Source organism: Candoia aspera, chromosome 2 (assembly GCF_035149785.1).
Source record: "Candoia aspera isolate rCanAsp1 chromosome 2, rCanAsp1.hap2, whole genome shotgun sequence".
NCBI classification, from domain to species: domain Eukaryota; kingdom Metazoa; phylum Chordata; class Lepidosauria; order Squamata; family Boidae; genus Candoia; species Candoia aspera.
The window spans coordinates 167521040-167781478 of NC_086154.1; the positions used below are offsets into that span (position 1 = coordinate 167521040).

At 41.2% G+C, this 260439-nt stretch overlaps 7 protein-coding genes and 1 long non-coding RNA gene across 18 annotated transcripts; 3 read left to right on the forward strand and 5 right to left on the reverse strand.

The window, feature by feature from the left end:
* Window positions 1–2949: 2949 nt before the first annotated feature.
* On the reverse strand, window positions 2950–73132 carry CORO2A (coronin 2A). 4 transcript variants are annotated; one of them, XM_063294797.1, is made up of 14 exons: window positions 53612–53760; window positions 52625–52712; window positions 51901–51999; window positions 27545–27745; window positions 18828–18944; window positions 13377–13526; window positions 12487–12666; window positions 10868–10984; window positions 8847–8951; window positions 7243–7339; window positions 6186–6298; window positions 5602–5692; window positions 4084–4343; window positions 2950–3461 (listed from the first exon to the last, which is right to left on the reverse strand). In XM_063294797.1, exons 4-14 carry the CDS (start codon window positions 27743–27745, stop codon window positions 3333–3335), a joined length of 1560 nt encoding a protein of 519 aa, XP_063150867.1. In that variant the 5' UTR covers window positions 51901–51999; window positions 52625–52712; window positions 53612–53760; the 3' UTR covers window positions 2950–3332. The 4 variants fall into 4 exon arrangements, with proteins under 4 accessions (XP_063150867.1, XP_063150868.1, XP_063150866.1 ...); XM_063294798.1 differs by lacking the exon at window positions 53612–53760 and having other exon boundaries at window positions 52625–52713; XM_063294796.1 differs by lacking the exons at window positions 51901–51999; window positions 52625–52712; window positions 53612–53760 and adding an exon at window positions 72751–73132.
* An 11841-nt stretch (window positions 73133–84973) lies between these two features.
* On the reverse strand, window positions 84974–118089 carry TBC1D2 (TBC1 domain family member 2). 2 transcript variants are annotated; one of them, XM_063294776.1, is made up of 14 exons: window positions 118010–118089; window positions 115201–115644; window positions 113149–113287; window positions 111297–111435; window positions 107728–107858; window positions 107044–107216; window positions 96661–97047; window positions 94242–94352; window positions 92146–92330; window positions 90987–91460; window positions 90655–90775; window positions 90098–90283; window positions 89784–89905; window positions 84974–88924 (listed from the first exon to the last, which is right to left on the reverse strand). In XM_063294776.1, exons 2-14 carry the CDS (start codon window positions 115606–115608, stop codon window positions 88723–88725), a joined length of 2778 nt encoding a protein of 925 aa, XP_063150846.1. In that variant the 5' UTR covers window positions 115609–115644; window positions 118010–118089; the 3' UTR covers window positions 84974–88722. The 2 variants fall into 2 exon arrangements, with proteins under 2 accessions (XP_063150846.1, XP_063150847.1); XM_063294777.1 differs by having other exon boundaries at window positions 88791–88938.
* Window positions 118090–120498: 2409 nt separating this feature from the next.
* ELP1 (elongator acetyltransferase complex subunit 1) lies at window positions 120499–167688 on the forward strand. Of its 3 annotated transcripts, XM_063294791.1 has the most exons (37): window positions 120499–120588; window positions 121520–121689; window positions 124648–124800; window positions 129997–130078; window positions 130995–131075; window positions 131995–132080; window positions 133487–133586; window positions 133892–133982; window positions 134442–134565; window positions 134831–134924; window positions 135615–135848; window positions 136640–136807; window positions 138261–138354; window positions 139304–139474; window positions 140905–141011; window positions 142056–142159; window positions 144358–144411; window positions 144509–144614; window positions 146034–146149; window positions 146876–146949; window positions 147067–147145; window positions 147667–147746; window positions 148771–148908; window positions 150181–150266; window positions 151790–151938; window positions 152486–152609; window positions 154968–155065; window positions 155998–156199; window positions 157749–157810; window positions 159437–159499; window positions 159594–159654; window positions 160147–160260; window positions 161105–161216; window positions 162472–162599; window positions 163611–163765; window positions 165688–165766; window positions 166858–167688. In XM_063294791.1, the coding sequence occupies exons 2-37, from the start codon at window positions 121540–121542 to the stop codon at window positions 166923–166925; spliced, it is 3987 nt and encodes a 1328-aa protein (XP_063150861.1). In that variant the 5' UTR covers window positions 120499–120588; window positions 121520–121539; the 3' UTR covers window positions 166926–167688. The 3 variants fall into 3 exon arrangements, with proteins under 3 accessions (XP_063150861.1, XP_063150859.1, XP_063150860.1); XM_063294789.1 differs by lacking the exons at window positions 120499–120588; window positions 121520–121689 and having other exon boundaries at window positions 124750–124800; window positions 129997–131075; window positions 133487–133551; XM_063294790.1 differs by lacking the exons at window positions 120499–120588; window positions 121520–121689; window positions 124648–124800 and having other exon boundaries at window positions 133487–133551.
* ACTL7A (actin like 7A) lies at window positions 167652–170277 on the reverse strand. The gene has a single exon (XM_063294803.1). It carries the CDS (start codon window positions 169979–169981, stop codon window positions 168758–168760), a length of 1224 nt encoding a protein of 407 aa, XP_063150873.1. The 5' UTR covers window positions 169982–170277; the 3' UTR covers window positions 167652–168757.
* A 1684-nt stretch (window positions 170278–171961) lies between these two features.
* On the reverse strand, window positions 171962–181580 carry APTX (aprataxin). Of its 3 annotated transcripts, none has more exons than XM_063294779.1 (8): window positions 181498–181580; window positions 179619–179752; window positions 178067–178113; window positions 175609–175938; window positions 174133–174192; window positions 173812–174038; window positions 173541–173644; window positions 171962–172844 (listed from the first exon to the last, which is right to left on the reverse strand). In XM_063294779.1, exons 2-8 carry the CDS (start codon window positions 179746–179748, stop codon window positions 172690–172692), a joined length of 1053 nt encoding a protein of 350 aa, XP_063150849.1. In that variant the 5' UTR covers window positions 179749–179752; window positions 181498–181580; the 3' UTR covers window positions 171962–172689. The 3 variants fall into 3 exon arrangements, with proteins under 3 accessions (XP_063150849.1, XP_063150848.1, XP_063150851.1); XM_063294778.1 differs by lacking the exon at window positions 181498–181580 and adding an exon at window positions 181436–181455; XM_063294781.1 differs by lacking the exon at window positions 181498–181580 and adding an exon at window positions 180319–180334.
* A 116-nt stretch (window positions 181581–181696) lies between these two features.
* Window positions 181697–183423, forward strand: LOC134491201 (uncharacterized). The gene is made up of 3 exons (XR_010067299.1): window positions 181697–181761; window positions 182355–182510; window positions 183125–183423. It is a non-coding gene; the product is annotated as an uncharacterized LOC134491201 (long non-coding RNA).
* A 2483-nt stretch (window positions 183424–185906) lies between these two features.
* Window positions 185907–196035, forward strand: DNAJA1 (DnaJ heat shock protein family (Hsp40) member A1). 3 transcript variants are annotated; one of them, XM_063294782.1, is made up of 9 exons: window positions 185907–186068; window positions 186856–187000; window positions 189579–189756; window positions 190250–190354; window positions 190468–190695; window positions 191666–191780; window positions 193377–193492; window positions 194122–194222; window positions 194435–196035. In XM_063294782.1, the coding sequence occupies exons 2-9, from the start codon at window positions 186869–186871 to the stop codon at window positions 194651–194653; spliced, it is 1194 nt and encodes a 397-aa protein (XP_063150852.1). In that variant the 5' UTR covers window positions 185907–186068; window positions 186856–186868; the 3' UTR covers window positions 194654–196035. The 3 variants fall into 3 exon arrangements, with proteins under 3 accessions (XP_063150852.1, XP_063150854.1, XP_063150853.1); XM_063294783.1 differs by having other exon boundaries at window positions 185978–185995; XM_063294784.1 differs by lacking the exon at window positions 194435–196035 and having other exon boundaries at window positions 194122–194237.
* A 5454-nt stretch (window positions 196036–201489) lies between these two features.
* On the reverse strand, window positions 201490–218188 carry SMU1 (SMU1 DNA replication regulator and spliceosomal factor). The gene is made up of 12 exons (XM_063294785.1): window positions 218087–218188; window positions 216982–217192; window positions 216143–216295; window positions 210945–211055; window positions 210623–210751; window positions 208565–208684; window positions 207639–207755; window positions 206778–206905; window positions 206572–206698; window positions 205827–205994; window positions 204315–204467; window positions 201490–202531 (listed from the first exon to the last, which is right to left on the reverse strand). Exons 1-12 carry the CDS (start codon window positions 218110–218112, stop codon window positions 202433–202435), a joined length of 1542 nt encoding a protein of 513 aa, XP_063150855.1. The 5' UTR covers window positions 218113–218188; the 3' UTR covers window positions 201490–202432.
* Between the last annotated feature and the right edge of the window lie 42251 nt (window positions 218189–260439).

A 260439-nucleotide genomic window follows, 5' to 3' on the forward strand; every position in this document is an offset into this window, starting at 1 on the left:
ATGCTGATTTGTTTTATAGAAGGTTGTTGGTAAACAGAACAAAAAGCAGTACATATATACATTTTTCAAGTAGATCTAGGTTTTACCCAGATAAATGGCTAACATTGTTGATCAAAGCAATACATAAAAATATGCAAAAAAAAATCAAAAAGTACACTTTGGAAATGCATTTTAATCCCTTTTCCATTTATCTGAAGCTGACAAATACTTTAAATAATTTATTTGCCTGTAAACAAGATAAAAGAGACACATTCCCAAATTGCAAGGTATCCTCTTCCTTAATCCAAGAATGGATCTTACCCTTTTGCTTCCCTAATTGGCAACATCTCTACTAATGCAACAAAGAATTGCATCTGTGGTTTCCCAAACTTCTCCCTATCAGCTCATAACGTGTTAAAAACAAAAGATTGACTCACACCAATTGGTTGTTTAGTTGGGGACCACAGAGTCTACATTCAGTCCCTTTTTCAAAAAACAATATAAAGTGGAGGTATAGTTTACCAGATATCTGAGATTAGCTACAGAAAACGATAATGCTATTATTGTCAGCCCTACAAGGTAGCCCAAATCAGGAAACTGACTCCACAGGAAGGTTACAGCTATACTTTCTTTGTGATAAGCTATAGTAGCAGAATCTTGCAAGCCCAATTGTGTTTTACTTCCCCCCCCCTCTTACATTTCCATGCACTGGGGAGGAATCTGCCTCTCATTTTTCCAAATACTGCCTTGCTTCCCAGGACTTAATGTTTTCGCCCTCTTCGCTTACCTAACGGTTCTTGCCTATTTTCCTCAAGGTCATCTCCCTGACTCTCTTCAATTATGCCGAGTTCCATACGCTGGCTGGCCACATTCCAGAACGCTGCGATTTATCTAGCCTACCTCCTAGATAACTGGCATTACTTTAACATCTTGATCACAACTCTAACCTATGTAAATGTACGAGTTGTTTTTAAGGGTGCTGATTAAAATCCCAGGAGCACTTAGTATCAGATACTCTATTAAGAGGCCAATTCATTTTATATGTGTAAAGCTTGGTAAATACAGAAGTTCCATTTTATGACTACTACTTTGAAAGCATATTTAAGCAACACTAACTAACACTGGATTGTAGCATGTGAAACCTCAGGGAGCTACAGCTCTGAATCCTTTCCCCGTGTACATATTAACTTCAACCAAAAATTTTGACTGAGGTGGTCATTAAATCCAAATCCCATTAAATCCAAACTGATATAATTTATACCATTTGTGTAATGATGTCATTATGCAAATGATGTAAGACATTTATGTCACTACGTCAGTTGTTCCAACAGACTACAGAAACAATGGACTTGTCCGTTCTTTCAAGGTTGAAGTCCAAACACAAATTTGGTCTGTTGCATCCAAAATCCATTAAATGGAGGTCTGTCAAATTGAGGTTTCACTGTCAATAGGCCAAAGAAAACACTGGGCCAGAACGTAGCTGTTCGTATACGGGGTGGTCTTTTTTGCACTGAGGGAAGAATTGAAAAACATGAGTCACCCCATCCCACCCACATGAAGCCTGAATAGTACAATCCAGAAAAGAAATGCACCATTTGCTTCTGCTCTGTGAACATATTGGCTATGAGACTGGTTCTTGTTCTAAAAAGCAGTAGGAAGTGAGGGGGAAATAGCATGGAAAAAAGAAATACAGGAAGGGCATGCTTGGACAGTTTTATCAACCCACTAGGGAACGTTGCCATTTAAAGATGGATTAGAGGAGGTGATTTAACTTTGGTCTTGGAGGAAAATGAGGGTAAAAGGGAACTATCTAGCTCAAGATAAAAGAATGCAAGAATCGTAGGCCAAGCCATAAAAACATTGCCTTCAGAAGCAATGCAGTGAGTGGGTAGACAGCAGTATTTCTGTATTAAATATTTATACTGTAATCCTGTTTGATTGCAACTCAGTCTTCTGCTGCTAATTCTAACTTCTCAATTTCTATTTTTTGCTCTCAAATCCTGCACAAATATCAGCCCAAACTCTAATGACAGTTGTGTTTTACAAGGTTGTTATGACTGGTGCTGATTTAGGTTTTTTTTTTCAACTTTTTCAATCATTTTGTTCATTAACATTTTCAGCATTCACTATTAGGGAGAAACTTTTAAAGCATGTTAGCAAACAGCATCTCCCACCTCCCCATCTTGGGCTTCATAATCTTTGGAGTGGTTGATCCTGCTCTCAAGCAATTGTTGGTGGCAGTGCTTTGCATAGTCTATCATAGAAATCAGCAAAGAAACATAAAGTGAAACATCAGATAAAGTATTAGTCATAGGCATCAAACCAGAAAATGGAAAGTTTGAAAAAAAGGATTGTGATTTTACAGTTGTGGAAGATTAGATTTTTGAACTGATAAACGGGATGATAGAAGATTATTAGAATTAGGCAAAAGTCAGCGTCTTGACGCTTCTGGGCACAGAACTGCAGTACGCCTATGGGCTCTAGAGGAGGAAAGAATTGGTCAGTAGAAAGTTTAGCTTCAGGCAACTGGAAGAATGCCATCTTAAGAGAGTTAGTAATTAAACTCCTAGTTGATTTAAGGCATGAAGTGATCCTCAGAGATTATGGATAAAGATGGAAGACATGGCCTACAGAACCCTTTTGCTCTGGTTCTGATATGCTTCACTTCAGCAGCATTAGTCTTATTTTCTCCATCTCAATAAAGAGCATTCATTTCCAAAGTTTGGCTTTCTCAGAAGCATCTACTTCTGACTTCCTTTTTAAATTAATGATACCCATTTCTTTGGTCCTTATCTCTCAGGCATAAATGTAATTTTAGAAGGAGACGACTTACAAAGCTAAGAAAAGGGGATGATTTAAATTCCCACATAAACTCCCCTTAGTTACAGGAGACAAAATTAGCTCAGGGCAAAATCATCCTGATCCATCCAAGAATGCAGAACAAAAAGAAAGAATCCTGAACCACTCCTATTTGGTTCACCTCCATGTGGAAAGAGTTGAGTGCTGAACAGCCTGAAAGAGTCCAAGCAACCACACTTCCAAGTTCAGTTGTCTACTGGGGACTGAAAGGATGTTCAGCATACCCAGACAGGTTCTGCCTTCACCTTGAGACACCTCCAACTGAGTTGTTATGGGACTACTATGAAATACAGAGTTTCCTGCAAAGAATGAGTCCAATAAATAGAGCACCGCAAAAAATGCCAGCAACTTCCAGCTTGCAGGATATGGGCACTCAAGGTAGGCAATAAGTTGCCAATCAACATGAAGTTCTTCTTCTAATCTATCATCTCCAAAATACAGTAATTTCAGGCAACATCTGTTCTGAAATTCAAAGACTGACAAATGGTATCCTGTCAAAACTGGTGAGAATCCACACGGTTTTTGATCTCAAGCTCTAGCTGTTTGATCTGAACATCCCGTTGGATCAGCGCTTCACGGAGTCGCCGAATTTCTTCCTGTTGTCGATAAAACATCTGTAGCAGCTGGAAAGCAAAGATTTCATATGTCATTTGTACAGTAATACATTAAAATCATCTGATGTTTATTTGAAACTACAGAATCAAGAAAAGGAAAGTGACTATGATGGAAATTTAGGTATAAAATATGAATTGAGGTAAAAGAAAATGGGGTACCTGCAAAAGAGAATGCTATTTTTTTAAAAATGTTTAGCTTCTGCAGATCAATTAAATTGTAATAAATATACCCAATCCACTCCTGCACAAGTATTCCAATATGAAAGACTGGCAATGGGTTTAGGATTCAGTTTACCCGTCTGCTACTCTCACAGCAAACCCGCCATCACACTTCCCATTCTGGCATTCATCCCTCACCTGGTATAAGTTATCTGAACCTGAGTGAGAAGAACAGAGTAGAATTGTGTTTCGTGCTGATCTCTCTTCAAGTGGGAGGTCACAGCAATAATGTAGAATTGGTGATCTGAACAAAGAGATGTGCTCCAAGAAATAATCCTGTGTAATTATTAGATCCAGTGGGGCATGCCCTTGTTTCCTATCTTGCCTGTACTTGCTGAAAAAGTAGCTCATTTCAACCATTTTATCCAATTTACTTGCTAACACTATTTTTTTCTTGGTAACACCACTGTACCTCATTTTCTGTTTTAGGTGGAGGACATTCGCACATATCAAGGCCATTAGATAGCTTCATTCGTCTGTTTTCCTGTTGTCTTTCCTCAGTCTTCCTGGCCCCCCATTTCTCCTGGATTTTGCTTGACTTTTCTGTGGTATCAGCCACTCTGTCCCAGCACTGGATAGGCTTAGTTGCTTCCATGGAGATCTCCTTTTCAAGAAATGGTGGTAAGGAATTGAAGATCATAGAACCTGGTCTCAGGGACATCAAGACAGGACCTGTAGGCCATAGAAAAGAATATGTTTGTCCCAAACGAATAGGAACAGCAGCAACTAGCACTGAGTGACCCTCAGAACCAAGCCAACGAATGCGAGAAAAAAGAAAGTTGCATTCCAAGGACTTTTAGATCAATTTGTGTGCAAGGACAATGTACTCTACACCAAAGAGTTACAATTTCTAATTCAAGGCAAGCTGATTCCCAGAATCTATACTAACTAATCAAATTTAGGAATATTGCATCATCTTGTTTTTGGTACAGAGCAAGAATAGGAAAAAATACAGCAATAAGCCTTACCCACAATCAAATTGACCAGTGTTGGTGCTTTTCTACTATATATAGCAATAGCAAGGTAATAGATGTGAGGGAATAATCCAGGAAGAGGAAAAAGGAAGAGGCCATTATCAAAAGATCTGAATGAAGAATTCTATTCCATGCTTATTACACAAGTAGTTGAACCTAGTTCTTCCAAGATGTTTGGAACTCATTTTGTCTTCAAAATAACCTTGGGACGTAGACGAGTGACCTAGGATCCTGAGTCAAAGTACTGTACACTACCCACCATGCCACAGATTAACTGGAAATTGGCATACAATTTTCAGGAGTGAAAAACAAGCAGTGAAAACTTTGAGTGCTTCTCACAGTTGACCCTTATACATTATTGCAGTGGTATGGGATCTCATGTTTAGTGGCCCATGACATTTACAATTTCACTCTTGTGGCTGGATAAATTGTGTGGATCCTTCAAATGCAAACAGCTAAACCATTAGAAGTGATACCATAGAATAGAGTTACAGAGAAGCAGCTTCTGCATTATTGCTTTAATGGCTAAAGAACATTTCATAGTGACAGAGAAGAGGAGGCAACTAATTGCCTACCACAAAATAACCTACTATTAATTTGGCCACTGCCCCCCAACCCTTTTCACCCTGAATACAAGAACCTATGGCTTTTCTGTAAATAATATCATCATATAATTTCTACAGATTGAGATATATCCTGTATATAATTTACACAGATTGAGATAACTGCCTTAAAACTGAAGGTAGACAGTTGCTTCACAGTTTTGAAGGTGATTCAGTTTTGCCAATTTATTTTCTTATGAGAATTCTTAGCACAGTGATCCAGATTGTAGTCCTGCCATTATGTGTACCTGTGCGCCTCCAGCTTTACTGTAGATCTGCCCTTAACAAGATGGGATGCAGATGACTGAGCATCTGATGACTGTTTCTGGCTGTTCAAGTAATAGCATCACAAACCTTTATTAGTGCCACTCAGCCACTCTTGTGCTGTCAATGCTGGCTGGACCCCAGCTGTCATTGGATAGATGTCTTCCTGGTACGATTCAGACTGCAAAGGAACATGAGAGCATGCAGGTAGTCCTCACTTAACCATTCATTTAGTGATGCTTTGGACTTATGATGGTGCTGAAAAAACTAACTTACAGCTGGTTCTCACATGACCGTTGCAGTGTTCCCATGGTCATGTGATCACGGGTTGGGCACTTGGCAACCAATTTGCATTTATGACCATCATAGTATCCCTTGGTCACGTGATCGCCTTTTTCGACCTTACCAGCCAGGTTCTGGCAAGCAAAATCAATGAGGAACTGCGTGATTTGCTTAACAACCACACTTGATGCCCACAATGATTCACTTAACATCTGCCACAAAAAATGTCGTAAAATTGGATTGGATTCACTTAATGACTGCTTCACTTAGCAACTGAAATTCTGGTCCCAATTAAGTGAGGACTACCTATATTCATATTTCTGTATCTGGGGAACTATCCTCAAAACAAAGCCCCTCCCTGCCGCTTTTCCAAAGTAGAGAGATCCACTCACCCGGCGGGGCACAATCATAGAAATAGGTTCAATCAGGCTTTTGACTGGAATCAGTTTATAAAACCGGAAGATCTCACAGGCACAGACATCCAGGCCCCTCTTGGGCATGACACCTGACAGCAGATTAAAAAAAAAAAAAAAGTCAGGACAAGAACACACGTTCAGCCAAAATACGGGTTTGGAAAATCCAACGGCTGCTCTTCTATCTGCAGAATAGAAAAGAGCTGTGCAGGAGGGAACCAGAGAAGGCTGTGATCCTTCCCCTGACCAGAACTACACCCCAGGCCCAGCCATTTTTATTTTTTAAGAGAACCAATTACTTCCATCTGTAATTTAGTTTTGACAACATCAGAACTTCTCTGATCTTGTCTAGAATTGCTAGGCAACAACTTGAAAATCTCCCTGTCCCTAACAGCTCCTGCCACTTCATTTCATTCCTCTCCCAGTCTCATAGTCTAACAAGGCAGAACTTGTGGACAGTTGATACGCCCATAATTGTAATCACTTCCGTAACTGTAGGCTTGGGCCCATCTACTCTCCTTACATCCACAGAGTAGCAGATCTGCACAATCAATCTTCTAAGACAGACTTTCTTCCTCTTGTGTTTTCAAATAGAGTAGATGAAGACTCCTTAGAATAGTTGGAAGCAGGTGAAAAGACAATTGTCAAAATGGTCTTGTCCTTCTGGCAAATGTTCTCATCCAACCTTCCTCAATCTGGTTCCTCCAGATGTGCTAGTCTACAACTTCAATCATCTCCTGCCAACACAGCCAGCGTCTACGGTGGGGATAATTAGAATCGTAATTCAACGTATCAGGAGAACACCAGGTTGGAGAAGGCTGGTTTAATCAATATTCTCAGTGATAAAGACGCCGTAAAAATGAATGTCATGAGCCAGTGCTGTGCAGCCATGACAAAACTAAAGCAAGGGAAAATAGGTTGAAGCTTATTATCTGCCTGTGACCAGCTGCCCCTCCCTCAATGCATCAGCTGTTTACAGTCACCCTGTTATAGCTTCCCCAGCATACAGACAGGGATGAAACTGCTGCAAACTTACCAATTCCTTTCTGGGGCAACGGAGAGCGATATTCCATCAGGTAATTTAGGTATGGTTTCTCCAAACTTATCTCATAGTACCTGATGTTCCCATCTCCCTAAAGACAATCGTAAGAGATACAAATTCAACGTACGCTCAGCAACTCTCCCCGTTAAGTGACGTATTTAATTCTTTCCAGCACAGAAGCCAGAGCTGGTGGGGAGTTCATATAAGACCTCTTTTCTCAAAAGGAAGCCACTCTGGGATGGATCTGGGAAATCCAAGATTAAACTCAGACTTGGACTTGATTAAATTATCCTTGGAAGTCCAATGCTGTTCCCAATAACATGTAGCTTCTCTTTCCTTCTATCTTTCCTTCGTCTTCGCTGCAGGAGCAACATATTCTATTATGTTTGCTGATTTTTGTTGGATTACAGTTATGTTCTTTTCCCCTTTACTGTAGTTTTATTTTTAATCATGCTCTTCTGTACTGCCCTGATAACTGAAATGAAGAGTGGCTTTAACAACACTTTTAATAAGTTATCAGAAATGAACCTTCCCTCCCAAGATGGCCTAAATTAGACACGACATGGGTAACACGTGCCGGTTTTTTTTTTAATTTAATGCTGCTGTGGTGAGGGACAAGGTGGAATAGGGTCTACGATCTGATCAGTACTGCATCCAAGCCGGGGGAAGAGAATTGTTCCCCCACCCCCTGTCAAACAGTTTTTCTCCTTCCCAAGAAAAGTTATTTCTATCTGATTAATCTTTCTCCTGAAGGAGCCTTTTGGAGCAATGGGATATTATGATAAAGAAAAATAATCCATAAATAAGGGTCAGTTACCGTACTCACTGTTCCAAGCTGATGTTGAATTACTCACAATTAAAGTCAAAAGACAGACTATCTGTTTCCAGTATGTCTGATTTATCAGTGGGCCTTACTATATAGAGTATAAATCACTTGCTAATGTTTACAATCCAGGCTCTAGAACAGCTCTCTGCAGGAGTTAGGACTACAGCTCCTAATTAACAAGGCCATTGCAGGCTGGAAATGACAAGAAACATACTGAAGATAACCAGGTTACGGAAATGCTGCTCTAGATTATAAAGAAGGGTTCTCTTTGCTATTAGTTAAATAATTAAATTTGAGTAATAAATAAATAAATAAATAAAATTAAAGGATGGTAAGTAGTAAGTATAGCCAGGTGAAGCCATAGGGCATATGCCGAGACCACATTCTAGATGAGCAAAAATTATGTAACGAATATAATTATCTTCAACTTTTCTTGAGGGGCATAGTGGGGGCAGTCTCAGAGACTGGCACCATTACAAGTTTCTAATGTATCTTGGAGCAAAACACATCTGCATCCTAAATTCTGCCAGTAAAAAAAAAAGGGGGGGGTCAGAAAAATTGCAATACAATGCAGATGCAGCACAACATCTGAGTAGCCTCACCTGTTCTTGGCCATGAGAACCTAGTCAACAAGAATTCTTATTGGAAGGGAACTAGAAGCTGGCAGGCTCTGCAGAAATTATTGATCACAGCACTAATTGTATTGCCTTGCAACTACACAGAATATAGCCACAGCCAATTATTTCAACTTTGTCTATGGATAATAACTCACCCTGCTTAACACATACAACATATGTGTGTCAGTATCATAGAAAGGAAACAAGAGGCCTGATGACCCATCCACATCCTCCTCAAGTAAAGGTACAGAAAGATCATCCTGCATATATAGATAAGGGAAACAAAAACTTCCACTGTATCAAGAAAATAACAGGACACAAATAACGAACATACCCCAGAAATAAAATCGAATAGACCTTGTTCTGACTGCAGTGATACATTTGAATCTGTGCTGAAAGACTTTAGGCTGCAGGTGGGAACTCCAAGCAAACTAACTAAGACACCTTTCACACACAGGTTCAAGAGATGGTGCCGCAGGTTTCCTGCACTGAAGTCCTGTTCGGAGAGGGTAAGATGGGAGGGTAGAAGGTTTAGTCCTATCAGTCCTCCTTGGCAGAAAGGGTGCAAAGCAGACTTTAGGCTGCAGGTGAGAGAACTCGGCCTACTTAGACTTGGAAAAAAATACCTGGGGCACCAGTATCATTTCAAGCAGTACAAAGAGAACTGCAATATTAGGACATAAATATGCCAGGCGTGCTTACAGGTGAAATCTCAAGCCATCCTGCAGCTTCGCTCCCTCCTGGCACTTTAAATGACGTGCCTATGCCCATGAGTGGTGGACATCCTACCTTATTATCATATGTCAAACAGAACCTTCACATCTCTTCATGTCGCTATACTTTAAGGGACTGAATTACTCTATGAAGTAGTTAATCCTGGTGATGTTATAGGGCTGAGCTAATCAGTGCTATGCATTTCCAGCTTCTGCTTGAAATCTGTAGAACTCTGCGATTCCCCCCACCATCCCCCGCAAGAGCTGACTGCTGACTCTAGGAAAGAATAAGTGCATTTGAATTGAACATCTGAAAGGCAATCCCAGAGCAATCCACTATTTTGGAAATGTTCCAGGTTTCACTTACAATTTCCAACCGTGTTCTGTTCAATATGCATTTTGCAGTAAGAATTTTCAAATTCAAGCAGACTCAGACCGCAGAAGTCAATTAAGTGCAAACCATACTCTTGGATTGACACAGGTTTCGTTGGAAATTTACCAGGGCATTCTTTATGAGAAGAACAGTAAGTTTTCACCTCCTCTAGACAGCTATATGGGAATATCTAATGTTTATCTAACATGGTCCCATTAAGACCCAGAAGACCTGGGTGTAAAAACGGGCTAGCAATGGAACCAGCTGTCCGAGAGGCTGTCATATAAGAGGAGAAAGCAGTTAATATGTACATGGATTAAACTAAAAGATTCAGAATGCAGCTGTTCCAGATCTCTCCAGCAAGTAAACTAAGAGATATAGATCACTGTCAAAACAGATCTGTTGAGCTCTCTCTCTTAACTTGAACAGCAACAACATTCCTAAGTCTAACCCGAATTCTGACCAGGGTAAAGCAAACCCAAGAACTAAGGACCAGTTTAGGCAATCAGCCCAATTAAATGGTCAAGCTTTTCCTAGCCTGAACTACTTTGGACACTGGGATTCCATTGCATGGTTGAATGCTGCTTCATAAGCACAAGCTCCCTCTGATAGAAAAACCGCCTGTCTGAGAGAAGCCTCCATGAGAAATACACCTCAAGGAGGTAGCAAGCTGGTCTCGGAGTACACCAGTTCAGAGAACAGATGAGGTTGATATAAGCAAATCCTCTTTATACTCCCAAAATCTTTCTAGCATCACATCTGAACAGCTAAAAGAATGAACTAAACTGACCTTGGCTGTCAACCCCTCTAGGCAGACCAGACCAAGAAATCAATTCCACAGGAAGGCTAAAACTACTTTGATTGAGGACCTTGCAAGTCTGATTGTGTTGTACCTCCTCCCCTTATTGTTCAGTGAGTAAGGGAGGTGGGCCGCCCGAGCCGCTTCCAAACGTTCTCTGGACGTTGTGACTTAAACCTTGTTTTACCCCTTGCTGCCTTGGCAATGGAGCTTGCCTATCTCTATCAAGGTCATCTTCCTTACTCTCTTCGTCAGGGCAGTGATCTGACACCGGTTGGCCATGAAGCTCACCTGATCCCAGAGGGCAATCTGCCTATTATTCCACCTGGATGTCCCTGTGGTGAGCAGCTTTTTCAGGTTTCCTAGAAACACAACTTTATTCGCTCGGTGAGACTTGCTGCTTGCTTCCTGTAAGACGGCATAGCATGTTACTTACAGGAAATCAAGTACCCCACACCTCTCTCCTTTCAGGGAAGTTTCCCTACCCTTGTTAATTCTTCAGTCTTCTGAAACCTCTCCATAGTCACCCAAGTACTAAAATCGAGAAGACGGAGTAATAGATGGTCTATATGGCTAGCTTTAATAATATGTTAAAGGACTGAGCTAGTCTTATATTAACGTGTTATAGATACAGTTTCTACAGTCCTTTTAGTACAGTCCTTTGTGGATATTCTAGGAGCAGACTGGAGAGGAAAGCAGCATACTGAAAATGGTACCCTGTACAAAAACCCAAGACATTTGAAATGGGGTATGTATGTGTGAATGGGCACATGGAAGTAAACAGCCTCAGAGATCCAGGGAAACCAGTATATTTGGGGGCCCAAGACACTCCAAGATAAATTTTAGAATATCCATGCAGTACTTGCAGTACTATGCATGCTGATTCATCCACTTTTCCCCATATCCAGTTCTCTTATTTGGACCATCAGGACACGTAACAAGGACCATGCAATCTTCAGTCTGAAAATGATTGTCCACTCAGTCCTCCAGGATAATCTGCAGGGACCAGACACTAACTGTGAGCAACGCTAAAACCGGGGATGGAGGGAACATCCCTCTCTATGTCTTCCTTTTTATTATTATTATTATCATTATTGTATTTATTGATAAGTATTACAACTGGAAGATGTGATAAAGTAAACCAAAAATATAGGAGTACTAATAAAATCAGAAAAAAATATAGGATAATGAATAAATGAGTAACATTTGTAGAAACTAAGTATATCCATAAAATGTTAACACAAAACTAGCTCAATCCTTTAACATATTATTAAATCTAGCCTTATAGACCATCTCTTGCTCTGTCTTCTCAATTTTAGTACAATATGTTATTTCAATAGAATTATATTTATTTAATATACTTAGATATTCTATTATATAAGTGCCTCAGAGTATTAAATGTAAATGTCTTTCTATCACATCCCCATTCATTTTCTCTTTCCGCCCCTTCCTTTCCCCCACAGCCACGTAGATTGATGAGGGAAGAAAGTTCTTGCCAGAGATACAAATGGATCACCTGCAAAGGTCTTTTGAGATGAAGTTGAGGCTAGAGAACTCCATCCATTTTTTCTTTAATATAGTTTGAAATAGGTCAAGGGAAGAATTTCAGTTCAAACTCTGGATTCGTAGGAAGTGACTTTAGAAGTCTTTCCCATCTCTAGAACATGCCAAGGCTGCACATTTGGGTCTGTCTGACTGTATCCCTCCAAATACTGTAAATCTGGTGTCGGTTCAGAGCCAGTCCTTGCAACCAAATAGCCTGCCTCTAACAACACTGCTTTGGAGAAAGAGGCATCTCGCCTTTTGCCTAAAACTATCCAGTAGGTACCGTACAAGCAGCAGCCTCCTTTCACAGGACAGTAAGAACCAGCGTTACAGTCCGTGCCAATCATTCTCCCCAACCAACTTACCTGAAAGACAGTTCCTGCTCGCGGGTCAATGATCCTTATTTTCCTGTCCCTGCAGACTGTGGCTAAGAGGCTGCCATCTGTGTTGAATGACATGGAGAGGATGACATCTGTATGGAAACCAATTGTCTTTATCGGCGTCTGAATTGTACATTCTTTGGTATCAAGGTTCCAGATCATGATCTGTGGCAAAAGGGCAGGCATCTGAGAATGTCTTCCGAGCTTTCCACCCACCAAACAGGCAGACCATAAAAGAACCATACAGCAACTATGCCCCAAACGTGATGCACCAACAAATACCATCTCACTCCATGCAGGCCCAAATCCCTCTATGCATCTACAGAAGAAGCCTAAGATCTGGCACCAAAGCTGAGAGGAGAGGGATGAGGGAATGGCAGGAGGAAGGGGGTGCTTGAAATAATTGGAGCCAAAGTGGAATTCTGTAGTATGTCCAAATCAAATCAATCAAATCTTTATTATGGTCATAGGCCAGCAGATAGACAATGTCCATTTCTATGATATATCACAAGTGCTGTGATTTCAAAGGAAGGAAATGACTAAGAGAATGACTTTTTTCCTTACTTGCAGTTTATAGTTTATGGGTGTTGTCAGGTAAACAATTTATTATTTATTTAATTCAATGTTGGTGCTGTCTGACTCTAAAAACACTTAGTATTACAAGTACAACATGACTGGATTAATTCTGTCTGGCCACTTTACACTTCACCCTCATTGGAGATTGAAATAAATAAATGGAATGGAATTCTCCCACTGTGGCATAGATGCTCCTTCTCCTCCCTCTCCTGGACTTTAAGCTTCCTACACAAGATCCTCATGAAGCAGTCTAACAGTATTTCAGGGTTGAAATGAATGTTGATAAGATCTTAGCTCACTTTGTAATCGTAACCAGTGCTGAAGAGGATGTTACTTGCAGTTGGGTGCCATTCGATAAGCCCCACCCTTCTGGAGTGGCCAAGAAGCTCCTTCTGGGCATCCGTGATGCTTTTCGTTAGCAAGTGCTGGGGGATATTCCAGACCTTAACCTAAGAGACAGAAGGTGCAGCACAATCCAAGAAGGCTCCATTAGCCCATATATTTGTCACTCAGTGCAGCAGCATTCAAGAGCAATAGCATGAAAGAACAATATTAATCAATTGCTGAGCCTGCAGGAATGGAGAGATGATTGGCAAGGAAGGGAAGGGGAAAGGAGACACCTCTTGTGCCTCCCCACCTTCATCCTGTCTTGGGTCCTTTGACTGTTACTTCATGTCCACATCACACACAAGACTACCAACAAGAAAAGGAGAAAGATTCCTCTGCACAGCAGAAGCCAGCCTTGGCATCCATCAAAATGGAAGTAGGGAATTTGTTTAGTCTCAGTCCCTGCATTTCTGGTACAGGATGGAAGAGAGACCATGTATCAAACATATTTTCTGTCCAAAGGAAATGTTCTCTTCACTTGCATTTTTTCCTTCCTTCCTTCCTTCCTTCCTTCCTTCCTTCCTTCCTTTCCTTCTTTCTTTCTTTCTTTCTTTCTTTCTTTCTTTCTTTCTTTCTCTTTCTTTTACTTCCCATCTTTTCTCCAAAGAATGGCATTTAGCCTCTCAACAACCTGAAGAGATAGAGTGGGGAAAGACATCAATCTTGCTCAAGGGCACCTAATGTCCTATGAACCTGACTTTCAAACTTCTACTGTAAATCCAGTACTATAATATTACTTGGGGAATTTAGCAGCTATCTTTTGGAAGCTCTTAGAAAACTGACAATGTTAGAACAGGGCAGGTGTGACATTGTTCAGTCTTCTAACTATTGGGAGTATTAAAATGTCCCTCTGGCACATGGATTCTGCATCATTTCATTTCCATAGTTAAAAGTGATAACATGGGTGTCTGCAGGGGGCATGGGGGGGCAAATGATGAAGCACGAGTTACAATCTAAGTTTTGCCCCTTTTGAACATGCTGTTGAGGTTTTCCTACTAATAGATTAAGACTGCTATTGTAACAAATCATTTTGGCCAGGTGAAGGGGTTGCATTTGATTGTCTCCTCTCACGTGCTTCATGCAAAATAGCCTGGGGGGAGGACCTGCCCGGACTTGTCTTCTCACTTCTTCCTTTTTTTCTCTCTGCTGGAAATGTAGCTCAGCAAGGCTTGCTCCAAACGGAGCTAAGTACTTTAAATGTTTTGCTTTTGTTTTTGCTTTCTGTAAATAAATTATTTTTATAGAAATGCTTGGTGTGTGACTTTTTTGACCTCTCCTGGGCTAAAGGCTTTCCCAGCATCTGCAACAGGTTATGTGCCCAGTAAACAACGCAGTAAAACCCAGAGAGAAAAGAGAGGTCAGCTCCACACCTCATGCACAATTTAAAGGCAGGTAGCAAAGACCTGTGAAGATTTTCTTTGGAGCCACCTGGAGATTTTCCAGCAACTGCCGGTCTGCAGGACTTAGAAGCTAGCTGAGGTGACTTGCAAAAGAAGGAAGAAGCCATGGCTACCTCCCAGCCCTCAGCGATGCCTCTGGAGCGCCTATCAGAGACCAACTATTTGAATTGGGCCCTGAAGATGGAGATGTATCTTCGCAGAGAGAATCTTTGGCTGCCAATTGGTGAGCAAATCCCCCAAAATCCCAGTGCTGAATGGCTGAGACAGGATGAGCGGGCTAGAGCCACCATTATCTTGGGAGTTGAGGACAATCAGCTAGTCCACGTGCGAGGCATGCAGTCTGCAAAGCAACTTTGGGACGCTTTGAGAGACTTATATGTAAAGGCAACAGCAGGGAGTAAAGTTACTCTGACGAAAAAGCTGTACAGAGCCTACCTTGCAGAAGGAGAAAGCTTTCCTGAGCACCTGCATTATATTCAGCAGCTGTTTGTTGAGTTGCAGGAGAGAGGAATGGAATTTACACCTCTCACAAAATCCTATATCCTCCTGTCCTCACTAAATGAAACGTGGGACACGCTGATTTGTACCCTGGAGGCTATGCCTGAAACAGACCTCACTCCATCGTATATTACACAGCGCTTACTCGCTGAATGGGAGAAGAGAGAGGAAAGATCCCCCCCCATCTCTTCTGGAAAGCTGCAAGACCAGAAAATGAGGGAAAAGAAGGGAAAGGAACCTGAGGCCACAGCGCTAGCAAGCCAGCGATGCTTCACTTGTGGTTCAGCTGGACATTTGCAAAGAGACTGTGCCATGAGACCCAAGAGTAGAAAGACAGAGCAGAAGAACACAAGGGCAACACAGAAGAAGGCTCTTCAGACAACCCAAATTGCACAGGTTGCTGAGAAGGGTAATTCTGATGTATGGGTGTTAGATTCTGGGGCCAGTTGTCATTTATGTAATTGTAAAAGCTCTTTTGTGTCACTGTCTAAAACTGAAAGACAAAGTGTATCTTTGGCTGATGGGTCTGTGACCAAAATTATGGGACAAGGTGACTTGTATTTATCCTGCTTAGGAGAAACTGTAAAAGGTGTGTTGTATGTGCCAAATTTACAATCAAACCTTTTATCTGTGGCACAATTGGCTGCAACAGGGTATATCATAACATTTAAGAAAAATGGTTGTGAGATACGTAAAAATGGGAAATTGTGTGCTACTGGTATGTTAAAAGACTCCTTGTACATTGTGCAAAATGCAAGGAAGCCAAGCTGCAAGGCTGCAGTTGGCAACACACCATATCATGACCAATGTGTACACCTGATGCACAGGAGACTTGGTCATGCTAATTACAAGTATATAGCACAAATGCCACAGCTGTGTGCTGACCTAAAGATAAAACCCTGTAATAAGTACTTAGACTGTGTAGTTTGCAAAGAATGCAAAACACTAAAAGCTCCTGTGAGTAAGCACAGTGACAGAGTTACAACTAGACCTTTGGAAATTGTACACTCTGATATTATTGGTCCTTTTGCTCCAAGTCTTGGACAAGCAAGGTATGCAATGACCATCATTGATGATTTCTCAAGATACACATTTATCTACATCTTAAAACATAAAGATGAGGCATTTGAGAAATTTAAAAGTTTTGTGACATGGGCAAATGGAAAATTCCCTAGGCCTGTATCTGCACTCCAATGTGATAGAGGAGGAGAATACCTTTCTCACAAATTCAGAAGGTTCCTAGTGGAAAAAGGGATAGAACAAATTCTTTCTAACCCGTACACCCCTCAGCAAAATGGTGTTGCTGAAAGAAAGGGCAGAACCTTGCAAAATGCGATGGAATGCATGTTAAAAGATTCACGATTATGTTTTAAGTTCTGGGGAGAAGCTTTATCGACTGCTTGTTATGTTCAGAACAGGTTGTATAACTCTATGATTCAGGACACTCCATTCCATTTGTTTTATGGTGTGAAACCAAAGGTAAGCCATCTTAGAGTGTTTGGTAGCACTGCATGGGTTCACATTCCAAAACAGCAGAGAAGGAAAGGAGGCCCCACAACAAAGAAAGCCATCTTTGTTGGCTATGAACAAAGCCAGAGGAGCTACAGGTTCATAATGGGAGAGAAATTAATAATTAGCAAAAGCGCTTCTTTTGCTGAACAAAACTGGGGGAGATTAAATTCTAGCTCTCCAGTTGAACTGACCACCACAAGAGAACAGCAAGGACTTGCTGATGGTGATCTTTTGCCTGATGAGGACATTAAACCAGAAAAGCAAACTGAAGATCTGTCTGATGAGATAGATGCTTCTCAGGAAAGTGATAGGAGTCAAAATTTAAGCCCTGTATTACCTCGCAGATCTCAGAGGAGTAATAAAGGCGTTCCTCCATCACGTTTTCAGGCTGAAACAGTAAAGGCTTTTCACATATTCACAGAACCTGAGTCTTTAGAACAAGTGAATGCTTTACCACCTGAGATTGCACAAAATTGGCATTCTGCCATGCAACAGGAATTAGCATCCTTGAAAGAAAATAAAACATGGAAACTGGTAAATCTACCTCCCAATGAACGCTGTCTGGGTTGTAGGTGGGTTTTCAAACTGAAAAGGGATGCTGATGGCAAAATCCAAAAATATAAAGCAAGGTTGGTTGCAAAAGGGTTCACTCAAAGGAAAGATTTAGACTTTGACAAGACTTTTGCACCAGTTACTAAAGGTGAATCAATTAGATTACTGTTAAAAGTTGCTGCACTCAAGGGAATGTCAGTTAACCACTATGACATTCAAACTGCATTTCTCTATGGTGATTTAGACCACAGATTATACATGCAGCAACCCCCTGGCTATGAAAAAGGGGAGAATCTAGTCTGTGAACTGCAGAAGTCAATCTATGGGTTAAAACAAACTGCTAGATCCTGGAACCAAAAAGTAGATGAAAAACTGCAGAATTTTGGTTTTGAAAAAAAAAGGAAAAGCAGATCCCTGTGTATATATGAAGAAGGACAAACAAGGCTGTATGTATCTGTGCATTTATGTTGATGATTTGCTGCTATTCACATCAACAGAAAAACAAAGGCTTGATTTTGAAGCCTGCATAAAAAGCCATTTCATATTAAAAAGCCTTGGAGTTGTGACCAATTACCTAGGTTTGAAAAAAAAAAACACAGGAAGAAAAATGGTAACTTTCTGTTAAACCAAAGGGGAGATAATGGTAATGTGAATGGAAAGACATATAAAGGTGTCAGAGAAGATTGGTTATGCATCTTAATCTGTAGTGTAAAAAGGGGAGTGTTGAGGTTTTCCTACTAATAGATTAAGACTGCTATTGTAACAAATCATTTTGGCCAGGTGAAGGGGTTGCATTTGATTGTCTCCTCTCACGTGCTTCATGCAAAATAGCCTGGGGGGAGGACCTGCCCGGACTTGTCTTCTCACTTCTTCCTTTTTTTCTCTCTGCTGGAAATGTAGCTCAGCAAGGCTTGCTCCAAACGGAGCTAAGTACTTTAAATGTTTTGCTTTTGTTTTTGCTTTCTGTAAATAAATTATTTTTATAGAAATGCTTGGTGTGTGACTTTTTTGACCTCTCCTGGGCTAAAGGCTTTCCCAGCATCTGCAACACATGCATCATGACTTCACTCACACATATTCAGGGGCAGAGCTTTCACTGCAATGTCACAATACTCAATTTGCTATCTGCCCAAACTTTTAGAGTCCATGGATGCTGCTAAGTGATAATTTGTTCTACCTACACAGATTTCATTTGATCTGGTTAGCTCCATAGTTTACAACCATGGTTAAAAAACCATGTGCACGATGTAGACTGTGCTATCCAGATGTAAAGACATAACTAACTGTCATTACAAAAGGAAAAGGAGAATTGTGATGCTGTACTCCTGATTCTCTTCACACCATTAAGAAATCAGGCAGTGTTCTGCCGGAACCAGGCAGAGGTTCACAGCTCCAACTTACAGTGGCATCTTCAGAACATGATGCTATTACAAAGTCATCGAAAGGGTTCCATTTGATGTCTAATACATTTCCTCTATGCCCACAGACGCGAGGGTAATGCGAGTCAAGTTTTCCTGTCTAAAACAAATGGAAAAGTTTAATTCCACAGTGACAAGTTCTCTGAAAAGGCTTATTAATAATAATAATAATAATAATAATAATAATACAATAAAGCTGAACTTTCCACAGCATGTGTGCTTCTTGTCTCAGTTGCTTGGGTCAAAAGCAGGCTGATTTTTAATTTGTTCCCCCTTTATTTAAATATCAAATGCTTTATTTTGTAACACATAATTCATCTTAACATTACCAATCATACATGTGCTTATACAGGTAGTCTTCAGTTAACAGCCATTCGTTCAGCGACCATTCGAAGTTACAATGGTGCTGAACAAGGAGACTTACAGCCAGTCCTTGAAGTTGTGGCCATTGCAGCATCCCCGCAGTCACGTAATCGTGATTCAGGCGCTTGGCAACTGGCTCGCAATTACAACATGGCAGCGTCCTGTGGTCACATGATTGCCATTTGTGACCTTCACTGCCAGCTTCTGACATGCAAAATGGGGAAGCTGGCAGGAGGTCACAAATGGTGATCACATGATGTCACGCCTAATGACCATGCAGGATTTGCCTAATGACCGCAACTGGAACTGCTGCAACTGCCACTGTAAGTCAGCGTGGTCATGTGACATTGCGCTTAGTGACGAAGTTCCCAGTCCCAATTACCATTGTTAACCGAGTATTCACATAAATCACAGATAAATTCCAAATGCTTTGTGTATACATACGGACTGTATACTTTTTGGACAAGTTGAAAATATATCTATGTTGATTAAAAAAAATTAACATTTTTATACCAGAGCTTCAGCAGGAGCACTAATTATTCTAGAAATAAAGATGTTTAAAATATATTTTCATAGAAATGTTGATTAAAATTGTTTTTAAAATGTATTGTAAAAAAAGAAGTATTATATCACCCAATACAAATAAAATAATGCCATCCTGTCTTAACAGTTGTTTTATCTTTTCTTTTTGTCCAATCCCTTAATGTGAACATCTATGCCACAACTGTAAGACCTCCAGGAGAGCATTTATCAGGCTTTTTGGCAGCTGCTTCCAACCAAAAGTAATTCTTTCCAAACAAGATTCTCACAGGGTTTTCTTTGGCAAGATTAATTCAAATGAAAGGGATCGGACACAAGCATTCCAGCATCTATTGCCTTTTTTTTTTTTATCCGTTCAATTGTGTCCAATTCTCGGAGACTGCCTGGACAAATCCCTGCAGTTTTCCTGGCAAGGTTTTGGAAGCAGTTTGCCCTTGCCTCCTTCCCAGGGCTGAGAGAGAGGGACTGGCCCAAGGTCACCCAGCTGGCTTTGTGCCTAAGGTGGGACTAGAACTCCCAGTCTCCTGGTTTCTAGCCTGGTGCCTTGACCACTACACCTGTCATGAGTACTGATGGTGAACAGGAGGGGGCCCCTATCCAGGGGCAAAAACGCATGCATAGTTTAGAGACTTTGAGCTGTCATTCAAAGAGACACAGAACAGATCCGCCTTGACTTTTGGGGGTTTATCTGTCTGGGTTTTCCCACGCTTCTTCCGTTGGCAGGATTTTCTGTCTACTATAGCAATAATAAAGCACTAGAGACTTCTTCCTCATCTCGGCGTGGTTCTTGCTTAGTCAGGACATCAAACCTACCAAACTCTTACTCCCATTGAAATAGGGAGGAAAGAAAAGAAATCTCTAGTGCGTTATTATTGCTATAGTAGACAGAAAATCCTACCAAACTGAAGAAGGATGGGGAAACCCAGACAGATAAACCCCCCAAAGTCAAGGTGGGTCTGTTCTGTGTCTCTTTGAATGACAGCTCAAAGACTCTAAACTACGCATGCGTTTTTGCCCCTGGATAGGGGCCCCCTCCTGTTCGCCTTCAGTACTCATGACAACACCAAACTGGCTCTCTATATTTTCTATTTAGAGCCAATTTATCTCCTACTGCATTCAGGCAGACACTTTCCATTTCTTTTAGCAGACTTTCTATGATCTAGTGGAAAGGCCACTCCTCTCCTGATAAAGGAGAAGTTTGCAGCTGGCTGCGTACCTACCAGTCTTCCGAAGCTTTATCAGTCTGGGGAACCAACCATCGCATCATCCAAGGTGCATTAAGATGATACTACACCTTGCTTTTGGAGGGAGAAGTCTGCCATCAGAGGAGATCCAACCTCAGAAGCTCTTTCCAAGGCTGGTTCTTCTCCAAACTCTGTTAGTCTAAACTCCATGAGTAGAAAAGAAAGCACCAGAGAAGGGAGATGGTTGGAAAATCTGCAGACTGACATGCTCCACAGCCTTTTTGGCCCCAGTTAAACTAAACTCTCACTCAAAGAGAACATGACTTCACAGTTTACTGATAATGATACGACAAGGGTCTGCTGTTGCCTTCTTCTAAGATGTTTGTTCCAAACCCCTAATCTAGCCTACAGTCTTGCAAGTCCCTGGTGTTTCCCATTCAAGTAGTAAGTAGATCTGAAGCTGCTTATTCTTCAGCCAGTAGCCCTTGTATGGCAGGCTATATCTTTTCCACTGAAATTAACGATTGTTTTGGTGAAGGAAAACTCCATAAAATACACTATTGAAAAAGATTCCTCTTTCTTCATTTTGAAATGACAGGTTTTTCAGCACAAGATGTCTCTAAGGGTTTCAGTCACTCTGTGGTATGATGTAACACAGAGTATAAAGAACAGTGAAATATGACTCTGGCGAAAACCAATTTCTTTCAGATTAAACCATTTCTCTGCTGTCTCAGGTTCCAATGAATGTGAAACATTCACATGGAGGCTTTCCCATGATTTGAAATCTGTTGTAAGTAACTGTGATGAATTCATGAAGGCTGTCTCTTCTTTAGCACACCTGGAGATGGGAGAGGTCGCTCACCATTCCTTGAGATCTATGTTGAGATCTATGAGCGTAACTATTGCCTGTACAGGTCTTTAGTAAACCAAGGCTCTTTCAGGAGGTGAAGAGATCTTCTCATGGTACTTCCACAGAATTTTGATCTCTCTCCAATTGGCTCCTGTTCTCCTCCTAACACATACAGTACATACATCCATAAACATACACAATGCTGAAGCCTGAACTCGGCCTGAGATTCAGCCTATTTGGAACAGGACTGCACTCCCCCTGAAAAAGTAGGTTCACAGCCCAGGAGTGCAGCTTCATCCAAAGCTGTCACTGGACCTGCAGGTCACGGCTGCGGCTGGAAGCACCTCTGCACCCTTCTCCTTGTGTGCTATCTCCAGCCTTTTGTGAACTGGTCTCATTTGGTGACAGCCATCCATACTTTGGTTACCTCCTGATTATTGCAGCATGCCCCACCTCTGCAAAACCTTGAAGAGTTTCCAGAATTGTGCAAAATACAGCAGCTAGGATGCTAAGGGCCAGTTTGGGCTAGTGGTTTAGGCAACAGGCTAGAAACCAGGAGACCATGAGTTCTAGTCCCACCTCAGGCATGAAAGCTGGCTGGGTGACTTGGGGCCAGTTCCTCTCTCTCAGCCCAACTCACCTCGCAAGGTGGCTGTTGTGGGGAAAATAGGCGGAGGAAGGAGTATGAGGTATGTTCCCCGCCTTGAGTTATTTATAAAAATAATAAAGGCAGAATAAAAATTCTAAAAAAAAAAAGTACAGGGATCATATGATGCCTAGATTGAAAAATCTGCATAGATTACCAACTGTTTATCTGGAACAATTTAAGTGTTGGTACTGACCTTCAAAATCCTAAACAACTCCAGGCCTAGATCTAAGGTTGATGCCCCTCCTATTACAAACAGAACCCTCTCTTTCTAGCACATGGGAGAAGGTCTTCTCCTGTCTTGCACCCAAGCTATGAAATGTACTCTTTTGGATATGTATCTGGACCCCACTCTTGCAATGCTTAGAAAATCTGCAAAGATGCACCAGGCTTTTGTCAGATAATTTTAGTATTGTAAAATGATCTTCAGTATCATTAATTAAAGTGACACTTAAAATAATCTCTGGAATCAATAACTGTATTCTTCATTTAAAACTTTTTATGTTTTGTTTTCATATTTTGTTAACCACCTTAAATGCTTGCCAAAGTAGAAAAGTAGGGCATATACAAAGTAAAGAAATAAAAAGGAATAATAGCTTCAGGATAAACACAACCCAGAGTGAGCACAGCATGGGACCTTTTTATCTAACTGTGGCAGAGCCAGGGCAATATGTAGTCATACAGATGTAACAGGACAGATTAGAGGAAGGGAGGTGGAGGGCAGAGGCAAAAAGCAGTATTTGCATGTCTTACTGATAGCTTCCTTATAGTTAACAGTAATTGAAGCAGTCATTCCTCAAGTGGAGGCTGGGACGGAATGCTAGGACTCTGTGAAAACAAATTAATTAAATAAAGCAAGGCTGCCATCTAGTAGGTAGAGTCAATTCCAATTAGTCTATCATAACTTCCAGTGCTGAAAGCTAGGGCTAAATGAAAACTTTATGCCTCTTTTGTGAGTTGCTTACCCAGCACACATACAGGGTGCTTCACATTCCCCTGAATGCAGCACAAACATGCCCCACGGACTGTTTTGGGGTTTTTTGCTATTATTTCATGATGTTGCCTTTCTCTTATTCTCAGCTCATACCTGAGGCAGCTTAAAATTGCCCTCAGCTGTTCCGGTTTTAAAATAACACTTCTCCCTTCTCCCAACAGAATTTTGCCCATGGACAAAATCTAGCATGTTTCACCAATGATGAGGTTGCTAATGCAGTCAGGGACTGGAAACTGCCCAGCTTTTATTGGGTATTTCAGACTGCTGCAGCCATGCTCCCTCCCCTCCAGTCATGGCCCTTTTGCCTTAGGATGCAGCAGAAACCAGATACCTGGCTTCACAGAGCACTTCCCTGCCAACTGCCTGGGTGGCATGTTCCATGGTGCTTGTCAGGTCTTTTATATGGAGTCCTTACAAACAGGGGTTTAGTGCTCTTTTGAAAGAGTGCTAGAGCCAGGCCCGTTCTCTGCTGCACCGAAAGTAAATCCAACCAGGTTTTGCCAGAAGCGGGTTCTGCCAGCTCTTGCTGACAGTACAGTGTACCCTGGCACAAAAGACAGCAACAGAGCTTGTTATTGTGGTCTCCTGCATCAACCTACCCCCCTTCCCCTTCTATTCCCATCACTTGTCAATCAGGCTATTTTTGAACAAAGGTCCAGGCAATCTTTCAGAAGAACACGTAAAATGCCCAACCAACATGCGGTAGCACAAAGGAGGTTTTATGCCAAGCCAGGAACATTGGGGCACTCCACCCCATTGTATCCTTGGCACCTGCAACCTGTTAACTTGGCAACTTGATCGCTGGCTAAAGTTGCTGTTCTAAGCACCCACCTACCTTTAACTTCCTTAACTTGATCCATGACAGGTGCATAAGAACAAAACCCATTACTGTGGCAGAACAAGGATCAGCAGTGGGTAGCATGATTTATGCCATCACTTCAAGGATGGGTGGAAAACCCTTACTGTGGCCTTCAGTTTGCATGAGACTCTAAGCTACTCCTAGTTAAGCAATGCATCCATCAGCACAAAGCCAAATGACAAGATAAACTCTCTGGCTTGGCTTTGCTGGTCCCTTCCCTGAAAGGCTGGCATCTCAACCCTTTCTGTGGTGGCTGGCAGCGTGGTACTTCCTACTGCCATTCTTCTTTTACCAGAAGAAAAACAGGCTTAAGTCAAAGCCACAGGTTACAGAACGGGAAGCAGTCAAACCCACTTAATTCCCACTGTGTTCCTTTGGAAAAAAAGAAGACTCCACTGCGTGCTGCACCCCACTTCATTTCACTGGCAGACAAAGAGCTGTTTTACTGTAAGCTACCCTTTTGTTTGGATGAATCAAATTAAGTGCATGTGTGTGTGTCCCTTTGAATCAGTGCTGATTCCTCACGACTGCCTGGACAAGTCCCTGCAGCCTTCTGGCAAGATTTCGGAAGAGGTTTGCCCTTGCCTGCTTCCTAGGGCTGAGAGAGTGGGACTGGCCCAAGGTCACCCAGCTGGCTTTGTGCTTAATACAAAAAGGCTTCCTTTCTGACAAACAGCTACACCCCAGGTATGAGGAAAGGGGCAGAGCTGCATTGCTCAGTCAGTGCATGGAAGCCCTCCCCACCCCACCAGACTTGGTTTAATATCCAGCCTGTGGGATAAGGGCACAGTCAGGCAGCCATGTTCAAGTGCCTTCCACCAGTTCGCCTCCCTCCCTTCAATTTGAAAGTTGCCTTTTATACAAGGTGGTGTGCATACTGCTCCCCCCTCCTATTTTGTTGCCCACAACCACCACCCTGTGAGGTAGATTGCTGAGCAAGACCTCCAGTCAGCTTCCCCTTGGTGCTGCCCTTCTTGCCCATCTCTAATCTGCTGGAGGGAGAGGAGGGGGAGGGGGAGGGCAGTGAGAAGTGGGAAGGAGCTCCCCCAGCACATCAGGAGTCTTCCCTCCCACTTCACCCCAAGCACCTCCCCTGTGACCTCTCAGCCAGGTTATATTTGTACCCAGGTTTAGACCTCTTCCAAAAGAATGCCAGACCTGTGCTCAGAAACAGCCAATTGGCTGGTCACAGGCATGGAGGAAGGGTGAAGGCAGCATCAAAGGTGCTCCTTCCTGCTTCATCCCATTCTGCTCCTCCACCCCTGTGAGTTACTAGTCAGGCTAACAGGCGTGGAGCAAGGGGGGAGGAAGTGCTCAATACTGAGGGAGCTCCATTCTTGACCAAAGAAGCAAGGGAATCGCAGAAGTGAGTGAGTAGCCATGGACAGGAGCACCCAGCAGCAGCCTCAGAGTGGGCAAAATGGTGCTGCACCTCCCCAAAGCAATAAAACATTTAAAAAGTATTAGCACACAAAACCCCTTGTCAGCAAAAACCTATAATATGCTCACTGGTAACAGAATCAGCAACACACAGCTGGCAGAACTGGCATGTCTTTCCTGATTTAAATCAATAGTCTGTGCAGCACAGGTTTAGTCCGCATTCAAGACTCCACCAGTCTGTTTTTAAGCACAGCTTTAGCGCTCTTTCAAAGAGCACTAAACCCATGTATATAAGGAACCCATGTAAGATCTGACAGGTGCCAGACAAACAGACAGCTCTATGCAAACCAGATTGCCAGTCTCTCCTGCACTCTGAAGCCATTTAGTGGCCTCCTAAAACCACCTAATGGAGCAGAGCTTAACATAGCTGAGAAACTGCACATAGAAAAAAGAATATTATCTTAAGTAGCTTTAACGACCACATCAGAGAAACACAGGTTATTGATCTTACACATTCAGCCCTCCAAGCATAAAGAATCACACGCTTAGACAAAGTAGGTTAAGACGTAAAAAGAATTATCTTACTGACTTTATTCTTGGATCAGTTACATCCATGTTTGGTGGAAAAGATGAAATCTTTGTTCTTCTTTTGTGTTCCCTAACTTAATTCACCCTTAGCCCTACAGCTGGCTAAGAGCTGCGTGGAAGAAGGGGGAATTCCAGGCACACTGCATGGCGCCCAGAGATGGAGCAGCACATAGCCGTGTGCTTAGCTCCCGGTGAAAGGAGGAGGAGGAGAGAGAGGGGGGAAGTGGGAGTGGCAAAGAACAGGTTCCTCAATAGCACGGAAAGTTTGCATCCTAGAGCAACCATCCATATGCTAATGAGGCATGCTGGATATGCCAGGACTTCCAACACACTCCACACAGAAAGGCCCCTAGAGAGCAGTGCCCAGAAACCAGTGGGAGGGGCCACAGGAGCTGGATGGATCTCAGGTCCTGAATGCCTCATCTAGCACACTATCAATGAAGTGTCCTGGGTAATGTCCAAGCAATGATTTTGTTGGGAAATTAGAAAAAGATACTACTTGAAAATTGGAACTGCTAAAAGACAACTTTAAGGTGCCTCTGCTGTATGCTGGGAATGAGACCACAGTGTCATGAAGACATGTGAATTAAAAACAGTAGCAGGGATTAACAATCCATGCTAACATTAGAGGACCATGAGGGTGAGCCCTGAATGATTTTTCACTCCTGGGATGAGTTGCTTTTCCTTCCTAACTATCCTTTCTTTCAAACTGGACCAAGTATGGGACCATGCAGTCCTCTCTCTACTGGCCTCCATGTGTTCAGGTAAATGGAGATCAACTTGCATTGGCCACAACACAATTGCAATATAATGGTACAGCACTTCAGGCAATCCAGGATATTAATAAAATAGGGTTGACATCATAAATAACACACAATAGCAACAGCACCTCATCCACTCCACAGTCATAGATTTTCCAGATGATGTAGGTTTTACATCCAGGCTGAAATGTCACCAGGGCTCCTGAGGCACCTCTCACCAAAGTAGACAAAACTGGAGGCTCTACTGGAGTTTATGAGTTGCAGATAGAGGAACAATTCAAAGCATGAGGAGCTTGTGTGGGGGAAGCAAAGGGGTAAATGAACCCACAGCTTTCCTATCAACTTATGGAGTCATTGGAGACAACACTGCTAGCTTTTCAAGTCATCACTCAGGACAAAGCAAAGCCCTCATTGAAAACGAGTTGCTAATTTGGGCTTTAGAAACATTTGGCCTCACGTGTCCTTATCCACCCCATACACTTTCACACCCACATTGATAAGCCAGTTATAATTGACAAGCTTTGGTGGTACCTACTTGACTGATTGGTATGACAAGAAAAGCTCCTCCACCTGTACATTCTGTCACCACAGCAATGAAATGAGGATTGACAGCACAGAACTGGTTGTCATAGACACTGTGGGTGATGGGCACGTTGTCGTAGCAGTTCTCCTTACTGGCGGCCTTGCCATAAACGTGGCGGAATTTTGAAGTCTGATACTGAGGATTCCATGACATCTGCAAGGCAGAAAGAGAATACAAGCATGAAGCCTTTCCACACTCCTGACTTACAGTTAAAGTTATCTTCCAACCATGCTGTGGAAGCTTCAGCCAAATTTGAGACAGCCTGAGCTTCCGGTGAGCCACCATGGCAAACTGACGCCTCTTTAGAATAGCAGGACAGATTGCCACTGAAAACTGTGCTTGAATGCAGGATTCGGGCTGCTGAAATCTCTCTGGAGTAAGGAGAGATCACAAGATTACCCATATGTACTCCAGAAAACTGTTCTCTTGTAAGCAGATGTCAGGAACTGCGTTTTTATTTATTTATTTATATTTATATTTCAAATTTTCATCACCGCCCATCTCCCCCGAAAAGGGGACTCTTTTTGAGGTTGGCTTGCAATCAGCTAGGAGTCACAGGATTTCATCGTGCTTATAGCCGCTAATGTCGCCTATACGGACTCTCAAGCTCGACTGAAGCTCATCTCTTAATCACTTTGGATTTAATTTTTCTTTTTTGCTGTTTTTTAAAGATTGAGAACCTTTAGAGTAGCAAGTTTTATTGAAATCACCAGGTAAGTTTTCTTCAATTCTTAAAAAAAAAAAGAAGTTTAACTACAAGTTTAAGGATTCGTAACAAAAAAAATTGGGGCGGGGGGAATATACAGCAAAAGGGTAGTTAATGGCTTTAGAAAGTTTTAAACAGATTAAGGGCTCAGATGACTTGATTTAAGAGTTTGAAGTTAACTGAAAGGATCCTTTCTGAGGGGAAAACGTCTATGGTTATACTTCAAAATAACTGATAAAACAACTTTGAAGGTTGGACACTAGGGGGCATGAGAGGTCTAATTTCGTTTAAAAGATTTTTGATGAATGGGCACAGGAAGTTTTAAAGTTATTTACCTTTACAGAAGAATTAGAAGGAGTTACTGAAGAGGAACAAGCCCCATTGAATAAAATTGAAATTGACTTGCAGGTGGATTAAAAAATGATAGCTTACAAGAAAGAGAAGGAAATAATGGATTTACAAATGAAACTGGATGATGATTTAATAATGTAAAAAGACATACAAATAATAAACCAGAAGAGTGATGTGGATAAATTTTTTTTGCATTGGATTTACAAAAGGGTTTTGCTGAAGTTGCCACACTGGAATTACAAAAGGGGCTTGACAAAGACACCAAGAATTTTGAGCGAAGATACAAAGAGTATGAGAAAGCAGATGTTAGAACTTTCTTTGAGGAATCTAAAGATCATTGGGAGAAAGAGGAAAGAATACAAAATTGGTTTATTTGATCAAGTTTAAAATAATGGGTTGCTATTTCTGGTAATGTTCAATGGTTCTTTGACTGGGACTGGATGACGATGTCTTAAAATGTTTATTTGAAGAGAGGAAATGGGAGGATATGCTTAAATAGAAATGGAGATATAAATATAAAAGGAAGGATTCAAGTTGGGTTTAATAGATACAGTTTGCAATACTTATGTTATTATTTCTGATAACTATTGCTGATTAATATGGAGAGTTGAGGTTTTAGAGATGGATTTATAGAGAATGGGGTGAGGTATGGGATGAAGAGGTATTCATTTTTACTTTAAGAGACAGTTATAAGTGGTTAAAGTCAATTATACTTGCTGGGGATGAAGGAGGAGGTTTCTTTTTCTCTTTTTTCCTTCCTATTGTTTCTTTCTCTGCACTTTTTAATTTTTTAAAAAAAAATTAATATATTTCTATACTATGTAGATTGTATTAGTTTTATCTGTATAATAATAAACTTCAATAAAATTGTTCAGAAAAAAACCCAAATTTGAGACAGCCTAAGGGGAGCTTGACCGCCTGGGATCTCCTAAATACATCAGCGGCTGAGCTGGACTAGTTCCCCAATCTTTAATCAATAAGAAGGTCACTTACTGTATGACCTTGGCAGAGTAGGCTCTGGGAAAGATTCATGAGGAAGATGTTGCCTAAGACACCCTGAACTGAGGCTTTTAGGACTGAAAAATCATTGGTGAAACATTAAACTGTGCTTAGAATTTGACAGGCAACTTTGCTGTGACAATAATCTAAACCAGTGTTTCTCAACCTCGGCAACTTTAAGGTGCGTGAACTTCAACTCCCAGAATTCCCTGGCCAGCATGGCTGGCCAGGGAATTCTGGGAGTTGAAGTCCATGCATCTTAAAGTTGATGAGGTTGAGAAACACTGATCTAAACACAGCCATCATCTCTTTTATGCAGCCAACACCAATCAACGGTCAGGTAGCTGAACTTCCCAACACGGTAGCCTTCAAAGGAACCATGCCACAGATTCATACATATACCTCACATTTATTCTGACCCAGTTTGTTGAGCAAGTCACAGTGGTCTGGTTCATAAGCCATCAACTGTGGCTTATAAACCTGTTTTATAGCTGGATTCATGCACTGCATAAGATCAAAATCAAACAAACCACATTACAGATTACTGCCTTGTATGAATTCAGACACAGAGTGTGCTACAAAAATCAAACCAGGAAGCTGCAAAGAAAGTAAGGCTGCTGCCAGATCCTTGTAGGGGAAGGCAATGTAGTAAGAATAGATACCATAATATCTTGGCTAGATTAATTTTTTTTTAAATCAAAGCATACTGGGACTTGAAGAGGTCAAGTACTCTACTAATTAGAGCTTCAGGCTAAATTCCAACATCTTTCTTAATCCTTTTTATGCACTGTAACTGAGAATGCCCTAGGTGATTTCTTTACAGATTAAAAAAGAAAAAAGAAAACTAATTCAGCAATTAGATTTCCTGGTGCTAAAAGGAGAAGAGATGATTATCGCTCCTTTAAAGACAGTAGGTTGTTGGCTCCAGGATATGGTTGAAATGCTTCCCTTCATTAATTCAGTCCGTATTATGCATATGTGTCTACACTCCAAAGTCGGTAAGAATGCATTGCTTCCCTACTGCATATTACGTTCTCTATATCAGGTTTCACCAATTACCTTCAACTATGAAGCTTTAAAAAGGGAAAAGGTACCCTTCAGTTGAGCTTGACTCCTTGTGATTACAAAGAGACATCCATGCAACCTCTCACCAATGGTTCAGAACAGTCTACTATTACTGAATACTTTTTCTGACTCCAATCCAGTCCAGTCCACAACTTTGCAATTCCCTTGTGCTCTCCCTTCCAAATAACTAACGAAGACCAACCCGGCTTAGCTTCTTCAGGTATAAATCCCAAAGATTTCAGCAGGCTTCCAAATTCCAATGATTAGAATACAAATAATCTCATAATTCAGGTTTATTGGATAATTTATTTATAAAACCATTATAGAAATTCCACACATTCTCCTCTTTTAAATTGTTTCCAATAGCAGCCAATGCAACCACCCCTCTTGTAGTAACATTATACCAAAAGTCTTCTACCTAATCCTACATTTTAATTACACAGCTTCAGATTTCCAACATGAACTGATACCCCTCCCCATCATAACTGCTTGTATTTAACCACCTCAAGACATCATACATACCAGAATAAGCTTGTAAGCAGCTATGTGTCCACGGCTAATTAAGAATCACCTCAAGGACAATTTTTTTTTAATACATTCAAGCTATTAGTACTCCATGTATGACGAGTGGAAATACGCATGCACAGGTAGGCTACAACTGTATTTATTTCTTTGCTTATTATCTTGGAGTACAGTATTAGCACCACTTACAGATTTGTTTGCCACACTGTAAATGGGAGGACATTGTCATGGAAAGCAAAACAGTCTGGGAAAGACGCTCCCATACCCCTGTCCCATGTAGGCAGCATATGGTTTTCTTCTTCTGCCCATTTATGCACCACCCCCAGGGCAGTGTAATAGTTTATCAAAGACAAGAACTTAGTTCAAGATGTTCATTTCCCCTAGTTTCCCCAGGCACAGAAGGGTTAATAAAAACACACATGACAGTCAGGCCCGCATGTCCCAGTCACCATATATTTGCCACCAGATTGAAGATGGTCTATGTATGAGCTTGGAAATAAATCTGGGAAGTTCATTCTTCCCACACCCTCTCAAATGGACCATCACCCACTAAAGTTGGTTCACGGGTTGCTACCTTTTTTGCACAGTGGGCAACAGAAATGTGAAAAAGTGTATTACAGATTACTTGTCAAAGTTACCAAGAGAAGATGATGCTCAGATTGCTCTTCCCATCCTTCCCTCCCATCCTTTCTGCTGCTGCTCCTCCTCCACCGCTGTCCACGTTAACAATGGTAAAAATTCGAGGGTGTGGAGGTTCTTTTCTATCTGTACAAGGAACCCACCCCAGCAAATTGAATCCGGTCATGCTGGGATAAACCAATAAAAAAGACCAGGAAGTTTGGTTTTGGTTTTGGTTTCCCAATCTGAGAGTCGCAAATGAGACAGATTTGTAGCACATCACAAACATAATAATTGGGGGAAGTTGGGGAGAGAGAGCCTACTCCGCACTGCTGTCCTCTAAAGTCTAACAGTGACATGTAGAAATCTTTGTAACATGGAGAACATTTATTAGTTACTGTAGATTGCAGATCAAGCCGGTGTTAAGCACAATAGCAGGCCAGTGAGGTGAAAGAGTGACTTCTATACGCAGTATACATTTCTATGTGAATCTATGTATACACACATCGGTCAGTCTGTCTGTCCATTCATCCACGCAGGCCAATTTTTATATCTCTAACAGCACCTTTATTGGCGAGTAGTGGGTAGCATTTCTCCACACAATGTTGCCAGTCAGTGAGCACACCTATCAGCCATGTTATTGTGACTTGTTAAGTGTGTAACAACCTGTTCTATTTCTTGGCACCTCAAGGTGAGCCAGTAGAAGAACCCTAACCTTCTCATCTTCCTGGGGAGCTGCCATATACAGCTGCTGGTCTGGTCTGATAGGTCACAAGTTATAGAACCCAACAATAGGCTGATGGTAGTATATACTATCTCCAGAATCATAGCAAAAATAGTATCTGGCAGGGAAGCTTACCTTTCACTTACTTGATCTCTGCTCACAACCAGTTTGGTGTTTCTACCACCTGCATGGGTTGCATTCTGCCACCTTCATGAAAGTAAAAATGTGGGGTGGCTTGAAAAGAAAAACAAAACAAAACCAATGAAGCAATGAAAACAATCCTGAAAGAAATGAGCCAATCATGCTCACCGGCTACATGCGTCTCCTCTCAGCCTGCGCCCCCACCATGTCCAAAGGAAACAAGCCACTGGAACCTGAAACCTCGTCTGCTGGGGTGTGTCCGCAGCTGCCTCCTCACCATCAGGTGAATCAGCTCGGCTTGCAGTCTTGGCATGTCTTCCTGTGACCTCAGGGTATCGGTGATCTACCCGGTTGTTTGATTAACCTGCTTGAGGGCAGCAGTCGATGCTCAAGCGTATCTCCATGGGCTTCCGTTAAACGGATTTCTCCCTACCACAAGCACATGCTAATGCTAAACCACTTTCTTGTTCATTACATTCTTCTCTCTCTCCCCCTCCCTCCCTCCCTCCCTCCCTCCCTCCCTCCCTCTCTCTTTCTCCTCCAGTACTGCCACAGGCAAAAGCAGAAGGTGGATCAAATCCCAAGGTGGACAGAAAACCAGCTGAGCTCTTGAGGCCATACCTTCCTTTCACAGTACATCACAACATAAATACACACGTATGTTGAAAGCCTCAGAGGGCGCTTTGGATTCTCTGCATTGCTAGACTTGTAGTCCAAAAGAGATAGCACCGCAACAAACTAAACTCTGGGGCATTCCAGGAACTTATTTTGAACTAAAAGACACATACTACATGGAGTAAGGCTAGGTGACCTACCAAAATAAACTCAAGTCTGTCAACCAGGTAGAGTGGCTTACCAGAAACTCTACACAGGTCCTGTTTTCTTTGACTTAGTGGTCTGCAAACTAGCAAGGGTGGCGCTGAAACAGACAAATCAGCAAGTACCCAGCAACAGAAGCAGGGCTCTGTTCATCTAGGGTGTGTGCGTGTGTCACAAATGTTTCAAGTCTGATGTAGAGCAACATCATTAGGAGAGATCTTCTAGATATGTATGATGTGATCCTCATTCTGAAAGAACACATGCAGTACCCATCTCCCCATTCAACCCCACAGTTTTCAAACTGCTTACTTTGTAATCTGTTGCCTGCCCAATATCTCCCATTTTTTTCCATTCATAGCACAGCAGAAGGCGCGCACACACACACTCACACCCAATAATATTGTTAAGCCATTCTCCCTCTGCCCACCACCCATTTATTACCATTTCTGATTTCAGGGTGACTGGGAGGATATCAAATAGTAATTATAATATGATAAAATACTTATTTATAAGTTTGAAAAAAAAAACAAGTTAAAATGTTTTCATTGTGGAGCAAAAGCAATTCTAAAAGCTCTCTCATGTCCAGCTTAATGACTAGTTAAAGCAACAAGGCAGGAAATCTCAGAATAAAATGTCAGCCATGAATTCATTCACTTAGGCAAACAACCACTCCTAACTACCCTTCTCTGTCCTGCATCCTTCAGACACATTGCAGTGCATTTCTAGGCTTCTCATATTTCCTTGAGACAAAAACGGGACATTGGGATGGCAAAACAGGGCAGGGCTGGGCGACGGGCTGGAATGGCAGGCAGGAACTTGCCAGTTTTCTTGGGCTGAGAATCTTCGGATTCCTTCGTTTGCGAGGGGCAAGGCTGGGCTGGAGAGTCTAGTGAATGGTTGTCCCCAACAAGCCATTCCTCTTCTGGCTGTGCTTTTACGTTCTTTTCTTCCCGTCGTTTCAAGGCAGGAGTCAATTGGCTTGCCCTTTGATCACCACCTATCAGCCGGTCCTGTTTTTTTTTTTTTTAGGTTTCCCACTGGGTTGAGCTCTGCGGCTTTTTTCCCGCCTTTCTGCTGAGCTCCCCCTCCTTCCACTCAAAGTCAGACTGCATTCTGACAGGTTCGCAGGAACTTTCAAATTTTTAAGTAAGGTTTTTAAGAAAACAGGACAAATCGGACATTTATGTTAAAACGACGGGACGGTCTGGAAATGTTAAAAAAACGGGACCATCCCATTCAAAACGGGATGTATGGTCAGCCTATGCATTTCCTTCATTCCCAACCACCCTGGCCATATCTACAAAGCATCAGCGCAGAGAAGTCTAACTAAAATTCAGTAACAAGCAATACAACTGCATATAAATCTCTCTCCCCTCCCTTTCTAATAATTCTGAGAATGAATAGGTAGAATAGTTCCACGAGGTACTCAGGTTTGAGTAGGCATCAAGTACTTCCAGAAGATGCTAAGACCTGCACTTCAGCAAATACACAACTCCATAAATGGGGAGGTGGCGCACCAAAAATGCTCTTCTGAATCTTTGCTAACTAGCTGGCTTGCATACAATATAGACTGCTAATGGACATCATAATAGGAAGGAAGGGAAGACCTAACTGTACTGTGCCTGGAAAATAATGTTGTATTGTGCCTAGAAAATAATTAGTACAAATCTTAATCCCTTAGCTGTAATTTGAAGATACTTGCTTCTTTTACAAATTCTTTCGAAGATTATAGTGAGGCTTTCTAGCAAAACTTTGTGATTATGTTATGTGGAAGGTTGATGTTCCTAAGAAGCTCATTAAAGATTCCTTCATGAGAAAATGAGATTAACAACACAGCCCTGAAGTAGTGTGCCCACCACAACAGATCTTCTTGTGGAGAGTACAGTATTCTGGTGAGGTGGAAGTAAGGTCCTCTGCTCCTAGCCACTGTTGTGCATGAGTTGTATGGACATGCCAAAATCTATCCTAATATCCTCTGAAATGCCCAGGGATTTCTCACAATAGTGAAAGACAAAATGCCAGCAATATATGTAAAGAACTTTGGAAATGCAAACAGCATGGTGTAAAACATGGCTACCATAACCTGGCTGGATTAAAATAACCACTAGACGTGGCTGCAAAACTCAGAACAGCTACCAAATAAAGAGCAATAAAGAACAAGAGTATTGTGTAACTCCTGTTGCCACATAATGGTCTTCTGGAGTTTTGCAGCTCAAGTCTATATCCAATCTTTATTGGCATCCTATGTCTTATTACAGACCAGGGTTTCTCAACCAGGGTTCCGTGAAAACCCAGGGTTCCGTGAGAGGTTACTAGGGGTTCCTTGGGAGATCACACTTTATTTAAAAAATTATTTCAAATTCAGGCAACTTCACATTAAAAAGGCAAGTTTCATTCTTTATCTTTAGTTTAAGAACACTGTTAGTGCATATATAGAGGCCTACCCATGCAACGAATATAGTATTTTTGTAACTTCTGGCCTATATTTGAGCCTGAATGAGCAGGGGTTTTCCGAAGCCTGAAAAATATTTCAAGGGTTCCTCCAGGATCAAAACGTTGAGATAGGCTGTTATAGACAGATCCATGATTATCTTCCTTGTGGGCTACCATACTGGCTGGGGAATTCTGGGAGTTGAAGTCCACACATCTTAAAGTTGCCAAGGTTGAGAAACACTGGCCTAAGAGGAAGCAAGCCTCTGCTTGTGAACTCTTCCATAAGATGCTGACTTGGCTTCTGAACAAGATGTTTTAAGCACTGTCAGCAAGCCAATGCTTTACTTCTGTGGCAAGCCAGAGACAATCTGATACTAACACAGGGGTATTTTTCCAGAATCAAGATTCTGCCCTGAAATAGTGTTTATTGAAAACCTTCCTCAGTGCTTTCTTTCCTTTATGTGTGACTACTTGTAGCAGGTCATAAAAATGTCAGCATGTGCACCAAAGCACATCCATCCACAGCAGAGAAAAGATGTGTGTGTAGAAACAAAATGAGACATGCATGGAAATGGGACAGTAGCACACGCCAATAATCCTCAGATGCTGGGTAATCAGTGTAATATACAGGCAGAACAGATCGATTTCCTTTTCTTCGCCTTTTGCATTGCTATCTCATACAGACTCTAACAAACACTGTTAGATTAATTGCCTTAGTGGGGGGAGCAGAAGTGCCTCTTGGGGATTTCAGAGAAGAACCAGGGCGGGCAGGATCTATTCTTTACAGCAAAGCCTGCTGATGCAACCACTCTCTTAGAGGAAACTCAGTGAAATAACTGCAAGATTGCCAGAAGAACATTTCCATTGGCTGACAAATGCCCTCTCCTGGTCAAATCTATCATTTACAAAAACAGTCTCCAAAAATACACATTTTGTGCAGCCTGGTTTTGGGGAAGTAAGAAGCCACTGCTGCCTTAGTGTCATTGCGAAATAAACAATGTACAAAGAAAGAGTTGGGGTGGGTCCCAAATGTACCTTAGAGGCAGCTTCAAATTAAAGTTAGCAGAGCAGTATCAGTTGCAAAACAACTGCACTTAGAATTTCAAAATTTCTAAAACAGCCTTTTTTCTTCCCCTGACAAATTCGTACAATCCCTTGCAGGGGTCCTTGCTAGGCTGATTCAGCCCCAGTGCCCAGCTAGAGATGGGAAAGTTTTTATCACACAACACCAGGGATGAAGCTCCAATTCTGACCATGAAACACTTAACAGAGACAGGGACCATTTTGAACAGCACAGTAGCACAACCATGACAGAAGTTAGGAATTTTATCTGAGTAACGTCTAATTAAAGATAAGCACAATTTTCCTATGACTGATAGAAACTTACTTGTCCTTAAACACAGAACTTGCCTTATTAAGAAAATGGTACAGAATTAAGAATTTCAGAATCACTTCAAAGTCAACTGAATATTCACGTGAAAAACAGCCAATCATATCTAACAATGTCTTATTTGTCCCAGAGATGCTATTTCACATCTAGATACAAAGCCTGTGCCAAAAGAATGGATGGGGACTGCAAGGTATTCACAATATGGCTCATTAAAAAAAAAAAGTCTGCACAGTGGATCTTAAATGGATAGGACTTTAAGAAGTAACACACCTCCCCTCCGCTTAAAAGACTGTCATTGTGTTGAGTTCCTTTGTTATAGCTGAGTTGTAGTGCTTTTAACATAGGAATGTAACAGGTGCAGCTTATCCTCATGCAGTAGTTACATGTTGCAAACATCGGTGTATCTGTTCTGCCTGCTCTGCAGGGACTGAAAGCTGAGCTGCCTTTCTGGATGGAAGATGGAGCTGCAGCATTTCAGAAGGGAAGCTTAGAAATATTTGTGGAATGCAAGACAATGAATTAAGGCTCTCTGCTAGTGCTTAAAGAGTTGAATGTATGGTTCCCTGCAGAATTCACAGCTGAAGCATACTACTGTTCTGGTTATGGTCAAAAAGTTGTGGTTTGGGTTTACTTTTATTGAACCTGAAGCAACGTGAAGCAATGACAAGTTCTTCACTGTCAGACACTTTGAAGATCTCTGTGTGGTTTCCCATAGTAAACCAATGAACTGTACACAACAACCTTTTCAGTGAACTTTCTTCAGGCCTTCTACCTCATCAAACTGGGCACTCTCCAGATGCATGGATTTCAACTATAATGGTTGGGAATTCTGGGTCTTGAAATCCATACATCTGGCAAGCCCAAGTCTGTCCTAGCCTGACTTGTCCCTCCCAGGTTGACCACTGCATCTTTCAGGCCACAGAGGAGTAGAATTTCAGAATTCTTATTTCCTGAATTCCAGAAAGAGATCTGAGTCTATCTATTCTTTGGTATGGATTCTTAGTTTGCTCCTTGCTCCTGCTCTGGTTCCTGCTCTGGCCCAATTTGCCCTTTTGGGGCAACTACTGAATGAATGAATAACTTTATTGATTAGTCAAATGACCATATCAGAAAGTTGGGCATCAGCCACTATAAGATATAAAATATAAAATATGATACCATAAAACAGCTAAAATACAGTAAAATTAACTAAAATATGCTGTGGTGAGATAAAATGTGATAAAACACAGTAGGGTAAAATAGAGATAAAATTGTAAGATAAAAATGCAAGATGTAATAAAACAAGTAATAAAATACAGAAACAATGTGAGTTTAAATGAATTCATCACCTTTACATGCCACCCCAATGCATTCTATAAATTGCGTTCTCAGTTGGACAGCCCTAACTATAAACTTAACAATTCTATTGACCGCATACGTATTTGTGCCCTGGAGGAAGTAACATAGTCTTTTGTTACGGTCCCAGTATGTGGTTCTGTCAATTAATGTCTGAAGGTACTGAGCCCTTGCTGGGGCATATAGGTGGCAGTTAAATAGGACATGTGCAATGTCTTCTACTTCGGGTGCTCCACAAACACATGTCCTCTCAAGGTAAGGCAATTGGTGGAATCGTCCATATTTGACCATAGAATCTAGTTGCTCAAATCTTGCTCTAGTAAGAGCTATCCTATGGTATTGAGTCAGACCCATTGTCAGGTGCTTTTCTATTTGAAAGGACAGTTTATTCTTGGCCAGCCATTTTGATGACCTATTGTGTGCAAGTGACTCAATGTCTGTTTGGGCATTAACAACCAAGACTTTTTGTTTGAATATTGCCTTGGCCTGGTCTCCAGCTGAAAGTAAGTATTGTGATGAAAAGCCAAGGAATGCGATAGTTTGGAGGAGTTGATTGATCCATGTGGAGGGTTGAGGCAACTCTGGGGCAACTACTGGATTACCCATAGTTTCTGGCTCCAATACTGGTTCACCTCAGCATACTGCCAGTTGCCCAGCCCTGAGATTCCAGGAGTTATTGGGCAACACTTGAGGTTCAACTCTGTCCAATGGACAGCCTTGGATTTCCTTATCTAATGATCCCTATAATTCCCAGAATTCTCAGGCTGGTTAGAGGGAAAGCTAACATTAGAAGAACCTGACCGCATCCGATCATCCACCACATATCTCCTGCCAGTAACAGCCAGTTACACGTTTACAGAATGCAGAAAGGCAACAGACTGTCTCATTAGAAGGACCAGTTTCTTTTGTCTGCACAGTTTCACTGAGATGTAGGATCATGAAAGTGGAACAAGAAAAGCCTACTTCTATTTCTCAAACCATTCATAAATTGATCAGCTTCTCCAGACAAGATCTCTTCTTACCTTTCCAAAAATATCTGGTACTTATCTACTTCCCACCACATGGATGTATATTTGGCATGAACTAGGAGAATATAATTCTGGAAGGATGTTCTCTCCCTGATTAATTCACCTTGCAAATTAACAAAATGAAACCCTAAGAGACAGCAGTATTAAAGGAAAGGAAAGTCATAAAATAAAACAAATTCTGACATTTTGTAAAATAAAATAGCTGGAGCTACTGCCTATATCACATTTTGCATCTTTATTTTTGCAGAATTGCCTGGAGCAAAGAGCTTTGTCCAGACCATGTATCACTCCAGTATTCTTTTTCTGGGTTGGCTTGGGTTTGAAATAGGGAAAAGGGTGGGCAGAGGTGCTTGATAAAGTGGAAAAAGGTTTGCAGGATGCACTGAGATGCATTCCTTTCGGCTTTACCTCGAGCCATCCTCTACCCCACTGACCTGTCAACTGGGTTATTTGGGGACAGAAGTTTCCCTCTCTTCCAGATGACTGGCAGACAAGCCTCCTAGTCACTTGAATTAGATGGGAAAACTGGCAGACAATTCCTGTCAATTTCATTCCAGCTTCCAAATAGTCATAAATAATGCAAGGGAATGGCAGTGCTGGCAGCGAATGGTTGTACCCAGAAGCTTTCCATGGTGTATGCAAAATAACCTTGTCCCCCTCCCAAAGTAATAAAAACAGCAGAAAGTAGCTGTGCAAAAAACCTTGCTGGCAAAAGCAGCAGAAAACCACTAATGCACACTTTGGGACAGAACCAGCAATACCTCTCCTTCCCGGTTTAAACAGATCAGCCGCCTGCTCCCCTTTTTTACAGCAATAATCCAATCGAGAAATCACTAAGGCAAGAGCAACTATGAGCAGAGCCTCCCAGTCCAGTGTACGGTGTATATAAAGAGCCTGTATAGCGGCTGAATGGCACTTTGTGAAGGGCGGGTCAGTGCACTGGCTAATGCCCCTGCGGAAAACCAACGTCTGGTTTCTGTCGCATCTCAAGTCAAAATGTCCATGGAGGATGGTTCCTACTGTCAGAGAGGAAGAGGCAGGCCTGCAGCAGCCTCACCTGGCCAACAGGAGCCGGCAGATGCCAGCTCTGACCACTTTGTCACCAAGACCACAAATGAGATCTCATGGATCATTTGCATGCCAAGATGTTTATTAGGAGAAGTTGGAAAACACTCCTTTAAACACTCTCCTTCCATAACAGCCAAGGAAGAATTTAGGCTGCCTCCATAGTAGACAGGAGATGAGACAAAGGCCGTGTCATGAAGACATGTCCTCGAAAAAGGATTAGCGGGGTATTTTCATGATGTTCTTAGCAGGACGTGAGGATGAACTTAAAGATAACTGGAGTGGATTTCAAGCAGAAAAGTTCCTAGCAGGAAGGACTGAGACAACAGTTCTTCCCATGCTGCTATTCTGGATCTTCGACTTTCTTAATGTTTAAATGTGTCACAATAAACTGGCGGTTTTTTGTAGACTCATCCTTACTAAGAACAGCACTTCCCAAACTAGCACTCTTCAGTTCTCCTGAGAGTTCAGCTCCTCAAATTCTCCATGCAGATGGCTGTAAATCCTGGAATTTTAGTTTCATAACACAACTAGGGGGCACCAAGTTAGGGAAGGCTGTCTAGATGGTGCACAAACTCTTAAGTAAACAAAGGAAAGGAACAAGCAAACTTTTCAAACAAAGGACCCCACTTTTTAATACTGATCTCTCCTCTTCCTTACATTTGGGATATATTTAAACTGCATAATGGGCATTCCCTCCCCAAAGGGAACTCTGCAATTTTGTAAGAAAGAAAAATTAAGGATCCCAGGCAGAACATTTCCAACACCCTCAGCAACCTATAGCTCTAAAGAGTCCTAGTGATAAGCCTCACATATAAAACAGCTACTTGTAGTATAAAACCACCTGCAGTTTGCATTATCTATACTCCCTTGTCTTTCTTCTATTGCTTCCTCACCACCATCTCCTTAATGCTGTCATTTCCTTCCTTCCTTCCTTCCTTCCTTCCTTCCTTCCTTCCTTCCTTCCTTCCTTCCTTCCTTCCTTCCTTCCTTCCTTCCTTCCTTCCTGCCCCTCCCCTCCCTCCCTCCCTCCCTTAATCTGGCAATGGTCCATTGGAAAAAGTGACCCACCTTAGGTAGCCAGTGACTTTGTATGGATCCTGATCTTTCACATGAAGGCCAACAGATGCTGTCCTGTATTTTAAAGTAGTCACAGACTAAATTAGAAACTCTTATATGTACAGTCTTGGAATCCTGGATCCAGTTGGCTTAACCACTTAGCAAGAACATGACATGGGCAGCTTGGCTCTGCAACTCGCTGCTCTTCTATTCCTTTACAGGCTGCACTGTTTAACAAATTGCCAGCATTTGCCACCTGCCCCTTCTATTCACATCAGGACACATTACACAAGATGCCCTACCTAAAAGAAGGGTCCTTTTGTGCAATGGCAAGCTGCAAGAAATGTAAGATGGGCAGACCACAGTATTCCATGCAGCCTTCTCTGCAGCAGAATAATGATTACTCCAGAGACGTCTTTTAGAATTGCAAACAGTAAAAAAAAAAAACCAGCCAAAACACACACCAAGTAATAATATAGGATTCATCGCAACAAGATGCTCATAGCAATCAGTCGCACAATCAAACAATATGCCAATCATGCTTACCGTACAAATGTAATTGATTTTTTCCCTGAAAGCTATGAGATGAGTCTATTCTAGCTCTTGAGAAGCTGAGCTTGAATAATATTTCTGAACACTTTGTGCATCTTCAACAAGAACTGTTTACACCCTGCAGCCTAAAGAGCCAATCATCCTTTCCAAGAGACTGAGATTAAGGCTGGAAATTCTAAATATATTTACTAAAGCAGCAGTGGACTATCTGCATCTAATGGACAAATAGTGCCCTGTCTCTTTTCACAGCCTCTAGACTCCCCCAGTAGAGAGCCAGGTTGGTGTGGTGGTTAAGGCACAAGCTAGAAACTGGGAGACCATGAGTACAAGTCCCGCCTTAGGCACAAAGACAGCTGAGAGACCTTGGGCCAGTCACTCTCTTTCAGCCCTAAAAAAGAGGCAAGGACAATCCACTTCCAAAATCTTGCCAAGAAAACTGCAGGGACTAGTCCAGGCAGTCACCAGGAGTCAAGACTGACTCGAAGGCACCAAAAAAATAAACCCCTCCAGTATGGTGTCACTGAAATTTAGCATCAAATCATCGAAAGTCACCCAGCAATAATCCCTGGGTTCATGCAAGATACTAAATCAAAACAACGTAAGCCACTGCCTGGCTTATCTTACATAGGAATCCACTTAGAGCACTGTTTCATACATTGCAAAGACGTGTGATTTGTTTGTTTTTGGCTTAGTGTGTTGGATACAATCAGCCATTGCGGCTTGAGGGGGGGTTTTCTTAGTCAATACAGAAATATATTATCAGTAAGTGGATAAGGAATTACCGAGATCGTACAGTTAGTGCTCAAGTTATTGTTGATGAGAAATTAACTGTAAAAAACAAAGTATGTTCAATTATTTTAACAGTGGAAGAAATGCTGAGAATCTCTGAGCTAAGTGCCAAAATCTCCACTATTTGTTATTTAAAAAGGCTAAAAAAAGAAGAAAAACTACTAAAACATTATAAATATTAGTTTCTAACTTCCCCTTTGTTGTACTCCAACTGATGTACAGTATTTATAGGCATTTAAAAATTTTGAGTGTTTCTGATTTCAATTCTTTAGTCAGATTTTTTCCCCTTAAAAATCCTATTCTAAATACTTATATTTGCCTTGTTGAGTAATATGTCGTATGTATGGGCCCCTTCTTGCTTGAATTCCATTGTGGCTTGTTAAATCATGGGTTCTGGCTTAGGATGATGCATGAATTGAGTGAATGGTGATTTGTTATAACATGACTAACATAAATCATATCTTAGCTCAACATAGTCAGTATGCCCACCATATCCCCTCTCCCGCCAGCATCATGGGAATTAGTTTATCTGGGAGGGAGTAACTGGCTCAAGATTAGCACTCTGCTTTGTACCCAGGTAGCACTCTGAACTTGGCTCCTTCCAATTTAAATAATTACGTACCAGATGGTGACTGGAATCCAAAAGACAAGAATGGGCAAAAACCAACAAAAAGGACCTGCCTCTTCTTCCCTTTCAATTTAGGAGACGAACTTCTCTAACTCTAACTCTGTCTGCAGCTCTCCTGGCTCCGTCCACTCAAGGAAATCAACCCACCCTTCTTATTGCCCAGGGAAAGAAGTGCAAAGCCCTTGGTTGCAGAATCTCCCCTGGGATCTCTAGTGAAACAAAATCAAGTAGTCAAAATCAGAGTCATTATAACCACAGTGTTTAAAGAAAAAAACAGATTAGAGAAATTTCGGGTAAACTCTATATCTGCATCTACGACCTTCCTCCTCTGAAAAACTGTTTCAAAGTGTTGGGTCAATGATCCAAATCTACACTGCACATGCCAGAATGTGCACTAGACTCTGGCCTGTGATTACTATGTTTCACCACTGCATTGCAATGGCCCAGACTTAACTCTTCTAAATGGGGATGGGAATGAAGCAAAGCAGACCTGAACTATCCATTAACGACTGTGGAGAATCTACTGTAAGCATGGTGCCCTGGATGGCAACTGATTCCTTGCATTCAGCCATCAAATGCATAAAGCCACCAGGAAGATGTATGGCTTGAGCATCTATTGAGAATGACTACTGATTCCCCTCCCAACTGACTTCTACTATTTTTTGGTAGTATACAATTTTGGGGGGTAGTGTCCTTCTTTTGTGCTATGTTTTTGAAGGCCTTACACAACCTTCTTCACAATAGCAGTTTTAGGCTTTGTACCCATCCCTGAGAATCCTTACAGGGAGTAACATTGTCATAAGCAGAATCAATACTGTATGTAATGTTTGAAGGGATGATGTGATGGAATTTCAAACAGGAGTTTTCCTCTGCAACAGCAAAAGTAGATTGGATTAAGAGAGAGTGACTGACCCAAAGTCATCCAGGGAGTTTCCACCCAGAGTGGATCTGAACATGGGTTTCCCCCAGGTTAGTCTAACAGCTTAAGCACTACTGTAGAGCACCCTGGCTCTGTGTTTGGACTGAGCCCATCACAAGAATAAACCACTTCTTGATCTTCAGTGCTTAGCTGGGAAAGCCACACAAACTGGTCCCATCTTACCCCATGTCAAACAGTACCTTCATAAGAATTCCTACCCTGAGAGAATTAAGAAGAAAAAACATTTTTGGGCAGCACAGATTATCTGATAAGCTAAAAAAAATTACTACTTTGGTTAACTCGCCTGACCAGAAGTTTCACACTATGTTCAACAGCATGTTTTCATGTCCTAGCCACAGAACCCTTCTTCTGATTATGCAACCCACTCTTTAAGGCATGTTTGGGCCAATTGCTCATTGTTACTATATTTTTACTTGAAATTATTTATATATTTAACACATTTGTATCTAGTCGTTCCCAAAGGAACCCAGGACAGATTTACATCTCAAGAGTAATATTTTCTAGAGTGAGGAGCAGACTATTATAGGGCTCACCTGGGACAGGCAGAAATATTTAACTGAAAAAGATGAAATAATTCAAAGCCTCTTCAAACATCTTCAAAATGTGATGGGGTGTGGAGCAATGCACTATAAAGGCATCAGTTTATACCTTAAATGAAATAATAGTGGATTATAGAAAAGGAACAGGACAAGATACATACCCTGTGTCTGTGTTCGAATATATTTAGTAAGGTTAGTTGAAGATTTAGGGTCTTCATTCGCACATCATTCTAAATTTCATTCACTTCAATCTTGTGGGAACCCAGAGAATGAGTTACTTCATGACCGGGTTAAGCATGTTGTGCACTCAGCTACTCAGGGAAGAGGTGTTTGTTGTGCTTTTGGCATGTATGCTTAATTCATTTAAACTGAAAACTTCTGGCCCACCAAATCAAATCTACTGGGATGCCCAGTCAACTATTTCTATAGTAACAAGGAGTTTTTGAAACTCTACTAGAATGAGTTTGGCTTGATGGATCCCACATTGCACAGGTATTAGTTAAATAATAGCTGTCCAGAGTATAGAATTTGTGATATTTATGCCACGTGATGTACTGAGAAACCTTTTACCTTATCAGAACAAGTCAGGGAAAAAGTCTGCCCTCCATAACTGATGCATCTTTAAACAGTTCAGGAACTGAGCAATAACAAAAAAGTGAGGAAGTGTCTCAAAGGATAATTGCACAAAACAGGTCTTCCTGATAAGCAGAGCTTGTAGCTCATCTCTCTTACACATGGACAGACGTGCATTTATTACAAAGAGGTTTATTCATAGGGCCAACCACAAATACAAATATCCATTGTTCTCATTCTGGTCTGTATAGCAATTAACAGTGATTAGAGGGCAAGACATGTTCCTTTTGAGCATTCTGTTCTCTTCACCATGATTCCATCACACTAGCATGACGAAGAGAGATGGGTGACGCTACTTAGAGGACTTCCGCATGGTATCTACTCGGGTTTTCAGAGCCTTGGGTCTCTCGAGACAAGGATCTCCTGAAATATTTGGTTTAAAGTTATCTAGCAAGCTTCATGGCCTGCTAAGGATTTGAACTTGCAACTCCTAACTAATTACTGGCACACCTACTGAAAAAGTAATATTCCTATTTCTCTTTCCTCTATGAAGGCAAATGTACAATTACAGGAAGGAAAACAATGTATTTCTGAGAATCAACTCACAACTCTACCTTAAGGAGCAGGTGGCAGTTGTGGCCACAGAGGCTTTTCTGCAGCTCCATCTTCTCAACCAATTGCAACCTTTCCTGGAGCTGCCCCACTCTATGGAACAGTATTCCACCCCCCACCCCATTTTCTAACAATATTCTAACACTTCTAACAACTCCCTACCGGCCTTCAGGAAATTGGTGAAAATGTGGCTGTTCCATCAAGCCATGAGGGCTGGTTCATTACAACTATCTCTCCTGAAGAGGAATTGGTTTTATTCTTCTGATGATGTCTCCCAGTTTTGTGTTACCATTTTTGTCATAATAGCACACCATTTGTTTTTAATTTTGACTTGTACTGCTTTTAATCCCAATTACATATTGGGGAGTTGTATACCACTTGGAGTCTGTTGATTGGAGTGGCTTATGAGCCCTGTGAATAAGTAAATAAAATAAATAAAATTCAGTCTTAAAGTTGCCTCCCTGGGCCTAGAAGCCAGAGTTAGCAACAGCCCAGTTAGGAAAAGCAGACAGACCTCGGTCCAGGAAGCATGCAACACCTTTTCATCCTTATCACATGTAGCAATTTAAGATTTCAGGCACGATTTATTGTGCAAACTTGAGACAGGTGCCATCTTTGTCATCTAGTTGTCTTCACTTAATGTAATGATACAGCATTCCGATTCCAGTGATCCAAGAGGTTTGAGTTCAAGCAACATGGGAAGTCTGAATCTCAGTTAAAAGAGCCGAATGTCATGGGAATTAAATAGCACTATGTATTCCTGCTAATTGTAGGTTACAGCTAACTATGTCATGTGAACAGTGCCTGTATCTTTAGATGCTGAAACGTCCTTTGTTAGACTGCCTGCTCTCAATTCATTGTAACTTAGAGGAATTTCAGCCAGTACAGACTCAATATTACAGGATGTTAAATGGCCAAGCAACCTCACTGGATTCAAACCAGTGTTTTATTGATGTGCTGTGGGATAGAACAGAAAACAGGCACAGAAGGTATTAATTCAAGGTGGAGGAAGCAAACTTGTGTAGCAGTACTTTTGGGGGGAAGCCTATACGTAATTAATTGCTCTGCTATTTACTGATAGGAATACCTTGCCTCTTGCAATGCTTCACTTATACAGTTGGACAAAAGATAAATATTACAGACTGATTCCATAAGTCTCAAGTACTCTACTTCACAAGCCAACTGAGTTCTGAAATGCTGTCCCAATAAACTTGAGGCTGCTCAAAGGTGGGGACCATGTCACAATACTGTATGAACCTGAAAAGAAGATAACCATGAATTTAAGATACCTTCCCCCCCAAAATTGGGAGGGGGAGTAAACATAGACAAAAATCCAGTGTAAGGTTCAGTTTCCCCACCTTGTCAACCTAGGATTGGCAACTCCAGCTCAAACCAGTCCTGGAGTTTCCCCATTCCTATCCTATTCAATAAACATGTGCATGTGACACCCGTATATCTGTGTGTGTATGTGTGTATGTGTGTGTATGCACGTATATCTGCGAGAAGCCACACTCCAAAATATGAACAGGGCCTGGAGACAGATATAGACAGTCATTGAATTAATAATTATTAATTAAATTTTACTGCCTGTAAAAGCTATTTATAATAGGAATTGATGCACATCTGTATATGTCAACCACGGCTGCTCACACTCACAAAACAATCTTAAACACAGAAATATGTTACATACAGACCCATACATATTTGTTTCTCCTTCCAAGAAAAACAGTAAAAACAAAGGAAGAAACTGGGAATGAGATGGGGTAAGAGGAAAGGGTAGCTATATTGTAAAGCACACAGCAAAGCATAGTAAAGAGAATGAGATGAGGGAAGAGAGATAACTGGACAAGGGAAAAAATGAAATACAAGCCATGTTTAGGCATTATAAACGGGTTTAATTCAGCAGGCAAGCGGTTCCTTGCAAGCCAGGGCTAATCTTGAACGAATTCTTGATTCCTGGTAGGAGGTCCGCAGCCCGGCAGGAGGTTTGTATGTCTTGCTCATTCCTTTGTTTCCAACAGCTTCTATTACTTTATCAGTAAAAGTAAGATGACCCTTATAATATACTACCTTAAAAAAAACTTTTCTGTTTGCACCAAGCATTTGTCTACTGTATGTTTTAAAGCACTGCCAATTTGTACTTTTAAACGTATCTTTTAAAGTCATTGCCCTACAGGAAAAAAACGGCTTGATTCCAAATTATTAGTCATTTCTTCAACATGGAGAAATATCTGCAAACAAGCATCTGACACTGGCTAGCTGGACGGTTGAAGACCACTGTTTTTCTGTTGCAAGCCTGTGATGGAATACCTGCTCCCTCAATCTCTCAGCAGCTTTTGATATCATCTGCCAAAACATCTTACTGAAACGAACCAGTGGGATGGGAGGAGAAGGAAAAATATTACAGCAGCTCTGCTATCTATTAGGGCTGTGCAGCATTTCAGTTTCTGTCTCCATTAGATGCTCCAGAGCACATGGGAGTGCAAATGTAGCACATGTCTGTAAGACCTTAAAACAGCTGCACTTTTGCCCGGAATTATTATGCATTCTGCAGCTGCTTTAAGGTGTTACAAATGGGCCATGTTCACATTTCCACATGTTCCAAATTACCTTACAGAAATCAAATCCAAAGAGCTGCACATCTCCCTCCCTCCCTCCCTCCCTCCCTCCCTGTGACTTGAATGACAGAAAACAAAGCACAGCAATCTCAATTATTGAGAGTATAATTTGATCTACATTAAGCTACCTCAAAACTGTATCCCTTCTCTATTTGGCAACCACTTTTAGACTATTTGCTTGTGTCAGAAAAAAATAAGCTTTGATTCTGGGTTTTGATGATTAAATGGTTTGACAGAAATAATATTACTAAGTTTTAACTAACGGTAAGAGATTATATTCTTAAAGGCATTTATATCTGTATTGGAGAAAATCAGAAGTCACTTTCTTTTTCTGTTTTCTCTCTAATTCTACACTTTTACAGTTTTCCTTTTTTCTTTAGTTCTGTTTTCTATCTCTTCTATATTCTACATTTTGTATTTTAACTATACTTTGAAAATTAATAAAGTTCTTCAAAAAAAAAAGACTGTATCCCTTCTCAAAAATATTTGATATAAGAATGTTTTATAATTGGGGAAAAAAGATAGTGATAGGTTATCTATCCATTATTATCTGTCAAACATGAAATATTAATTATTAAATAATCCAATCAGAAAAATTATAAAAGGGAATTTACAGAAGCCATTTCACCTACACCAAAAAGGCAGCTCACCTAAGTGAATAATTTCTTCCTTGAGTATTTCAGACAGATCTGGTAAGAATTTAAAAACCAACAACAAATTTGTATAAGCTAATACTGAAAACTAATGTGTATCTCAATTGGGAAAGAAGTATGAATCATCACCACAGATGCTCTGCTTCTCTGCTTCCTCCTGCTTAATTGTCTCTGATAGAGAGCTCATAATCAACCTGATCAAAGAGATAAATTAAACAAGAAATTTCATCTAGATTTACTCTTCCTGGGCAGGCTGATTGCAAAAAGACATTTTAAGATTAATAGAAATGAGGGGATTGTTTAATTCGTTCCCTTGTCTGGGCATTGTTTTCCCATTTCTAATCTCTGTCTCTCCTTGTTGCTTATTGTCCATTGTTTCCCCTGCCTTTTCTCCTGCAGGAAGAAAAAGCAATTTGAAGTAGAAAACGGTTGAGGAATACTTGTGGCCCTTTGTATAATCCAGCAGTGTGCTGCCTGGGATGACAGCAAAGTGCCCTGAAAATCTTGCGAGAAAATCCTCCAATAGCCACCAAAGTGAAATTGATAATGATTAAATATACAGTAAGTAAACTATTAGCTAGAAAAAAGTCTCTGCTTGGAAAAGTTGAGAAAAGAAGGGGAAGACAGTGGATAAAGCAGAAAGAATCAGCAATACTACTGGAATGACTATGGAACACGCATGGATTGTCACAGGGACTGGTCAAGATGAAAAGCATTTGCCTATAAAACCACCAAGAGGTGAGCCAGACTTTGCACCACAAGACTACCAGATCTGGGCCATAAAAATCCAGGCAACAACTAGAAGGTAGAACAGACTTTTCTCTATCTCTTTGCTGCCATTTACTGGTTATCTGGATTCTTGCAGTCCGACTGAATGTAAATTAGACGAAGTTAAGACTTAGGTTTTGCCCCAACCCACTTATTTTTTGGGGAGTGCAGCCCAAAGTTTCTCTCAAAAGCTATCAATCTAAAACTTTTAAAATAAACAAAGGACTAATTAACAAGTCTGGTACAACTGGATCTTGAGGGAATCAGCACATACAAAACACCTCCTAGTTGATGGGATGTTGGCTTACAAAATCATCTCTAGATTAGAAACCCTAGCTTGCCTAGAGTAGTATAAAACTGGGCTTTGGTTCTACATGTGGCATAATGGCCAAAATGTGCTGAAACTGACTAGTTCTTCAGTGTTAGCAGGGAATGCTGCATATGACCTACACATAACTAATCTAAAACCTTCTCTATCGTAACAAAATGTGTTCACCAAATCTATAACAAGAGGTTAATATTTATGGGTACATCTGTTGACAGCTATGGCATACAGAAAATTGTACCTTGGAATATAAGAGGAAGGAAGGGAGGGAGGGAGGGAGGGAGGAAACATTATGTGTCTGTGATACTACAGTTGGTCCTTGCTTTATGACCACTCATTTAGCAACCATTCAAACTTACAACGGCACTGAACAAGTGATACTTACAACCAGTCCTCAAAGTTCTGGTCATCACAGCACCCCTGTGGTCACATGATCACGATCCGGGTGCTTGGCAACTGGCTCGCAATTATGAGGTCACAGAATCTCACAGTCACATGATTGCCATTTGCAACCTTTGCTGCTGGCTTCTGACAAGGAAAGTCAATGGGGAAGCAGGCAGGAGGTCGCAAATGGCGATCACATGACAGCATGTTTAATGACGGCACGGGATTTGCTTAACAAAGGCAACCAGAAGTGCCAGAACTGCCATTGCTAAGCAGCACTGTCTCTTGACATCGTGCTTTACGACCGCATCACTTAGCAATGGAAATTCCAGTCCCAACTGCCATAGTTAACCGAGGACTACTTGTAATAGAAAGAGGATGCAATAGATCTGATTGAAGGTGGCCTGAACCTGTAGAATACAGTTGATGAATGCATGCAGGGAAGTGATCTGGGTTGATTTGACTGAATGTCAGCCATCAATAGACACATAGCGATAAACCCCATCCACTACCATTTAAAAGATACAGTACAATCAAAAATCAAGGAAAGAAACAAACATCCCAGAGCACCTCCTCCCTAGCAGCCAGATAAGCAGGAAACAGCACCAGAAAAACAATAAAAGAAAAGGCAATACCTCAATAAACAAGGAACCATCAAGGAAGAGAAGATACCTCAACAAAGTCTGACAGGGCAAACAACTATATAAAAACAGCCAGCAAACTCCACTCTCCCATACACTGATGGTGTTACCAAGCCTGGTAATGAAAGGTCTGCAGGAAAATAACCAAGCTCAGAGAACACCAAGAACCCAACATTTCCCACTGTTTTGCTGAAGAACAAAATTTGGTCTGCACACCACATCACAGTATAAGGTCACAATGCTGCTCACAATTTTTGCTCATAATCACCTCTATCATAATTCTACCAAACAACTTCCCAGGTATACTTAAGAGTTCAACCCTATTTTCTCTCTAATTGGACTCCGACAAATGTATGAACAAGGGAAAGTATACTGTACGTTAGCTGATTTAGAGAAAACATATGATAAAATAGATTTGAGCTGTGGAATGTCTTGCGCAATATAAAATTAAACGTTAGTTAGTGAGTGCAATAAAAGCATAAATAAGGAGAAATTGAATGCTTAATGAACAGTTCAACTCTGAGGAAGAAGACAAGAATGTGTGTGTCCTTTTGGTTGTTTAATGTATTTATAGATAAATATAGGAGGAAGGTTTGTGGTGACAGATCTATTGGTTGCAAACATGAATGTATAGATACTTCCATATGTAGATGTATTGTGGGCTAAGAACCCACATTTGCAGCAAACCTTACATAGATTGTATGAGGCAGCAAGGGTTTGGTAGAGTCCAAACTCTTTGGAAATAGTTTAATAACCTTTTCCAGGCTGGTGAGCACTGAATAACTCTTTCTCTGAGGTCCTCAGAGATCTCCTTTGTTCAAGGCATGACACACTTCCACATACCTGTGGTGTATCAAAGATCAGACTTTGATAGTGAATACCTAGAATTCTGTTCTTTAAATAAGGCAGGACCTCCCACACTCACACCTTATTATCATCCCATTGACTGAAACACCTGACTCTAACTTCCCCTTCAAATGAACTGATAATCCTAGAGGTTCGCATACTTTTGCCACACACAAGTAGGTAGCTCAATAAATCCATGAAGAAGTATAATGTTTTTGACTCCTTTGTTTGATTGGGTTCTCTTTATCTAATTTTAGAACTTGTGTGGAGAAAAGATCATGTTTTAGGTCATATTGATGCAGAAATATTGAAAATTCAAAAGGGTTCACAAACTTTTAAGCACCACTGTAGAATGCAATGGTAATGCATTACTTAGGAACAGTATTTCTTAACACCAGAAGAGATAGGGCAAGAATGAATGGGTGCTGAACAAATATGGACTGAATACAAAACTGAGTCTACCAGTATGAAAAAAAAGTACATTGAGATGGCTTAGTGAAATAGAGATAACATGTTAAGAATCAGATTACATAGCAATTATATGAAACAAGAGCGAACATATTAGGAAGACTAAAAAAGTCATGACTGGATGGCGTTAATCAGATCCTCAAACAAAGAGATGTAAAGCATTTAAGGAATAAAAGGCAATGTGCGAAGTGGTTCACAGATGGGGTGGAAGCAAGGATGGTTTGTAAGGACAGAAAGGCATGATGTAGAACCCATTCAATGGTTATGCTGAATGCTGTGAATGTTCTTTACTCATGCCTTAATTTCTTTGGCTTACTATTTCTTATTCCTTTTCTGCATTCTGCACAATATTGCTTGCCCCAAAAGGGAATAGTGGTTAGCGTGATGAGTTATGTATGGATGTATCAAGGTTTGAACCAAAGGCTCACCAAAATGGAGGTTCAAGAAGCAAAAGAGGTATCTGATCTTTTGCTGCTCTGATTGGTTACTCTGGAAGTTACATGGCAGCTTCCATTTATGTTTTCCAGCATCCCCATCCATAGAGAACTAGATGCCAGCCATAACTTTGCATCCTATGGCCAACACCCTGCAGCAGAACAATTTTGTTGCATCTCTGTGACTATGGAAACACCAGGCATGGAGGTAGGGAAGACTTGTAGAACAAATAGGCCAAACTTCAACAGTTAGCTTATCCTGTTAGAAATATTATCATTCTATCCAATATTAATAAACTACAAAATTTAAATATAGTGGCATAGAAGTTCATCAGAGATCAAATATCACAGAAATAATTTTATTCTACAGTTTAATGTATTGCCCATTATTCAAAAGACATGGGGATGCTTTGTCTGTCTGTCTGTCTGTCTATCTAATCATCTATCTCTATCCATCTATCCTCCAGTATTACCTGAAATGGTATGTTTTTCCATGGAGCTCTGTCAGTGTTCAACTATACGGAAATTAGCTGGTATCCATACCTGTGAGTGTTGATTCCCTTCCAAAGGAAAAACAATGTATAGGCTGTGACTGCACACCAAATAATAAGTTATTAAATAAACCAAATTGCTTAGATTCTTATAAGACACACAACCACATTTTCATCTAGCATGTCCTTGAATCCAGGGTCCTACTTAATCTGCACAGACAAGAGAAAGCCAAATATGTTTACATAAATATAGGCAAATTGTCCAACTGATTTGCCAAATAGCAGGCATATATATTCTTTGGGGATGAAGTCTGATGTTATATCCAAAGTCTGCTGAATGGATGTTCATAAAATCAAGGTTTTACTATAATACAAAAGATTTATCTCAGGGAATGAAAGTCATGGCTGACCTAAAGCCTCCTTAAATCATCAAAACAATATTTATTTTCTTTAAAAGGATCTTGCCTGGCCTGGCCCAGCTTCCATCTGGGAACTTAAGAGGTTACCAGGTTCATAGGCTACTTTATCTTAGAAAAGAAAGCTAGGACAGGAAAGTTTTGCAAACCAGACACAGGCTGTGTGAAATCATCTCTGTTTATCAGAGTTGCTAAGGAGTCACACACATGCTGGGCGAGGCAGCAATACCGGTGGATAGCCAAGTTATTCATTGTGACGTCTCTGCGGTGGACAGATCCTGCAAGCTCTCACAAGTGAGGACACTGTTGATCTTTATAATTCAAAGTTAGAAGCTTTACATATTCCCACAGTTCTCATGTCATAGAATCAAGCAATATTCATGGCCATTCAACTACTGTTCGTATCTGTAGCAATTTTGAGGGACAAGGGTCAACAGTACCTTTAAGAAAATTCTTATCACCTGTCAAGCAATCTAGTGTAAAGGAGTGATTTTCAACAGGGTTATCTTTACCATGTCAAGTTCCCAACAACTCTGCAAGAGTCAAGTCACTATTTAACGTTCATGTTTATAAGCAACTCAATCACTAAATGTTTGTGAAAGCAGGTTGAAGCATCTCAACAAGGTTTGGCACTCCCTGAATAAGCCAGAAAGTATTCTTGGGTAACTGCACTGCCTTCTAACCTCATACAATGTGATCGTCAATTTTTCTGATTTAAGACAAAACCCACTTTACTATACTTACACGCTGAAAAACGAAGGCTTGCCCGAACCTTTATAAAGCAGGATTTAAAATACATGAGAGTCAGTTTGGTGTAGTGGTTAAGGCACCAGGCTAGAAACTAGGAGACTATGAGTTCTAGTCCCGTCTTGGGCACGAAGCCAGCTGGGTGGCCTCGAGCCCATCACTTTCTCTCAGCCCTAGGAAGAAGTCAACGGCAAGCCATTTCCAAAAAACCTTGCCAAGAAAACTGCAGGGATTTGTCCAGGCAGCCTCTGAGAATCGGGCATGATTGAACAGATTAAAAAAAAACATACATTGATACAGGCTGCTGAGCCTGGGTTGTGGACAGTCATAAGCCCAGTTTTCTGGATTGGGATAAATAGAGCCAAGATTCACCCTTTATCAAGGAAGAAAAATGCAGTTTCCAAGCTCAAAAGTACATGTAAAGTAGGTCACAAAGACCTGCATTCACAGATCATATTAACCCATAATGTGATTTGTTTGGTTTTAGCTTAGCACATTGCCTTGACCCCACCCACTATGATTGTAAACCATGGTATATGGCTTAGCATGATGTGTGAACATAGTCAATGTGGCTTACTAAGACAAAAGATGGCAAGAATAAACGTTGACTTTGGGTAATGTGTCAACCCATCTCAGCAGTGGACTACAATTTGGCATTACAGGTGTATTATTTATTTATTTATGATATTTATATAGCCGCCCACCTCACGAGACGTGACTCTGGGCAGCGTACAAATTAATCTTGAAACCATAGGTATCCATAGGGGGTAGGGTGGGAGAGGGCAAGTGACACCACATTGTCATGGCATCATCACAAGAACATCAAAACTTGTGTGACATCACTGTGGGTTCAAATGGATGCCTATGCTTGATTCAACTGATTCTCCAAAGAGAGTCCCATTCACTTTTTCCTCACACTTTCATTCAACAGGTTAGGATGGTTCCTGAAGATCCTGGCACACCTCTGGGCAGCTTGGTTGAAGGGATCTCAGCCCCTACTCTACAACAAAGGACTCTGAAGGTCTTCTGGGAAACTTCTAGTCAAGTGTGTCCTTTAGGCCTGAAATCGGGAGGGGGAGCTAAAACCAGGTAGAACCAGGTGCAAACTGCATACTAAGCCATGATGTGATTTAACATTAGCACTTCCACTCCTTTTATACCTACAGCAGACTTTTTTACCAGACTCTGAATCTGTGGCCCAAATCTGGTTCCACAGAGATGGAAGAGAGTATCTGCTGATTAGTAGCAAAGATAGCTTTTGCTACTTTGTAATGGACTTTCATTCTTAGGCTGGGGGAGAGAAAGGAAGAATGTCTTATCAACAGAGAAGTAAACAACTGAGTTTTCCCACCTCAAGCTGAATTAATGGCGGGGGAGAGGCTTGGAGCAAGGAGAGCAATAAAAACAAAGTAGTGTAACTGATACTCTTGTTATCTCATTACCTTTGTCCACACCAACTTGAAGGCACTTACCAGTCAGGAAAGCCTTTAAAATACATAATACTCTGGATCCATCTCTTTCAAGGCCCAAGTCAAGTGATTACTCCAGGGTTTAAGCATCACTGAAGAATAACAAATGACATTTTCCTAAGCAGTGCAATTTGGCATATTTGAGGGTTATCCTATTTTGTCTTCACCACACTTATGACATTGGTTAGGATGGGGCCATACATCATGTTAAGGCATGGTCTATTTTAGCTATATCCAGGTGCTGAATACGCCACAGTGCTTGAGCCCACACATTATGCTCATAATCCATGATTTACAACTACATATTGTCTGGTTCACACAACACATCAAGACAGAAACAAACCATATTATGGCTTGTGAGTGTAAACCAGTAAAAGCTATTTGCCCCAAATGACCCAAGGAGTTGAACGGCTGAACCTATTAGAGAAATCATAACATAGGACTGTGCTATATAAGGAGTGGTCTGGCAGTTTCTGGAAATAAATCCTCCAAACCAAAACAGTGCAGTCTGAAAGGGGAATGGGATGTATTGTAATTCTCTGGAATGTTCTGTTCCCAAATTATTGAGTTTCGTACATTCCTTCTTTTTTACTATATGTCTTTACAAGACTCTAGAGGTTGTCCAGATTTTGTAGCCCAGTTCTGATAGCTCTACTTAATACAAGAGAACAACTAAATGGCAAACACACTCTTATAGTAGCCATATTTTGAACTGAGAACTGGGGAACCACTCACCCTGGCTTTTCCCATTCTTTTCTTTTGAAATCCCCACATTTGTATTTTGGGCAGGGATATGTGTTTAACAGCTACATGCACCTGACAATGTAGTGTAGTAGTTAAGAAATAATGGTGAAGACTCAGATTCCACTCATCCATGGAAGTTCACTAGGTGACTTTGGACCCATCTCTCTCTCTCTCTCTCTCTCATTCTCTCTCTCTTTCTCTCAGGCCAACCTACCATGAGGGTTGTTTCTGTGGGGGAAAACTGGGAGTGTTAACACATGCTGCCTTGTGCTCCTGGAGGAAAGGCAGAATATAAATTAAGTTAGCAAATACAATATTCTGGCTAAAACTGTCCTGTGCCTTGGACTACAGCTAGCTGTGTTCATTTGGGGAAACTCTCAACTGCACACAGAAAGGGCAGCAGGACAAGGTTGAAAAGCCCCAATGATCCATATTATCTTGGATATAAATAACTGAATAGAAAGGGGCCAACTGTTGAAATCAAAACTATGCATTGGGGAGGAGTTGTGGAGACTGGTGTAGGAAGCTTGTGAGATCCAGATTTGGTCCAGTGGGAGGGAGGCTTCCAATACTATGCTTACCATCAGCCCCAAGTACGTCCTGGAGGCTGCCACTGCCTTCAAACCCAAAAGGAACAGTTTAGAGTCAGTCTTTAGAAAGAAATAGGTTTGGAGGAATAATCATTATTGAGGTTCTACTGAGGCCCTATTTAGGTAGGAGCAGCTGGGGAAGCTGCCAAGCTAAAGACCTGATATCTCTACTAGGCTCAGAAAAGGATGGAGGCCTAATGAAGGACTCTACGAATGAAAGAGGGGAAAAATGACAAGGGAAGCCGAGAGAGAACAAAGTTGCAGTAAACAAGGGATGAATTCTCAGCAAGACCGAAAGCTTGTACCTTGGCTAGTTCTATGACACCATGGACTGAGAATGGTGCTCACATGATTGAAAACCAGTATCTCAGACAAAGAGATAAATTTACAATCCTGTTCCAACAGTTAACATTCTACATTAAGGATCAAGCTATTCTGTGTGGTGCAAGGGGTTGGGAGTGAAAATGAACAAGCATTTCTTTTCTGATTTTTGTATACAGGTAGTCCTCACTTACCAACCACAATTGGGACTGGCAACTCTGTTGCTAAGCAACACGGTCGTAAAGTGAAAAGTTACATTACCATGCCCAACATGACATCAGTTCATCAGTTCTGGCTGCGGTCGTTTAAGCAAATCACTGCAGGCTGTTAAGTGCAACATCACATGAAGAGACTTGCAATTTCCTGCTGGTTTCCTCATTGACTTTGCTTGTTGGAAGCCAACAGTGAAAGTCCCAAATGGCAACCATGTGACCACGGGGCACTGCAACCGGTCATAAATGCGTGCTGGTTGCCAAGCACCCAAATCACAATCACGTGCCTACAGGGATGCTATGATGACCATAACTTCGAGGACTGGTCAAAAGTCTACTTGTTCAGCATTGTCATAACTTTGAACGGTTGCTGAATGAGTGATCAGTAAGTGAGGACTACCTGTACCAGAAATTTGTATTTGTATATCAGGTACAGGCAGTACAGAATCAGCGGTGGAACCCCAATACATTTTGTAGAAGTGTTTTATACAATGGTTCTAGATATTTCAAAGGAGGCCAATCTTCTCCAGCCTGTTGAACCACAATTTCCATTATCCACCCAACTGGATAATTAGGCATGTTGGCTATCATGGTGGAAGGTGGAGTTCAACATATCTGGAGGATGTTAGATTTGTTGTATTACATAATTAGGGTCAAGTGGTAGCACAAGTGCAGATTTATTATCACGGGGAAAACTAGGCCAAGCTGAGAAAGAACCAAAGGTTGATCCAAGAGGTTGGATATAATCTCCAACATATACTTTTAAACAAAAATCCTTGAGCTACCTAAAAAAGTGAGCTTTGGTATTTGGGTTTTCATAATGAGATATCAATAAAGCAAAACCACAGAATGAGAGTTTGAATGTCTTTTGCAATATTTCCCTGCCTAAACCCACCTTTCACACTCTAGCTTTCCAAAGCAATATAAAAAGGATCACTCAGACAAGTAAATAAAATCCAGATCCTCTTTCTGTAGAGACAATGCTTCATTTCACTTTAACCTTGGCTGCTCGGATGATAAAAACACATTGCTCCTTATCAGCTTTCTCCAGAAGTAATCAGGCACTTTCAGTTTCAATGACATGGCAAACTCCAGCTTACAAAGCTTTTATTTTTTGGCAGCCGTTTTCTTGATGTTTGGAGGAAGATAATATACTTGCCCTGGTCAAAATACCTCCAGAGAAAAGCAAAGTGATACTCCAAAGATAGAGAAGAACTGGTTCTAAGTGGAAAGCGTTATGCATTAGAGTCCATCAGCCATAAAGCTCTAAGAGAAACAGTATTTCAGAGAGAACCAGTGAAAAATGTGTATGCTGAATATGTCAGCTGAACACATTCTCCTCTATTATTTTGGAATACTATTACCTTAGAACAACTTTCTCAACCTTCTGACCTTGGAGGAATCCTTGAAATATTTTTCAGGCCTCAGGGAACCCCTGCACATTCAGGCTCAAATACAGGCCAGAAGTTACAGAATCATTATATTTGTTTCATGTGTAGGCTTGTAGATATGCACTAACAGTCTTCTTAGACTAAAAATAAAGAATGAAACTTACCTCTTTAATGTGAAGCCACCCGAATCTGAAATAATTTTTTAAATAAATACTGATCTCCCAGGGAACCCCTAGTGACCTCTCACAGAATCCTAGGGTTCCACGGAACCCTGGTTGAGAAACCCTGCCTTAGAGCCAATTGGTGCCAACCAATAAGTGCAGATATAGTGCTACTGGGTGGATTCTCTTGAGTGACGGAGGTTCAGCATCGCAGGCTTCAGCATTAGCAGTAAGAGGTTCTACTCCACTGTTCCATCTTTCCCTCTTTAATATTTTGTATTACGAAAAAGTTGGAAAACACTGGAAGCTTACAAATGGAAGATGACAATCACTGGGCACCCAACCCACAGGAAATTCTGCAAATGAGTCCAAGCAATTGTATGAGAAATGTTTCACATGGAAGCACTCAAAGGTGACCCACCACAATCAATGGGCCAAAAGCAGACTGGATATAGTGCACACCCAGATTTGCACCAGCATATTTGGTTATTACGTTTTCATTTTCTTTGTACAGTGCTTTGTACACCACCTACTCATCAGACTCTAGGCATTATGATGCCTATAAGGAAATAAAATAGGACAGAGAGTTTCTGCCAACCCTGGCCATAGATCTAAAAAGCTGTTTTTCTATAACCTTTTGACCGGTTATGCTAGGAACCTGCCATTGGAAAGTACCTCTTGCTTGTCTGTGTATGTGATAGGTTGCACCGTATCAATAATGAGAAGCAGATTTTACCCTGTTAAATCTGGTGACTCACAGCAGTTGACAATATGCCATTAAAACAAGAAAATACGATTAAAACTGTACAGGTAGTCCTCGACTTATGACCATTTGTTTAGTGACCATTGACAGCACTGAAAAAAGTGACTTGTGACTGGCCCTCACACTTACAACCGTTGCAGCATCCCACAGTCACATGATCAAAATTCAGGTGCTTGGCAACCAGCATGTATTTACAATGGTTGCAGCTTCCTGGGGTCGTGTGATTGCCATCTGTGATTGCCAACGGTTGCAGCTGCCTGGGGTCATGCGATTGCTATCTTCCCAGCCAGCTTCTGACAAAAAAAATCAATGGGGAACCGCGTGATTTGCTTAATGACAGCTGCAAAAAAATGTCGTAAAATTGGGTGCAGTCATGCAATGCCTTGCTTAACGACCGCACCGCTTAATGGAGAATTTTCCGATCCCTATTGTGGTCGTATGTTGAGGACTACTTGTAAACAATAATAATGTAATAATTAAAATAAATAAGCAATAAATATATTCAATTCCACTAATACCAACTTGACAAACAATCAACATTAGCCATCAAATGGCCTGTGGATAAACTGGGCAGCTTTGTGAAAAGACTCCAGGGTTGGTGCTAACTGGGCCAGTGGCTAAAGGTTATTCTACAAGAGAAAGACTGCCTCCAGGCCCCACTCATATCTGGGGGCCATGCAATCTCCTCAACCAAGATGAATATACTAGACAGGACAGTCCTACCTAGAAAAGGTTGTCCTGCAGGCACCTGTAAATCAAGCCACATAAGGCTTTAAATGTCAAAAGCTAACATTTTGAGTGGTATCTGGAAAATTACTGGAATTCAGCGCAATGCCTAAATATTAGGTGTTGCGTGCCTGGAGTGATTCTCACCTACAGCATAGAAGGAGCTGCCTCCTCTCCTCCTGGGGTTTCTGGGTAGTCTTCAATGTGTATTATAGCAATCTGACTGGGTACTAACGAGAGCAAGACTATTGTTGCCAGAGTCTCCCACTCCAGATAAGGCCACAACTGGCACACCATGCAAAGCTGTTCAAAACCCACACACACACCTCCCCTCAGACTTAGCCTTCACCTGCAAACAGAACAGAAGCCATGAGTCCAGGAGAACACCCAAGTCAAGGAACTGCTTCTTCATCCAAAGATAAAACCGGAGTGGACACAGAGCCAGACGACGTCTGGACAAATGGTGCCTTGATCCTATTAGGGTTCAATTTCAGCTTGTTTCTTCCCATCCAGACCCCCACCACCTCCAAGTATTTGAGCCTAAGCTTCCATAGTATCTCTGGACCGGGCTGGATGACAAAGTAAAACTCTAACCCTATTGTCAGCATGCTCCCCCAAATTGACAGACCTCATTTAGATGTTAAAGAGTAGGAGGAAGAGGGCCCCACAACAGAGGGCACACTGGGCTGACCTCTTTTCCCCTGCTCCTTTAGGAAGGAGGACAAACACTGTAATCCTGAATCTCTACAAGGAATTCAGAAGGATATTAAGGTTAATGGGACCAAATGCTGCTGACAGATCAAGCAAGACCAGAAAGGGTGCATTCCCCACATCCAGGTCCTAATGAAGGTCATCCATCTGATCAACTAATGCCATTCTGTCCTATGCCCAGGCCTGAATCCTATCTGAAAACAGTAAAAATAATTTTGCAATGTTGTTCAACAGCTGTTAAAATACTGGTAAGCCTAGATATCTTCTTAGTAAAATAAACTTTGCACCAGAGGAACTTGGTTTTTAGTGACTGATGGACTCCCCAAGCTTCATTTCCCCTCCCACCAAACATTGCTAGGTGGCAGGGAAACTTCCATCAATCACTTTCCTTAAATATGGTCAAGCTGGGGAGGAGGCAAGTTCTGACAGATGGCTGGACCCCAAGTTTTCTACCTGTCACAACCTGGTATTCAGAGAGCTGATCTATGGGGTAGATAGGGGCTGTCCAGAACAGCAGGACTCCACAGATCAGTAATTGGACTTGCAGCTGATCCATGGGATGGTAGACACTGCCTGGTAAGGCAGAAGAGGCTATTCCATTAAGATATCATCCCACAACCATCACTGATCAGAGCCTGCCTGGTAAAGGTACCTGTGGAAGGTGCGGAAAGCTGTTTCACCAGGCACCAAGAGGGGGTTGTTCAGTTCAGTGTCAGATCTTCCCACTTCACCATGCAACTGCTCTCCCCATGTCATTCAGCTGTTTTTACAGCTATTTTTAAACACAGGTTTACCATTCTTCTGAAAGAGCACCAAACCCATGTTTAAAAGTAGCATTAAAAAAAAAACCCTAGCAGGCCCTGGGGAGGAGAAATGGAAATATCTTCAGTGCCTGTCACTTGTTTTTCAGACTGGCTGACAAGAGCTGGGATGGGGGGATCCAGCTCTTTACCCACCAAGTCGTCAACCACACACACACACACACACACACACACACAGCTGATCCATGCAACTAGAGACCTGACAGGTCACTACTGTAAAGCTCTTCTGGGGGGAAAAAGCTGAACAGAGATGGGGGAGAGTTCCCAGAGGGAAGGGGGCATGCCCACAGCATCCTAAAGTGCAACAGGAGCTGGACAGACCCCAGCCACTAACTATGCCATCACCAGCATTGTTGATGAACCCCTGTAGGCCATGTCCTCAAAAAGACTTGTGTTGGGAGAAGAGGGAAATCATTACTTCAAAACTGAAATAGTTAAAACTTCTGCTGTAAGCTGGAGATGAAACAAAGGTCATGTTCTTTAAAATGGTTAGCCCTGCCTCTTTGGGCCACAGCTGGTGGATGGGATGATAAACCCACTGACTAAAAGCCATTTCCCCAGTAGTGATTATAGTGACTTCTAGCATCATCAGCTATCACAGAGGCAGTAATAAAGCCTGTTCTCGTTACCGTAATGTGAATGCAACTGTTGGATGACTTTTAAATTCCCTAGCGATGATCCCATCAAGCAAAGGAAAGCAGGAGGAATAGAAATAAAAATAAGAGAACACATCCAAATAATGGAGAGCAAGTCAGAAAAGAAACAACAAATTATCAACAAAATAGCAGAGTTGCTGACACAAGTTTTCTTGCAAAACGCAATATAAAATGCACACCACCCACAGCTCTGGTAATTCTCAGTGGAGAATTCCTGAAAATGGATGAATATAGCTAGGTGGGGCGGTGGGGGGGGAGGGGGCAGAGACAGCATAGTTGCCTTTGTCAACAAAGAGCATTACTGAGTTATCGGCTTTTTCCATCTGCAGACAAAATAGCCTCAAGGAATTTTGGGTAAGAAACGGTGATCAATAGCTGAATATAGGCTAGGGTATGTGTGATCTTCAAGATTTTATTATACTACAATTTCCAGCATTGTTCATCCTGCTGCCTAGAACTATTGGGTATTGTTTAGCTAGAGCTAGAACTGTGTTTCTCAAATGTTCTCCCATTATGGACCAATAAAGGTCTGAAAAGTGTGAGGACCTAACATATAAGCACCTCACTCCCCATGTTTTTATCTTCACATTTTTTCAGTAAATATGACAGTAAGTATAGTTGCATTTGGGAATGTCTTCCCATCCCTTACATTTTAAAAAAGCCTTTTAAAATTAAATTCTATACCAAAACTCTAATCCCAAATTAAGTATTTATGTATCAATTAAATTATTTTATGTACCCCATGCCATCCTAAAAATTCTTAGAACAAATGGGCTGGTGAAGAACCTTCTCCAGTAGAAATCCTAAGGAACTATGGGCAAGTTGATTCCCACGTAATGAAATCCCAATTTTAGATATTCATTGTCATATTTCCTAGTTATATATTTCTTTTGAGGCTGCTTATCTGAGATCACCGTTCCACTTAAGACAGTACCTGTGGACTCATGGTCAACTGTATTCAAGAGCTGTTGACTTCTGTCATTTTCTGAATTTAAACTCACATTGCTATTTGTATATGGCTTTTATGTTCATGAATCTGTTTTCAGCCACTGATCCATTTCATGAACAGCTGACTTGTGATGAACAGGGAGAGGTAGGGACTGAGGGGCAAGGGGGTTCTGGTCTGACCAACTGACTGGCGGTGAAAGTAGCAAATCAGGGGCTGAGGCAGTGAATGGGTTCTAGTCAACTGATTGGCAGTGAACGGGAGAGGATCACCTGGTAGACATCCATGGATCACCAGTGGTCTGAAGATCAGGGTTTTAAAATCACTGATCTAGAAAGCCAGCCTACATCCCTGGTCGAATGACTGGGAAGATTCCCAGGTACTGTGAGTAACGTCTCTTGCTGATGCAAGAGTTTTCTTTCTCCCATGGATTTTACTGTGGATTTTATCTATTTTTAAAACTGCGACAATTTGAGATTCAGTGTCTTGTGCAAACCAGCCATTGTGTGTTTATCTTTCCCTTGCAGGGCTGCATTTTACTTTGCATTGGCCAATCAATCAATCAATCAATCACAATAAGGGGAAGAGAGTAGGGCCTGATTTCTCCAGCCGAGATATTAAGGTATTAGACTGTTCTAATTCTTTGTGTTATTTCCCATGGTAGGGAAGCCCAGGGGAAGCACAGAAATGCTTTGCATCCCTGTGGCAATCAGCTTCAGCCTAAATTCAGCATAAAAGAAGAGCCAGTTTGGTGTGGTGGTTATGGCACCAGGCTAGAAATCGGGAGACCGGGAGTTCTAGCCCCGCCTTGGGCACAAAGCCAGCTGGGTGACCTTGGGCCAGTCCTTCTCTCTCTGCCCCAGGAAGCAGGCAAGGGCAAACCACTTCTGAAAAAGCTGCCAAGGAAACTGCAGGGACTGGCCCAGGCAGCTGCCAGGAGTCAAACTGACTTGAAGATACAAAGAAAGAAAAAAAATTCATGGAGGAGACAGCTCTTTCATTGTCTCTATGTCCTGAATGGAGGGAGGAGGCAACACAGACAAGCAGATTCCAGGGGACTAGCAAAGCAAAACCACTACCAACTGGCCACACTGCCTTTCAACAAACAGAATCGCTTTTAAATAAACCCGGCTTGATTTGGAAATAGAGGCCACCAAAGAATTAACTGAAGCTGTCCCATTTTAATTATGAAAAGTTCTTTTGGTACTAAACCTGGCACATAAATACTGTATGTCAGCAACTTCATTTTCTTTTTATTTTATCACTTCCAAAAAATCTCAAATCAACCTCATGTTATCACAAATCAGTGTCCAAATCTAAGGCACTTCTAAATGAGAACTCCACAGCATTTTGAAAGCAGCTTGGGACCTCTGTAACCCCACAGTCAGCTGAATTCGGCGACTAAACTAATTTACTTCTAGCTCGGTCACGCTGTATCTGAAACTGTGGTGGATTTAAAACCTTGGTAAAACTTGTTCTTTTTTTTTCCTGTGGTTTGTGGAGGTGTAGCTGGTCTGTTTCTCAATATCCATGAACTGCTACCTCCTCATACTTGACACTTTTTCCAACTCCCCCTTATAGGAACCACTTGGATTTGATTTATTTATTTTTGTATCTTGCATATGACTAGACAAATTCATGGGATGTGAAATAAGGGAAAAGACTAGGGAAGAGGGCACAAACAATTTTTTATTTTGTTTTTTTATGGAGCGAGGGTAAGAGAACTGTTCTTACTGCAGAGCTGGTAACAGCTCAGAGGTGGAATAATATTTTTTGCTATTTATTCTCAGTCTTTTTAGGTTTGCAAACAATCTGTGATCATCTTCAAGGGGTTGGAAATGGTAGAGAGTGGAAAAGCTTTAATTCATGCTTCACTTTATTTTCTTACAGTTGGAGTTATACATTTTCCAGAAGGACCATAATTAAATCAGGCAGTGTGGTGAGGGAATGGATTTTTTTTTAGATAGGAGGGCAAATCATTGCCAAAGTCTCCATCTTCATTTCCACCTTGATAATTAAATCAGTCCAAAAAGGAGATACTGTACTGCAAGTCATTCATCTTTGGCATGGTTTGCTTGGTGTTCACTTTGGGTATGATATGAAGCCAGTCAACAGAGAATATGCAGCAAATCCTAGTTAAGTACACCATGGCTTAGCAGTGTGGAATTCAGGTTTCTCATTTGTTAGCTTTCCCATGACTACTATAACCCTCCCTACCATAACCTATACTGTTTCCACATTTCAACAGGGAAGCAGGAATTGTCAAAAATGAATTCCCAACCTTTACAAGCAACAGTTCGTTTTGCAAAACCAACATTGGATACAGTTCTATATATCTTGCCCCAGATATGTTCCTTAATAATAAGTAACTTCACAAGCAAGGCCAGCCTGAGATACCACAATAATGTGTTATCCCATCCCTTACTTTTGACAGGGAGAAAAGCAAGAGAAAAAGCAGCACTCGGTGACAAACGTAAAGAAAATGTTTTACTTCCCCAGTTCAATCCTTGGTGTCTCCAGATTATTTATTCATTTGTTAGATTTATATTCTGCCTTTATCCTGGTTAGGAAAGATCCCTGAAGCTGTGAAGTTCTGCTGCTGGTCATATTGGTCAGGACAGAATTTTCTGAAGAACTCATACATCTAGATAAACAGACTCTACTTGATAGACAAAACTCTACTTGAAGTCTCCACAATCCAAAATCCATGCGGTATTATGGATGCAATACGGTACGATACAGAGAGGCTTGGACTACTACTCCCAGAATTCCTTACCAAATACATTTCAAATAATTTTTAGTAAAGCAGCAACCTAAAGTAAACTCAGTCCAGTAGAGCATACTGTATGTCTGGCTAGCTATTGTAAGAACCAGCTATCTACATAGTCAAGAATAGTAAGCCAGGGAGATGCCACACCAGGCAGTATTCAGTAAACCAGTACAAGATCACAGTGTCTTCCTTATTCTCCTACAGTATTTTAATCAAAGCCACAAGATGGAAATTTCCCACCAGCCCTAATAAAGTCTATTGTGGGGCAGAGGGCGTAAAGCCTCTCCTTGGCTGCCACTGACATAATGATCATTTTATGCACTGAAGCACAAAAATAATTTAGATATTATTTTACCTTTTATTAACATTACATCACATTTATTCATCAAGGACAGGATCCTTAGTTCAACTGATCCTCCCTAGAAGGATCCAATGGTGGAAATGTTCATAAATCACGGCAGTTCCTAACATTCAGGATCCTTCAATTGGAAGTTCACTTTTGTTGGGTATACTCCAGGCCTGCTGTTCATAGGGCCATCCTCATTCCTATAACATCTAACCACATCTTTTATGTCCCAGTGTTTCTCTCTGGTAAACATAATTGAACTTTCCAAAGGATGGCACTGTGTGATTTCATAATTAACCACATGATAATTTGAGCTTCAGAAAGATCTGGAAACTCCATTTAAAGAAAATCACTCTGTCTAATTAATGAAAAGGAAAGTTCTGCACTATACCCCAAGGGCTGAAAAGTCAACACACAAAATCTACTCACTGATATTTGCAAGAAGAGACAGTTAAATTGACATATCCCATCTGTGAATAGGTGCAGACATTTGCTATGAAAATGTTTTTAGTTCTTCCTGGATATTATTTCAATGTTCTATTAGGCACTAGTACATGTTCATAGGAATAATTAAAAATAGTAACAGGACTTACAGCACCTTTGAAGGTTCAAAGTAATATTTTACACATTATCTCTGAACTGGTTTTCAATTGCATTTTATCAGATTCTTGTTTATATTTTAAATATGATTCTGTACTTTACCTGAATTTTATTCCTGTTAGGCATATTACATTCTCTGTATATGGGGGAACGTGGGATATCAGTTAAAACACATTTAAAAGTCAGGATAATCCCATTCCACTTCAACTGCATGGCTCACCCAGATCATGTGGGTACTTTTGATGCTAGTGTCCTGTTCCATTCCCCCTCTCCCTGTGGGTCATTGAGAATATGAAACACCACGTGAAATGGGCTACCTATGTGATCAAACCTCCATACACAACTGATCCAGACAGGAACTAGCTGTGAGGAAGCAATCATTTTGTACTAAAGTTCATGAATCTATTTGCCTTCACTGCACAGCCAACATCTACAAATTCACTATCCAAAGGATGTTCTGCTAGACCAGTGTTTCTCAACCTTGGCAACTTTAAGATGTGTGGACTACAACTCCCAGAGTTCCCCAGCCAGCATGGCTGGCTGAGGAATTCTGGGAGTTAAAGTCCACACATCTTAAAAGTTGCCAAGGTTGAGAAACACTGCACTAGACCTTACAGGAGACCTCCCCAAACTGGGATTTTCCAGATGATTTGGGACTGCAACTCCCAGAATTCCCACCCACGTGGCCAAAGGTGAAAAGAGACCGTGGCTTCTCTATTGTGGCACACTGATTATTAAGAAGCCACCCAATCAGTGCTGACACTCTATTTCCTTTTTCAGTACCACATCCAAATCAGTTTTTTGTCTAGACACTTGAAGCTACTTTATTTATTATTTATAGTTTAAGTTAGTTGATGTGTGCTGAATATTTGATGTGTCTGCTGCCTTTAATTGCTACAGTGGGTGCTTTTTTTTTTTACTAAACATCCCACTAAGATTTTAAACTATCTTTTAAAGACTGCCCTGCCATTGCAAAATGAAGAGTATAATAAAAATATTTTTAATAATATTAACCAGTATTGTATGACACTGCTTTTGTGGCTTTGATAACATCTAGCTTGCCACTGATAACTTAGCGAGCGCATGAGTTAAGATGCAGTTCAATCTTCCATCCATACTTCCAAAGGCCACAGGACTTTCCTTGATTCAGGCTGACTTCAGAAGATCCTCAGGGCTCTACCACTTCAGCTGTTGAGGATAGTTGGGAATTCCTCCCTACCCTGCTTTCCCTCTTTGCTAGATCTCTGGAGGAAGGTGGAATCATGGCAAGAGCAACATTTGGCTGGTTATCCAAACCAATAACGTGGACCTTGAGCAAGCCAAACATCTACTGATTTACACTGGTCTGAAAGTATTAGCAAGTTCAGCACAGACATGACAGCAACCATGTACAAATCTGGTAAGAGTCACTTTAAATCCTCATAATAAGATCTCTTTCTTTTCTCTCTCTTATGTCTAGATCTGCATATACCACAGCTAGGGAAACAAACATCTGGAATTGCCCTAAACTGACATCAAGTAACCATGAAAAACTGTATTATCTGTAGCTACCCCACAAATTATGGAACACCCTTTCCCTTGGGGCTTACTGGAGTTCAATCCTGAGCACTTTCCAGAAATACCATTTGAACAGATTACGACATATGTGGATAAGCTGCACTGAAGTCTTCTACAAAGTGACGACCTCCAAGCCCTACTGATTGTGGCTTGTGGGTCGAAGGCCAATATATCTGGAGGAGAGGATATGAAGAGATAGTAGCAGTGAGGGTAGTAGTGGGGTGAGTGACTGAGCCACCTTCCTGTCACAGAGATGAAGCCCTGCTACTCTAGCCCCTTGGATGTCATCAGAACAGCTGCTCAGAATCCAGAAAGAAGCAGGGTAGACAACAGACTGGGCAAAGGAAAAGCTGAAGGAGCAAGTAGTTTGGAAAAGATGATTTGGCGGGTCTGAAAAGGCAGCCAGCCAAGAATCACCAAGGAGTGGTAGGAACTCAAGAAGTGATGATGTGACATCAAAAACAAAATGTTTTGATGTAAGTATCTAAGCTTTATGTATCAAAAACTTTACTGGATTGTTGTATCATGGTCTCAGGGTAGCTATTACGTGCTGTGAGACTCTGGAAGTAGGATATGAAAGGAAAAAGAGGGGTGAGAACACTGTCTGTCTTAACAAAGAAAGAAATTAACATTTGTTAGATCCATTACGGAAGCTCCAGTTAATGGCAAGAAGTGACCAAGGGTAAATGTAGTGGATGGCTGCTGCCTTCCGATCTTGCTTATGAGCTTCATGGAGGAGTCTGCTCAGTGCTAGAACCAGCATGTTGGGCTAAACAGGGATCAAGTCATCATTTCAAGCTTCAGATAAATCACATGTTTTCCAGTGCTAGTAACTGACACCGGACAATTAATAGTCACTTCCACAGACTCTAAGCAAGGTCTCTCTTTTAACAACTACCTGACACCCAGAAGCTTCTCATAGCACAAGAATACATTTCATACCTATAGAATATAAACATTATCATTCATACAAGTCTTTGTTTCAGCAAAAATCTCATTACAATACCCCACCCCAAAAAGCAATTCTTTTGCACACTTAAGTGTAGCTTCTCTGGAGCCAGGGACAAAGTCACATCAACATTCCTTTTGCACGTCCTCCTCGGTCCTGTGAAAACCCCAGGGCAAAGGCAGAGCAATAAACACATCCTACTGCATTCGTCAACAGCTTTATCTATACCTCCAACAAATCTCATTATTTAGACCAGCCTTCATCTGGTCTCCTTCAAATATGTCAGCCAAACTGCTATTATGGAAGAAGGAGAAGGAGAAACAGAAGAAGTAGCACTGTATTTTCATTTACAATTGTTTACACTGTTTGCAAGCCACTTTGGAAAATTGTTATCCTGAAAGCTGGGATTTAATAACTGTAATAAACAAACTCCCTTCCCAGCCTGCATACCTTTGCTGGTTTGAGATTATGCAAGTGGTAGTTTAACACATCTAAAAGGTACTTGGTGGGAGAAAGTTTCTCTATGAGCCACAAAATAAATGTTAAGTACCTAATTTTGCAAAAAATACATTTAACCAGGAAATTTAAAGTGGGAAAATGTATCAGCATTAAATCTCATTTTGCAGTCCTAACCACTGAACCATCTGACCCATGGTTGCCCATCAGCTAGTATTAATTAAAAAAAAAATCTGGAAATAAACCAATATTTCAACGTTCAAGATGAGTCTATGAAAGCTACTCTCCTTTTTTGCCAAATTATGACAGGCTCAATAAAAAGGAGAACTCACTTCCAACAGGAAGGGCTTTTCACTGGCTGCTCACCTGGAGGAGATTCTTACGCGCCACAGGCAACTAGGCAAAGGATAGCTACCCTCTGAAAAGCAGCAAACAAACTCTGCCAGCAGCACCCAACTGCACTTCATTCTCTGCTCCACCCAATTCACAAGACCTTTGCAAACTGTGACCCTGACCTCCTCCATTTAGTTCTCAATTGACTTTACTTCCTGATGCTAGAAACAAACATTAGTAGACTCCAAACACACCAAAAGAGTATTTAGAAATAAACTCTTGTTCTTGTCAGATCTGTAAGAATGCAGATACAGATCAATGCACCTAAAGTTTCTAGACTATAATAGAAAATATGCCATTCTCTTCCAGGAAGAGGAACATTTCTTACACAAGAACTTCCTGGTAGCCTGTGCCTCTTAAGTCTAGAAAGGCTGGGGTGGGGAATCTACTAAGGGTCTCTACGAATGGGACCCACACTTTTGTGATAGTTGCAGGGGGCATAGCTGTCAAATACATGTAAATCCAAGGACTAGGATTTGTGCGTATGTATGGATATATACCGTGTGTATTTTATTTATATATATATCTATATTTATACTTATACTTATATTTATATATATATATATATATATATAGTTTTAAGAGCAATAATAAGAACTAATACAAACTAAATTTAATTCTAATTTAGGATTTTTCTTGATTATTTTCCTTTACCACGCCCTTCAGATCCAGAATGATGCAGGGTCTATCCACCTCGCGAATATCATTCCGTTCCAAGACCAGAACCTCTCTGACTCAAAATTATTATAGTACGCCAGGAGTATTCAGTATTATAACAGAGATGTGAAACTGCCCGATCTTGGTTACAGCTCGCAAAAACGCCTGACAGTTTATTCTTCTGACATTATTCAAGAGCAGGTTCATCGTTTTAGATCCTCCTTTGCAACGGTTTCCTACCTTCGTGACGGTCATGCAGGCTGGATTTTTTAAATGTGTTATGTCGGGGTGCCCGTCTGGTACCAGTCTTGTCTTTCTGCAGCAAAAATCTCGGCTCCTGTCTGCACCACACCTCCGCCTTCGCCTTTCCTACCCTCTCCCCTTACAGGTGTTGCTGCGCGAGCAAAGAATCCCGTTCATTCATGACCACGTCTAGCTTTATAGTTTTACATGCAAGCATCGCAAGACACCAGTTTAAAAAAAAATCACGGGAGAATCAAATTCTTTTGATTATCTCCCACCCGCTTAAAAAAAAAAAAAGACAGCCAGTCCTAATATTAAAGATCCGCCTGCTTGCAGCAAGCACGCTCGGTAGGCAGGGCGCACGCCTGCGAAGTCACTGCAGAACAGACACACGAGCGGGAGTTAGAAGGAAAGCGAGGGGTGGAGCTACAGGAGAAAGGAACCAAAGACCACGACTCCCCCCTCCCCTCCCTTCCCCTCCTTTGTGCGCGATCGAGACGCTCTGGCGGAGAGGGCGATTGCGTTGCGGCCGAGGGAAGGGGAGACAGGCTGGGAGAAATTCAGCCCTTGCGGGGAATCCGGGCTTCTCTCGAAACCCCGCTGAGGTGGAAAACCTGGGCGGATACACCCAGAAATAAACTAAAAACAAATTTTGCCGCTAATAATGACACATATTCACACACGAGCGGCTGCAGACCTTAAAAGTTATAGAAAAAAAAGACATGCCGAACATTTTGCAATTTTCAAAGTCTGTTCTTCACAGTGCCTTCCAGTTGATTTGCCCGTGCAGTTCTGGCAGCACTGTGTCGATGGTTTGCCATTGCCTGCTTTGGAGACTTGTTAAAAATAGGCCCAGGGTTTCCTTGTGGTCTCCCATCCAAGTGCTAATCAGGCCTGACCTTGCTTTTATAATCTTCAGCAAGGCCATTGCTTCAATATTACTGGATTGGTTAATTATGAATAGAAATAAAACGCAATCAGTGTAACAGGCCTCAACTAGGGTCTGTGTCACCCGGGGCAAACATGGATTCCATGCCCATTTTGGCACCCCCCAGCGCTCATTTTGGCGCCCCCCCAGCACAGTGCCCAGGGCACATGCCCCGGTTGCCCCCCCCCCCCCGTTGCAGTGTAATCCCAATCTGCTGCTGTATGTTACTCATCCTGGATTCTGAATTTTCTCTGGGTATAGGTTATGCGTGCGCGCTGAGAGCTAAAAGTTTCCTTATGTGATGTCTCAGGACTCTGAAAGAATTCTAGTTACATGCAAAACTGGCTAATGTCAGGCTCTGTTGCCAATTAAGAACATGAATCAACCTTTATTCTGAATGGAAGGGTTTGTGGGACCCCATTGAATGGAAACTGTACCATCACCTCCAAATCTGGGCTGATCCATACAGGCACACATGCTTCTAAGTGTATTTCATATGCACATACATTTCTATTGACTGAGTGTTTTTAAACACCCCCCTCCCCACTGCCCTTTGATCACACCTCCCAAACTAACCCAAACTATTGTTAAATGGAACATAAAATGTGTGGAGTTTTTTGGGGGGGCGGGGAAAATCAGGATCTTCCATGTTCACTTCTCTTTTGGCCCTGTACCCATTGCTTTTTCAGCATCTGAGTCCCAGAGTTTGACTTACCCACCTTCTCCACTTCTTCAGTGAAGTGTCTGGACATTTGGAGCGGGCACGCACCAGCTGAGCTATTCAGTTGACGTGGCTTCACAGCTGAAGAAATGAATGTTTCATTTTTCGTTTCGGGCCCTGCCCAGAGTTTCTGCTGGAAAAGCCCCAAGAAGTTAGTTCAGAACTTCAACCTGTGCTCTCAGGGATTAGCTTCAAGGCTGGAGAATGGGGCTGCCCATCCTGTACAAGCCAAGCCAAGCCAAGCCAGTGTGAACTGGGCATTCACCTGAACCCAAGAAAGGTGAACCCTAGGTCAGCAGCGTGAGTGTACACGAACGGCATCTTTCCCAAATCCTTAAGCAAGTAGCCTCCTCCTTACCTTCAGATGAGCGTACAGCATTCAGTTGGTTGAACCCAAACTCAATTCTGAAGGGCTCTTAACTTTAAGTCCTCAAGCTGTTTGAAATCATTTTAATCCCTTGGACATGCCTTCATATTAACTGGCAGGTTTTTTTTCAACACATGCAGGTAAATCTAACTTGGCTGTGGATTTGATGTCTTGATTTTCACCCCTGTTTACCACACCATCCCATCCTTCCCCATATCACTTTTTTAAAAGTCCATAACCCTCCTAAAATGTCAATTTCTTCAGTTAACTGTTGTCAGTGAGATTAGCCCCCTTGGAAGATTACAGCCATGCATTCTGGACTCTTTTATGCTATTCTTATATTTCATTTGCTTACTACAAAAAATAAACACTTTAGATAATAAGATACACGTTTTTGGTAATAATCTGAATGTTAAATATTTTAGATTCTCATACTAGTATCCAGTTGAGGAAAAAAATAACTAAAAAGCACTGCTGGCCATCTTTCCGGAAACTTTGTAAATACTTTATAAATATATATTCACTTAATTTGCAGTCATCACTTTGATCTGCCTGTATTTTATTTTAGAGCAGGGGTCCCCAAACTCTTCAGCTCATTGACCCCTTCATGAAGTTTCAGATTGTTCAACAACCCCCAAACATTTATTATATGAAAATAATTTAATAAATACTACTTTAACTAATAGTATTATGAATAATAATAGTAACAGCAATAATGGATAGTCCCATCGACCCTTGGGGGTTGATATTGACCATTTTGAGGCACCCTGTTTTAGAGGATGTCCTTCAGCTTCCCATGTAACTAACCTTGTGGTATTTACAAGAACTGAAATGATCTTTTTTATATGGAGAGCTTTGCTTAGTTTAAGAGATAGCTTCTGGATCTGAAGGTACCTCTGTCTGTGTAATGTATTCACATCAGCTATTCCAATTCCCATGTTTGAAAATACCATGCATACTCTTCAGAGACGAGAGCCAGTTTGGTCTAGTGGTTAAGGTGCTGGGCTAGAAACCAGGAGACTGAGAGTTCTAGTCCCGCCTTAGGCATGAAAGCCGGCTGGGCGACCTTGGGCCAGTCACTCTCTCTCAGCCCAACTTGGTGCAATGTAGACTAGCCTCCTCGTGGTGCACCCCGGGCAATGTGACTTGTCACAGCTAAATAGTCTACACATCTGGCTGCTGGACCTTACAAGGATTTCCCAGCAAGAAAAAAACAGCACGAACACTGAACTGCTATGCCATACGATTAAAAAAAAAAAAACCTCTTCAGAGACAATGAGGAAAAGCTTCATCAGGTGTGTTACAAATGTTGTTTCCCAACTTCAGCCTCTAAGTCATAATACTTTGACGGGAGGAAGACAACCTCACAGTTTTGCCATTTTTATGGAGAGAGAGGAACTGGAAGGCCTGGTACCCACACTAGGTCAGCATACATCCATACATACCTGTCATACCGTTCCCTTTTAGGGTAAACAGTGTAATAAAAGTTCAGAAAAAGAGTAAGAAGTCCTAAGCAAAGAAACTGGAGGTGAGAGGAAAAAGTAGAGAAATTTATTTAAATCTATTTTATACCCACAATAGTCACAATACCTTTCCATAACCTTAGCCTTGTAAGCCACCCTTGCTTCCACTATGTCTGTACACCAGTTCGTACCCTGCCTTTTGCTCTTCCATCTTCTCCCCTCTGTTGGAAGACCTCATAACTCTACCCATCTCTGAGATTCTCAGCTTTCCCCTTCCTCTCCACCCCTTCCCTCTTCCTTCATGCATTTGTCCTGCAGTTTGATCCTCTTTCCTGCTAGGTGAGAAATACCTGGACACATTTTTCAGCCTAGGAGCAAATCTTTATCAGGGGCAATTTTCAGAAACATATTGAGACTTCATAAATACAAACAGCAAGTCACAAACAGATTTATACCCTAGATGTTGCTCGTTATGTGTTTGTGTTTTATAAAAGTTCCCTTTTGCGCAAATAAGCTGCTCGGATAACCAAAAAAAAAAAATGCTGATCATGTTTCCTCAACTGCTTCTAAGCTTTCCTGGCCCTCTGGGTCCCATATCCCATGTGCCTTAATATCTGTACTTCCTGGAACCATTGCCTGCCCTAGCAAATTATTCCTCTTACCTGGTGCCCATGTGACGTTTTCTTCCTAGTGTTAGTGATTATGTTCCCTTTCCTCACAACATTTTCATTACAAATATTCTGACATCTTTATTCCCTGGTCACTGAGCATGACAGTGAGAGAATTGTATTGCCTATCATTATCCAGAGACTTCACTGTGAAAAATCCAGTAGTTCCTCCTGTTAGTAAAGTGGCTCCCCAGTGTGTTGACTCCAACTGCAGAAGGGAAAACTGAGTGTCCTTCCCACACAGAGAGACTCCACAGGTTCCCCCATCTTCCGTTAAATACACACACACACACACACTAAAACAGGAAGTATATTACCACTATCACTAAGAAATATCTTGGAACGATGGGCACTGTTACTCATTTCTTCATAAAGATTTATCAGATGCCATCATAAGGTTTCTAGACTGAAATAGGAAGAATTCTTGGTGAGGTTTACACAAAGGTATACATCTGAACAGAGATTTCCTCCAGGTCAAATAGCTATAACAAAGCAATTCCTTAAATGTATTTATTGCTGCTTCAAACTTATCAGTGACAAAGTCCAAATTATACGACCACTTATCAGAAGTAGGACAAAAAGTCAAGGCTGGAGTAGTTCATATCGTGGAGCCTTAGTCACAATTCACCTGTGTTTGCCAGTTCAGGGGTCTTCAAATAGTTGATTCAAAATAGTTCCAGCTGCATTGTTCACTTTTGTTTTTTTCCTTCCTCAGCTTCAACACAAAGTGGCATTTAGTAGAGCTGGCATAGTGTAGAACAGCTTTATCTAAAGAAGGTAAATTCCTCAAATCAGAAATACAGGGGAACGAGGGTGATCCATATGGGAGCAGCAAATTGGGAAAAGGGGGCAGAATGGATAAGAATGCGAACAGAGGTATCTACTGGTGAAATCACACATCAGTAACAATTCTGTAGGTAGCTTTAGCAAAGCCACTGTCTTATTCAGTTCACTTCTTCTCAGGCAGACTGCAACAATATGGAAATCATAATGTACCTTAGGTGGTTGCTCTAAAGATTATGGTGTTAATGTATGTGAGAACAATATAGGAATAGGCAGCCTACTGCCTGCTAAATATTTTGAACTACAACCTTGGACTGAAAGAGAGCTGTAGTCAACTCATCTAGAGGACTGGGTTGTCCTCAGTTTTAGGGAAACACTATAGAACTATTAAATGGTATTACAAAGAGTTGAAATAAACAGATCAACAGAACCAATGGTTCCAAAGTTCCAAAGTTTTAAAATTATTGGTCTCTTTGATGGATCTAAAACTTCTGGGGATACCTGCCTCAAAACCTCCATCTTTGGGGTCAGCAAAATAAGGTCCTAGTTTGGATGAAATAATATTTTCTCAACACTATCGTTGGTATCAAGTTTAACGTGGACTAGTAATGTGCCTTCATTAGATACAATCATCAGTGACAAAGGTCAGGATAAAGAACAGTAAATTTTTAACCCTGTTAAAACTGAGTGTGGTTAAACACTAGCATTAATTATTTTGGTAGCTATCAGCTTGCTGTTACTGGCTAGGGTGATGATTTATTTAACTCTGTATATGCAAACAAAGATAAATCAATAAGCTATTATAAGGGTAGCTTGTTTCTAATGCTGGTGGTAGCTATTATAGTGCTAATTTCTATTTCTGGGTCAAGAGCTTATGCAAGACATCTCCTGGAGAAGAGAGTTGGAAGATTTGTCCTCTACGGTCTCAGTTCTCACATCACACATAGCTGAGTTTAAATTGAAAAATAAGGGCAGTATCTGGAGTTCTGGGTGTTTCTCACAATACTGCAGAAGATCTCCTGGGAGAGCTTCTCAGGTCTCATACAGTACCATTGCCTGTGGCAGCAGACTTCCACTGTCTTTGAAGCCTAGCAAATGCATACTGGACAATTCTGCCCCAATTCTTTCTAATCACAAAGGGCAGAATTAAACCTGCCGAAAACACTCAGATCTTATTAAAAGCAGGAGCAGCAGTTGGGGACAACAAAAATTAAAGTACAAAAGCTCTTAGCATTATTTCTAGCAGTGTGTGTTCAACCAATTCTTGTTGTATCACCTGCAGACTTTGCATAAAGATAAAGTCCAAGGTAGTCAGCTGAACATCACACTCATGAATATGGTGTGGGAACCTTCATAATCCAGACCAGATTAATCTATTTTATCAAGAGTCAGGTGGAAACTCTCCCACTCAAATGAGATTGGCTTCAAGCCTGTTATGCTATACAAATTGGAGAAAGATGCAAAAAAATGTGAACCCCATTGGTTTCACTACAAATGGGGCTTGCATTTGATACACAGAATCACTGTAATTCTTTTGTAACACATTCATTCACTTTTCTACAATACATTTACTTACCAGAGCTTTGTGTCCTTAAGTGTTTGTTTCTACCAGTTTCCACTCTAGCTTGTTGAGAGAAGTCTGATGCAACAAAGGATGCTGGAGAGTCCCTCTAATTCTACACCAGGCAAAACCCAGATACCATAAGTGTCAAATCTAATGGAGTAAATGCAATCAATCACTGGGCTCCCTAGACTGATGCATGGTCCCAATTCTCAATTTGGACATACTGTATGAATTGATTATCTGCATTGCACAACGACAGATCACTAGTCTACCTGGCTCAGGATTGCCTATTCTGAAAAGAAATGTTTGCCCACGTTGTTTCCAAACCAGGTGGGGGGGAGACTTTTAATGGAAGCCATATGTAAATCTCTCTCACACAGAACTAAATTCTCAGCTTCTGCTTTCCATTGCATTATTTCACTGTTGGACACAAAGGAACAGGGAAGAAGGAAAGAGTTCTCAGAAATACAGCAGGAGATGCAACAGACAAACCTAAGAAGGACAATACTAAAGGGTTCAGATGCCTGCATGCTCAGAGTCTGGGGAAGTCCTGGTATGGCGGGGGACAAATATGACATTGTTGATAATACTGAAACTTGGTGGGATGGAAATCAAGATTAGAATATAGTACTGGAATTGATAATTTGTTCCAAAGAAACAAACCCAACCAAAAAAGAGGGGGAGGGTCACTGTATACATAAAGAATGACTATACCCATATGGAACTTCATGACACTGAGGGTGGAAACTCTACCAAAAGTGCCTGGGTGAATATTAAGAGAAAAAGAAACAATAATGACAGTATTATAGGAGTGTTCTGCAGGCCACCCAACCAAGCAGAAGAAATGACATGGCTGAGATGCCCAGGAAACATACCACTGTGATATTCTCAGATTTCAGATACCCCAATATCAACCCGGCATCAAACTCTGCAGCAAATGGAAGATCTAACAGGTTCTTGACATGCCTTGCAGGCAACTTAATTATCCAAAAGGTAGAGGAAGGAACTAGGGAAAGGTACTGGACTTCATACTTACTAAGAGGGAAGCAATGGTTGAGGGAGTAGTGGTTGTAGGAACTTTGGGAGAGTGGCCATATGATCCTGGAATTCACCATACTGTGGGCAGAGGGAACCGAAGAAAGTCAAATTAGTGTTCTAGATTTCAATAAACTAAGGGGAAAAGTAGGAAGGATTCTATGGATGGAACAAGAGAAATGTTGAGGGGGGAGGCTGCTGACTGACACAGATGACAATGGACAACAGGGAGAAGGCTGAATGCTTAATTGCTGTTTTGCATCTGTCTTTTTGCAAAAGGAAAAAGTGTTCCAACCTGTCAGAAGCTACACCATGGGGGCCAGAAGAGAAATGTAGGTCAAAATAGGCAAGGAATTAGTAAAAGAACACCTAGCTGGTTTGAATGGATTCAAGTCATCAGGACTGGATAGATTATGTTCCAGAATGTTATGGTACTGGTGGATGTGATCTCAGAACAACTAGCTGTAATCTCTGAGAACTCCTGTAGCACAGGAGAACTGCCAGAAGACTGGAGAAGAGCTAACATTGTTCCAATCTTAAAACAAAAAATAAAAAACGTCTGTGTGTGTGTGGAATGGCCCCAGGAAACTATAGACCAATCAGCTTGACATCAATACCTGGGAAAATCCTAGAAAGCAGTGGGTTTCCAAGCACTTAGAAAGGAACAAGGTAATAATTAGAAGCCAGCAAGGGTTTGTTAAAAATAGGTCATGCCAGGCTCACCTCATTTTTTTTTAGTGACTAGATTAATAGACCAAGGGAATGCTGTGGATATAGCATCTCTAGGCTTCAGTAAAGCATTTGATGAAGTTAACCATAGCCTCACTGTTGCTAAAATAGAATGGTGTTGTGTGGTGTGGTGTGGGATGGGATGGATGGTCCCACTACCAGATGAATTTACCGAACAACAGTAGCTAACTCGTATGAAGGGGGGCAGTAGGGAACCTCAGCTTTCTCTGATGTTCTTCAATTATTTTATAGATGACTTAGATGATAGAAGGGATGCTATCAAATTTACAAATGACACAAAGATGGGGAGGATTGCTAATACCTAAGAAGACAGGCTCAGGGTTCAAAAGGATCTTGACAGATTTGAACATTGGGCCTTTTCCAACAAAATGCGATTTGGTGGCACTTAGGAAAAATCAGATGGACAGTAGACCACAGATTAAGCATGATCCAGCAGTCTGCTGTGGCTGCATCAACAGAACTGTAATGTTGCAATCATGGAAAATATAGTTCCACTGTACACTACACTGGTCAAAACTCACCTGGAATACTGTATCCAGTTTTGGTCATCACAATACATGAAGGATGCTGAGGAACTGGAAAGAGTACAAATAAGAGCAACAAAGCTGGTGAGGGGCTTTGGGGCTAAATCTTACGAAGAATGGGTATGTTTAGTCTCATGAAGGGATGGCAAGAGAAGACATAATAGCAGTCTTCCAATATGTGAAAAGCTGACACAGGGAGTAAGATCTGTAGAACCTAAGGGTAGAACAAGAACCAGTAGGTGGGAGCCTTACAAAGAGAGATTCAAACTCAAAATGTGGGGTAATATCCTGACCGTGAGAGCTATTAAGCAAAGCAGGGGAACTGCCTGCTTCCTGGAGTTGCAGGTGCTCCATCACTGGAGGTTTTCAAAGGTTGGACATCCATTTCTCTGGAATGGTACTGAGGATTCCTGCCCTGGGCAGGGAGTTGGACTAGAAGATCTCCAAGGTCCCTTGCAACCCTATGATATCATCTGAAACACAGGAATTTTCTTACTGTACATCATGTTAGATCACTGGTCTGTCTGAACCAGGATTCACACAACACTCATTGTAAGCTGCCCTCTGGAGTTTCAGACACGCGTCTGAACCCTAGCTACAAATTGCATTACAGCATAGCACCATAACAGAGCCCAGCCAATAAATTATTTTTATGCATAGCCAGCGTAGAAGCAATACATGGTGAGCTTATAGCTGAGAGAAAGGAGGTTATTTTGACTGTTCGCTGAGAGTAGATGCCACATTTATTAAATAGTTATCTGACATAATTTGCATGTTATCTATAGCCTTTCAGGTGAGCTGCAGTTCTTGGAAAGCTATCTATTTTTACTTTCAGATTCCCTTTTACTGCAGATGAAAGAGTATAGTCTAGTAGCACCAGAAATTATATGTTGTCCTGATTCTATAATAATAAGACAGAGTAGACCTAGGAGCATCGATATAAGTACAACCCCCAAATCAACCAATTCCTGTACAGCTCTGTATTTCTGACTGCTTTATGATGATCCACTCAAGCACAAAGCTCTCTGAGGACCAAAGATAAACAGAGGTTTAACAAATGTGGCATACAGCTCTTGATGAGGTAGCATGCATATTTTTTCTAGGTTCATTTTTGTTAGATTTATATCCCACCGTTCATTCGGGACCTCAAGTATCACTTCTGCTATCCCTTTCCTTCCCTTTCTTCCGACATCAACCACCTCTTAGATAGCTGAGCTGAGAGTGACTGGCCCAAAGTCCTGCAGGGAACTTCTGTGGCTGAGAGGGACTTTAACCTGGGTCTTCCTAGTGCTAGTGCAACACCTCGGCCATTACACCATTCTGACTCTTCTTTCTTACATATGAACAAATCAGAGGCAGCATACATTTGAGGAAAACCTGGGCTTCTGTCTTGGCCTCTCTCATATGCAGTATATTTTAAATAGAATCATTTTAGTACCATACAACACTGTTCCAAAGTAACAACAATAATACATTCCAATAGCTGTGAAAAGTAAAAAAGCCTGTATACACAAAGAATAGAGACATCTGACGCCTTTGTGCTTTGCTTACGAGCTTGCATCTGCTCCTCTTGAAAGAAAATGGTCAGACTATGTAGACGTTCACTCCTATCCTTATGCTGTTTTTAGGTAGCTGCCTAGAGTAGAGTTACAATTACGAGCACAAGAGGTCTCTGCAACGCTTCCTAAGCTGGCAACCAAGCTTTCAATGCTCTGATTGACAAGAAGTAAAAAACTATCAATGGTTGATACTTCTCAACAGAATGTGCAATTAATGAATGAAATTTACTAGCTAAACATGCGCAAGTGCTTGTAAGTATAAGTGATTTTTAAAAGTGGGATGGGGTTAGGTGAGCTTATTACTACTTTGTTGTTATTGTTGGTCAGTTGTCATTCAGTGTTCAGTTGCTTTCCACTCAGTGTGATCCAATGTAGTTGAACCTAACCACCCAGAGTCCCTCCTTGTGGGGGGAGATGGGCAGTGATAAAAATTTGATTGATAGGTAGGTAGGTAGGTAGGTAGGTAGATAGATAGATAAACCTTGTAAATTGTAGGGAACAGTAGTAATAGGTAATCAAGTAATGCTGTTATCCAAACGGTGACATGGAATGATAATGTACAGCAATAAATACTTCTGAAAATCAGGTGATAAGGAAACAAGAGTATTTTTTCCTGATACGTGTACAATAAAAGGATTTTAGGAATTAATCTGCATTTGTGTGGTTAATGCTAGCACAAATAGGCAGTTCTGTGTTACATGAGTCAATGATCTGTGTCACTATACAGGTAGTCCTCATTTCATGACCCTAATTGTGACTGGCAACTCCGTTGCTAAGTGACATGGTCATTGAACGAAACATCACATGACCGCTCTGCTTAGTGATGGCAGTTCTGGCAATCACAATTGCTGTCGTTGAGCAAATACCACATGGTCATTAGACGAGGACCCACTCAGATGCAAGCCCATTCTTGGAAGAAGGAAAGGAACTTCATCCACTTTAACAACCCACATCCACCTATCTCTCTATCTCTGCCCTTTTGGCTGCCTGTTTACCCACTGCCACCAGCTGCCCCCACCACACTGCATGCCACTTCTGGCTGGGGCCTTCTTTCGCATTGGTATAGCCAGGACCTTCTTTTGTGCACCAGCCGGGGCTTCTTCACATGCTGGCAGGGGCCTTCTTTCATGAAGGAAGCCCTGGCCAGCATGTGAAAGGAGGACCCAGTTGGTAGTGGCATGCAGTGCGGCATACACCCACCTGTAGCTCTCACCTGTGGGCCTGTAGCTGCTTGTAGCTCTTATCTGCAGGTCTGCAGGACATTTCCATGGCACCTCTTTTGGGGGAGATGGGCAGTAACAAAATTTGAATAATAAATAAAGAAATAAACCTCCCTCACATGTGGCCAGGATGGTGAGCCCAGCGGAGGGGAGGCAGGTGGAGATGACAACGAAGGTCAGCTGCAGGGGGGGCAGCAGCCACAGGGGGGTGGTCATGAATGCGGGTGGGCCTTAATTTTGTTCATGTGACTTTGGGGGCACTGCGACGGCCAGAACTTTGAGGACAGGTTGTAAGTCCCTTTGTTCAGTGCCATCGTAACATTGAACAGCCACTGGATGAATGGTCATTAAGCGAGGACTACCTGTAAAGTAGTTCTTGAAGGGTAAAAGCATAACCATAGCCTAAAGATCCTCAAACAAAATCAGTCCTATGTTTCTCAACCTATACCTGAAAGCAGAGATTAAGGTAATTGGGAACAAAACCTAATTCAGACTGTTGATGAGCCCTGCAGGTCAGGGCCTCTCTTCACTCCAGCTCCCCACAAATCTCAGGGAATGGTACAAAATGCTCATCTTGACTTAAAAGGTAATAAAGCAAAAACATAAGGAGTCTTTTAGCCTAATAAATCAAGTCAATGCATTTAAATGACAATATATTTATTATTATTACATTTACATTCCACTTTTCCTCTCAAGTGGAAGTCATGACAGATTAATCAACAACAAATTTAGCTTTGTTCTGATGGAATAAGAAAAGAAGGCAACTCAGTTTATGAATTAGAAGACAGCAGTGCAACACTGGTACATGTTACTCTAAGGAACTTGCAGACTGACAGAAGCAGGCCAAAATTCATTCAGGCCAGCAAGGCAGACATGAACCATGATTTGTTTATTTAAAGCTTCTTTAAAAAAAAACTTTTTAGCCACAAAGATATGCAACTGTGGATCTTAGCACAAACAGAGAAGAAGAGCAACATCACATCAAGAAGGTGGTAGGAGCCTTCTCCCCCTCTCACAGCTCCAAAGTGAAAGCTCACTGGGCCACAAGCTTCATGGGGCCTCTCTCTTAAGAATCCATCCTCTGCATCAGGGAAAAAAAAAACAAAGCAGAGCCCTGGAGCAGCTGTTGGGAGGCACAGGGCTTGAGGCACTTAACATTTAGAGTTCTGGAAAGAAGGCACATCCCCAGAAGGCTTTGCTCTGGTTGCTCAGCAGCAGTCAGATGGCCTTAGAGGAGACTACAAAATAGCAGAAGGAATCATGTGTGGCTGGTCTCAAGGGAAGCACACAACCCTGGTTTCGGGGAGCATCAGCTAATTTCTGCTCCTCTGCTGTTTCCAGATAGCTCTTTTATTACACTGAGCCTGCAATTGAGGCTTTCAGTAATTCTGCTGTGCAGCCACCCTTTGGGTTCAGTGTTCCTCTGGCAGTTGCCATCATCAAAATACTATTTGCCTACTACTCCAGGTAAGAAAACGGATTGGCCAGACAGGGTACCTTAAGAAGATCAGTTCATCCCACCAGGCTCCATCTCTCTTCTGCGTCTGGTTTAAGCCAGCAACAAGTGTCTGTCATAAATCCACATCTGCACCAGGGTTTTTAAGATAATTTGCTAGGGCTTACACTAGGGCAATCAGAAGTTTTTGCTCAGTCAACAGATCAATTGGGCTGGGCACACTTAAAAAATAATTTGGAAGAAGTGCTTCAGCATCTCTCTGCTCTTTGTTAAAGCAGCCCTTTTTTTTTCTTTAAAGCTGCTGCATAAAACTGAATAGATGCTGCTGCTTTAAGAGTCACATTAGAGTTGAGTCATTAAAGTAGTAACACTTTTTCCCACCTGGATAAAAGCTTTACGTTTTAAGGAAAAGTAAGGAAAGATTGTTCTTGCAGCAGACCGAGCTAAGTTTCCCCCAATTTTTTTGAAATGTGTGCAGCACTGCTAATCAATTCTCTAGGATTTGCACAAGGCCTTGACACCTCAGAGGCTTCTGGGTCAGGCCGTAAGTATAGTCTTTTTTATTCTCAGACAGGAGGCTGACCTGAGCACAGACAATTGCATTTGGGTCATTAAGTGAGGTCCCAATCTTAGAATGAGAGATTCCAGATTGGAGTGCTTGGCACGTGTTTACAAAATTGAGGTGAAGGAAATGAATGAGATTTACACCACTTAGTAAACTCCCTCATTCATATACCCAGAGAGTTAGGATCTTGAGCTAACAAGAGTAATTCTTGAGGCCTTAAATAAAACCTTAAGAGGGATCCACCATAGAGCAGCTTATGAAGAAATGGTCTTCCTATGCTCCACTGTTGTTTGACCACGGAGGTAGGCTTTGCACAGCATGCTAAGAGCAACACTCCAAAAATGGACAAGGTTGGGATCAGAGTGAGTGGGGGCATTTTATTTTTTTATTTAGTTGTGGGGTTTTTTGCAGCTCTGTAACCTATCAGTAGGGGAAGGAATGACACTGAAGAGTAAGCTTAACAATGCACATTCTGCAAGTTTTAATGCTTTTTTTCTTTGGAAAAGACAGAAGCAGCTGCCTGTTTTTTCCATTGCTTTCAAAATAAAATGAGACCTTCTACTGTGTCATGGCCCCTCTATTAAAGGGGAAAAAAAGCTTTTTGGGGAACAAGACACCTGGCTTACTGGTCCCTTCTGCTTACAAAAAAAACCCTTCAGTCTTAGTGACTGAGTGGGTTGGAAAAGATTGGAAAAGATTTGGGGGAGGGGGCACAGAATGGTTAGAAAGAGTAGGGAGAAGTGCAGGGGTGGGAGAAGCAGGAGGAAACACCACAGAGGCTGTTGTAGGAAGAGGGTGGTAGTGGCAAATGCAATAGTGGGTGAAGGTGGGGGAGATGGCCTTAACCCGGGCATCGCTGCATACCATGCCTTTTGCACTCTTGCTTTTAACCCAAGAAATCCAATCCTTGACTCTTATCTATAGATTTACTATAAATGATCTCTTTGGGTGAGGACCTGCATGCCAGATGATACAACATCTATTAATAATGGAAGGAGGGAAAAGAAGATGCCACCAGGCATGAAAATTCATGGATAAAGTGCTGAAAAAATATCACCTCAAAACCAATCAAGAAGGAACCCCACTGAGCAGATACTTTTCTCCCTCTCCATTCTCAAATGCACAAACTATTGATTCATAGAATCATAGAACTGCAGGCTTGGAAGGGACTACAAGAAACATTTAGTCCAGTGTTTCTGGAGAATTCTGGGAGTTGAAGTCCACATATCTTAGAGTTGCTGAGGTTGAAAAACACTGACCTAGTCCAACCCTCTGCAGGAAAGCCAATTGATTAGGAAGCAAAAAGGGAAAATTTAGTATATGTATAATATTGGCTTGACACATACATTGTGTTAATCCACATTTTGCTTTACCCATGGTTGGCTGAACAAGCCATATTGGAATGGACCACGGGTAATAGTAAACCATAAAGCAGCCCTGCACAACACATAACCCATGGGCCGTAAGTGGCCTGCCAAGCAGCCTTGTAGGCCCACTAGCATTTTTAAAAAGGTCAGTAAATTAACTGCTGCCAAACATCACCGCTGCCAGGAAGGATCTGCTGCCGCTGCCCCAAAAGACACACTGCCAAGTGCCTCCAATGTCTCCAGGCTTCACTGATGCCGCCAGCTGTAGCACTGTTGCCACTCTGCTAGCTGATCAATGCGCCAGGTATTCCTCTGCGCCTACTATTATTTTTATGTTATCAATGAGGTCCTTTCTTCTCTACAAGTTGTGCAGGCTTGCCATAAACTAGGGTTCACAAACCATAATGGCTGTATTCACACATCATACTAAGTTCTAATGTGATTTGTACGGTTTCAGCGTAATGCCTTATATGTTTCCAATGAATGAGCAAATCACAACACCAGTTGATTAGCTCAGCAAGTTCAGTTGTGGGTGTGCATGGAAGCAAAAAGGTACCATTGATCCTCATTATAAGACAAGAGAAATAATTTAGGAAGGCACTGTTTTGCACTGGTGCTCCACTAGATTTCAGACAGAGATCTGTATGCATTCAGCAAATATCTCTTTAATTAAAAAAAAACACAATAAAATGAGCATGATGGATACGAATCAAAGGGATGGATCTCTCAGCTGACAACTCCGATACCTAGAGAAGAAAGGAGAGAGTAGCAGAGAATCTCTAGTGGAATGCAATCCAGGCAATATTGCACCACAAAAAATCCAGAAAAGACATAATGAAAATAAGGCATGGTATATCCTCATTTGCAGTTGACCTGTAAACCATCCAGGGCATCTGCATTCATTGCACTCAGATGCCAAGCATTATGCTCATAAGCAACTGTTGCTTTTGTGTTTCAAACAAAGGCAAATTTTAGAGAAGACCAAAGAGGAAATGAGAGTTACATCTCTTCTTCATCCTCACTCGCCGCTCCATCTAGCTGACTGGCTGCATGCTCAGCCTGTTCTCTCACATACTGGGCTTTTAGCTGCTCCAGTTCTCTCAGCTCAGCCTCCACTTTTAATCTGTGCACTCCACGTCGATTCTGAAGCAGCTTCATAGGAAACGGATTCATGTCACTGAAGGCGATGCTCATCAGCTTCCTGGAAGAGGGCAACTAGGTGAGCCAAACAAGAAGAGGAAACTTGGTAACTCTGGCTGAATATACATTTGAGAGAGAAATGTTCTTGGTTTCTCTCACAAACATCAGGGCAGAGTCTTCAAAATATAGCAGCTTTGCAAAATGCAGATCCAAGCTCAACAGGTTTGTGCTGTTCTGCAAAAAGCCCCTCTTCCCTCCTTAGTTTAGATCACATGAACTCCAGATTTCCTGGGAAGCTTTTTTTATATGCAATTAGATAAAGCTTCATATTAGACAGCAGCATCTGCAACAAACTATCATGATGCCAAGCAACACCTGGGTGATGACATTATCTCCCAAATGCTGCCATTATGTAGCAAATATGCACATGCGGTATTTTTGTGTTGTCATCATACCGGTGTCATTGTTTGTCCCCCTTTGCCACACCCTCAGAGACACCCATGATATTAGATGTTGGTAGTCAATCAAACCACCAAAACACAGAGACAGAGATTTAGGGATCAGTGATATCAAAACTCAAGACCCATCAGTAAGTATATTGAAACGAGGGGGAAAAAGGACATTAACAAGGCCTGTTCATTTTATTGGTGCTCAGGCATCCTTTTCATATCACACACTTCCTTGGAGTTAGTGAGTTTCCTGTATGACCACTGTGTTACTCCACGGTTGGACAACAACATGAGGAACTAGGACTGGTATGGCTTAATATAGGAAGAGGGCCTCATTTTAGCCCAGTAGTCAGCTTGACAACTTCCCATTTGCCTCAGGAATATGGCATTTCAACTACATTATTTTATTCCTGATCTGTGTCTGGCCCTGAATCTCCTGTATTTGTATTTGGTGTCTAACAACATTCTTACCTGCCATCACAGATCGTTTTGGTGAAAAAGCGAAGATACTGATAAAATTCCAGATTGTCATGAATCTTCAATATTGCTTCTTCATTATATTTAAAAATTGCAAGAGCATAACGGAATATTACCTGGGGCAAAAAGAAACTTGGCTGACTACCATGTAGAATATCACTGGAGGAACATATAATTTACAAAGACGTAAAAACTTATGCAGGAAAGTATAGACTCAATAAGCATATTCAGTGTCCAGAAGATTGGCTTAAATGTCTAGCTGCTGGAAGATATAACAACTAACTTTATGGATGATATGACTTTCTTACCTTTGCCCCTTCGTAGAGGAAAGCATCCCAAACTCTGAAGAGAAGGTCACTGACAAGACTATCAACAAAAACAACCAGGAACCAGTTGAAGGTCACTAAGGACAGGTCAATTTGAAGCTGCTCCAAGTGAGCTGTCAGCCTGGGAAGCTTCTCTGACAAGATGTCTTTGAAGACCCTTTGATCTACCTGGATTTGGCAAAACATCAATAGTGATAAGCACTTATATTAGAAAGGCTGGTCTTCTTTTCCATGGTTTCATGGGTTGATGACCCTTATAGGCAGAAACATCTATATGGGAAAATATTAGATACTCCAGTCTGAAACCATATGCTTAAAGATTCTTTCCAGCACTTTGAAACAAACATCTCCCTTGAATTGTACCTAAAACTGACTAATGTCTTACACTGCAGCTAATTCTAATATGATCAGCTACAATATCTGAGACCTTTTAATAGGTTCTGCCACACTTTAAGCAATTCTTAAAATAACTTATTTTTCCCAGTGAAAAATTCCGTAATTGTCCTGTTCCTCAACACGGAAGGGAGCCTCAGACTTACTTGCGAGCCTATTAACGTATTGCTGTAGTAATCTTGAGGCATTAAATTCTTGGTGATATGAACTAGGCACCAGAAAGCTTCTTCTTCCTCTTCTAGGACCAACAAGGCAATGGCAGCTAGTCTAGGATGAGTAAGACACCATTATAACTAAAGCAGGTGAACACACATACTAACACATTAGACCTGTGATACTTCAGATGGTCACAAATCTGAATTTTCAATGTGGAAAATAACAAAATGAAAATAACAACAAAAAGTGCTGAAGAGCCAGAAGGTTCTTCTAAAATTCTGGCTACATTTGAAATGGAGAAGTAAGAGATGTAAGCAGGCACCTGTTCAATCCTTGGCAATAGCCAATGGTTGGATTTTGCCAGGAGAATGCAAGTAAAACTCTTCGGAGTTTGGGAATAAACTGGGAAGTTGGTGACATAAAATGTCTATTGTTGGGCAGTGTGCGATGCAGGTCCAGTTCAATTTGCTGGGAAGCCGGATGCTCAGCAATTTCACACTTCTTGAGCAAGCTGTGATAATGGCCAGCCGAGCGTATTTGCTTTACCCGATGACTGATAATCCATCTCCATACCCTCTGGCGATGCACCACTGGGACACCACAGCGCAATAAGCTTTTCAGCTCTGAGGAGGAAGTCAGTTCTCCAAGGTTATTCCATCGCTCAGAGAGAGGTTTCTCTGTGGTCGTCTTGTTCAGATTACTGCATTTGATCTCCAGGGCCTGGATTTTGGCCAAGAGCTTCCAGTCTGCAGCTTCATATTCAGGAACTGTCATAAACCCATAGTCATCATATTGACTAAACAGTGGAAAGAACAAAATTAGGGAAATGACAAAATACTAGGACTCTTGATGAAAATGTGAATTGTCTTCAAACATTGTAACAATCTTTTGAATGTTAAAAAAACTGGAGGCACCTTTTGGAGATAGTGAAGGAAGCTTGGCATATGATATATAAAAATAGTCCTGATAGGTAGATGAAAAAGCTATCTACTTTTTTTTTTAGCTTTTACAATAACACACTTGGACCAAAACACTCTTAAAAAAATATGGCAAGCAAAGTGACCCACAGCCTCACTTAACTGCCGTTCTAATCCACAAATGAGGGTCAGCAGCTAAAGGCTTATTGTATCTTACCTTACCTTACCTTATCGCAAAAGCAGCATAGGAACATATAGCATTATCAGTTAGCCATCAGCCGAAAACTGAACCTGAAATTCTTGCTTCCAGCAACCGTGAGCCTGGTGCAAGTACAACCATTCCAGTGGCCTCTGCAGACTCTCATTGCTTTCATTAGAATGACCGAACAAGCACTGTGGCATTGTGCTGCAAGCTCTGCCCCTTTTGGGGGTGCAACGCATGTAGAAAAGGTGCCAATCCTGCTTTCCTCAGTCTGACCCCTTCCCCACCCCACTGAAGATATCACTGATCCACTCCATAGGCACGCCATGCCTCTTTCACACACAGCCACATCCGTCAGTTACCTGACTGGGCTTAGCTGAATAGGAATCAGGGTTTCTTCCTTCATATCCCACTGCAGCGCCTCTTCGATGAGTCCCTTCACCAGTGCCACGTGCTCTTTAGCCAAATCCGGCATGCCTTGCAATGTCCGCAGGAACATCAGGTACTTGCTTTCAATCTGGCAGTTGTAGGCTTGCAGATGGGCACACTGCCATATGAAGAGAGAAAATGGTTGTGTATATCTGCCTCTTGGGTTCATTTTGAAGTTATTCCAATTTAATTTTTTTTTAAAAGGGCAGAGCAATGGGCTATTGATTGAAGTATAGACTATTGAAATAGTTAGTATAAAGTATTGAATTATATTGAAATAGACAAGAATCTGATCTTGTTAGTATAAATTCATGTGTTCTGTTGTTCATTTGACCAGTATAGAGTATAGAGCAGTGTTTCTCAACCTTGGCAACTTCAAGAGAGGTGGACTTCAACTCCCAGAATTCCCCAGCAAGCAAGCTGGCTGGGGAATTCTGGGAATTGAAGTCCACCTCTCTTGAAGTTGCCAAGGTTGAGAAACTCTGGTTTATAGGATACAGTATATAGTACTGTATACCTACGTATATATTCGTTCTTGTTCTGTTTTGCATGTTATTTGTTTATTAGATGGGGATTTTTTCCCATTAGTGTTTTCACTGCAAGAAGTCTGCAATTCTATCAACCTTTTCTGAATTGTGGTTTCATGACATTTTTGAAGAGAAACCATTTTAAGACATTCTGGGATAAATAAGGGGAGGTTATTGCAAAGACCCCTAAGGAACAATTAATCTTTCTGTATACTGACACACACACTGCTAGTTTCAACACACACTTTGTCTACTGTGGGAATTCTATCCATAAAGGCTAGTGCCAGTCAGCTTTAGGAATAGTGAAAAAATTCTGCCCTTACTGATTTTTTTCCAAAAAGTAACAATCGCAGTATGTTATTTTTCCTTATGAGAATTTCGCAATCAGCCATTGAATTGGTAGCACCATTGGGTTGAGGATTCTCTTTTCCCCTGGTCATCTCAATCATTAATCATCAATACTGCTTTTAACTACATTGCCTCATGTTGGATATCATTAATTGGTAATACTAGAGGTCTACTCACATGTTAATTCATAGCATCATTGAGTAGGAAGGGACCTTATAAGTAATTGAGTCCAATCCCCTAATCAGTGTAGGCTCCTTGGTCATCGGTCAGAGCATCTCAGACAGATGACCATCCAGCCTCTATTTGAAGATGATGGCTCATATGGTCAATTTATGAGGCCAGGCATTTGATCTGTGCAGCTGATATTTATGCCTTAAGCACAGAATTCTGGGGGGGAAAAAACAGGCATTAGCAGCTATCTACGTGTGGGTGTTTTCTACAGTCATGAAGCTCCTACACTCAAGTATCTACTTAAGTCTCCATTGGGTTGTGCCTCTCAACGTGAATTTGATCCCTGTTGCAACTTCTTAAAATTAAAAACAAAAAACAATGCATTTGTTGTTGTTTACAACTTGTTTGGTTTCCAATCTACATTCACATATCTGTTAATACAATTTTTTTCAAAAGGTACGCTATTTTTGAACGTATCTTTCCCAAATATGTGTTTTGTGCATATTTGTGAACAGGAAATGATGGCTTTTTAGCAGACTCCATCATTTATTGCTGACTATGTTATAACTGAGATCATTTGGGTTGACTGTGGCAGCAACTGATGGCAGATTTCTTTTACTGACCATCTATCTACATCTAGGGAATCCTGAAATCACACTGAACCAATCTGCACAAAACTGTGTTTGTGGGTAAGGTTGTTTTTTTCAGATCTCTGAATTCACATGTGAAACTTGAACCCCCAGCTGGTCCAAGAACACAAAATTGGGATGAAGCCAATCATGTGGCCCTCCTCAAACTGCATCACGTGAACAGCTACATGCCAGTGACATGAGAAATGAGCAAATAAAAAGAGTTCCCAAATAAAAAGAGTTCCCTGTGTTCTGGCAGACAAGAAGGAATCTTCCTAAATATTTGAAAATCAGATTAAAAATGGAAGAAGAAAATCAGAACATCAATGTGGGTCAAACAGCCTTGCTTCTTACCTTCTTCAGAAGGGTTTTTTCTCTCTTTGCCACTGCGCTCCATATTTTGGTAACCTGGTGGACTTCAGAGTTCAAAAATTGGTTCTGAGTCTTGTATGCCTCAAGATCATCCTGAGAAAAAGACATGAAAAGGCATTTAAAATAACCGTCACCCAACTGAAATGCTCATGCAATTAGCTATAGATTGGTGGACACTGGGATCTCAAGGAAGGAAATGACAGAAGTGTCAGGTTCTTTTTTTCCTTTATAGTGACCCTTCCATAATTTCACAAACTGATCAAGAGCATTGTTGCCTAAAATGCCTAAGCCTTCACTCTCCTAATGTCTTTGTCGACTTAGATAAATGCTACAGCCACACAGATAAACAGAACAATGACTTACAGTATTAATGTAGATTAGCCAATGGGAACTAAGCTCCATACAGTGGAGGACTCAACACAGATTCATGGACACTGTTTAAAGCCTTCTCTGGCTTAGGACCAATCAACCAGGACCCCCAACTCTTGTACAGTCCATCCCACACTCTTAGATCATCAACAAGGCACCTTTTATGTGTCCTGCTGCAGATATATTAGACATTTATAGTTAATTCTCTCTCTCTCTTAATTATTTTAACATTTTAATCGTCTTAATGATGTCTTAAAGTTTCTTTTTAGTTTTTCTATTTGAATGCTAGATTTTTAAGCTTCTGAGCTGTTAAGGAAACAAGTGACATAAAAATATTCTAAACAAATAAAGTCTGAAAGCATCTAACAGCTAGTTCAGGGTTTGGAATACATCTTAACCTGATTGACAATAAGGACTGGTTCCATCCAAGGGGGAAACCAATTCTCATGAAGTGGTAAATATGTCTTTAAATTGCAACAGCTCAAACTACAGATGGGTTTCTTATGAAAGGAGGGGGGAATCTTGTGCCAAAAGAACCAAGTCAGGATGACAATTAGGCTACAACTCTTCTTCCTGATGTAGCATTCTTTGTGTGGAGATTTGTTTTAAAATAGAAGAGTATTTTGGTATGTGAGTCTCCACTAGTCATTTATAGTGATTCAGCTCAGAGGTTTTATCAGTTCATTTAAAACAGTGCCTAAGACTTCTTTCAACAAGAGGCTATGGTACAGGGAGTCCACACTTACCAACTGCAATAGGGATTGGCAAATCCGTTGCTAAGCAGCATGGTCATTAAGCACAATGTCATGTGACCATGCTGACTTATGACATCAGTTCTGTCAGTTCTGGCTGCATTTGTTAAGCGAATTGCCATGGGTCGTTAAGCGCAACATCACGTGATCGAGACTTGCAACTTCCTGCTGGCTTCCCCATTGACATTGCTCATTGGAAGCCAGCTGTGAAGGTCGCAAATGGTGATCACGTGACCATGGAATGCTATGGCCATGATGAATGTGAGCCAGTTTCCAAGTGTCCAAATCGTGATCATGTGACCGTGGGGATGCTCCGACATGACCGGTTGTAACTCTCCTTTCTCAGTGCTGTAGTAACTTTGAATAGTCGCTGAATGAATGGTCAGTAAGCGAGAACTACCTGTATTTGGGTTTTTTTACTTTTAAAAGTCAGAAACAACTGAAGTTGAAAGAAGAAGAAAGAAATTATGAGCCAGTTGATTTTGTGAGCTTATTTGCAAAAGGAAGGCTTCTCTTCTCCTGAGTATTCCAGGAGGATGTAGAAGTATTTCTGGTTGCAGGAGACAAAATGGTCCAGGGGAAGCTTCAAAATTCAGTAATGGAGGTAGGGGAGATGAAAGTAGATTACAGGTGCTTTTTCTTTTATGTCAATGAGCTTCTCCCAAGACATACTCCCCCAGGCCAAGGCCATGCACCACCCATGCTAACAAATAAATAAAAGTTAAATTTGCATGAATAAGCATGTAATTGGTGCAAATTGTGGGCTTATCACAGCTGTGCCACTCACATGGATCTTACAAAGATCATTGTGCCATTTTCAATTACATGGATTATTTGTATGTAAATAACTATGCATAATGTATCCTGATTTACATAAGTTTATTCTAGGTTTCCCATTCACAAGGAAGAGCTAAGAACTACAAAGAGCATCAGATTTTTATTGTCAGGCCAGGAAATCTTATTGAACTGCAGCTCCGGCTGCCAAGAATCAGGCAGGCATTGTCCACCCATTTTTAACATGTTTTCTCTGCTGTAACTGCAGCAAACCTGTTACAAAATAAGTATGAATCAATGGTTTTTAGGAGAGTGAATTTGTTGCCCAATATTATATCCTGCGTGGTTTTTAGAAGTCCCTACAGATACATGCAATGTACCAGCATGTCATTGGCAAAACAACAAATGTGTGGAATTGTGAAAGGCTATACAGCCAAGATGCAACAATACTGTACTGAATCTCCTCTATACTATTTGAGCCTGGTTGTGGCTTCCTCTCAGAGTACCTTTAGATGTTCAATCTCTTCCTGCTGCTTGCACAAGGTCTCGGTCCTGATGCTGTCTGAGTCAGTAACAGAGTCATGCATCTCTCTAGTGAGCTGCTCTGTCAGCTTGAGGATGACTTGTTGCTTGGCTTGGTTTTTGTCCATCAAGAGCTGCACATGTTCTCTCAGCTCCTTGATGTGCTCCTCCTTCAGAGCAACCTCCCGCTCCAGTTCTTTCTTTTCCATCTCCAGCACTTGAAGCTGTTTTTTCAGCTCGGCAATCTGCCTCACTTTGTGCCGCAGCAATTCCAGCCTATCTTCTTCCATTGCTGTGACCAGATACTTGCAGGACTCTCGTTTCTCTTGCTGGGCTGCCTCCAGAGCTTTGTGGAGAAGTTTAACCAGTTCCTGTGGGAGGAAAAAAATGAAAGGACAAATCTATCCATGACTACCAGACTGGGCAGTAGTAACCATGGAGGCAGTCCACCACTACATACTAGGAGCCCAGGAGCAACAATGGGAAAGAAAGGAAGGCTGCCTTGATCTTCCATTTAGGGCTTCTTAGGTGCATTTGGTGGGCCACTGTATGCGACAGAGGGCTTGCTAGTTGAGCCTAGGCCAAATCCATCATGGCTACCATTATGCTCTCTTTCTCTCATGAAAATAAAGCACTCTCTTCACTTTGTAGTTCAACCCTTACATCTCTTTAAATACAGAAAGAGGAACATAAACATAAAAGATGTAGGTCAAGATCCCCAAACTTTTGGGGCTAGCAGCACATCTGAAATTTTGACAGCATGTTTCAAGCACTCTCAAGAAAATGGCTGAAATGATGGGCAGGGACAATAATAAAGCACTTAATGGAAAACTGATGCAATTGTTTCCTAGCGCCTCCTCTAGCCTCCCAGAACACTCTCTATAGGTATTATCTTTGTTTTTTCCTGGGCAATTGGGTAGATGCCTAAGCAAAGCACCAAAGCCTGCAGCATCCAACATTCTGTTTTCTAAACATGCCTCTGGGTCAATTTGGCACCCACACCACAGACATTGCTGGAAATCAATGACAAACTTGAAGCTGATGCTTTGCTTTGCAGCATGCTATATTCTTGTTTTTTCTTAATTAGAGGATTTTTTAAAAAAAAAAATCAAGGGTAACAGGTAGTCTTGTGGATGCCAATCAAAGTACACTGGAACATTGTGTTGTGGACTGAGATGTAGATGGATACAATTCTTAGCTGTCCTGCAGACCTTCATCTAAAGTGAGGTGCGAAAAAAATCGTGGTGGCAGATTTCCCTTCCAAGGAACTTGGCCTGATTAAAATGTTCTTCCATTCCTTCCTTCTTCAGAGACCATAGGCAAACTGACATAAAATAGCAGAGTAGCATATGTGCCATGCTGCACCCAGAACATGGGAAAAAAAGATATTGGCAAGACCTCTGTGGGATTTTGAGCATAAGCCAGCCATAGCCATCACTGGGGTGATGTAATACCTCTCCTCATTATTATTATTTTGGCACAATGATGGTTGGATGATCCTAAAAGATACTATAAATCTCTAGTGGCCATAAGCCTAACTCATACACAGTTGTAGGATTTTAGATTATAGTGTCAAGAGATGGTACATCTGACTTGGCTATTTTAGGTCAACATTGCACAGACTGAATGTCCTTGTTTCTTTGAATCACCTCAGCACATTACAGCTGATTCATACATTCCATGTAGCCACTGGGCTTGTGATGTTCATATGATCTATCCCAGAGAGCCATTTCAAACTGACTTGCTGTTATATTAAATAACAACTCTTAGAAAATCTATCACAAATGTTGGGAATGACCCCTTTGTTATGCATGCATGCAGCTGTTTGTGCAATTCTCTAAAAGCAACATTGCTGTTTCTCATTCAGTTTTGCACATTTCAAGGTCATTGTTCACTTTATCAGAAACAAATGTTCGTTTCAGAAGCCAGTAACTCAGCTGACCTAACAAACCAACTTGGATCTCAGCTTTGACTCTATAGAGAAGTTTTCGCAACCTGCTGACTTGCAGATACAGCTGGCTTATGATTTCCAAAACACTCATGTTGACTGGTAATTCTAGTTATTTTAATTCTAACAGGCTGAGAAAAGCTACAGTAAAGAAAAATGTATTTTGGTAGCTCAGGAGAAATTTTCTCTAAAAAAGTTCAATTTCACTGAAACTATCGTATTTCTAAATCCTCACAGCACATGAGGCTATACTGGGCCAATTATTTTTAGTCCAGCCTATTTTTTTGAGAAAATGAAAAAAAAAGTGGGGTAAAATGAAAAAGTCACAGTTATCGGGGTGTGTGCAGACCTCAGTGGCAGAGCACATGTTTTACATTTGCAAGACCGCCCCCTCCCCAAATCAATTCCTGTCATCTCTCAAGTCACAGGAATGAAAAAATAATAATTAGCCCAACGGTCTGGAGAGCCATGGGCTAGATGGCCCCAATGTTTCTTCCAGTATAAAGCAGCATTTGGAGTTGTTCTGAGTGCTGCACAGAAACATCAGATTCAAATCCAAATCAAACATTTGAATGGGAAAGGATCTACAGTATTTCTTTCATATAAGGATGACCCAAATTTTCATTCCACTTAAAAGTACAAATGACAGTAAGCTGTGCTGAATTTTCAAGGACAGATTAGGAGAAAATTTAAGAGATTCTGAGAGCTGGTACTGTGCTAGAATTTAGCACCGAAAATAGAATCTTGCTGTATTTATCTGATAGGAAGGTGAGGTTCCCCCTTCCCCAAAATTGTGTGAATTGAGAGAGTCTTGTGATGGAATGTGTCCCTGAAGGGGGGGTGATGTGATGGAATGTGCTCCCTCCTTCCTCTGGCCCAAAATCCATCACATCACCCACCCCCTTCAGGGACACATTCCGTCACAGGTCTTCTTTGTTCCCTACAAATAAATGTTCTTGAAAGCAAGGGAATATTTACTTAGATACAATCGAGAAGAACATAGCTCCTGGAAAACCATGTGGACAAACACCGGCTATGTAGGGCCATCTCCAGCAGCAACCCATAGCTCTTCCAAGGACGTTCCAGTTATCTCTTTGAATCCATTTATTTACCTTATATAGAGCCAGTCTGGGGGAGTGGTTAAGGCATCAGGCTAAAAACCAGGAGACTGTGAATTTTAGTCCCTCCTTAGGCCCAAAGCCAGCTGGGTGACCTTAGGCCAGTCACTTTCTCTCAGCCCTAGGAAGGAGGCAGTAGCAAACCACTTCTGAAAAACCTTGCCAAGAAAACTGCAGGGACTTGTTCAGGTAGTCTCCGAGAATCAGACACGATTCCAACAAATTAAAAAAAAAAATCATGTTATCCATTCTCATGTCCCTTAGTCCTTGCCAAGCATTATCAACTTTTTCTTGTCCATCATTCATTCACATCAATGCCTAGAGTATATGAATTCCTGCTTGCTGATAATTCCTCACATTAGGCTTTATTTGAACCAGAACTGGTAGATGGGATCTTCTTTCACACATGGTACTCTTACTAGCCATCTCCAAATCTGTAACTGAATAAGGTTTTTTCCCCCTCATTCTTTTTAAGTATCCAGCTTTCATAGCTGTACATTAATGGGGGAAAAACATTGCTTTAACTATTCTAATATGTTCAGTCATTGCAATACCCTTCTTTTTCATGATCTTGTATGTCACTGCCCTCGTTGCTCTACCTCTCCAGCAAACTGCTCAAATAAACTATTTACCACTTTCATTGCTTCAAGATAAATGGTGAAGTCACTAAGCTTGCTGCTCGACATTACCGTTGTCTCCTTAATGTTTAATATTAACCTGGATTTGTCAGTCCAGTTTTACTTTCATAATGGGTTCTTCTAAATCTTTACTTTCAGATAACAGACTGATATTATTTGCATACAGTAAAAACCTGATTTTTATGGATGCAATGCAAGGGATTTTGAATGTAACAGGCAGAAATGTAGTTAAGATTTCAGCTGCAAAATCTGTTTTTTTCTGAAACAGTACTGATGACTGAGGTCATTTAGATCTCTCATTTAGCCTATTTAATTATTTATTAAATTTACCCACCACCCAATCTTGTTCAATGATGACTCTGGGCGGCTTACAATAAATAAAAGAATAAAAATTCATTATACAATAGAATATAATAAATAGAAAATGTAAAATATACAATATACAATATAAAATATAAAATCCAAGATGGTCATGATGGAATTTACGGGGGCCACATCATGGCACCAGCCACCTCCATGATCTACTGTCCTCCCTCTCGCCCCAAGCGAGGTGGCAAAGCCAGGTCTTAACTCCCTTTCTAAAAGCCAGGAGAGTGGGGGCCAGCCTCACCTCTGGGGGTAAGTTGTTCCAAAGGGCAGGGGCCACGGCAGAGAAGGTCCTCCTCCTGGACCCTGCCAATTGGCAATCCCTCATGGACAGGGTCCTTAACATGCCCTCTCTGCCTGACCAGGGGGGACGGGTTGTTATGGGGATGAAGCGGTTCCTCAGGTAGCCTGGCCCCGTGCCATGTAGGGCTTTAAAGGTGATAACCAACACCTTGAATTGGACCCAGAAACAAACTGGCACCCAGTGCAGCTTGCGCAACAGTGGTGCTATATGTGCCCTTCTTGGGGCTCCCAAGACTGCTCGCGCAGCTGTATTTTGGACCAGCTGAAGCTTCAGGATACTCTTCAAGGGTAGCCCCATGTAGAGCGCATTGCAGTAGTCTATGCGGAAGATGACCAGGGCATGAGTGACTGTTCAGAGAGACTCCCGATCCAGGGAAGGGCGTAACTGGCGCACAACACGAAGCTGTGCAAAGGCCCTCCTGGCCACGACTGCTACCTGCTCCTTGAGCAGGAGTCATGAGTCCAGGAGAACCCCCAGGTTCCACACTGGATCTGTCTGGGGCAGTGCAACCCCATCCAGATCCAAAGATGTTAAATTCTCAGATATCCAGGAGCCCCCAACCCACAGCCACTCTGTCTTACCAGGGCTCAGCTGAAGCCTGTTGTTCCCCATCCAGACCCCCACAGCCTCCAGGCACCAAGAAAGGATGGTCACAGCATCACTTACATTACCTAGGATGGAGATGTATAATTGAGTATCATCCGCATATTGATGATACCTCATCCCATGGTGACGGATGATCTCGCCCAGCGGTTTCATGTAGATGTTAAAAAGGAGCGGAGGGAGTACCGAACCCTGCAGCATCCCATAAAGGAGGGGCCACAGGCCGGATCTCTCGCTCCCTATCACCACCGATTGGGACTGGCCCTGGAGGAAGGAGGTGAACCAGTGCAAGACCATGCTGCCCACCCCCAGCTCCCTGAGCCATCCCAAAAGGATACCATGGTCGATGGTATCGAAAACTGCTGAGAAGTCAAGGAGAGCCAGGATGGATGCACTCCCTCCATCCTGCCCTTGCCAGAGATCATCCATAAGCACGACCAATGCTGTTTCTGTCCCATATCTGGGCCTGAAACCTGACTAATCCGTTTCATCCAGGATCCTCTGGAGTTGCAACGCCACCACTTTCTCAATCACCTTCTCTAAAAAGTGGAGGTGGGAGACTGGGCGAAAATTATCCAGTATGCTGGGGTCCAGCGATGGTTTCTTGAGGAGGGGGCGCACCAGTGCCTCCTTGAAGGCTACTGGAAATACCCCCTCTCTCAAGGAAATATTAACCATTGCCTGGAGCCAACCACATGTCACCTCCAAGGACCAGCCAGGAAGGGCATGAGTCTAGATAACAAGTAGTGGCATTTACAGCTTGGAGGGTCCTGTCCACTTCCTCAGGTCCAACAGGATCAAACTGTTCCCAGATAACTGGGTAAGTATGCTCCCTGGGCATCTGCACGGACCCTGCTTCACACTCAGAATCCAACTTGGAACGGATCCAAGCAATTCTATCCTGCAGATGCTCAGAAAACTCTTCCGCACGGCCCTGCAGGTGGATCACTGGGTCCACCTTCCCCAAAAGGGATCGAGTGATCTTAAACAGGGCCGTCAGGCAGCATTCTGCAGATGCAATAAGAGCAGAGACATACTGCCGTTTCGCTGCTCTTACAGCCACAATAATTACCAAATTGACATTATCATTTGTATAATTAGACAAATGATGTCATCTGATGCAAACAACGTAATTATGTCAAGTGTGTAATCACACACATGACGCAAATTACTTTATTTGTACATGTGTTCACTGTGAATATTTCTGAAAACATTAACAGTGTAAATATCACTGTAAATAATCCTGAAAAAAGAATAATCAGCTGTTCTGGCACACCCAGAACTTTAATATAGCTTTAATACAGTCCATGTTCTGGCCTGATCTGTATGGTTTAAGACTTTGCTGTAGTCAAACTGACCACAATTGAGGTGGGGGCAGTGGAAAAGTTTCTGGAATTCTTTAAGGAAGATGGAGCAAACATACAAGCCCTTCCCTTTTCGTGTCATCTTCCATACGTACAGGGTGAATATCTGCTTAGTCTATCCATAGAGGTTATCTATGGTCAGCTTAGTCTATTTGCTAATATCTGCTTAGTCTATCCATATGGAGCTTAGTCTGTCCATAGAGGTTCTCTATCCATATGAGGACTTGGGAAAATCAGGTTTCTCAATTGGTGAAAAGTCTCCATAGACAGAAAGGCTCTCCTCAGGAGACACAACACAAGGAGGGAAGTGAGGAGGATAACACCAGAATGCTGGTTGAACAATGCTAGAAGTTCTAAGCATATGTGCCTGGGAATAAGTAGCAGTAGTAGCAGTAATTTTATTTCAGTGAGACTTCCTACAGAATTAACAGATGTACCTTTTCTTTTACTTGCAGCCTATCCCTCCACAGCTCACAGGAAGTAAGTTGGACAAATGGATCCTTTCCAGGTATACATCAGCCTATATATACTTAGATGGGAGTGCCGCTGAATTCAACAGGATTTACTTCAGAGTAAGTATGTAATCTGATCCTAGATTGGCAGCTGGTGTCTGTGTGTGTGAGTGAGAGAGAGAGAAAGCAGAGATAGTAGTTTGCATGTGAGATTTGTGTTCGTATGTGTAGATGGGGATCTATTTATTTTATAAATGGGATGCTTTATTTTTATGGCAATTACTTAATTGGTATTAATTCACTCACACAATTAATGTTATAGTTTGTAAATCATGATTTATGACTTAGCACAATGTGTGAACCAAAGCAAACCATAGCTTAGTGTGAGGCACAGACCCTAATGAATGAATTTGTTTTCTTAAAACAGAAGTACTGTTAAAGCATTTAACAACACTTAGCAGCTTAAAGGATCAAATTGGAACTTATTTTGTAAAAGTTCCTTCCTTTTTTTCCTCTTATTATTATTATCAAGAACAAGAGGGTTTTTCCACAGATGTACAGGAAATGTGTCTCAACAGAGAATTTTGGCAGAGGAACTACAGAATGCAGTATCTTCCAAAATTATATCCTCTTTTAACAATTTATTACGGGAACAAATCAGCTTAGTTCAATATTCTAGGAATCTTTCTGTAAAGCTTCTAATATCCAAGACTGTTGCTGGATTAAGGACACCAGGGTGGATGGCTGATTTTATATTTTACTGGTTTTATATATTGCTTTTATTGATTTTAAGTGGGTTGTTGTCGAACCCCGGGAATCCTTGTAGAGTTGGTGATATATACACAGACCAAAAATGAATAAATAGCCAACCTGTGAGTCGTAACTATCTGGGAGTTAGAAGATTGTATAGTATTCCAGCCAAATACAGAAGAAGTTTTTTCTATTTGCCTGATTAGGGAAAGGACAATAACCTCATTTATTAGTGACTGGAAACCCCTTATGGACTTTTTGCTGAAGAAAGAAAAAAATGAACTTATGATTTATGGGTTTGACAATTAGAATGGAAATAAATAAATTATGATGTAATCTTAGAGAGAGATGGTAAAGTATAAATGCATTTATAACCGCTGTTAGGATCAGAAGCTGCTTCTTTATAACTTCCCCCCCCCCTTTTTTCTATTTTCTTTCTTTTTATTTTCTTTCTTATCTGTTCACTATTTTTCTTTATTTTCTTTATTTCTTCTCTAAAATTTGTATAGCTTTTATCTTGTTAAAAGTTTCTTTATTAAAAAATATTTGTAAAAGACGTTTTTTTTCCTATAGAACATGTATTTGGATACAGTATTTTTAGGGGGAAAATGGTTTCACGGAGCATGAAAAAATTATTGTGGAATAGTGTTTTCTTTCACAGCGCCCTTCACCTCATTAATGTAAGATTTTCATCATTCCCTTCTTACAAAGTATACACAGTTCTCCCCTTTACTGTCAATGTTATGTTCCTAAACAACCCTGTCAGGTTGGTTAGATTCAGAGGAACAGACCCAAAATTATTTAGGAATAGCTTTGTGACTAAGTTAGGATTTGAATCTGGATCTCTCCTCTCCTATCTGATTATGTTGCAGCACCTAGCCAACTTAAAAAGTTAAATGAGGTCTGGTCTGGCTAGTACTTGAATGGAAGACAACAGAAAATCTCAGAGTTATAGGCTAGACTGGAAAGTTGGGAAAAATCCTACAGGAAGGCAGTGACAAACCATTTCCACTACTGTTAAAAAAGCTTCATAGACACATCCTTAGGATCAATTGGAGCTGTCCTTGACTCAAAGGAGACTTCATTCTTACCTATTCTTACCTTATTCTTACCCTATCCCTATCCCTAACCCTATTTTAACCTAACCCAGCCTCTAATCATAACACATTCACATTGATTGATCAATTATATGCCATCAAGTCAGTGTCAATTCTTAGTGACCACATAGACAAATTTTCTCCATGATGATCTGTCCCTAAATTGGCACTTCAGGTTTTCCAATGGTGCACCCATCACCACTGTAACTGAATCCATCCACCTTGCTCACATTCCCATACATCATCTCAATATGATATGGACAGGTGGTGTGATGGATCATGAAAACACGTTGGGCGATTACTAGAGGCAGGGTCTTCTTTATTATTTTTCTTGTGCAACTCTCTTTCCACAAAGTTCTCCCTGGACAATTTAGTTTTAGAACAGAACCTGTCTCAGTTGTGTTCTTTCCAACCCAACAGACTGTCGGAAAGAAATAGAATAAAGGGGTCAGTCCATTTGTCTTTCTGTCTGTCAGCAGCATAACTCTCTGGAAACCAAACAGAATGGGACCACACTTGGTGTGTAGGGAGAAATTAGTAAAACAAATATCAAGTGAAACAACAACAGCAGCAGCTGGATCTGGCATGGGGTTAAAGAGAAAAAAGTTCCAGAAAAAATGGCCCCAATATGAGAGTAGAAGACATGCCTGGCTTAGAATGTTGCTGACTGTTCCATGCTAAGCTCTCCTCCCTCCTGGTCACATGACCCAGAGGATATGTTCACAAACACATACAAAATACAAATAAATATACCCACCTACCTACATACATACATACAACATAGGCAATGGGCACGAAATTGATCATGAAATGGGCACAGTTGAGAACAAGTAAACTGCTTAAAATACCTTGGAGTAGTCTTTCTTCCACAACGCACAGAAATTGTGTGCCACAAAATGCATCTAAACCTGGATCAGCCAGCCAAGCCTGCCACCATTCTCAGCATGCCCAGAGTGTTCCTGCTGCAGTGAAACCTTCAGCAGAGCTCCTTTATGCGGCACAGCTTGGTGTTCACACTAACTTCTCAAAGGCTGAATCTGTTCAGTCCAAATTTCCGAGTACAATTCTTCAATTGCCTCAAAATATTCTTTCTATGGAAGCAGGACCCCTTAAAGTTGCACCCAGCACATGGACAAACATCTTTGAGTTTTGGTTAAAACGTGCTCTTCTGCCTGTAGGTTTAGCCCATCTGTGCTAACCGATGTCCTTATCTCGAAATGGGAAAAAGGGCAAGAGGAAAAGCTGGATGACTGTGGCTTTTCTCCTCATGTTAGTAACAGGAGATTGCCTCCTTCTGGAATTTGCTAAATGCCTACCATTGGAGTCCCACTCTTTTATGTTACTTCTGCACCCCAACACCATGAAATATCAAAAAATTATCATTTATATAATACATAAAATATGCACACTATTAATAATAAATGACATACTGTTTCTTTTATACTGAAACTCAAACAACTTGCAGCCTGGCTGATTAAATATATTTATCAATGAAAGATGCCAGTTCTATCTGCTATCTAGAATATGCCAATCCAAGGACTTTCTTCCAGATACTTTTCCAGTTTAACTTTGCCTTCCGCTTGCCAACAACCTGCATTATCACTAGATTTGCTAGAAATGTATCAGAAAATAATTTCCAGCACAACATTGTCTTATACGTGGAAGGATGCTTGATTTAAACGTTTTAGTTGATTTAAACTAAGTATATATTTCAAGGGGAGGCTTACCTTCTGAGATTTTACTTCCTCTGTAAGGATCAAAACTTGGTGCTGAAGAGAAGCTATTTTCTCCTGTTCTGCTCCTTCAACAAAATAACGGAAACTGCTATTTGCTTTTTTTAATTTTCGGAGTGTTGGTGGCTTTAGCCTCATTTTTGTGTCCTTCTGCATCTCTGCCATGACTGAAATGAATATAAATGGTACTGAATAACCTTCTTGCACTGGAAGTTCTCAGAATTATATTTTGAAAAATTGGTAGATTAGCAGAACATTAGTATCTGCCCTAGGTTTGGAAAGTCACAGGATTTATGACAAATACGGGGCAATCCTCTGCATGTCTATCACAAAGTACATTCCACTGTGTTCAATGAGGCTTATTTCCATTAATTTCAAATAAAACTGAAGCCAAAGTTAAATAATTAATTTGCATTAGACTTAACCCTGATATAAGTCCTGCTGGATTCAGGGGAATTGGTTTTTAAGTAACCTTAAGATCATATAATTATTTTTGCTAATTTTTGTTCATCTCCCACAGTTTCTCTTCATTAATCTACTTCATGCTGGCTGGGGAATTCTGGGAGTTGAAGTCCACATATTTTAAAGTTGCCATGGTTGAGAAACACTGATCTACTTCATAATACAGTAGCAAAATCTAACAGGAGGTGCTTTATATCATAATGCAAAGTCAAGTACCTGTATCCTCAGTTTCTCCTCCTATGTGCTCTTCATCAGCAATATTTTCAAGATTATCCTGAGTTCCCCCAAAGTTACCACTACCATCTCTTCGGTTCTGATGGCTGCCACATAGGTTATGCACGGTGTTTCTGAAAGAGGAGAATCGCACAGAAATGAACAGAAATGCTTAGATCTTAATTCTAGATCTCACCACAATGACAAAGCATGTCTGGCTGCAGCGTTTTAGAGTTTCATGAGGAAACTCATGTGACCAAATGTTCCTTCAAACTAAAACCCAAAATTCTCTGCAGACAGAAAGGCAGCGTTCAAACCCCCCACTTCTCTCTGATATTTATTTTTATTTATTTCTCATATTTCTGCACCACCCATCTCGCCAGCAACTCTGGGTGGTTTACAATTCAATTAAAATAACAAGAAATTAAAATAATAAAAACACGTACATCATAAAAATATAAATATAAAATATAGAAAAATATTTAAAATTTATAGAAAATATAAATTCCTCGGGGCCACATCACGGCACCAACCACCCCCATGATTGACTATCCCCCCTCCTACCCCAAGCAAGGTGGCAAAGCCAGGTTTTCACTCCCTTTCGGAAGCCCGGGAGAGTGGGGGCCTGCCTCACCTCTGGGGATAACGTGTTCCACAGAGCAGGGGCCACGGCAGAGAAGGCCCTCTTCCTGGACCCTGCCAATCGACAATCTCTCATAGGCAGGGTCCATAGCACGCCATACAGGCTTTCTGTGTGTAGGAGGGTTACCATATCTGGGCTGCAAAATCCAACCAAGCACCAGATGGCAACAAAAATATAGGCCACCATAGCTGGGCAGAAAATGCCAGGTCTTTGCAATCAATTTGTGGTCAACCAGATTTCTGCAGCCCATATGTGGTAGCTCTAATATGCAGAAAATGTTCTTGTATAGTGAAACACTAAATCAACAGGAACTCCCACCTGACATGAACAGTTAAAATATTCAATTGTTCCAACAGTTACAAATGCCTGTTTGTCTAGCAGGGTAGCAACTGTGGTTTGCTTTACTGAGATCGAAGGATTATAGAATTTGCAGGAGCCCTAGGTTCAAAGTGTTTGTTTTCTCAACTTCATCTGCTTTTAATACCAGAGAAGAGAAAGAATTCACAGTAATTGGTGGTTAGGTTTAGTTGTTTAGGCTTAAACGCCATGAAGTGCTGAAGAATTAAGTAAGTGTACCTGTTTTATGTTATTTCCTATAATTTACTCTTCATTCCTTGACTGGTAAAAGAGAAGCAAAGTTCAGTACAGCTACTTTAAATCTTATTCAGCAATATTTTTCATTTCTGAGATTTAAACCAGAAGTGATCATGCACTTTCAAATGTAGCATATCTTAATCTTAAGTATTAAGAAACACTTTTTGCTCCACTTCATAAATAAAAGTGCTCATTAAACTATACATGTACTCTGCAGCTAGCATCTCACTCTGCTGTTGAATTATGGTATAAGCGAAGTCTAAATGAATCAAATATTAGAGTGTGTTCTCCATTAATATCTACGGGGCTACTTTTGTGCAAGACAGCCAGTTTGGTGTAGTGGTTAAGACACCAGGCTAGAAACCAGGAGACCATGAGTTCTAGCCTTAGGCACAAAACCAGCTGGTGACCTTGGGCCAGTCCTTCTCCCTCAGCCCTAGGAAGCAGGCAAGGGCAAACCACTTCCAAAATCTTGCCAAGAAAAATGCAAGGACTTTCCAGGCAGTTGCCAGGAGTCAAAAACTGACTCGAAGGGGGAAAAAAGTGTTGTGCAATCATTTCACCATATTACATCCACTGACAATGAAATTTAGTGGAAAGTCTCTTGGCAACTGACAGATATTTGATTTAGTAGTCCTTTTACTCAACTGTATGTTAAGTTACATGGGTTTACTTCACAAATATCACACTGTACGTATACTGTTTAATACTAGATGACTGCTGAATCGTATCTTGCCTCATTTTCCTCACATCACAGAAAAAACCTCTTAAAGTGCTTCAGACTTAATGGATCTCATTAGAGCTAAGTCATGCATTTAGCAACAATCAGACATGAAGTGAAAACTGAACAAATATAAAGAAATCAGGATTTCTACTACTATGCTGGAGACAGCTTGCAGTTAATGCTGTGCAAAAACAACCATTTATTTAAATGTTCAATTTAAAAGAATTTCTAAGCTGATTATTTTCTAAAAAGCAAGATAAATACAAGTATTCAGTTTTAAAATAATTAAAATGTTTAAACACTTGCTGGTGTAGTGATTAAGGCACCAGGCTAGAAATCAGGAGACTGTGAGTTGTAGTCCTGCCTTAGTCAAAAGCCAGCTGGGTGACCTTGGGCCAGTCACTCTCTCTCAGCCCTAGGAAGCAGGCAGTGGCAAACCAATTCTGAAATCTTGCCAAGAAAACTGCAGGGACTTGCCCAGGCAGTCACCAGAAGTTAAAAACTGACTCAAAGGCATGCACATATGTGTGTGTGTGTGTGTGTGTGTGTGTGTATATATGTATATGTATATGTGCATGTGTATACACACACACACACACACCCCTACCTACTACAAAAGTGCTACAAGACGACTTCCTACCAGCCATGGGAAAAAAGGAATCTTGAATACCACAAGGTCAATATCCAAGCAATGCTAACAGAGGCACCAGAGTGTGTCCTCCCTCTCCCCACCCAGCTACTGACTACTGTAGTAGGTTGAGAGGTGAATAATAGTGGATGGAGTTATTCAACTTTGCACAGGGAAGGCAACTGAGTGACAGCTCACAGATTATTATTCTACTATAGAATACATGACTACAGCCTAAATCATGCTTACTATCTATAAATAAATGACAGTGCTGTGCTTTCCTTTATCTTTTAGGTTAGATGTGTTTATCTACAAATGCATGTTGTTTATTAATAAATTTATAATTTATATTGTGATATTTTAATTACTAATTTATAATAATATTTATTTTGTGTATTAACTAATGTTAAGAACCTGTTTGATGTAGTGATTAAGGCACCACGCTGGAAACCAGGAGATCCTGAATTCTAGTCCCACTTTGGGCACAAAGCCAGCTGGGTGACTTTGGGCCAGTCCCTCCCTCTCAGCTCTAGGAAGCAATGGCAAACCACTTCCAAAAGTCTTGCCAAGAAAATTGCTTGGACGTGTCCAGGCAGTCACCAGGCATCAAGACTGGCTTGAAGGCACTCCCCCACAGAAAGAACCACTTGCCATGTCTCTCATATACACAACAGAATACCAGTGCCTGTTTCAAGCACTGATTTGAAGCTCAATAGATGTGGGTGAGTACGGCTACCATCGTCTCTGACAATTGGCCATGCTGGCTGTGCTGAGGGGAATTCTGTCCACAACTTCCAGAGGGCACCAAGTTGAAGAAGGTGAACATTTTACATATCTGATCAGACTGGCTTTCATTGCTGTAAATTAATAGCACACAAGGTCATTTACTTGTACTTGAGATGTCAGCAAATTAACATGGCTAGTTTGCTGCAAAATATTTAGCATGGTTACTTTTCTGGCATGTAAATAGATGAAAGAGTTACTGTATTTCAATCCAAGGATGCTTGAGAGAGATGTTCTGAAGAGCGATAGAAGTCGATGGTGCTGGTAGAGAAGCTGCCTTTAAGCCAACTACATCAGTGGGAGTTTTCACAAGGGGTAGAAAATCCTGTTCTGCCTCAGCTACAAAAAAAGAGATACAGCTTAACAACTGGCAATCAGGCATGCTAAATCTACAGTTCCCATGGCACGGCTACAACTTGCAAGGCATCCCAGTATTCTCAACTGCCTCTTGTGCAAACACTGCCCTTTGCCTTGTAACCACTTCTCCTTCAACTCTGCAGACTATATCTAGAGAGAGTTTGGGGGAAGGGGGAATCCTGCCACTGATCTTCATTCTACTAGGGGACAGACTGGGTACAATCCAGTGAGGAGAAGTTAATATTGGCGAGTTCTCAGACTGTCTTAACTTCCTACTTCAAAAGGAAAGAGACACCATGATCTGCAACTTACTTAAGGACCTCTAAAAATATAGTTCTTGGCGATCTAGAATTAACTTGCACTTTTCTGTTCTCTGTTGACAAATTGGCCTGCTGCAGTTGGGCAACCTATGCTCAGCCTTTGCCTGATAACAAAGCAGGGACACACCCATCCTGCTGTTACTTTGCCCCCAACAGCTGAAATACAGAAATTCTCTTTTCATTGTGTTGATTACGCTGTCATCCTCACTTCCCACAAAATGGGGCCTAACAGCTTTAAACAGTATGAAGTTTAACAAAATACAGCACAAGAACTAAGGAGCACAAAATAGAAAAGAACAGAAAGCTGGTAAACCAGTGATAAAAACTTCATTAATTATTACAACACATACGAATGACAAATACATAAATCAGAATCCAACATCCAAATTATAAATATTGAGCTCTCATGATAACTTCAAATCAGTTTCAGGGCACACCACATGAACCCAATGTATGATTTTATATATCTCCTTCCCTCAGTTTGGAAAATGGGAGCATATGGCTTGGGCCTAGGTGTATGGAGCTCCTGTGGCATGAATACCTATTTCACAAAATGTATCCGTTTCAGGGAAAGCAGCATGGAGCTTGAGCTTTGTGGGATGTGGGACTAAGAAAGACAGGGCAGGTATGACCCCATCTGTTTATTAGGAATAAACAGGACAACTTGCATTGTGTCTGTAGAAGGCCTTTTGCTTGCAAACATACAGTATATGGACTGAAGGAGTATGTTCAGGATTATGAATGATGGAAGAGGAAGAGAAAAGAAGGATTGGGAAGAAGGGAAACAACTTTTGCAGCAAATATATGCATTTAGAATTCTTGTATGATAGAGAGCTGTAGGTATGTGGAATCAAACCCCAGCCAATGGCCTCATCTTGATCTCCACCAGGGCAAACAGAAGTTTAACAAATCAGGAGCCACAGCTTGGCCTTCCATGCATCTGGAAGGCTTCAGGATCCATTCTGCAATGCTGTTTTATTGATTTTCTTCAATAATGTTATCATGCTGAACTGATTACAGTATGAAAAGGAAAGATGCTACAATACTGTAACTTCAAAATTAATCGAAGGCAGGCAGGCAGGCATGATGTCCCCAAAAAGGATGGAGCCATCTTTTTCAGCCTTTTTATTGGGGGCTGAGTGCGAAATTAGAAGCAGGATGCTTTGGGGGCAAAACACTCTCACTCTATTCCCCCTTCCAAAACAGTCCAATGTTCAGCAGCACAATCTGGTGGCCTGCTGGGGGATGAAAAATAGGGCACCACCACCGGCAGTCAGTGGACCAGGAGCGGCCTGCCCTGGCCTCTATAGCCTCTGATGAGGGTGCTGTCTCCTGTTGCAATTTAAGACCAAGCTCTCGTACTGTTATTACTTACCACTGCTCCACTGGGCCTCACTTATGGAAGGAAAGGGTGACATGGCTTCATCAAAACCCTTTGCCTGGTTATTACAAAATTCCCAGCGTTTCAGCTGCAGCTGTTGTAGCCAATATATCATGGCTTGTTTGTTGACAGCCTGTAGTTCATTTTAAAATCAGAACAAAAGAGAAAAGAGGTCCAGATATAGTCATAATTCAAGTACTTAGTGACTAAAGTAGTCTTTTCCGAAATGGTTGCTCTTCAGACGGGTTTGAGATACCACTCACAATGTTCTTGCTTACTCCTAGCATGCTAAACAATTATGCTACTGAATTTTTAAAAAATCTGATTCTCCTGGAAAGAATGTATTTATACAACCAGCAAAAAGTTACCTTTATTTACATACAATGTCATGTTTCATAATAAATCTATCTATCTATTGAGAATGTTTGGAGGTAAGCTTACTGCTTGCCCAACAATGTCATACTATTCTCATTAAAAAATATTTCTCATTTTATCTTGTACACGGTGGGGTGGTGGTTTGTTTTAGAAATCTTTTCAAGCATAGCAGCTAGCCAGACCTTCTCAAGCCATATCTGAATACGAAGTTTGTTTAAATATTTCTAGCACTGAGTGGGAATTCGTTTAGCTACCACAGGCAAGAACAAAATCATTTTCTTGCTTCGTAATGTTTTATGTAGCATATTGAAACCTGGAAAGTTCTGAATCCTTTGTTTAGCAACTTTATCAAAAACATCCTCCCAAGATGCTGAAACTCATATTAATTGGGAATTTAGGAGCTGAAATCCTAACATACTGGAGGTTGGAGAAAGCTGGCTTAGAAATACAGCTTTTTCTACATTGTCTGAGGAAGCCACCAAAATCTATGCAAAATCTCAAAGTTTTGGCTGGCATTTGGATGATAAAAATCTAGCCTGCAACTTTTGCAGGAAAGAGCTCTGTCCATCTCTGGTTATAATCCACTGCAGAAGAATGAGAAACAATCATTATTACTAATCACATTCTGCAGCTTGCTTTCTTGTTTTATTTTTCAGACCATATTACACCGGTCTTGTGCCAACTATACTAGCTGCTGATCTGCTTTTCAGTTCAGGATCAGGATTCTGGAAAATGCTTTATAAGCCTTAGTTGGCTTAGAGTCACAGTATCTGACAGCTGATTTCCTCTTATATGGATCTACACATTGCAACCTTCATTGCAGTTAACAAAAATCTGGAAGAAGATCCTTTCTTTGACAGCATCCCAGATATAGAATTCCTTCACAAGGAAAGTTACTTTAGCTTCATCCCAGAAAACTTTTTAGATGGGCAGCAAAAACATTTTTTCAACTGCTTGGCTTTTATTTGTTGGTTTGTTTGAAGACCAAAGGTTCTAATTCTACTGTTAACTGTTTTCCTGCTTTCTTGTTTTTGGGGTGTTTTGTTTATAAATGGCATCAGGGCCTTTTGCAGGCAAAAGAGAAATGTTTTATAAAGAAATAATATTAAGCCAGAAGTTTGGCCTTTTAAAAAATTAACATGCAAAAGATGCTAAAAATTGGGGGGGGGAGTTCTGATTGTTGTTATATATTACAATGGAATATTTTGTTTAAGAAAGTATTTGTAGGAAATCATGTTTAAGGCAATTACCTGGAGACAAAAGCTTCATCCGCATCACAGAGCATTTTGAAATGGGAAGAGAAACATGAAGCTTACTCAAGGTTAAAAAAACATGGAACTCTTTTAATATATGCCAATATGATTTAATTATAATTGTCCCCACTACTTCAGCATCCATGACAAAAGGTCTGAAGACAGAAAACTGAAATCTCTATTAATTGTATGCCAGTTACAAATATTTACAAATATATATCTACAAATAGATGGAGCGGTATGAACTACACTTGATGAATCCAGATTTTTTGGTGCTATGAACAGGAACAAAAGATGTGCTGATTTATATTTCTACCATAAATGCTCCCAGTCTTTTAGACATAGCTCTCCTGTGGGCTTCAGTCCCAATTCCTGCCACCAGCCGCAACATCAGCCCATCTCCCCTGTGTTTACGTACCTTAAGAACAAAGTCTTTGATGGGAGTCCTGATTTCAAAAATACCTTCCTCTGCTCCCACTTTAAGATCAAAACTTGCCAGAGAAATCTCTATGCTTCCCAAAGAGTTAATATCTTGTGCTGTCCTGTAGTAAAGTAAATGGCATTTATTTTCATCATAGCAAAACCAGCGGGACTTCCAGGCCTTGATTGGTGCTTTAGGGGAACATTTATATAAATAGCCACAGAGTTTTTTCTTAGGGGTTTCTTGGCCAAGTTTCAGATCAGCATTTTCCCAGTCCTCAGGGCAAGAAGATACATCTCCAGTGAAATAATCACTGCTATTCCCAGTGTCTGCCACTTTTTCCTCTGGTGACATGGTTGATGTCCCAGGTACGAGACCATCTCTGTCTTCATTATCTGATTTCATGTTTCCTTGAACAGACGACCTTTTGATGGTAGAATACTAATGAAAGAAATGGAAAAAAGACACAGGTTAAGAACAGTAAAGGATAACCAAGTACATGCAACAAGACCAGTCACCTAAAATTATCTGAAATTCTAAATAGAACGTATTTTTTTCCTCAATACCAAAATATAGAAAAGATTTTTCTATTTGCCTTACTTAAATGAATGGGTGTTATTCATTTTATTCATTCATTCATTCATTTTATATCCCGCCTTTATTATTTTTATAAATAACTCAAGGTGGCGAACATACCTAATACTCCTTCCTCCTCCTGTTTTCCCCACAACAACAACCTGTGAGGTCAGTTGGGCAGAGAGAGGGTGCTTGGCCCAAGGTCACCCAGCTGGCTTTCATGCCTGAGGCTGGACTAGGACTCTCTGTCCCCTGGTTTCTAGCCCATTGCCTTAACCACTAGACCTGCTAAAGCCGTAATTAAATAGTAAATCTACTGTTTTGAAAACCTATTGTTGGCTAATATCTCTCTCTCTCTCTCCCTCTATCTATCTATCTATCTATCTATCTATCTATCTTTATTAGGATCAATGAAATGGCTCAAATGTGCATGTTTTTTAATTCTCCTGAACTCTTCTTTGAGCAGGTGGTTATAAAATGCATAGGACAAGAGGATATAAGTATTCCCTCTCTCCAGTGTTACGTTAATTTCCTTCTCTTGCCAATAGATGTAGACAAAACAGGAGATGAACTTTGGACATTCATAAAATTACATAATGCAATGGAGGCACATTTCAAAAGAACGTAAAGTTGTGATCACAATGACTTTGAATAACCACTCTTCCCACTACAGCTCTCGGCCTTCTCCAAAGCTATGACATTTAGCCTTGGGTTACCAAAGGCTGCCCAGCCCTGTCTTAAAGGGAACCTGAAGAGTTCCTACCAGAAACTGAAGTGGAAAAATCCTGCCCCCATCTACTCTGAAAGTAATATAATAGGAACTAATAACATTAGCCAAATATCAAGGTTTGCACTTCCAATGTGATATCCACTATCCTCTTTGTTATATAATTTTGTGTTAGACAAACATGCCAGTCCCTATGCAAAAGAATGAACACAAATGGAGGCCTCAAAAATGTCCAAAACCCAGTAGAAAAATAGCTCCATAAGGAAGATAGTAGGCCCATCTGGTCAGTTTGGTACTCACCTTAAGGGAGATATCTTAGAACAAAGCACCTTCAAAAAGTAATTATAGCATGAATTTTCATGTCTAGTTTCATTTTGACTGTATAGGCTACATGCAACGCATGATCTAAATTCAAAGAAGGAAGGTGGGAGGGAGAGAAGAAAAGTAGGTAGGTGTTGTAGAAGAAAGGGGAAAAGGAATGCTTCCTCCTTTTTTTTTGTTCATCCATCACTGTCTTTGTGCCTGTCATTAGTTAACACAGGACTCAGTAAGTTTATGCTCCTGGAAGTAAAAATTCCTCATTTTATAAAAGAAAGACTAATTTTTTGTCTGGAACTATTATGTCAAAAAAGGCACTGCTTTCCTGGAGCGTTTATTGAAGGTGAGACCAAAAGACACATGCTGTAGTATCAATAAATTAATGGATTACAGCCTGCATTTAGCAGTACTGTTGGATTCAATGGTTGATTAAATCACTTCCAATTCTATAATTTTATACAGGTGTTAATTTATTGAGAAAAATGCTTGCATGATTGTTTAATCTTCAATTACCACTACCGTGAAGGATTATTTTGCATGGGTTTAGGTCCAATTGTATTCTTACCAATTAAATCCAAGGTGATCTTTTTTCCACTGTAAATCCTGTAGCCTCCCGCAGCAAATGAACATTAAAATTAATAGAGAGAAGACTGAGGATGACTGCATCAAACTCCCACCCTTTCATGGGCACCCCACTATTTAAAAAACAGTGGAAAATTAAGGAACCAATCTGTCTACTTCTTTTAAAGCGCAATTTGCCATTTGATTAAATTAAATTAAATATTGCACCTCTCAAATCAGCCTACCTCGCAGCGTCTTTGTTGTGAGGGGAAAAAAGCTCCTGGAGAAACGTCAGGCTATAAAGCAAAACAAAGCAACTCGAACCCTGGTCTTTTTTTCCGTACCCTGCGTGTCTGCACATGTCTTTGACCGCTCCGGCGTCACCTGCTACGTATCAGTGGCGTCAAGCCCCGGAGAGTAGACGCGGCAAGAAAAAGTGCGAGTTGTTCAGGTGAGCAATGCACGGCCAGCCACAGCTGCTCCTGCCAAGATTTCACGGACGTGCGCCCACCCAAGACATGCGCCCCCCTGAACTCAAGGAAACACGTCTGCAAAACGCGGATCCCGAGAGTCTGCGCTAGCCGTTACCCCAAGGAAGCCACTGCTCCGACCGGCTCTTTTTACCTCCGCTCAGCCAGTCCCCGGACCTCCACGGCAACGCTCGCAGCCGCCCGAGTCGCCGCCTGACACCCGGCGGAGCTGGCCGACGCAAGGCGACCGCACAGCTGCTTCCTGACGGGGCGGGGCGATGCCAGGCGATCCTGGTAGGCTCGAAGCAAGCGGAAAGGGCAGCGAGGAGGCTGCCTCGCCCAAGAACCCGTCCCGATCGCCTCTTGATCAGGCGCTGCGGATGGTTCGAGTTGAATCGAAGAGGCGTCGCCTGACGTAGGAGTTTGCACTTCTTCCTCCTGCCAACTACCTCAAGGGAGGCTTTGCTGTGTTCAGTATTTTTGTTCTGAGCAAAATATTGGGTTGGACTGGATGGCGCCAAGGGCCTCTTCCAACTTTTATGTTTCTCGGATTGCACCCTGGGTTCCACCTGCTAAAAGAGCAGATGAGAGCAGTCGGCGGTTACAGAGAGTATTAAACCCCACCATAGTCCACCCACCTGCACCTTCTTACGGCTGTGAAGAGGGGTTGCGTTAAAAATCGGAAGCAGGGTTTCCCGAGCATCCACGCTTAAGAAAAAGAATGTTTAGATACTGTCTGGCAGTGTTCATACAACCCGCTGAATCATAAGCTAGCCTCGGTTATTAGTCTTTGACCAACGTGTACATACACAGGCATGCATATACATACACACATAAATTTTAGCCTCATATTTTGGGTGTTCCCAGTCCGTATATTTCGTTTATGGTTCAGTCTGTTGTGTGAATTTAGAAAACTGGGTTAATTGGAAAGCTTGAATATATGTGGCATGAGAGCATAGCTTTTAAGTGGTCTCAATCAGCTTATGATTAAGATTTTGCTTTACTACTGTGCAGCCGGTTAATAGAGATATTGGGCTTATTTATTAGACTGATATCCTGCCTTTCTTCCAAATGTTCAAGGTAGCTTTCATAGGAGCTTCCTTTCATTTTATCCCAACAACAACCCTGTGAGGTAGGTTGGCTGAGACAGTGCAGCTGGCTCAAAGTTCCCAGTGAGTTTTTGGGTGGACTTGAACTTCAGACTCCCTTATCCTGTCCTTGCCGTTCCACCACACTGGTTCTGAATGATTTCTTCCAATTCTAGGATTCTGTGATACTATTTGATTTTTAAAAGCTCTAAGATGCCTTTCCCTAAAGCAGCATACAAAATCCTAATCCTAAAAAAGATAAAAGTTAATCTTAAAAGCAACAAAAACAGTTGTAAAAAGCAATAAGCACAATCCAAGTCAAAATAAATTTTTATTAATGTTTTCTATTACTAGCATCCTCTTCACTGAAAGCAGTTTGAAATAAAAGCATTTTAAGGGCCCTCAAAAATAAGAGTGGGAACCCATCTCTCAGTAGGTAAAGTGCCATGGATAAAGAGCTACAATCAGCTCTGAAATCATTTCACCCCAAACGACCTTGTTCCAACATCATACTGTTATGGTTTGTTTAATGATAATTTATTCCATAAACATCAGGTGGTAGGTTCATACAACACACTGAGACAGAAACCATTGTTTACAAACCACAATGTCTGGATTCACACATGTTTAACCAAAATAAATCATATTATGGCTTAGTGCAATGTGTCAATCCACCATTTCTCTTCTTTGTATTCTGAGAAGGATTTGGGATTTCTCTGTTCTGCTCGCTGTAGGAAAGAATGCATTGGATGAATGCCTAATTCTCCTTGGAAGGATAACCCTGTTCATTTATTACTGGAAGAAGTCTGGTAGCAACTTTTCAGACTAGCAAATTTCATTAAAAAGCAGATGCTTTCCAAAGTTTGTGCCTTTGCCTTTTAATCAGACTCCTTTTGATTTTGGGCTACCACAGACAAACACAGTTCTCCTCCTACAATACAGAAGCAGTGTGGATCTATGCTGCATAAATTGGGGAGACTTGAAACACTTGTCACAAGAATGTGCCCGACACACAATCTAGAAATCACTGGCTGCCAGAGATGAAACTCCATCTAAAAGAGAACTAGCCCGTCATTCATCCTTATCAAGCACGACTTGACATTCCATATGCTTTGAATATTATAGAGCCCGTTTCAAATGTATTGCTCCCTTTCATCCACTCAGCCAGCATTTAACCAAAGTTAGCTTTGAAAATCCATTTTTTAAACTACCGACCATATCGATAATTACATTTTGCATTTTTAACAAAGGAAAAAAACAGCAAAATCACTGCTAAAAGCAGCTGGTTTTCACCAAGATGCTGTAATATTACCCTGCGTAACATTAAAAACCATGGAGCGACGACGCAAAACCCAGGAAAGACCGGGAGGCGTCCCTTCGTAAATCATCACGATCCTTGCCTGAACGCGCATTTAGTTAGCGGCTCTGCCCTCACACGAATTTGCCTTCAGAAGGACACTGAGCACGCGCGACTGAGCAGCCGGGATGCCCTCATTCTTTTCGGCTTCACAGGCTCACAGAGCATGCTCCGGGTGGCCTCTGCCAGTCAGTGGTTTTAAAGATGGCAGGCGCGCTGCGTCTTTAGTTAGGTTGCACGCGGGCAGTTGTTGCAAGGAAAGCGAGCGGCGCTGTCAAGAGCCTGGAGGTATCTTCCTCGTCTCATTTGCGGATTTTGATGTAACCCGCTTTTATCAAGGGGAAAGGGAAGACAAAATGTTAGGACCTTGAACTAAAGATTTCTCTTTTTTTTAAGATAGCATGGCCAGACTTCAGAGCAGTCGTGGAGGGTCGTGTTCCAGCCGCTGCTTAGATCATTGTGTCTCAACCGTGGCAGCTTTAAGATGTGTGGACTTCCACTCCTAGAATCCCCCAGCCAGCATGCTGGCTTGGGAATTCTGGGAGCAGAAGTCCACACATCTTAAAGTTGCCAAGGTTGAGAAATACTGGCTTAGATCCTCATACTGTTCAGCCATAAACATATTAAGCTTTTAAGACCGGCAGAGTAGGGTAAGCAAAGTGCAAGAATTATCTTGCTCTTTCTGCTCAAAGAGGTCTTTAGTTCAGTACCACCAAGCTGTTTTGTTTCCAGGTGTGTGTTCTGGTGAGACTGGTTTTTCCAGGAAGCCCCCAAGCAGGGCAATAGCCTTTTTCTGTTGTTGGTTTCCAACATGTGGTGTTCTCAGATACACTGTGGCTGTACATGGAAGTCCCTGGCTCCAGAACCACGTGCCTCGTGTTATTGAGGCAAATTAAACAAAACCAGCCAGCACAGTCCTTGTAGCTGTTTAGTTCTTAATCATTCACTGGGCTCATTCATAATGGTGCTAGATTGTGATTTCACTTTGGGCTTAGTATATTCTATGAATTTAACCACATGATTTATAGCTAGCAAGTTGTGTGAATCTAGCCACTGTGACTCATTCAGTAACCATGGTTAAGTTAGAACATGGCTTAGAACAATGGGTGATTCAGTTAATCATCAAGAGCCAAGCTTGTTCCTATCTTTATAGCTCATTATGGGGTCTGTATGTCATCATTCGGTGTGGAATGTTGGAAAACATCTCTCTCTTTTTCAGTTGCGTGTGTGGAGAACAAGATGAGAAACCTAAAATTATTGAGAGCTCAAGAATGCCAGCCAGTCCGAGCTCTTGGGACGCCTCAAGGTTTCACTGTCCGCGCAGACAGAGGAACAGTGGTGATTAGCACCGAATATGGAATTGTGGAGCTCGATCCTGTTACACAGGAGGTGAGGGGTCACATGTTATGTCAGATATGGCTCTTGGGTTTGAAGAATTGTCTCCCTAGCAATGGTTGTGGAAGGAAACCTGGATGACATCAGCTGCTTTTACTCCTGTCCATAATGAACCCTTGGCGCTTCATAGTGTTAGGTTTAATTGTATAAGTGTCTGGGCACAAGAAACTTGTAATTTGAGCTTCTGACACTATGTATTCCTCATGGAGAATCCGGTCTGCTTGTGGTTTGTAGAGCAATCTTTCACTCTCCTCTCCGCAGAGATGCAGTTGATGGATTTAAAAACAAGTCAAGGTGGGAGCGTCACTCAGAATAAGTGCAGGCAACCTTTACTAAATACTTTGTTAAAATGTATAGGAATGTATAAAATATATTATTTTAGGAGGAAATAATCAAGAATATAGGTAAACATGCTTTTGAACTGTGGTGTTGGAGGAAAATTCTGAGAGTGCCTTGGACTGCAAGAAGATCAAACCAGTCCATCCTCCAGGAAATAAAGCCAGACTGCTCACTTGTGGGAATGATATTAAAGGCCAAACTGAAATACTTTGGCCACATAATGAGAAGACAGGACACCCTGGAGAAGATGCTGATGCTAGGGAGAGTGGAGGGCAAAAGGAAGAGGGGCCGACCAAGGGCAAGATGGATGGATGATATTCTAGAGGTGACGGACTCGTCCCTGGGGGAGCTGAGGGTGTTGACGACCGACAGGAAGCTCTGGCGTGGGCTGGTCCATGAAGTCACGAAGAGTCGGAAGCGACTAAACGAATAAACAACAACAAACAAAAAAAAATCTTTATGGGCACAGACTTCCTTGCCACATGGTCTGTTACAGAGCCATTTTTCTGTGCCTTTGCTAGGATGTCTGTACCATGCAAGGAATGGGGAATGCTCTTCATGTCATGTTCCCAGCCACCAATCCAACTTGAGTTTTGTTATTTTATCTCATGAATCAAAAATAGATCTTAGCCACCCTATTGTTCTCCAGATATGTTAAGCTTGAATTATTATTATTCCTAACCACCAAGGCTAAGCAGTTATAGGTAAGAAAGCCTGGCCTACAATGTGCCTAGTGATCAGTGATAATGAAACTGCTGACTTTCAGTATGGGTAAAACCTTAATTTTATGGACCCCCATTTAATGAACTTCAGGTGCAATGGAGAAAATCAGGCTTCAGATTTCATTCCCAAATAACAGAAAAGGTCATTATTTGGTGAATCAGTCTGAACAATTTAAATAAATGTATTTTAATGTTATGTAAAGTACATAATTAAGCACGGTAATGTAAATTACTATACAGCCTCGTGTGGTGCAGAGTGGTAGGCAGCAGTATTGCAACCAAAACTCTCCCCGTGACCTGAGCTGGATTCTCCGGTAGCCGGCTCAGATCAACTCAGCCTCCCATCCTTCTGAGGTTGGTAAAATGAGTACCCAGCTTGCTGGGGAAGGTGACGACTGGGGAAGGCAATGGCAAACCACCCCGCTCTATAGTCTGCCAAGAAAACATCACAAAAGCAGCATTCCCCCAAAGGGTCAGGCATGACTTGGTGCTTACACAGGAGACCTTTCACCTTTCACCACAATGTAAATTACAGAAATTTGTATTTAACAGACATTCAGATTTAATGGACACCCCTTTCCCCAGATAGTCTGTTAAATTGAGGTTTTACTTTAAAAAAAATTGCTATGCAGAGGGCCCTAATAGTCTTTCAAAGAACTTGGGAGTATCCAAGTATATAAAGAAAATTCTATTCTGTAAAATTTTCTAAACTGTAAAAACGTTCTATCCTTGGATGCCACAATTGTATATATTTCCAATTTGTTGTTTATTCGTTTAGTCGCTTCCGACTCTTCATGACTTCATGGACCAGCCCACGCCAGAGCTTCCTGTCGGTCGTCAACACCCCCAGCACCCCCAGGGTCAAGTCCGTCACCTCTAGAATATCACCTATCCATCTTGCCCTTGGTCGGCCCCTCTTCCTTTTGCCCTCCACTCTCCCTAGCATCAGCATCTTCTCCAGGGTGTCCTGTCTTCTCATTATGTGGCCAAAGTATTTCAGTTTTGCCTTTAATATCATTCCCTCAAGTGAGCAGTCTGGCTTTATTTCCTGGAGGATGGACTGGTTGGATCTTCTTGCAGTCCAAGGCACTCTCAGAATTTTCCTCCAACACCACAGTTCAAAAGCATCGATCTTCCTTCGCTCAGCCTTCCTTATGGTCCAGCTCTCGCAGCCATATGTTACTACAGGGAACACCATTACTTTAACTATGCGGGCCTTTGTTGTCAGTGTGATGTCTCTGCTCTTAACTATTTTATCGAGATTTGTCATTGCTCTTCTTCCAAGGATTAAGCGTCTTCTGATTTCCTGACTGCAGTCAGCATCTGCAGTAATCTTTGCACCTAGGAATACAAAGTCTTTCACTGCTTCTACATTTTCTCCCTCTATTTGCCAGTTATCAATCAAGCTGGTTGCCATAATCTTGGTTTTTTTGAGGTTTAGCTGCAAACCAGCTTTTGCACTTTCTTCTTTCACCTTCATCATAAGGCTCCTCAGTTCCTCTTCGCTTTCAGCCATCAAAGTGGTATCATCTGCATATCTGAGATTGTTAATGTTTCTTCCAGAGATTTTAACTCCAGCAATGTGAATATTCCCTTTCTAAATCTAAGAACTATATTTTATTGCCAATTTGTGCAAGAGGAAGCTGAATGTTGCATTCATTTTAAGTGCTGTGTGCTAAGTAGCCTTTTGATGGGATACTTCATGACATAATGAAGAATGGCAATGCCTGCACCCTAGTTTGGAGCAGCACCAAGACAAAGATAAAAAATATCTCAAACATGCTTGGACGTGTTTGTCAATAGTTCGAAATGCTACCAATAATGATCCAAGCGATATCTAGCACAAAGATGAGAGATTTCTCATGACCGTTGTCTTGTCTTTGTTTTAAAGGTCATCAATGAAGTTACTTTAACAACTGAGGGTTTTCTGCCAGAAGATGGAAGTGGGTGTATTGTGGGCCTGGAAGATTTGCCAGATCTAGAATCAGTCTGTGTGGCTACAGCAATTGGCGATGTTATACTGTGCAATCTAAACACCCACCAGGTATGGCAGAATGGCAAGTATAGCAATGCCAGAGTAAGGAATGAAATAGAATGCAGCAACGCAAAGCATAATACAAAAGTATTTGTTTTAATATTGTTAACCTCAATATAGCTGTTGACCTTTTAAAGAATTATATTGGCTTCTTGCATGTACTGTAAGTATAAAAATACCTATAAATGATATAAATCATCATGCCCATATATTTTCTGTGGCAGTATCTGCCCTTTGGAATCACCTCCCCACTGAGATTCAGATGGCCCCAACCCTGTAACTCTTCTGGAAAGCTAGAAAAACCTGGTTTTCCCCAGTTATTGGGCCAGGGCAATAGATGAGCCCTTCTTCTGGAAAATGGAATGCGTGTTTGCTTGGCTTTGGCCATAAGTTGTCTGATATGTTGGTTATGGATGTAATTTCTTTGATTTTGTATTATTTTTATTTGTAATTAAAGTTTTCTGATTGGTTTTTACTTGATGTATTCTGCCCAGAGTCACTCTCATATGAGCTGGACAGCTATACAAGTCTTCTAAATAAATATTTTGCCACATACTGTAATGGTATGTGGGAATGACCTTGGGAGACAGGAGGGAGAGCTGCAGGCTGTACAACTGGCATGTAATAGATATCTCAGCCCTCAGAAGGAGGGAGGGCATGGGAAACTTTTCAGAAGGGACCTCTCATGAGTACTGATGGCGAGCAGGAGGGGGCCTCTATCCAGGGGGGGAAACGCATGCGTAGTACTGAGGAATTAAGCAGCCATTCAAAGAGACACAGATCAGACCTGCCTTAACTTTTGAGGTTTATCTGTCTGGGTTTTTCCCACGCTTCTTCAGTTTGTTAGGATTTTCTGTCTTATGTAGCAGTAATGAACACTAGAGACCTATTCCTTGTCTCAGCGTGATTCCTGACTGTTAGGACAGGACCCCTCCCCTAGTTTTCCAGAGAGTAAAAGGAAAGGAAGGGAGAAATATTTTAAGTCTTGCAAGATTCTGTTAACATAACCTTACAATACAAGTAGCCCTTGCTTAATGACCACAGTTGGGAGTGGCAACTCCATCACTAAGTGACACAATTGTTAAGCAAAACATCACATGACCCTGACTTGCGATTTTACTGCTGGCTTCTCCATTGCTGGCTGTGAAGTGTGCAAATGGTGATCACATGGGACCATGGGACACTGTGACAGTCATAGGTATGAGGACCGGCCATAAAGTTACTTTTTCAGTGCCATCATAACTTTGGTTGCTAAACAGGGCAATCATTAAGCGACGACCACCTGTAAAGATAGAGCTAGTGCTCTTGGTTGTGCTTCTTGTCTGGCCTGCTTCACAGGGCTAACACATACACGCCATCAAATTAAGATGTTGAGCCTACACATAATGAGGCAAAATTATGCATCATAACTTGCAACATTAGGGAGGAGCTAACAGCTCCACTGACACCTATTGTTTAGTGCATGTTAGTGGAGTGTATCTTAAAATCCTTGTTGTTTATTTGTTTAGTCGCTTCCGACTCTTTGTGACTCCATGGACCAGCCCACTCCAGAGCTTCCTGTCAGTCAACACCCCCAGCTCCCCCAGGGACAAGTCCGTCACCTCTAGAATATCATCCATCCACCTTGCCCTTGGTCGGCCCCTCTTCCTTTTGCCTTCCGCTCTCCCTAGCATCAGCATCTTCTCCAGGGTGTCCTGTCTTCTCATTATGTGGCCAAAGTACTTCAGTTTTGCCTTTAATATCATTCCCTCAAGTGAGCAGTCTGGCTTTATTTCCTGGAGGATGGACTGGTTGGATCTTCTTGCAGTCCAAGGCACTCTCAGAATTTTCCTCCAACACCACAGTTCCAAAGCATCTATCTTCCTTCTCTCAGCCTTCCTTATGGTCCAGCTCTCGCAGCCATATGTTACTACGGGGAACACCATTGCTTTAACTATGCGGACCTTTGTTGTCAGTGTGATGTCTCTGCTCTTCGCTATTTTATCGAGATTTGTCATTGCTCTTCTCCCAAGGATTAAGCGTCTTCTGATTTCCTGACTGCAGTCAGCATCTGCAGTAACCTTCGCACCTAGAAATACAAAGTCTTTCACTGCTTCTACATTTTCTCCCTCTATTTGCCAGTTATCAATCAAGCTGGTTGCCATAATCTTGGTTTTTTGGAGGTTTAGCTGCAAGCCAGCTTTTGCACTTTCTTCTTTCATCTTCATCATAAGGCTCCTCAGTTCCTCTTCGCTTTCAGCCATCAAAGTGGTATCATCTGCATATCTGAGATCGTTAATGTTTCTTCCAGCAATTTTAACTCCAGCCTTGGATTCCTCAAGCCCAGCATGTCTCATGATGTGTTCTGCGTACAAGTTGAATGGGTAGGGTGAGAGTATACAGCCCTGCCGTACTCCTTTCCCAATGCTAAACCAGTCCATTGTTCCATGGTCTGTTCTTACCGTTGCTACTTGGTCGTTATACAGATTCTTCAGGAGGCATACAAGATGACTTGGTATACCCATACCACTAAGAACTTGCCACAATTTGTTATGGTCCACACAGTCAAAAGCTTTAGAATAGTCAATAAAACAGAAATAGATGTTTTTCTGAAACTCCCTGGCATTTTCCATTATCCATCAGATATTAGCAATTTGGTCCCTAGTTCCTCTGCCTTTTCTAAACCCAGCTTGTACATCTGGCAATTCTTGCTCCATGAATTGCTGAAGTCTACCTTGCAGGATCTTACTGGCATGTGAAATGAGAGCCACTGTTCGATAGTTTGAACATTCTTTAGTGTTCCCCTTTTTTGGTATGGGGATATAAGTTGATTTTTTCCAGTCTGATGGCCATTCTTGTGTTTTCCAAATTTGCTGGCATATAGCATGCATTACCTTGACAGCATCATCTTGCAAGATTTTGAACAGTTCAGCTGGGATGCCATCGTCTCCTGCTGCCTTGTTATTAGCAATGCTTCTTAAGGCCCATTCAACCTCACTCTTCAGGATGTCTGGCTCTAGCTCACTGACCACACCGTCAAAGCTATCCCCGATATTGTTATCCTTCCTATACAGGTCTTCTGTATATTCTTGCCACCTTTTCTTGATCTCTTCTTCTTCTGTTAGGTCCTTGCCATCTTTGTTTTTGATCATACACATTTTTGCCTGGAATTTACCTCCGATGTTTCTAATTTTCTGGAAGAGGTCTCTTGTCTTCCCTATTCTATTGTCTTCTTCCACTTCCGCACATTGCTTGTTTAAAAATAATTCCTTATCTCTTCTGGCTAACCTCTGGAATTTTGCATTTAATTGGGCATATCTCCCCCTATCACTGTTGCCTTTTGCTTTCCTTCTTTCTTGGGCTACTTCTAGTGTCTCAGCAGACAGCCATTTTGCCTTCTTGGTTTTCTCTTTCTTTGGGATGTATTTTGTTGCCGCCTCCTGAACAATGTTGCGAACTTCTGTCCATAGTTCTTCCAGGACCCTATCTACTAAGGCCAGTCCCTTAAATCTATTTTTCACCTCCACTGCATATTCCTTAGGAATATTAGTGAGCTCATATCTAGCTGATCTGTGGGTCTTCCCTAATCTCTTTAGTCTGATCCTAAATTGTGCAAGAAGAAGTTCATGATCTGAACTACAGTCAGCTCCAGGTCTTGTTTTTACTGACTGTATAGATGTCCGCCACCTTTGGCTGCAAAGGATGTAGTCAATCTGATTTCAGTGTTGTCCATCTGGTGAAGTCCATGTATAAAGCCGTCTCTTAGGTTGTTGGAAGAGAGTGTTTGTTATGCAAAGTGAGTTGTCTTGGCAAAATTCTATCAGCCTATGTCCTGCTTCGTTTTGTTCTCCCAGGCCATGCTTACCTGTAATTCCAGGTGTCATTTGACTGCCCACCTTAGCATTCCAGTCTCCTGGGATGAAAATAACATCTTTTAGGCGCGTTGTCCAGTAGGTGCTGCAGATCCTCATATAACTGCTCTACTTCAGCTTCTTCAGCATCTGTGGTTGGGGCGTATATTTGGATCACTGTGATGTTAGATGGCTTGCCCTGAATTCGAATTGAGATCATTCTATCGTTTTTTGGATTGTATCCAAGCACTGCTTTAGCCACTTTACTATTAATTATGAAGACTACTCCGTTTCTTCTGTGGTCCTCTTGTCCACAGTAGTAGATCTGGTGGTCATTTGATGTGAAGTGGCCCATTCCAGTCCATTTCAGTTCACTGACGCCCAAAATGTCTATCTTTAATCTTGACATCTCACCAATAACCACATCCAATTTGCCCTGGCTCATAGATCTTACATTCCAGGTTCCAGTGGTGTGTTGATCCTTAGAACATCGGATTCGCCATTCACCACCAGCACCGTCGGCCGCTAGCCGTCCTTTCGACTTTGAGCTAGCTGCGTCATCACATCTGGGGCTAGTTAAACTCCTCCTCTGTTCCTCCCCAGTAGCATTTTGACCATCTTCTGACCTGGGGGTCTCATCTTCTGATGGTATACCGACATATCTCTGGTTGTACTGATCCATTTAGTTTTCACAGCAAGAATACTGGGGTGGGTTGCCATTACCTTCCCCAGGGATCGCATTTAGTCTGACACCTCTGTCATGACCTTCCCGTCTTGGGTGGCCCTTCATGGTTTAGCTCATGGCATCATTGAGGTGCTCGCTCCAGCACCACGACAAGGTAACGATCCTTTGCTGAAGCTTAAAATCTTTAAGAGGAGTATATTAATTGATAGTGGAGTTTTATGATCTTTGTAAACAGTTAATAGGCATGGCTGAAATAAAGATGAACTTAACTTGACCTGAAAATGTTGAGTCTAATTTCCATTGAGATTGTTTTTAAGCAGTTAGCATTTTCTTCTTGAAAAAAAGAGCAAATTTATGCTACATTGCAACACATGGGCTGTAAACATGCAGGTGATCAATAGATGGGAGCAAAGAGCCAAGGTTTTCTGTGTCACTGCAGCTATAGTAATGATGATAATTGACATTATGCTCCTCATTTCTAGTTAAATATTATGGAGAGAAACTCTTATGTAAGACTACAGAAATAGTGATGAGTGTTGGAGGACTAGAACGTGATCACCATCCATCTGTATTTGAGCAGGTCCTATTTTTCCTGACTTGAAAACAAATGATGGAAAACATGTATTTTGTTGTCAATGTTGGTTGCTGTTAAGGTGACAGAAACAGTATTAAAGTCTTATTCTTTTGCAGCTGGAATGTGTTGGGAGTGTGGACAGTGGTCTGACTGCAATGAGCTGGAGTCCTGACCAAGAACTTGTTCTTCTTGCTACAGGTACAAATCAAAATTACAAAACAAATATTCTCAATTTCCTTCTTTGTCTTTTGGATTCTGGCAGAGGCAACAATGGCTCATTGCAGCCTATGGTTTACAAAATAGTAACCAGCCATGGATTTGCATTAACTGTTCCTTGTTTGCCTAAAGCATGTTGGGTTCATACAACATGCATTAATATCATCTAGCATTTAACCATAACAAGCGACAATACACCTATAATGACACTGTTTTAATGGCAAAGATGATTAATATTCTGCAATTATATTAGCTCTTCTTTCAGTTAAAGGTCTTTGAGGTATCCAAAATTTACTGTAAAAACATTTTTGAATTGATTAAGAATTGTGTTTTCCCTCCCTAAATTTATTCCATAGATCACTTGAGTGTCATACTTAGCAATCATTTTAACAGCAATACAAATATCAAGTTCTGTTTCCTATCCTGGAAGAGTCAGATGTGGAATAATTATTTAAACTACAAGAAGGACAATTCCATCTGAATGTTAGAAGAAACTCTTAAGAGTAACAGCTGTTTGGTAATGGGACAGGTTACTGATCAGCGGGCTCCAGGACCATCTGTAGTGGGTAGGGCTAAGGGGCCAAAATGATCGGCACAACTGCAGTTCAAAGCACTGCCCCTTTGTATGAATTGACACAGATAGAAAGGGGCGGGGCTTCAAGCCACAATTGCTCCCACTGTTTCCCACCTCTCTGCTGTGGACAGCACTGGTGGGCTCCCTCTTTCTGGATGTCTTTCAAGGAAGCTTTAATCTGAACCAAGCAGGGGTTGGACTTGAGAACTTAGATCGCTCCTTCTAATTCTATGATTCTGCACAGTGGGAATGTGAAGCCAGTTTGGGTCAACGGCACTTAAACATTTTAATTTTAAAGCTCATTATATATCTGTGCTGTGACAGGTGAGCAGACTCTGATTTTGATGACAAGAGACTTTGAACCAATTGCAGAAAGACAGATCCACCAGGATGACTTTGGAGAAGGTGAGATGGTAGTACAGATACTGGAGCCTTACCAAGTGCATTACTATAGTTCTGTGAAAGGGAGTTATACACGGAGATATTGAATTGACTGAAACTAGCTCTGGCTGCTCTACCAGCTATTATGGGTTGAAGTCAAGGGACTGTGTGTTCATTGGTACCAGGGCAGTAAATTTAAAGAGAGCAACATTTTACAGTCACTTGTTACATGTATGGCTATACATGTGACGTCGCCATCAGTCTGGCTGGCAATCTACCAAATATGAAAGCATTAACTTGCACATAGTGAATGTGGAGAGGGCTTTTTAAACTTGGAAGCTGTCTAGAGAATGTTTTTGTCATGAAGCTGCCCATAAATACTATCGCCCCCAGTCTTCCATAGAGTGCCAGGTTAGGATTAGGAAAAGCCAAATTAAGAATTTTGGGTGATCTCGTCAGTCTTTATATTGTTCTGTATAACTTTATTGCAAAGAGTAACCAGTCATGCTTATCTTTTAATGGTTATGGAAAGGCAAGTTGAGGAATAATACCTTGATTCAATAAAATCATTTGAGGGACTCGTTGATGCTCTTGGATTAGTTGATAGAATGGTATTGCCAAAATAAGCATGGGCAAATCTTGTTAGGAAAAGAATTGGAGGAGCCTCACTTAAGAGCAGAATGTAATCGTTAATATTTTTATATGATCACACATCTGTCAATGTTTGCTTGCTTCTGGAAAACTACATTAAAACTTGCTGTTCCAATTTCTGAGTAGAAAATGCAGGATGGGATGTGAAGTGGGTGGCATATTGCAACAACAGGCGGTAAACCTTGCAGACATTTGGAGAGTTAGAAGGAAATACTGAAAAGTTGGATTGTAACTTTTTGACAAATATATGAAATGTTAATCTTCAAATACTCTTTATTTGGTTGATTCTTAGGCAGGTTTATTACTGTTGGATGGGGTAAAAAAGAAACACAGTTCCATGGATCAGAAGGCAAGCAAGCGGCTCACACCAAGCCAATGGTACTGTATTTTTAATAATACAAATACTGATTCTGTACATAAATATTTAATAACAAAGGATACACCTTTACTGCAGACATGATTATTAAAATACATGCAATAAGTCATAGAACTGGGATAGTGATTAGAGCAGTGTTTCTCAACCGCGGCAACTTTAAGATGTGGGGAATTCTGAGACTTGCAAGTCCACGTATCTTAAAATTGCTAAGATTGAGAAACACCGGATTAATGTTTGGAACTTGGATAGAAAACACCCAGATTCCTAGTAACCACGAAGTTCACTGCTTGACCTTGACTCAGTGGCACAGCTGAATTTGCATGTAATGGTGGGCCAGGATTTGATATTACATACATGAACTTTTGCAAGCCCAAGTTAAGTCCTGGGTTCATGTGCCTGTCTTTTGTCCTGCCTATTCAAATACAACCAGATATAGATACAAACTATGATTAAGTTCCATTTTCCTTGATTCCTGCCTCTTTTGTTCAGTTCAGGAATATAATAATTGCCAAATAAGCCAACAAAAAATCATTTTTAATGAACATGGGTGTGCTGTAAATTGTGATTCCTGATTCACACCTAATGTCAAGCCAAGAATTCAGGAAAGTAAAATTAAAGGCAATGAGAGTTCTCCCAGCTTATGGGAATGATAAAGGAACGTAGAAGCCTGGGGTGATGCTTAATAGTTGTGCATATAGTACTAAGTCCTGCTTTAGGTTAAATGTGAATGAGTCCACATGTTTGATCTTGCACAGCTACCTCACTGGCTTGTTGTGGGGAAGAGAATCTAAGACTCTCTTGAGTAATTTGTGTGCCTGCTTTCATGGAGGACATCAAAAGTTGGTAGGGCTGCCTTGCAACTTCCCCTAAAGTGAAATTTTGCTAGATTTTAATTCCATGGTCACTACTATCTCAGCAGGCTTATTGAATTTGATGAGAACTGAGGGAAGACTGATATGCCTTGAGGCTATACTTGTCTTGGACTCTCTAGTAGCTGAGCTTGCATGGTAACACTTAACTAGAAATACAATTTTATTAAAGATGGATAATTAGGTGGTAATGGTCCTTTAGGAGGAAGTTATATAAGGGATGACCCCTTTGCAGGTGATGGGCACCGGTGCAAGTTTTAATAATTTAAAGCTTTAAAACACCTGATATCTCATGAAATCTTGTGATGTTTATAAGATTTCAGCCAATTGTATTGTTTAAAAATATCTTTTTTTTCTCATTCCCCCCCCGCAAAATTTTGCATCATGTGGGCATCATGTAGTAGTGTCAGAGACACCCACAGTCCCCACAATCACTCTGTTGCAGATCCTCGGTGGATGTAATTGAAGAGCAACTCTACAAGCACTCCCATATTGCTTCCAGGTTAACAGAAAACATAATTTCATATTATCCTTTTCAGGAAATTTTGCCCGCTTTACCATGGGATGACCATAAGCCTCGGATCAGTTGGAGAGGAGATGGACAGTATGTAGCAGTGAGTGACATTTGCCCAGAGATAGGTTGGTACCAATTTAAAATAATAATAGCATGCTAGTCCCTATCAACTTTTGGCTGAGCAGGGGAAGGAAGGGAAGTCTTCCAAAGAAATACCTTCCAAAGTCCCATGGTCATATTCACATCTGATGCAGCTTTCCCCAACTTGGTACCATCAGGCTGTGCTGGATTTACAGCTTCCACGATGCCCTTGCCACAGTGACTGGGAATTAGGGGAATCCCACACAGTTGCAATAACTCTCTCTCTCCCTCTCTTTCTTCCATCTGTGGGTTCCTCGCTCTTCATCCTCCACCTTCTGCAAACATTCAGGAGCTCGAAAAGTGAGAGTGTGGAGCCGGGAGCTTATTCTACAAAGTACCAGCGAGCCTGTCCCAGGACTAGAACAAGCACTGGCCTGGAAGTGAGTAAGAAAACACTGGGTGATTCATGGTGTGTACGTTATTGGCTTTCTGATTATAATTTCCTGTATTATCTCCTCAAGCTGATATTTTAATGAAATGAAATTCACCATTAATTGTGGGTCTGGAGGGTAGGATTATAACCCCCTTCAATCGCTCCTAATGTATTTTTTTATGTATTTATTCATTCAGTTTATATGGCCACCTATCTCTAAACATATGATTCTGGGTGGCTAACAGAGGATAAAAAACAAGAGAAAGACATCATAAAAAACAATAAATAACAAATATAGGAGCCAAGATAAAACCAACCAACACCATCAACATAACCAAGATATGGGCTCAGCCACACATAATGACAAATATTTTTTAGAAAAATCTGTGTACTTGGAGAGTTGTTGCTTGAAAACTTGTTGTTCTAAACTATTCCTTCACTCCTTTCTTTTCTGGTTATATTTCAGGCCCTCAGGAAGCTTGATTGCATCTACACAAGATAAAGCTAACAAACATGATGTTGTGTTCTTAGAACAAAATGGGCTCCTTCATGGTGAATTTACCCTTCCTTTCCGGAAAGGCCAAGTAAAGGTAGGACATATTTCTTTTCTTGAAGGATCTGTTAACCGGATCATTGAATCTGCAGACTTTTTTCTCACAAGCGTATCTGATAGTATTTCCCTCAGTGGGGGGACATTGTTTTAAATTGCAAGTTGACTACATGAACATGTCTACAAAGTCCCAGGAGTAGAGCTTGACTCAAAGGAGACTTTTTTATTAAGTAGTTATATATGGCAGGAGAAATTTCAATTGAAAATGCTTTACATGGTTGATGGCCCGATTTGCATTGCTTTAGGTAAATGAGCTGCTCTGGAATTCTGACTCTACAATATTGGCTGCTTGGGTGGAAGAATTGGAAACTGATAGTAGTTCCCAAAAAAAGATGTATGGTAAGGACATGCTGTGTTCATTTCTTAATTTTACAGACCTTCTTGGATTGTGTCACATAGTCAGCTGCAGTCTTTGCCTGGTTTATTTTGGTTTTGTGCATGACTATTCTCAGTTGTTTGTTATCTGGAGGATACACTGCCAAAATTGCAAATATATCATGTGTGTAATCATTGCAGTGGAGGACATGTATTTTTAACTCTTCTCAACAAGACAAAGCATTTAGGAAAATTAAAGGGAATCAGCAACTGATTGATGATGAATATATGCCATCAAGTTGGTATTGAGTCTTAGTGATAGATTTTCTCTAGGAGAATCTGTCCCCAACCTGGTTCTTCAGGTCTTCTAACAGTTCATGTATCACTGTTGTAAATGAGTCCATCCACCAGCCAGCAACTGGCAGCCCCTAAATCAAGTCTGGACCCTCTTGGTGTTGCTACCATTCCTCTTATTTGCAACTATGGATATAACAGAGAAAGAGGAAGAGGCAAGCAAATGTACTATGTTGAGTAATTAGGTAGAACATGCTTTTGTAGTAACCATCAGTTGGGAAGAGTTCATTTTATAATCAGTTTGAGTACCACACTATCAGGAAGATTCAGAACTGTGGTCCTACTGCTCATTACACATCTAAAGTACAATGTACTATTCCCAGTCCTGTGTTCTATCACCATTTTGTCTTCTGTATACAGTCCAGCTGTGGACAACAGGAAACCATCACTGGTACCTGAAGCAAAGCCTGCATTTTGGCAGCTTGGAGGGCAGCCCACCTCTTGTATCCCTGGTGTGGGATCAGGAAATCCCCTATCGACTTCATGTCCTCTGTGACCAGTGGCTTTATCTCTGCTATGATTGGCAGTGGAGTACTGATCGCAGCACCAGTGAAGGGGCCAATGACTTGGCTAGTGTGGCAGTCATTGATGGAGGTACGATTCCAATTTCCCTTCACTGCAACTACAAGAATTTCACAAGAAATGAATATGACTTTAGGGAAGGTTTGGAAGCATCTTGCTGGCTGGTTTATAAAGTCTGGTGAACTAGGTAGACTTGTGGGGATAATGTGATACTCACAAATAGCCAATAGGAGAAAATGTATGTAGCTCAGGGTTGAGCTTTTGGGTTCTTGGTACTCTGAGCTTGGTTGTTTTCTTGCAGATGCTTCATTACATTATCAGTGGGAAGCAGAGTGGGATTTGCTATATATGCTAGCTTGCCCTGCCAATCTTGGGGTCGGGGTGGGGGGTCCTCATTGATGGTTTCTTGATTGGGGTATTGTTTCCTCCCTGGTGCTGTTTCCTGCTTATCTGGGTGTTGATTGCTTGGGAGGATGTGTGTTCTAGCCTGTGTTTGTTTCCTTCCTAGGCTTTGGTTGTATCTTTTGAATGGCAAATTTAGATATTATGGTAAATTTACATAGCTTTCAAAAGACACAACCCAAAGCCTTGGGTTGTGTTATCTAGGAAGCTTTTGTTATGAAGATATGTTTCAACCTCATCATGGCAGGAGAGGAGAGGGAAATGATCTGCTAAACACTTTGCTTTCTATCATTCAAGTACTGCCCAAAATCAAAGATGCTGCTGTTATGACTGCTTGATTTTTATACAAACCAACAAGTGCAGATATTGCCTAATGACCTTTGAACTATATCATGTGTTTATGGATATACCTACCCACACTGATGCTTATTTGAACTTTTTTCCCTTTTTTCTTTTCAAAGATAAGCTTCTGTGGACAGCCTTTCAGCATGCTGTGGTCCCCCCACCTCTTTGTACATATCAGCTGCAGCTCTCCTGTGCTGTCAATCAAGTTGCTTTCTCTACAGAGTCTCAGAGTGGAGATCTTGCTGTTTTAGATGCTGAGAACAAGTTGTCCATTTATAGACTGAGTAGGTAATCTGAGTCTCTGACCAACCTTGTCTGGGCTTGGAAGCTTAGCAGGGTCACCACTGGTTAATGTTTGGATGGAAGACCACCAGAGAATTCCACGGTTGGAGGCTAGACTGGGAAGTCAGAGAAACTTCAGGAAAAGACAGTGGGAAGCCACTTCCATATTATTTCCCAGAAAATGGCATGGATACATTCACAAGCCCACCAGACAATTTGTAGGTGTCTGTGATTTTTGGTCATGGGCATATGGCTTCAGTTCTTTATGTTGGCTGGAACAGTGCTTTGTAGATTGACTCAGGTCCTGCTACATTTTGAAAACTGACCTGTTATATGTCTATATTTGGGGAAATTCTTGGAGAGAACCCCAGTTTTTCTAATGACACATTTTTTCAAATGAGGGATTAAATCTGTAAATTAAATCAGTAAATCTGGCTTATGAAAAGAATGGGGATTGATAGTTGCATTAAGCCCTGCCCAGTCAATGTAACTGAAAAACACAACAAGGACATTCTGTGTAAAAATAGAGAAACTCCCTCCAAGGGTGTGGGGGTGGAAGTTACGTAAAACCCCATACATGGGGGCGTGTCGTATATAACATCTGTATCTCTCTGCTCTGAGAGCTTAAGGGAAGATGTACCGTATATACCATTCTAAGCCCTGCCAGTGACTGAAAAATTATGAAGTACAGTACGGTAGTAAGTTTGCAATTTTATAGCTTCAGAAAACTTCCAGCTTGATCTAACTGTCCCAGGATCTCTTGGCTTTGCAGTAGATGTGGGAGCAAGTTCTAGGTTCAAGTTTTTATGTCTGTCCTCACAGAAAAGGCAGGTCAGTCATGTAGGGCCTCCTGATTCCCTTACTTCCATAGGCAGTCCCACCACTCTTCAGCAGCTGCTTATTGCAGACAAACATCAGGAACGATGATGAGCTGATTTGATTGCTGATTGCTTTTGTATGAAGAGCAGACAATCTCAGTGTAAAAATTTTATACAAAAATAATATAGAAAAAAAAGAGTGGTACAGTTCTCCTCCTCCTTATAAAGCAGTAGCCAGATAATCCCTGTTGTGTGAATTTCTCTCTTTTGTTAGTCCTTCACACAACTGAGGTGTAGCCAGTTCCCTAACAGCAATCATGGAAGGAGGGAAAGACTCAAAAATTCCTGGAAGAGAGAACACCTATGATAGCTTGTACATCTGGTCTCTCTCTTCTCACTGAAGCCTCCATTGTTCAGCAAATGTTTCATATAGAAGAATCATGGCTCATATTTGCCTGGAAATTATAGAGCCCTTCCTTTAGGGAGCAGTTTGAACTTATTGTTGGAGGTGTCCATGTGGAATGGCTACTTGGTGTTTTGCTCTCTAGGCCCTAACTTTAAAGAACAATATTGTGGCAGTAAAGATAAAAAGGGCTGTGTGATTTAGCCCAATGACATGCTTATTGCCTTTTGACAGATGGTCATGTGGAAATGGACCCCACAGTTAAAATGGGTGCAGTTGGTGGAAAAAGATTTACAGCTGCAGTTCCTAGGCTGGAAAAGTCATACAGGTACTGGATGTCACACTTGATTCTGGAAGGCGCTGATTGGAGTCATTGCTTAAAGACAAGGGATGGTTCCACATGACCCCCAGTTTCCAGGATGGTTCTTCCTTTCACTTTCTAGATCGGATTCTCCTAGCTGCCATTTGGGAGGACTGGGAAGGTGTACATAGAAGTAAACAAATATAATCCACACTAAAATATAAATGGTAGAGTGCCCTCTTTCTGTCTTTGGACACAAAGGTAGGGCATAAATTGATTAAATAACAGTTTGTGTTTGCATAGATACTGTTATGCTGTCCTGAACCTGATGCTGTTCAGATATGTTAGGCTACAACTCCCATAGCTTCTGGCTAACTGATCCATGCTGGCTGAGGATTATCAGGGCTGTTATCCACTACATATGGAAGCATCAGGTTGGGACAAATGCTGTAACATGTATGAAGTAGCCTTCTGGTTTGATTCTCATAGGCAGGTCTTCCTAGATTTTGTAGCACAGCTTTCTCCAACTGCATCACCCTCCAGATGTGTGGCTTCAGTTCATAGAATTACCAACCAACATGGCCATTGCCAAGAATTAGATCACACATCTGGAGAATGCCAAGTTTGGAAAGACTTGCTGTACACCTGCTGCTAGTCAATATATAAAATAAGTGAACCGATTCAGCTCAAAAACACTGCAGTTGAATTGACATGAGATTAGGTGGTATGAGTTTCCTAGGAAGTCATCCATTGATGGTGTACAATGAACATGAACATGTAAATTGACCCTTGACTAAATTGTGATAACCTAACCTGGAGTACATACAGTATCTCATGAAAATTCTTGTAGAGTCACTGATATTTGGTTGAGTCCATACTTTCTGCCTTATTTGCCTAGATGTATTTTAGAAAATTGTATGGTTTAGCATTAATCACTCATCTGAATGTCTTTATCTTTGTGGGGCAACTGTCATAGAATTGACCTGTGTGATGACAAAGGAGGAAGAAATCCACTGTGGCTTCGCTTTCTCACTTGGCTGCAAGATGATTTGTTCCTAGCTGCTAGCCAGGGCTATCTTCCAAAGCACACACTCATTCACCATCTGAAGTTGTGCTCCTCAGGACAAGAAGGATGTGCTGATATCTGGTACTGGACACAGTTTTATGTTTATTGTGTTAATGAAAATCAAACTATTTTGTGTGGTTCTGGAATAAAAGGCAGCTTTCCTCCTGAATGCTTTTTTGGACCTGGTTGGTTGAACTAATGTAGAAGCTTTGACAGTGTGAATGTTGGTGATGGGACAAAATCATGCTTCAAGATTTATTTGTTCTCTTATAACCTGCTGATGTATGTCTAATGCATTAAATGGTGTTGCAGTGGAACAGTCCTTTAAGATGCATGATTGATAGTGTTCAGAAATGCTCATGTAAGAGTCTTTGTAAGATAGTTCGTTTTCTTGGCATTTTTATGGGTAACTTTGAAATACATTTCTTGTTGATGTATAGGGAGTGCATTCATGCTATAAATTATGTTGATAAGACACATTGGGCTCAATGGAGCACACATGAAGACAAGTATTAAATGCTATTCCATATCTGTGCATTGGTAGTCAGCTTTCATTTGTGTCTAATAAAAACTTTGGTGCAGTTTGGAAACCTGTATAAACCATTTACAAGTTGACAGAAGTTGCTCCAACTTAATAAAAGTGATTGCTTGGCCTGCTGTGCTGGTTTTGAGTCTCTCAAAGCAGCATAAGAGCAGTTAAATCCATTTTCCAAATGGCCTTCAATTTTGTGTTTCTGTTGTTATTGTTATTACGGTTGTGCATCACATTAGATTCAAAGGACAAAATTTAGAGCGTGGGTGGGTTTGCATATAGTACCCATCAAGAGCACCTTGAACCAAACATGTATTTTCCCAGGGGAAAGCCCAGGAAAAGATAGAGCTCCTTTAATGAGTTTCTAGTAGATGTTGCATTTGACCTGTGCATATTCAGAATCACATTTTGCACTTTGAATCTTAAGTGCTGTACAGCCCAAATTCTTACTAATATTTTTTGAGATACCTAATGTGCTTTTATTGTAGAGAAGTGTTTATTGCCTGCATTTGTAGATCACCCTTCTCTCCCAGAACTCAGGGCCGCTCTTCCTTTTTTATCCTGGAAAATAAGACTGATAACTAGTAACTTGCCCATTGTGAAATTTACAGCTGCGCTGAGGATCAGAAATCAGAAGCCTTATAGTTCAATCCTCTGTACTACATGTGCCCTAGTTACTCCAGACCTAAGTACCCAGGAATGTTTGTACATATGATATATGTTAGCAATTAGAGTAATAGTAGTTATTAATATTCTAGAAAAGTGCATTGTCAGCAAAGATTATTAGAGCAGGGGGGCAGGGGTGTTAAATCACTTGTTAAGGGCTTTGTAAGGCTCAGTTTACAAGCTGCTCCATACTGAGGTTCATGCTTCAGATGCTTCCATGTCTTTTCTCTTCTGTGGTCATTGCCAACACTCGTTTGAGCGCAAGGTGGGCACAGGCTGACCTGCTTTCTCCCTTTTCTGCCCCTCCTTATAGGTCCCCTGTGAGCGTGGATGCTGATGTGATCAGCCTGTGTTGCAACCCAAAGACCAAAGCAGTGGCTCTGCAGCTTTCTGATGGGCAGATCCTGAAGTATCTGTGGGGTGCGTGTGGTGGACTCTGTCAGTTGGTTGGGCTTGGAACAGGATCCAAGTCATTGTGCCACCGGGGGAGAAGCTGCTAAGGACTTCGACACCCACAAGTCAGGTTACCCAGTAGCCAGAGTTAACTGAGACAGAAAATTCCACAGCTGCCTCTTCCTCTCCCTAGCAGTGAAAATATAAACAAATTAATGCCCTTTCATAATACTCAAAATCATATGCTAGATACAGCTATCTCATACAGCAATATTGGATGGATATGCTCTGTTTCAGTTCAGGGTAGTTTCTCTGAAAATTCATGGGCTGATTTTGTAATTTGATCACCTTTTCTTGCAGAATTCATGTTCGAATCTGCCAAATCCTTCCCCACCCAATTTCCAAGGCCCAGATTGCTGGGCTAGAGAGAACTGCCTTCTGCTGCCTTCTTCTCAGGAGGAAAATAAATTTTTAAAAGGATCTCCTAGCTAGCATGGGCTGTTTCTGTGAGAGGAAAAAAAGAGGTTTCTTTCCTGCACAAATCACTGTTTGTGTGATGTTACAGTATGTATGTCTGGGTGGAAGTGACTGTGGAAAGTTGCATCTCTGTGTCTATGTGTGTCTGACTGTGTACACGATAGTTCTTGTAAACAGGAGCCCTGATCTGACTTGTAAATGCATCTTTGGGGCCCAAAAATTTGCCTATCCCTGCTTTGCTATGGTGCATTGTGTGTATGAAATTATATGTCCTCACATTTAGATGTATCTAGTAATCTCACTGGAAATTTCAGAGGGTGAAAGAATGTTGGATAGATTTGGAGTGAAGGGGGTTCCTGAGGCCCAGCTACCCTACTCTGCTCCTCTTGTCAGCTTCTCAAACTTGTAAATTATGGCCACGCATAATCTGAGCGGAGATCTTTGGTCAGCCTCTGTTGCTGTATAAGATGCCATGGCGGCTAAAGCCACCACAGTTCCAGGATGTGAAGCTAAATTAATCAAGTTGCGCTTGCAGATATATATTCTTGGGTTTCTTGAAGGTTGTTAATCAGTCCTCTCTCCATTATGCTCCAGGAACTGAAATGCCCGCTGCCACCCCTTGGCTGAATAACGGTAGTTCAGCTGTTTGCTTTCCGTCCCCGTGTGTGCAGACCTCACTGGCTGTGATTGATGAAGAAGTAAGTAAATAAGTATGAAATCTTGGGCTGTGTCAGTGGTACTCCATGCACCTCTCCTGAGTGTTTCTTGCTTAAACAACCTTTGCTTGTTGCTATTATTCGTAATCCCATTTATACACTGTGAATAGAAAAGTGCAGAATTGTTCCGTGGCACATAACATCTTAGGGTTAACATATTTTCAGTCATGCTGGAATTATCAGTTGTGATACACTGGCTTGCAAAACCACCATGGTGCCATCACAGGTAGATCTTTTCTTCTGATGTCTTTAACCATATTGTGAATGATTGTGGAGAGTCTAGGAAAAGAATGGAAAGGAGACTAGACAGAGATAGCAGGCAAGTCAGTTGGCAGCTTATCTCATAAATGGCAACTTAGCCCAGATGGCAAGAAACCTGGGAAGAAATATTTCAAATAATTCAGAGAGACTCCTCCCTAATTAACTCACTATAAATGAGGGTGGGAAATTCCTCTTATATTTTCCCAAGCTTCTGTATTTACTTCAGACCATCCTATGGAAATCTGTGTAGTTCTTGTTTCCTTGATCTTGCCTGGCTGTCTGGAGCTTGACAGAGAAACTTACATGCTTAGTGGTCAGGTTCTCTGGGCTTTGGGAGATCTACTAAGATTATATAGCAAACCAGGGCTACCTCTGTTTCAAGAAATCCACATAGAGATTTGAACTCTGTAACTTTCCATGTGAATCAGAGCAGTTGTTTTTGAAAAAACAAAAAAAAAGGTTCTTTGAGTACGTGAGGAACAAGCAGTCAAGAAAGCAGTTGGTCTTCCAGCTGGAGAAGATGACAGAATGGTAACTGGCAACAGGAAGAAGGCTGAACTGCTTAATTCCTATTTTGCATCTGTGTATTTGCAAGAGGAAAAAGGCTGAGAATCCTGCTTGGATCTCTGGTCCCTCTCCTCTCGGGGGGCTGTTTAAAGAGCTCCCTGCCGAAGAATTCCTGCTCCGTGCAAGCAGGCATGGAGCAGGACTCTCGAAGGATTTCCCCCACCCCCCACAGGCACCCTGCACATCTTACCTTATCATGCTGCCTCTCTGCTCGGGCTGAGTGTCCTAACAGCAAGGAAACACGCTGAGACAAGGAACTGGTCTCTAATGTTTTATTGCTAGTACATAACAGGAATCCTAACAAACTAAAGAAGCGTGGGAAAAACCCAGACATATAAACCCCAGAGGTTAAGGCGGTCCCGATCTGTGTCTCTTTGAATGGCTGACCAATTCCTCAGTGCTACGCATGCGCTTAACAGTCTGGATGGGAGCCCCCTGCTCGCCATCCTTACTCATGACACTGAGAATCCTTCGGCAGGGAACTCTTTAAGCAGCCCCCAGAGGTGAGAGGGAGTCCTCTTGGCAGACAGCAGCAGCTTGCAACCTTCCTCACCAGCTTCCCCATTGACTTTCTGGGGAAGCCGGCAGAGAAGATTGCAAATGGCGATCACATGATCGTGGGGTGCCTGGCAACCAGTTGCAAGTGCAAGCAGGTTTCCATTACCCAGATTGAGATCACATGACTGCAGGGGTGTGGTGTGACATTTTGCGATGGTCAGAAGTGTCTTACAGGCCGTAAAGCACCCTTTCCGAGGCCATCATAACTTTGAATGGTCATTAAGTGACTGGTCATTAAGCGAGGACTGCGTGTATTTGTGAGAAGGTTCTGGGCATCCAGGTAGACCATAGATTAAGTACGAGCCAGTAATGTGCTAAAACTGCCAAAAAAGCCAGTGCAATCTTGGGCTGCATCAAGAGAGGTATAATCCCCCTTTTTGGGGGGAGATGGGCAGTGATAGAAATTTGAATAATAAAACAAACAAACAAACAAACAAACAATGTCAGGTTACACAATTCTAGGCAAATGCAGGAAAGGCAAATAATATTGTATGGTTTTTATTGTTAGGATAATATGCTTGAAACAGGGAAGTGGTTAATAAGATTTCCAGGGCTTAAGTTTTGGACCTCTGCATAGATCCTTCCATATGCCAGTGATAGCAGAAGCAAAATAAATTACATAAAATGCACATATGTTTTTTCTGCATAATTTATGCAGGACCTGAATTTCAGCTTTTTAATTAGCAGAATTTAGAACATCGATACAATTCTGGGTTTTAGTGTATAGACTGCAATCTATAGTGTGTTTTGTTTTATTTTCTAATTCTGGTTTGCATCCTGTTTCTCTTTCTTAGGAAACCATATTTGGCTTGACTGACAGATGCCGTTTTTTTATTAATGATACTGAGGTACTGATTGTTCTCATGGCTTTATAGCATCTGCTATATCCATAATCCCTTAATGTCCCCCCAACCAACTGGCAGCTTGATTCTCTGCTTTTCATAGGTTTCTTCAAATGTTACATCCTTTTCAATCAGTGATGAATTTCTCTTGTTGACCACACATTCCCACACCTGTCAGTGCTTGTCTCTAAGGAACACATCCCTGAAAGGTAAAATCACAATGACTTCTTTGCAAAAAAAAAAGAAAAAGACCCTTATTAAATCGTTTATTTCTCCAGTCTCCTGCTCGTGTGCACCCTTCTCCAAATATGTGTGCTCATTTATGAAGAGCCATTGCTTTTGAGTTGTCCAAGATCCTGTTGGGCTGCTGCATTTCTATGGTCATTCACTTTTCCCTTACAGAGTAGCACAAAGAACCTGGCTAGCATCAAACTTTACAATCCCATTCTCGAAATGCCAGTTAAAATGCCCTTTTGAATGTTCTTCTGCATCCATGTTCCAAAATATTGTCATGATGAGACTGAGGGTTGTGGCATCTGGTCCTGACCTTGCCTTCTTTCCTGCATTTGCTGTGTACACACACATTTTAGCTTGTCTAGGCCCAAGAGAGTGTAATTTTGAATGGATAGTGATCGCATGTTATTGGGCAGATACATATAGTAAGGTGCCCAAATATGACCTTCTATTTCTTTGCACACACTGGTAGATGAATATGCACACATTTACATATGAATAGGCCAGGTAAAACAGAGGAAGGAGCAGAGTGTGCTTTTATTTGCTCAACAAAGTCACCCTTTCAAAACTTGCATTTTTAAGATGATCAGGGTATATTGTCTACTTAGGAGACAATGGGCCTATTTAGATATAAGTTCTTAAGGTTCTCAATCCAATGAAGGTTTTGGCACGTTTGTATCCCACTTTACCATAGGGAGGAAGTAATGTTCAATTCAGGCCATGCCAATTTATTTGAAAATAGCATCTTGGTGACATTATGATTACCAGCTCCGTTCTCTCTAGGAAACAAGGAAATATTGACATTCTCATCACTGAGTACTACTAAAATTGATACTGAGGAGGTGGGGAAGGATTAACTGCTTAAATATATCTTGGTGGTTAACAGTTCCATGATGAGACTTTACTCCTTAAGATCACTCAAAAGTAAACCATACCAAACTCATAGAGATGGACTATCATAGGAAAATACTATATTTACTTTTATTTATATGTTTTATTGCATACTTTTTATACCACCCAATCCAGAGATTCTGGGCAATGTATTTATCTATTGCAATGATTTCTATAACACTATATATATATAAAAATATTGCATTGCATTGCATTGCATCACATCGCATTGCATTCTGTTCTATTCTGTAAGGCTTTTTTAATGAGCTCTAATTTTTGTTGTTGTTGTTCTCAAATAGCCTCCCACTAAGAGCAAACTTCCTTAACTCCAGGAGTGATTTTTTTCTGGGACTTTCAAGTCATACTCCAAATTATAATATAGGATTTTTACTGCTGCGTACAATGATTTCATAGTTCGGTTCTGAGTGTCCCATTCATAAAACCTAATAGGACCTTGTAGCTTTGAGGCTGGGCTTTTATGCTATTGACTGTGGCATCTTCAGCTTTGCACACAGGCCTGGGCAGCACTTCTCTCCCCAATAACGAGACTCTGCGCAAGATTGAAAGAGGAGCCCGGATAGTCACAGTTGTGCCACAAGACACAAAGCTGATATTGCAGGTTAGTGCTTTTTCCTTAGGCATACACCCAACATGATTTGCCCCAATGAGGTTTTGCTTGTTGCATGCAGGAAAGGAGTGGGCTAAAAACAACTGAAACCTCATGACATCCACGCGGCTGTTGCAGCAGCCTCAATCTATACTTTCAAGTATTTGCCCATACAGTATGGAAAAACATCATATTGGATGGAATAAAGAAGAGCGTTAATTCATACATATGGTATCACCCCATTTACAGCCTAAAGTGGTGCAACTTATCAGATGCCAAACCGTATGAATTTCCTGCTCATATGAATTGACCTAGAGAGATGGAGCTCTATTTCATCTCCTGTTGGGGGCAGCTTTCTGCACACATCTGTAAAATACATGTGTGTCTAAATGAGGAGCAAAAAGAAACTGTAGGTGCTGTATGTTTCATTCCATTTGGAGACTTCAGAGATGGTGTTTCAGCAAACACACATACAAAACATGCCTAAATGGCCTGGCATTCAGTAAATGCTCAGCCAGCAGTATCTTATTGATTTATTTAGTATATAACCATAATTTCCATTAGCATGTGCAGGAGAACTAATAGATTTCATGAGTTCTGCTCCAAACCACTATAGAACTGAAAGCCTGGTGCTTCTTGTGCTAAAGGTGACTAAGGTCAAGTGGCTACAGCTCAGTAAGAGCCATCTGTGGCTCCTCTCCTGCTGCATAGTGAATTTATGCTGGGATCTCTCTGTAGGTGCCAAGAGGAAACTTGGAAACTATTCATCATCGGGCCCTTGTTCTAGCTCAGGTTCGCAAATGGCTGGATAGGTGAGTTGAGCTGACCATCTTCCGTAAGAGTTGGCCTCAGGGAGGCTGTGCAACTTGGTGTTTCTCATTCTGCAGTCATGTTGGAACTGACAAACTCTGTTCTGCCTCTCCTGCCAGGCTCCAGTTTAAAGAAGCATTTGAATGTATGAGAAAGCTGCGAATCAACCTCAACCTCCTGTATGACCACAATCCAAAGGCAAGTTGAAGCTCTTGGCTCAGCTGGCATCATCTTGAAGGGATGGCAGAGAGACTGGAAATAGATTCTTGTGAACTCAAATGATAGCCTTTCAGGATGAGGACAGGGAGGTGGCACCTCTTTTTGTCACCAACTGGACATTGAAAGTCATCAAGGAGTTCACCAAAATCATAACTGATTGATGGCATGGAGTTTAGGTGATTGATATATTCATTTATATGGTCAGGCAGGTAAAAACAATAGCTCTGAAGCAAGATGTAAACTTGGTTAGATGCTAAGACATTCCCTATCTTTTAATCAAAGTTAGGGGATTGGGAAATCTTCCTGAATCACAGTAGAATGTAATTATTTTCTAGTATGTAGAATGGTTGCATGGAAATTGTTCAGGTTTTTCATCATAACTGTGCGCGAGCAATGAAAGCCACTTCATCATGGTATTTGGGGGTATTTTTTGCATTTTAAATAGATGTGTGTGTATGGCAGTTTAATGGAAAATTTACTGATATTTGCTTTCTTTTCAGGTTTTCTTAAAAAATGTGGAAACATTTATAAAACAGATTGATTCTGTAAATTATATCAACCTGTTCCTCACAGAGCTGAAGTGAGTATTGCTTTGCTTAATAATGTGATTAGGTTTTAAGACAGAGGCATTAACTATACCTTACACTTTGAGGGAGCTATTAGGAATGCCTCCTCCTTCCACATTAGCAATGTTTCTGTTTTGAAATCTGCTCCTCTTGGTGCCAGAAAAAGAAATGGTACTATAAATGATTTCTCCATCACTACCAAAGCTGCTCTGTGTTTTTTAAAAAAGACATCTTGGCTTTTTAAATGCATGAATATGCAACATATAATTAGATTCCACCCAACTCCAGCAAATCTTTAATTTGCTGAGTGAGATCAGTATAAGGATCATAAGTTCTATATGAAGTGAAAAGAAACAAAATAATCTAGACTGTCCATAGGAGTTAAGGCAAAGTTCCCCAATTGAAATGCCATTCCTATATGTTGGATTACAGCCCTACAACTATTGCATCCCCAGCTGATGGTCCTGCTAAGTGTTACAATCCAGTGTATCAGGTTGGGAAATGCAAGGCTAGGTAGTGAAGAGAGGAAACAGAATATTTTGGTTGAAACTTGATAAGCTTATATACTACTTGGGAATAGCTGGGAAGTTATCACAGCAATTGTTAAGAATGGGTTCTGTTTCTATAACATTTAAAAATACATATTTAATTTCTGAGCCAAGGAAAGTTAGATTTTGCAATCTGCCCAAACTTTTCTCTTGCCTTTATAATTTCTTCTGTGATTTTTGTCCTTTAATGTAAAACTTATGGGAAGGAACTGAAGGGATACTGGATGATGTGAGTGAGGCTGAAATTCTCTCCCTGTGTACCTCTTCAGCTTGTGAGATTTCTGCAGGCTTGGCTGCATGTTTTCAAGAATACTATGGATATTTTAAGAGATAGGAATTGTATTAAACAATAAAAGCTGAGTTCTGTGCCCAAACGCTTCGTTTCATATTTTTGAGGAACTATGGCACATAGTTGGGTCTACCAAACATTTTCCTGATACTATCACACTGTTTATTGTAAATGTAGTAAGAGCATTCTTTCTTTTCCTAGAGAAGAAGATTTCACAAAAACGATGTACCCCCCTCCAGATCCCACCAGTGTCTATGAATTTCACTCTTCCAGTAATAAAAAGATTAACACCATCTGTGATGCCATGAGAAAAGCAATGGAGAACATCAGTGCTACTAAGTATGGGGCATTCAATTACAAAACATCTACATATGCAAAGGCAGTTTTGGCACACCATCAGACTTTTAACAAGTGGTAACAAAGCCCAGGATGGAGCCCCGTGGCTAGGAAAAGTCTTGATTTTAATGATAGTCCTCCTTCAGAAAGCCTTTCCAGTGCAAGAGCTATGAAAGAGGAAGACATGTCTTTCCTTCCTCACCCATTACTGGTGATGGAACTTCACCCATTGAAAAGGAGAGAATGGTGCTTCTGACTTAAGGAGTAGGAAGCATATCCTGTCTCTTTTCTGCCCACCAAGACATGCTGCATTCATACACACTGCTGTGCCAGACTTTTTTAAAAAAGTTCCTTCATCTTTCAACACATAGAGAAATTCAACCACAACTTCAACTGGGAAACTGTTGACATTTTAGATCAAGGCAAATCTAAAACTGCTAATGAATTCCTGGAAGTTCGGCATTCTGACAAATCAGCCACCAACAGATGTATAGAGATAAACCCCATCTACATGCCATTTGAAAGATGTAACCAAAAGTCAAGGAAAACAGCTCAGAGCACCTCCTCCCTAGTAGCCAACATCCAAATAAGCAAGAAACAGCACCAGATAAACAATCAAGGGACAGTGCTACTCAAGGAACCATCAAGGAAGAAAATACGTCCCAACCAAGTCTGATAGGGCAAGCTCCTAGACATAAACAGCCAGCAAACTCCACTCTCCCATACACTGATGATGTTACCAAGCCTGGTAATGAAAGGTCTGCAGGAAAACAGCCAAGCTCAGAGAACACCAGCAACCCAACAGTTCAACCCTGAGCCCCATATATATTCCCTACTATAGGAGACTTTTTTTAACACTGATTTGTTGAACAAGCCCAGTGGCTTGGTTTGCACAGAGTACTAAGCCATAATGGGTAAATTTGCAGAGTATGGTATGCCAAATCAAACAAACCACTTTATGTATTAGTATTTGGTGCAAGCCAATGTCTGTTCAGAATGGAGAGTAGGTTTAGAAAAAGAAAACTAGCCCTTTCTTCCAGGTTAATACCTCAATGGTGCTCCTGCAAAATTCCAGTTATTTTATTGGGCTCCACTCAAACCGCCTGAGATGGAATTGCCACATTCATTTTAAAACATTTCTGGGTTGACTTGCAGTAGAATTCAGTAGCAACCCTACATCAGTCAGAATTGTTGTCACGAGAGAAATACATTTTTTTAAAAAAAACCCATGCTCTCCAATTTTTAACTCTTCCTTTTTCTCCCTGGACTCTTCAGGTACTGCTTAGCCATACTGACCTCACATGTCAAAAAGAGCCCCCCGGAACTGGAAACAGCCCTGCAGAGAATTCGTCAGCTTCAAGGTACAGCATTGGCCTTAGACCTTTTGGTCAGGTAGCCCTCCTTTGGCTTCCTAAACCAGGATGCAAATAACCAGCGCGCTGGAACACACTTTCTCCCCAGTCTCTCCCCATTTGTGGTATGTGAGCAAGTAAACAAACCAGGAACCAAGCTGTGCCTCTCTTGGTTTACAAAAAAAAAAAAGGGTAAAGGTGGAAAAAACAAGCCAGACACACTGGCCTGATCCTCCTTCATATCTGAATTTATTAAACCAGAGTTCATGATTTTAAAAGCTACAGAACATGACCATTTTTCAAACAGATTCTGCTATAGCAGTTATTAGTTTAATGGATTTGGGTCCTTATTTTTGTAACCTGTTTTTATATTTATATACTGAATAAATGCACAGTATGCAGCTTTTATGGCTTTTTTGTTCGTTTGATTGATTTATTGAACTGTGATTAACCAATGTCAAGTTACTGAGTGACATAAATCTACGATGCACTGAGAATAAAGATAGATAATTTTAAAAATTCTGCTAAAAAGTAGATAGAGGGATAGATAATATACATCTTCATATTTACAGTATATCGAAAGTGTTGCCAATAGTCAGTACTCCAGGTTGACTGGCCAGGGTGAGGTATGGTGGAGTGGGAGTAGAGCAGAGTGGAAGATTTCCTCATGGCTCTGCCGCTTGGGGTTGGTGTTCTCCAAGTGATGATGTCATTGACTATCCATAGCTCTAATCAAGGGGTAAGATTCCCTGTCAGCCAAGTAAAGAGCAAATTACCCTCTTATGCACCTCCTTACACAGACTGCTGCTCTAGGTCTGATCACTGAGAAATGTGAGCATCATTCCAAAGGCCTGTGTAGCCATTCAGATTTTGACACCAGGCAACATCATCAACAAAAAGCAATTCTGCTTAGGCCAGTTCCCCACTACTGACTTAGAATGTCTTCACAGCATCACCAAGTCATCACTGAAGTGATGTAAAACCTCTTGTCTTTACTGTGACTTTGGCACAACAGTGGTTCAGTAGCTCTAGAAGGTGCTAAAGAGGGAAATGACCTTATTTTTCTGTGATTCATTCAATGCCCAAACACTCAAAGCAAGGTACTGATGAGGTCCAAAAATCACAAAGGTTGCTGTTTTTGCTGTAGAGATGCTTGCCTGAGTGGCGATCAAAACTTGACTTTCACTTCCTTCCCCACGAGATACCTGCCAGGTGAAAAGCATTCCCTACAAACCCTGTATGGAGGAGGATAGGAGAAAATAGCAGGAATTGGTGGCTGGCAATTCTGATCCAAGGATGTAATCACTATAAAAGGAGAAAGCGCCATGATACATTTATCAGAGAAGTACCTCTGCATTCCTATTAGCAAAAATAACACTCCCTTGCCCAAGGCAAGCTAGGGTTTGCTTGTTCCAGTATTACCTGTGTTCCTGGGGAGGGTTTTGCCTTTTCAGCATTTAATACTTGAAGATTGAATCCACAAGAGAGCATGGATACAATGTCTGGCTTTTAATTAAAATTAATCTTAACAGGACAGACTTCAGAAACGATTGGACCTGTCAGTGTGGAAGAAGCATTGAAATACCTGCTGTATCTGGTGGATGTCAATGAATTGTATGATTATTCGCTGGGGACATATGACTTTGATTTGGTCATCATGGTTGCTGAGAAGTCTCAGAAGGTAGGATTTTGATCATATTCTGATTCCATAGCTCTTGGTCTAGCTATGTTATAAAGAGAACTATGAAATGCATTTGAGAACTGCCATCACCACCACCCAAAGCCCTTCAGCATTTGTAAAATACAATAAATTGTACATTCAGTGCAAGTCTCAAAAATCATCTGTTTCTCAGTGCTGATTGTTCTGTTGCTCAGCCACATCATTCCATTTCATTCACCATTTGATCAGATGGTCAACAGTGACTCATTCTTCTGGCTGTGTGCGCATAAGAGAGAGAGAGCATTTATGGTTTCAATAATGTGGTGTCATCAACAAAACCATGTATGATTTCATAGCCAATAGAATAAAATGCCCATGAGCAGAATGAAGAACAAGAAAAATGGTGCAGAAAACAATATCAAAACGGTACAAATATGTTCGTAACAAGTGTCAGATGTTAGCTTGGTGGCCCCACTTCATGGAGAGATAAGCCGGCTGGTACAATGTTTTCTAATTACTGTGGCAATTCAAGCCCAATACAAGTTATATTTATTTGTTTGTTTTGCAGGATCCTAAGGAATATCTCCCATTTTTAAATAAACTTAAGAAAATGGAAATCAATTATCAACGATATTCAATAGACAAACACTTGAGGAGATATCCAAAGGCTCTCTACCACCTTAGTAAATGTGGTAAGTACATTGGGAATGTGACCACTGGTCAGAAAGTTATGAATAAGCAACACTTTGTTTTAGCATCAGTATACTGCCTAAAAATGACTGAAAATGCTGGTGGTCAACCTTTTTTTTGTAAGCCTGATGGAGAAGCCACTGAGGGGAGCCCCTGAACCACATGGAAGAGCATGTATGCAGCCCATCATGCTTTAGGGCAGGGTTTGTATCTGTCATGAGCACTGATGGTGAGCAGGAGCGGGCCCCTATCCAGGGGGGAAAACGCATGTGTAGTACTGAGGAATTAAGCAGTCATTCAAAGAGACACAGAACAGACCCGCCTTAACTTTTGGGGTTTATCTGTCTGGGTTTTTCCCACGCTTCTTCAGTTTGTTAGGATTTTCTGTCTAATGTAGCAGTAATAAAACACTAGAGACCTATTCCTTGTCTCAGCGTGGTTCCTGACCGTTAGGACAGTATCAGCTCAGTGGAAACTGTGAGGAAGGAAGTAGGAAAGAGGGAGGAGATATTTTCAGGCCAATGGGCACATTTGGAATGTTGAGGATGGATCCCTGTGGGGGACTTGTGCATTAAAAAAGGGTTGCCGGGGGAGATACAGAACAGAAAACCCCATGAATCAGAAGATAAACAGATGAGGCTCCTTCCCCCAGTTGCTTCTAGCTTCTTTACTTGTTTAAAAGATCTGTTTTTTAAAGAAATAGGTAAGGGAGACAGCCAGGTAGCTGCCAAGGGAGGTGCTAGCAAGTATATTGTGCCTCCAAAACCACAGGTCTGGTATCCTTGTGGTATGGCAATGCTCTTTTCCAAGGTTATGCAGTCATCCAGATTTGAAAAAGAAAAATGGATTTGAAGTATGAGTGATTTGGAGTGCAAACTGTTGAAACTATCTCCCGCGTTTGGGCTGTGGCAGCCAGGCAGCCAACTAGTGCTGAACAAGTGTCCCACATGCTCTGAATCATCTTTTCCTCTTAAATCTAGATTGCTGCACATTCCTATAGATTTCTAATATTTCTGCCTTAGCAGGTCTTAATGTTTTCAGTAAATACAATCAACCTTTTAGATATCTATATTTTTTCATTAATTTAAAAACTATTTCCATTTTCTTTTATATATTTTTTTCTTTTTGCCCTCCATTGTCTGTACTGGTAATATATTCATAAGGCAAAATCTTTGAAATTTCACTACTTGTTGATAAAAATACAGCTCCCTTCTAGTCACTTGGTGATCAAGGTTAGATTATTCAGTTTTTCTAAAACCATAATTTAACCAACAGTTATAACAGAAGTATAGCTAAAATGCAGGTTGAAACCAACTTTCAGCAGAACTGTGAGTGAATAAAATGTTTCCACTTGCTGTGTTATGAAGACAACAACAACAACTTTAGGCTGGATGTTATCGAGAATATCCCCAAATCTAATTAAAATAACAACAGTCAAAGATTGGATGCAATCGAGCCAAAGCATTTACTTCAGAAGAGTGAGTTAAGCATGGCCAAATTCATATTCAGACATAAGATTAAATCAGGCTTTCCCAAACTGGTGCCTTCCAGATATGTTAGACTACAACGGTGAAGTCCTTGGTGTTCTCTGAGCCTGGTTGTTTTCTTGTAGATGTTTCATTTCCAGACTAGGCAACATCTTCAGTGCGAATTGGGAGTGGGCCTTGCTCTCTCTTTATATACCGTTTATACACTCCCAATATCCTCTGCCACCACTAGCCGTTGTAATGGTTAAGGTTTATGTGAGCTCTGGTCGAACTCTGGATAGCACCAAGTTGAGGTTTGGTGCTATGCAGTATTTGATCCTAGTCAGCTCACAAACTGCTGCCAGAATAAGCTATCAAAGCATGATCTCAAGCTGGTTTGCAAACTACAGTTTGTGTTAACTGTTATTTGTTTTTATTTCTGAACATGCAAACATACCACTAACGTAAGAGTTTTAGGGTCATTGCTGTGCTTCAGAGGCTGTTGTACGAACAATGTAGGAATAAATTTAGAAAGCCAAACTCTGAACAGAAGAAAAACAAAAACTCAAGCCATGGTCTGGGTTCTTAACTATGATTAGTCCAAACCATAGTTTTAGATATTTCATTTTTTTCCTATCTGGTCTGGGTCTAGCAGGATTGTTTTGGGAGTCCTGAATAATTACATTTAAAGTTTTTGTTTGGAAAACCTGAAACTGTGGCTTATATCAATTGTTCCATATTTGTGTACTAAAATTTAGATGTTCGTTCTTGGGCATCTTACATGTTGCAGTTTAGAATCAAATATCATCCTAGTTAATCCAAATTGGCTCACACAAGCCTGTGCAGAGCTTTGCCTTTTTACTGTCAGAAGAAAATGTCTGTTGTTTTTCTCAGGGTCAGAACACTTTCCAGAGTTCCTGAATTTGGTGGTAGATCAGAATTTATATAATGAAGCCCTCAAGCTCTGCCTGCCAGGCACACAGGAATACAAGGTACATGAAGAGTTTTCCATCCATCTTTATTTGCAATCCTTTACTTGTAAGAGCTGTACTGCAGTGATAAAATACATGCTGCAGGCTTTACTGGCAGATATTTTTCTCTGAACACTTCTTTCGTTTATCAGCTTCAGAGTACTTTGGCTAGAAGTTCCTCTGATATAACATTAGGTTTGTGGCTTCTGGTTCATGTAAGCTTCTAAATGTGATCTGTTGTCTTTCAAATTAGAGAAGAAATCTGATCTGCAGTTGTCTGCCTAAAGGATGTGGTTTCAACCTGTACTCTCTGCATGGAACCTGGATCCCTTAGAAATCTCTCAGAGATTCCTCATCAAAAGTTTAGCAAAGCAAAGTAAATTCTCTGAAAGATAGTTTTCCCAACTGTACTATCAGTCTTCCCCTGAACATGCAATGGCAGGAGCATGTTGATTGCACCAACTAGTAATAAAAGGCAGAAATGTAGCCCTGGCTAGTTGGTTGCATGAACTAACAGTACACCTTCAGATGCTTCTCAAACTCACCTGCACATAGGGGAGATAGCCTGTGCTCCTTTGGCAGATGAGTGAAGGAATGCTCACTTTACAATTTCACTTCAATATCTGCCAGTTATCTGCAAAAACAACCAAGAACAATCCACTCTGAGAGAAGCCCCTGGGTCCATTTCTGTGTAACTATGTCTTGCAGATGAGAGCCAGGCTGGTGTAGTGGTTAAGGCATCAGGCTAGAAACTGGGAGACCATGAGTTCTAGTCCCGCCTTAGGCACAAAGCCAGCTGGGTGACCTTGGGCCAGTCCCTCCCTCTCAGGCCTGGGAAGGAGGCAAAGGGAAACCACTTCTGAAAAACCTTGCCAAGAAAACTGCAGGGACATGTCTAGGCAGTCGCTGAGAATCGGACACGATTGAACAGCAAGAAAATAAATGTCTTGCAGACCGTCAGCTATGCCTATGGAGAATATTTGATCCAGAAGCATCTTGCTGGGCAAGCTGGGCTGATCTTCTTCCGATGCGGTGCCTTTGAGAAAGCGTTGGATGCCTTTCTGATCAGTGGCAACTGGCAACAGGCCCTCTGCGCAGCCGCTGAACTTTGTTACACTGAAGACAAGCTGGCCAGCCTGGCAAGGAGAATGGCAGGTGAGCATCCATGTTACACCAAACGTCTTGTAGTCTCTCTTCTTTCCAAATTTGAATTTGGCACCCCCATGTTTTTATTTTCATTATCTTTTTACAAATTCTTTTCCCTCCCAAGAAAGGTAAATGTGGTGTTTAAAAATGCTGTTGACATGCACGACACTTGGCAGAATCATTTAAGAACCAGAGCAAGAAAAGACACGGATGTGCTCTCAGGAATGTGCAATCTAAATTTCAGCTGAGAGGTAGACAAAGAGGAGAATTGGAATGGCATGGAAAGCAAAGATGAATCCCTGCAAGTAGATGAATCCACAGTTAAACTTGGAATGAGTTCCATGAACTTAGTTTTGCTTGTATATTGATCAACACATAGAAATTCATTCAAACTATGACCCAGCCAAAGGCAGCTAATCTGCCATGTCTTATTTATTTATTTATTGTATAGATTTGTATGGTCGCCCATCTCAAATATATGACTCTGGGCAGCGAACAGTATTAAAAATGATAAAAGCATATACAAAATCAAAAATATAAAACCCATAGCAGCCAAGAAATTATAAAACAACAACCAGCAGCCAAAATAACCAGGAGACAGGCTTCATTACACACCCAGGGCCCCAGGCTTGAGCACAGAGCCAAGCCTTCAAGGCCTTGTGAAAGGCCTACAGGGACAGCGACAGCCTGATTTCCAGAGGGATGATATTCCAGAGGGTGGGTGCCATGACAGAAAAGAGTCTCCTCCTGGGGCCTGCTAACTGGCATTCCTTGGAAGATGGGACTTGGAGCATGCCCCCTCCTGCCTGACTGGATAGGACGGGGAGAGATGGTCCCATAAGTAACCTGGTCTCGAGCCATGAAGGGCTTTAAAGGTGACTACCAGCACCTTGAATTGCACCTGGAAGCATACCATTAGCCATGCAGCTCACAGAACAGTGGTGTCACATATGCTGAAAAACAGGCAGTACTAACTGCCCACACCACCACATTCTGCACCTGCTGAAGCTTCCAAAAGCTCCTTCAAGGGCAGCCTGGTATACAGCGCGTGGCAGTAGTCCGATCTAGAGATCCCTAGGGTATGAGTGACCATGAGTAGAGCCTCCCAGTGGGTCCACGGGGGCTCGGTAATCCCCGCCTGTGAGTGAAAGCTTAGAAATTAATTCCATGAGCAAAAGGCTACTTTTGCTCGGTCCTTCTCAAACAGCAACCTTGCCACACCCGATGTTTTTTTAGCACCAGCCAGGTATGATGTGGGGCTCAGGTGTTCAGGGAGAAGACACACACCCTCTTCAGCTAGTGTAAGCCACCACTTCTAAGCCTTAGCAGCTCTTTGGACCAGTTTGCTGCCGAGCACTGCATAGCTGGGATAGAGGGTACCTGTTGCCGAGGTTTAAGAACAGGGATGAGTGATTGTGGGGCTACATTTGGTTTGGAGGCTTGTGAAACTTGTATAGACCTGAAATAGAAGCACCACATCTCTGCTTCTATTTTAGGAGAGGAGAAAATAGCCTTTTGAAAGTCTCTCTTTTTATCCTGAACACTTTCCTTCTTTTAGGAAGACTTTCTGAAAAGAGAAAGTATGTTGATGCAGCAATTCTCCTGGAACAATATGCCAAGGTATAGTTCCTATTTTACTCCCTTCTATTCGTTTGGTTTCTGATCCACTTTTTCAGCTGGGGTTTTCCATCTGCGTGTCTCTCTACGCAACACCATCCACATCAAACCACAATAATGCCAAAATGATGACCTCATCAGACAAGTGCTGCCATTCTGTCCTTGTGTCCCAACATCTGACACAAATACATCATAGCATTTGCATGAAGATCTGGTCACACTTGTGTCGTTATTTCCAGAGTCCCATGTTTCCTTGCCCTGGGTTTGAAAGCAGAAAGTGAACACTGAGCAGCCAGTAGGTTGCTTCCTGCCCCAGAGAACTAGATGCAAATTGAAGTTCCTGCAACTCTATCTTCTGTTTGTAACACCATGACATGTTGTCCACCATGTTTCTGGACAAGTTTCCTATTGGGATGATGCATCGTCATCCTCCATTTATAACCCTCCTGTTTTTTCCATGCTTTGCCTGCTTTCATATCATAGGAAATTTGATAAGAGAGGGAAGGTTGTATAACTATTTTTAATTGTATTGCTGAGAGCAGTTCATCTGTAAGTCCCCTTGGTTACATTGCCTCATTTGGATTTTGCCTGCCGTGTTCTAGCTACACCCAAATGTATACGCTTCGTAGTGTTGAAGTCCCTGTTGCTTGATGGCACCAATTTTTTTTATGAAAACCTCCTCATCCATGCCACATCTGTTTATGTGGCAAAGCTATCAGCCTTTCATCTACTCCCCAACAAGTAGAATGACTGACAATATAAGTATTGCTAGTTGCTGTCCTAAAGATTTAACCTACCTAATACAATTAGCTTGATATCTCAAAGTCCTGGGAAAGATGCTGGATGAGTTAAAAACAAAAGAGCTGGTTCAGACGTGTACAGCTAGAATTAGCTCTTAATTAGAGGCATACATCATCTGATGCTCTTGAACAGCACCATGGCTGAGTTGACCTGGAACGATAGAGGCATTTGGGTCATGAGGTTATATCTGTTTAAGTTGTTCATTGATGCAGAATATTACCTGCAATGCAGCGATAAGGATATAATAGTATTCATTAATAATACTAGTAATATAATGTTCATCTGGGGTGATGGATCCCTGTGCCGATCAATCTTTTTTTTTATTGTCATTGTGTTTTTTTAATCTATATCTTTCAGGTGATTCCAGACCACTTTTCCATTGGTTAAAATAACAATAAACCACCGTTCCTTTAAAGTAAAAGAGCCGCAAAACCAGCTCTTTACATGATAGAATGCAGGAACCTCTTCCCTACAGAAAACCCAGATGTGCAAAGCTCAGTGTTCCAAGTGCATTTCATTAGCATTGACCCTAATGCATATCAACCTGATTCACATGATTCACATGAAGTCCTCAGGTTCCTGCACACTTCCTTTGAACACGTGATGCCACCATTTCATGAATGTTGATGCATGTGTATGAATCTGCTCTTAAACTTTTATTCATAAACATTATAAGGAGGTCAAGCAGAGTTCTCACTGCATACTAGGAATATAACAGGATTTGGGATTTCATCCCAAATGTCTCTTTTCTGCTAAAGGGCCTCAGGGGAGGGAGATATCTCATTAGTTAGCAAAATGGCAATGAATGTTTGATTTACCCTTTTCCAGGACTATGAAGAGGCCATCCTGCTTCTTTTAGAAGGAACAGCCTGGGATGAAGCCTTGAGAATAGTAAGATTCCTGAAACCATTGGATTCTTTCCATTATCTGTTGGAAAGTGTTTTGCTTTGTCACAGAGGTTTATTGTTTTGTTTTTTCATTCCAGATTTACAAATATAATAGGACTGACATTCTAGAGACCAACTTCAGGCCATCTTTGTTGGAAGGTAAGGCTGTCCTTGCTTGCTGGGAGCTGATATGCTCTTGGAGGTATCAGCTTAATGAGGTTCAAGTTAGGTGAATGGGAAAAGGATGTTGGTCTGAGATTAAAAAAAAAGGTGAAAGGTGAAAGATCCCCTGTGCAAGCATCAAGTCATGTCTGACCCTTTGGGGGGATGCCGTTTTCGTGACATTTTCTTGGCAGACTATATCAGCGTGGTTTGCCATTGCCTTCCCCAGTCGTCACCTTCCCCAGCAAACTGGGTCCTCATTTTACCAGCCTCGGAAGGATGGAAGGCTGAGATAAGGCTCAGATAAGGATGAAGAGGATGGTCTGAGATAAGGACATATAAAAGGGATATTTCAAATTTTCATCTCTGTGCAGAAAGAACATGTGATCTTGATTTGATTTTTTTAAATTGTTCATTGCCAAATCAAAACTTTCAATGTGCATGCTTCAACTGTATAATTTCTTGTTTTAACTATGATCACCTCTCTAGCCCAAAAAAATCATTTGGTGTTCTTGGAGACACAGAAAGCAGAATTTTCTCACCGTCGTAAACGCCTTTCCGTAGTTCGAGAGCTTAAGCGGCAAGCTCAAAATGAGCTTCTAGGTAATGCACTTGAATTGTGTTTTGCATCACTAATTTATAGAGTTCCTAGTTAGTGTGGTGCCTTAAGATAAGGGTGGGAGTCTCAGTCACTACTTCAACAAAATAATAGAACTTAAAGTGTTCAGTTTCTGCTAGTTATAAAGTGCTACATAAGTGAGATTGTGGGGAGGCTGGGAAAGAAATGATAAGACCACTGATGTAAACAATCAGGAGGTAGCAGGTGGAGCAGTTGACAGCTGATCTCATAAATGGCAGTTTAGCCTGGATGGAGAGAAATCAGGGAAGAAGCGTGTCAAATCGCTCAAAGAGACTCTGTCTTAATTAACTCACTGCAAATGAGGATGGGAAATTCCTCTTATGCTTTTCAAGACTCTGTATTTATACCAGTCTAGCCCTAAAGATACCTTTTTGCAATCTGTATAGTTCTTGCTTTCTTGATCTTGTTTGACATCAGGCTACCTTCATATTCGTGGGCCAGATGCTGGAAACAAACACACAAAAGAAGTATTTGAATTGTTGTTTCCAGGTATATCTGGCTGACTTCCAAGGAAATAAGACAGTTAGATCTGATTCAGTCATTCAGCTTAATGAACTAGGAGATCCCTGTTCAGATTGCAATTCTGAACATTTCACATCAGGGATCATTTGCTTAAGAACTTTAGAAGTAACTTTTTTCCTTGGTTTCACCTTCCCTGGATGAACCTGAAACAAAAAAATATGCATTTCAGAATGTAAAACAAAGAAAAAGTGCTATTGAAATGAAATAGCAAGGGGGGAATTTATTTAGGAGAAAAGATGTGAATTTTTCCCCCTTTTTACTGATCAAGGTAACTGGCTTTTGCAGATCACGAAGCACCAAATTGTCCTGAATCGGATCTCTTTTCTGATACCAGCAGCTTGGTGACAGCCAGTGACACAAGTTCCAAATATACTCACAGTAACTCAAGAATATCTGCGTATGTTACTTTGCCTTTATCTTAGCTTTGGTGTAGTTCGACTGCAATTCATGTCCCAAGTTTTGGATTTCCACCGGTCTCTAGATAAAAAGGCTGGGTCTGGCTCCCTCTTTCAGATCTCCTTTTCTTTCTGAACTCCACTGGCAGATTGATAACCAAACAGGCTGCAAAGCAACTTCTCTTGGCCCCTTAGATGCCTACAACATTAATCTGAGCCTTTTCCCACTTTTACCTGTAAGGAAAATAATTTTTGAAGTTTGAGTTTGTAAGAGTTGGAGAGAGAAAATTCCACATTTTTAAATAATCTCTCTCCTTTAGGAATTTCATGTAACGTCTAAAGAGAACATGCCATCTATAAACATGACGCCTTTTTTGCCATGTCATACTGAGTCTCTTATAAAGCCTGACCATATATGAAGAGGGTTTGGAGTGTATGGCTAAGTAACATGCTTCCAGCTCTCAGAACAAGAGCATAGAGAGAGATATGGAAGAGACAGAGATAAAAATAGTTTCTTTGTTGATGCTGTGGCCATTCATTGGAGCCAGACGTTAAATTTCCCAAAAAGAGGAGGACATAAAAAGGCTTCAGTCTCTGGCAATAATCACAGGTAATAGCAAAACAAGAAAGAAAAATAGAAGAATAGTGGTGCAAAGTTTAGAGCTAATTGACATAGTAAATAAGGGCATTTGAATGAGGTTCATAATGTATGAGAATGTGAACAGGCAGTTCTTCGAATCATTAAAGCAGCTACATTTTCTGCATGTATCGTGCATCCATTTCAAATGCTGCTTCTGTTTATCTGCACACTGTAAATCGGTTTCTGTGTAACTGCATATGGATTCACGGGTTGAATTGCATCTCCTTTATCTCCCCTCCATAAAAATTCCAGAATCAAAAGTTGCTGCACATAGAAAACAAGCATGATAGGAGAAAAGGGTTTAGCTTTCTTCTGCTGTGCAAGTTTTCCATTTTCAGGAAAGGAAGGGGGTTGTGTTTGAGGGGAGCAGATGTAGCTTAAGGGGTCATCCGGTCCTATAAATTCCATCTGCAGTCTGAAATAATACAGTCCAAACCAGGCTTATCATCTGAGGATGTGGCTTCCATTATCCGACTCAACACTTGTGCAAGTGCAAAAGTACGTACAAGGCCAAGTATTTGTAAGTTGTCCTCCCCCACCCCTTTAGTCTCCCTCTTCCCACTTCACCACCACCACCTAGGCAGCTCATTTTGCAGTTGCTCTTTGATCTGTTGTAGACGCTCCTCAAAGAACCGTCGCAAGGCAGAACGCAAGAAACACAGCCTGAAGGAAGGGAGTCCCTTGGAAGATGTTGCACTCCTGGAGGTTTTAGGGGAAATAGTTCGTAGTATTGACAACTTGAAAGGTTAGTTGCAAAGGTTGGTTCTCCACATTTTGGACGGGGCTCAAAGGAAGAGCCCCAGAGGCGATCATGAAAAGACCTGATGGAGATGTCCAAAAGCAGGGCCTGATAACCGTGTCTAGAGAGATTCTGAACACGGATGTTCAGTGGTCTTGGGTTAACAAGGAGCTGCATGAAAGGCTGCCTTCCTTACCAAATGGGCCTAACTGCCAAATCCACATACCCCAAACCAAGTTTGTAGGTGGGCATAACTGTTTGTGAATACCTGACTGTCAGTGCTAATTTTCTTCTCCCTATTAGAGTCTCTTGATTTGAGGGTACTCTTAAGAAACCAGGTTAATCTTAAAAATGGAGTGCAAATGAGCTGTTGTAAGAAAACAGAGTGCTGAGGAGATAAAATGTAATGATGGTTCTCACGCTCTTGTCTTTTACTCCCCTTTGGTTTTCTTTTACTTTGCCAGCATTCCTAAACACAATCAAGCCCGTAGTCACTGTTTTGATGGCGGAATAGCATAGGAGTAAACTCGGTGTGCCTTTGACTCCCTGTTGACTCCTGGTGATTGCTTCAACAAGTCCCTGCATTTTTCTTGGCGAGATTTTGGAAGTGATACTGCAAAATAATGACAACTAATTATAAGAAACTTTTAGTAAGAAAGATATTAAATATAATTTGCTTTCCGTGCATTTCTAGAACTCTGGAACTATTGGATAGAATGCTGGAATCACTAGCCCAGTCAGGCAATATTGTTATTTTTAGAAGGTAGGACATTTTTACCTTTGCAGAATGTCCCTGGGGAAACCGAGACCTGCAGCAACCTCCAGGGCTGTTGTTCTGAAACCAGGGATTATGACATGCTGGATACAGCTTCTGCCTATATCCCCAAAGGGGAGGATCTCATTATTTTCAGGCTAGGATCAGAGACCAAGCAAGGATCAGGTTTATCTTATATGCTTACCCTTGTTTTTTAAAAATGCATTTTAAACTTACTGGGGTGGGATCTTTTTTCCCCCAAGGTGAGATGCACAGCCTTTTAAAGTACCTAGTCCTGTTTGGCTATGATGGGCAAGCCCAGGAATTGCAACAAGCCTTTGAGGATACCCTTCACTTGATGGAGAGCTCCCTGCTTGAAATTTGGAGCCCAGACCTGCAGCACATCCCAGCCAGCCCAGTAAGACATTAATTCCAGTCTGGGCCCCCTTGGCCCTCTTACTGGTACACTGTGTTACACTGTTTGATTTTGAAAAAGCAGTCTTAAGGAGGTCACCTTATTTGATGAAAAATCAGTTGCAGCAGAGTTGCAACATGAGGAGGTATATCCATGGGGGGTGGGGGTCAAGAGGAGGCAAAAGCAACATCAAGCTGCCTGTTTTATTCTTTATGTGCACCGTGATGTTGCATGGATGTACGAAATAGGTAGAGCTTGTGGTGCAAGCGCACAACGCTGATTTCATCATTTTTACAAAAGGGTTGGATCCTGCAACTATTGCTGAGTTGCGGGACTCAATCCAGAGTGTGCTTGCTCTGGATTAGAAGCCCGTATCAGTCTTCTGCTGAAAATTGTGCCCATCAGTTTGGGGAAAACAACAGCTGGATGGGAGTTATCCATAGGAAACTGCCAGAATCCCTATTCTGAATTTGGTTCTGGATTGAGACCTCATGAGTTGTTAAACTGAAGGTGTTCATATGTTAAAAAATGCTTCTTCAGAAGCCAGAATAATGCAGGGTGTACTTTGGCCTGCGGAAGAGGCTAGATTGAGGTCTTATTTTCATTGCACTTTATTTCTTTAAAATCACAGCTGTACCCAATACCGGGTATCAGTGTGGGAGTTAATTTATTGAAGATAAGATGCTGCTACCAGTACTGTGCTGTAAAGTCTAGTTTATTTACCTGATTTCTTTAAGGAGAATGCCATTCCATTGGTTTGTGTCAAGAAATCAGTTGCTGCCAGGAAGATGTTGTATATATGAGTACAGGTAGTCCTCGGCCTACGACCATTCATTCAGCGACTGTTCAAAATTACAACAGTGCTGAACAAATGGTGGTTACAACCAGTCCTTGGAGTTCCAGCCATCACAGCACCCCTGTGGTCACGTGATTGCCATCTGGGTGCTTGGCAACAGGTTTGCATTTACAACTGATTGCCATGCCCCACAATCACGTGATCACCATTTGCAACCTTCCCTGCTGGCTTCCCCAGAAAGTCAATGGGGAAGCCAGCAGGGAAGGTTGGATGTCACTGGTCTCCCCCACCCCTGCACCCTCCCCTAACTCTGTGCTAGTGCTGCGCTGGCCCCTCACACACCCCCACACCCTCTCCGACCCTCATCGTGCCTCCCTTGTGCCCTTGTACACCCCTGTGCACCCTCCCCGACCTGTGCCACACCCTCGTGCACCCTCCCTCGCACCCCCGTGCACTCTCCGACCTGCGCTGCATCCTCACGCCCCCCAACCCTCCCTCACACCCTCATGCACCCTCCGACCCATGCTGTGCCTCTCACACACCCCCATACCCCCTTGTGCACCTGCACTGCACCTCTTGAGCACCTCCACAAACCCTCGTGCACCCTCCCTGACCTCCCCAACAACCCCGCACACCCCTTTGCTCCCTCCCCCACCCAGCAGCAGCCACTTACCTACCTGCCAGCCCGGGACTTGCAACTTCCTGCTGGCTTCCCTGACGACATTGGTTGTGGGAAGCCAGCAGGAAGTTGCCTTGCCTAATGATCTTGGGATTCAGTTAAGGACAGCAACTGGGACTGCAAGGATTGCTATCGCTAAGTGATGTGGTCACACTCTACGACTGCATTGCTTAGGAACAGAGATTCCAGTCTCAATTGCCATTGCAAGTCAAGGACTACCTGTAAGCAAAAAGCAGGTTCAAAATCTGGGTATGTCTCTTCTTTGGGAAACAAAATCAAGGTATGTCTCTTCTGTTCATTCCATCAGGAAAAAGTTTTTTTGGTAAAGCTGTTACGAAAAACTCAGGAAACAACCTGGTCCAGATTAAGCTTTTATTTCTGCTGAACTGCTGTCATTTCATTATTCTATGTAAATGAACATCTCCTTTTGCCAATCCCTTGCAATTTCAGATCCTGGGCCCCAATTCAACTGCTAATAGCATAACTGCTGCCTACGCTCAACAGAAAGTGATGGCTCCCATAGCACAAGGTAAGGCAGATCACGTAGTGTACAAACTGAATATGCTTTGTGTGTTTGTGTGTGTAAATAAAATATAAAATATAAAATAAAATTGGGATGCTGGAACTTAAGCTTGTCTTGAAACCCATCCCTCTAATCCATTTGTGAGCAACTTGTAGGCTGCATGGGATCTATTGCAGACCCAGTAGTGGCAAGATCTTGTCATGAAAAAAAAAACCTTCTGATTTTGCCCACTTACAATGTGAAATGAAACAAATAGGTTTGTTAGCAAACCAAATTTGTTTATTTAAGTGACTTATTGAGCTGCCTATCTCACAACAGTGACTCTGAGCAGCATACAAATGCACTACTATCATCAGCTCTTCAAATGCTGCTCACCTGTGGGCCGCGGTGGCTCAGTGGTTAAGATGCTGAGTCAGAGGACCATTAAGGTTGGCAGCTCGGCAGTTCGAAACCCGAGAGCGTGAGCCACGTGACGGAGGGAGCTCCTGTCAACTTGTCCCAGCTCCTGCTAACCTAGCAGTTCAAAAGCATGCAAATGCAAGTAGATAAATAGGTACCACTTCAGCAGGAAAATAACAGGGGCATGAAAGGAGCCCCCTCGGGCGTCCCCTGGGCAATGGTGACGTCACCAGCAAATCCTTTCAACACAGAAGTACCTTGGTAGGTGTTTCTGACACGGGGGGGGGGGGGGGAACTGTGGGCCGATAATTCTGGCCTCCTGTAATTCTCAGCTGCCAAAAAAATAATTAAAGCTTGGCCCCCAGTTGCAAGAAAGGTTACTTTGTGCAGTACGGAGGGAGACTGGGAACTTCGTAAGTTGAACAAAACCCTTCCTTTCTTACTTATGCTCCTGGACCGGGCCCTAGCATTCAAGTTTTGAAACCAATCCCTAGAAGCTTTTCTGATTGTATCTAATGTTATTGTATCTAACCATGAAGCATGCCATTTGGGAATGCTCAGAAATCTAACCTTGCTGCATTAGGCATTTTTTTGTTTCAGAATGTTTACATAAAATGTACTGTAATATCTATTACTGTTGCTGGCTTGCTTGCTTATTCATATTTGTAGAATTATCTCTTGCCTCTTCTCCCTTTCAGATCCAGAGATCTTTATTGCTCCAAAACTCAATAAAAACACTCAGTGGAAGTTGAATCTTCTCCAGTAATCTCAATTCCACAGCTACTGACAGGATGAAGATCTACACAGGTAGCCCTCGCTTACCAACAGTAATTGGGACCAGGACCTCTGACGTGGTTGTAGTGTGATGTCATGTGACCATGCCAACTTACGACAGCAGTTCCAGCAGTCCCAGTTACCATTATTAGGCAAATCCTGCACAGTTGCAGCATCCCATGGTCACATGGTCGCCTTTTGCGACCTCCTGCTGGCTTCCCCATTGACTTTGCTTGTTGGAAGCCACAGTGACGGTCACAAATGGCTATCATGTGACCACAGGGTGCTGCGATGGCAACTGGCTTGCAGTTATGACAAGTGCCCGAATCACGATGACGTGACTGCAGGGACGCTGCAACGGCTGTAACCACAAGGACCAGTCATTAAGTCCCTCTTGTTCAGCGCCGTCATAACTTTGAACAGTTGCTGAACGAGTGGATGTTGAGCGAGGGCTACCCGTATTTAAGCACTGGTTCTCATCATGCGTCCTGAAATGAAGAAGGATGAACTGGCTCACAAAACAGTGTAAATCCACCTTGCCTGAGATATGTCTGATCATGGGCTTCCTTCCACCTTTTCCCCCCCAGCATTGCCTGAATAACCAGGTAGCAACCGGTTGGCTTCTGCTATTGTAAATTATTTTTAATATGTTGCTTTGAACTCTCCAAACTCCTTTTTGCGGTTTGATAGCTGAAGTGATCTTTGGAGTTTTTAAAGCAGGGCTATTAGTAGTACTTTAATTTTTTAGGCTTTTTTTTTTAAAAAGGGCACACAATTCAGTTACTACAACTGAGCAAGATTTACACTGAATCTAACATACCCTGCTTTGACAAAATGAGTATTGATGGAATGTTCTTTTTCTGAGAACAAAGGGCAACGAGGATGGTTAATAAAGTTTTGTTGTAACTTTTTTCTTTGAATCTCTCACATTTGATTTTCTTCATAATGAAACTGTCATAAAACACTATAACACTGAGCACACAGTCCTTTTCTGGAAATACAATTTCCAGTGACTGAATCAGATATATGGACAATCAGATATATTAATGTACGAATGTTGATCAATGCTTCTTTAGATCCTTAATAATGGGTGCGTATCACAAGTACTGTGGATTGCAATTTCATAACTGTGTGCAATCTCTAAAGAAGAGTTATGCACGGCCAGCAGATGTAGGTTTGCCTCTGAGAATCTGACTTTTCTTTTTAAAGACATCTCAGAGCTGCTACTATTGCCAGGATATAGTTGAAAGCATGTGGGTATCACAGGCTACATGGCAGGTGAGGCTTAAGAATTCTGCAAAAACAACACAACTGGAATTCATGAGGTATGTTGGCCTTTTAAGGTGCTACAAGACTCCATTGCTTTTTAATGCAACAGACTACTTAGAGCAATCCCTCTGGAAATTATAGTTCAGATTGTCCTATTCTGCTTTTTTCCCCTTTGGTGAGACACTGACCCTCAGTGATACTTACAGTAATTGTACAGTCCTGTATAATTTACTCAAAATAAAGTCCCACTCAGTTCATTTACTTTGGGGTGAATGAATAAAGAAGTGCAGTTGCTGCCCTGAGCCAAGATCATTGAGTTGGAAGGTTTCCATGATGCATTGATCTTCTCTGCTTTTTGTTACTTGCATCAAAAAAAGGAACACCATTTTTTGCTGTTACAGCAATGAGCTTTTAATACACAGAGAAAAGAATGTCATCCAGACCATGTAACATTCAGGTTGTTATTGTTGGGGCGGCAGGGAATGTGTGTCCTTTTCCTCAACCAAGCTGCATCCAGTTCAACAGGCTTTAGGGGAAGGGATTCATGTTGGGGATTTAGAAACACTTCCGGTAGATGTAAAAAGGACCCCGTTCCTCATACTCTCTCCTATGAACCCAAAGCTGCTGGAAAGCCTTGAGAGATGCCAGGATGGAGCCTCCAGTCCAGACAGATGTTTTTCTTTCTGGAGAAGCTGATGAAATGGGATTATCGTTTGGGCACATTCTAATCAGCTCTCTCTGGAAGCGGTCAGCAAAGCCCTTTAGCATGGTGCAGCCCCCGCATAACAAGATGTTGCCCATCAGGTTCTTTTTTAGGGTGACATCGCACTTGTTGAGGGAAGTCATTGTCAAGAGGGGAAGTCCCAGCTGCTGTGAGTTTATCAAGGATGGCTTAAAGAGCATTTCAGAACACAAGAATCTCTCTTTTCCAAGAATGAGAATTTGCCCATCAGGAAGCTCATACTCAATCTCGTGCTTCCTGAGAGATGTAGCTGCATCCTGTTGATAATCCAGTGAAGTGAAACAATAGTTCTCTTTGATATCTTCCAAGATACTCCAGTCTTTCTCTGTGAACAATTTCACAGTCTCATTTAATAGCTTCATTAGGTATTGAGTGACATCTGATCCAGCATAGTCCACTCTTTCAGTAATGCTTGGCATGGTATATCCTTCGTAAATGGGAACTACGTAGGAGACACCGTGACCACTCTCCACAACAAGACCTGAGGTCTTTCCATAGGAATACATTGACAGTCTTGACTGGTAAGCAATGTGCATGGCAGGGGTGCAAAATGTTTCAAAGAGCATTTCTGCATATTTTTCTCTGTTGGTAGTAGGGCTCAGGGGAGGATCTGATACTAGGACAGCATGCTCTTCAGGTCGAATCCTCATCTCCCTAAGGAAAATATATTCCCAGACATCTTGAACAGAATCCCAGTCCACTATTATTCCATGTCTTAAAGGGTTGACGAGCTTTAAGGGTATTGTTGCATCCTGAAGTTCTCTTCCAACAAAAGTTTCCTTCCGGTTATCTCCAGTTTTTGCTGTCTCCTGGATATGCTTGCCTACAGTAGATGAAATCACATGGCTTGGCTTTTGTTCTCCAGCAAACCCGCATTTGCAGGAGCCGGTACCAATATCTATGACCACAGCTCTTGTCTCCTTTACTATCCTCCTTGGAGTTGAGTCTCCCTCTTCTCTAAGTTTGGCGCTAGGCTTGACTATTGGTCCTTTTTTTGATGGCAGAGAGCCAGAGCTTGCACTTCCTCTGCTTGACATTTTATCTCCTGATGCTCATAAATGCCTACTCTCCATGTACTGACCACCATTTCAAATGGCAGGAATGGACATGATTTAGAATCCTGATGACACCAACAGTAGGCATTGTGACATCGCAATGGGAATTCTTAGAGCAGTACTTCCAACACAGCTGGGAGTATCAGTTTGGAGTAGATTGTCCTGAAGGGTAGGCTGCCTAAATTCAATTTTTCCTACACTCAAGATCCAGAAAAGAAGGGTATGTTTAGGTTATGTTTGTACAACTGAGCCATACAAATTGGGTTCACACAACGTTCTAGGCTAAAACATGGCTTGCAAGTTTGTGGTAATTCTACAAGTCCAGCATAAAGAACCACATATATGTTAGAGTAGAATGCAGCAGTTAGCCAAACATGATTTAAGCACAGGAAAGAAGACACCTCTAGAAAGAAATTTAAACTGGCTCTCTTTGGTAAGAGGAAAGAAAAACGCAGTTAGGTTTTCAAGGTTCTGTTACTATAGCCTAGATTAGAGATCCAGTATATCTTGTGGTGTCTGTTTCCTGCCTTGGCCTACCTTGAAGGGCAGACACTAATCTTGAAAACCTCCATCTATTAGGAGAGGCAGAGAACCTTGCCTTTGAAGAGAGAGCATCCGATCTTCGGGGCACCCAACTGTCTGCTAAACATCTTGCTGCAGCATTATTGCAACACCAAGTGGATTTACAAAGCAAACATGCAAAATGCCATGGTGCAACTAGCACAGCATTTGGGGCAAAGCTTGCCTCAACCAACAATGGCACAGGAACTGGCAGCCCAACCAATATTTCTGCACTCGCATGGGACTTGGCCAGAAAAGTGTGGAAAAGCTCCGGATCAACTCCAGCTTTCACAACCCCACACTGAGCTGATTTATGGCGGGTTGGATGATAGAACTTCCTACAGAAGTAATCAAGATGACTTTTGTTCTGAATTTGTTGAAAGAAGAGACACCCAAATGGGCTGTGCCCATGATTGAAAGCAATGATTGGACAATTACCAGAATTTAATGCAAAGATCTAGAGCTTCTTTTGGTGATTCTGCTAAGAGAGCGACACGTAATCAAGAGATTTGCAAGCTAAAACAAAGTTAACATACTGTAGTTTCTGCATACACATCAAATTTTCAATTATTTACCAGAGATGTGGGGTGCAATGTTTTGGCTCTGATTAACCAATTTTCAGAAGGACTTGCTGACAAGCTGAGAGATGACTTGGTGAAATGAGGCACCCCAGAGAATTTGGAAGAGCTGTCCCAACGTTGCGTGTTAATAGATGTACATTTGAAAGAGTCGAGGCATGAAAAATGGCAAGGGGAGGGTTTTACAGCCTCTCTTTACCCCTAGCTCACTTGCCTGTGGAGCCCTACCCTGAAGGGATGACACCCTCCCTTACACATTTTGTCTTTTGATTTACCTTCAGCTGGGTTTCACAAGGATTTCTACAACAGCAATGATGTTGTGGAACTGCTTGGAGATCAATCTGCTAAGGTTAAGGACTATTCCAGCTAATTGGTTGATGCTGTTCAAACGCTGAATTATTGGATCCATTTCAATGTTCTGTATATTTTTTATTGCTATTTAAATTTATTTTGCTTGCACCCATGGAAATCTCTCAGGATTTTTTTTCTCATGAATACATTTACTTGGACTGGTACCCCTGAATTTAGTAGAAGCATGAATTCCAGGATTATACCTAAATGTACAATCTCATTTATGCCTGCTCAGAAATAAACTCTAGGAGTTCAGTGAGACTGCCAGATAACTTTACACAGGATTGCAACCAACAGAGATAATTAAAATAGACACTGAATTTAACAACTCTTATTTAGCTGGATGAAGTGAAGCCTCTTAGCTCCTTTTAGCCTGAGCTACTCACAGCACCGTGAAGCTATAATGTGGTGTGTGTGTGTGGAAGAGAAACAGTATCTCTACCAGCTTGAGATCATTTGAAGAAATGCAGGATGTAGACAGGAGTAGAGTTTAATAGACATTGCTTTGCACATCAATATATACACACATTGAAATAAATACAGAATTCCAAGTAATATTCCTTTTTGAAATAAGATCTCAGATTTCACACTGTAATGTCTGCTACATCCACAGATGTAGAATCAGTACAGCGGTAAAGCTGAAATTCAAACTGGGAGAACAGAGGAATGCCTCCAACATGGCATGAAACATTATCCTGATATCTCAGGCTGCAAGTCAAATCTCACTAAAGTATATTCTGGGTTTTTCACCTCTTACCCATGCCAGTTTTGAAAATGACCCTAAGGTTCAGTTTGAAATGTAGAATAGTATCCTGAATGTGGGCACTAAGTCTCCTTCCATCACATCAGAGCTAAAACAGTTACTACATAACAAGCAGAAAGATTCATTCAACATCAGGGCTCACTTTAGCTGGCCAATTAGTTACAATGAATTGTTTAGCAGAGGGCACAGCGATGCCGTGGGTGAGGGCTCCACTGCAAAAGCACAAGCACAACATTGTACAAACCTCCTACATTACCACGTCCCTCCTATCCATAACAGCCACTCCTCCCCCAAATACTGTTGGCCACATTAAGCTAGATGATGTGTTTGGTACACTTCATAAGGCAATAGCATCAATATTTGCATATGAGCATTGGAACTGAATTTACCCAATACTCAGTAAACTGTAGCGCGTGAATAAAGCCAGAGTCGTCAAGTCATTTTGGCCAATGTTCTTTAAGGTGTTCCTTTAACTGAGGGATAGTCGGCAGTTGCTGTTTGCACACGTGACACTTCAGAGGCAATTTCAGAAGCTGGAGAGCACTCTTATCTACAGCGACTTTTCCTTTCTTCTTCACTATTGCTATCACATCTGAAGAGCGAAGAAGGGGGAAAAACATAATAGATCTAGGTTTATAGGTCTGGCCATATCCATCCTGTTACAAAACCCACATGAATGGCTTTAGCTACCAATACTTTTCTCACTTTGAGAAAACCCTAGAAACTGGGAAGGGGGGATTCCTTGACATTTCACCTAATTTTTAGCAATGTCGGCAAGCTCAAAGTCTCAAGATTCTTTATATAAGCCCCAAAATTAGCTTCTGTAGGATGGCTGTGTTTCTGGAGCCATCCCCACAACAGCAGACGTCCAAAAATGTTTGTTATGAATGGGTTGGCAGAAAATTTGCTCTGAAAGAATCTTATAATCCAATCACACAAGGCAGCAATCACGTTTGTTCAACTGTGTCTGGGCTTTTCATATATATGCAGGGAAGAGATTTGTCCTTTTAAGAAGGGAGGGAAGCTGAACCCTCCCATGTTTCCACTTTCCATGGTCCTTCTCTCTCATACTGGGGGAACATTCTGCAGGGGAACACCTGCCTTGCCTCAATTCTTTTGGTGTTAAACTAGATGTATTTACCCACCTGCTTGCTTTCTATGGGACTGGCAAAGGAACTTTATTAAACCAACACGGCTGTGGCCATTACACTAGCTTGATCTTAAGTTATAGGAAAAAACCCAAGTCTGAATAGGCATGGACATTAAAAGAGATAGCCTGTGTTATTACCTGTGGAGTCTAAGAAGTAATTGGTTGTGAAAGAATTCCAGTGCTTCTTGGTCTTAAACCACTTAGAATCAAAGTCTTGGCTAATGACATGAAGATGGAGCTGGCTAAGAAAATGAAGCAAAAATGATAACTAGGTCTGGTGTGACTACAACAAAAAGAAGAACAATGTATTAAAACAGTCTTTCTTACTAACAAAAGCTATGAGCCAGAAGGCAGAATTCCTTCTAATGCATATTTGGTAGAAGGTTAGTGCACCCTAATTCTGCCTTACCTCATGCTGGGAATGGCATGGTAGCCTAGTCTGAAGCGCAACCTGTCTTTCTCCGGGCACTGCTGGACTATCATTTCTCCAACCACGTGCATATGTTCCAACAGCTCAAGGTGCTCACGAGTTACCGCAAATAAAGTGGAAATGGACTCCCAGGGCAACACTAACCAGTGATAGCGAGCTTTTGGATACTTATCCTCTATAACTACAACATGTTCATCCTTGTAGACCTAGCAGGTACACAAGGAAATAAACCGGAATTTACAATGACGTTAATATTCTCATGCATATCAGCCTTTAAGCAAAGCAACATGAAACCCTTACCTGCATGTCTGGGTTTTGCATGGAAACCTTCAGACCTTGAGCCCAATATGGCACACATTCCTAAAGGACAAACAGAAGAATATAAACATTATGGATATATAATTTTTAAACTCCAAAATGTATCCCAAAGAGTCCAGTGGGACACATTTCCTACTACTTAAGTAAGCAAGCTTAAGATTGCAATCTAATATCAATTTAATTGTGCTGTCTGAATAGCTAAAATAATTTTAGGAGACCCTCGCATACTTTTCAGAGTGTATGCAATGCTAAAACACTTATCACTTTGAGACTTGTCCTAGGAGAAACAAAAATATAACTCAACAGGCAGAAAGTACCTTACTCAAGACTAAGACCAATTCAGACAGTGCCTGCCCCCAGGTGGTGACCTAGTTCAAAATGCCAGCCACTCACAAACTCTGAGCTCCAAAAGCATTCTCAGTACTTTCCCCGCTCCCTAGATAATTATAAATCTTGAATTAACCTCTCTCAATGATGGAATGGTTTTTATCAGCAGAACAGGAAGGGAAGGGAAGGAGAAGTTTCCCTCTCCCTGCAGCCCTACTATGCTCTCATATTTCCTCTGAACATCTGAACAGAATAAATTGGGGAGGGGCAGTTTCAGGGATTGCATGTGGGCCAAAGCGAGGCTATTTCAGTCTGTCCCCATTCAATGTTATGGCTCCCCTCCAAAAAATTCTGGGACTTGTTAGTAGGGGTGCAGGGAATTCCCTTAAGAACTCCAGTCCTCACGTAACGGGCAAAAGGAATAACCCTGAAGAACAAGGAAGAGCTGCAACCAAGACAATGGTCAGGTAAAAGAAATCTGAGTCTGGGCCAGAACTGTGACCTGAGAAAGCATCTCAGACAAGACCCTCCCTAGTTCTCACGAAGATAAAGGGGGTGGTGGTGAAGCATATTCAGACTTGCAAGATTCTGTTACTATAAACTTATAATAAAAGTACTATTAGCATGCATGACTTTGGTTTCCTAGTCTGGTCTACCTTGAAAAGCTGACAGCTCCTCAGAAAAAGGAAGACTTGCCAAACCATCTGAAAGCTGTTATGGAGAAACTCCTGAAATGTTATCTACTCCTTAAAGCAGGGATCAGCCATTAAATTAATTAGTTTCCATTAAACTAATCCTCCAAATTAAACCTCAGATTCATTCCCCCACCCTCTCTTCCATCATCCATATATCCTAAGTGAATCAAGCAAAATTGGGAGGCAGTCTTCAGAGTTTCTCAGGAAGCCCCACTGTCTGTTGGATAAAAACTAGAAGTTCTTACAACTATTTCTTTTTGACAGGAGACAAAAATACCCAGGTAATTGCTGAAACCCAACTCAGGGCAGGAAGAAGGCAGGCTGAGATTTTGGGAAAGAGGACTTGGCTGGGGCCCCACAGACTGAAGGCTCCCCATCCCTACCTTCCTGCATTCAGTTCTGTAATACCAGTCATAACCCATATTTCTTGGCTCACCGTTTTGCTAGAAGAGCTTTCAAATGAAGAAATGGAACTGCCATCTGTCACCTCACTACACAAATTGTAGTTTTGTGGCTCCATTTGGTCTGTTTTGATTTGTTTTCCTGATACATTTTCCACACTTTTGTTCTCAGGTTCACTGCGTGGCCTTTTTTCACTTTGGAGTTTCTTGGTTTCCCGACCAATACATGTGCCCATTTCCTCCAAGAATTGTACGGTGTATGGATACAATTTATTGACAATATGAAGAACCTGTCCTGGCTTCAGTTTACTTTCTTGATCTTTGCCAACATCCAATAGATCAATACTGGTTGGATTGACTCCTATCTTGAAAGCAAAAGAAAAAGCCAACATTATTCATCATACTAATATCTGCATTCCCTGAAAGCCAGCATCCCTGAAATATAGTGTGGTATTTTCTATCTTATTAAACAATAACAGACCATCTCATTTTAGCAACATCATAACAAAAATGGATTGAGTTTTACAGGTTTACCTTTCAGGAAGAGATCAGTACATTTTTGCCCCAGTACAATGCTTCGAAGAGGAATATTAGTTTGGATCCAGGTAAGACCTTTTCCAAAACCCCATGGGTGTCTCTGCATCAGGGACTGGGTTCACATACAATGCTGCGCCATAATCCACAGTTTACATAGAACAATGGCTTCCTCTGAATTTTATACAATTAAACATGAATTTTAATTGGCTAAATAGTGCAACAAAAGCTAAGATGTATTAAAACAGGAGTGATGGTGGCTTCTTATGGCTTTAAGGTATCAACCATCCCCTCAACTGTTGTCCCCAGTTTCCACGAAATATATTCAAATAGTGAAAATCTTGTGAGATGGGAGAGTGCCATGAGGACTGTTAACCAGGGCCTGAAAAAAGGCCCATTCCTATAATTGTTCATATTTTAATACTTAATAGTTTGCAGATGAAGAGGACTAAGGAGACACAAATGAAGAGCACAAGGTCTACTACAGCACGGACTGTACTCTTGCTTCTGCAAAATTTTATGTTCCTGTGCAAGACAGGCTAGATAGCTCAAAGTTAAGGATCCTTTAATCTGAATTTATGCACTTAGGGGAGGGTCTCAAAGGCCTCTTAAACTCCATGATTCTAAACATACTCAAGAATTAGAAATATTTGCCAATCCACTGCAAATACACAGAAACAACCCAGTCTATTATCCACCTGCTCCTAGTTCAGACTGATTGCTATCCCAATCCAACTAACCCGGAAGTAAGTCCCACAGAATCAATGGGGCTTACTGCTGTGAAGGCATATATAAGACAGCATTCTAGTCCTATAAGGAACAAGGAAATCAAAGAAGTTCAGCTTTGCTTTCTGGATTGGAGCAAATAATTCTGGATAAAATCTGTTATATATCAAAAGAAGACAGAGGAATGTAATAGAGTTCCACCAAGTGGAATGGATCTGGACTGGCAAAGCAAAAGAACGAAGTTAATAAAGTTCAAAGATAACAAAATATAAGTAAACAAAAGAAGTTTCTCCTGGGGCATGGTCTTATTCAATAGTTTATCCACCTACACCAAGCAAATGTCTCCTCAGTGAAATCAAACCTTGGTTAGAGAAGGCAGCCAAGCCTCTTGCTTCATTGGTCTCTGTGCAAGCAAACTGAGCAAAAGGGAAATCATGCTAGAAAGTTCCTTTTTCCAAAAACAGAAAAGAAAAAGAAGCTAAGCTTCCATCCCACTGTGTCTGTGGTTTCAGGTTTAAACCAGCCTGAATTCTCTCCTGGTTTCCCCTTGGAAAATTCTGGGACCTGTAGTTTTACAAAGCGTTTCCATTACAAAATATCAAACCACGACTCTTATGCACCATCCAGAGTCACTTGGTCAAGAGCTCATTAGGAACTGGCTTAAATGTGAAATGTGCAGTTCCTTCAAATCTTAGCACACAAAGTCACTCCCACTGTTTTTTTTAACAATTGGAAAAATTTCAAAATTGCTTTTGAAACTGAAATGTCACTAAGTCCAAAAGCAAATAAATTCTGAAGAAATATAGAATACATACAATCCTCTTCCTAATAGACCTGGCTTGTAGTAAGACAAATCGAGGATTGTTTTGTTTGGGCTTAGCATGATTTGTAAACCCAGTCACTGTGGTTTGCAAACTGTGGTTTATTTTTAAAAGCATTTACTTACTACATTTATAAACCACCCAATCATTAAAATTCTTTGGCCTTAGCATGTAAACTCAACCACCAATGGTTTGTAAGACACATTTTATAGCTTAACGTGTTTTGTAAACTCAGTGAACTGTACTGATTCAATAAACCTTTCTTAAACCATGGCTTAGCACAAGGTGTAAACAGATCAACAGCATAGCAAAGGTTAGTTCTTGTAAGACTGAAGGATTTTATTCTTCTGTTTCAGCTTTATCAAGCACAAAGAAACCATGCAGTAATGCTGTAGGGAGGGAAAAGGCATACCTGTTTAACCTTGACGTACCCTTTGTTGTAATCTGCTTTTAGCTGTACTGAAAAAAAAGTGACAGAATGATAGCAGGCTGTGGATTTTACAGAAATGATGGAGAAGGGAGAAGAACAGGTCAGTTCAGAAAAGCAAACACTTTGACGTGATATAGTTTAAATTAAAAAATAGGTGCTAAGAGACATCCAATTCATTCTCAAACATTTCTTTTGTCTGCAAATAAATGCCAGAAAATGATGAAGAGCCCTGGTCATGTGGCTTAAAATTATTATACAGATGCTATCATGGTTTAAAAATACTTTATAATTTTTTTGCTATCCCACCTTTATTATTTTTATATATAACTGAAGGCAGGGAACATACATAATACTCCTTCCTCCTCCTACTTTCCCCACAACAGCAACCCCGTGAGGTGAGTTGGGCTAGTTGGGCTGAGAGGGAGTGACTGGCCCAAGGTCACACAGCTGGCTTTCAGGCCTAAGGCGGGACTAGAACTCACAGTCTCCTGTCTCCCTAACCCTGACTAGCAAGGCAGTCCCTGGGTTTCGGTGCCTGTCCTCAAGAAGAAAAAAAGCTCCATTTTTTTCTTTTTCAGACTAAGTTTGTATGCATATCTGCACTAGAGTTCTTCATATGCCTGCACCCCAGACTGTACATGAATGTCCTATACATGGACAGAAAATGTAAGGGTACTCCTCATTCAGTGCATTCCAGGACTATCTAAGCAGCATATGTGGCTAAATCTGTGCTGGAGTCACTGTTATTCTCTAACAAGGGCAGATTCATTACAGGATTAAACCATTCTATTAAACTTTCTTATATTTCTTCAACTACTATAGCTACTTCTACCCAACAGGTGAATTGCAAATATAAAAGCATGGCCTTACTTTCATCTATAAAATGTTGGGAAGTACAGGTAGTCCTCGTTTAGTGACTGACTTGTTTAGCTACTGTTCACAGTTACGACAGTGATGAAAAAGTAACTTTGTGACCAGTCCTTGCATTTATCAGGTCTGTGAAGCAAAGGAAAGCTGAAGTAAGATCATAAGCACAGTCGTGGTTTCACTGAGCAACCACTTCACTTAACAATGAAGTTGACAGTCTCAACTGTGGTCACTAAATGAGGACTATCTGTACAACACAATATTATAAAACGTTAAATCACTGAAAATATGTCACATATAGTATCTTGTAATCCAGACACCTATTTTTATTATTTTCCTCTGTAGTACATCTTTTGGAGTAGAAGGCCATAATAAATCTAATAAAAATAACCTGGGAAACTGAAAGCCATCCTTGAGAGCTGATCAGAAATTAGATTCAAACCACAGTTTTCCTAATTCATAGCTTAGTCTCTTAGCTATTTAACTATTATTCACCATGCGACTTATTCTGACCCTTTATTTGGTGCTGAGGTACTTATGCCATTAGGCAAAAAAAAAAAAAAAAGGCAGAAATCAACTTACAGAGCAATCCAAAGTAAAAACTACTGAGTTTACTAAGATTTACTCCCTAGCATGTTTAGGACTGCTACCTTAATCTCCAATTTACCTTGTCTTCGTGAACACTTCTTGTCTGTTATCTCTGTTTCAGGCCCACGCCCTATCACCACCATTTCTAAGTGCGGCAGTTTAATTCGCTGACAGCTTCTATCTTTGCTCACTAGCCAGCACACACGCATTGTGCTCAGGGAAGGGAGGAAAAAAAAAAAGAAATACTCAGTTTTACTAAATAAGATTCAGCTAGGGAGAATGATCTACAGATTCTATAGAAGTATTTTTTTTCCAGAACACTCACTAGAGGTCTTTATCTATAAAATTTACTCTCTCCATCTACAAATGGAAGAGCACAGAAATTTACAAGACTTCAAATACCTTATGATCCAAAATGTTGAAATGCAAACTATCTTCATCTATTTTATAGATGTAAAATTCTTATAGAATTGAGAAAATAAAGCTGATTAAACAATTTGTATTATGCTACATTTATAATTATATTTATGCATAACATATATTTATACTTCTAAAAACTTAAAATACATTTACTAATCTAATTAAATTATAAAGCATTCCAATTAGAGAAATTGTTCTGTGACTCATATGGAATCTATGTCCATTTTTAAAAACTATTTTTATATGAGCCACAGAATAATTCCATTCATTCTAACACTTTTCAGCACCTTTGTAAAGCAACAAGTCAGTAGTTTTTAACTAGCAGTTCATAAATAGAGACCAAAACCACTGATTCATACAAGGCATAGCTTTTTCCTCATCATCCGGGAGAAAAAAAAGAGAATTTACTTATCTGGAATGAGTATGCCAGCACCTCAGACTTTTTCAGATGATAAAGTGCAGTGCTAAGCATTTTACTGTTGGCCAAAGGACAAAATTAGGTAGTGATGGGTGAATTAGCTGAAAGCCTTGTGCCTCTAAAATGAAGGTTTTCTTTAATTGGAGCTGTCCCTGAGTGTGCCTATGGTAAAATCCAAGCAACCAAATCATCTTTGTAGATCAAAACAAGGGACATAATCATATTTAAGCTGAATGCTCTCCTATTTTTAACACACCTTGATTACTCCAATAGATTGCTTATTTAGTTTCTGAATTGAAAATATAGAGCTAACTGTATTTTGTTTCACAGGTAATTCAGAAAATAATTTTACATTTGTTTGGAGAAAGTTTTCAGAACCTTAGCTTTTGAACAATGATAAATGGAAAATTAACTGCCTTTCTTTTTACTATATAACAACTGTAACAGAAAAACCAAGAAAAGAGTGCAGTTAATTAAGTTTTTCTTTGTAATTCCCACTTTCCTAATCACTTCAGAAAATTCTTTTTTAAAGTCAAACGGATTCTGTATCAGGCAGCAGCAGTATTCAGTACTTTCAGGATCCAGAAACTTCTTTGCAGGAAAAACGGAACTGGTTTACTCCTTTTTTCATCATGATACTGCAAATATGACAGATTAGGACGACACACACAAATGGGATTTTGAAGTGGACAACTGCAACTACTTCCAAAAAGCAATTGCTCATGGATATACGGAGCCAAAGTTTGGCTCTACGTTGTATTTTACCCAAACTATGATCCACATCGCTGACACCCAGATTTAATGCATGTTTACTAAGAAGTCCGTTTTACTAAGTTCAACATACAAAGGACTGCGGCTGAAATAACAAGAAAACCCGGCACTATCCATTAAGCACTAGGGCAGCTGGAGTCCGGCTCCTCGCAGTTTAGAGTCAGACTGTTTGAATGCTGAGTTCCTCCTAGGAAGGTGCTATAACACGAACATTACTTGCAGAGAAAAAGCACACACGCTGCGCCATCTGAGTGCAATTTTGTGCTTGACTTTTTAAAGACCATTACCCCATCCGATTTCTTCCCTCCCATAAATTTTCGGTGGATTAGTTCTCCCTCCCGATAAATACCAGAAGCTTCTCGCGGGAACCTCCTCCTCTCACCAACTCACACTCCCTTGCATTTCCGCTTACCTCCACGTTGCCATCTCTGCACGCCTCTATATTTCCCTAGCCAATAGCGTCCCTCTGTACTGCTTCGAGACCAATCAAACTTAAGTTCCTGATTCCTTATTCCCACCCCCTAGGACGAAGGAAGTAAAAACCCGGCGAGCTTCTCGGCCTTTCTTTCCCGCGGGTGGAAATTAGGAAAAAAAAAAAAGCGTTTGGTCGTGTGTGAGTTGCACAAGGATTCTTCGGATTTTATCTTGTTTTAAATGTATAGTAAAAGCTTTAAAAATATGGAATGGATGGGCGTTGGGGCTATTTTAAAGAATTATCGTAGTATCAGTATGTAGGTAAACCAAATAAAAAAGGCTATGCTGATCCATTGAAAAAAATCCAAAATCATTGCCAACTAATATTGTTATTAAGGCCAATCAAAAGCTCACCAAATATATAGCGAGCACTTGAATTCTCCAAAACGTTTTATCAGGCTGGATGTTAATTAAAGCAAAGATGGGAAAAGCTGGTTTGAGGTTCCCATCAGGATACCACTTAGTGACATAAAAATGAAACGCAGCTAATATGTGTTTTTAAAAAATTATTATGCTGAAAATTAATATTAGAATTCAAAATCTTATGGAACGACTTTCAGGAGAGTTAGGGCTACCTAAATCTGGATGCAAAAGTCCCAATATTAAGACTTTTCTGAATCACTTTGCTTTCATATAGTGGATTTCTGAAGGCCTGAGGTAGGTGGGTGTAGGACTTTGCTCCTTAGAGTTTATTTGATTCTAAGCAGTTTTTATTTTGTCTTTTTTGTCTAGATGCCACTGCTGCTTCTGAAATTCCACAACTGAAGGTTTTGGAGGAATTATCTCCCATAACCCATTTTAGAGAAATTGATGAAAAAGACACTGTTGGCAACTCTGGAACAAATTTAATGCCCCATCCTAAAACATCAGAGGATTGTTTTACACAATGTAACATTAATTTCCTATAATCTTTTGAAGTCAATACAATAAAATGGTGCTTTTTTCTTATAAGTATTCCAAGGAAATTAGGTATAAATATCTCAAACTGTAAAATTGGTATTAAGTTTTTTAAAAATCCTAATGAGCTTATGGGGAAACATAAATTTTTAAAAAATGAATATTACTTCAAGGATCTTAATAAATTCTTAAATCTGAAGATTTAAAACAAGAATAATCCAACACAAGATCTTTCATAGTTATTTGTCATCCCAAAGAATGTTTGAAAAGACATAGTTCTTTGCCTCAGTATCCCGGAAGTGTAAAATGTTGAAGTGAATACTTAACCCATACATTATGGGCTTGGTGTGACATTGCCCTATTTCAGTTTAGTATCCACAAGTTTTTAATAAATTTTGGGAAGGGTAATAGTTAAAGATGGGGATGCAATTTTGAAGTATAAGCCAGAAATGTGGAGTTTATTATATGAAAAATTAGATTTACTAAGCATGCAAAGTAGCAGAAAAAGGTTAACCTTTTACAATGGAACAATACTGCTACTTTGGTTTTATTGGATTAATGTGTTCACATTCTGCTTATGAACTGGCTTTTCATTGGTATTACAGAAAGACGAGAGCCTCGTGTGGTGCAGAGTGGTAGGCAGCAGTATTGCAACTGAAACTACCCATGACCAGAGTTTGATCCCAGTGGAAGCTGGATTCTCGGGAAGCTGGCTCAGGTCGACTCAACCTTCCATCCTTCTGAGGTCGGTAAAATGAGTAGGGGAAGGTGATGACTGAGAAAGGCAATGGCAAACCACCCTGCTATAGTCTGCCAAAAAAATGTGAAAGCAGCATCCCCCAAAGGGTCAGACATGACTCTGTGCTTGCACAGGGGACCTTTCACATGGAAAGACTGTCCAATATTATTCTGTGTGGTCAACTTTTAATCATTTGGAAACTGAGCTGCTTCCATATATACTACATTCATTTTGTTCCTTGTTTTGTATATTAAAGCCATTGAAATAAATGCATTTTTATTAAGCTTACATAAAATAAGTCTAACTATTTTAGTATCAGGATAGTAATTGTATTGTTGGAATTATATGCTGCCTTTTCTCCAGAAGCCCAAAGCTTTGGGTGGACTTGAATCTGGGTATATGCAACTTTAGTCCAAAATCTCATACAACATGAACTTCTACAGGGCCAATCCTATCATTAGGCAAAATGAAGCACTAGATCAGAAGAGGCAGTAAAATAGAGCCAAGCCCACGCCCACTGATCTATTGCCTGGAGCAGCCACATCCTGGTGTCTGTGGCCCACAACTCTGTGTATTGCTCCAAAGACCTGTTCAGAGTGATATGGAGTAACCAACTGGCCACAGTTCAGCAGCACAGTCACTGAGAAAAGATACGCTGGAGGAAGCACACTGGGAGATCAGTGAAATATCCTCCCACCTTAGGTAGAAAGCCTTGAGCTAATCCTCTGAGGATTAGGACCACTTAAACAAATTTAATTAAATTTAATTGATTTAAGTGAGCTTAAGTGCACCTAGCTGTATAATAGGAAACAGGAATCTCAGGTTTATACTATAGGTTGGGAATCTTTGGACTTGGATGCAGCCCCAGAATTTGTTTCTGCTTTTTCTTCTAGCAAGGTAAGAGAGAAAACAGTGATCTGGAACAGAATCATGGGAGCGAAGATCACGTTTCTCTCAGTGACTTTGTTTCCAGGCACTGCTTCGCCACTGTCAGTAGAGATGCAGTGATTTTGAGCAGAATCATTAGGTGAGGCAGGCTAAGGATCACTCCAAGTGATTCTGTGAGTGAATATGTATTGGCATACATTTGCTAAGTCACAACAAATGCGTCCCTCAAGGCCAAAAAGATAGCTACTGCCTCACTTATATCCTCATAAAGCATATGAATTTAGAATTATAGCCTCAGTTATACTTGGTGAGGTGCAGCATACATTAACTATCCTTTGCATACTTAGGTGTATAGAAACTAATGGCATTAAACACTTGAACACGTACTTAAGAGACTAGGAAACAGATATAAAATAGAAATTAATCTCAAGCAGAAATAGCTTGTAACTGTCCCCTGAAGTTCTGGCAATACTCAGAGAGGCCCTAATAATGCCATCCATAGTAGTGATGAAAAACATTTGTTCATCTGATGCATGCCATATTTGCAAGCAGAACAAACAGAACAGTCTATGTAATATGATCAGAAAAGGCATAATAAGGTAATCATCGCTGTAGGTGTTCTGCATTTCATTTCCCCCTGATCTCACTGTTCACAACCCAGTCCCCCAAAGGTGGAAGAGTAACACTTCATGCATGTGATGAAATGGGCTGATTCATGAAAAATAATGCCACCCTATTTTGTTTACTTATGACCCTTAAAGGTTATATCTTAATCCGGACTAGTTAATTTCACAACTGACCAGACAGGAAATTCCCCAGCTGCTTTTGTAAGTAGCCTGTACCTCCTCCTGGCAATACTATAAGTAAAATGAACATCACAGATTCAAAGTGTATCGCACTAGACAGGAAATGGAAGCCATCATTGCTTTAAAAAACTATTATAAAAGTGCAGAGAAAAAAATCAGATTTGAGGGGAACTGTGCCAGGAGTCGGAATGTAACACCCATCTAGATTTGCCTTTAACAAACCAGAAAAGCAGAGTTTTTGCTGTAATGTGCTAACAAGATTTTTCTCTCCAGCCTTTTTAACTAGGCCACGTGCAAAGAATTACACTCCTATGTTAGAACCAATGAACTCAATCCAGTTCTCATAAGCATCTTATGAAGATACCAACTCAACTCTTCTTAAACGGTGTCTCCTTTCGCAGGACAGCATGCCGCAAAAAAAATCTCGATTGCCGAAGAGAAATAAGCTCCTGCGATTTCTCTCTCCCCTTTAAGGTTTTCATGACATCACATAGACTTCTCAAACCATTTTCAGGCGCGACGCGGTGTGAAAGAGTGAGATTCTATATTTTCGTTTGCTAAACGCATTTCTTGCCCTTGCGGATTCGGGGTGTTTTAAACTTGGCCTCAAGTCCTGCCGCTACACGGATTCGCTCCTAACCCACGAAGAGAAGCATTGCATGCAGGACTTCAATAGGTCGAATGCTCCCACCCCCGCCCATTTGCATTCTGGTCCTTGTAGTTTGCCCTTATCCAGCCTCGTCGAAGAATGGAGCGCGGGCTGAGCACGTTGCCTACCAGGCTTGATGGGACTTGTAGTTCCTGGCGGTAACATAATCCCTCGACCAGCGATTGGAACGCGGCTTGTCTTGCGTCATCGCTTCTGGAAAGCCGGCGAATGCCAGCGATCGAAGGTACCAGCTTAGAAGGCGGTGTTTCCGGGAATGGGTGGGGCTTCCTTGAAAAGGAAAACTCCCCGGATGCTGCCTAGCCTGAGACCGGCTCGGAACTTTCCAGAAAAGTCGCGGTCGTTTTGTCTGTGGGAGAGAAGGAGGCAGGCGAAGGTGGGACTCGGCAGCAGGAGCGGTTAGACTTACGGGGAAGCCAGCCAGTCTCTCTTTCGGCCGAAAGCGCACGGTGGGTGGAAGACAAAGAGAGGCTGCTGGCCGCGCCTTCCTCTCTCCCCCAGCCCCCCGCCCTCTCCCCATCTCGTTCCGCTGAGAACGGCCGCCCGGGCAGCTTCGTCCGCGCGCCCGGGAACGCGAGGACCGCGCGGCGGGTGGGGGATGGGGGCGCGGGGCGCGAGCCGAAGTCGTGCGCTTGGGGGGCAGCCGGTGCGAGGTGGGTAGGGGGGCACGAGGGCGGAAGGGGGGTCGGGCGGGGAAGCTGGAGGGAAGTCTGCGAGAAGGAGCCTTTTAGCAGCAGGGAGCGGGGAAGGAGCAGCGGGCGCCCATTGTCCGTGAAACGAGAAGGGTGGCCATGAAGAAGCATCCCTTCTGGGTGCCCCGTAGGGGAGAGGCGTCGGGGGGGGCGGGGGGAGTAGCCTTTTTTCAGGTGAGGGACCTTCATCTGCTCGGAAACTGGCAGGTGCGACTGAACGAGCGGAGCGTTGTTCAAGCAATTTAAGCGGAGGTTGCTGGGTCGAGCGGGAGGAGGAAGAAGGAAGGAAAGGTGCCTTTATGGCCGATTTGGTACCTGTTTGGATAGCCATTAGGTTGTAGGAGGCTGGTGCGGGGATATGGAAGAAAGATGGGGAGGATTGTTTCTGACTAAGGGAAAAGGAGGTATTGGGTAGCTCTGAAGGAGATAATGTAAGTAGGGAAGGGAAATAGAGTATGGGAGACTCTGAACAGCTGTTTTACTTGCTTTGTTTAACTGGTGTCTTCCTTACCACTGTTCTCTTCCCCACCACATTCCCCTGCAGGTACAGTTGCATCATGGTGAAGGAGACCACGTACTATGATGTGCTTGGGGTAAAACCTAATGCCTCCCAGGAAGAGCTGAAAAAGGCTTACAGGAAGCTAGCATTGAAGTATCACCCAGATAAGAATCCTAATGAAGGTGAAAAGGTAAGTTACAAGTTTTTATCTTCCCCCCAACTTCCTGCTAATTAGCTATGTGGGGAGTACTGTGTATCCATTCCATTTTCATTTTACCTTTTGGCTGTGAATGAGTTGGATTCTGGTTGTTGAACCCACACACACATGTATCTTCAGAACATGGTGTTTCCATGTTCTGTTTTGCGTGGCTATTGCCTTGCCTTTGAACATTCTTCTCTCTTGTCCTGCAGACTGCCCCCTATTGAAAATACAGTTTGGTCTACAGTAAAGTGTCTTTCCTTCTTTTTTTTAATAAGGTTTGAAAAACCTACACAGTCTTCCCAGTCTGGCCTACAATTACTGCACTTCTGAAAGTTTGCAACCTAGCTCATGTGGCAGCATCTAGTCATTGTTAGCAGTTCTGCGGGTTAAACCGCTGAGCTGTCGATCGGGAGGTCGGCGGTTCGAAACCGCGCGGTGGGGTGAGCTCCCGTTGTTAATCCCAGCTCCTGCTCGCCTAGCAGTTCGAAAACATGCAAATGTGAGTAGATCAATAGGTACCGCTTCGGCGGGAAGGTAACGGCGTTCCGAGTCGTCATGCTGGCCACATGACCCGGAAGTGTCTATGACAACGCCGGCTCCAAGGCTTAGAAACGGAGATGAGCACCGCCCCCTAGAGTCGGATTCGACTGGACTTTACGTCAAGGGAAACCTTTACCTTTTTTACTCAGAAAAAAACAATAGCAAATCATTTATGTATAGCTGTTCAAGAAACCAACATAGACATACCGTGCATTCGGAAAGTATTCAGACCCCCTTCACTTTTTTCTATTTTGTTACGTTGCAGCCTGATACTACAATCGTTCAAATTCATTTTTTTTCTCAATCTACACTCAGAACCCCATAATGACAAATTTTGGAAATGTCTATAAATTTATTAAAAAGGAAAAACTGAAATATCACATGTATGTAAGTATTCAGACCCTTTGCAACAACACTTGAAATATAGCTCAGGTGCCTCCCATTTCTCTTGATCTTTGCTGAGCTGTTTCTACACCTTGATTGGAGTCCACCTGTGATAAATTGATTGGACATGATTTGGAAAGGCACACACCTCTATGGAATGCCTCACAGCTGACAATGCATACTGTATTAGAGCAAAAGCCATGAGGTCGGAGGAACTGTATGCAGAGCTCAAAGACAGGATTATTGCAAGGCACGGATCTGAGGAAGGCTATAAAAAATTTCTGCACTGAAGGTTCCCAAGAGCATGGTGGCCTCCATAATTCTCAAATGGAAGAAGTTTGGCACAACCAGGACTCTTCCAAGAGCTGGTCGCCTGGCCAAATTGAACAATTGGAGAAGAGCTTTAGTAAGAGAGGTGACCAAGAACCTGATGGTCACTCTGACAGCTCCAGAGATCCTTTGTGGAGATGGGACAAAGGACAACCATCACTGCAGCCCTCCACCGATCTGGGCTTTATGGCAGAGTGGGTAGATGGAAGCTGCTCCTCAGTGCAAAATACATGAAAGCCTGCTTGGAGTTTGCAAAAAAGCACCTGAAGGACTCTCAGACCATGAGGAACAAGATTCTTTGGTCTGATGAAACCAAGATTGAATTGTTTGGCTTCAATTCTAAATGTTATGTCTGGAGGGACACCAGGCACCACTCATCACCTGCCCAATACCATCCCACCAGTGAAGCGTGGTGGCAGCATCATGCTGTGGGGGTGTTTTTCAGCAGCAGGGACTGGGAGACTGGTCGGGGTTGAGGGAAAGCTGAATGGAGCAAAGTACAGAGATACCCTCAATGAAAACCTGTTCCACAGCGCTGCGGACCTCCGACTGGGCCGAAGGTTCACTTTCCAACATGACAACGGTCCTAAGCACACAGCCAAGACAACACAGGAATGGCTTAGGGACAACTCTGAATGTCCTAGCGTGGCCCAGCCAGAGCCCTGACTTGAACCCTATTGAACATCTCTGGAGAGACCCGAAAATGGCTGTCCACCGATGTTCTCCATCCAGCCTGATTGAGCTTGAGAGGATTTGCAAAGAAGAATGGCAGAAAATCCCCCAATCCAGTTGTGCAAAGCTTGTCGCATCATACAAAAAAGACTTGAGGCTGTAATTTCTGCCAAAGGTGCTTCAACAAAGTACTGAGTAAAGGGTCTGAATACTTCTGTACATGTGATATTTCAGCTTTTCCTTTTTAATAAATTTACAGACATTTCTAAAATTCTGTTTTCACTTCGTCATTATGGGGTACTGAGTGTAGATTGAGAAAAAAATGAATTTGAATGATTGTAGTATCAGGCTGCAACATAAAATAGAAAAAAGTGAAGGGGGTCTGAATACCTTACAAATGCACTGTATCTATGTACCAGGTCCTTAAACATTTACAATCAGGAAGATTAAAATTTTAGATTTGAATTCTTATGCTGAAATAAAGTGTTGTTTTATAAAACTTGTCCTTAATCTTAAATAAAGTTAGAAAATACAATCCCTAAAGTAGACCATTTGTTAGTAATTATAAGTAATACATGATTAATTGTATGGTGGCAATTACATAAATAGACTAAGCCTTTTGATTTTTTAAATGTTCTAGTTCAAACAAATCTCCCAAGCCTATGAAGTTCTGTCTGACTCCAAGAAAAGAGAGTTGTACGATAAAGGTGGTGAACAAGCAATAAAAGAAGGTGGTAGTGGAAGCAGTTTTGGATCACCCATGGATATATTTGATATGTTCTTTGGAGGAGGTGGAAGAATGCAAAGAGAGAGGAGAGGTAATCTACAACTGTCTTTGATCTAATGGAAGTTGTAGTGGTTGACTTATTAGTTAAGAAAAGGGAGGTTCCCCGCACACAATATAAAGGTGAAGATGCCTGTTTCAATTTCAGAGCTTTCGTTTATTTAATATAAAGTCATTCAGTTGTTCCTTTGATGTAGTGTCTGCTTTGGGGACTGTTTGAAAGAGCCCAGTAATATAATAGGATTAATTTCCACTAAAGCATCTATTAGCATTATTTGACCCATGCCTCAAACCCTATTTGCTGTTATTAACTGTGTTAAGTATTAGCTGTACCAATTATATAGAGTTAGACCAAATCTTTTAAACATAGTTTGCATTGCACATGAAATGGGCTTCTTAACTCTCTCCTTCGAAATGCCCCATTGGATCCAACCGCATTTAATTTCCGTTGTAATAAATGTGATTTTCCAAAACAAGTACTTAGTTGTGAGTTGTATTAATCCTTAATAACGTGCCTTTTCTTTCAGGTAAAAACGTCGTCCATCAGTTATCAGTAACTCTAGAAGACCTGTACAATGGAGCAACACGGAAACTGGCTCTACAGAAAAATGTGATTTGTGACAAATGTGAAGGTATGCTAAAACGTTTGTTTAGTTTTTATGGAGGTTAAAAGGCATGCATTTCAGGAGAAATTGCAGTGTGAAAAGATGGACTCTGCCTAATCTTAATTATTTTTGTTTTCTAGGCCGAGGGGGCAAGAAAGGTGCAGTGGAATGCTGCCTTAATTGCAGAGGAACAGGCATGCAAATAAGAATTCATCAAATAGGACCTGGAATGGTTCAGCAAATCCAGTCTGTGTGCATGGAATGTCAAGGCCATGGGGAGCGCATCAGTCCCAAGGACAGGTGTAAAAGCTGCAATGGAAGGAAAATTGTTAGAGAGAAGAAAATTCTGGAAGTCCACATTGATAAAGGTATACTAGAGGAGAGTTGTGGGATGCTAAAATTCCTAGGGAAGATTTACATCTTAATTCAGAAATGGAAGTGCTTTTTCCAGCACTAACTGCATCCCCCATCTTTGCAAATGTGAACGGATCAGAATTTAAAATATCCAATGACGTTTTAAATACATTCGGGTGCCGGCTGGGCGACCTTGGGCCAGTCCCTCTCTCTCAGCCCTACTCACCTCACAGGGTGGTGGTTGTGGGGAAAAGAGGAGGAGGAGGGAGTATTAGGTATGTTCGCTGCCTTGATTTATTTATAAAAATAATAAAGGGATAAAAATCAAACATGGTTCTCCCCCACCCATCAGTGTTGTTTACATTTGATGTTGGCTTTCTGCTTGCTGAGCATTAAACCTCAGTAGGTACCTCTGTCAAGAGGTGGTGCTTTCATAAGATAGAAAGTACGACTTCCATAATTTTTGTGTTAATTGTGGGTGTTTAATGGCTCCCAATAAGGATTGAGGGGTGCTGTATGGATGACATAATGACTGCTTGAACACTTGACACCAGGTGGCTCTGAAAACTATGGTGTTGGGATAAAAAATAATTTTGAGCAGAGGCTGAAATCACGAGAAAATAGTACAAAAGGAAAACTCAAAATCTCTGTTCACTTTTCTGATTCAAATTAAATTATTACACTAGTCTACATCAATGGTTAAACTTCAGTATAATATTAAAGATTACAAACAGGCCACAGGTATTTTCCATAATGCAGAACTGGGGAGTTTGGCAAAAGAAAAATCAGTCATGAAGGAATAGTTTAATGAGAATACCTGGTTGGCTTTTAGCAGCTGCTAAGGAATGGGCTTTCTGCTCCTGTTTCATGCTTCTACTTAACGCTTCACCAAATTATTTCTGGACTGAAGAATGCTAAATATTAGTATTATAATTTAAAATATATTGTGCAAGTTTTAAGTCCTAATTGTTCCTTTTGAAATAGGAATGAAAGATGGTCAGAAAATAACTTTCCATGGTGAAGGTGATCAAGAACCAGGGTTGGAGCCAGGAGACATTATCATTGTCCTGGATCAAAAAGATCATTCTGTGTTTACAAGGTAAGTTTTAATAATACTGTGGAAACCTTTCTTGGGTAATGTGCATATCAGTTTCTTGGGAACATACGCTATCACATATTAGGGTTTATGTTTGGAACACGCTATGATTGGAGCAGAAGGTTTTAAATTTTGCAGTCAGAACAGCATGGTCAGGGAAACAGTTGTACACAGTTTACCTGACCTCTTTCCCTCTACAAAATTTGTTTGATAATCTCTGCAAATGCCTCATTATTTCTTCCAATCTGTTATAATCTATTAAAATTGAATGTAGGTCACTACATTGTAACCAATGTAAGGAAATCGACTGCCTTCTTTCATGATAGCAGTGGCTGATTCTGTCCTAGTTCTGTAGCCACCATAGCCCTCTACCAATGATTAAGTACTATGTCAAGATTTGAAGCTTGGCCCAGCAGCACTTTTTAACCCCCAGTTCCTGGTTCTTTGTGTATAATAATTTCACAGTTTTAAAAAGTTCATACTAATAATGATGTTTCAAAGTCAGCTGGTTTTCCTCCTCTGGAAGTTAAGAAACTCCAGGTGTTAAGTAAAATACTGATTTTAAGCCTTGGAAGTCCTCTTTTCTCCAGTTCAACCTCTGAACTATTTCTTGCGTATCTGTGCAACATTACTGTAGTAGGGAAAATCAGTTTAGTTTTTTCCATGAGATCATGGCATTTTTTTTTTAACTTAGAAAATTAAATATGGATTTATTGATTTATTATGGGGGTCCTCATCCTTTTTTGAGCAGGTGAATACATCTGAAATTTTGAAAACATGATAGGAGCACTTTGGCTGCTGGATGGGGAAACTTGCCTATTCACAAAATGGCTGCCATGGGGAAGTTACATAGCCAATTTTATCAGAATGCTACCTGCTGTGCTATTTACACTCTTCTGGCAGGATGCTGTCTGCTACCATTCTTACCTTTGTGGTTTTTCTGGACAAGAGGGAATTCCTCCCCACCACCCCCATGTACTTGCCTATAGCCAAATCATTTATTTTTCAGTAAACCTTATGGAATCCATTTAGGATTCAGGTGCATTATTGGAAATACAGATAATGCTGAAGGGTATCACTTAGCATTGCAGCATGCCAGCTTCACTTTTAAATTTTTAAGAAACATGTAAAAGGATTAGTGAGGAACCACTGCACTAGATGCCTGTGTGCTCTTTGGCACCCTTTGGTGGCATGCTGGGGACCACTGTTCTGATATATTATTTATACCATTTTAAAATTTAAAGACAATCAGATATTAATGCTGATTCCTAATTTTTTGTTTTCCCATAGTCATAACAAGATTTTAATAGTTGCTCAACTGCTTGTTTTTTTGGCATGCCAAAAACACTTAATCTGCCTTCTTTGTCAGATGAAGGAAAGATCTAGTGTCAGAATAAATAGTCTGTTTATTTCACTAAAGAATCCTTTTAGTCCTGCAGGAATGCAGATCTCTTTATAGCTCTCTCTCCCCTACATTTATATAATAGTATATTTTACTATTTTAAGCAGTGTGTGTTTTTCCTGCCTTTTTGGAATTGTTATCCTATACTATGTGGCTATAGCCCTGCAATTATAAGGCAAATAACATTTTTTCTACAGGCGAGGTGAAGACCTGGTCATGTCTATGGATATACAATTAGTGGAGGCACTCTGTGGCTTTCAAAAACCAATTGCAATGCTGGATAATCGAACTATAATAATTACTTCTCATCCTGGTAAGTCTATTGCTCTGAAAAAAGAATTTGGATTCAATAAAGTCTAAATTTAAAGGACCATGGTTTAACAGGCTTTGGATATAAACCTATCTATATTACTTTGGGTGCATAAAGTCTTATTTATCGTTTTATGCACTTGTAAAATTTTTGAAGTTAATGGAGATTCTGCTTTAACTGACATTTTCCCCCTACTAGTCTGTTAAATTAAAGGTGTAATTAATATTGGAGTCAACAACTAACTCTAATCCACCATAAAGTTACTTTATTGGAGAATCCAAATGAAATGCTATAAATATCAAATTCCTGTTGCCTTGGATTGACAAGAATAGCACAATCATTTGTAGTTGTGATGAATTAGAAATAAATCTTTTAAACATATTTTGGAAAGCTTTTTTTTTAAACATGATAACTGCACCTTAGGAATATGCCATGTTTGGATTCAGTTACAAAACATTTCTAGCAAGTGTACCTTTTCCCAGGATCAAGTGACTACCCTCTGTGGATGCCTTACCCATGCACATGTCCTTAGTTTACTTACCTAGATGAGTTTCTGCTTGAACAATTACAGATACCTGTAACTTTAATTTTAAAGTTTTATTAAACCCAAGTTATATTTTTTTCATTTCTAGGTCAGATTGTCAAACATGGTGATATTAAGTGTGTGCTAAATGAAGGAATGCCAATCTATCGTAGGCCATATGAAAAGGGTCGTCTCATAATTGAATTTAAGGTAAGATGCAGTTGATTAAATATCTCATGGAAAGTTTCTTTGATATATTTTAGGTAATGCTGCCTTATAATGCTTTTAAAAAAAACCCAATGAATTGGTGTTCTGCAAATTAAGCAAATGTATCTTTTACATTAGAATCCAGACAGTCATACTATATTCTATTCGTAGAGTACATGTATGAGAAGGCATTCATCATTTTTTCTAAATTTCAGGTGATATTTCCAGAAACTGGTTTCCTTTGCTCAGATAAGCTATGTCTGTTGGAAAAGCTGCTACCGCCAAGGCAAGAAGTGGAAGAAACTGAAGACATGGATCAAGTAGAGTTGGTAGACTTTGACCCATCTCAGGAAAGAAGGCATCATTACAATGGAGAAGCTTATGAAGATGATGAGCACCATCCCAGAGGTGGTGTCCAATGCCAGACTTCTTAAAGTGGTCTCACAGTTACACTTGTGCTGCTTGTCCTGTATGTCAGTTGTGGATGAGTGAAGGACTAAAGTTGCTATATTCAGAATTGCTATTGTCTCTGTAATATTTAAACTTAGTTGTTTTTAAATCAAGTTAACAAATTGAAATCAGCAAAACTCTACTTGGATCAAGTTGGAATGTTCATATTTCTATATGGCCTCCTAAGGAAACCTGAAGCCAATTTACTCTGGCTGATTTTATTTTGTGCATCATAAATGTATTGTGTGCAAATGCACTGGCTTAGTATTCAGTGATTTCTGTTTAGTATTATAAATTATATTCCCTCTTACGTATGCATCTGTATTTATGATTCATGTTAAAGATGTGAAATTAAAGTTTTGTATTCAGCTAGATACATTGATGTGTTTTGGATGTACTATGGCTGGTTGAGACTTTGCACAGCACCTATATGGAACTGTACCTATTTTCCACTCTGGAATGTTGAACACCTCATTCTATACTCAGCTTTAGTTAGAATGCTGTATAAAGCTCTTATTGATGTTAGACAGGATCCTGACATAGTTCATGGGTAGGAGTAAAAAAATTCAACTAATGTCTTTTGCAATGGGACAAAAGCTGAAATCTTAAAAGGATAGCAAATATATAATTTTTTATAGAGGTAATCATGCAGCTGAAAAATAATCTGCCTAAGAATAATGGTACAAAACTCAACATCCTTGACCATTTGGGGGTTCATATGTCATTAACATTCAAGTTCCATACTGCATGAGCACTAGCATAAAAACCTCAATGCTAAATGACTCCTTAATGAACTGCTCACAATCCATAATAGGGTTTTTGTATGTAGTTTCTGAAAATGGCTACCTTTTGCTGGCTATTTCAAAATGTTAATAATATAACAGGTAACAGCATAGACTCATCCAAAGTAATAATTAGGCATTGCATCATAACCGGGGGAAGGGTTAGCAAAGATTCAAGTACCTCTTTTAAATATGCTTAAGATTGTACTATTTCTAAAAACTGAGTTGCTAACATTGTCATTATATGATAAACAAGCCCCAAACCCAAATATCTGCTATGTGTGTGTGTGTATATATATATATATATATATGTATAAGGGCAAGTAGGGTAACAGAAAATGGTGTTTCAGTTCCTCATGTAATTTCAAAATAAGTCCTTCACCATTTGAATCCTAAATTGGCAAATTTTCTGACTAATCACTTGAATCCTTGGCAGGGATTTAAGTTGTACAGCAAATTATTTTAGTCCTTGTGATAAGGATGAGTTACAGTAGAATTGAGTGTGTGTCTTTAAAATGCTTGATTATTGTACTTTACACTTGAGTTTGTACCCATAGGGGGGAAATAAAACTATCCTTCTACCAGCTTCATCTCTTCCTCCTTTTTGGCCTGTATCATCATCCATTCCAAGTATACTACATTTGTTAAGGAAATGTCCTAAAAAGCCCTTGGTCTAGTTTTGGCATGTTGCTAAATCATAGTTTGCGATGATCCTGAGGCTCATACACTTTTGCATCTTCCTTCCACTGTAGCTCAACTATGAAATCAGAAGCTTTTGCATAACTTTCAATTAACTGTAGCTTATTGACATAGCCAGAATTAACTGCCATTTGAAGCCAGTTACAAGAAATCAAGGATAACCAGGTTTGGCATATGTATATCTGTTAAGTTATAAACTGATTACTTAAAAGAAGAAAAGGACATGTCTCCCTCAGCTGAAGATTTGTTTGAAAAGCTAAATCACTATACACTGTGTGCACAATTATTAGGCAAGTGAGTATTTTGACCATACCATCATTTTTATGCATATTTTCCACCTCCAAGCTGTATAAACCTGAATGCTTACTGGATATAAGCATATCAGGTGATGTGTATTTGTGTAATGAGGGGAGGTGTGGCCTAAGGAGATGGACACCCTATAACAAGGTGTGCGTAATTATTAGGCAGCTGCTTTTCCTCTTGCAAAATGGGCCAAAAAAGATTTAATTGACTCTGAAAAGTCAAAATTGTAAAAAGTCTTTCTGAGGGATGCAGCACACTTGAAATTGCTAAGAGATTGGGGCGTGACCACAGAACTATCAAACATTTTGTTGCAAATAGTCAACAGGGTTGCAAGAAATGTGTTGAGAAAAAAATGCGAATTAACTGCCAAAGATTGGAGAAGAATCGAACATGAAGCTACCAGGAACCCATTATCCTCCAGTGCTGTCATATTCCAGAACTGCAACCTACCTGGAGTGCCCAGAAGTACAAGGTGTTCAGTGCTCAGAGACATGGCCAAGGTAAGGAAGGCTGAAACTCGACCACCACTGAACAAGACACATAAGTTGAAACGGCAAGACTGGGCCAAGAAATATCTGAAGACAGTTTTCAAAGGTTTTATGGACTGATGAGATGAGAGTGACTCTTGACGGACCAGATGGATGGGCCCATGGCTGGATCAGTAATGGGCACCGAGCTCCACTTTGACTCAGACGCCAGCAAGATGGAGGTGGGGTACTGGTATGGGCTGGTATTATTAAAGATGAGCTAGTTGGACCTTTTCAGGTTGAAGATGGACTCAGAATCAGCTCCCAAACCTACTGCCAGTTTTTAGAAGACACTTTCTTCAAGCAGTGGTACAGGAAAAAGTCTGCATCTTTCAAGACCATGATGTTTCTGCAGGACAATGCTCCATTGCATGCATCGAAGTACTCCACTCCGTGGCTAGCCAGGAAAGGCCTCAAAGATGAAAGAATACTGACATGGCCCCCTTCCTCACCTGACCTAAACCCTATTGAGAACTTGTGGGCCCTTCTCAAACGGGAGATGAAGGAAAACAGTACACCTCTCTGAACAGTGTCTGGGAGTCTCTGGTTGCTGCTGCACAAAAAGTTGATCGTCAACAGATCAAGAAACTGACAGACTCCATGAATGGAAGGCTTATGACTGTTATTGCAAAGCAGGGTGGCTATGTTGGTCACTGATTTTTTGTTTGAAATGTCAGAAATGTTTATTTGTAAATTTTGAGTTGTTTGTTTATTATTCTCACTTTAACAGATGAAAATAAACGAGATGGGGGAATTTTCGTTTTTCATTTAGTTGCATAATAATTCTGCACACTAATAGTTGCCCAATAATTGTGCACACATAGATATGCTCCTAAGAAAGCCAAAACCTCACTTTTACTTTCTTAAATATTCAGGTTTGAGGTTTATTAACATTTTGGATTGACCAAGAGCACTGTAGTTGTTCAATAATGAAATTCATCCTCAAAAATACAACTTGCCTAATAATTGTGCATGCAGTGTATATTGCCAATAAACACTGAGCTCATTGAACATGCCATGTTATTTTAGATGAAATGAAAAAAGTAATCGTAGAAATGTTAGATAACTTCAGTATATTTGTGCCTCAGTTTCACTAATTCATAAAAGTTTCCCCTGAATACAGATTTTTTTTTTAAAAAATCTGATCTATATTCCACTTTTTTAAAAGGAAAAATTGCCAGCACTCAGTAAAAGGTATGGCATCATCTTTACCGCTATTTTTCAAATTTTATGACTGCCCATCTCTCCGGAAAAGAGGGACCCTGGGCGCTTTACAATAAAACTAACATTAAAACTGAACATACAAAAATGCAAATACAAATTGCCAATATAAATAGAAGATTAAAAATAAGTATAAAATCCAAGTGGCGGTAAGATCTAAGTCAGTGGGGAGGGCTCTAAGGCACCAGCCACTTCCAGGAAGAACTACTCCCCTTCCCACCCCAGGCGAGGCGGCAGAGCCAGGTCTTCAAGTTCTTCCGGAAGGCCAGGAGTGAAGGGGCCTGCCTCACTTCTGGGGCAGTGTTCCAGAGGGTGGGAGCCACTGCTGAGAAGGCCCGCTTCCTGGACCCCGTCAGATGGAATTCCTTTACAGATGGGGTCTGTAGCATGCCCTCTTTGCATGATCGGGTGGGATGGGTCGATGTCATGAGGATGAGACGGTCCCTTGGGTAACCTGGCCCCATGCCATGTAGGGCTTTATAGGTCATAACCAACACTTTGAATTGGACCTGGAAGCAAACTGACACCCAGTGCAGCATGCGCAGCAGTAGTGTCACATGTGCTGATCTTGGGGCACCAATAATTGGCCATGCAGCCGCATTCTGGACCAGCTGAAGCTTCTGAATATTCTTCAAGGGTAGCCCCATGTAGAGCACATTGCAATAGTCTATATGGGAGATGACCAGGGCATGAGTGACTGTTCGGAGGGCTTTTTGATCCAGGAAAGGGCATAGCTGGCACACAACTATGAACCATTTGCTATTGGATAACCACCAGGGAGAATGACCTGCTCATTTTTTGTGTGTGTCAGAAGCACCTACCAAGGTGCTTCTGTGTTGAAAGGATTTGCCAGTGACATCACCGTTGCCTGGGGATGCCTGAAAGGGCTCCTTTCATGTCCCTGTTATTTTCCCACCAAAGTGGTACTTATTCATCTATTTGCATTTGCATGCTTTCGAACTGCTAGGTTAGCAGGAGCTGGGACAAGTTGACGGGAGCTCACTCCATCACACAGCTCGCGCTCTCGGGTTTCAAACTGCCGAGCTGCCAACCTTAATGGTCCTCTGACTCAGCGTCTTAACCACTGAGCCCCACCTGCTCATGAAGTGGCTACACAGGGTTCTTGCATATTGGGGCAAATGCTGCAGTTACAGAATAGCATGCATAAGCTCAACCAGCTGTGGTTTAATAGCCATGGTTAAGTCTTGGGCACATGGTAGGCAACTTCTTAGATGGTAAGAAAGGGCACAGAAGTCTTTCCAGTTAAGAGATATGGCCAGTGTTTGAGGAGAGTGGAAATGGGAACAGGAGGCCCTAGGAGCAAATCTATAATTAATCCTCCCAAAACTCAGAAATACCACCCCAATTTGACCTTTCGTAAAAGGTTAGAAATTAGAAAGGGTTCAGAATGAAGAGCCTGGGACACACAGAGTTACCATTTCTTAAACCACCCAGCAACCTGAAAAGCTGTCCAAGATCATGCTGCCAATTCTGAGTGGCATAACCTTGGGGCACTGGGGTGGCAGCCATTGCATAGGTACACAGCTTGGTTACTCCTGGCTTAGAACAATGTGCAAATTTACACTTGGTGGAATACACCCTGCCGTGCTGCCTGAGTCTTGCATTTCCTAGATAGTGGATAAGACATAACCCTCGATGAAAAATGCCAAGCCTGGACTCTTTTTTTTTTTTAAAGAAATCCTCAATTTCTTTATTATGTGGGCAGTCTGCCTCTGCCCATGGGTGGCCCACTGCTGAGTAGCAACCTATCTACCATTTCCTCACCCCCCGTTTTGGCAAAATAAAGCAATAAAAACCAGTAGGACCCATTCAGGTTCAGAACCATCACAGGGAAGCTTCAACCCTCTTCGTGTTACCATTTGCTCTCCTCCAAGTACCTTGCCAGGATGGCTGCAACCACAGTCCCATGTGACTGTACTAGTCTCTTGGCTCTGTGTGTCTAGAGGCCAGAAAGGAGTATTAGTCTCAAGATTTTGTTTGTTTGTTTGCTTGCTTGATTTCTGTATCTGCCCATCTCAGCAAGTGACTCTGGGTGGCGTACAATCATAAAAGATTGTATGACAAGACAGCTATCAGGTTGCCATGAGTAAATTTAGAAATAATCATGGGTAAAAAGTGGTTTGATCTGAAAGCACACTTTGCAAATAGCACATATTTGCAAATTAGTGGAAATGCAAATGTGGCCAAAATATGGTAAACTAGTTCATGGGGGAACAGACTTGATCACACAGACCCACCAAAACAATCCCAGAACTAAACAGCAAACATAAGACTATACTTTACCTATGACAGTTGCTATCTAGCTTCACTTTCTCTACCACTGCAAATTTACTTAGGCCTTATAGTTGTATAACTTACACATAGTTCATTCCAGAGCTATAAAAAACTACTATTGTGATGTTGTTGTTTTATATTAACCTGTTTAGATATTCTGACACAGTCAGCTGCATTTCCCTAATGAGAGGAACTAGGATGACCATAGAGAAGTCACTACAGCTTGGTTCACACAACATGCTAAGCCAGTTGGCTTAACCAGATTTTGTTGAAAAAGCCACTTCTGGCATTAAACTATAAAGCATGGCTAGCAAACTACAATGCCTAAATTCACACAATGCACTGAACCGACCAACCATATCATGGCTTAATGTTTCATCACTACCACTGGAAGAGAGCACATACTATAATAGTTAAGTACACTTAGCAGATCGTTACACAGTGAGAGGGACAAACATAGGATTGTATCCTATGGTATCCCTCCAGCACCGAGGCATACACAGATTGCCCACTTCTCAAATGTGCTCCACGTGGCTGGAAAAGTTGGAGATGTGCAGGGGACAGGGAGGAGAGAGATTCCTGTTACAAAACTAGATGTCTGCTTACACAACATTGGAGGGAACACATCCCATAATTAATTCCTTAGCATTGTATATATACTGTAGTGTATAATGTCTACATTAATGTATCCAATCAAGTTTCCAAAACATCAGAGTCGTTGCTACTTGCTTGATGAACTACGGTAACTTGCAAAAGGAATGATTTAGTATACTGGTTAAGGAAGTAGAAGACAGGGTCAATCTCTCATCCCAGCCTACCCCAGAACATTAAAAAATGTTCCAGATTCCTTCTGGATGCCACCATGAATATCTAAAGGAAAGGTAAGATATATATTTAATAGTACTAATTTGCAGAAGCAACTCAGTAAGTAACTGTTTCTTCACCAGTGCAGAAAGTAGTATTCTTTTTCCATAAAGAAGCTGATAGGTTGAATTTCAAGTTCTGTCTTGTTTATTTTAAAAGGAAAGTTAGAAAGGTTCTAAGCCAGATGTCTCTATAAGAAATGATATTTTATTGTAGAACAGGCAGATGTTTTAAAAAAAAGGAGCTACAAAAAAATCTGCACAAATTTAGAAACCACGAAATGTCCATTTTGAACAGCAAGATTAATAATTCTTCAAGAAAAAAAATCTATTTTCTTATTTCTTACTTTCTGAAAATAAGATGAAGTTTGTAACATAAACTCAGTGTATTCTATGACATCAAAAAATCTATAAACAATGACAATATAATTTCTATACTATTCAAGACAACCTATATATTCTAAATAGGAGAGCGAAATTAACATTTTACCAGAGCAGGAACCACCCCCTACCCCCTCCAAAGTGTGGCTACAAATTTAATTTGGGGAGTTTTACACATACTGCATTTACCTTAAAACTAGGTAGTGCATTTACCTTAAAACAAGGAGTCTCACTCAGCCAAGTTACATAATCTGCAAGATCATAACTTTCAGTGGGCAACGTTTAAATATGTGCTTCACGTTTCCATGAACACTGCTAGAATTTTTAACATGTAATTTTAAAATGGTAAAACTGCACATATTTGTTCTTCATTTTTGCCTTAACCAAAAGAATTCATCTCATTTTATTTTAAAAAAATGAAAAATACATAAAAGTAATCATTCACATAAGAAGCAGAAATGAAACATATTAAAAGAACAGTTACTTTCTTAGAAATTGAACTGATTTTGCAGTTTGGACACACAACTAGCATTACATGTATCTGAAAAGGTTTCTCTTGGGACAGCTGAATATGAAATTCAGTATAAGTTAAAACAAGCCTTTTTTAACTTTTGAGAAACATAAGCACCCTGCACATGGTACACACTTCCCAGGGATTCAAAAGCCACATACTGAAGGGAATTTATGAAGTTCTATGGTTTCCACAGCTTCAACAATCCATCTTCACTATAGGTAGCAATCAAGTTCTGGTGGGGATGGTGAGCGATACCAATGACATCCTTTTCATGAACCTTGACAACAGAAAGGAAAAAGAAACAAGGTTATCTCCCTGAATATAATAAGCTCAAATGAGATATTTTCTATCCATGCCTTTCCCCATCCAAAAAGAAAAGGCCTTTTAGAAAATGATCAAGAAAAAAAAGCTCTTTCATTTATTCCCATATAATCTGCACATCGTATTCAGACGTGAGCGTGACAATATTCTTCTAAAGCAGACTTGTAAATTATAACTTTGGAACTTCTAGAAGGCTGGACAGAAATCAGGACTGCTCTGATTCAGTACAAAGCTCACACTGGGACAATTCAGGATGGTTCTTAAGTCATTCAAAGTATCGCAGCCATCTCTAATTCATTTTGCCACCAAATCAAATCCTCTATGAAATTGTGCAGAAAAGGGCAATTCTTTAAAAAAAATCATTTTGATATTTGCTTATAAATTCTTAGTGGGAAATAGATTAAAAAAAATTGGATTCTGAGTTCAACAGATCTGTCTTCCAATTAAGAGTGACTCTTGCAATCAATCATCTCAATCCTAAATCTTTTGGATGTGTGCTGGGACTCTGAAGGTGAGGTCCAGTTTGAGACAAAGAGGTATTATTTGCTGTCACTGTGACTCCCCTTTTGAATGGTTCTGCATGTGGCTGTGCATTTTTTCTTATGAAAAAGAAAAAGCAACATTTATTTTTTTTATCCTTCTTCATTGAGTTCAATCCAACTTTCTACTGCTTTCACAACTTCTTCCCTTTCTTTCATGTTAAACTGAAGACTGAAGTGTAAAGACAATAGCTTTTCAGTTGTACTAGTTTTTAACTTATCCTGTCTTCCTTATTAACATACCCCTCTCTCAACCATTAATTTGCTTTTTAGAAAAAAAGGTTTAAAAATTGTAAATAATCCAAATTCAATCTGCAAATGATCTAGGGATGAGTGATACTTGTGTTTGGCATAAGAAGCTCCACCATTATTATCCAGGAATAAGCATTTAAATGTGAAGACCTTCACATAGATATGTGCTGTGAAACTATAGTTCCTTAGCATGTGCCCCTTGTGTTTGTGCTGCTTTTCTCCTTTTGTTCACCTTGTAAGCAACATATCGTGCCCCCATCCCACTGTGGCTCTACTTCCAGAATCCCTTGGCCAGAGGGTGTATCCTAATATAACATCCTCACATGCTTTGAGGAGAGGAGGGCAGGAGCAGAGCTCAATGAAATTGCCATAGCCAAGCGTACTGTGAGAAAACTAAATAAAAGGGGCCAAATGATATGAAAAAGTGAGAAATAAGCCATGAGAGGCAGATCTGCAGACCACAGAAAGAAGCAGAAAGGGAGAACATCTGGAGAAGAAATAAGGAGAATTTTGTCAGGATCAGGAGACTGTGGGAAAAAGAATTGTTTGAGTTCAGGTGATCTTCTACCAGAACAAGCTAGGCCAGAGTCCTGGGAAGACAGCACAAAGCAGGCTTCCAGACATACCCCATATTTGGGGACTTCAACTCCCCAAAGTATCAGCAATGTTAGCTGGCCAGGGGAATCTGGAAGTTGAAGTCTACACATCTGGTGGATATCTGGGTTGGGAAAAAGTGGTATAGCAGTCAGGAAACAGGGAGCAACGTTTTGTGATCTTCACTAGTGAACCTATGAGGAGGAAACCTGCCCTGTTAAGAATCCTATGGGTATGAGCTAGGGGGAATGTTAGATTTGGTGGAAAAGTCCATAGGGCCAGGGAGCCAAATCTGGCCTCTACTGCATACAGAACTGCTGCTACGTTGCCCCCAAGACACTCTCTGCTACCCACCGTCAGTGTTCTCTCCAGCTTGCCAGTCACTGTGCTGAAACAGTAGAGCACAAAGTCTTCACCCACACAGTAGATCCACTCGCCTCGAGGAGAAAGGGCACAGCAGACGAAGTCACCACCTTCTCTCTTACCAGAGCTGAAACTTCTCACAATCTACCAGGTTGAAATATTAAAAAGAAAAAAGTAATCAGCAGCCACAGTATAGTTCAAGATATAATACACATCTCTCATGATAATGCCCTGTCGAAGGACAGAGAGTAAGAAGTGAAGGAACTGCAATCTCTAATGCAGGGTACTAGCAACAGCACAAGTAGCAAGCAGATCTTCAGAGGTTGAAGGATGCTGATGGCCAAACAGGTCAAAGGCTAAGAAGGAGTTTTGCCACTCCAGCTGGAGAAGGGGATAGGTGGGTAGGATGGAATGCGCATATTAGATCTTCACTGTACTTTTGATACAATACAACATACTACAAGAATCATGATGTGCACATTTCAAACCTCAATCCAGCTCCTATTCTTTTGTCTTTGGAAGTATGTCAAATATGTAAAAGGGGAATATCAACTAATCGTACAGTACAGGAGAGTTTTAGAAATAATGTATGCAAAGCACTTTAGAAACTTGAGATGTGCTGTATAACAAACCAATGTTGTTAGACATTTAACCTTGGTAAAAAAGTAGTATCAATAGTATGGGCTAACACATGAAAAAAAGAGGAACATATGCAGGTAGTCCTCGACTTATAACCGTTCGTTTAACAACCGCCTGAAGTTATGACATCCTCAGAATGGGTGCTTTTTGGCCTGTAAAGCACTTCTGAGTGTTGCAAAACATCACATCACCACCCCACAGTCACATGATCACATTTCGGGCACTTGGCAACTGGCTCACATTCACAATCAGTTGCAGTGTCCTGCGGTCACATGATCGCATTTTGCAACTTTTTTTGCCATTTTCCAGCAAAAAACACCTATTGGGGAAGCTGGATTTGCTTAATGACTACAGTGATTCACTTAATGAACGTGATGATTTGCTTAACGACTGCTGTAAAAATGGTCGTAAAATCGGGTCCAGTCATGTGGTGATTTAACTTACAACTGCAATGACTTACAATGGGAATTCCCATCCCAACTGTGGTTGTAAGTCAAGGACTACCTGTATACAAGTTTCTGAGATCCGTTTTTGCATTACTAGACAATTTGTTAACTGATTAAATCCACTGAAGCAAAAGCTAAGAATCTTCCAAACCATCTGACAGTTTGGTATAATGGAAAATATAAGCTTTAACCAAACTGCTAAAAATATAAGCTGAAATAGGGCCTTTTGGATTACCTTGGAGTCCTAAATAGTAATTCAACACCCTCAACCAACCGCTGCAAGATCTAATCATGATTTATAAGTCTCACAAATAAAAAAAAAAGTGGGAACACCAACTTCCCATCGTCAGCTCTAGGTGAGTCCAAAAGGAACACCAACTGTTCTCACAGCCATTCAAAGAACGATGCAATCACGTACTTGCCCCTGCATGTTCATGATGACAACTGTATTTGATCTGTTACAAACAACAAAGTGCTCTGGATTTTTAGGCAGCAGAATGACACTGTTCACGGTGATGTCTGTCCCAGCTGTGCTACCCAGGGATTTGAAGGTGTTACAGCATTCTGTAGTCTTCATATTCCAAACCTAGCAAATAAAACAGGAATGGCAAATACGCAAATTCCATATTAGTATGGAACCCAGAGCTACCCTGTGTGTGTTTTCATCCAGGGTATATAATGGCCCCATCCACAGCACTGTTTCCCACAACACTGAGACCCTTCCTCCATCTCTACACACTCCTTGTTATGACGGGCACTGATACAAAACTTTCATTCAAAAGTGAGTCTAGTGCAATCAAAAAGTCAACTCCTTCAGTACCAGTATTAAAAACAAAGGAAAAAAAATCTGCTGATCAGTCACTTAAAAGAGATCGATCTGTATTGTGCATTCAGAAGCTAGTTTAATTCAAACTATGGTAGGTCTCCAAAGACCAAGAAAGCCGATACTGCCTGAAAGAGCTGCAGCTAGCAGAAAGGATTTGTGAGACAGAAAATGAAACTGCGTTGAGTTTAATTCTACCTGGATGAGCCACTGCGCAGCACTGGTAAATATTTCTGTCTTCAGTGCTACTAAGAATGTATTTACAAAAAACCAGTCAGTCAAGATTTTAACTAATCATGCCAATTACCTAGCTCCTAGTGATGAGGACCCTGGGGCGTACCTTCACAGTGCCGTCAGAGGATGCACTGATAATATAATGTCCATCCTGTGTAAACGTAGCTTCATTAACAAACGAGGAATGACCACGAAATTCTTTGAGAGTCTTCCCTGATTTCAGGCCATGAATCCTGTTACAGCACAAAAGCTACATTAGTGTCATTTGTCCGAGTTGGACTGAACAGCAAACTACTGCAACGTGAGACCTACCTGATTGTCTGGTCAAAGGAGGCGCTCAGAATCTGACTGCTATCCTTTGAGAAACTCAGGCAGGTGACCCCTTTGCTATGGGCTCTTTCGAATCGCCTCAGGCACTGCCCACTCTGAATCTTCCACACCTTGAGAGAAACCAAAGAACCGATGGTTCACATCACATGCCAACAAAATGTCCGGTTATTATGGTCAAATTGTCTTGATCACTCAGGTGGACAATCCAACAAATATACTGCTTGTTCTTATGGATAAAATTAAGGCCATGGCAGCTGATTGGCCGTCACTGGAACAGAATGTTGGACCAGAAGTTCTTATACTCCGGTTGGCCCCTTTTATTAACTGAGTATCTGAGATTAGTGAACAGCGTTAAACTGCACAGCCCGTGCTGTGTCCTACAAGAAAAACATGAAGAAAAACCAGAACAATCCGAACCCAAATATGCACCCAGAGAAAACTGCCCTTTCCTGCCCATAATTCTGCATGATTCACTGTCATAAACTTGCTTCCTTCTACTCAGTCTTGGAGGTAGAGAGGAAAAGTTTGCTTGTCTCTGTCTCTTCGTCCGCCATGATTGAGGATTGTGCAAACTGTTCCTGATGCAAAGGAAGAGTAGAATTACTTGCCCTCAAGGAAGTATTTCCTCTCTCTTTCCATGAGTCAAGGCTTAAAAAGCAGTGCAGAAACTCATGGAGAAAGAACCAAGAACAAATTCTCAGAGGATGGTTAGTTCATTCTCTTTCTAACCCTGACAAACTCCCCATGGTGTGTGTCTCTCTTGTCTCAGACATCCAGGAAGCATGGCTTATAAGGGAGTCCCCGGGTGCCATTTTTGGCCTCTAGCTGTCCTTAACAGCATACCTTGATTTTTCCGTCTTGTGCTCCAGTTGCTAACATTTCAGTGTCTCTGCTGAAGCACATGCACAGCACTGCGTCATCCATCATCATAAAGTTATCCTGTGCCTGGTATTTCAGGTCCTAAATAAAGCAGTGAACAAGCTGAATTAACAGAAGTAAAATAAGACCAAACACCAGGAGGAACCAAGGGTAGGGTTAGGGTTAGGGTTAAGTTTGTATAAGGTATACAAAATTCATTTCAGGAGCCAGACTATCCTAAATCACACCATTAAAATCCAGACTGGCAGTGGCTCTCCAATTCAGAGAGCAATTTTAAATCTATGCCACATGAGACTCTTTGTAAGAGAACATGTCAAGGATTGAACCTAAGACCTTATATACCCAAAGTGTGTGCTTCAGATGTTATTAATGTCACTCCATAAATTTGAGATTTCCAACACTGCACTCATCACTTATAGGAGTAACGATCACCATATACTATCTCTTTGTAAGCCTTCTCCAAAGCCTTTTTCTCCACTCACATTTATTTCCAATTCTGAAGTAAAAAAGTAACCAGCAAGGAAGAATTAAGCATCTATTTTCCCTTTTTACCCTCACAAAGCTTTCTACCCACCCCCACAACAGCAAAAGATAAAGCAAAGAAGAAAATACTTGGTATGGATCTTGTGCCTCATAACATCTTCCACTGGCTTCAATTTTGAAAAGGATTGTAGTTAAGTGCCAACTGCATTGCTTTTCAAAAAAAAAAATGCAAATGGAACACTTGGTTTGGAACTGTATATCCTAATTTAAAATTCCATTCCAATTTCATCTGGAAACCCAGAACAGCTCATATTACTCATCTTCATTTATTGTGGCCAAAGAAGTGATGAAGACCATATACAGTGTTGAGCAATTCACGTGGCAGTCAAGAAGAGTCATAGAATTACCTTCCTGATTTTCCCAGTAGTAAAGTTCCAGACTTCAATAAATCCATCAACAGATCCAGTGACCAGATACTGACCATCCGGAGAAAATCGAGCACATTCCACATGAGACTTTTGACCAAACTGTTTTATGGGAATAAAAAACAGTATTTAACAAATAGTATGATACTAATTTAGACTAGAAAGGTAAAGACATCCTCAAATTAAACTCAGTTCCCACTGACTACATGGATACACTGATGCAGTCCTCTTGGCAACTGCACAGAAGTAGTCTACCACTGCCTTTCTTCTCTACAACCCTGGAAATTGTTCCCTGGTCTCTTACCCAAGTACTAGTTGAGTCTTGACCTTATTTTACTCCTGGACCCAAACAACATTGGCTTGATGCTGCTACCTGCAGCATTTGCAGGCTGCAGCCAAAATCTAAATTAGCTAGCCATAATTTCATCTTACAGCTTTTTTCACCTAAGATGCTCAAATTAGATGAAATGTTGAAAAATGTGGCTCTCTTTTGGAATAAGAGAATTATGTATATTGAGAAGGCATTCAAAGTAAGGCTTCTTTATGATTCCAAAGCCAGCTAAAGGAATACTTTCTCAGCTGACAGATTCACTTAGATTATTTTGGTATATTTTTACTTTCTCTTTTTTATCATATTATTTTATTTATATTTCATAACATATACACAATACATAGTGTGGAACTCTAATGTTTTTATGAAGGGTAGTGTATAAATGTTTATGTAAATATTTTTAAACAATTTATTCTTAGCCATAAATAAAAACAATACAAATAGCATTTTACCCAATTCCTTGTGTGTGCGTGTGCATGCACCTCTGAGTCAGTGTTAACTCCTGGAGTCTCCCTGGGCAAGTCCCCTCCTGCAGTTTTCTTGGCAAAGTCTTTTGGAAGTGGTTTGCCATTGCAGGTAGTCCTCAGTTAACAATTCATTCAGTAACCATTCAAAGTAACAGTGGTGCTGAACACGTGGGGCCTACAACCAGTCCTTGAAGTTCTGGCCATCCTAGCACCCCTACAGTCACGTGATTGCCATCTGGGTGCTTGGCACCTGGCTCAGACTTATGAGGGTCACGTGATTGCCATTTGCGACCTTCTCTGCAGACTTCCCACAAGCAAAGTCAACGGGGAAGCCAGCAGGGAAGGTCGCAGGTCGCTCCAGTAAGTTGCTCTTGCACTCAGGAGCAGCCACTGCAAGCCTCACTGTGCTTGCACTGCCTGGCCCCTCACGCACCCTCTCACACCCTCCCTCACCTGGCAGCAGCCACCCCAAGCCTCGTTGTGCTCGTGCCGCGCTGCACCAGCCCCTCCCCCACCCGGCAGCAGCCGCTTACCTGCCTGCTGGCCTGCCTGTGAGCTGCCTGGGACTTGCAACTTCTGGTTGGCTTCTGCACTGACTTTGATTGTTGGAAGCAGCCAGGAAGTTGCGAGGAGGTCCTCGCTTAATGACCCATGAACCTTGCTTAATGATGGCAATGGGGATTGCCTGGACTGCTGTCGCTAAGCTATGAGGTCATGTGACATCGCACTTTACAACGACATCACTTAGTGATGGAAATTCCAGTCCCAATTACTGTCATTAACTGAGGACTACCTGTACCTTCTTTCTAAGGCTGGGAGAGAGGGACTGGCCCAAGGTCCCTCAGCTGGCTTTGTCCCTAAGGTGGGACCAGAACTCCCAGTTTCCCGGTTTCTAGAATGGTTCTTTAGCTGCTCTACCAAACTGGCTCTCACCCAGTTCCTTACTAAAATCAAATTTGTTTCCACTTTTAAAAGTACAAAAACAAAAATGACATGTACATGCATTATTTTAAAATACAGAATTTTTCAAGTCCTTTAAAATACGTAAGTTTAGTCAATGAATCACAGACGGGTTCTCACAAGCTAAATCAAATAAGCCATATGATAGTTTAGTACAAATACTGAACCCAGCCAGTGAGACATACGAAGCCTTAAGCATATCCCTTATTTGATCCAATTAAAATTCCTTAATACCAGAAGGATTGAGACTTGTTGCTGAAGTCACGGTGAAGGAAGACCCACCTTAATATGCCTACTCAGCTGTGTGGGGAATTTTTCCTCTTCAACATCTTTGACAGCTGCTTTTCCTCTGAACAAATCAATGGTCATACCAGGGGGGAGCAGTCCCTGATGCTGCTGCCATTTCAAGGCCTAAGAAATCAAAGAGGATTACAGACACGGATCGTAACACTTCTGAAGCTTAATACAAAAGGACACTTAAACATTAAAAAAAAAAGTTTCTAAGTACCAAATTAAAGAATCATAGTCTTAGGCTTCAATGAACGATCAGTCTTCCATTTCATGTTTCAATCCCATCAATTAAGTTTAAGGGAAAAGACCATACCTGTCCCAATAATGCCATAAGACGAGATGGAGGTACCACACTAACTTCGCCAGCCAAAGCCTGGGCAATGGCAGCTCTCCGCTTCTCTTTGCTGCTTCCATCTGGGTATGCCTGGAAGGCAACAACAGTTATTCGATCCGTACGCTGCCAAATTCATTCAGGTCCACAGACATACAGATCGGTAACCTCCTTTTGAGAACTCTGCCACTTAAAAGCCAACAACCTGACTGGATTGTCAACTGGATGTTTTATTAAAAATTGATACATATATGCAATTCTGAATCAACAACCGTAGTTTTGAGTGCTGGGATAAATTTAGTAGAAATAGCTGTACTGGAAAAGGCCAACCCTATTCGGTATGAATCAGAAGAAAACTTTAATGCAACCTTCTACTTATTGTTAAAATGTCCATTTGGATTGCTTCTGTTTCCTGATAGCTTCAGCCAGAGAAAGTAGAGGACGTACCAGGATACCTCCCAGCAAAGAAAGGAAAATATAGTCTTCACAGTTCAAAAGTTACCTACCCTCAAAATAGCAATTTTCTATGTCAAGGAAGCTGCTGATCACCAACACATAATAAAACCCAACCGTCACTTGTAATTCACTTGCCAGGGCAATATTCTCAGAAATGACCAAACATCATGCTGACCGAATTTCTAACTGATATGGGCAAACCTTTCTAACAAATAATCCCAGAGAAATTGGACAATTTAATGTGACAGATAAATACATTATTTATCTATTTCTTTGAAGAGCATGCCTAATGCAGAAACATTAATATTTGCTCCTCATTGAGCACTGTGGAGCAGAATTGAATCTAGACAGCTAAGCAACACTGGTTGCTCATTAGTATAAATTACACAGACCTAAAAGCAAAAATAAAACAACAAATTCTGGAAATCAAAAGAATTCTTTAGTTCTGGAAAGGCAAGTGTCTGACTTTAAAAAGAAAGTTAATATCATATGTTTAAAAATACACAATAAAACAAATTATACACAATATAGAGCAGTATACAGCCCTACTTCAGCAAAGGATTGTTACCTTGTCGTGGTGCTGGAGCTTGAGCACCTCAATGACGCCATGAGCTAAACCGTAAAGGGCCACCCAAGACAGGAAGGTCATGACAGAGAGGTCAGACTAAATGCGATCCCTGGGGAAGGTAATGGCAACCCACCCCAGTATTCTTGCCGTGAAAACTAAATGGATCAGTACAACCAGAGATATGTCAGTATACCATCGGAAGATGAGACCCCCAGGTCGGAAGATGGTCAAAATGCTACTGGGGAGGAACAGAGGATGAGTTCAACTAGCCCCAGACGTGATGACGCAGCTAGCTCAAAGCTGAAAGGACGGCTAGCGGCCGACGGTGCTGGTGGTGAACGGCGAATCCGATGTTCTAAGGATCAATACACCATTGGAACCTGGAATGTAAGATCTATGAGCCAGGGCAAATTGGATGTGGTTATTGGTGAGATGTCAAGATTAAAGATAGACATTTTGGGTGTCAGTGAACTGAAATGGACTGGAATGGGCCACTTCACATCAGATGACCACCAGATCTACTACTGTGGACAAGAGGACCACAGAAGAAATGGAGTAGCCTTCATAATTAATAGTAAAGTGGCGAAAGCAGTGCTTGGATACAATCCAAAAAACGATAGAATGATCTCAATTTGAATTCAGGGCAAGCCATCTAACATCACAGTGATCCAAATATATGCCCCAACCACAGATGCTGAAGTAGAGCAGTTCTATGAGGATCTGCAGCACCTACTGGATGACACGCCTAAAAGAGATGTTATTTTCATCACGGGAGACTGGAATGCTAAGGTGGGCAGTCAAATGACACCTGGAATTACAGGTAAGCATGGCCTAGGAGAACAAAACGAAGCAGGACACAGGCTGATAGAATTTTGCCAAGACAACTCACTCTGCATAACAAACACCCTCTTCCAGCAACCTAAGAGACGGCTTTATACATGGACTTCACCAGATGGACAACACCAAAATCAGATTGACTACATCCTTTGCAGCCAAAGGTGGCGGACATCTATACGGTTGGTAAAAACAAGATCTGGAGCTGACTGTAGTTCCGATCACAAACTTCTTCTTGCACAATTTAGGATCAGACTAAAGAGATTAGGGAAGACCCACAGATCAGCTAGATATGAGCTCACTAATATTCCTAAGGAATATGCAGTGGAGGTGAAGAATAGATTTAAGGGATTGGACTTAGTAGATAGGGTCCCAGAAGAACTCTGGACAGAAGTTCGCAATATTGTTCATGAGGCGGCAAGAAAATACATCCCAAAGAAAGAGAAAACCAAGAAGGCAAAATGGCTGTCTGCTGAGACACTAGAAGTAGCCCAAGAAAGAAGGAAAGCAAAAGGCAACAGTGATAGGGGGAGATATGCCCAATTCAATGCAAAATTCCAGAGGTTAGTCAGAAGAGATAAGGAATTATTTTTAAACAAGCAATGTGTGGAAGTGGAAGACGACAATAGAATAGGAAGGACAAGAGACCTCTTCCAGAAAATTAGAAACATTGGAGGTAAATTCCAGGCAAAAATGGGTATGATCAAAAACAAAGATGGCAAGGACCTAACAGAAGAAGAAGAGATCAAGAAAAGGTGGCAAGAATATACGGAAGACCTGTATAGGAAGGATAACAATATCGGGGATAGCTTTGACGGTGTGGTCAGTGAGTTAGAGCCAGACATTGTGAACAGTGAGGTTGAATGGGCCTTAAGAAGCATTGCTAATAACAAGGCAGCAGGAGACGATGGCATCCCAGCTGAACTGTTCAAAATCTTGCAAGATGATGCTGTCAAGGTAATGCATGCGATATGCCAGCAAATTTGGAAAACACAAGAATGGCCATCAGATTGGAAAATATCAACTTATATCCATACCAAAAAAGGGAAACACTAAAGAATGTTCAAACTATCAAACAGTGGCACTCATTTCACATGCCAGTAAGATAATGCTCAAGATCCTGCAAGGTAGACTTCAGCAATTCATGGAGCGAGAATTGCCAGATGTACAAGCTGGGTTTAGAAAAGGCAGAGGAACTAGGGGCCAAATTGCCAATATCCGCTGGATAATGGAAAAAGCCAGGGAGTTTCAGAAAAACATCTATTTCTGTTTTATTGACTATTCTAAAGCCTTTGACTGTGTGGACCATAACAAATTGTGGCAAGTTCTTAGTGGTATGGGGATACCAAGTCATCTTGTCTGCCTCCTGAAGTATCTGTATAACGACCAAGCAGCAACAGTAAGAACAGACCACGGAACAACGGACTGGTTTAAGATTGGGAAAGGAGTATGGCAGGGCTGTATACTCTCACCCTACCTATTCAACTTGTATGCAGAACACATCATGCGACATGCTGGGCTTGAGGAATCCAAGGCTGGAGTTAAAATTTCACATTTGTTTCCACACAAGTACTGCATGTACACAGTGAGCCATCCAACTCAAAACTTGACCACTGCATTCTGCACTATCTAGATCAAGTACAGGTATAACCCTGCAGAGTACATGACCATATCTTCAGTGGAAGGATACTGGTACACAGGCAACAGTGGTTGTCTTGGTCCAGGAAAGGGCAGAGTTGATATACCAACCAAAGCTGGTTAAGAGGCACTCCTGGTCATGGCAGTCTCTTGGTCTCCAATGACAGTTGTGACTACAGACATGTTCTTTTCTGTGAAGATTCAGTCTCAACTGATTGGCCCTCAACTAATCCTGTGACTGTCTAATAACTGGCTCAGACCATACAGGCCCTATTGTTGGGGCTTCAACTTTGCCTTTTATTCTTTAAAGGTGCTTGATTACTGTATTCTGTTTTTATTCTTCTTAGCTATGCCAAGCTCCTTTTGGTAGATGGGTGGTCTTCTAAATTAATTAAATACATACATACATACATACATAAATACCCAACCAACCTTGATTAATAAGTGATGAAGAAATAGAACTGTTATCAGTATACTGACAATCCCCTCTTCCCCCCACCCGAAGAAACTTCTTATGACTGCCCCAGTGACTTTATATAAATGTTAAATAGTACTGGGGACAAAGTAGTGCCTTCTGGCACCCCACAAACCACTGCCAGATCCAAAAGCACACTCTACTACATAAAACCATCTCTGCAAATAGGAGAGGCACCTCCATTACACGGGGCCTCCAACCCACAAAGACAATCCAGGAAGACAACATGGTTGATTATATCAAAAGCTATCTTAAAATCAAGCAAGATCACAAAATTGCACTCCCCCACTCTCTCACACAAAGAAGGACAGGGCTACCATGTTGATTCTATCCCCAAACTAGGCCAGATCTCAGACTGAAACACAACGAAGAAGCAAATAGCATTCTTATTCACAACACACTGAAACAAAATGTCTAACATGAAACCATTCTAAATTTTAGACAAGGCCCAAGGTCATCGATTCTCAGCCTCTTTCCTCTGTATAAAGTCATATTCCTCTTTCATGTTTTACCTTTGTATATACTGTACCTCAACTTGTTTAGACAGCCCAGGTTTAATCAGAATTTTCAAAGAAAATGCATGTCACCTTAGATAGCATTGGTCAAACAAGGGCCAAGAATATGTGAGGCAAAATGAAAGAATGTGTGCACAAACCAACAGAGAATTTTCAATTCCTAAAACTGGTTCCAGAGAGGTATCTGAACCAATCCTAAAGAATGTTAGAAATACACCTAAGAACTTCTATGTTTACAACTCCTAAACCTCTTGGAAGACAGGTAGCATCTATCCACCTTTTAATACTGGGATATCACACATAGAGCTGAATTGTTTTAAACATATTTTCACTTGCAGAACATGCAATGGTATCACAAATCGAATTACATAATTAACTAACAATAATTTCAAAACTGTGTGATAACTTACATCAGTGTTTCTCAACCTTGGCCACTTTAAGCTGTGTGGACTTCAACAAATTAAACAGCATTAAAAGACATCATTAGCTATAAAAGAAGCTTTTTAAATAGAAAATTCTAGTTATATCCTTGTGAAATACAGATATTGGTAAACATGCTAGGTCTTCCATTATGCAGAAATGATGAAATAAGGTAAATAACATAATACAGAAAACCTAATTAGGCTAAACAAACAACAACACAACATATTATTTAACATGACACATGCAGAAATATGAGCTGACAGAGTTTTACCTCACGTGGGTCAAAATAGGACCTAGCCAAAAGGTTCTCAAGATGAATATATCGCTCTGGCTGGGTCTGCTTTAACATGATCATTGGGTCCGTTTGCCTCAGAAGAGATCTAGCAGCACCCAATTCACGGAGTTCTATCAGTTCCAGAACAACCTGGATTATCAGCAGAGAAGGATTATTAATTATACAAGCATGTGGTAATGCACCAATCTTTTATGCATATGTGACTTGTAAATTCAGTTTAAATGGAATTGCACAACTGAAAACTTTGGTCTGTTTAAGCAAAATCTGACTCAAGTTTCAAAACTGAAACAGGAAAGAGTATAGACCAGAAGTCTTGAAAATTCTATTTTTTAAAATGAAAAAATAAATAACTCAAGTAGGAACAGGGGGATCTATTACAAAATGCTTTAACGTCTTGTTAAAACTGCCATGACACTACCACATTGCCAGAAGCACAATACAACACAAAGCTTATATTCTTGAAAAAAACTTAAATCTACATGTTGTGAAAACTGAAAAAAAATCAGATTGTATCCAGACCTAATATAATTTTATACTAAATGGGGGTGAATTAATCTTCAGAGACAGCAGCAACCATAACATGTCATGATACATCAAATGACACGTGCATGACACCGTGGCATAAATGATGTAGTTATCTGATGACACCTGACGCAAGTATTAAGTTGTGTTATCTGTGTCATGTCATCATGCACGTATCGTCATTTGCCCCTCTGTTCAAAAATGAAATATGAATATGCTGCAAAGTTACAAAGTGCAAATAAAAATATGTCAACAGATACAACTCAGAATATTACTGCACAGAACATGCTGACCTGTTCATACAGATCAATGAGTGTTTTGTCTGGCAACTTTAGTGACTGTATTGCCTGCAGTACTGTATCCCAATGACCACTGTTAATATCTGCCACAAAGCTCTCAATGCTGTCCACTGTGTTCAGAGACACTGTAGTTTCCTCTTGCAGTGTAGCCAGGGCACGATGAAGGCTGTTCTCCTTCAGATATTGCATGATTAATCGGATGACACTGAACAAAACAATTAGTACAGTTAACTACATAAATTTATTCCATCTGTCAGTCCTCTCTCTCACACCCAAAACATATGTACTATCTCATTATAAGGCATTTTCCTTATAATTCTTTGCTCAAAAGAAAAAAAAAATCAATCAGGGCTTAGTAACTACACAATACTTAGAGTCATCCCAAACTCAAAATGTGTTGTAAAACTAATCTAACAGTGCTGCCACAAAAAACAATATATTGAATTGAGAGGACATGCTTTTGCTCCTTATTTTATTGACACTGCCAAATATTATGTTTCTTCCTCTCAACCTCCCATTCCCTCACCCCATACTTTGGACCTTGGAGTCAGCTGCTTGGGCCAGTCCCTGCAGTTTCCTTGGCAAGATTGGAAGTGGTTTGCTCCTGCCTGCTTCCTAGGGCTGAGAGAGAGGGACTGGCCCAAGGGCACCGAGCTGGCTTTGTGCCTGGTGCCTTAACCATTACACCAAACTGGTGTGCACGCACACACCCCCTCTCTCTTCCTCTTTGTATATAAAATGGGGTGATGATGATGATGTGGTCTGTTTCCATTACGGTTCCTCATGGGGCAACTATTCCCATCTCCTCTGAGCCCTTTGCCCCGGGGTGAGGCAATATGAATAACCAGTAAATATACAAGCGAGAAGCTTTGGGAGGCTCGTCACAGGCCGCCTTCGGAAATTTTCGGCATGGATTTAGAGCAACCCGGTGCTCATCACTGGCGCTGGATTGCAGCTATCGAGCAACCCGTCCCGAGGACGCACGAGCGGGGAAGGCAGCGGGGGAGGAACGAGACCTGAGACGGGTCAAAGGAAGCCGGCCCGCACTGCACAACCTGCCCGCCCCTAGCCGCTCGGCGGGCCCGCTCAGCGTACTCACTCCGAGGACTCGATTTCTATCGACATGTTGAACTAAGAGACCCGCCACCTCGGACACACCGAAACACAACGCCAGCCCCACCCCCACTCTCATCCACTTCCGGGTCAACTCCTCCCATTCGCATCGTAGAGATATCACATAGCAAACCCTCAAGGGCCTTTGACTTCCGGGCGCTCGGAGGAGAAGGTGGGGAAGCCCCCAATGAGAAAAAGGTGCGACACGCGTAATTATCCAGCCGTATATCTGTAAAGTAGTATCAAAGAAGTTTCTCCTGTTTCTGAATCGGGGGCGTCTCGACTGAAGATTTAAAAGAATATTGATGAAATCTGAAAGTGTAGATTTTCTGACAACCCACCTTTGCCTCCTCACAACATGTTATTGAGCAGAAGTGACTTTTTCTAGAATTAAAAAGGAGAAAACAATAGATTTTTAAAAATCTCTCTGCCTTCGGAACTTTATGCACATTGAAATATTTTAATTGGTGGAAGACGGCATTTGGTTGCCCAATATCATTGTATAAACATTCCTGCATATTGCCATTGGTATGCAGAAACAGGGCATAAGACTGAAATCTGAAGTGGGAAGAAATGTTAATTGTTTCAACCTTCCGAATGGGTTTCTTGAATGTATATCCCGTGAACAATAGCAAATGTATGACTTTTAATTTTCCTACTTCTATGATTACATGATATAGGAGAACAAACAAGTGAGACAGTCTCTCCTTGTCACGTGATAAGTGGCACACACGACACTCTAACTAATCGCCTCGGGGGTTCTATATGAAGTATTCCGCCTGTTCCGCTCCATAGGGGAAATACCTTGCTTGTGACGTCACAGAATTCGAACCGCTCTCAGCCTTTATCTATATCTCCCCCTCCCCACCAAAGTCAATCTCACCTGATTTTAATTTTTTTATATGTAGTTTTTATTAAAACTTTAAAAAAGTTTTTAAAAAACTAATACAAACTAATATAAAGTAAGAAAAGAGAAAAGAAAGTAAAGAGAAAGCAAAAAGTGCAAGAGAAGAGAAAAAGTTAAAAATAGAAAAAAAAAGATACAGAACACTGGCTTCTGATATTCTTCACAGCAGTTATAAGTACAATTATATTTTACCTCTCTCTGTAAAGTTATGTCATGATCCTATCTAATCATGAAAACCATAAATCATGTTAGTTTTTTTCATTTTATGCAAAAAGTCCATAAGAGGTTTCCAGTCACCAATAAATGTAGATAGTATCTTTTTTCTAATCAAAGAAGTTAGTTTATCCATCTCAGCAAGATCTGTCAATTTCACCAACCATTCCTCCATAGTGGGTAGTGTTGAATCTTTCCATCTCTGTGCATATAATAATCTTGCCGCAGCAATCATATATTGAAATAATCTTCCATGTTTTTTTTCTAACTGATTATTTATTAGTCCTAATAGGAAAACGTCTAGCTTCAATTGAATATTAATCTTTAAAATCCTCTGTATCAAAGTATGTATTTGAATCCAATTTTTAAAGCTTTTTTACATGTCCACCAAGCATGATAAAACATCCCTTCATGTTGTTCACATTTCCAACATACATTTGAAGTGCCTTTATACATTCTAGATAGTTTCTCTGGTGTCATATACCAATGATACATCATTTTATAAAAATTCTCTTTGAGATCATAGCACAATGTAAATTTCAACACTTTTAGCCACATATTTTCCCGCTGATCCATCTGTATGTTATAACCAAAATTCTTAGCCCACTTTATCATACATTCTTTAACCTGTTAATTCTGTTTCAAATTTCAGCAAAAGTTTATACATTTTAGAGATTACATGTTCAGCATCAGTGCACAATTATACTTCTGTCTTCTTTTGCTCCATATCATAAACTTTTTCTCCATTTTGAATCTTTCTGGTAACTGTAAATGGGAAAACCATTGACAACTATATCCTTCTGCTATTAATTGCTCCTTTGATTTAATTTTAAATTCCCCTTGATGGTTTTCTAATAGTTCCTGGTATATCAACCACTTGTCTTTGCTGTTTCTCTTCTATGATATGCTTCTTGAGCTGAGAACCATAAAGGCGTTTCTGGGCACAACCTGAGTTTATATCTATTCCATATTCTCAATATGGCCTAATAAAATTTTTTTTTAAAGCCACATTAATTTTAACTTTATTGTACCATAAATATCCATGCCATCCAAACCTCAGGTCGTGACCTTCTAGCTCAATCCCACCTGATTCTATAGGATGACTTCCAACAGAGTGGCTCAATAGACAGGTGAACTGAAATTCTTCTTCACATACATGTTATTAAACAATTGAATTTATTACTACAAGGTGGTGATAGCTGTTGGAATTATCAGGGGTCAATTCAGCATTGTCTCACAAGCATAAGGGGATCTTTCTAGTTAACATATCTCTATTGTGCTTGTGGGATGTCACATGGGTCACCTGATTTCCACTTCCTTCTTCTTCTTGGGTTTGGAGATTAACAATCTCCATTACCTTTTGGCACACCTGCAAGCAGGAGGTGCTGCAGAATGCAGCTCTTGTCCTTTCATCTCGCTTGCATGCAGACATTTTCATTTTCATAGAAAGTGTCTACAAAGAACCAGTGATGATTAGGAACTTTCTACTATGAATCTACTTGTATCCACTGAATAAAAGTAAGCTATCTCTATTTTTTTCTTCATCTAACTACTGTGAGAAGACTGAATTCTTTTCTGAATATAATTAAGCTTAATGTGCAAGTTTTTTGGTTTCACATTTCTACTTTGCAAGATTGTTGTTAGCTGCTTGGAGTTCTTTTATTAACCTTTAAAAACTCCATCAATAGCATTGGTGTCTGTAGCAAGCTATGATGATGTCAAAGTGATGATGATGAGTGGTGGCCAGGAGGGCCTTTGCTCAACTTTGTGTTGTATACCAGTTACAACCCTTCCTGGATTGGGATACCCTTCAGTCAGTCACTCATGCCCTAGTCATCTCCCATATAGATTATTGCAATGTACTCTACATGGGGCTACCCTTGAAGAGTATCCAGAAGCTACAGCTGGTTCAAAATGTGGCTGCACAAGCAATTTTGTGTCCCCCAAGGATGGCACATATACCACCTTTGCTGCAGGAGCTGCACTGGGTGCCAGTTTGCTTCCGGGTCCAATTCAAGGTGTTGGTTATCACATTTAAAGCCCTACATGGCATGGGGCCAGGTTACCCGAGAGACCGTCTCACCCCCATTACATCTACCCATCCCACCCGGTCAGGCAGAGAAGGCATGTTGCGGGTCCTGTCTACGAAAGAATGTCAATTGGCAGGTCTCAGAAAGAGACCCTTCTCTGCCGTTGCCCCCACCCTATGGAACACTCTTCCCCCAGAGGTGAGGCGGGGCCCCACTCTCCCGGCCTTTCGGAAAGGGGTGAAGAGCTGGTTCTGCCATCTTGCATGGGGCATGAGGAAGGGTAACCAACCCTGAGGGTGGTTAGCACCCTGATGATGCTCCTGTGTATTTAAGAAATTTTTACCATCTATTCCCTTGGAATATGTTACTTATTTAAGATTGTTTTTATTGCATTGTATTGTTTTATTGTATTTTACCTGGTATTTTATTCTTGTTTTATTGTAAACTACCCAGAGTGGCTCTCTGAGATGGGCAGTGACTAAATTTGAAATATAAATGAATAAAATACAGTATCATGATGCCACCATGCAAATAACAGTTAGCTACATGTGGCTTGATGTCTGATGTAAAGGCTGCATCCTTTGCAACATGAGGCATGTGTCATCATTTGCGCCCCCTGTGGATGGGAATTGAACAAAACCTTCAAAGCCAACTGGTTGTGAGAGCACCCACAAGATCTCTAGAAAAGAAGCAGCTGCTTTAAAGGGTTGAAGATGGATAGTACATTCAGGCCTCTACACACTCCAAAGCAAATAGAAAAGGCTGCGTAGCACTAGTGATCACCTATTCACCTGGGCCTTTGTCATCCTGCAGATGACATACCTGTAACTTGAAAGACTCATGAGGAGATGAGCAAAGAATGATAAAAGTGGGAAGCGACCATTTGTACTGAGCACAACCTGATATTTCCTTGTAGAAGAAGAGCTGTGTTAGTCTATGTTAGCAAAAATCAGAATCAGAAAAGGTGCTACCAGATTCCTGATGTTTCCTATGATAGCTCCAACCTCTGATGCTACCCAACCACTACAGCAGACCATATCTGGTTTCAGTACTGGCACGCATGAGAATTACTGCTGAAAATGTTGCTATATCAGCCAGAAGATCCTTGTATGTTGTGTAGTGCGCCCTGGCTTTCCTTGTTGAGCCTCAGTGTTTGCATGTGTAAAATCAAGAGTAAACCTGACCATCTCTAATCTTCAACTGGAGCTAGCTGTAAACAGTAATCAGTAACTAGCTGTAAACTGTCTGTTGGATTATAGTATTTTCATGGAAAATTAGATGAGCTGGCAGCGTACCTCTGAGTCATGGAATGGGCAATTTAAGTTAAGAAGTGGTAGCTTGGAATGGCTGGGGGCCATCAGGTGAAGCTCAACTCCTAATTGTGTGGATGAATGCCTGCCACCTTGATTTCTCATTACTCAAGTCTTCCAAGGACTTTCTAATAATTTAATCTCATCTGATTACACCATCCATTGTCTTTTCCTTTACTTTCTTCAGCCTTGCCATTTTTTGACTAGATTTTCTAGTTCCAGAGTATGTGAGTTACTGCTTCATCAATCATCCCAAGAAAGTAGTCAGCATTTATGTTGCTCAGGACTGATACTTCTTCCAATCCACGGTGCTCTTAGTAAACATCTTAAAATCCATAATTCTAAGAAGACTGCCTTCTTTCTTTTACCCTTTCAGTGTCCAGTCTTCATAGCCATACATTAGTCCTGGAAATAAAGACTATTGCAATCTTTGCTATTATTAAGGGGTCCTTATTTTTATACAGTGCCAGGTGTAGTGGTTAAAGCATCAGGCTAATCCTTGGGCCAGTCCCCTCCCTCAGCCCTAGGAAGGAGGCAATGGCAAACCACTTCTGTAAATCCTTGCCAAGAAAACTGCAGGGACTTGCCCAGGCAGTCTCCAAGAGTCAAACATGATTGAACGGATTAAAAAAAAAATCTAAGTTTGTTACTGCCTTCTTCCCTAGGATTAATCTTCCTCTTTCTCCATAACTCTGTCAATGGTTATCTGTTCTTGAACTTGTAAGTTAAACACACTAAATGTGTGATCATTACACTGATCTATATTTTGCAGTCATATCATACTCACATACTACTTGCTTTAGTTTTCCGAGTTTAACAAGTGTATATTTGATCCTAATAATTCATGTGTTCACGTCCTGGCAGACTGAAATGCACTTCACCATTTTCTATTTCTTATTATGGCATCATTTGATTTCAATGTTATCTATTGGAGGATATCCATGTGCAAAATCTGCATTCATTATGTTTGAAACAGGTATCAGCAATACACAGAGAATTCTCTTCATAGAACGCTATTAACCTGTCCCCTGCATTATTCCTCTGGTTGCCCATCTTCCTGTGATTCCAGGCTCCTACATTTCTTACAAGTTTCCATTTTCACCCATTAATAGTATTCCACCCTTTCTCAAAGTTGCTTCTAGCATATCTAGCAGTTTGCCATAAAATAAATACATAATCAAGACCGTGGAAACTCACAGGAAGGTCTCCACAGATTAACCGGAGCGAATAGGGCATTTCTGCACAAGGATTTGGCATCCATTTTAAACCTAATCCAGAAGTTGATCTCATGGGACTGACAACGTTTGAGAGCTGAGTAGATTTATTCATGCCTCAGCCTCAGTATTCACTATGTAGAGTGGCAACAAAAATCATCTCCCTTGAAAGTCTGCGGCTGAAGTTGGTGGTGAGTCTGTTTCCCCTTTTGTAAGAACTCCTGCCTTATCCTGCTTCCCAAAACCTGGCTTTCAGCTGCCCTTCAGGCCTTTAAAGGGAAAGGAGGCTGGGTGGTTAAAGCCTACTGGGAGCTGTTTTGCATATATTCAAACAAATGCACATAACACCAAATAAGAATGTGAATGGGGGATGGGACAAGAGATACAACATATTATTTTATTTTCCTTTCATTTGAATTGTGGGGGGGAGGCAGATGAGTAAATTGTTTTTTTTCCCCAGAATTTGTGGTAGCTTGCTTTGCTGCAGTGATTTTTGCCAGCATTGCAAGGCCCACAGAAGAGAAGATGATCATGGTTTCATCCTGGCTTTGTAGGATTGTAGGATAGAAATGATGGCAGCATGGAAGGTCCAATAGTCAGGGAATAATTGCAAGCATTAAAGTTATTTGAGAAGAATGTGTTTGACTGGGTTATATTATGATATTTGACTTCTGAATCCAAAGCTGCCCATACCAGCCTTCTACAATCTGTCATCCTGTAAAGTGTTGAACTTCAGCCATTCTCAGGATTCTTTCTCATCCTGGTCACAACCCCATCCTGGAGAAAGGTGGTCTGTATCCAAGCAATATACTTACCTCTGAGTCTAAAGCTTAATTTTGCACCCACATTCTTTAAACAATTTTGATAAACATTTTAGGGCCAATTAATATTAGGTCCAACACAGATTTCAAAGCTTCTTCAAAACCTAAGCTGAGAAAATAAAAATGGCAATTAGTTGAAATTGGGCAACAGTTCAAAAGACTGTATTAAAATGTTATGTAACATGTCTGCAAAATGGTCATGGAATTTTATTACGTTGACTGAATGGAAATATTTAATATGGTGCAATTAAATGTATTTACTGCATTGATATCCTACCACAATCACTATGAATTGATCTCTTTGCCATTGTTGCTAAAGTGATCATCATATTGTTGCTGCCCTAATAGACAGTAGGTGCTTACAGGCAGTCCTTGCTTAATGACCACAATTGAGACCAGAATTTCAGTTGCTAAGCTAAGTGGTCATTAAGCAAATCCAACCCAATTTTATGACTTTTTGGGGGGCAGTCATTAAGTGAATCACTGCAGTCATTAAGTGAACCATGTGGTTGTTAAGCGAATCACATGGTTCCCCATTGATTTTGCTTGCCAGAAGCCAGCCGGAAAGGTTGAAAATGGCAATCACGTGATCACAGGATGCTGTAATGGTCATAAATGTGAACTGGTTGCCAAGTGCCCAAATCGTGATCACATGACCATCATTAAGTGAGGACTACTGGTAGCTGCTTTAGCTAACCTGCTGAGATGACATTAATGCCTTGGATGACCCTGCTGAGATTATATATTCTTGGCATACGCTCTCAGCATTCTTTGCTTATCCCCCTCAGGAATACCACCAACATCCTTACCCACCCACCCACCCCTGCCTCAATGAGGCTGTACAGCAGGACTTGGGAGAGTTTGGTAGTTTACAAGATATATAAAAAAACAGAACACAAATATTCATGGTATATCTGATATATAATTGTTTTGCTGGCTTCTAGCAAAGATGAAATGGGTAAAAAGTATCTCTCTCTCAGCCTAAGAAGGCAGTGGCAATTGTTACTAAGAAAACTTCAGAGATTTTTCCAGGCAGTTATCAAGAATTAAGACAAACTCAAAGTCATCCTCCTCTCAAAAAAGCAAAAAAAAAAATGTACATAATCAATATAAAAATTAATATAATTCTTAAACTTATGATTAAATCTAGACCAGGGTTTTTCAAACCTGACAACTTTAAGATGTGTAGACTTCATTCTGGCAGGGGAATTCTGAGAGTTGAAGTCCACACCTTAAAGTTTCCAAGTTTGCAAAATACTGAACTAGACTATAGAGAAACTTCTTGTTCCATCTGCTCATTAATAGAATATAAACACATTTCAAAAGTCAATAAAGAAGATGTAGTTTGTATTCATTCCATTACATCAGCAGTATACATATCTTTCCATCTATGTAAAATAATTCTCTTTGCCAGACTCCAGGCTCAGTGAAGCCAGAATTCTTCATAAAACGTCAAATTCTATATTTTAGGCATAGAATTCAATATCAGTACAAACTGATTTGAATCCAGTAGATCAAAGAACTAAGAATCTCAAACAAATAAATATGCTTCAGCTAACCTAAAATGTGGGTAGTTCTCCTATTTTCTGATTTAATTAACTGACTGGCTTTAGTTTTCTTGTAACTCAGGGTTGTCTTTGATTTTTTTAAAGTCTTTTTCTTTTGTTTTTCTCTGCACTGGCTAGCTCATATTTGTTTGAAACTTTGCCAAATGGATAGGCTATGCTTTTTCTGGGGCACAGAGAGGCTAATTTTGCAAAAACAAGGATAGAGAGGAAAGTACTGCTGTTCCCAAGAATTTTAATAAAATCATTTCATGTTACCACTTTCTGCAAATAAATATACCAGAGTTTCATGACCGGCAAATAATGATGCAGCAGTGCAAACGCCAAGGCCTCCGAGAAAGATACTTTAAGAGTTTTGTTGGTTTGTTTTGTGGTGGGAAATGATTTTCAGCTTCAAACTGTATAAGGATGACCAGATTGTGTTTGGAGTAATAAAATAAAAAGTAAAGGAATCAAATGAACAAACCTCTGTACGATGAAGAAATCTCTCCATTCCTGTGTTTCTTTACTCACAGAAGAGGTTTTTCTAGTATGCTTCTCTTAAGAGGAGACAGATGTTTTTAACAAATGAGAAATGCGTTTAAACCAAAATAAAGTACTTTGACTTCGAGAAATCCATATCCCTATGGCAGTGTTTCCCAACCTTGGCCACTTCAAGCTGTATGGACTTCAACTCCCAGAATTCTGGGAGTTGAAGTCCACATATCTTTAAAGTTGCCAAGGTTGAGAAACACTGCCCTATGGTTTCCTCTCCAGTACAAACTGCAATAATAAGCAATGAAACTTAGGATGGCATTACATGTTAATGTTTTGTAAAAGTTTTGGCATGCATAGGATTTAAGAAAGACTCCTGAATTCACTGACGCTTCCTCTTTGGAAAGAAAATACCGGATTGTAAGGCCAATGTATATCCAATAGTTCCTAATAAATCCAAGTTAGGTAATCAGACTGTGAAGATAATGTGCTGTTAAGATTAGGGCTGAACCATAACTACCATTGTTTTTCCATAAAAGTTTATACATGTCCCCAAACCCGCTTTCTCACTCCTGCTCTAGAATCCTTTATTTATTTATTTATTTTACACTTTGCAGAAACCATTTGGCCTGAAGCATGGGAATAAGATAAAAACAGAGTTTTCCTCACTCTGAATGGTGTTAGTGAAGCTAAGCAATTCTGCTTTATTTTAATGCCATTGCAATCTGCTCCAAAATACATCTGCTCAGAAAGAAATCCTGCATGTTCCTGTTAGATCTGCTTTTCAATTAAATGTGCTTGAGTTTGCAGTCCTGAGTAAAACATGACGTAAACAGATTTCCATGCTCAATTAGACAACACAATTAATTGCTTTCAGCTGGCTCCAGGGCTGCAACTGGGGGGGGGGGCACATGCCCCGGGCGCCGTGCTGGGGGGGTGCCAAAATAGGCGTGGAATCCATGTTTGCCCTGGGTGACACAGACCCTAGTTGCAGCCCTGGCTGGCTCATGAGTCACAGTAGTGGCTTTACTGCAAGCCTTTGCCTTGGTGCTCACTAGGAGGAAGAAAAGCTTGGATATCTCATCTTTCATCTGTTTACTCAGTGATGTCAAATGTCTAATTTATTGACTCAATAGTTCTGTAGCAATAAGCAAGCAGTGTTCCAGGTTTTGTGCAAACTTGCTGCCAGAGCCCCATCAAGTTTGCTCTTACTCAAAAGATCTGTGACCTTCACAAGGGCTTGTTGGCTCATCTGCCAGCCTGATGTTTTGCCAAATCCCTGTCTTAATGCATAGCATCAGGGTGTAGGATACTCTTGCCAGATCTGGCAATAAATGGATACTGTAGTGCCTTTTCCAAAAACTCCTTATCCTTTTTCCTCATACATGACTAAAATATTTTGGCATTCCTGTCTCCATATCTCAAGGGCCAGAGGAGAACTATGGTGCTGCAGAATGAAATCACTAGTGCCATTCTAGCATCTTGATCAGCCTCTAGGCTGGTGTTTCTCAACCTTGGTAACTTTAAGAGGTGTGGACTTCAACTCCCATGGCTGGTTGGGGAATTCTGGGAGTTGAAGTCCACACCTCTTAAAATTGCCAAGGCTGAGAAACACCACTCTAGGCTTTTCATCCTGGCATTCAGCAAGGACTGAGGAAGAGATGAGGACATGGCAGAATAAAGATTTAGAAAGCTCTAAAGAAAAGTTTGCCAAAAATCACCAATGCTATTTCCAGGCACCACACAGTGGCCTGATTCCTTTCCAATCAAACATTTCTTCGTAGTTTACACAGTATTGAAAAAAACAGAACTAAAATGTTCATAGGGATCTGATATATGTTTGCTTTGCTGCTTTGTCAGCCTTGCGAGGTAGTCCAGACAAGAAGCACACCCAGAATTACTAGCTCCACTAGTAATGTAAGGTTATATTAAGAGAATCTTCCAAGTAGTACATCTCTCCCCTGTAACCTTTGCAGACCAAGAAACTAGGGAGCATCCCTTCTGAGACATTTGCCATGCCCCCATTCCCTCTGTGGGCCAAGCTGCCTCTTATCTGACCATTTCCTGGCTGCGGCTCTTTCCCCTGTCCCCCAAGATCATCCCCACATACCATTACACTTCTATTATTAAAAGCAGATATGAAACCATGGGATGTTTGAAATCATTATTCTAATGTTATGTTAGACACTGTTTATTCAATGCTACATTCTTCCTTGTTCTGGTTATAAAATTATGCATTTTTCCTAGGATATAGTGGATTTAGCAGCTATTGCAGATGTTTAAATGTATGTTTGTTCAGTACTGCCCTGTTATAGAAGGCACTTTATACATCATGCTCTAGTGCAGTTGGCTTTGTAAGATTTTCTTTGGTTATCTTAAATAGAGTGGAATTGGCCAACTTTCTGTATTTTTCAGGTTTCTAAACAGGTGGGATCTATGTCTTAGGCTGAATAAGAACTAATTAAATAAGAATAAGAATATGTCAAATGTACACGGTTTAGTGACTGTCTGACACTGGATACACTGTTGTTGTGTTTGATGCAAACCAGGGGACAGATGATGAAGATGCTTAGAAGTGAAATGGACCTGCCAGCTGTGGTACAGCTTGGGAGGGGAAGGCCACATGTCCCCTCCAGCCACGAGTGACATCACAGAAATGCCCGTCTGCCAGATGGGGGGAAAGGTTTCAAAATGTCTGGATCTCAGGCTTGCACTGCAAAAAGGCTGCTTTTCTGAGGATAAATAGAACAGTATGTGCCATCCAAGAAAGAGGGGGAAAACATCCTGATCTGATTATGCGCTGAACAGAACTGGCAGCCAGTGGATGATCAGTAATTTTTGTATCAGTTAAGCTTTCCAGTGATGGCACGGCAATCCATTTGTCTGCAGAGGCTCAATGTTTGTATTGCAAGCTCTTGTTTTACATTGTTAAAACAGCCAAAAACCCTCTCCAAATCCTCCTAAAATCCCAAGAAACAATAACAAGGCCCTGCGTGTCTGTATCAATGCCACAGCCATGAGTATCATGATGTTGGACTGAATGCCTACAGCTGCACCACTTCTATGTTATTGCCCCACTGCTGCAATCTTGCCTTCTGAAAACCTTTAAGGTGTGGCCCCTGGGCCTAAAAAGCTTGTCCATCCCTGGGCTATGACAGTCACCCTTGGCCTTGTTGTCTCCAGATGTGGAGTTTTCACTTGGCTTCCACGCTTCAGCACAAGAGATTCCTTTTCTTTTTAGAGCAACACTCAGCAGATATAAGCACATGCAACAGCTTTTTTCTGATAAAGAACAGCTGATAGAAACTTAACATTTAGGGAACAAAATAGAACCGTTTCTACAGCAGCCAACATGCACACAAAATCAGAACCACAGCTATGGGCTGGTATCCCACAAGGCAAGGATCAGAGAATAAGCAGACAATTCTACAACAGGGCTCTATAATGTGTTCATTAATCCACATTATACTAATATTTTAACAAGGTGAAGCCTTCATACTTATCTGAAGTCATGGTGACTTCATGGACATATCCATTTAGTTTTCTTGGCAACAATACAGAAGTGGTTGGTTGCCCATCCAAGGTGCCACTGACTTCTCCCAGGATAATTTAGTAGCTTCCCAGCCTAGTCATATCCTTGTGGCCTCCCAACCAAATCATAAACCTGTCCAACCTTTTTGAGATCCCTCCCTGTTTAACCGCGTTAGCTGAGGCTTCTGGGAGTTGAAGTTTAGCGAGATTTGGAATGCCTCACGTTGCCTTCCCCTGGATTAGAGGAACAGACCCGTGATGTTATAATCCGTGACACGAGTAACTGGAATGATAATTATTTTCTAAAGTTTCGGTGTTGAAAGTGCTTGTTCATTAAACATAAGAACATCTGCAGAAAAATCTGATTTATGAAGTTTCAAGGCTGTCACCGAAAACTTCATTACTTACCTTAAAGATGGGAAGCTGTAATGGTTTCCATGAAACATCTCTTAAGAAATAGGTATCTTTGCTGCAGTTTTTCCCTGGTGTCCTTCAATAGGTTAGAACTACAATTCTCAGAATTCCTAGTCAGCATAGCTATAATTTTATATATATGATAGACACCAACTTAGGAAAAGCTATTTTAAAGCAAGAACTGCTATTATGGTTCATGCCACTAAGTGGCACCAATGTTCTAATGTTCCTTTTTTAGATTCTTTATTAATATTCATATATAGTTCTGCTGCCTGCCCCACAGTCTTTTCAGATCCCCCAAACTGGCACCATAGTGTTAGTCTGTATTATACACTCTGTTGACACTTCAGTCTCTTTTAGCAGATATAGGATATATAACAAGCAATGGCAACTGCATTTGCTTACATGATAACACATGTCATTTGAACAGTCCAGTACATAGGTAGGCTTTTTGCATTTTAAGGCAAGAAAATCTATTATTATTATTCTCCTAGAAGAAACTTATAAGAAGAGAGCAGAAGTCTTTGAAATTCTCCCTTAGTTTGGAGAATAATTTATTATTATTATTATTATTATTATTATTATTATTATTATTATTATTATATTTTCTATCCCACCTTTGTTATTTTTTTATAAATAACTCAAGGTGGGGAACATACCTAATACTCCTTCCTCCTCCTATTTTCCCCACAACAACAACCCTCTGAGGTGAGTTGGTCTGAGAGGGAGTGACTGGCCCAAAGTAACCCAGCCGGCTTTCATGCCTGAGGTGGTACTAGAACTCTCAGCCTCTGGGTTTCCAACCTGGTGCCTTAACCACTAGACCAAGCTGGCTTCATTTCTCTTGTCATATCCCAGTTAAGAAGGGTGGTAATTGCACTGAATAGGATATTAAATGAAGTAATTAAGGATAGACATATTTCTAGCAAACTTTTAATTTTGTACTCCCTTCCAATATTGGGCAGGATGCATCATCATCATCATCATCATCATCATCATCATCATCATCATCCGGCTGCCCAACCCCAGAAGGACTCTCGGCAATTTAAATTTTAGAAGAGTAAAAACAATAATAAACAGAAGAAACCATATATCTCTAGGCAAGACAAACTACAGATGCTACAAAAACGTATCTGGGGGCTCAGCAGATACCCTATCCCAAGGCCTTTGATATACATTTTACAGCATCATGTGAGTTGTGTGGTTGTGATCTTATTACTGGGAGGAGATCTTTTGTATTGTCAGTGGGTTAAAGAAGAATTCTGGAAGCCCTTCCAGACTCTCAGAAAGAAACTGGGGCCATTTTAATGATCTGGAAATTTTGGATTTGATTAATGGAGAAATGCCAGACTTTGAATGCAGAATTTCACCATGCCTTTTAGTTTGCTTCTATACTAGCTATACAGTATTCTGGATTTGCAGTATTTGTTTCATATTGATTCACTTGGGCTTTTTTGGAGTACTTACAGGCCATTATGAAACCAATCTGCTCTGTTTTCTTTGGGCTGTTTTGTTTCCTCCTCTTGCTGATTAGCCCATCCCAGCTGCCACATGAATGTTACTTTCCTCTGGGGACTACAGCTGCTACCATCAAAGGTCCAGATGCAATTGGCCTTCAGCTGAAAAGTATCCATTTAGCACTGTAGCTTCACAATCTCAATAGATCAGTGATTCTTAAACTGGAGGAGATGATCACCAAGGGCTAATTTGGGAATATTCTCAAGGTAATGGAACAATTTATAATTGCTTATTTGTCAGCTGAAGATCCAGTTTGGGACTGCCAAGGTGCTTATGTAAAACAACAGGGCCTATTTTGATGGGAGTAATGCCTGGGAAAAGGGGTAATTGGGTCAGTTTAAGAAGCACTGTAGTAGATATTTGTTTTGCCTCCCAAAAGCAGCGGGATGGTGCTATCTCTGATTTCAGCCCCAATTAAAAAGAAATTTCTTCCACTCCAGCTTCAGCTCTTGCACGCAGGACAGCACTAACCACCCCTTCATGCACAAGTTTTTTCCAAGTACAGGAATCAGGGTGGAGTCTTCCTTAACATGTTGGTCAAGTTGGTGGCACTTGACAAAAGTAGATGAGCACAGATCAAGGCAAACTGAACAGGGTGGAAGGAGTGGGGCAAAGGCAGTCATAGCAGCAGGGTCAAGAAATGAGGTCTAGATAGATCTGAGTGAGATTGGCCAATAGAAAGGACTTCCCTTCACTTTTTTTTGCCATGTTGCTAACCATGGGGACCTATAATTTTCCTGATAGACCAGCACTGCAGATTTTATTGGGGAAAATAATGCTATCTTAAAAACATCCTGATTGAATCAATAAACTGCATGGACCTCCAAGATCAGGGATCCTCAAAGTGGTCTAGGGGACTATCCAAGGGGCTTATTATTATCATTATTATTATTATTATTATTATTATTCATAGTACTATTAGTTAAAGTAGTATTTATTAAATTATTTTCATATAACAGTTGATGGACAATCTGAAACTTAATGAAGGGGTCGATGAACTGAAGAGTTTGGGGAACCCTGTCCGAGATGATGGATGCAGGCAACAAGATATTGGCTTGGAGAGCTATCTCTAGATTAAGATGCTAGTTAATCTAAAGTAATGTGAGCACATTTGAGGTCAGGATAGGTTTTCACCTCATTTGTAGCATAATAAAGGCAGGATAAAAATTGAATAAACAAACAAACAAATACTGGCCAAAATGTGTCAAAACTGTCATATGAATGAGACTAAGTTTGGTGACCTAATCTACACCTTCTCTAGCTTACTAAAAAGCTTTATGTAAAACTCCTTTTAATATTTTAAAACAAGGACAAGACAGAACTTGGATTTTAAAACATTGTGGAGGTTGTAGCTTTCTAATTCTCCCTATCATTAATTAGTTATAAATAGTTAAATATATTCTATATATTATATCACTTTAAAAGACTAAGAATCACTGTTACATCTGAGCTAAAGTGAATATTAAGAACCATGGTTAACGCAGCTTTATGTACAAGCTTTAACTGACCAAAGTCATAAAATGCATTAGAGGTCAATATTTATGGGCCCCTCTGGTGACAACAAACAAGATGAGAGAGTAGTAAAAATATTATTGAACCATTCAGAGACAAAAGAATGATTGAGGATGGTGACTGTTTCATGAGTATCCACAATGGAAAAAGGCCTGTTTGTTTCAGATATATGGTTTCAGCATTTACTCTGTTCAAGCTTACGTGGCAAAGGAATTAATATACATCTAAAAGCCTAATTGATTTTATTGTTTATGATGAAAGACTGAGAGAATCACTGAAGGATATAAGGGTGATCAGAAGTTTTGAATGTGAAACAAACCATTGTTTCTGAGTATCCAAAGTGAATCTTGTGAAAAAATACAGACATGGAAGAAAAAGAAAGAAATTTTAAAAAAAACCTAGAACAATGGCAGGAAGAGAAATTACAAGTTCTTTGTGAAGAAGACAGATTAATCTTCTAACAGAATTAAGAGGAAGGAGGATAGGGAAGCTGCTTGGAGTGAGAAGAATTCTGCTAGAGGGTGCCAGAAAAGTGTCTGATGCTGTGCTAATGGAAAACCTTAAACAGCATGCTTGGAGACTGATGAAGTGAAAGAGGCCATTTGGGTTTTTGCAACATTGACCACAGCTCTAATATTAGTCTACAGTTTTCATGTGATGGGGAAAAAACATAAACTTCCTCAAAATGTGTCCTAGGCATGTATAATCCCAACTGTAGATGTTAATGCCAACATCAGTGAGGTAGAGATTAGTCTGAATATCTAAACTGGACATTAGAATAAATATTAGAACATAAAACCTTTTTCATATGCTCAGCTAAGAGTGGAACAACACTTTTCCTAGGCAAATGCATTCCAAGCCATTGTTTGTGAAAGTAATCAGTGAGAAATGGACATTCATAGAAAATAAGTAAGAGAGCTAGGAGGGCATTAACCACTGCTATAGCTGTCAATTATCTCTCCAAATGTGGCCCGTGGCCATTTCACCCCCAGCTTGTTTTGCTAAATCTCAGATCCCGGTCTTAAAAAGAAAGAAGCTAAAATTAAGTTAGCTGGGACAAAATTGCAGGGGTGAATTAAGGAGCATCATGCATAGCCTTTCCTACCACTGATATTTCCTCAAAAAGTTATACTGGTTACCTGTGTCTGACAATTCCCAGTAAGGATGAAACTGGTAACATGGTGTCTCCTGGTGGTCAGTGTAAGTGAAAAATGCCACACCGGATATTTTGATTGGTTGATTATGTGCCATCAAGTCATTTTCAACTCCTAGCAACCACATAGATAGATTTTCTCCATGACAATCTGTCCCTCACCTGGTCCTTCAGGTCTTCCAATGGTGCACTCATTGCCACTGTAGCTGGGTCCATCCACCTGGCTGCTGGCCCTCCTCTTCTTCTCTTTCCTTCCAGCTGTCCCAGCATTAGAGCCTTCTCCAGAGACACACAGAACACACAATGTATAAAAATAGAGAAATCCCCCCTTCCCAAAAACTACTAGACAGGGAGGTTGAAAAAACAATGTGGGCAAAGGTAATGAGAAGCCACTTACCTATTGCCTTTGTGAGAACTACAGGGACTTGTCCATGAAGTATCAGCTCAGTTTACCTTTCAATTTGCTGTAGCTTTATGCGCAAGGATTAAGCCAGAGGCTGCTTTTCTGAATGACACTAGAATGGCCCCACTGAGAGATCAGATATCAGGAACCTTTTCTAGGGTATTAGCATACCCTGCAGCAGATCACGTCCCCTTACACACAGCTATTTACTTATTTATATTTATTTATTATCCCAGTTATACATTATTGTTGTTGTTATTATTATTACCTCTCCAAATAACAAAGGATCCCCTCCATACAGAGTTCCTTGCCCACAAAAGTCTAATGTTCTTTATGATACATCGAAGTTCAGGTTTATTTATTTTATTAATTTTCTATCCCGCCTTTATTATTTTTATAAATAACTCAAGGTGACAAACATACCTAATACTCCTTCCTCCTCCTGCTTTCCCCACAACAACCCTGTGAGGTGAGTTGGGCTGAGGGAGAGTGACTGGCCCAAGGTCACCAGCTGGCTTTCATGCCTAAGGCAGAACTAGAACTCACAGCCTCCTGGTTTCTGGCCCATTGCCTTAACCACTAGACCAAACTCTCTCTCCCTGCCCCCCATTGGGTGGGGTTGGGTCTTGAATGGCCCTGGTGAAAGAAGCGCCTTTATCACTGAACAGTGTATTGGTTTGCCTTACAGACTTTAGATGTCTGTTGCTTAAAGCTACAGAAGAGAAGAGGCCACTGCCCTGCCATCAGAAGGAAGAGAGGCACATGCAGAAAACATCTAGACCACTTCCTTCCTGCCAAGTTCATTGGCAGAGCTCTGCTGCTCCTTCCCAAACAGCTTTAATTGCTTTGCATGTTTGGGTGGGGGGGAACAAGGCAAGAGGACATAATCTGAAATGCAGTGGGGTTGCCTGTAGTGGCTTCTTTAATAGAGGAAAAGGCTGTGGGTTCCGTAATAAAAGAAAGGAAAATATTGAAGAAGAAAAGAAACTAGATATTTGGAAAGAAAGCTGGAATTTAGAAATTGGGGAAATAAAGAGTTTGCAACAGGGAGAAAGGGACTGCAAAGCTAACAAAGAAGAAGAGATATTTAGATATTTAATTTCCATTTGGTGGGCCATGAAGCCACAGATTCAGGAAATAAACTTGCTTCTTTGTAGTTATCCCCAAAATGAATGATGCCTTGGCCAGTTTTCTTTCAAACTGTCTCTGTTATTCCTGCATTATATTTCATTTTCCACTCTCTACCTTTGTCCCATGTAACCTCCTTCTCCCTTGTTCTGTTGTGAGCACATAATAAATATACCTTATTATATTTTTATTCTGCTTTTCAGGCAAATACGGGCTCCCAAAACAGTTTACAACAGTAAAAGTTTTCTACAGGATGCCTTGTTTAGTATTAATGTGGATGCTTTATTTATTTATTTGCTTGCTTGCTTGCTTATTGCGTTCCACATAAAGTAGGCACTTTAATTTTGAAAGGAAACTTGAACTAGCTCAGGAGCTTTCCCCCCACCTCCCCCAAAATGAAAGTAGCAAGTTTTTAAAAAGTGTGAATAGTGTAGCTTGGTCTTCCAAGATTAGATAAACCAGCAGCCACATAGCAGAGCTGACTCTGCCATTAAGTGAAATGATGCACGGCTGCCTCATAATGTAAGAGCTTTCGTCAATAGGGCCTGCAAAGGCCAACCAGATGCTGTCAAGAAATTCACAAATGTGATAGGAGAAACATTGCTCTCTCCCACAGTTGCTTCATATTGGCTGCCTGAGACTCCTGGCCATTGACAGCCTAGTCCTCTGTCAATTTATCCAGTCCTGCTTTAGAATAGACAGCCATCACTATACTGAATGGCTCCACGGCTGTTTCATCTGTGACTCAGCTTTTCTTGCTGGCCCAGGTGCTGTCACACCTCATCACCATCTTGCAGAAGATCCCAGGAAAAGTTGGGAAAGGCCCTCCCAAATGGTTCAGGCAGCAGAGAGTCAACCAGTCCAGGATACGCACAGTAGTGGGCCATGCTGATGCTGCTACCATGCATTTCATCTTTTGAGCCAACAGCAAACAGGTGCCAGGGAGAGCTGTGAATAAGCAGTTGCAAGATCACTGGGCAGAGCTGTATGCCCACTATGCTGTTCTGTTTAGTGGTATGTGGTGAAGGATTACTTGTCTGGTCTCATCTGAAAGGGGAAGGAGGAGAAACAATTTTGTTCTGCACAAAGAACAAAATGACCTGGGCCAGCCTTGAATGGACAGGAAGATGATGATGAACTGGACAATGCCAGAACTAAGTGGTAGATTTTAAAGAGGCATTGACATGCAGGTGGGGACAGGCTGATCTTTTGGCTGGTATTCTTCTTGAACAGAGATTATGCAACTATCCTTTCAACCTTGAACATCTGGCCAGGGACAGGAGTCAGCGTGCCTTTCCTGTCTTTTCTGCAGTCTCAGGGCTGACTATTTTGGGGGAGAGATGAAAAGAGAAGCAACTCCTCCTCCTTAGGCCAATAAACAGTGCTGGTCTTACCCTTTTGGAACTGGTCTTCCCCAACAGGACTGCTGGGCCATCCCTTTCTTTCTCTCGTTCTATGGCTGGATTCACACTCAAACAAAACCATTGAAACCTTAAACTGAGGTTTGCAAACTATAATATATGGATTCATACAAGATGCTAAATCAAACCTAGCTTCATTGTGGTTTGGTCATAGTGGCTGGGAGTCCTGGGAGTTATAATCCAATACCTGGGAAGACAGAATGCAAGGATACTGACAATAACTTTCAGTCTCAATAATGAAAATTTACTACTTGTATTTTGAACTACAAAAATGTGCAAAGAGTGTAACAGGGATAAACGAACAGTATAAAAGGATATGTCTAACACTGAAAATAGGGAGCCAGTTTGGTGTAGTGGTCAAGGCACCAGGCTAGAAACTGGGAGACCGAGAGTTCCAGTCCCTCCTTAGGCACAAAGCCAGCTGGGTGACCTTGGGCCAGTCCCTGTCTCTCAGCCCTAGGAAGGAGGCAAGGGCAAACCACTTATGAAAAAAAAAAAAACTTGCTAGGAAAACTGCAGGGACTTGTCCAGGCAGTTGCCAGGAGTCAACTCTGACTCAAAGGCACCTCCCCCAGCCAAAAACCCACTGAAAATGGCATAATATCCAACTGTACATCTGTTATTAATAATATCTTCTATGAAGAAAATTGCAGTGACTGTTTGTGTGTGTGCACATGTGTTAATAGGTCTTTTTTTATATTACCAATTGACTATAAATGTCTGGGAATGTATTTTTATTTTTCTAGTCTGACATTGTACTGTTTGCTGCTTGCTCTTGTACTTCTTACAGTCATTATGAAATAAAAGGGGGCTTTCAATGTTACCTTTGGCTTTCCTCTCAAACACAATGCTTGCCAGGAAACACTTCTTTTCTTGCATATTAACACGCTGTGCTTCTTATTCAGTCACAGAGAATGGTTATAGGGCTGCTGCATCTCACGTACCCGCCCCATCCCTTTCTATCTCCCAGTTACAAATGTAACGAATGCAGTTATGAACCTAAGATTGGCCGGCTCCAGTTTCACGCGGTGGCCAACCAGATGCCCCAGGAAGGTTAAGCTAGGACAGCACCTCTTTCCTCTTGCTGCTTCTCAGGCACGTAAATTTCCCAGTTTTAGCTCTTTCTTTAAGGAATGGCTTTTAGATTATTAAATATTTGCGGGACTGCCTCTCCCCAGTTACATCTACGCATCCCATCGTCTGGCAGGAGGGGCCTGCTGCATGTCTCATTTGCTAAAGAGTTCCATCTGATGGGACTCAGGAAGCCTTTTCTTCCATGGCACTCACCCTTTGGAACATGATTCCCTCCGCCCCCCTATTGTCTTTCTGGAAATCCCATAAAAAGTGTTTTCCCCCCCCAACAAGCTTGGGGATCCCATGGTAATGAGGAGCCCATAAGATGGTTGCATTTTATGTGAGATTTTGGTGTATTCTCCTGTGATCTTATTTATATTTTGTTAATTGTTTTAATGGTTAAGATTTGTTTTTTAATTGTTTTATTGTACACCACCCAGAGTCATGTTAGTGAGATGGGTGGCTATATAAATTTGATAGATAGATAGATAGATAAATAAATAAATCCCAACTTAGGGGTCATTCTTGGACTCTGTAGTGTGCTAAAATTTGTCAGAAGTGGATCATACTGCACTATTAGATCAAACAAAGGTCAGACTTTACTACTGGCTTTACTAGTCTGAGATTCTTTTTTTCTTTTTTTAATCTTGCTTTTAGTTTAAGCCTCAATATCTATGCGGGCTTCAGCAAAGGATCGTTACCTTGTCATGGTGCTGGAGCTTGAGCACCTCAATGACGCCATGAGTTAACCGTGAAGTGCCACCCAAGACGGGAAGGTCATGACAGAGAGGTCAGACTAAATGCGATCCTTGGGGAAGGTAATGGCAACCCACCCCAGTATTCTTGCCGTGAAAACTAAATGGATCGGTACAACCAGAGATATGTCGGTATACCATCGGAAGATGAGACCCCCAGGTCAGAAGATGGTCAAAATGCTACTGGGGAGGAACAGAGGATGAGTTCAACTAGCCCCAGACGTGATGACGCAGCTAGCTCAAAGCCAAAAGGACGGTTAGCGGCCGACGGTGCTGGTGGTGAACGGCGAATCCGATGTTCTAAGGATCAATACACCATTGGAACCTGGAATGTAAGATCTATGAGCCAGGGCAAATTGGATGTGGAAATGGAGTAGCCTTCATAATTAATAGTAAAGTGCTAAAGCAGTGCTTGGATACAATCCAAAAAATGATAGAATGATCTCAATTTGAATTCAGGGCAAGCCATCTAACATCACAGTGATCCAAATATACGCCCCAATCACAGATGCTGAAGAAGCTGAAGTAGAGCAGTTCTGTGAGGATCTGCAGCACCTACTGGATGACACGCCTAAAAGAGATGTTATTTTCATCACGGGAGACTGGAATGCTAAGGTGGGCAGTCAAATGACACCTGGAATTACAGGTAAGCATGGCCTGGGAGAACAAAACGAAGCAGGACACAGGCTGATAGAATTTTGCCAAGACAACTCAATGTGCATAACAAACACCCTCTTCCAGCAACCTAAGAGACGGCTTTATACATGGACTTCTCCAGATGGACAACACCAAAATCAGATTGACTATATCCTTTGCAGCCAAAGGTGGCGGACATCTATACGGTCGGTAAAAACAAGATCTGGAGCTGACTGTAGTTCTGATCACGAACTTCTTCTTGCACAATTTAGGATCAGACTAAAGAGATTAGGGAAGACCCACAGATCAGCTAGATATGAGCTCACTAATATTCCTAAGGAATATGCAGTGGAGGTGAAGAATAGATTTAAGGGACTGGACTTAGTAGATAGGGTCCTGGAAGAACTCTGGACAGAAGTTCACAACATTGTTCAGGAGGCGGAAACAAAATACATCCCAAAGAAAGAGAAAACCAAGAAGGCAAAATGGCTGTCTGCTGAGACACTAGAAGTAGCCCAAGAAAGAAGGGAAGCAAAAGGCAACAGTGATAGGGGGAGATATGCCCAATTAAATGCAAAATTCCAGAGGTTAGCCAGAAGAGATAAGGAATTATTTTTAAACAAGCAATGTGCGGAAGTGGAAGAAGACAATAGAATAGGGAAGACAAGAGACCTCTTCCAGAAAATTAGAAACATTGGAGGTAAATTCCAGGCCAAAATGGGTATGATCAAAAACAAAGATGGCAAGGACCTAACAGAAGAAGAAGAGATCAAGAAAAGGTGGCAAGAATATATGGAAGACTTGTATAGGAAGGATAACAATATCGGGGATAGCTTTGACAGTGTGGTCAGTGAGTTAGAGCCAGACATTGTGAACAGTGAGGCTGAATGGGCCTTAAGCATTGCTAATAACAAGGCAGCAGGAGACAACGGTATCTTGCGAGATGATGCTGTCAAGGTAATGCATGCCATATGCCAGCAGATTTGGAAAACACAAGAATGGCCATCAGATTGGAAAAAATCAACTTATATCCCCATACCAAAAAAGGGAAACACTAAAGAATGCTCAAACTATCGAACAGTGGCACTCATGTCACATGCCAGTAAGGTAATGCTCAAGATCCTGCAAGGTAGACTTCAGCAGTTCATGGAGCAAGAATTGCCAGATGTACAAGCTGGGTTTAGAAAAGGCAGAGGAACTAGGGACCAAATTGCCAATATCCACTGGATAATGGAAAAAGCCAGGGAGTTTCAGAAAAACATCTATTTCTGTTTTATTGACTATTCTAAAGCCTTTGACTGTGTGGACCATAACAAATTGTGGCAAGTTCTTAGCAGTATGGGGATACCAAGTCATCTTGTGTGCCTCCTGAGGAATCTGTATAATGACCAAGTAGCAACGGTAAGAACAGACCATGGAACAACAGACTGGTTTAAGACTGGGCAAGGAGTACGTTAAGGTTGTATGCTCTCACCCTACCTATTCAACTTGTACGCAGAACACATCATGCGATGTGCTGGGCTTGAAGAATCCAAGGCTGGGGTTAAAATCGCTGGAAGAAAAATTAACAATCTCAGATATGCAGATGATACCACTCTGATGGCTGAAAGCGAGGAGGAACTGAGGAGCCTTATGATGAAGGTGAAAGAAGAAAGTGCAAAAGCTGGCTTGCAGTTAAACCTCCAAAAAACCAAGATTATGGCAACCAGCTTGATTGATAACTGGCAAATAGAGGGAGAAAACGTAGAGGCAGTGACAGACTTTGTATTTCTAGGTGCAAAGATTACTGCAGACGCTGACTACAGCCAGGAAATCAGAAGACGTTTAATTCTTAGGAGGAGAGCAATGACCAATCTCGATAAAATAGTTAAGAGCAGAGACATCACACTGACAACAAAGGTCCGCATAGTTAAAGCAATGGTATTCCCCGTAGTAACATATGGCTGCGAGAGCTGGACCATAAGGAAGGCTGAGAGAAGGAAGATAGATGCTTTGGAACTGTGGTGTTGGAGGAAAATTCTGAGAGTGCCTTGGACTGCAAGAAGATCAAACCAGTCCATCCTCCAGGAAATAAAGCCAGACTGTTCACTTGAGGGAATGATATTAAAGGCAAAACTGAAGTACTTTGGCCACATAATGAGAAGACAGGACACCCTGGAGAAGATGATGATGCTAGGGAAAGTGGAAAGCAAAAGGAAGAGGGACTGACTAAGGGCAAGATGGATGGATGACATTCTAGAGGTGACGGACTCATCCTTGGGGGAGCTGGGGTTGTTGACGACTGACAGGAAGCTCTGGTGTGGGCTGGTCCATGAAGTCATGAAGAGTCGGAAGCGACTGAACGAATAAACAACAACAACAATCTATGCAGGAAGCAAAGATACTTCCTTTCACACATTTTTCTCTCCAGTAACTCTATATGCTTTGAAACTCAAGTTTCTACCCATGCAAGTATCATACAGGTAGGAAATTTTTTTGACCTAAAGGACTGCTTACATGTATGAGATAATAATAATAATAATAATAATAATAATAATAATAATTGTATTGATTAGTCAATTGACCATATCAAAAAGTTGGGCATCAGCCACAATAAAATATAGTACCATAAGACAGATAAAATGCAGTAAGATAAAATATACTAAGGTGAGATAAGGTGAGATAAAATACAATAAAATACAGTAGGGTAAAATAGAGATAAAAGAGTAAGATAAAAGTGTAAGATATAATGAAATGAGTAATAAAATACAAAACCAATGTGAGTTTAGGTGAATTCATCACCTTTACATGCCACCCCAATGCGTTCTATAAATTGCGTTCTCAGTTGGACAGCCCTAACTATAAACTTAACAGTTCTATTGACCACATATGTATTTTTGATATGGTCAATTGACTAATCAATAAAGTTATATTATTATTATTATTACATGTATGAACATAGGACACATGGATATATCATCCCACCCTCTGGCCAGAATCACAGGGGTGTCAGAGAGCATAGGGGTTAATTTAGCAGCTTTTAACTCTGCAACTGGTAATCTATAACTGGCAATGTTAGATTTACTTTATTGATTTGCTTTAGAATTATCTGTGGGTAGTTGTTGCCTTTTCTTGTTACATTTTCCACATCTGCATGCTTATCGTCTTCTTTTAATTACTCCTCAAATCACTGTGCAAAATTGCATCTTCTCAGGAGTCACAAGATTTTTGTTATGTTCAGTGTTTGCTTTCCCCCATTCAGAAACACCCCAGCTGAACAGAGTAGAGAGTATTAAAAGGTTCAACTGGATGGATGGAGATAGCTTTTTAAATTAAAAAGCTTCTTTCTCCCCCAAATCTCTATCACTCAGGCAGAGACAGAAAGAAAAGTATATTTTGAATATATTAAATTCAGGATCTCTGAATCAAGAATGATTGCATTATCCATTTGAACCCAATGCAGAGATGCATTATTTTTTAAAGTAAATTTTTGAATTCCATCTAGAAGCATATCTGGGAGCCAATGCAGTTCACGCAGCAGAGGTGTTATATAGACATGCTGAGGTGCACCCACTAATGCCCATATCATTGCATTTTGGACCAACTGCAGCTTCTGATGCTCTTCAAGGGCAGCCCCATGTAGAACACATTGCAGTAGTCCATTCATGAGGTGACTAGGGCATGAGTGACCAGGAACAGGTGCAACCAGTATACTAGATTAAAGATGGAAAGTTCCCAGAGCTGAGGAGCCCTATTATCCACAGCCATTCAGTCCTGTCATGATTGAGCCAGAGTCTGTTCCTCCCCATCTAGATGTGCACAGCTTCTAGACATGGGAACAGGACTGCAACTGCATTGCTTGGATGGCCCAGGGTCAAGATGTACAGTTGGATATGGACAAAACAATATTTTGTTTAGTGGTGTAAGCAGCCATCTTTTTTAAAACATTCAGTTTCAACACAGGGTGTTTTGTGAAATGTTGTATACTTATTCATGCCACAGCACTTTTTCCTGTTGTCCCTAGTCAAAGCCCAATAGGTTCTTGAAAAAATGCAGTCTGCTGTGCCATCTGCAGCAGTAACTATCCCGAGATGCCACCACATCATCAGTCAGCCCCATTTCCCTTTTCTCTCCATTCCATCCTTGCTTCCTTCAGCAAAACAATGATACATTTTTGGCAAAGAATGCTGATAACCATGTCGTCATCAAGGTCAAGTTCTGTCTGAGGAAATGGAAAGCCATATATCATGCCAGTTAATTTGTTCAAAGTAAACATATTTGCATACTTTTATGTAACCCATCCTATCTGTTTCCAAATTTTTAAAGATTTCAAGGTATTATTGAGCTAACTCTCAGGAATGACAAGATATAGGAGTCCTAAGACTGGCAAAGCTGAGAATGTGAGACTTTATTTGGATGCAATCACTTTGGAAGCAGAATCAAGAATGTTAAAAAAGAAAACAAAACTAAGCACATATGGCTAAGAAACGTCACTGGCAAGAATTTGTTTCTTTGGAGCCAAGCCTGGAGTTTGCTCAATAAGACACTATCCACATTTAATCTAATTTTAATTAGAATCCTGTCAATTGTCCACCTATAATCTGGACATTGCTGAGATCAGCCTTAGGTGAATTCCAGCAATACCAGCAGCTATGCCTGGGCATAAGGTGCCAATTTAAATACCATTGAACCAGGTAGGCTCAGTGCTACTTTCAGAAATTACATAATTTTTCCTCTGTTTCAAAGCCTCCACTCTAAAGTCCAGAGTTTGCCCGAGTTCCTGGAATTTGATAAACTCTTTTTTAGAAAATTGCTGGCTCATTTTGTTCAGAAAGTACAGGAGGGGTAGGGAACATTAATTAAGTTGTGGGGAGGAAGAAGTTTGATCTGTCTCTCTCACAATAAATCTTTGGACTAGGGTTTTGTGTTTTCTTCTCTATTTTCTCAGTATGAAACTTATAGTCTGATAATTAATTAACTGATATAGTCTAATAACTGATTAACTGATAGTCCATATTTTTCTAGGGACATGCTGTATTTTCTGAAGCCTGTCTTTGCTTAAAGAAAAGGGGGTGAACTTATGGTCCTCCAAGCACTGCAGAATTCCAACTCACCCTCTACTTTGCCATCCGGAGCTATGGCTTGTGGGAACAGGAATTTGGCAATACCTGGAGGGCCACAGAAGTCTCTTCTCCTGGCTTGAGAGAAGGCAGTTTGGTCTAGTGGTTAGGGCAATGGGCTAGAAACCAGGAGTCTGTGAGTTCTAGTCCCACCTTAGGCATGAAAGCTGGCTGGGTGACCTTGGGCCAGTCACTCTCTCAGCCCAACTCATCTCACAGGGTTGTTGTTGTGGGGAAAATAGGAGGAAGGGCTATTAGGTATGTTCGCTGCCTTGAGTTATTTATAAAAATAAAGGTGGGATAGAAAATAAAAAAAATTAAAAAGTAGGATTAAATTTATGGTTACTTTCCTATATGAAATTACAATAAAACTATAACAAAAGGGGGGAAAAATCTGAAAGTTTGAGAGGTCCATAGCCGTAACTTGCTTAGCTTATGCCTAAATCTGGCTCGGTCTCAGGTGAAATCAATTTTGCAATGCACTTGTTTCACTTTCTGCTCCCAGATAATACAGTACTTTCCTAGACCAAATTTTTGAAAGGTGTCAGTGCATCCATCTGCATCACAGCAATAAATCTCTTCTGAGAAACACAAGCTTATACTCATGATTCAACAGTGGGAGATTCATGGACAAGGCTCAGAGATCAGTTGCTTTTATTGCAGAGGTGAACAAAGAAGATCAGCTACAGCACTCAAAAATCTAAGAATGTCCCCTATTTATATGTCCGCTCCAGGGTTTAACCTTTTACTATTACCACCTTTTACTATTACCACTTTACTATTAACCACTATTACTTGGTCTGTTTCTCCCATTATTATTTGGTAACTGACTTTTTCCTGCCCATTTTTCAGCTTTGGATGTTGAAGGCAATTGCACCATGTTTTGATCATGAGTTTGCCTGGTCCCTGATGCTTCATTTTGGCCTTGCTGGCTTCAGCCCTCACATTGAATAGGCCTTGAATAAATACAAGGTGGTCAACATTCTTGTACTGTAGAAAATGGACATATTGTGGTCCATTTACCAACACAACTGCTCCAGAAGTTAGCTGAAGTCAAGCAACTGTGGTTGATTCATCTACAGGTGACATTTGTAAACATGATGCGTACCTTAACAAATAAAATAAATATTCTTTGCATTGATTATCTTAGAGCTCCTGCAATATTCTGCATTTTGGAGACCAGACCATGTGAGTCTTCTCCTCTGTGCAAACAGTATTATGGTTCATGTAATGATTGCCCTAGCCCAAATACTCAGACTCACAAGAGGCTGCTAAATGAAATCTGATTTATTAAGGAACTAAAGGCAAATACAGAGAAAGCTGAGAATGAGCAAAAGCGCGCCAAATACAAACTTAAACCCTTGGTGCAAACGTCTCCCGCCTCCCTCGTAACAGCCCCGCCCGGCACAGGTGCTAGCAATCGTCAGAGTTGCTAGCCTGGGAAAGTAACCTTGAGCGCAGTAGATAATGCAAATACATTCCAGAGCAAAGCCAAAAGATAAGTACTCCCATCCTCCCGAGAAAGATGAAACACGCATCCTGCTAATGACATGCGCAACGTTACGATGTATCAAAGACATTGAAACGGTGAACATGACATACCGCCTCCCCAAAAATAACCTTAAGGACCCGGTTTAGTGGGATAAGCAGAGTGGAAACGGGCAACCAGGACAGGAGAAGCCACATCTGATGCAGCGACCCACTCCGGATGAGGAAAATGTTTCCAACGAACTAAATATTGTAGAGTATTGCGAAGGCGTCTAGAGTCCAAAATTTCTTTCACTTCAAAGTGTTGCTGACCGTCAATCATGATGGGGGTTGGAGGTGGAGGTTGGCGATGCCAGCGGTCAGAAGGAATAGTCGGTTTGAGCAAACTGCAATGAAAAACAGGGTGTAAGCGCTTGAGGTTATGAGGCAAGTCAAATTTAAAAGTCACAGGGTTAATTTGAGCGGTAATCGGGAAAGGACCCACAAACGTAGGGGCCAGTTTCTTTGAAGGTTGTGAGGACTTAATGAACTTGGTGGAAAGGTAAACCGAATCCCCTACTTGAAATGCCGGCTGAGGAGCACGCTTCCGATCAGCATAGTGTTTGTAATCCAATTGTGCCTCAGCTAGTGCCTTTTGAATCATTGGCCAGGAGTCTGCCAGTTGCGACGCCCAATCACCCGGAGTGGCCGATCCACCTGAAGGCAGCGGTAGATCAGGGATAGGTACAAAGTCTTTGCCTTGCGCCACCCGAAATGGGGTTTGGCCGGTGCTTTGATGCACTGCATTGTTGTAAGCCACTTCGGCAAAAGGGAGGAGGTCTACCCAATTGTCCTGCTGGTAATTCACAAAAGCTCGAAGGTACTGCTCCAGAGTAGAATTTAAAGCCTCTGTGGCCCCGTCCGTCTGGGGGTGCCAAGCCGTGGAAAGGGCTTGCTTCGTTCCTAACAATTTGAGGAACGCCCGCCAAAATTGTGAGGTAAATTGTGTGCCCCTGTCCGAAATTAAGCGGGAGGGACATCCGTGTAGCCTGTACACGTGTACTAGAAACAGGCGGGCTAATTGACGTGCCGACGGAATGGACACGCAAGGGATGAAGTGGGCTTGTTTTGAGAAATAGTCTTTAACCACCCAAATGACCGTTTTGCGTTGACTGGGTGGTAACTCAACAATAAAGTCCATGGAGATTTCATCCCAGGGGCAAGAAGGGGCAGCCACCGGCTGCAGCAGTCCTTGGGGCTTGCCCACCTTGCTTTTAGACATTGCACAAACAGTGCAGGAGGCAATATAGTCTTTGACATCCTTACGTAATGTGGGCCACCAAAACTGCCTCCGAACAAGGTGCAAGGTTTTTACAAACCCGAAGTGACCTGCCAGTTTGTCATCGTGCGAACATAGTAACACGTCTTTTCTGAGGCTTTCAGGGACGTAGAGGCGGTTAGATTTCCAAGCGAAGCCTCGGTCAAAAGTAACATTGTTTTTATTTGCAAGCAACCAAGTATCCGTTTTCAGTTCTTTTAGAAACTTTTGTTGCAACTGGGAGGGAATTGACAAAGCGCTCGGCTGGGCGGCGTCCGCAGTGGGTGGCTGCTGCGCGCGTGTTTGGCTACGCGTCACAGCCTGCATACCCAATTGGGGCGCTGTCCACAGGGTGCTAACCACTTCTGGCGCTGCCCCAGAGTCCTGAGGTTGCCTTGACAACGCATCAGCCAGGAAATTCTTTTTTCCCGGAATAAACTTCAATTGAAAATTGAACCGATTAAAAAATTGAGCCCAACGGACCTGTTTGGGGCTCAGTTTTCGAGGGGTACTAAGAGCCTCCAAGTTTTTATGATCGGTCCAGACTTCAAAGGGATGATTCGCCCCCTCTAACAGATGCCGCCAGGCTTCTAATGCGGCTTTTACTGCAAATGCCTCCTTTTCCCATACATGCCAACGTCGCTCAGTCTCGGAGAACTTGCGGGACAAGTAGGCACATGGCTTGAGGCATCCTGTCCCGTCTTGTTGCATCAACAATGCCCCAATGGAATAATCGGAGGCATCCGCCTGCACCACAAAAGGTTTTGAGGGATCAGGATGTTGCAAAATGGGCTCTTTGACAAAAGCTGCTTTAAGCCGCTCAAACGCCGTTTGACAAGCAGGCGTCCAGCGCAACAGCGCCCCTGGATTCTTTACTCTCCGAGTATCTCCCACACCTTTGGTTCGAAGCAGTTCGGTTAGTGGCAAGGCAATTTCAGCGAATCCCCTTATGAATAATCTGTAGTAGTTGCTGAACCCCAGGAAACTTTGAAGTTGCCTGCGGGTGCGGGGGCTTTCCCAGTCCATGATAGCCTGCACCTTGGCAGGGTCCATTTCTATGCCTTTATCTGAAATTCTATACCCCAAATAGTCAATTTGGGTCTGGTGAAATGCACATTTAGACAGTTTGGCATACAATTCTGCTGATCTGAGTTTACTCAGTACTCTTTTTACCAGAGCCACATGCTCTTCCATGGTTTCAGTATAAATCAATACATCATCCAAATACACCAATACCCCTTTAAACAGATGTTCATGCAGTACTTCATTGATCAATTGCATAAATACCCCAGGGGCCCCAGCCAACCCAAAAGGTAACACCTTATACTGGAAGGCTCCCAACGGGCAATTGAAGGCAGTTTTCCACTCATCTCCCTCCTTGATTCGTACACGATAGTAGGCTTCTCTTAAATCAAGTTTAGAGAAGATCTTTCCCTTAGCCAGATGTGACAACATGTCCTTGATCAATGGCAAGGGATATTTGTTGGAAATTGAGACGGCATTTAATCCGCGGAAATCGGTACAAAGTCTCAATGTCCCATCCTTTTTTGGGCGAAAGAGAACCGGCGCCCCCACCGGTGAATTCGCCGGCTCGATGAATCCGCGCGCCAAATTTTTGTCCACAAAGTCTCTCAACAGAGTCAGCTCCTTTTGTGTCATGGAATAAATCTTTGGCTTGGGCAATTGGGTGTTGGGCACCAGTTCGATGGCACAGTCCGTCTTTCTATGGGGGGGCAACTGGTCGGCTTCCTTTTCGCCGAACACATCCGCAAACATCCTGTACTCTGCCGGCAAGCCTTCCAGAGGAGGGGCCGGGCAATGCGGAGTCGCAGCTGCCGCAACCCCCACCATCTCCTCTGGGGCACCCTTCCCCTCAGTCGCTTGGTAGAACCCATCCCTAAACGTGATAGTCCGGTAAACCCAGTTTATTTGGGGATTTTGCTGCACCAACCAGGGCACCCCCAACACCACCAAGGGACCCCCTACTGGAGCCACGACAAAAGACAAACCTTCCCGATGGCTGCCCAGCTGCAAGGCTACCCGCCCTGTGAAATGGGTGACCGGTTTGCCCCCTGCCATGGACCCATCCAGCTGTGTAAAGGCGATGGGTCGCTGTAAAGGGAAAGTAGGTAGCTCCAAAGCCGCTACCACATCGGGGTGCATTAGACACCGGGAACACCCCGAATCAATCATGGCCCATACTTCTACAGTCTTGGATTGGGAGCCCAACTTCAATTTCACCGTGAGAATGCGGTAACTGCCACTCACCGATGAAGGCTCGCGCCCTTCTTCCACCACCTGCCCTGCGGCGCCCTTTAAAGCAGGTGGCTGGCGTTTCCCGCCGGCTGCAGGATTTCGGGCTCACCCTCATCCTCGTAGAACATCACATCGTCTCCCTCGGTTTCAGCCACCGCGGCTTTCTGCTTCCTCGGCAGGGCAGGGGACTTCGTCGGCGGTTTTCCGAGCCGTTCCTCTCCCTTTGCCTTCGGGCACGCCGCCACTCGATGCCCCTCTTTACCACATCTCAGGCACAGGCCTTTTGCATACCGCTTCTCTCGCTCCTCGTCCCAGGGTCGTTGTCCTGGTCTCCCCCCGGTGCTCGATGGGTGGCTGGGCTTCACCTCCCGCCCCGATTTGGCGGTCTTTCGATGGGCGAAGATCTCATGGGCATGTTCAGCCCTCCCTGCCAGCTGGATCCATTCGTACAGCGTATATGGGTCGTCCCTCCCCAAGGACCAGCGCAGCACCTCTGTATTCAGGCCATCCTTGAATAGCTCGATAATGGTGGCTTGGGACCAGTCATCCACCTTCCCAGCAAGCACTTTAAACTCCAGGGCATAATCAGCCACGGATCTTGACCCCTGCTTAAGTTCCTTCAGAGCTCGCTTTGCCCTCTCTTTTGCCAAGGGATCCTCGAAGTGTTGTTTCAATGCCCAGAGGAACTCATCGAATTTCTCCAGTTCAGGCGCTTCCGACTGGCACATCTGGACATACCAGTCTGCCGCCCTCCCTTTCAGTTTGGTGGCAATGGTGATGATCTTTGCCTTTTCCGATTGAAAAAGCGACCCCCATTCCTCCATGTAGGCTTTAGCATTCGTCAGGAAAAATGAGAGTTTGGTTGGGTCCCCATCAAACTTGACAGGGAAGTCTCTCATCCCGCCCCCCGCCGGGCTGCGCCCCACCACCGGTGCTGCAGGGGTTTGTGCCTCCCTGGCTCGCGGCGGCGCGGGGCCCCGGGGCGGCCGCCCTGGCGATGCCGCGATTTCCATCTGGACCGACTGGTCCCCTTCGCGCCTCCGCGCCGGCCGTCGCTGCTCCGGGGACTGCCCATGGGACGAAGGGGTTGAATGCCGCTGGCTTGATCCTTCCCGGGTTTCCCTCAACGAGGTCACATCTAGGCTCAGCTGCTTCAATATAGTTTCTAACGAGTCCATTTTTGACTCCAGCACTCGGATCTGATCCGGGGTGGGGGAGCCCTCCGTTGGCTGCACCTGCACCATGTTGGGGGATAATGGGTATCTCTGCCTCCAGGATGGGCCCCCCGCCACCGTGGCATCCCCTTGGGTCTCATCCCAGGTGACCAGCTCGCCCGGAGAATTTACAGTAGTCTCCGGGGCGGTTTTCAGACCCCCGGCTTCATCCTCCGACTCGGAGCTCGCCTCTTCTAGGATGGCTGACAGCTCCCCCCCTTGGGACGGTCGGTCGGGCTGCCTCACGGTCGAGTCCGGTTCCCCTTCTTCCATCATCACGATGTCGGGTTCGGTCATCGCTGGCGCTCTCCCTCACAGGTTTAGACACTTGTCTTTCCTGGACAGGGGCCAGCGGAGTTGGGATCTTAGATTCTCAGCTTTATGTAATGATTGCCCTAGCCCAAATACTCAGACTCACAAGAGGCTGCTAAATGAAATCTGATTTATTAAGGAACTAAAGGCAAATACAGAGAAAGCTGAGAATGAGCAAAAGCGCGCCAAATACAAACTTAAACCCTTGGTGCAAACGTCTCCCGCCTCCCTCGTAACAGCCCCGCCTGGCACAGGTGCTAGCAATCGTCAGAGTTGCTAGCCTGGGAAAGTAACCTTGAGCGCAGTAGATAATGCAAATACATTCCAGAGCAAAGCCAAAAGATAAGTACTCCCATCCTCCCGAGAAAGATGAAACACGCATCCTGCTAATGACATGCGCAACGTTACGATGTATCAAAGACATTGAAACGGTGAACATGACAGTTCATGAGGTTTACAATTGCAAGCTGTAATGGATTCTGCTGATAAATCTTAGTGGACTATCTTGTTTAATGTCTGGTTATTTTCATTCAGGCAGGCTGAGGCTTCATAGCAGCCTTTTCCATTTCACAAAGCAAATTTGTTTCAAGTTGCTACTGCTACAGTAACAGGAAAAGAAAAAGAAAATATTACTGTGCATAGAGGCCTTTTTATTGTTACATGTTCTGGTATTAAATGTTAGTATCCCCATCATTTTATTTTCAGTAAATAATTGTATATAGTAAATCAATCATCCTGTCTTGCCATTTCTGAAAAGATACATAGTTAAACTTTGGCTACTATGCAAACTTAGTTTAATATAATTAAGTCAACGAAAAAGCAGATAGTTTAATCAATAAAAAAAATTAAGTAAGTTACCACTTACATGTAGTCCTCAGTTAATGACAGCAATTGGGACCAGAATTTCCATTGTTAAGCAGTGCAGTTGTAAAGCACAAGTCACATGACTACACCGCTTAACAATGGCAGTTCCAGCACTTCCAGTTGCCATCGTTAAGCGAATCACTGTGGGTCGTTAAGTGAGGACATCACATGGTCACCATTTGTGACATTCATAAGTATCATAAGTATGTCTGTCATAAGTATGAGGACTGGTCATAACTACCACTTGTTCAGCACCATTGTAAGTTCAAATGGTCGTTGAATAAGTGGTCATTAAGAGAGGACCACCTGTATTTCACTCTTTAGTCAGACCCCCAAATTGGGGACAGGGGAACAATCAAATTCTGCCAATTGGAAAAAGACACTAGTAGCCAAATGCCACTGGTTGCCCCATGTGGAACCCTCCCTCCCCAAGTTTGTTCTGAAGCAGCATTTGGCAGAGGATTCTGCTGCTTCCTTCATGAAGGCTCATCCCATAAATAATGTGAGCAGTTGGCCAATCAGCTTCTGGGCCCAGGTCAGGGGGTTGGCTTTGACTTTTAAAGAAGCAGGCCCAGGGGCCTAACTCTGTAATATGTGCATTTATGTACACCCGGGGTGGGGAACCTGTGCCCTCTCCAGATATTCCTACACTACAACTTCCAGGAGGCCTAGGCATCACTGTTGGTGGTTAAAGTTGCTGGGATGGACTGAGACTCCACACTGGGACTGTATGATTCCTGTAAGCATCCGGCTGGTGGCCCGTTAAAACCAAATGCTGGGTTAGATTGAACTGTGTTTCATTCTAGCAACTTCCTTCTTTTGCTCAGGAGGGCTTAATTCCAACAGACTATTCCATGTGATGCAAAACTTTGAAGAGGAAAATCCTGTTTGTAGACTCTCCAGCTTTATTAATGCTGGTAACAGATATGTACAGTTCTGCTAACTGTTAATAATACCCAGCTACAGGCTATACAATCATTCTCTCTCCCTTGCTTTGAACTTCTGCACCTTAATTTGCTATATCTGAAATCAAGTGGAAAGAATTTTCCCCTGGGGATAAGCTGGCTGGTGATTATGGGCGATGTTTGCTTTCTTCTTTAGCAATGTGCCAAAGAGCAAATGCCTATCATCTGTTTACAACTTTTCCAGTTGCTTAAACTGCCTTTGACAAGCAGCAGAACATCCCAATTTCTTTTACCCTGTGCTTATGGTTTTTCAAAATGTGGAAAATATGGACTAAAAATAGGATATTGTGTTTTCAGCACTGACAGTTGAAGATTCAAAGATCCATTTTTGCTCTATAATTTTATCATCCACCAATATTTACTCATAAGAAAAAGGCTACCCCATAACTCACCCTCTACTCATCCAATGACATTCTCTCTTGCTCCTGAACGGGTGGGGCTGCTCATAAACCACAATTTCACAGAAGTGCAGAAAAAGATGACCAGTGGGACATTCACTGCAGTTACACTTCCAAAGAACTTCAGTATTTTCATTTTTGTTAATTACATTTTTAACTCTCGGGACTAGAAAGCACTTAAAAATAAATAGGTGATATGTAATCAACTCCATACAAGCCAGAGACTGAATGAGTTTTCAAAGAGTGGGCAACAGAGTTCAGTTACTCTACAGGGCTCCATGTCCTACCTCATGACTGTATTATTATTTTTCCATTATTGATAACATTGAGCATCTCAGTACACTGGTGAACCTCCTAATTAATGGGATGTATGCTGCAGGTCACATATATTGGCTTGCAGGATAACATTTAGATTTGAGAAGTTAGCTGGTAAAGAATAGATTAGCATGCTTGAGGTAAAATTAGTATTTGGTTGCATTTGTGGCATCCTGACACAAAACTGGCTGTGTTGTGTCTTTAGAATTAATAGGAAATACTGCAAATAATATGAGTATGACTAAAAATGGTAAGGTGATCTACTTTTTCTTTATGTTACTAAAAAGTGTTATGTGAAAGCCTCAGTTGACCAAAACCATGATGCACAGTGGAGATTAATATTCATGGACCCATCTGTTGATGATCATGGCATATGGAAGACTGCAGCTTGGTACGTAAGCCAAATCTACAGTAAAAAGCATGAATAAATGAATGGAATGAAATAAAAAACTATTTAATAGCTTGATAGATGTGAATGAAGATGGCCTGATTTTGCGGAATGGAGTCAGGGAATACACGCAGAGAAATAAGATGTCAATTTAATTATGAATAAATGGCTAAAATGTGTGTCAGGAAGAATGAACTGATGTTATCAGATTGTTGTGGATTGTATGAAAGTAGGAATTCCGAGATTAGGGATAGTTGTATGTTGAGCTCCAGTGAATTGTGATAATGGAAAAATCACATATGAGTTGGAGCCAGAGGAGAAGAATTGTACAACATTTCCCACTTCAGTGCAGTGGGGAAATTATTCTGTTAGGTGATATGAATGGATTGATAGGAGTGAGACAAGAGTACAAAAGTACTTGGGCCATTCGGACCCTCAGATGTGAATGAGAATGGTGATTGTATGGTGAGTATCTGCTTAGAAAAAGGTCTGTTTAAATACATGGTTTAAGCATGAGTCAGTTCATATGTACATGTGGGAAGGGAAAGAATTTAAAAAATCGGATAGATTTGATTCATTATCTTTTGAGGAAAGATTGAGAGAATCAGTGAAGGTGATGGGAGATTGTGTATGAAGAATAGACTATTATTTAGTATTGTGCAAAGTGGATCCTAAGGAAAAAATAGACATGGAAGAAAAGGAAAGACTTTTGACTTCCTGAAGGCTTCCCCATTGACTTTGCTTGTCAGAAGCTGGCAGGGAATGTCAGAAATCGTGATCATGTAACTGCATCTCACACCAACATTGTAATCATGAGCTGGGCACAGAGCACCCAGATCACAATCACGTAATTGCAGGGATGCTGCAATGGCTGGAACTCCGAGGACCTGTCATAAGTCCCCCTCATTCAGTGCCATCATAACTTTGAATGGTCGTTGAATGAATGGTGTCAACCCAAGGATTGCCTGTATTGAAAGATGCTGCACTCCAGCATTTGCATGGATTTTTTTTAGTAAAGAATTGGTTGCCCTACTGTTAATTCACAATTTCAAGTGCTGAAAAAAAATGCACACACTTTCCCACAAAGACATCTAGAAATGTACAATTATTAGAAAAGATGTCACAAAAGGACATGTAATTATACTAATGGGAGGTAGCACACTTGGTGGACTGATGAAATGAAAGAGGCTATGGATGAGAAAAAAGGGAACATAATAAAATGATTAGTGGAAGACAGGAGAACAAGAGAAAGACATTGTATATTGTGTGTATAGATAAAAAGGGAGTTGGAAAGAATATAGCTAAGGTCACCAAGGAACAATTAGGATTAAAAGACTTAGAGGAAATGTAGAGCAATGTTGTTGGAAATTAGCAGAAGTCTTGCAAGTGCAGCAAAAAAGATCAGCAAGGGGCCTCCAGAAGAGTGAATTAAATTAAAAATAAAAGTGATGAAATCATTTGGAATGAAACTAAAGTGAGGGAATGCTGGGAGGCGCATTTTAGAGATAGCTATGGGAATAGTAGTGATACGTTGAAGACTGGAATTGAAATGAGTGCTGTAAATGTTAATGTCCAAGAAAAATGGATGACAAGAAAATAATGTTGCGAGGATCTTAAAAAATAGTAGGGCTATAGATAGAGATGGTGTAGCTACAGAAGTTTTAAAATACAGATACTTATCAAGTGAATGTGTAATCTGTTTAACATACATGTGAAAATTGCACCTGTGCCCGATGATTGTATACAGGAACACAGCAGGTAATATAAGTGAATGCTTTAACTACAGAGGATTAATCCAATCAATATTTATTACAGTCACAGACCAGAATTCAGAGGATTAGTTTGTTAAGTATATCTAGGAAGGTGTTTGGCCTAATTCTGATTCAAAGGGTATGAATGGTAACAATTAACAAAATTTGGGAAATGCAAGATGCCAGGTAGGCTGTATGCAGACCAGATTTCTGCTCTTCAACAGATTGCTGAGAAATGCATAAATGTGAGAAAAAAGTCTATATGTTTGTTAGTTAAAAACAAGTTTATAATAAATGAATGGGTTTGAGTTATGGAAAAATTTGTGCATATATGGAGTTGAAAGTTAATTGTTGAATTCAATAATAAAGGTATATAATGGAAGCAAGGGATAAGACATATATAAACAACACTTGGGGTGGTGGTGGGGTCAGAGATGTGTTGATTGGGCATGTAAACTCTTTTATGCAGACGATGCTATGTATTAATTAAGAACTCAAATATTTACAGCAATTTTTAAATAGATTGTATGGTACAAGAAGCTGTTGAATCTGAATATTAATCTTTTGATATCCAAGGTGTTTTATAAAGAAAATAGAACAAATGATTCCAGGTCAGACAAAATGTCAAAAAATTACAGCAAACAGATGAATCTATATACCTTAGGTGAAGGTTTACTAAAGATGGAGGACTGCACAGAGACATTTTCAAATGTGCAGAAATTTAGAAAGATAGTGGGCAGTACATGGTCTGTTGCAATGAATGAATGTTTGTCAAAATAGCTGTGTATAAGCGTGTGATTCTTCCTATCTTACAGGGAGAGCTGGGTATTTCCAGAGCAATATAGAAATAAGTTGAATGCAGTGGGAATGGGGTACTTAGGAAGTGTAGAAAGACGAGAGATCTGGTCAAGAATGAATGGGTGCAGAGTAAATATGTATTGTATACAAAAATGAATGACCAGTGTGAAAAAAGTAGGTTGAGGTGGTTTGGTCATACAGAACTAATGAATAAAGCCTAATGAATGGGTTGAGAAAAAGGGGAAGACCAAGATATCCTGGTTGGATGGAGTTTGAGTTGGAGCTGATGATGAAAGACAGAGGTGAGAAGACTGAAAACACAAACAAAAGGCAATGTATAAATCAGTGTATGGACATGTTAGAAGCAAGGATGGTTTGCAAAGGTAGTAAGAATTGTTGTGAAAGATCTTGGTGTGAACTAGATTTAGGTTTCCTTTTCTTTTTTCTTATCTCTGCCTTTATTTTACTATTTTTTACTTACTTTTTGTTCTTTACAAAACACGGCTTTCAGTACTGTGAGAGAATGACGTGATGCTTGTGTATGTATGCTTTATTAGTATACATAATATAATTGATATATGTCAATCAAAGAATTAAAAGCGGATATATTAAGTAAATTAACAAAGCAAATAGTTTAAATTAACAGAATGATAAAATGAACTCAAGCAAATGTTACCAGATTGCCCCAAATTCCTTCTCTTTGCCCCTCTGTTAAAAAAGAATTACTTCAACCACAGACAAGGAACACACTTCAGCAATTCCTTGCTACAAGTAGACCATACAGTCAATGTTTTAATGTTTCGGTTTGTCTTCCTTCTTGCTCCAAATATCTGTAATCCTTGATATCTCAATTAAGTCCCCAAAACTGAAGATATAGCCCAGAAGAACAAATGCATCTTTGAGAAGTAGCAATCACCCTAAAAAACTGCAGACCTTCCTGTGAATTTCAGACCAGCATTTGGCAATGGTAGAACCAAACCACCAAGTGCTTGAGTTTTCTCCCCAACCAAATTGTAATTGTTGGAATGAGTAATTGCATATATTCGCATAATTCAAATAAGTCCTACAGATGTCAGAACGTATTTTTTCTTGCTGTAGAATTTAGATTCGATTTCCCATAAAGGTCTCCAGCAAAAACAGCCTCTGGGTTGATTCATTCTTGGCTCTACCAGTTGCTAATGTCAGAAAAAAAACTCTGATTGAAAACACTTGAGGCTCTTAGCAGAAGTGAGACTTCCTCCCCAACACCCCACCCCCAGTTCACTTCCACAAGGCCTCATTGCTTATTCTGTATCTTGGCAATATCAAATGCATTGTAAGCAGCAGCACCACAACTTAATCTGTGAGCCTTATAGGACTTCCTTCATTATACTGCAAATGTGGACCTGTCAGAGCCTAGTTAATTGATTTCAGGAAACTGAAGCTGTCTCATCATAGCTGGGTGAGTAAAAGTTATGAACATACTTGAGGGTAGTTACCAAAGCAGGAACTTTGATTCTTCTCAGATCCATGGCTGTAACCTGCAATAATCAAACATTGGCTGCATTTCTTTTCTTCCTTACCCCTCCCCCCGACCTTCATGGAGGATGCCCCCAAGTTAGGACATATGTCACTTTGGGCTCCCAATCCAGCAGCTAAAGGCTGGTACTCCAATGATTCCCATAGCTCTTAAGGGGAAGGAATAGCTCATCCTCTGCCCACATAATCATCAGCCTTGAAAACGCAAGTGTTTCACCCCGCCTACTTTTGGAAACTTTCTATGAAACCACTTTCTTAGAAAATGTGATGTAATAGTATCTTTTATGGAGGAACAACAAACATGGAAAAGAGATTTAGCTGGAACAGAGCACAACCGAGATGAGAGATGATACAGCATAAAGCCAGTGGGTAAAAATAGCCCACAATAGACATTTTTAAAAATTCCTCTGAGTTTTTGTTACCATCTCAACACAGCAGATCATCTAGATTTTTGCACTGCACTAAGCCATAATGTGATTTCTTCTGCTTTGGCTTATGGCCACTAAAACCCTTTTGATGGCTTCAAAAATTCTAGTCACTTTGCTTCAGCTGCATAGTTACTGATAAATTCCTGCTTCTTGAGGCAGACAATGCATGCCAGTGGTAGTGTAAACCATTATATAGGCTTACCACTATTTAAAAAAGACCTCCCCCCACAAAAAACAAAACCCCAAGAAAAGAAGCCAAAATCCTAGTTCTGCCCCACCTGTGTACTGTAATGAAGATCCTCCCAGTTTGATTCATTCCCCCCCCATTAGAACCTTTAGAATCCCCCACCTGAAACATAACACAGGGATGGACAACTTGCCGCAGCATTCTGTAATATGAACCTGCTAATGGGCTCAATACAATTTGGGGGGGGCAATCAAAGGAGCCCTCCCAATTCAACTGTGACCTGGACTTGTTCACTTTGCATCCTTCTCTTCCTCACTGTTGGCAACTTACTAGTCATGATTTAGCAAGTTCTGTAAATCCAGTCAATTGCAGCATGTTCATCAAAACCTTGAGGTCACCCAGTTATTTGGTTCTCTGGCAAAGAGATATCAGGGCCAGAGAATGTCATGAACCACATGGGGTGAGAGAGAGGGATTGAAAATTTAGGGGAGTAGGGATACCTTCATGGAATTGCATTTAAGATGGAGAATCCCTCCACTTTCTCTGTGTTACTTGACTGCAAACATTGTGGCTATGTGTAAAGCACATGAGTTTACATTAGCCATACACTGAACACAGAGAAAAATAAAAATTCATCCCTCCCAAGTTCCCGTGAAATTAGAAGTTCAGTTCCTATGCTCCTTAAACCAGTAGGGTGAGGAGAGACTGTGTGATCCTTCAAGACTTGCTCAACTCCCAGCATCCTTCAGCACTGGCCAAGCCAGCTGAAACTGCTGGAAGCTATAATTCAGCAGCATCTGAATTAAAGCTAGACTCACATACTGTAAGTAACAATGAGAAAGGAGACTTTGAATAGCTGTTCCATAATGCAAGTAACAAACACGTGCACACACATGTATTAAATAAAACCTGCAGGTGAAAAACTAGTACAGAAGGTTCAAGGATGGGTTAGAAAATTTTATCCTCTTGTGCTCATTTTTAA

Bases quoted from the DNA above. Each gene is read 5' to 3' on its own strand.
- TBC1D2 (XM_063294776.1), bottom strand. From the start codon at position 115,608: ATGAAATCAGATAATGAAGACAGAGATGGTCTCGTACCTGGGACATCA. The intron at 92,331-94,241 runs GTAAGAAGCAAG...TTCATATGGCAG, and splicing joins AAAAAACCCTTCTGAAGAAG to TGTGCCCATCTGCAAGCCTA. The intron at 90,284-90,654 runs GTAAGTCTGAGG...TGCCAAATCCAG, and splicing joins ATACGTTAATAGGCTCGCAA to GTAGATCAAAGGGTCTTCAA.
- SMU1 (XM_063294785.1), bottom strand. From the start codon at position 218,112: ATGTCGATAGAAATCGAGTCCTCGGA. The intron at 211,056-216,142 runs GTAAAACTCTGT...GTTGCCTTCCAG, and splicing joins CCTATTTTGACCCACGTGAG to GCATACCCAGATGGAAGCAG. The intron at 208,685-210,622 runs GTGGGTCTTCCT...CCCATAAAACAG, and splicing joins AGCTGAGTAGGCATATTAAG to TTTGGTCAAAAGTCTCATGT.
- CORO2A (XM_063294796.1), bottom strand. The intron at 13,527-18,827 runs GTAAGTTGGAGC...TCTGTCTCTTAG, and splicing joins CATGTTCTGAAGATGCCACT to GTTAAGGTCTGGAATATCCC. The intron at 12,667-13,376 runs GTGAGCTAAGAT...CTTTTGCCACAG, and splicing joins GCACTGGTTACGATTACAAA to ATCATGATCTGGAACCTTGA.
- DNAJA1 (XM_063294782.1), top strand. From the start codon at position 186,869: ATGGTGAAGGAGACCACGTACTATGATGTGCTTGGGGTAAAACCTAAT. The intron at 190,696-191,665 runs GTATACTAGAGG...CTTTTGAAATAG, and splicing joins GGAAGTCCACATTGATAAAG to GAATGAAAGATGGTCAGAAA. The intron at 193,493-194,121 runs GTAAGTCTATTG...TTTCATTTCTAG, and splicing joins AATAATTACTTCTCATCCTG to GTCAGATTGTCAAACATGGT.
- ELP1 (XM_063294791.1), top strand. From the start codon at position 121,540: ATGAGAAACCTAAAATTATTGAGAGCTCAAGAATGCCAGCCAGTCCGA. The intron at 130,079-130,994 runs GTACAAATCAAA...GTGCTGTGACAG, and splicing joins ACTTGTTCTTCTTGCTACAG to GTGAGCAGACTCTGATTTTG. The intron at 146,950-147,066 runs GTGAGTTGAGCT...CTCTCCTGCCAG, and splicing joins GTTCGCAAATGGCTGGATAG to GCTCCAGTTTAAAGAAGCAT.
- ACTL7A (XM_063294803.1), bottom strand. From the start codon at position 169,981: ATGTCAAGCAGAGGAAGTGCAAGCTCTGGCTCTCTGCCATCAAAAAAA.
- APTX (XM_063294778.1), bottom strand. The intron at 178,114-179,618 runs GTAAATTGGAGA...CTTTTTTTTCAG, and splicing joins GAAGTGTTCACGAAGACAAG to TACAGCTAAAAGCAGATTAC. The intron at 173,645-173,811 runs GTAAGGCAGAAT...TCATTTTCTTAG, and splicing joins CATGCCATTCCCAGCATGAG to CCAGCTCCATCTTCATGTCA.